The sequence below is a fragment of the Cervus elaphus genome, chromosome 20 (assembly GCF_910594005.1).
Source record: "Cervus elaphus chromosome 20, mCerEla1.1, whole genome shotgun sequence".
Classification (NCBI taxonomy): domain Eukaryota; kingdom Metazoa; phylum Chordata; class Mammalia; order Artiodactyla; family Cervidae; genus Cervus; species Cervus elaphus.
Genome location: NC_057834.1, coordinates 35,312,951 through 35,598,941, shown reverse-complemented (window position 1 = coordinate 35,598,941; position 285,991 = coordinate 35,312,951). Strand labels below are relative to the sequence as shown.

At 46.8% G+C, this 285,991-nt stretch overlaps 3 protein-coding genes, 1 long non-coding RNA gene, 1 other non-coding gene and 1 pseudogene across 8 annotated transcripts; 5 read left to right on the top strand and 1 right to left on the bottom strand.

Moving 5' to 3' along the window:
* The first annotated feature begins 37,781 nt into the window (after positions 1–37,781).
* Positions 37,782–65,459, top strand: LOC122677983 (Fc receptor-like protein 2). Its single transcript, XM_043878333.1, is given in 10 exon segments — positions 37,782–37,812; positions 39,251–39,271; positions 43,158–43,418; positions 43,643–43,714; positions 43,717–43,923; positions 45,595–45,624; positions 45,627–45,884; positions 46,328–46,389; positions 46,391–46,632; positions 64,520–65,459. Coding segments are annotated over 10 exon segments (1,281 nt in total). The 3' UTR covers positions 64,617–65,459.
* On the top strand, positions 50,821–50,893 carry TRNAC-ACA. Its single transcript has one exon. It is a non-coding gene; the product is annotated as a tRNA-Cys (tRNA).
* A 44,795-nt stretch (positions 65,460–110,254) lies between the features above and the next one.
* Positions 110,255–211,078, top strand: KIRREL1 (kirre like nephrin family adhesion molecule 1). 4 transcript variants are annotated; one of them, XM_043878866.1, is made up of 15 exons: positions 110,258–110,625; positions 192,548–192,697; positions 194,508–194,657; positions 199,859–200,016; positions 202,215–202,365; positions 203,373–203,478; positions 203,638–203,786; positions 203,964–204,091; positions 204,773–204,947; positions 205,041–205,141; positions 206,695–206,893; positions 208,382–208,489; positions 208,622–208,761; positions 209,331–209,408; positions 209,677–211,078. In XM_043878866.1, the coding sequence occupies exons 1-15, from the start codon at positions 110,574–110,576 to the stop codon at positions 210,151–210,153; spliced, it is 2,322 nt and encodes a 773-aa protein (XP_043734801.1). In that variant the 5' UTR covers positions 110,258–110,573; the 3' UTR covers positions 210,154–211,078. The 4 variants fall into 4 exon arrangements, with proteins under 4 accessions (XP_043734804.1, XP_043734801.1, XP_043734803.1 ...); XM_043878868.1 differs by having other exon boundaries at positions 110,259–110,625; positions 204,821–204,947; XM_043878867.1 differs by lacking the exon at positions 110,258–110,625 and adding an exon at positions 187,560–187,611.
* Positions 211,079–240,462: 29,384 nt separating this feature from the next.
* LOC122676449 (small integral membrane protein 42-like) lies at positions 240,463–240,675 on the bottom strand. The gene has a single exon (XM_043875637.1). The coding sequence runs from the start codon at positions 240,673–240,675 to the stop codon at positions 240,463–240,465; it is 213 nt and encodes a 70-aa protein (XP_043731572.1).
* Positions 240,676–257,641: 16,966 nt separating this feature from the next.
* On the top strand, positions 257,642–283,657 carry LOC122677918. The gene is made up of 2 exons (XR_006335954.1): positions 257,642–258,058; positions 283,359–283,657. It is a non-coding gene; the product is annotated as an uncharacterized LOC122677918 (long non-coding RNA).
* LOC122677916 lies at positions 262,779–263,979 on the top strand (annotated as a pseudogene).
* Positions 283,658–285,991: the final 2,334 nt, after the last annotated feature.

The following is a 285,991-nucleotide window of genomic DNA, read 5'->3' as shown; positions in this document are numbered from 1 at the left end:
CTGGAAAAGATCAGTTTTCATTCCAATCCCTAAGAAAGGCAATTCCAAAGAATGGTCAAACTACTGCACGATTGCACTCATCTTACACGCTAGTAAAGTAATGCTCAAAATTCTCCAAGCCAGGCTTCAGCAATATGTGAACCGTGAACTTCCAGATGTTCAAGCTGGTTTTAGAAAAGGCAGAGGAACCAGAGATCAAATTGCCAATATCTGCTGGATCATTGAAAAAGCAAGAGTTCCAGAAAAACATCTATTTCTGCTTTATTTACTACACCAAAGCCTTTGACTGTGTGGATCACAGTGAACTGTGGAAAATTCTGAAAGAGACGCGAATACCAGACCACCTGACTCACCCCTTGGGAAACCTATATACAGGTCAGGAAGCAACAGTTACATCTGGACATGTACCAACAGACTGGTTCCAAATAGGAAAAGGAGTACATCAGGCTGTATATTGTCACCCTGCTTGTTTAACTTACGTGCAGAGTACATCATGAGAAACACTGGGCTGGAAGAAGCACAAGCTGGAATTAAGATTGCCAGGAGAAATATCAATAACCTCAAATATGCAGATGACACCACCCTTATGGCAGAAAGTGAAGAGGAACTAAAAAGCCTCTTGATGAATGTGAAAGAGGAGAGTGAAAAAGTTGGCTCAAAGCTTAACATTCAGAAAACTAAGATCATGGCATCTGGTCCCCTCACTTCATGGGAAATAGATGGGGAAACAGTGGAAACAGTGTCAGACTTTATTTTTTGGGGCTCCAAAATCACTGCAGATGGTGATTGCAGTCATGAAATTAAAAGACTCTTACTCCTTGGAAGGAAAGTTATGACCAAGCTAGATAGCATATTTAATAGCAGAGACATTACTTTGCCAACAAAGGTCCATCTAGTCAAGGCTATGGTTTTTCCAGTGGTCATGTATGGATGTGAGAGTTGGACTATGAAGAAAGCTGAGTGCCAAAAAACTGATACTTTTGAACTGTGGTGTTGAAGAAGACTCTTGAGAGTCTCTTGGACTGCAAGGAGATCCAACCAGTCCATCCTAAAGGAAATCAGTCCTGGGTGTTCATTGGAAGGACTGATGCTGAAGCTGAAACTCCAATACTTTGGCCACCTCATGTGAAGAGTTGATTCATTGGAAAAGACCCTGATGCTGGGAGGGATTGAGGGCAGAAGGAGAAGGGGATGACAGAGGATGAGATGGCTGAATGGCATCACCGACTCAATGGACATGAGTTTGAGTAAACTCCGGGAGTTGGTGATGGACAGGGAGGCCTGGCATGCTGCGATTCATGGGGTCACAAAGAGTCGGACATGACTGAGTGACTGAACTGACTGAAATGTCCAGAAGTACTGCTGTGGACGCTGAAGATATAGCAGTGATCAACATACATGTTAAAACTAATACACCAATTCAGCACAGTTGTAGTACACAAAGTCAACATACAAAAATCAGTTGCATTTCTATACTCTAAGAATAAACTGCCTGAAAATGCAATTAGGAAAACAATCCAACTTAAAATGCAACAAAAAAAATAAAACACATGGAATTAAACTTTTAAAAGGTGAAAAACTTGTCTACAGAAAGCTACAAAGTATTGGTGAAATAAATTAAGACATAAACAAATGGAAATATATCTCATCATGTTCATGAACTGAAAGACAATAGAGTTAAAATGTCCTTACTACTCAAGATGATCTACAGATTCAATGCAATCACTAGCAAAATTCCAATGGCATTTTTCAGAAAAAGAATTAGGAAGAAACAATTCTGAATTTCATGTGGGAACACAAAAAAAGCACAAATAGCCAAAGCAATTTTGAGAAAGAAGAATAAAACTGGAGGCATCACACACCCTAATTGAAAAATATATTACAAAGCTATAGTCAGTATAACAGCATAGTACTTCCATAAAGACAGACATGTAGATCAATGGAACAGCATAGAGAGTCCAGAAGTAAGTCCACATGTATACAGTCAACTGATTTCAATGAGGATGCCAAAAATGCACAATGGGGAAAGGAGAGGCCTTTCAATAAATGATGTTCTGAAAATTGAATATCCACATTTAAAAAAAAAAAAAAGACAGAAAGATAGAAAGAAAAAGAGAGAGATGAATTGGATGCTTATAAACTCAAAATGAGTTAAAAGATTTAAACACCCAAAACTGTAAAACCCCTAAAGGAAAACACAGGGGAAAATCTTCATGCCATTTGTCTTGGTAATGATTTCAAGGGTATGACACCAAAAGCACAAGCAACAAAATCAAAAAATAAATAAATGGAACTACCTCAAACTGGAAAACTTCAGTACAGCAAAGAAAACAATCAACCAAATTTAAAAGCAATGTCTGGAATGACAGAGAAAATTTGCAAACCATATATTTGATAAGGGATTATCTCCAAAATATATGAGTGTCCTACAATTTAGTAGTAAAAAACAAAATCTAATAACCCAATCAAAATATGGGCTAAAGACTTGAATACACATTTCTCCAAAGATATGCAAAAGACAAACAAGTATATAAAAAGACAATCAATATCACTAATCATGAGGGAAATATAAATCAAAAACACAATGAAATATCACCTCACACCTATCAGAACAACTATCATCAAAAAGAACACAGATAACAAATGTTAGCAAGGATATGAAGAAAAGAGAACCCTCAAACACTGTTGGTGAGAATGCAAACTGGTACAACCACTAAGGAAAACAGTATGGAGTTTCCCAAAAAAAACTAAAAATAGAATTATCATATGATTCAGCAATTCCACTCCTTGGTATATACCAAAAAAAAAAAAATGAAAAACACTAATTTGAAAAAATGCACACACCCCAATATTCATAGCAGAATTGTTTACAATTACCAAGACATGGAAACAACTGTGTCCATTGACAAATGAATGGGTGAAAAAGATGTGGTATATCTATACAACAGAACATTACTCAGTCATGAAAAGGAACAAAATGCAGCCATTTGCAGCAACGTGAATAGATTTGGAGGGCACGGTGCTAAGTGAAACTAGTCAGACAGAGAAAGACAAATACTGTATAATATCACATGTGGAATCTGAAAGTACAACAAAGTAGTGAATATAACAAAAAAAGAAGCAGACTCAATTACAGATAACAAATTATTGATTACCACTGGGGACAGGGGAGGGCAGAGGAACAATATAGGTGTAGGGGATTAAGAGGTAAAAACCCTTAGGTATAAAATAAGCTACAAGAACATACTGTACAACATGGGGAATATAGTAAATGTTTTATAATAACTATAAATGGACTATAACCTTTAAAAATTGTGAATCAACATATTGTACACCTGTAACTTATATGTTAGAGCCACTATACTTCAATGAAAGAAGGAAAAACAACTATTTCCAAAAGGCCAAAATATCTTGATCAAGATCACATGGCTTTTAAGTAAGTGACTTAGGTGGAATTGTAACAAAGTCCACTTGCCTCCAGAGCATACCTTCTTAGCCTCTGCACTGTGATTCCCTTTTGTAAGTACAGTTCCAGGAAAGTCCAGAAAAGCAGGTTTAAGTACCCTAGGCAGACAGCACACCAAGGCCATAAAAACAGCCAGAGTTAGTCTTCTACCAGCAGCACATGGACAGCCAGGAAGGATGCACACAGGAGAGTCAAGTTCACTGGGTTTCCGGCCTGTGCCCTCTACTCTTCTGGCTGCCATCACCCATTCTCCTCTCTCTTGGATTTCTCACTTCAGGTACCTGGGGAGTGAGAGGCCATTAAGACTGTCATGTCCTGAGGGAGGCCACAGCTCAGGTGTCCTGCCCATGCCTTAGCGTGCACAAGGGCCCTCAGCCTGACAGAGGCAATGCTGATATTTTAAGAAAGCCTTAGGATCTTTTTCCTGACCATTTTTAGAATGTTTTTGCAATTTTGAGACTTGGTAACAAGAAAATAATAATTATCTAACCATAAATAATGGAATCTATTAAGATGCCATATGAAAAAATACCTGCAATTATAGGTCCTCTGAAACAACTTACTTTGTCTTCAGATTTTTCTCATGATGAGTTAAAAATAAATGCTTTCAGGAGGTGTCCATATATAAGTCTTGTTATCCCCTCAGGAGTACCACAAAATAGTATTTTTTTAAGTACCTGAAGACTGTGCTAACATTCCCTGCACCCCAAGTCCTGGATCTTCCTTATTTTGAGCTCCTCTTCATCCTGGTCACAAGGGGGAAGGGAAGCAGGTAAACAAATGAGGGCAACAGAAGGAATCAATGGTGTTATTAAATTTACAGGTGTTTACAGATGTACATGGGCTTCCCTGATAGCTCAGCTGGTAAAGAGTCTGCCTACAATGCAGGGGACTCCAGTTCAATTCCTGGATCAGGAAGATCCCCTGGAGAAGGGATAGGCTAACCACTCCAGTATTCTTGGGCTTCCTTGGTGGCTCAAATGGTAAATAATCTGCCTGTGATGCAGGAGACATGGGTTCGACTCTAGGTTGGGAAGATACCCTGGAGGAAGGCATGGCAACCCACTCCAGTATTCTTGCCTGGAGAATCCCATGGACAGAGAAGCCTGGGGTCACAAAGGATAGGACACAACTGAGCAACGAGGCACAGCACAGCGGCACAGGTGTACACAGCCAGTCCCACCAGGATCCTAATTGGTAGATCAACTACTATGGAAAGGCAGCCTGAGAGAGCGCCAGTCATTCTGACAGTCCTCTCAGAATGTCAGTCTTCACCTTCTCTCATCCAGGAAGCACACCCCAGTGACTTATCTTGTGGGTTCAGTACCTCCCAGCTCTAAAGGCAACCCTGTGTAACACAGGTGCACATTGAAAATCCTTGTCTCAGCAAAAGTGACTGGAATGAGTCTTCCTGACCAACTGATCTACAGGCATACCTCAGAGATACTGTTGGTTTGGCTCCAGACACTGCTATAAACAGACATTGCAATAAAGCAAGTCACAGGAATTTTTAGCTTTCTAGTGCATCTAAGAGTTATATTTATACTACAATTTAGTCTATTAAGTGTACAATAGCATTATGTCTTTAAAATGTACAGACTTTAATTTAAAATACCTAATTTGTGACTTAAGCAAGTCATAATCTTGTTGCTGGTGGAGGATCTTCCTTCGATGATGGTGCTAACTGATCAGGATGGTGATTGCTGAAGGTTGCAGAGGTTGTGGAAATTTCTTAAAATAAGACAACAATGAAGTTGTCCCAATTGACTGACTTCACAAACAGCTTCTCTGTAGCACACAATACTGTTCGATAGCATTTTACTCACAACAGAACTTCATTCAAAATTGGAGATACTATCACTGCTTTATCAATTAAGTTTGTGTGATATTCTAAATCCTGTGTTGTCATTCCAACAATCTTCACAGAATTTTAGTAGGAATAGATATTATCTCAAGATACCACTTTCTTTGTTCACCAATAAGCAGCCACCTCATCTTTTATCATGAGATTGTGGCAGTTCAGTCACATCTTCAGGCTCCACTTCCAATTCTAGTTCTCTTGCTCTTTCTATCATATCTACAGTTACTTCCTCTGCAGAGGTCTTGCATTCCTCTAAGTCATCCTTGAAAGTTGGAATCAGCTTCTTCCAAACTCCTACTAGCGTTGATACTGTGACCTCCTCCTTTGAATCATGAATGTTTCAATAGTATTTAGAATGATGAATTCTTTCCAGAATGTTTTCAATTTACTTTGCCAAGATCCATAAAAGGAATAACTATCTATGACAGTTATAGCTTTCCAAAATGTATTTCTTAAAGAATAAGACTTGAAAGTAAAAATTACTCCTAAATCCATCAGAATGGATGTTGTATTAGCAGGCATGAAAACAATGTTAATCTTAAGGTACATTTCCATGAGAGCTCTTGATTGACCAGGTGTATTGCCAACATGCAATAATGTTTGGAAACGACTCTTTTTTTTCTGAACAATAAGTCTCAACAGTGGACTTAAAATAGTCAGTAAACCATGTTGTAAACAGATATGCCATCATTCAGGTTTTGTTGTTTTATTTACAGAACATAAGAATGGATTCATCACAATTCTTAAAGACCCTAGGATTTTGGAATGGTAAATGAGCACTTGTTTCAATTTAAAATCACCTGTTACATTAGCCTCTAACAAGAGAGTCAACCTGTTCTTTGATGTTCTGAAGCCAGGCATTGACTTCTCCTCTCTAGTTATGAAATTCCTTGATGGCATCTTCTTTTAATATAAGGCTGTTTCACCTAGATCAAAAATCTGTTGTTTGACTAAAAATAAAGTTACCATATGATCCACTAACTGTGCTTAAAAAGGAGGGAGAAGGAGCTTCCCTGGTGGCTCGGTGGTAAAGAATCTCCTGCCTGCCAAGCAGGAGATTTGGTTTGATCCCTGAGTCAGGAATATCCCCTGGAGAGGAAAATGGCAACTCACCCCAGTATTCTTACCTGGGAAATCCCCTGAACAGAGAAGCCTGCCGGGCTACAGTCCAGGGAGTCACAAAGAGTTGGACACAACTAACCTCAAGAGTACATGATCCAGCAATCCCACTCTGGGCATGTATCTGGATAAGACTAATTCAAAAAGAAACCTGCACCCCAAAGTTCATAGCAGCACTATTTACAATAGCTAAAACATGGATGCAACCTAAATGCCCATCAACAGATGAAATGATAAAGAAGATATGGTATACATGTCTTTTCTCTCTCTGTCTCTGTCTGTATGTCTGTGTGTGTGTGTGTGTGTGTGTGTGTGTGTGTGTGTGTGTGTGTATAAAATGGAATATTTCTCAACCAAAAAAAGAATGAAATAATGCTATTTGCAGTATGGATGGATCTAGAGATTATCATACTAAGTGAAGTAAGTCAGACAGAAAAGGACAAATGTATGATTGATATCGTATATTATGATGTTTGGAACCTAAAAAAAATGATACAAATAAACTTATTTGCAAAACAGACATAGGCTCACAGAAAGCAAACTATGGTTACCAAATGGAATAGTGGGGCAGGGGAAGGGATAAATTAGGATTTGGGGATTAACAGATACACACTACTATACATAAAACAGATAAACAACAAAAACCTATATCCCCATAATACTGTAAATCAACTAAACTTCAATTTTTAAAATATGGTAATTTTTTTAACATTCAAAAAAAATCTGTTGTTTAATGTAGCTACCTTCATTAATTATTTTAGCTAGATCTTCTGGATAACATAATACTTGATGTTATTGAGATGGCTTCTTTTCTTAAACCTAATGAACCAACTTCTGCCAGCTTTCAGACAGTGTCTGCAGCTTTCTCACCTCTCTCAGCCTGATGGAATTGAATACAGTTAGGGCCTTGCTCTGGATTAGGCTTTGGTTTAAGGGAATATTGTAGCTGGTTTGATGTTCTGCCAGACCACTGAAACTCTCTCTGTATCAGCAGTAATATGGAGAATATGTTTCACTTCCTTATCATTTGTGTGTTCACTAGAGTAACACTTTTTTCTTTAACAAGCTTTCTTCTGCATTCACAACCCTGCTAACTTCTGCACAAAAAGCCTAGTTTTCAGCCTTTCTTCGTTTTAGACATGCTTTCCTTGGCTTTAGACATACTTTCCTCATTTCTGAGAGATATAAGACTAAAGATTAAGATTAAACTGAGAGATATAAGACTCTTCCTTTCACTTGAACAACTGACAACATTGTAAGGTTATTAAATTACCTAATTTCAATGTTGTGTGTCTCAAGGAATAGCGAGGCCAAAAAAGAGGAAAAGAGATGGGGGGAACATTGGTCGGTGGATCAGTCAGAATACACACAACATTCATTGGATGTTCACAGTCTTATATGGGAACCCTAAAACAGCTTTAATAGTAACATCAAAAACCACTGATCACAGATCACAACAAATATACTAACAGTTGAAAATCTTGAAATATTATGAGAATTACCAAAATGTGACACAGAAACTGAAGTGAGCAAATGCTGTTGGAAAAATGGTATGGCTAGTCTTGCTCCACTCAGGGTTTCCACAGACCTGCAATTTGTAACAAGTGCAGCATCTACAAAGTGCAGTAAAGGGAAGCACTATGAAATGAGATATCCCTGTATTCCATAACTATGCCCATGATTCTCCTGAATGACCTGCTATCCTATTAGCTCTTTAGATCTCCCTTTGACTATGCAAAGCCCAGATTGACAGAGCATGTATTTTCTGCTAGTTACCCCTCTTGGAAATCCTACAGCCACTATCCTTCAGCCCACGCAAGACAATATGCACAAGGAGTACAGTCAAAAGATGGAATTTTTGGTGAGTCTAAAGGCTCAGTGATGGGTTTTGGCAGCCAATACAATCATCCGTTCACTCATTTAACTACTGATACTACAACCAGTTGCACACCAAACGCTGAGAATGTAATGGTGAGCAATCCAGATGGTTCTCTTTGTTCATAAAGTCCACAGCTAAGTAACAGTCCATAGAAATTCTGGTGAAAGGAAGGGTGCTGTGGAGACTGTAAGACTCCCATCTCTTTTAGGTTACTGGCAGAAAAGCAATAAAATAACTAAGTAAAAAAAGTTAATTGGGAAAAATAACATCATCTCATCCCAAGTAAGGGCCAGGGTGAGTCCCTGTAGACTGGAACTTTGGGATCTACTCAAAAAGGCCGAGGCAAGTGCAGGAAGGTCCACTTTGATGCCAAACAAACATTAACTGAAGCTCATCCTTCATTGGAGTACCTTCAAAGAGTACCTTACAGCCTCTGATATGTGTCAGATATCAACATTCTCCAGACAACTGTCTATCTCTGCCCAGCTTTGGCTTCCCCAACCCCTGAATCTCATCCCATCTCCCCCATCTGGATAAGCCTCTTACTGATAACTTCACCTCAGTTCCCTAAACTCCTTATCTCCTGAAACTTCCCCCTTTTCTCTCTTCCAGTCTTAATGCTTTGAGCCTTGTCACTCCTCAGAACTGCTTCTCCTCTAAAATATTAAATGCCACCACTCAAACCTCTGACACAGTTTCCAGTTCCTGAAACTTCTTCCTTTCCTCCAACTCTTTCTTACTGAGGTCCTTTGTCCCATGACTTGTTTCTTTTTGCATTTTCTTATCAGTGCATTTCCTGATCTTCTAAGCCTGAACCCATAGTAGGCAACTTGAGTTGCTCTCTCGACTTGATTCCAACTTACTGGGTATTTACTTACGTGACACCCTGCTTTTTAACATCCTTAAGAAGAAAATAAAGTAAACATCTGCATCTGTACTTTTTTACTTTTTTTATGTACACACTGCTATATTTAATTTTTATTTATTTTCTTTTCTTTTTTTTTAGTTTTCTGAATGTTGAGTTTTATTTATTTATTTTTTTTTATTAGTTGGAGGCTAATTACTTCACAACATTGCAGTGGGTTTTGTCATGCATTGATATGAATCAGCCATAGAGTTACACGTATTCCCCATCCCGATCCCCCCTCCCACCTCACTCTCCACCCGATTCCTCTGGGTCTTCCCAGTGCACCAGGCCCGAGCACTTGTCTCATGCATCCCACCTGGGCTGGTGATCTGTTTCACCATAGATAATATACATGCTGTTCTTTCGAAACATCCCACCCTCACCTTCTCCCACAGAGTTCAAAAGTCTGTTCTGTACTTCTGTGTCTCTTTTTCTGTTTTGCATATAGGGTTATCGTTACCATCTTTCTAAATTCCATATATATGTGTTAGTATGCTGTAATGATCTTTATCTTTCTGGCTTAGTTCACTCTGTATAATGGGCTCCAGTTTCATCCATCTCATTAGAACTGATTCAAATGAATTCTTTTTAACGGCTGAGTAATATTCCATGGTGTATATGTACCACAGCTTCCTTATCTATTCATCTGCTGATGGGCATCTAGATATTTATTTTATTTTCTTATTTTTGGCTGTGCTGGGTCTTCGTTGCTGCGTGCAGTCTTTCTCTAGTTGCAGCAAGTGGAGGCTACTCTCTAGTTACAACACCTGGGCTTCTCACTGTGGTGGCTTCTTTTACTGTGGAGCACAGGCTCTAGGTCTGTGGACGTCAGTAGTTTCAGCATAGCGGCTCACTGGTTGCGGCTCACAGGCCCTAAAGTGTGCAGGCCTGAGTAGTTGTGGCACATGGATTTAGCTGCTCCAAGGCACGTGGAATCTTCCTAGGCCAGGAACTGAACCCATATCACCCACATTGGCAGGCGAATTCTTATCCACTGTGCCACCAGGAAAGTCCTAGACTCTTTTTCTCTTGATTCAAACCCTGATGGCGCTCAAACCTGGCACTCACTCATCATTCCTACTCTTAAATTGGGGGCAAGTGTTTCACATAGACTCAGTTCAGTCCAGTTCAGTCGCTCAGTTGTGTCCAACTCTTTGCAACCCCATTGACTGCAGCGCGCCAGGCTTCCCTGTCCATCACCAACTCCTGGAGCTTACTCAAGTTCATGTCCATTGAGCCGGTGATGCCATCCAACCATCTCATATATACTCAAATCTCAAGATATCAGTTCTAAAGCAAGGATATAATTGACATTTCCTACACTACACTTGGTTATAACTCTATCTCTAAAACTCCCCTAAAATGTAATCCTCACTCTATTGCTAGAGCTTATTTGAATCTCGCTGAATAACTCAAACTCCATTCTTACATCTGGAGTAATCCTTAAATTGTCAGCAACATAAAAGTGAGTTTATTTTAATATTAAGACTTACTTAATTCAAAATCATGTGGGAAACTTTCTAATGATCCTGGTCATTAATATCTTTTAGAATATATTTTGATGCCAATCCAAATGCTAATCTTAATTACCTTAAAACATACTGACACCAAAGTGATTTCTAATCTGTTCAATTAGATTGTAACTGGAATAAAATTAGAATAAACCACAACCTAAGATGTATGGCAATGGTAGTTTTCTCATATTTTTCTATGATTTAATTTCTATCCCTAATCACCATTCTGCCTATTACCAGCCAAATAAATAGTCTGAATTTTGCCAACTCAGATTAATTTCAGATCTATCAGGATTTTCTCACTCAATCCAATATTTCCCCTTTCTACTTATCTCTAAGAGTAATTTCAGGATCAGCAGTGTGGGGGACACACTGAAGAAAGGCATATGTTGGATATCTGGTCCTCAGACGTTCCTTTCTATCCATGCAGACGTCTGGTCATGCATCTGGCCTACAGACAAGATCATCCCTCTCCTTGTCGGCTTCTCTTAAGGTGTCCATACTTCTGTAAGTCTGAGAGCAACATTCCATATCCTTACTTCTTTGTCTTAAAAACAGCCCTGGAAGGAGACTTGGTGTTCCACCTCAGGCTCTTTAGGAGAAGAAACTCTATCTTGTTCATTCTTGTTCTGTGTATAGAATAACATCTCAAATAAAATACATGTTCAGTAAATGTTTGTTGACAGGGACTTTTTGTTTCTTGATGTCCACCCAGTCATCTTTAACCTACTTCCATGTTTTGGTAAAATAGAGAATTTCTATCATATTACCAATGCCTAGATCTCTGGGCATGAATCAGCCATGAGTATTTGTTGGGGTCCTTTAATGGACCAGAACCTTGTGGTGTGGAGTCGACAATAAGAAAGTGAAAGAGAGAGAGAGAGAGAGACAAAAAAGACCTGGGGACCTAAGCTCTGATGGAGCAAAGGTGCTTTAATGATTTTTCTATGAGTATATATAGGCTGCAGTAGAAGAAACTTCTTTCGGGAATGATAGAGATCAGAAAACCAAATGTACAGCAACTGTTACCAAGGGAACAAGGGCTAATGTTAGTCACAAGGTCAGGAGGCAATCCATATCTCAAGAAAGGGGAAGGAGACTAAGCTGTTTTGTCGTAAGGAGAATGTTTACTAAAGGAGACTCATGCTTGCCTCACACAATGACCTCAGTCCCTGGGAGCAGCATGCTGTTCCGCTTGAAGAGGGACAAAGGACTCATGAGAGACAGCACGTAGGAATCCTCCCATCAAACATTCCCTGACAAGTATTAGATTTCCCATAACTTATCTGGAGATTTATGGAATCTACCCCACAATTGTGTCCTCACTAAACTCTTAGAACAGATGTTGGGTACTACAAGTCATGACACTAGTGAACCCCAATAAACTGGGTCTTTATTATCTCTCAACATCCATTTTGGCAATTCGGCACTTTCAAAAAATGTGGAAATTTAACCCTCCAAAATATTAAACAATAATACAGACCTTTATACACACTCTTAAGGAGGTGGCAAGAGTCGGGAGTGATAAGACATGATGGATATTACAACATATAACACACAGTAAAACTTTTCAAAGTTCCCTTTTAGAAATGTCTCTCCAAAAAAAAAAAAAAAAAAAAAAGAAATGTCTCTCCACAAAGTGCATTAATCACAGCATCTGCCTACCCCCCAAATTTTTTTATTTTTCCTAGATCTCCAGTTTCCTAATCTCTCTCCAAACTGCCTTTTCCAATCACCTTACTTCTCTTGCCTCTTGTCTTACCTTCTAGAGCTTTTTTCTGTATCTCACCTTTGTGTGCTTTCAAGTCTCCTCTTTACCTTAGAAAGACCCTAGTAGCTGTGGCTTTAAGTCCAGAAGCTGACAAGTAAGATATGCTGATTATAATCATTGCTATGCAAATATCAATTAAGATTGTATTCCTGCCAGTTAAAAATAGGAAGAGAACTTGGAATGAAATTAGTTGAATCCAATCTAATGGCAAAGAGATCTGATGGGGAACCAGTGGCTGAGGGGTGAGCATAAGTTCAAATTAGACTTGAAATTTTGTCAGGATAAATTCAAGGACTGTGAGCTACAAGACTATCCCATTTATAAGGCATAGATTTGAAACATTTATTGGCATGGAGTGTGCAAAACGAGGTTTGACTTATTTTTCATGGTTTTGAGAAAATTTAACCTAGAGGTCTGCAGCTCAAGACCCCACACCTCAACCAAAATCTTTGTTCCACATGCCATTTCAGTTCACCTGCTCCATAAAGCCAAGGTGATTGACAGGGTGTGGCAGAGACTGCGGGACGCTCACCAAAGAGTCACTCTCTCCTTATTGAGTAACAACAGAAGGCAATAATGTGACCAGATGATCATCCAGATTCTGCATCCACTCCCTTTGCAGATAAAGGTAGTCATATGACTGCATTTTGGGCAATGGTATGCAGGCAGAAGTTGTTGGGTTGTGCTTCTGGGAAAACTCAGAGAGGAAGGGGCTGACTCAGCAGGGAAGGCTTTCTGTTCTTCTTTGTGCCTACTTCAAATGGGAACATTGTTGCTATAACCTTGAGGCAACTGTTAGGGTGAAATCTTTGTGCTAAGCATGACAGAAAAGAAAGCCAGAAGGAACCCAAAACATGGAAAAAAATTTAATGTCAAATTCAACAGGAGGAAGATAATATCATGAGTGAAGGTTAGAACTTGAAGTGGAAAGAACTCTGCATGATTCAATTAAATCTATGTGAATCTCTTTGAAAAGACTTAATCTTTGCTTTTAGATGAAAGAAAAACAAATTTCTAACATTTTTAAGCCATCATCACTTAGGTTTCTGTGATGGCAATTAATCAAATTCCTAATATTTATTTACTCCCAATTATATCAAAATGTTAAATTGTTTCTTTAAAGGGCTTTATTCAAGTAAAAAAAGAAGTAAGAATTGATGTGGTAAAGTTCAAAAACATATTATTAATATTTCTCTACTATGTTGAGAAATGATCTTTAAATATTTTATGTTTGAAATATTTATAATATGTAAAAAGATAATATGGATACTGAATGCCTAATAACTTAGCTATGAGGTTTCAATTTTTTAAATGTGTAATAAGTAAATGATTTTGAATTGGGGGTGATTAGGAAAAAAATCAGTTTTTATTTGAGTTTTAGTATGTGTTTAAGACCTAATTCTCTAAATGTTTTCTAATTAAGAAAATATTTTCATTATAATCTTAGGAAACAGTTTCAAATACTACAAATAACTTGCATATTTTCTTGAAGACAGCACCTTTTTCCTAATGTTCCATGGGTTTAATCTGATAATCTTAAAGTGAGGACTCACGTGTGTTTTTTCATTGTGGTTCTAATTTTTCTCTTCATTTAATAATCTATATAAGCTATCATTTTTCTGTTTTATATCATAAAGAACAGAATCCACAGAACAGCCAAACTCATCAAGAGCATAAACCTTATGTCTGAATTTATAAGAATACCTAGTAGAATACAACCAGCAACCAACTGGCCAGATGGACTCAATGCAGGGGAACCAGGGAACTGTTAGGGCAACAGTGTCATAACAGAGCGTGTCAGAGCACCAAACCTCTAACGGAAAGTTTCTTTGGGTGAACATAGGGCAGGCATGATAAGTGGCAGCATAGGGTCCGACCAGCCCAGCTTGCTAACGCTCTGGATTAAGAGAAACCATAGCACAACCATCTAATTCCTTGGTCAGACCTTCTGGAAGACCAAGTAAATAAGCCAAGTCACTAGATGATTAAGGGAAATTTTGTCTAATAGAATTGTTGCTTTAAGTTGAAACTTTTAAGAGAATTTTACTGTTTGTAAACATCATTGAGGAGAACATTATAATCACCATACTTTTAAGAACAATTTATTTGATTTCTGATTACTTACATATATGAGAAGCTTTGTTAGACTGACAACTGACTAGGAAACAAAATAGAAAATAGTACATTAGATTTATAAATGCAGTTGAAAATTTCTAGGAAATTTAATTAACTAAGCTATAAAAATCCCCTTAAAAATACTTGCTAAATTTTCAGTCATATAAAGTTACATTATAAAGTAACTTTTTTCTTTCTGTGATTTTTCTTCTGTTGTTTTGGGTCTTATTGCTGCTGTTACTCAATGCATTAAAACTATCTAATTGTAAATATATACAAAGTATTTTATGAGTCCTCAAGCCACTTTCAATAAATTCCAAAATTCACATTAACACTGTCCTTGGCTTATTCTTTTAAATTATTTATTTTTCTTTTTTGGCTGTGCTGAGTCTTTGTTGCTATGCGGGGGATACTTTTCATTGTGGTGTGTGGGCTTCTCCCCCGGCAGCTTCTCTTGCTGCAGAACCCGGGCTCTGGGCCCATGGGCTCAGGAGTTGCAGCACATGGACTCAGGAGTTGCAGGTCTCAGGCTCCAGTAGTTGTGGCTCTCAGGGTTAGTTGCTCTGTGGCGTGTGGAATCTTTCTGGACCAGGGATCGAACCCATGTTCCCTGCATTGGCAGGCAGATTCTTATCCACTATACTAGCAGGTAAGTCCTCCTTGGATTATATTGACCAGCTCAACAGAGCAGTGCAAACAAGGAATTTTTCACCAAAGGCAAGATGAGGGAAATGCTGAAAACTCAACATTTCAGTTTTTGTCCCCGCACATTTTCTACTCTGGAACATTATTGTGAACTTTTCAAAGAGGTTTTAAAAATCTCACTGAGTCTCTTACAATCCCTTCAATGTCACAGCTCATCCTCATCTTTAATATTATGTTGCTCTTACTGTGCTCTCAGGGCTGCTTCTTCTCTAACCATCTTTAGGGGTGGTTTGTCTGGCTCAGTCCAGATTTGTCTGTCAAAATCTGTCTTAGGAAATTTTATATTTTGGAGATTTGTAACAGTCCTGAAGAAAATACGTTACCAGGAATGTCCGACAGTATTGTGCCCCTTGGTGAGTGAGGAAATGTGTTCGTTTTTCTTCCTGGGTGCCACCAGGTGTCACTCTTCTCCAAAACTTAGATCAGTGTCATGGCAAGTACCCTTCCTCTCCGTGGATCACAGCCTACAGTGGTGAAGGGGCTCAGAGTAACTCGATGAAGCTATAAGTCATGTAGTGCCGGGCCGCCCAAGACAGACAGGTCACAGTGGAGAGCTCTGACAAAGTGTGGAACACTGGAGGAGGGAATGGCAAACCACTCCAGTATGCTTGCCTTGAGACCTCCATGAACAGTAAGGATGAAATGGAAAAGCATCAGTATCTTTCAGAAAGATCCTGATGCTGGGAAAGAATTGAGGGCAAGAGGAGGGGGTAACAGAGAATAAGATGTTTGGATAGGATCGCCGACTCAATAGACATGAGTCTGAGCAAACTCCAGGAGATAGTGAAGGGCAGGGAAGCCTGGCGCTGCAGTCCATGCTCACAAGGAGTTGGACACAACTTAGCAACCAAACAACAAAAAAGTACCTTTTGTTTCCCAAATCTGGGCCGTCCTGGATTTGTTGCCAAGTTTGTGCCACTCATGGGAGGCATTGCAAGCATCTATTGGGCCTTGCAGAAATCTCACTCAATGTGAAGTATTGCACATTGCAGACTGGTCGACCTGTAAACTTCAGGCGCTTGCTTTTACCACTACTTAATGTCTTCCTCTACCATGAGTTTCTCTTGTTTATGGTAGCACACATCCTTCAATCATGTTTCTAATATCTGTTTAATGGTGCACACAACAGCCATTCAGTCCCCAGAAGGCTTTGTCTTACATGGTGGAGAAGGGCTACCAAAACCCTTCTCCTTCTAGGAAAGACCCTAATTTATTAGAAAACTATATTTAGAAGAAAGTTGGGTTAAAATAAAGTCTGACCTGTAATGTGAGTTGCTTAGACTTCATATGAGGGCTTCCTTGGTAGCTTAGATGGTAAAGAATCTTGCCTTCTATGCAGGAGAATCCAGTTTGATCCCTGGGTCAGGAAGATCCCCGGAGAAGGGAATAGTTACCACTCCAGTGTTCTTGACTGGAAAACTCCATGGACAAAGGAGCCTAGCAGGCTATAGTCCATGGATCACAAAGACTTCAAATGAAAGAACTCACTGAACACTGCCATTCTGGTGAGCCATCTAATATACCCAGATCTAGACTGCTTTACTTCCTCAGTAAGTATTATCAAGGTACTACAATTTTCTCTACAATATCCTTTTAGATTTGAGGGTGTATTCTGGAGACCATTATAACTCAATGGGGATATATTTTTACTTATTTGTGCCATAAGCCAAAGAGTGTGGGTGTCATGGTGAAGGTTATCTCTTCTCCAACTACATTTAAAAGAAATTTCATTGCACAACACAAAGCGAACTTTTCCTCCATATCTTTTTTCTATATCTTTCTTCCTCAAATTGCACTCAGCGTAACAGTTATTCCTTCCAAAACTTTTCAAAAATCTCTTTCAACACTGTTTTCCCTAGCTCTCCTCTTTCATCACCTCTTCTCTTATCTTTAGCCTTCTGCTCTCTTTTGTTCAGAATTTTTTTTTTTCTACTGTGTTCTTTCTCTGGAAATCAATCACTCCCTTCTCAGCTTCTCCCAGTTCCTGTTACCTCGATCAGGCCTAGACACTGAGCAAAGCAAGCAATGAATTCTACACAGAAAGAGGAACCAGAGGAAGGGCACGATATTTATATTTCAGTATCTTTCCAGGCACAATACAGTTAAATGAACAGAAATCAACATAAAGATACATTGCAGTGATAGTAGATTATTTGGAAATGAGTATATTATGAGTGGCTTTGGAAAATGGTAGTTTTTCAGGAAAGTCATTTTACAATATGTGAAAGGATCCATTCAAATTCTTTCTGATTCAGTAATTCCATTTCAGAAATATGCCCCCAAGAGGAAAGCAAACGTCAAAATGCATAAAGATGTTTGAAGCCATGCACTGTGAAGGGAGGTAACAGAGGGTGTCATAAACACTATACCTGATTCACAATCGAAATAATAATAGGAGCTGCCTATACAGGATCCAGGCCCAGAATTTGAATAAAAATAAAGTGCTCTCATGCTGTGAGATGTAAGCAAACAAGATTCAACATATAATAGAAGGAATATGCCATGGCCTAGTTCTTCTCAATAGGAGTCCAAAAGAATCATTTGTAGATTTGTTTTGATAAGACTTGGCAGTTCCCAGTTCCCAAAAAGCAGCCTAAAGAATAACAAGGTGACAAACAAGGTGGATGCTGTAATATTGGAAACCATAATATCAAATATTAAGTAAAATATCAGGATCAACCAGCAATACTTCTCAACCATTTTTCCTAATACATTTTTTTTTAATTTGAGGATAATTGCTTTACAATGTTGTGTTGGTTTCTGCCATACAACAATGTGAATCAGTCATAATTACATATATATATCCCCTCTCTCCTAAGCCTCAAAACTACCATATTACCCAGCAATTCCACTACTGGGTATATACCCTGAGAAAACCACAATTCAAAAAGACACATGTACCCCCAGTGTTCATTGTAGCACTATTTGCAATAGCCAGGACACGGAAGCAGCCTAAACATCCATTGACAGATGAATAGATAAAGAAGATGTAGTACATATATACAATGGAGCACTCAGCCATAAAAAGGAATGAATTTGAGTCAAACCGTAGTGAGGTGGATGACCTCCTTGATACTTTTAGTGGATATCATTTGTCCCAGTCAGACACAGAATCTCACGAGAACTAGACCACTATCCAGTCTCAGATCTCCGCTGCTCTCCTGCCCTTCTTCTGAGCCCTTGTCCACTTGGGTTTTCACTGCCAAAGAGTGTCAACAATTTAATCCTAGCCTCCAGTTCCATTTTCTAGAAAACTCAAGCTAAAACAGCCATTGCTGCTAAGTCGCTTCAGTTGTGTCCGACTCTGTGCAACCCCATAGACGGCAGCACACCAGGCTCCTCCATCCCTGGGATTCTCCAGGCAAGAATACTGGAGTGGGTTGCCATTTCCTTCTCCAGTGCATGCATGCATGCTAAGTCACTTCAGTCGTGTCCGACTCCATGAGTCCCTATGGACAGTAGCCCACCAGGCTCCTCTGTCCACAGGATTCTCTAGGCAAGAATACCAGAGTGGATTGCCATTTCCAAATGTTTACACTATCAGATTTGTTCCTAACACCCTATAATGTCTCTTTAATCACTTTATCACAATTTTCAATATCTGTCTTCCTGCATTAGACTCTAGGCATCATAGGAATAAGGGTCATATATTTTTATATATTAATATTCAAATGGTCTTGAGTTTGTGACTCTTCCTCCCATCTGAACCACAGAGTCAGCATCCATCACAAAATTCAGCATGAAGTAGGCAATCATTAAATATTCAGATTTTTGAATGAATGAATAAATGAATTCTATCTTTCAGTTACCTTGGGACTAAGCTGTAATAATTCAACGAAGTGTTATAAACCCAAAATGATACATTCAATACTCAAAACTTTTAAAAATTGATTTGGGGATTTGTAAATGTGTCTTCTGTGAGTTTAGCCAATGAGAATTAATTAAGCTATATGTGTTCGGCTCTGATACTAACAAATTTGAGTTACTAAATCTGAAACATGCACAGGGTAATAGTTACCAGCTCTGAGATTTGAGGTATGTCATTGAAACTCTTGAATCTGATCTTTTCATTTACCAAATGATAATAAAGAGTGTTTTCTTCTGCCCATCTTATAGGCAGTTTTGAGGACCAAAAACTTCAAATGATGTATGTCTGTGAAATATTGGGTATATGCTGTGTTTGTCATATGACTACAGAGGATGGCCACTATATAAGGAAGATCCAGTCTGAAAGAATAATCTCTGACTCTCTAACCCAGCAATGAGAAAAACAGCTGGATATTTTTGAAAATTGAAAATTATTTTCCATAGTGCTTAACTTTTTAATGTTCAGAAGAATTTCAACTATTCGCTGTCTTATCTACTACCATCTGGATGTGGTGTTAAGGGTGGGAGTGGGGGAGGTGATGCATTTCTTTCTTGTTGTTTTGCTATTTGGGGCTTCTTTTGATCTATTTTTAATTAGAGGCTAATTGCTTTACAATGCTGTCTTGGTTTCTGCCATACATCAGCATGAATTAGTCATGGGTATATATATGTCCCCTCCTTCTTGAACCTCCCTCCTACCTCCCACCCCTTCCACCTCTCTAGGTTGTCACAGGGCACCAGATTGGAGTTCCCTGCATCACACAGCAAATTCCTACCGGTTATCTATTTTACATATGGTAATGTGTATGTTTTAACGCTATGCATTTCTTAACATAATCAATGAGCACACTAAAGGATTTTTCTCTAATAAAAGAGGTGTTTTCTTCCTAAGAAAAATTTTGTTTCTAATCTCTAAACTAACTAACTGACATAGTTGAAATTAAACAGTAATTTCTTCAAAGATATATAATAGGATCACACTATAATGCTGCTTTATAAACTACTTTTGTTTTGTTTGTTTAGTTACAAAACAAACAGGTGTCTTTACATCAAAAAATACTTTTACTTCATACATAGCAACACATTTCCTTTTTCTGAATGTAAAATAATTAAACTAACCAATTCTCTAAAATTAGCTTCATTATTTTTGTTTTAATTAATACCTCAACAATGAACATTCCTTTGCAACCATCTAAGCTTGATATATTTTGGATATTTTAATTTGGATTGAGTGCAGTAGTTTAGATGTTTTAAGTTGGGAATTTGCAAACATAAAGATACTGTATTCAGCATCAAATTTTTAACCCATATTTTTCCATGAAGGGAAAGCAGTGATAATTGCCTGATGAAAAGTATATCCTAGGAAAAGATACAGCCACGGTTTCTGTCTCTAGATGACAGCTTTGGTAATTTATCAGTCCTGACCCAACAACAACCCTGGCTCCAAGATCACTTTCTGTTCCAGTTCACAGAGGGAACAAGTGGAGGGGTTGCAGGGTCCCTGAGCTTCCCCCTTCACACATGGCCTCTCCCAAATGAGAAATGCCCTTCTTCCTTCTGGGAAGCTATAGCAGCTTTATTCAGAAACACAGAAGTCATGCACTCATTCTGTATCCAGACATTTGCTTCCTGGGGGGTAGAGAAAAGGAAGTTATTTCAGCGATGCCTCCTGACATCTGTGGCTCCAGTCCAATTTACTCCACCCTTGCTACTCTGTTCTCTGCTAGCAATTCATATGCACTGTACTTTCTTCTCCTTTCTAGGCACAGAACACCACCCTGGTAGAAAGGAAAAAGCAGACAACCTGTATAGGGCTATCTGAAGTAACATATGGAGTTTGAGATAAGCTGAGTGTAATTCCTTTCCAAGTGAGTAAACTGAGAGTTCAATAAAACTAAACTTTAATTCAGTTCAGTTCTGTTCAGTCACTCAGTCATGTCCAACTCTTTGTGACCCCATGGACTGCAGCACACCAGGCCTCCCTGTCCATCACCAACTTCCGGAGTTTACCCAAACTCATGTCCATTGAATCAGTGATGCCATCCAACCACCTCATCCTCTGTTGTCCCCTTCTTCTCCCGCCTTCAATCTTTCCCAGCATCAGGGCCTTTTCAAATGAGTCAGTTCTTCACATCACATGGCCAAAGTATTGGAGTTTCAGCTTCAGCATCAGTCCTTCCAGTGAACACCCAGGACTGATTTCCTTTAGGATGGACTAGTTGGATCTCCTTGCAGTCAAGGGACTCTCAAGAGTCTTCTCCAACACCATAGTTCAAAAACATCAATTCTTTGGTGCTCAGCTTTCCTTATAGTCCAACTCTCACATCCATACATAATTACTGGAAAAACCATAGCCTTGACTAGGTGGACCTTTTTTTGCAAAGTAATGTCCCTGCTTTTTAATATGCTGTCTAGGTTGGTCATAACTTTCCTTCCAAGGAGTAAGCGTCTTTTAATTTCATGGCTGTAGTTACCATCTGCAGTGATTTTGGAGCCCAGAAAAATAAAGTCTGCCACTTTCATACATTGGTATTGTTCATTCTTTCCACAAATGCTGAATATTTATACTTAGGAAGCACTATTAGGCATGTATGATACAAGGCAGGAAGAGAAGGGGATGACAACGAATAAGTTGGTTGGATGGCATCACCGACTCAATGGACATGAGTTTGAGCAAGCTCTGGAAGTTGGTGATGGAGAGGGAAATATGGTGTGCTGCAGTCCATAGGGTCTCAAAGAATCGGCCATGACTGAGCGACTGAACTGACTGATACAACAGGAAACAAAAGACAGTCTTTGCCCTTGTGAAGCTTACATTCTAGTGGGAACAGAAAACATAAACAAATATAACATACAGTATTTCATATATTGATAAATTTTTTTTTAAAGACCAAGATGGAGGAGAGAGTTGCAATTCCTTGTGAGTTGGTCAGTCAAGGCCTCACTGATAAGGTGCCCTGTAAGCAGAGAAGTGAGAAAATGAAGGGATGGGTTATCTAGGGGGTAATGTTCTAAGAAGAGGGAATAGCCAGTGCAAAGACCCTGAGACAACAGTGTGTTGAGTAGTTTCACAGAATAACAAGAAGTCTCCTATGGCTGAAGTTGAGAGCATGAGGAAAAAGCATTAGGAGATGAGGTCAGAGAAGTATATCTGGATCACTAGATCATGTTGGTAGGGGCTAAGAACACTGCGAAAGCCTTTGCACTCTTTAATTTGAGATGAAAAATCAATGAGAGTATTTCAAAAGAAAACTAATATAATCTTTCTCAATCCAAGTTCAATTGCTTGATAATGAATATGTAATTAAACAAATATTTGTTCTACTAAGTAATTTGACAACATGAATCAAGAGCCTTAAAATAGTTCAGGCCTACCATTAATGAGAAAATAGAATGACTTCCCTGGTGGTCCATTGGTTAGCAATTCACCTTTCACTGCAAGGGATGCGGGTTCAATCCCCATTTAGGGAACTAAGATGCCACAGGGCAACTAAGCCCACATGCCACAACTAGAGAGCCTGTGCTCTAGAGCCGATGTTCTGCAACAAGAGAAGTCCATGAGCCACAAGTAAAGAGAGACTGCACACAACAATGAAAAGCCATGTGCCACAACGAAGACTCAGGGAAGCCAGATTTTTTTTTTAATGGAATGAAAGATCCCACACAAATAGAAAAATTAATGATAATATACCTAAGAATAAGCCAAGCAAGAAATGGCAGAACACTTGGAAAGAAATCTTCAAATCTAATGAGTAAGATAACATAAGATGTAAATAATAATGCAAACCCTATTCTCAGGTCTCAGTATCATAATTTTAATTATTTGTGTATTTTAATTATTTATACTTTTCATATATTATTTATGCAGTTATTCATTTATAATTTATATGTAAGTTTAATGTAATTCCAATAAAAACGAAAAAATTATTTTGTCTTTTGTACTAGACAATCTCATTCTAAAGTTCATATGAAGAAATAAACCTATAAGGATGGTCAGAGAAATGTTAAAAGAGCAGTAAAAGCTATAAGCCTATGACATGTGAAAGAGTATTTTAAAAGCATGGAAATTATCTAGATGAATAAATGAATACATAAATAAATATCAATAAATATTAAAACCGTGGGAGACTTCCTTGGTTGTCCAGTGGTTAAGAATCCATCTGCCAATGCAGGGGACACAGGTTTGATCCCTGGTTTGGGAAGACCCCACACTCTGTGGGGCAGCTAAGCCCAAGCGCAGCAATTACTGAGCCTCTACGATGAGAGAAGCGCCCACAGCGAGAAGCCCGCTCACTGCAACTGCAGAAAGCCTGTGCACGGCAACACAGACCCAGCACAGGGAAAAGTAAGTACATTTGTGTTTTTTTTTTTTAATAAGAATTAATCCACAATAACTTGAAGAATTGAACAATCTACTTTCAGCAACTGATAGAACTATTAGACAGAACACAAACAAAGATATAGAAGAACTGATTGACACCATCAATGAACAGGATCTCAGTAGCATTTATAGAATTCTCCATCCGACAACAGAATACACAGATTTCCCAAGCACTCATGTAACATTCACCATATAGCCTATTTCCTGGGTTATTAAACAAACCATCAGTTCAGTTCAGTTCAGTCGCTCAGTCGTGTCCGAAACTTTGCGACCCCATGAATCACAGCACGCCGGGCCTCCCTGTCCATCACCAACTCCCGGAGTTTACTCAAACTCATGCCCATCGAGTCAGTGATGCCATCCAGCCATCTCATTCTCTGTCGTCCCCTTCTCCTCCTGCCATCAATCTTTCCCAGCATCAGGGTCTTTTCCAATGAATCAACTCTTCGCATGAGGTGGCCAAAGTATTGGAGTTTCAGCTTCAGCATCAGTCCTTCCAATGAACACCCAGGACTGATCTCCTTCAGGATGGACTGGTTGGATCTCCTTGCAGTCCAAGGGACTCTCAAGAGTCTTCTCCAACACCACAGTTCAAAAGCATCAATTTTTCAGTCCTCAGCTTTCTTCACAGCCCAACTCTCACATCCATACATGACTACTGGAAAAACCATAGCCTTGACTAGACAGACCTTTGTTGGCAAAGTAATGTCTGTGCTTTTTAATATGCTGTCTAGGTTGGTCATAACTTTCCTTCCAAGGAGTAAGCGCCTGTTAATTTCATGGCTGCAATCACCATCTGCAGTGATTTTGGAGCCCCAAAAAATGAAGTCTGACACTGTTTCCACTGTCTCCCCATCTATTTCCCATGAGGTGATGGGACCAGATGTCATGATCTTAGTTTTCTGAATGTTAAGCTTTAAGCCAACTTTTTCACTCTCCTCCTTCACTTTCATCAAGAGGCTTTTTAGTTCCTCTTCACTCTCTGCCATAAGGGTGGTGTCATCTGCATATCTGAGGTTATTGATTTCCTCCCGGCAATCTTGATTCCAGTTTGTGCTTCCTCCAGCCCAGTGTTTCTCATGATGTACTCTGCATATAAGTTAAACAAGCAGGGTGACTATATACAGCCTTGACGTACTCCTTTTCCTGTATGGAACCAGTCTGTTGTTCCATGTCCAGTTCTAACTATTGCTTCCTGACCTGCACACAGGTTTCTCAAGAGGCAGGTCAGGTGGTCTGGTATTCCCATCTCTTTCAGAATTTTCCACAGTTTATTGTGATCCACACAGTCGATGGCTTTGGCAGAGTCAATAAAGCAGAAATAGATGTTTTTCTGGAACTCTCTTGCTTTTTCGATGATCCAGTGGATGTTGGCAATTTGATCTCTGGTTCCTCGGCCTTTTCTAAAACCAGCTTTAACACCTGGAAGTTCTCGGTTCACTTATTGCTGAAGCCTGGCTTGGAGAATTTTGAGCATTACTTTACTAGCATGTGAGATGAGTGCAATTCAAATCAGAAATGATTAAATCACACATGATCGGTTTTCCAACCATAATAGAATAAAACTAGAAATCAATAACAGAAAAGAAAGAGCAAAATCTTTATAAACAAATTGAAATTAAACAACATACTTGGCTTGGCCTCATAAAGAGCATCTACAAATCCCTACAGAAAAAGACCATATTTCTCTCCCAAGACTGGGAACAAAAACATCACTCTCATTCAAGAATACCGGAAGCTCTAACCACTGCAATAAGACAAGGGGGGAAAACATGCAAATCGGAAAGGAAAAAAATAAAACTGTCTCTATTTGTGAATGACACGATTGTCTACATAGAATATCCCCAAGTGAAAGTCATTCAGTTCTGTCCAACTCTTTGCATCCCCATGGGCTATGTAGTCCATGGAATTCTCCAGGCCAGAATACTGGAGTGGGTAGCCTTTCCCTTCTCCAGGGGATCCCCAAACCAGGGATCGAACCCAGGTCTCCTACTTGGCAGGCAGATTCTTTACCACTGAGCTGCCTGGCAAGGCATCTGGGAAGAAAATCCCCAAGAATATACCAAAGCAAAAAAAGCAAAAACAAGCAAACAAAAAAACCTCCTACATTTAATAAGTGAGTTCTGTACAGTCAATGGATACAAGGTCAATGTGCAAAAGCCAACTGCATTTCTATATACCGACAGCAAACAGGTAGAAATAAAAATTTAAAACACATGCTATGTACCTATTGTTACTTTGTTAACGTTTGAGGATTGTTTTTCTGGGTTTTGTTTATTTGTTTGTGGTTGTTACTTTGTTAATGTTTGGGGATTGTTTTTCTGGGTTTTGTTTATTTGTTTGTGGTTTAGTGACTATCTTTAGTGTTATGTTTCACTTCCTTTCTCTTGTTTGAGTATCATTATAGATGGTTGGTTTGTGGTTACCATGAAGTTTATATATAGCAATATAATTATTTTAAGTTGCTGCTCTCTTAAGTTCCAATGCATTTTAACAACCCTGCATTTTTACTTCCTGCCATACACACATTTACATTTTTGACATCATATTCTACATCTTTTTATTTTGTGAATCTCTTAACCGCTTATGGATATAGATGATTTTATGACCATTTTCATCTTCCTACTAGCTTTATATGTGATTAATTTACTATCTTTACTATATATTTTGTCTTAACCAATGAGATTTTTTTCTTTCATAATTTTTGCATTTCTATTTGAGGCCTGAACATCAGTTTAAATTTGATTTTGGTATATCTACTCTTAGAATTGGGGCTTTGATACCCCATAGTTCAACATGGTCTCATCTTCTTGGACAATATGAATATGACACCTGTTTCTGGACCCGACTCAGAGCATCTATATTTGTCCCTCTACCCTTTCCTGATCATCCTCAGTCCTGGAGAAAGACAGGAACTTCTATTAGTGAAAGAACCTCAGAACACTGAGGAAATTGAATATTGCTATAAATATGACCCTGTCATAGCCACTGAGTGCACATGTCTCTCTCCATGTTTATTTCAGGCTAATGGTCAAATCTAGAATATAACCTAGAATACATCATGGCAGTCAACTACTGGTCAAATGTACCACAAAGTCCAGGCTGACCCTTTACAGGCTGGACTAGACCTTGAGACACCACTCCAAAGGAAAAAGAAAGACTTTGAAAATATTTCTATATTAGCATCAGGGATCTGGGTTAGGTGGAAGACAGGAGACCATTGTAGGGAATTCACCATTAGAGACTGCACATATAAAGTTTGTTGCCTACAGTATTCCTAAAGATTTTGGGAAAGATTACTTCCCTCTCAAATTTCCCTAGAGAACCTAGAGAACATGAGAGCAGATTGTTTCACATTTAACTGGATCTTTTCCTTGAAGATCCACAGTCCTTCTGCTATAGTAGGTATGACAGACCTGCCAAACAAGGTTCACTCTCAAGAGAATTGACTTACTGCCTTCATGACTCTTCATTTTCCTGGCAATCTCCTCCATACTAGAGACATAGAGGCAAGACAAGTAAACATTTACAAAATTTCTCAGAGTGTTGCAAGTTTTAACGTTTGAAAAGTCCTGCCTGTACTAATTGCCCTGGTGGCTCAGGCAGTAGCAAATCAGCCTACAAGGCAGGAGACCTAGGTTTGATCCCTGGATTGGGAAGATCCTCTGCAGAAGGAAAGGGCAGTTTTCTTGCCTTGAGAATCCCATAGTTTTCTTGCCTTGAGAATCCCATAGACAGAGGGGCCTGGTGGGCTACAGTCCATGTGATCTCAGAGTCAGACACAACTGAAATACTAACACTTTCATACCAATTGCACAAGCTTCAACTCCCAATGTTCGTACAGTTTCATGAGTTCCCCCTCCTCTTGGTTTTTATGAACCTCTGGGTACTGTGGTACCATAAGACAGAGAGCTATCAGATGCCTCTTTCTGTGGCCATTGACTGTCCAGTACCTTTTGCCAAAGGTATGATCTCTCCTGTTCTCTAAATATGACTGTTCTGAGAACATACTAGTCACTGCCTCTGACACTTGCCTATTCTCCTGGTTTTAAGTGATGTTTTCCTCATCCAACCTGGGAGGATCAAGACATCTATAAAGAAAAGGATGCATGTGGAGCTGGAGGATATGCAGCTAAGAGATGCTCCAAAATCTCTTTTTCCTATCTGGGTGTCCTCAACAGGAAGGATGAAGGATGCTCTGGAGAACAGGAACCATGGCAACTCTGAAATCTTAGAAGTCCTATATTCTCTTATTTGGATAAAGCAAACCTGGCAAAAGCAAACCCGGTTTCCTTTCATATCTCAAAATTCTAATTCACAAAGAGAAGAGCAGCTTTTACCACCCACTAAGAAAACTGTATTTTTCAGGAACTAGTCCTTTGTGTAATAGTCCATCTCTCTTTTGCCAAGCCTTTGTGCTGCATAGCAGTAGGCTAGTGGCTCTTAATCTGATGTTCCTGGATCTTTTATGAAAGTTTTGAGGCTCCCAAATTGTCTGGAAAAACTTGTACCTTTGTGTCTTTGTACATTTGAGAGGATAAGTTGTATGTATATTATAGCAAGATCTCAAAGAAGTATATGTAATAATGAATATCCATCAAGTTTGCAGTTCATCTGCTGCTTAACTGTCATGTCTTACTATTAAATCCTTGATTCATGGTTGGAATATTCCAGTGGCACATTTCTTCTCTACCTCTGATTCTGTCATTCATTCTTATCTTTGTCACATAATCTTGTTCTTTCTCAAACATTGCTTTGACTTAACCCACTTCATGTATCTACTTCTGAATGAAAGCTTACCCAGAACAATTATTTGCCAGCCTTCTGGAAGCTGAAATGTCAAAGACATCATAAAGTAGAATGTATATGTATCCATATGAACGGAATTTCTTTGTTACCCTCCCTTCTCCCCTATATTCAACAAAGCAGGCCTGGAGTCTGTGCCCTCAGATGCTGCCCACTCCAGCCTCCTCATACCTATAGGCTGCAAACATAAACAAATTTAACAAAGAAAGGCCTGTACCTGGTAGCTTAGAGAAGCTCTGGCTTGCTTCAACTCTTATGCATACATCTGTGTTCCAAGGGTTGACTGACTTGTGGAAAAGGAGTTGTAAATTCTTAAAGACTTCAGGCTAAAAAGAGCTACATTTGGGAATCTGGATCTGAAATTGTATTGAAGGAAGTTATCAAAAGAACGTGAGCACCCGTTGAGCCGAGACCTGGCCCTGGGCAATCAGAAGCTCTTCATGCCCTCCCATGTGTTTGAAGTGTACCGCCTCCCTACTGTCCTCGAATGAGAGCTGTGTTCAAGGACATAGCCTTGACAGAACAATGTGTTGTTGAGAGCATCTGGACAGTATACAGACTGCACCCAGGTAAGGTGTGTTTATTAAAAAAGGACAAAAAGATTTGGGGGAAGGGTGCAGAAATTTACTCATCTTGTAGCCACCCAAGGCAATCCTTGTAAGTAAGTTCTCTTGCTTGTTAAACCTGCTGCCTACCAATCTGGAGTGATCTGCCTCTTTCTTCTGTCCCTTCTTGCCTTCTCTGTATGGGGGCCAGTTTGTGAACCAGCAACTGATGAGCCAGCCAGGACATCAAAGTCACTGGCGTTGGGAAACAGACATCCCTGGCGGAAATCCTGAGTTGGCCAACGACCTCTATGTGTGGAGGGGTGGCTCCTGTGTAAGGTGTGTGTGTGTGGACTCCCAGCTGAGAAGAGGGGTCCCCAGGAAATGCCAGCTGCTTTAACACATTTGAGAAACTACACGTAGTGAGTACACTGTGGCGAAGAAGAGAAATGAACAGCTGCTGCAGTAGAATGGCCTCTACTTGGGCAGTTCTGTGCCCACCAATGCCCAACTAGAGTTAGGAAGCCTGAGTTAGAAAGTTGAGATGTGGAGCTGAAGTTAGGAAAAGATGTGCTACTGTCCACTGCCCTGCTAATTTGGGGCTGGCAGACATGGCAGAAGAGGAGAATAATCAGCTGGAGACCTTAGCATGCTGTTTTACGAAGCTAGGAGGGCACATGTTGCCACAGATTAAGGTCTGAGTGCTCATGACAAAGCCTGATTAGGATGCTAAGAGGTAAAAATCTCTGTGAAAGTGAGCAGAGTAAAGGGGAGGATATTATGATGATTGACAATAAAATGGATGGAGCTCCTCTTGCCATCTGAGCCCTCATACAAAGGAAAATTTTAAAATAACAAATACCCTAGACTTCTGATAATAAACAAGTAGAGTCCAAAATATGTAGGAGGAAAACTTGCATTCTTTCTCTGTCCACTTGAAGTTGTAAATATTATCTTGTCTTTGGAATATTAATATAAATACCTCAGGAGATAACTAAAACACTGCCCAACACAATCCAAAGACTGAAAAAAAGGAGGCGGACAGAATTTTTGAAATATAGACTGCTATAGAAGCTCCCTTGCCCAAAATATAATTCACAGCCTCCATAAGATTATTCATCAATCTTAAAAGTCTTTCCCCAAAATACTAATGAAAAACACTTGCCATGTAAGTGGGTACCTGATTCATGGCTAAAGTTTCTGAGTAAAAAATGTGGGGTTTATGTTTAAATTTCTGCATATGGTTACATATATCTATGACTATATGTTATATATATGTGATCCTCTGAAGGATAATGCCAAAAGTATTTTATACAGGACTTCCCTTGTGGCCCAGTGGTTAAGATTCTGTGCTTCCAGTGACTCCACTGCAGGGGGTGCTGGTTTGACCCCTGATAGGGGAGCTAAGACCCCACATGTCATGCCCAATGCGACCAATTTGCCTTCATGTGGAAGGGACAACAACGGACTTTTCAAGTACTTCCCCAAGGTTACCTGCACTTCCCCACAACATGTCATGGACCGATAACCCTAGATCCGTCCCTCCTTTTCTTCCTCATGTCAATAAAATGGGCCCATTATATTAATGATGTGATGTTAACACATGTGAAGACATACATATGCTGCAGGACACCCTGAAAATTTTGCTGAAACATCTGCAAGACAGAGGCTAGCAGTAAAGCTGCAAAACGTTCAATGCTCAGGTACTACCATGACGTTCTGCGGAGTTTGCTCTGTTAACATGCGTACTGTCCAGGAGCTATTATTGATAAGATGCAAGCCTATCAAACCTCTAAGAATGTAAAAGAAATGCAAATTTTTGCAGAGATTTGGGGTTTGGGGAAAGTTTTTACTCCTCTCTGGCCAGTGTCTCTATCACTTATGCTGCTTAGTAAAGAGAAGGCACATGGGGAGCGGGAGGTCAGAACAGGAAGCTACCTTTCTAAAAAATTTTTTCAATTATTTATTTAGCTGCACTGGATCTTAGTTGTGGCATAAGGGATCTTTAGTTGTGGCATGTGGGATCTAGTTCTCTGCCCAGGGATCGAACCCAGGCCCCCTGCATTGGGAACTTGGAGTCCTAGCCACTGGACCACCACGGAAGTCCCAGCAAGCCATCTTTGAGAAGGCAAAAATACTAACTGAAACAAATTAAAGCTCTGGGCATCTCCCAAACAAGGCTACTGTTTCAGTTAGATGTATCTCTGACTCTGGAAGCTGTGGCAGAGACAACAGGAGAGAGTACCCCTAGGATTCTGGAAGGGGACGGAAACCTGACTGACTTGCACAGAGCAACAGCTCCTAGCAGTGAACACAGCAATCTTCCAGGTACAGCCGCTCACAAAGGGACACAGTAAGAGCTTCCCTTCCTACCAAGGGGTGGATTAAAAATATGTTTCATCAGCCCACCTCCTCCATGACTCAAACCTGCGCTTCAGCTAAGCCGCGGCCTATTTTCTGGGTGGTGCAATGGTAAAGAATCTGCCTGCCAATGCAGGAGATGCAAGACACATGAGTTCAGTCCCTGGCTCAGGAAGATCTTCTGGAGCAGTAAATGGCAACACTCTTCAGTACTCTTGCTTGGAAAATTCCATGGACAGAGGAGCCTGGCGGGCTACAGAGCTCTGGTGGGGTAGCACAGAGTCAGACGCAACTGAGCTCTTGCACACACACAAATGGAGCCTATTTTCAGCCAAGGAGCACCCTACCTGCCAGTCCACTGTCTCTAAAAATGCAGGTGATACCAGGCCTCGCGGTGGATATTCAGTTCAGTTCATTTCAGTCTCTCAGTCATGTCTGACTCTTTGCAACCCTATGGACTGCAGCACACCAGGCTTCCCTGTCCATCACCAACTCCCGGAGGTTGCTCAAACTCATGTGCATCGAGTCAGTGGTGCCATCCAACCATCTCATCCTCTGTCATCCCCTTCTCCTCCTGCCATCAATCTTTCCCAGCATCAGGGTCTTTTCAAATGAATCGGTTCATCACATCAGGTGGCCAAAGTATTGGAGTTTCACCTTCAACATCAGTCCTCCCAATGAATATTCAGGACTGATTTCCTTTAGGATGGACTGGTTGGATCTCCTTGCAGTCCAAGGGACTCTCAAGAGTCTTCTCCAACACCACAGTTCAAAAGCATCAATTCTTTGACATTCAGCTTTCTTTATGGTCCAACTCTCACATCCACACATGACTACTAGAAAAACCATAGCCTTGACTAGATGGACTTTTGTTGGTAAAGTAATGTCTCTGCTTTTTAATATGCTGTCTAGGTTGGTCATAACTTTTCTTCCAAGGAGCAAGCATCTTTTAATTTCATGACTGCAGTCACCATCTGCAGTGATTTTGGAGCTCAAGAAAATAAAGTCTCTCACTGTTTCCATTGTTTCCCCATCTATTTGCCATGAAGTGATGGGACCAGATGCCATGATCTTCGTTCTTTGAATGTTGAGTTTTAAGTTAGCTTTTTCACTCTTTTCTTTCACCTTCATCAGGAGACTTTTTAGTTCCTCTTCTCTTTCTGCCATAAGGGTGGTGTCATCTGCATATCTGAAGTTATTGATATTTCTCCTGGCCATCTTGATTCCAGCTTGTGCTTCATCCAGCCTGGTGTTTCACATGATGTACTCTGCATATAAGTTAAATAAGCAGGGTGACAATACACAGCCTTGAGGTACTCCTTTCCCAACTAGGAACCAGCCTGTTGTTCCATGTACAGTTCCAACTGTTGCTTCCTGACCTGTATACAGATTTCTCAGGAGGCAGGTGAGATGGTCTAGTATTCCCATCTCTTGAAGAATTTTCCACAGTTTGTGATCTGCACAGTCAAAGGCTTTGGTGTAGTCAATGAAGCAGAAGTAGATGCTTTTCTGGAATTTTCTTGCTTTTTCTAGGATCCAGTGGATGTTGGCAATTTTATCTCTGGTTCCTGTGGCTTTTCTAAGTCCAGCTTGAACATATGGAGGTTCACAGTTCACATACTGTTGAAGCCTGGCTTGGAGAATTTCGAGCATTACTTTGTATGTGTGAGATGAGTGCAACTGTGTGGTAGTTTGAACATTCTTTGGCATTGCTCTTCTTTGGGACTGAAATGAAAACTAGCAACTATGGATTCTCCAAATACCACACTGTCTATGTCTGTGGTAGCCCCTGCAGCCTTTAAAGAGAGAATGAAAAAAATTTCCACTATGCCTGTTACTCAGCTGCCTGGAAACAGACACAAACCACAGCAGCCAACGGGCTAGCCTTGAGCAGTTTGGCTGATGATCACTCATGAACCCGGGCCATTAATCCCTATTACTGACAGTTAGGCTTTTCTATAGGGATTCACCCTTGGTTTGAACAATGGAGAGCCCAGGGATGGATGATCATAAATATGCCCTTGTTGGTCAGAGGATGTGGAAAGGGAAAGACGTTTGTGTTCGCAAGAGCCTAGGCCACCCTCACTGTCTTCCACATCCCAACTCATAAGAGGCTGACATCCCCTGATGATTAGGAAGCTGATGCCCTAGCTGAGGTACAAGCCCTAGCCACTGCCCCTTCAGTAGATATAGCAGATTGAGTGCATAAAAAAGGGTGCCCACCACAATGTCTGGGTAGGGCGGCATGGTGCCAAAGATGCCAGGTTGCCTTTAAAATACAGCAACTTGTCTAATACCGTAACAGCATGTTTTGTGTGCTCTCAAAAAATATCCAAGACAACTGCCAAAGTAGTCTGGAGCCATCCCCCAGCGTTCCCAATTGGTGAGGGACTGACAAATTGGCTATATTGCCCCCCTCCCTCTGAGCAAAGATTCTAAATACGCCTTGGGTTGTTTGGCAACTGCGTCTGACTTAACTCAAGCTCTTTTCTGTTGCCAAGCAAACCAGGCTACTACCATTAGAATACTGAAGAAACCAAGCACCATATACAGGCACACTTGTCAAACAGACATGTAGGGTACGTTTCAAGTCATGATATGGAAGACTGAGAAAAATAACTTGACTTTAAATGGAGGTTCCATCTCCCCTACCACCTGCAAGTTGCAAGTTGCAGGTTAATTTAAAAGGAGAGAGAGAGAATATTAAAACAGCAGATTAAATTACTAACAGGTAAAACCACCTCAGCCAGGAAGACTAAAGTCATGTCCCAGGCTTTAACACATTTGAATGCTCAACCAGCAGGGCCTGCTGCCCCATACAGTAGACTGAGGAGCCCTGGGAAACAGCCACCGGATCAATGAGCTATGCTGCTGAGAACACCAAGCCCCATGACACCTGGGCAAAGAATTGTCTACTGGAATTTTCCATGGAACATCTGTTACTGGGCCCTTTCCAGAATCTTGGACAGCAATATCATAGAAATGAATGTGGTCTCCACAAGATTCCTAGGCATAGCTTTTTCTTAAAAGCGATAACTTATGCAAAATAAAGAAGGCAGAAGAAAGATAAAAGAACCAGCTCCCCCAGTAGAAAGGGCAAGCTCCTTTGATAACAGAAGGGAGAATCTGTCTCATGAACACTGGTCCTTTCCAGAAATCATCAGATTTCTTTGATCTGAAGCAGGTGATGCCAGGGAGGCTTTCAGGAATAGGGAGCAAGTGCTTCTATGAGGGGAAAGAAATGCATGAGACTTTACTGCAAGAAAGTACAGGAACAGATAAAGTAAAAATCTATAGTTGAACTTTCTGTTTTATGACATTTAAGTGTACTTATTAGTGCAACAGAGATAAAGCTAATTTTTTATTCCTGCGAACCTAGCTTTCTGTCTCTAGGACTTGGGTCCCCAGGGCCTTTGTTCTTTAGTTTATAAGGCCTGTTTTGGTCAAGGCATTCCCTGGTCTTTTTCCAAAATGGCGGTACTCCTGTCTTTCTGTCTCAATCCCACCAGGATGAGTGAGTTACTTCGCACCCTTGGGTGAGGGAGAATTACTCAGTCTCCACTGGGATCCTATTGTCCTGCTACAAACAGGAATGTTGAAACACATTATACCTGGAATGGGATACACTCTATTAAGAAAGGAGAGAAGATAAGAGTTCTGTTCTGGCATATTTTGCCCTCAGACCATCTCCTCAGGCCTGACTACCACCTCCCCCAGCGCACAACCAAGCCAGGTTCCTAGATACCAATTTCATTCTCTTCAAGGTCGGGTGGTCAGGTTCTGTTTTCCATTTTGTAGTCATGTGGCCATGGTCTGTTCCCTCCATTGGTCTGGAGGACATTACAGCATATATAGAAGTCCTTATAAACTTCACCCAGCAAATCTTAAATGACAGCCAGCAAAGCCTGTCCTTACTGAACCCTGAAATGCTCTCAATAGAAGAGAAAATCTGCCCTCCAAAATAAAATGGTCTTGGACATTATTATTGCCCCGCAAGGAGAAAGTTGTGCCATGATCCACAGTGTTGTATGTTCATAGTTGATATGCTACTGTTATCATCTTTAAATCATATAAAAACACAAGTAAAAACTCTGAGTGATCTGACCCCACCCGGGGGGACTTAGTAAATCCATGACTGGGATCATAGGGCTGTTAGTGGAAAAAACTGTTACTTATGTTAGGAATCATTATCCTGATTTGTGTTTTCTCTTACAGGTACCTCTATTATTGCCATGGTATCTGACTCTGGTGCAGCCAGATAATGGCCAAACAAGCCACCTCCAAGCTGGTGAGACCCCTTGCCGACTACTCAGGGCACACTGTGCCAGAGAGGTGGTATGAGGTTGTAAGGGCCAATCTCCAAAGGTAAAGTGTTAGTGGAAGTAGTCAGTGCACACGACTGTCAGTGACCCAAGAACTGGACTCAAACAACTGTAGGCTCATCGCTCTTCTCTGTGTTCCCACAGTGGGAGCCATTTTTCAAGGACGCAGCCTTGAGACAGCAGTGCTTTACTGAGATCATATGGACAGGGTACATGCCTGAACCCAGTTAAAGCCTCTAAATAAATGCTTAAGATGTGGTAGGTGAGTGCAAAAATCACTTACTTGTGGCCACTCAAGACAAACCTCATAACTTTCCTTGCTTATTAAACCTGCCACCTGCCAATCTGGAGTGCTCTGTGTCTTTCTTCATCTATCCTTGCCTTCCATGTATGAGGGCCATTTGTGAACCAACAAATTCCTAGTGAAGAAGTGTTCATTTGCCTTGTTTATTCCATTGTCAATATTCCTCCCTAGTATGGCTTACAAGATGATAATATTTAGGTTTTGCCCCCACCTAAATGTCTTTTTGGTCTCATCTCAACAATGCACTCACTGATCGCATCAAGTGGGGAATGTAGAAAAAGAAAGGTTTTTGCTGGGAAGGAGCTTCTAATGCTGGTATAATCTTTTTTCCCCCATTTAGGTCTAGACAAGTTATTCTCCACTTGAGCCACTTTCATCCCACCCTAGATTCATTCTCTGCCCTTCTTAGCAGCTCTGCACCCTGGCTTGCTGACCCCTGCACACTGCATCAGTCAGCCCCACTGACTTAGAGTTGGACTCCATCAATAGGAGATAATGCTAAGGGAAGACAGGGCATCAGGGAGAGGTCAGGGCAATCCCCCTCCCTCTCAGCCTCAGTGCCTCATCCCCAGCAGTAGCTGCATCCTCCACGCTCACAGCTCTGCCGGCGGGCCCCTCTTGGTGACTCCAGTTCGCACTGGGCTTTTGTAACTGTTTTTGTAACTCCCCTTGCTTCTTCATTACAGAGGCTGAAACAGTGTCCCACTGCAATCGGCCTTGGGGTGACTCATCATCTTTAGTTTGTTATTTCAACACTGTCCACATCTCTATAAGTCAGTCCTTTCCTTAAAGCCTCTTCTTTTAAGCACTAGTTTGATTCTATTTCCAGCCTGATACAAGATCTGTCTTCCAAAATTGATTCTTGACCTTTGGAATGTGAGGAGACAGATGTGACCTGTCCTGTGGGTGTTAAAGCCCTTCAGATCACCGTAAAGTAATTTGGGGCTAATACCTCGAGATTAACGCCACAGAGTGTATTACTTTTTCCATTCTGCTTGTATCTGTCTGGAACACCTCATGGGCAGAGATGACTTGGGTTGGGCAGAATTTGTAACCTCCTGAGTTCCTGGATTACATAATACCATCTAATACCATTCTAATCCACCATCATCTTTAACAAATGCTTATTATTGCTTCATGTGGTAAAGCAGATCTCCAAAGAGCAGCATCCATGTGGCGTTAGCATGGTGTCACACTATTAGGAATTGCATAACAGACCATGCATTCTGAGTGGTAAAGGGATTTCTCTTTGAAAAAGACCATGCAGGTAACATGAATTTTAGCAGGTCCAGAATTAAATCAATAGTCACTGCAGAGCCAAAACAAGTTAGAAAGCTTCTCTAGAGGGACCTTAGCTATATGGTGAAGGCATCTTACATTTTAAGGAGCGTTTCTAATCAAAACACATGTATCTGAGCAAGTCTGTAAAGAACATGTAGAGACTTCCCTGGTGGTCCAGTGGTTAGGAATCTGCCTTTCAATGTAGGAGACGTGGGTTCGATCCCTAGTCAGGGAACTAAGATCCTGCATACTGCAGGAGGACTAAGCCCGCACAGTGCAACTACTGAGCCCGAATGTTCTGGAGCCCACACTCCACAACCAAGACCCAGCACAGCCTCCACTCCTCTCAAAGAAAAACAGAAGAACAACATTTACTTTCTCAGCATATGTGGGGCTGGGGGTGAGGACAATGCTGATTGTCAAACAGAGAGATTTCCTACTTCTTTTTTTTTTTCCCATAAAATCCCTGAACCACAGTGCCCAATCCTGGCTTCACAGTCCATGGGGATAGACTGTGGATGCTGCTCTGGGACCTGAGCTGCACCAGTCACTGGGCGAGCTTCTCACCTCCAGCCTCATGTTGCTGTGGTCTTTGCTTCTGGTCCTTGGTGGGTAGGATGCTGCAGCAGGATTTGGGGACAGCTGGGGCAGAACTGGGCTTCCCTCATGGCTCAGAGGGTAAAGAATCTGCCTACCAATGGAGGAGACCTGGGTTCAATCCCTGGGTCAGGGAGATTCCCTGGAGAAGGGAATGGCTACCCACTCCAGTATTCTTGCCTGGAGAATCCCACAGACAGAGGAGTCTATGGGCTGCAGTTCATGGGGTAGCAAAGAGTTGGACCCCACTGAGTGACTAACAGACACGTACAGGGCAGAATCACCTGTACCTGGGCACCCAGAATCTCTTCTTCTGCTGCTAGGATTAGTAGCAATGGGCTTCAGTTTCTAACTCAGGACCAATAATAGGTAATATGCAAATGAGTACTGATGAGCAGGGTTCCCAGGAAAAACAAAGAACTAGAGAGTTTCTTTTCCAAGTATTAATGCCTTCTCCCTTTGTTTAATAACCATTTCTACTTTGATCTCACACAAAATTGGAAAGCTTCTTAAAAGGACATCAAAGGAATTTTCTGTTAGGATAAATTTTATTTCTAGCCCATTTAAACCCTCCTCTGCTGCCAACCCCACTTCCACTTCAAATTACCACATTTTTGGTTAAACTCCAACTTTCCTAGACTTAGGTTTTGGAAAGGCTTCAACACTTGCTACCTACCCAGAGACGAGATTGTGTTTTTTGTTGATTAATATGACTCTTGTGCGTATGCATGCATGCTCAGCTGCTTCAGTCATGTCCGACTCTTTGAGAACCCCTGGACTATAGCCCACAGGCTCCTCTGTCCATGGGATTCTCCAGGCAAGAATACTGGAGTGGGTTGCCATGCCTTCCTCCAGGGGATCTTCCCCACCCAGGGACTAAACCATTTCCTGTATCTCTTGCATTGCAGGCATTCTTTACCTCTGAGCCACAGAACCCATGAATCTTGTATATGGATGCAAATACAGTACTAGATCTAAATAGGGGGAAAGGGAGAAACAGTGTCAAGAGGACACCTCCATGAAGGGTCGGGTTTGTGTGTTGCCACCAGGCAGGCAATGTATCTCAAAGTAAGACAAAACAAACAAACAAAAATCAGTCTTAAAAAGAGAAGGTGGGAGAGGAGATAGTAAGTCATGAAACTTCTGAGAATTTACTTGCAAAATAACCAACTTCTGGTAAAGGAGATGGTCTGTGTTTACAGAGTGTTTTGTCTTACAAAAGAAACATTCAATTCTACAGGAGTGTTGTGAAGGTAGGAAGGAGAGATAGCAGGGAAAATAGAGGAACTGAGGGCGGGTGGAAAGGAAGGGAGAGTAGGGGTAGAGGGAAGAAGGGATAGAAGGAAAGGGAAAAAGAATTGTTGGAAATATTTTTAGAGAGATATAAACTTTTTAAAAAAAATATCTTTATTCTGGTCTTGTAACTTCTCTGACTCTGTTCCCCTTCAGCTCCTATCAGCATGCAGTCAGGTGAGTCACTCTTTTGGTGTTGTTCTTTTAGATCTCTAGGAACCATAGTTATTCTGCTATGCAAGGAAGATACTACTTCCCCTAGCCTCTTAGGTAAGGGTTTTGGAGATCAGGGCTTGGACTGGGGTGAAGAGAGCAGGAGGCCAGTGTCTCACCCTGGTCCTAGCCGGGGCAGGAATGCTCCGACGTCACATTCATCTTTGCTACCTGCCTGCTTGATGGGCAGAAGACCCTACCCTGACACTCCAAGGCAATGAATTTCTCTCCCTTTACTATTAAGCCCTGGGACAGGAAAGAATTTAACTATGAAGAGAAAGCAAATCATGCAATGTAGTCCTGGAAAATGTTCTCCTGGTTTCATCCACAGGAGCTCAGTAGCCTCCACAAGAAGCACTAGAGAGTGATGGAAAACATTTAAAATAGAAAACCAGTGGGCTAGGGAGATGCTGTGCAAAAAAACAAGAACTTCCCTCAGTCTTATATTTGGATTGCAAACTACCCATGTCTAACTTGTTTTTCTTTCTTTTTTTTAATTAAAATTCTAATGTAATGAAAAAGAAAGTTTGCTTTTATATTAACCTGGAAAGTTACATTTTCTTATTTAATGATTCCTCTGAGAAAGTATTCATCCTGCTATAGGGATGGAAAGTGATACTTATAAATCTAGTACTTTTATATTTGATGATATAACTTACATTTTGTTATTTTAAGCAAAAGTGTTCTTAACACATTAGAGGGTCTCTGAATCAGCTTCATAGGATCCAGTGAACTTCCTGAAATTATAGTATAATGTGTCAGTTCAGTTCAGTTCAATATAATGTGTACATACATACAATTGTACCTTCCTCAAGGGAATGGTATGCATGCATGCTAAGTCACTTCAGTTGTGTCTGACTCTGTGTGACCCTATGGACTGTAGCCCACCAAGCTCCTTTATCCATGGGATTCTCCAGGCAAGAATATTGGAGTGGGTTGCCATGCCCTCCTCCAGGGGATCTTCCTGACCCAGGGATTGAACCCAAGTTGCTTATGTCTCCTGCACTGACAGGCAGGTTCTTTACCACTAGCGCCACCTGGGAAGCCCTCAAAGGAATGGGTCTGTAAGTAAACAGGGCAAAGAGTCCAATCTTTGTTCCAGACTCTGTGTAACCTGTAGTCACATTTCTTATCCAACTCCAGACCTTGTCAATATTACCAAGTTTGTCACATAAATCTTATTTTTCAAATATTTCTTTAATTAAGTTGATCTAATTTCTGTAATCTTCACTGAAAGTGAAGTGAAAGTGAAAGTTGCTCAGTCATGTCCGACTCTTTGCACCCCACTGACTACACAGTCCATGGAATTCTCCAGGCCAGAATACTGGAGTAGGTAACCTTTTCCTTCTCCGGGGGATCTTTCCAACCCAGGGATTGAACTGAAGTCTCCCGCATTGCAGGTGGACTCTTTACCAGCTGAGCTATCAGGGAAACAAAACTTTGCCTATAATCAATGTTGAGGAAGAAAACTTTTGGTTTCCAGAAGGACTTAAGACTTCTTTTTCTTTATCAATACTATGACTCCCGCCATCCACTCCAACCTCCTAGCCTAATGGTGGGACTTTTGAAGTAGCTAAAAAAATATGGAGTAGTTGTCTCTGAACTTATTTGATCATTTTGTTCCATCAAGAAAAAATTTTGAGCATGTATCTTTAATGTGCTATATATATGGTGGTGGTGGTGGTTTAGTCCCTAAGTTGTGTTCACTCTTGGGACCCCATGGACTGTGGTCCACCAGGCTCCTCTGTCCATGGGATTTTCCAGGCAAGAATACTGGGATGGGTCACCTTTTACTTCTCCAATTATATACATATAGATCCCCATACTGACTGTGAATGTTGTAAAATACAACAAAAACAGAAAATTTAAAAGATGAGAAAATGTTTATCATAATATGAAAGTTTCTCTCCACTTCCTTACAAATTCCACTTTGCATTTTTTTTTTCCACTTTGCATTTTTTTTTAATTGAAGTATAGTTGGCTTACAAATTTGTTAGATTTCTGGTTTTCAGCAGAGTGATTCAGTTATACATATACATTCTTTTTTGTCATTATAAGTTATTACAAGATATTGAATATGTTTCTCTGTGCTATACAGTAAACACTTGTTGTTTATTTTATATATAATAGTTTGTATCTACTAATCCCAAACTCCTAATTTATCCTTTTTCCCCTTTCACCTTTGATAACCATAAATTTGCTTTCTATGTCTGTGAGTCTGTTTCTCTTTTATAAAAAAGTCCATTTGTATCATATTTTAGATTCCACATATAGGTGATACATAGTAATTGCCTTTCTCTGTCTGACTTATTTCACTTAGTATGATAATCTCTGGGTCCATCCATGTCTCGATCTTGACATCATGAGACAAGACACTGAGACCTAGCTCTCCTTCCCTCCACCATAAACTCATGGCTGAAGGGATGAGCTGGGCAGACAGCCTAAGAAAACCCTCTCAAAGGTAGTCTCTTTTCCCACTCTGTTCCTTCATGTCTGGCACTGCCTCTCTTTACACTGAAGGGGAATGATCCAAAGTTCAGACCAGGGATTAGAATTTACATCAGAACAACAAACATTTTCCCTGCAATTTATCCCAATGTACTATAATATCCCAAGGTACTATGGCCGAAGAATTGATGCTTTTGAACTATGGTGTTGGAGAAGACTCTTGAGAGTCTCTTGGACAGCAAGGAGATCCAACCAGTCCATCCTAAAGGAAATCAGTCCTGAATATTCATTGGAAGGGCTGATGTTGAAGCTGAAAGTCCAATACTTTGGCCACCTGATGTGAAGAACCAACTCATTTGAAAAGACCCTCATACTAGGAAAGATTGAAGGCAGGAAGAGAAAGGGATGACAGAGGATGAGATGGTTGGATGGCATCACCAACTCGATGAACATGAGTTTGAGTAAACTCTGGGAGTTGGTGATGGACAGGGAAGCCCAGAGTGCTGCAATCCATGGGCTCACAGAGTCGGACACGACTGAGCGACTGAACTAAACTACAATTACAAATTGATTTTTAAATGTAAATTTTTAGTTCCACTGTCAATCAAAAAAATTTCCCCAAAAAAAGGCCAGGGCTGCAGGGTTGAATCACAGCAGTGTGGTGGTTGACTCCCCCTTCTTTCTGCATGAACTTTCAGGCAATAGTCTTCTTGCTCCTCTCCACTGTATTGTTTGCTTTTCCTCCTGGGGCAGATCCAAAACACCAGGCTGTTCATTCGTTCTCTGGTGACCACTCTCTTTTATGGGGAGGCAATGACCTGAACAAGTAGAGGAGCCCACTTCTCTTCTCTTAGGGATCATCCAAACACCTCTGAAAAAAACATCCAAGTGGAGAATTATGAATATTGAAGCTGTAGATCCCAGGGCTGATATCTCAGTGGCCCAGCTTGTTTCATCCAAGGAGAATGACAAAGGGAAGCTTTTTGAATTGTACTACCGGGCTGAGCCTCTAAGGAATGACAAAAGCAAAGGTTAATTATGGCTGCCACAGGGATATGAGGTCACCTTGAATGGATATTAGGGGATGTAAAGCAGAACTGTTTTAAATCCATATTTGTTCCAGAAAAGTATTGGCACCCAGAAAAGAAAAAGGGATCAAAATCTTTTCAATAGACATATAGCTATTAGGATGTGTGGAAGACAAAAGATGTCACTAAGTGAAACAGAGCTCACCTTTGCTAAGCAAGGAAGCCAAGAGAGCCAGTAGGTCCCAAGGGACCTATGGCTGCCCAGCTTCTTTTATATGAGTTTGAACCATCCCTCTGCCTTATGAACAGAAGCTAGAGGGCTGGGATGGGGGTGGGGAGCCCTGGAATCATAGATATTTTTGCATCTTTTGCAGACTGGCTGAGTATCGATATGTCATACTATGTCTATGAAGGAGACCAGGTGGTGGTGAGGTGCTCTGGCAGAGACAATAATAAAATAAAGAGACTGATGTTCTACAAAGATGGAGCTTGGCTACCCGCTTATTATAACACCTATATCATTTCAAACACAAGACCCAGTGACAGTGGCTCCTATTATTGTAAGGCAAAAAGGAGAGTGTTCGTATTTATAGATGACACGGAAGAAACAAGATCTGCATGGTTCACTCTCCAAGGTGAGGGTCTCACTGTTTAAGTGGATGAGACTGGGAAGGAGTAGGGCCTGGGTGGAAGGAGCAAGGTGCAGTGCAGAGAAGACCATGCAGGAAGGGAGAAATGGTGGGTGGCTGCGATCCTGGAGTCTGGGCCTGTTTCCTGCTCACTGGGGCTGAGAAGGCACTCCTCAACAAGAACTCTATACCTCACTGACTGGTGGCCTCTGCCTAATTCTTCCCTCCAGAGCTGTTTCCAGAACCTCAATTGACAACCAGACCCTCGCAGCCCACCGAGGAAGCCTCAGTCACCCTGTCCTGTGGACCCAGCTCCCTGAAGACAGATCAGAGACCCAACTTCGCTACTCCTTCTACAAGGGTGGCTATACCCTGAGGTCAGACTGGGACTCCCCAGAGTTTTGGATCTCAACAATATGGAAAGAAGACTCAGGATATTACAGGTGTGGGGCAATGACAGTGTCTCACAGTGTCTCAAAGCAGAGTCACCAGTCCTATATACAAGTGCAAAGTGAGCATTGGTACTGGGCTGCTAGGCTGGGTGGGCAGAGAACTGTAGTTCCCACTCAGACCTGTGTTCTTCATTCAACTGTGCTGCCTCTGTGCCTGTGGTTGTGGGGGCCACAATGACCCAATCAGGCTCTGTTTTATTAACTGCTACCATGGCATCATTTCCCAATAGTTCTGCTCTCCCTACCAGAAAAAAAAAATAATAATAATAGGATTTCCCTGGTGGTCCAGCAGTTAAGACTCCATGATCCCAAGGCAGGGGGCCCAGGTTCAATCCCTGGTAAGAGAACTAGACCCCATAGAAAGTGGAAGTGTTAGTCGATCAGTCGTGTCCAACTCTTTGTGACCCCATAGACTGTATCCCACTTGGCTCCTCTGGAGAATACTGGAGTGGGTTACCATTCCCTTCTCCAGGGGATCTTCCTGACTCAGGGATCAAACTCGGGTCTCCTGCATTGGAGGTAGATGCTTTATCATCTGAGCCACCCCGCAACTAAAAGATCTCACAAGCTGCAACAAGATCCAGTGCAGCCAAATAAATAAATTTAAAATACATATGTATAGCTTACATATGTATTTTTAAATAGTTTAAAGAATATTTATTTTTTAAAAAGTAAAGAAGTAGTTTAAAAAAACAATAATAATCTCTCTAGAGCATTTATGTATGCTTAGCACTGAGGAATACTCAGTGAACCAAGAGATAAATCATGGTCTCCGTCTACAGAGAATGACCCCCAACTAGGAAGCACATTTAAGCCAGCTAGAGCAATGGAGGAACAAAGTGAAGATGGTGATAATGATGATGTGAGAAATATCCATAAGAATCCTCAGCATTTATTAAAAGTTTACTAAACCAAGCTGTTAAATTCAATTCAGAACCCCTCTGATGCTCAGAAATATTTGCAGAGGGGAAGACTTGTAGAAAGTTTATCAAGTACTAGGAAGGCACTGATCAGAGCAGTTTTATATTTAGTCCTCAGAGTAACCCTGTGAAGTAGGTGAAAAATATCTGTAAAGTGGATAGTATGTCATCCTCACTTTACACATGAGGAACTGGAAGCACGGAGCTGTTTGGTGGCCTTCCCCAAGGGAACCCAGCAAATAAGCGGCACAGCTGGAATCTGAAGCCAGGCACTCTGGCATTAGTTACATTTCCTATCTCAACCACATCAGTGGAGAGTAGTACCAGCAACAGCCACCATTTCTGGACATCTTCAGTGTAACAGGTTCTGTACATGCATGCTGTTTCATCTTCATGAGAACGCTATGAAGTTGGTATGGTTATCCACACTTTACCTTTGAGAAAACTGAGGATCAGAGAGATTAACTGATCTATGAAGATCATGCAGTGAATAAGCAGTGGAAGTGGGTGGGGACTCCCCTGTCAGCCCCCTTCCCATCACTCCTGCTGTCCTGAGTTTATCTGGAGGTCAGGAAGGAGCAAGATCACTAAGGGCCGTGGTCATTAGCAAAGGCTAATGAGTGTGGAGGAAGTGCAAGCTGGAATTTTTAGAGCATTCAGGAGCAGGGTGATCCTGCCTGAGGGCTCTCAGAATGTACCCTCCCTGATAAAAAAACATTTCTCTGCCTAAACATCCCACCAGCTCCGCCTGCCGGCAGGTGGTACCAGCCTCCACTCCAGGCCCTCACCCTTCGTCCTGTGTTCACACAGGAATCCCTGTGTCTGGAGTGTTCCTGGAGACCCAGCCCCAGGAGGACCAGGTGTTGAAGGGGAGACGCTGGTCCTTGTCTGCTCTGTAGCCAAAGGCACCGGGAAAACCACATTCTCTTGCCACAGAGAGGACACGAGGGAGAGTCTGGGGCAGAAAAGCCAGCGCTCCCAGAGAGCCGAGCTGGAGATCCCCGTTATCTGGGAGAGCCAGGCCGGGCGCTACTACGGCACAGCTGACAACGGCTACGGCCTCATCCAGAGCGAGGCAGTGAACGTCACTGTGAGAAGAAGTAAGTAGCTAATTCTCCTAATTAGCCGGAGAGTCCCAACTGCGATTGGTTGGTTTCCTTCTGTGGCAGTGAGGATGTTCCAAGGATAAGAATCAGGGCTGTGAAGAGGTTAGGAAGCCATTAACACGCTAGGATTGTGATTGCAGCCGTGGTGGCAGCGGCAGCAGTGACAACAGGGGCAGAAGAGCCGAAGGAAGATGACAAGGGGAGACAGGAAGCAGGCTCTGAGGCCCGGTCAGACGCAGGCTCTCCAGAACTCCTCCCCGGAAGCTGGCAAAGCTCCACAGGGAACCGTCTCTGCAGCGTTAGCTCAGAAGGTGGGATAGTGGGGAAGAAACCCCAGGGCTTGAGAGGTACTATGTGGACACAGTGAGAATAGAGAGAGTGGGTTATAAGTCTGTGCCCGCACAAGAGACCCTCCCTGATGAACCGTCCTTTATCAGTTCCAGTGTCACGTCCTGTCCTCACCTTCAGTGTTCCCGGGGCCCAGGCCTTGACTGGGGAGGGCCCAGGCCTTGACCGGGGACGTGGTGGAGCTTCGCTGTGAGGACAAGAGAGCATCTCCCGCCATTCTGTACCGGTTTTATCATGAAGATGTTGCCCTGGGGAACACCTCGGCTCCTTCTGGAGGAGGAGCTTCCTTCAACCGCTCTGTGACCGCAAGGCATTGTGGGAGCTATGCTTGCGAGGCCGACAACGGCCTGGGGGCCCAGCGCGGTGACGGACGTGGCGGTACTCCACGTCGCAGGTAGGACAAGTCCGACGCCTCGTCCCAGAGCACTGGTTGCCGTTATGCCAAACAATGGCTTGTGCGTCCTTTCCATGGGTTTTCCTCTCCCTCGAGGAATCGGAGTTCAACAAAAGAAGCTGTCAGCTCTCCCTGTCTCTCCTTCTCACTGGTCTGAACAGCAGCATCACTGGCCTTCCGGTTCCCCTTTCACTTACATCTTCAGATAGGTGTGACGTAAATACTGCACTAGGATCAAGTCAGCCCTGGGAGTGGGGTAAGTGAGGCATTGGAGGGAGGAGACAAAGACGGTTGCATATTCAGAGCTCTCAGCGAGCAAGGGGCTACAACCAAACCTTGTCAGTACTCAAGGAAACAATGAAAACCCCATGGACAAACCAGATTCTAGGATTCAAAGCTTTACTAGGATTATCTCATTTAATCTCCACTGACAACTCTCATTTTACTAGTGAGGAAATGATATTTAGAATAAGTAACTTACCCACCATCACACAGCAAGTAGGTACAAAGATGAAACTCTAGACTAGAACTACAGAATTGAAAAACTGCTCTTTGCCACTATTTTAAAATGATGGCTGTATATATAATATTTTTCCCTTTAATTTATTATTGTGGAGAAGTGCCTGAATAAGTTTCTTAATATGGAATAATCATTGAATTCCTGCTATAAACCCTTCTCAGTCATTATATCATAGGTAGCAGCTACGTACAACTTAATATTTATTGCAAATGTTTGCAACTTTATTTATGAGTTTTATTTTTTGAACCAATTTTGGTTTCAGGGATAGGTTTGCCTCATAAGAATGTTTTCAGAGGTTTTCCATATTTTCTGTGCTCTGCAACAGTTTAAAACCGTGTTGGAATTATCTACTTGCAAAGTCTTTGGAACTAGCCCAAACAACATTCTGAGCTTCTTAAATCCTTACCTCCACTGTCAAATCTTTTTTTGTTAGTCTTCAAATTTTCTATTCCTTGTTAGAATAATATGGATGATTATACCTAAATTTATCACAGAATGTTGTCCATAGTATTATCATCTAACTTGGAAACAACCTTTATATATGCATTTATGCTCTCTTCTCATTTCTAGTTTGTGTGATCTCTTTTTCTTAATCATATTTGCCATATGCTTGTCAATTTTATTGCTCTTTTTAAGGAACCAGGCTTAGTTTTTTTACTCAAATATATTTGAGTTTTGGTTTTCTGATTCATTTGTTTCTCCTTTATCTTGAATATATCTTTCTTCCTTTTCAGTTTATTTTATGTGGTTCTTTAATTTCTTAAGCAAATGCTTATTCATTTTTCTTCTTTGTCTCCTAATAAATGAATTTAAAACGGTATAGTTTCTTCTAAGTACCACTTTCATCTCATCCTACAGATTTTGATGTATAATATTTTCATTTGTTTAATTTCCAAAGTATGTAAAATTTGTGTTTCACTGAATTTTATAGCCTGAAACTTAATAATTTCTTATGAATAGATGTTTATCCTCTTTTATTAGTTTCTTTTTTTAATTTTTATTGGAGTATAGTTGATATGCAATGTCATGTTAGTTTCAGGTGTACGGCAAAGTGAACCAGGTGTGCATGCATGCATGCTAAGTCACGTCATTTGTTACTACTCTTTGCCACCCTATGGACTGTAGCTCACCAGGCTCCTCTATCGGTGGGGATTCTCCAAGCAAAAATACCCGAATGGGTTGCTATTTCCTCCTCTAGGGCATCTTCCTGACCGAGGGATCGAACCCACTTCTCTTGCATCTCCTGTATTGGCAGGCAGGTTCTTTACCACTTTGCCACCTGGGAAGCCCCAGCCAGTTATACATGTACATATATCCACTCTTTTTTAGATTATTTTCCCATATAGGTCATTACAGAGTATTGAGTCAAATTCCTTGTGCTATATAGTAGATCTTGTTAGTTATCTATTTTATATATAGTAGTGTGTCCCTCCCTCACTTACCCCATGGTAACCATAAACTTGTTTTCTACATCTGTAACCCTATTTCTGTTTTGTAGATAAGTTCATTTATACACTTTTTTAGATTCTTATACATTTCTTTTCTAAAAGCTTTTTATTATCCCTGTATTAAATTTTATCAAAGAATATGGCCTGTATCATTTGGGGATTTACTAATAATATCTTTTGAAATAACACACAGTTAACATTTTTTCTAAATGCTATAAATGGAATTTGAAAATTGTGAATTTTCTATTTAGGATATGCAAAGTTCAGTTTTTTATTTTTCTATTAAACAAGTTGTTTGATGTATTCAGTTTCTATAGAGTCTTACATATGTTTGCTCTTTTCAAGCTATTAATTTTTGGGAATCATATTTACATTGTTACTTATAATTCTTAGAAACTTAACTTTTTATAGGGGCTTTGTCATGAACGTGGTAATTGTGTAAAATGGGGAATTTTTGTCTCAAATGACAGGAATCCCATACAAACAGGCTTGGGCCAGAAAAAAAAAGTAAATTTGGTGGGAGGGTCAGGAATGGACATGGCTTAATGTGTGACTAGCAAAGAGTTCTGTCTCTGCCTTCCCTCTTTCCTCTGCATTTCTCTATTAACTTCTCAGACAGGCAGAGCTGACCACTGACGTCTTCAGTTTTATATCCCTCCTTTTTGCTAGATATCCCAAAGAAAAGAGTTTCTTTTTAATTATTTAAAAAAATTTTTAATTAAAAAAAGGAATTTGGCTGAGCCACATGATGTGCAGGATCTTAGTTACCTGACCAGAGATTGAACCCACACCCTCTGCAGTGGAAGCACAGAGTCTTAACCACTGGACTATAAGGGAAGTCCTTAAATTTTTTTTAATGAAGTGTAGTTGAATTACAATGTCATTTTAGTTTCAGGCATATAACACAGTGATTCTGTTTTATATTCCTTTTAAGATTCTTTTCCCTTACTAGTTATTACAAAATATTGATACAGTTCTCTGTGCTTTACAGTAGGCCTTTGTTGGTTATCTATTTTATGCATAGTAGTGTGAATATGTTAATTCCCACCTCCTAATTTATCCCTCCACCACTTTCCCATTTGGTAAATAACCATAAGTTTGTTTACTGTGTCTGTGATTCTGTTTCTGTTTTGTAGATAAGTTCATTTGTAGCCTTTTTTTTTTTTTAGATTCCATGTATAAGTGACACTATATGATATCTGTCTTTCTCTGTCTAACATTTCTTAATATGATGATCTCTAAGTCCATCCATATTGCTACAAATGACATTATTCCATCCTTTGTTATGGCTGAGTGATATTCCATTGTACATATGTGCCACATCTTCTTTATCCATTCATCTGTCAGTGGACATTTAGGTTGCTTCCATGTCTTGGCTTTTGTAAATAATGCTGCAGTGAACATTGGTGTTCGTGTACCTGAGAAAAGAGTCTCTTTAAACATTACTCCAGTTCAGACACAGACTAGAGAACAGACTTATGGGCATGGGGCAGGGGCATGTAAGAAGGAGAAGGTGGGACAAATGGAGAGAGTAGCATGGAAACATATACCTCACGTATGTGAAATAGATAGCCAATGGGAATGTGCTATATGACTCAGGGAACGCAGACCGGGGTTCTGTGACAACCTAGAGGGTTGGGATAGGGTGAGAGGTGGAAGGCAGACTCAAGAGGGAGGCAACATTTGTATACCTGTGGCTGATCCATGTTGATGTATAGCAGAAACCAACACAATATTGTAATTATCCTTCAACTTAAATAAATAAAAACAATTACTCCAGTTTAAAAAGCAAAAAATAAAACAACAACAACAAAAAGCAAATAAGTAGAGATTAACCAGTCCATGTGATGTGTTCATCCTTTTCCTCTGCAGAGACCACGGGACTGTGACTGGTGAAGTCAGCAACAGGGAGGAGCAAAAGAAAACTGAGTAACTCAGTTGACTTCTTCTAGGCCTTTCTTTATTCCAAGCCTCAGTGTCCATTTTCAGGAAAGACCTGATTCTGGACTCCTCTTTTTCTAAGATCTTTTTGAGTTCATAAAAATCAAACTATAAGTCTCTCCGTGCCTGTATTCCCTTGTTTTCAGAAAGGCCTTTTCCCAGGTGACTTTGAGTGGGGGCCTTAGGTGGGGTGGGATGTTTTAGGAGATGGTAATGGCATGGGATAGAGCAAAGCTTGGTGATTCCTTATTTAGCAAGTCCTCTGCCTCATACCGGGCTTCCCTGGTGGCTCAGAGGTTAAAAGCGTCTGCCTACAATGCAGGAGACCCGGGTTCGATCCCTGGGTTGGGAAGATGCCCTGGAGAAGGAAATGGTAACCCACTCCAGTATTCTTGCCTGGAGAATCCCATGGACGGAGGAACCTGGTAGGCTACAGTCCACAGGGTCGCAAAGAGTCAGATACTACTGAGCGACTTCACTTTCACTTTCACTGCCTCATACCACACACCACCACCACTATCAAACAACCTCTCTTAACACTGGAAGCTGCCCTAAGAGGGCATTTCTGAGTGTGCTCTGACCCCTTCTGTTCGCAGAATTTCCACCTAAAATACAGTTGATGAATTGTCCCCACCGTTGTGAAGGGCGAGTGGAGGTGGAAGAGGAAGGTTGCTGGGGCACCGTGTGTGATGACGGCTGGGACATGAAGGATGTGGCCGTGGTGTGCCGGGAGCTGGGCTGTGGGACAGCCGAGCACACACCTGCAGGCACGTTGTATCTGCCAGTGGCAGAGGAGGACCAGCCTGTGTTTATTCAGGGAGCCCTGTGCAGTGGGACAGAAGCAGCACTGGCTGAATGTGAGCAGCTTGAGACCTCTGACTGTGGGCACAATGAGTGGGCAGGCGCAGTGTGCGAAGGTAGGTGATGGCGGGGCCTGCTGAATGGGAGCCAGCTTACTCCACTTCAAGGCCCTTCTCTATGCTGCCTCCAACTCACTTTGCTAGTCACTGTTGCTCCTGCTGCCTTCAGAACCACTCACTCATTCTACATTAGCATGTGGTCAGGAAAACACCATTAGTTCATATTAGGCAGTCCAGAGTTATAAAGGACTCTCCTACACATTCTGTTAGTAGCCTGTATCTGCCACTTCGAAAGACAAGATATTGGCATTTTCATGGCCATGAGTTTGGCTATAATGCCAGGAAAATACTTGTGAAACCATAAAACTACACAGTTTGGGTGATTTTAATGGAGGTCACACTGCTTATATTGTTCTAATCAATATAGATTGATTAGAGCTGATGGGATTAGATTGTTCTATGTTCTCATCTAATCCCATCAGCCCTACTGTACTGTCTCCCTGAAATGCCTCTACTCATCGAAACAAATCCCAAATAAGAGGAGTGCTTGGTAGTGAAGACACAAGTGCTTTTCCCTTCCCTGGATTCTAGTGAGACAGGGAGTGGGGAATTCGAGGAATGTAGGAGACTCTGGGTCTTCAAGGAAACCAGGCCACAAATTGAGGGTGGAAGCAAAATAAAGTCCACTGCATTTCCCAAAGATTCTATCGAGCCTGTGACTAGAGCAGAAGCCAGTGGAAACTGCTACCTCATGCCCAGCCCCAGATCGTGTCTCTGGTGGAGCACCCCAACTTCCTGGGCATCCTTCCAGAGGTGGTGAGAATAAGCTTTTAGAACTATTGAGCCAATGTCCAGTTTTAGGAATATCTAAAGGCCTGTGGCTCATTCAGGGAAATGGAATCAGCTTTGGAAATTGGAAAGGATCAGGATTTGGTGTCAACTAACCCGCTCCAAGAAAATCAAACCAGTCCATCCTGAAGGAGATCAGTCCTGGGTGTTCATTGGAAGGACTGATGCTGAGGCTGAAACTCCAATACTTTGGCCACCTCATGCAAAGAGTTGACTCATTGGAAAAGACCCTGATGCTGGGAGGGATTGGGGGCAGGAGGAGAAGGGGGTGACAGAGGAGGAGATGGCTGGATGGCATCACTGACTCAATGGGCATGAGTTTGAGTAAACTCCGGGAGTTTGTGATGGACAGGGAGGCCTGGCGTGCTGCGATTCATGGGGTTGCAAAGAGTCGGACACGACTGAGTGACTGAACTGACTCATATAGAGCTTGAGTCCTGCCTCCCCCACTTACCAGCCCTATAAGCATCAAATTTCTCTGAAGCTCATGATCTCTGTCAGAAAAGTGGAATAATACCTGGTCCAGTTACAGAGCTGGGACGAGATCAAACACTCCTCATTCATAAAGATCTGTGGTAAAGAGCAAAATCTGGGAAGAAGTCTCCCGGGCCTGCTGCCGCTTGCTGATTTTGGATGATCTCCATGAAAGGAGAGGTCTGGAACTCAGGGTTGGCCCTCTTCCATATCCTGGACGTCACCTCTGCAGGAAGACCCCATGAGTTTGTCTGGACAATCCCTTTTTGGCTCTTCCTCTCCTTACCACCAATTCCCTTTTCTCTACAGCATTCTAGCCTAGTTCTTTTTGAAGATATGGAGACTGGAGGCCCGCAGACCTCAGAATCTCTACTTTTTGACCTCCCTGCCCTGGGTGACCCAGTGGCTCTGGACAGACCTTAATGCTTTACCTGTGGCTCGCTTGAGCCCTGTGCCTCACTTGACCCCTCAGCAGGATTCTAAATTGTTCTTCTGAGCGAAAGCATCAACTGTGCCTGCACCTGGGGCAAAACCCAGCTCCCAAAGAAACCAAGCTCAGAGAATGTCTCCGTCTATACTGACACCTTGGCCCAGTCCTGGCTTTTCCAGTCTTCCAGAACTGCCTGGGGATCCCAATACTGTCTCCTTGAGCAGATGTAGCAGCTCCTGGGATGAAACAAGCAAGGAACTGATTGAGGTGGGCCCTACATCTGGTACAAAATATGTGCATGTAAAACAGACAAAATAAAAATGTGGGTATTTGATTGTTTCCAAGTGACTTGGGAAGAAAGTAGCTCTTATTTCTTTTTAAAATATTTTTTAAATTACAAATATAAAACACATTATAAAAAGAATAGTATACAAAAAAAAAAATAAAAATCAGCCAAAATTTTAATACTCAGAAGTAACTGCTGTTAATATTCTGATAATTCTAAAATGTTTTATAGATATATATGAATTAATATGTATATTTCAGTTTCTTGTACTGTAAGCTATGTATTATTTTATACTGTTCATTAAATTTAAAAATACAATAGTAACATTCCATTAACACTAATTTCCTGAGAGATTATATATGTGTGTGTGTGTTTTCACAAAAGCTAATCTCTCAGGAAAATATTGTCCTACCAGGTTATTTAGAGATGTTCTTGCCTTTTTGAGAGTCTGAGGTTTTCTGCCAGCATTCAGTATATATTCTGTGAGAATCATTCCACATGTAGATACATTTTTGATGTAATGTGGGAGGAGGTGAGCCTCATGTTTGACTATTCTGCCATCTTAATCGGTCCTCTCAGGAAAGTCTTGATTCATGAGGTCTTTTGTTCTGCTGAGTATCTTGATTAGATTTGGGTGTGAAAACTGAAGAAAAGGAAAAAGCCACATGCTCCATGATGTAACTCATCCTATGAGTCCCCCAAACTCCAGTAAGGCCTGAAAGTGAAAGTGTTAGTCGTGTCTGACTCTTTGTGACCGCGTGGACTGTAGCCTGGCAGGCTCCTCTATCCATGGGATTCTCCAGGCAAGAATACTAGAGTTGGTTGCCTAGATCTCAAAAAATATTTGAGTGAGTGACTTCTTTTAGAAATTAATATCTAAATTTTGAATCTGAGTGGATATGGGAAGAAGAAAACTGAGAAGATATATTTCTTTGTCAACAGTTCTACTTATAATGAATAATTATCACAGCCTTACCTGGTTGTGATGTATATTAATATCCTGCTGAATTCCATTTGATAGTATCTTATGTAAGATTTTTGCATAGGTATTCATAATGAGAATTTGTCTGTAGTTTCTTACAGTTTCTTTGAAAAGCTTGGATGAATGCTGTGTTGGTTTCTTATTATTTTGAAAGATTTCTTTCTCTGTGATTGCTAAAAAAAAAAAATGTAAATGCTACTAAATTTATCTTCTTGAAGACTAAAAATATTAGTGAGTGAAACCATCTGGCTTGATATGTTTGGAGATGTGGCTCTCCAATAACATTCTCAATTTTTTTCACTATTATTGTTATGTTTATTTAACCTTCTCTTCTTGAAAAAAAATGGTAATTTATATTTTCCTACAAAGTCATCCATTTAATATAGTTTTTCAAAAGATGTATGTTTAATTCATTGTCCCTTCTTTCTTGATTAGCCTATTCAGTGGTTTATCTATTTTTCATAGAAAAGCTTTTGAGTTTATTCATATATTCTGTTGGGGTTTTCTGTTTGATTTATTCATTAATGTCTGTTTTTATCTTCACTGATTTTGGTGATATTTTTCTAAGTTCTTAGTTTCAATGCCTAGTTAATTTATTTTTATTTTTCTTTGTTGGTACTTTTTCCAGTTGTTTAAAGACCTGTTTTAATCATGTCTCTTACGTTTTGATAGGTAGTGTTTTGGTTATAATTGTTATCAAGTCTGTAATTTCAGTTTTATTTTCTCCTTTGACCTCAGAAATGTTTTAAAAGAGGAAATTTTTTAGTTGCCTGGTGAAAGGATTTTCCCTTAATTTTGTGATTTTTAAAAATAATTGATTGCATTTATAATTTTTTAAGGTTTTCTTTGTGACCTAAAGTATGATCAATTTTGGTAGATCACCTGTGAATACTTAAAAGAAAGTGAATTCCCTGTTACTGGTGTCAATGTATATTTATTAGGAATTCCTTATTAATCATACTATTTGATTCATATACACCCTTATTTCTTAATCTGCCTGATCTACTGCAGGTCTACAGGTATCATTTGTTACTGTCATTGTCATTAAATTTATTTCTCCTTCCATTTCCTACAGTCCATGTGTCAAGTATTGATATTTTGATGACATGATATTTACTTCCAAAGATTTATGAGGCTTGGAGCTTTCTTGTACATCTTAGCCTTTCCCACTTTCATTCGGTGTTTTCTGCCTTGATATGTCTTTGTCCAGTCTTCCACTTCTAACTTTCTGAGTGACTTTCCTGTATATAAGGGGTATGTAGCATATAGGGCTTTTTGTTTGTTTTTTGTTTGTTTGTTTTTTGCTTTAAATTTATTCAAGTACAGTTGATTTATAATGTTGTGTTAATGTAACATATAGTTGAGTTTTGCTTTTGTACTGGATACAAAATTTATTTTATTAACTGTTTGCCTTTTCACCCTACATTTTCTCTTCTTATTACTTTCTTCACTTTTTGTTTCCTTTTGTTTTCCTTCCTGTTTGTTTTGTAACCTCAGATGCTGAGTTAATCACGCTTCTCAGCTCATGGCTCCCTCCCATAGTGGTACCATACCTATTTTCTCTAGTTTTCTTTCCTCATAGCCTTGTATCTTTAGGTGCTCTTCTCATTCCTTGGTCTCCAGCCATTCTAATGCATTTGATGTATTCCCTTCACTTCCGTGCATTATTTGTGGTGAGCCTGATTTCTTTGTTTGCCTGTACTGTTGCTCCATTTTTCTCGGTGCCATGTTTTTTTTAATTTATGCACGTTACTGTGTGTACATCTAGTTCATTGCTTCTAACTTCTGCACATTATTCCACCACACTGTCCGTATCTAATCCCCCAGTGACAGACACCTAGATTATCCCCATCTTGTCACTGCTGCAGACACTGACTAACTTCCTTTCTCGTGTTCCACCAAGGACATGTGTGAGAATTTCTCTGAATATATATCTGAGAGTGAGATTAATGCAACAAGTAATGCCAGATGGTCCCCCAAATTACTTCTGCCCCCAGAAGTGCAAGACCATTCCCTAATATGACATCCCAAGCAACCTTTGAGTTGCTTGAATGTTAGTTGCTCAGTCATGTCCAACTCCTTGCAACCCCATGGACTGTAGCCTCCCAGGCTCCTCTGCCCATGGAATTCTCCAGGCAAGAATACTGGAGTGGGTTGCCATTCCCTTTTCCAGGGTATTTTCATAACCCAGGGATTGAAACTGGGTCTCCTGCATTGCAGGCAGATGCTTTATTAACTGAGCCACCCTGCAACTAAGCAGTCTTTGGCATGAGTTAATTAATTAGCCAATTAATTAGTTAACCCTCTAAATTTTGCCAACCAAGTGAGCATAAAGAGAGATCTTGGGGAGGAAGGCAGGAGGCGGGATCGGGATGGGGAACACATGTAAATCCATGGCTGATTCATGTCAATGTATGGCAAAAACCACTACAATACTGTTAAGTAATTAGCCTCCAACTAATAAAAATAAATGAAAGAAAAAGATCTTATTGGCATTTTTATTTCCATTTGTCTAATTATCATGCTCTTGTTAGCCTTTTAGGCTTCTTCTAAGAAATAACTGCTTGCCCATTTTTTAATTGAAGTATAGTTGAGTTATGATGTTGTGTTAGTTTCAGGTGTACGGCAAAGTGGCTCAGTTATATAGGTGTAGATATACATTCAGATACTAGTTATCTATGGGCTTCCCAGGTGGCTCAGTGGTAAAGAAACTGCCTGCCAGTGAAGGAGACACAAGAGACGTGGGTTTGATCCCTGGGTCAGGAAGATCCCTTGGAGAAGGAAATGGCAGCTCTCTCCAGTATTCTTGCTTGGAAAATTTCATGGACAGAGGAGCCTGATGGACTATAGTCCACGGGGTCCCAAAGAGTTGGATACAACTGAGCATGCACATGTGCACCCACACAAACACACAGTCTGTCGAGTAGTTAAAGCACCAGACTCTTCTAGCTGTAAGAAACCCAACTTCAGCTTCTGCAAAAATGGCAGAGCTCTGGCAAAAGGCTGAAGCAAGCCCCAGGAGCTTCACACTCTGGGGATAGAGGGGAAAAAAGACTCTGGTGTAGTGATGTCAGGGAGAGAATGAGAATGTCACAGGCTATAGGAAGAAAACCAGTAATTCCAGACTCATGTAATCAGTGTCAGAGAGACCTGTCTGCCAGACTGGAGCTGAGAAGAAGGGGGTTAATATATCTGTTTATTCTTTTTCTGTTTTGATCTTGGAAATAGGATTCTGCTTGAAAGCAGATAGGTCCTGGGCTTCCCTGGTGGCTCAGTGGTAAAGAATCTGCCTGACAGTGCAGGAGACGCCCCTGATCCAAGAAGATCCCAGATGCCACAGAGCAACTTGAGCCTGTGCTCTAGAGCCCAGGGGCTACAACTACTGAGCCTGAGTGCTGCAACTACCAAAGCCCATGCGCCCCAGTGCCCATCTGCGGACCCTAGAGCCCGTGCTCTATTGTATCAGGATCGCTTTCCTTTCCCATAGTAAAGTATCCAGTGGCTGATCAACACTGGGGTATAGAAGCAGGGCTCCTTCACACCAGCTCAGGACCACTTTGAGAGAACACCCCAGTCCAAGTTATCTAGGGGAGTCGGCTGAGGCCTCTGTGGACATTGCTTCTAACGGAGGAGGTGAGATAAACTGGGAGATGAGGACTGACATATATATATATATGAAGAGGTGGCAAGAATACACAGAAGAACTATACAAAAAAGACTTCATGACCCAGATAACCACAATGGTGTGATCACTCACCTAGAGCCAGACATCCTGGAATGCGCAGTCAAGTGGGCCTTAGGAAGCATCACTACAAGCAAAGCTAGTGGAGGTGATAGAATCCCAGTTGAGCTACTTCAAGTCCTAAAAGATGCTGTTAAAGTGCTGCACTCAATATCCCAGCGACTTTGGAAACTCAGCAGTGGCCACAGGACTGGGAAAGGTCAGTTTTCATTCCAATCCCAAATAAAGGCAATGCCAAAGAATGCTCAAACTACTGCACAATTGCACTCATCTCACACACTAGCAAAGTAATGCTCAAAATTCTCTAAGCAAGGCTTCAACAATACATGAACTGAGAACTTTCAGATGTTCAAGCTGGGTTTAGAAAATCCAGAAGAACCAGAGATCAAATTGCCAACATCCGTTGGATAATAGAAAAAAACAAGAGAATTCTAGAAAAACATCCCCTTCGTTGACTACATCAAAGCCTTTGACTGTGTGGATCCCAACAAACTGGAAAATTCTTAAAGTGGTGGGGATACCAGACTGCCTGATCTGCCTCCTGAGAAATCTGTATGCAGGTCAAGAAGCAACAGTTAGAACCGGACGTGGAACAACGGACTGGTTCCAAATTGGGAAAGGAATATGTTGAGGCTGTATATTGTCACTCTGCTTATTTAACTTATATGCAGATTACATCATGAGAAATGCCGGGCTGGATGAAGTACAAGCTGAAATCAAGATTGCCAGGAAAAACATCAATAACCTCAGATATGCAGATGATACCACCTTTATGGCAGAAAACAAAGAGGAACTAAAGAGACTCTTGATGAAAGTGCCAATCTGGCACTCTGTGATGACCCAGAAGGGTGGGAGGGATGGGTGGGAGGGAGGCTTAAAAGTGAGAGGATATGTATATATCCCCTAGAAGCCTGTGCATGGCAATGAAGAGTAGCCCCTACTCACCACAAGTAGAGAAAAGCACATGCAGCAAACAAAGACAACACAGCCAAAAATAAATAAATAAAAATTTAAAAACAAAAAGAAAGCAGATAGGTCCTGTCAGCCATCCTGGTGTCCTCTGTTTCCCATTGGTGCATAAAGTTGGGAAAGTTACAGTGATATTCCAATAATCTCAAAGTTTATAATTCCTCCATATCCCTGTATCCTTGCGCCTTCCAACCAAAGCACCATGTGTTTACTGTAATTATGAGGTTGGGTACCCATCAGCTGGCCACAGAGGTTGTGGGGGTAAAGAGGAGTGAGCCCTTTCAACACTAAGCTGGAAAACAACTGAGAGCTATCACTCACAAAACTGGAACATTACAGAAGACAGAGTGTAAACTGGAGCAGAGGGAAAGTGAGATCATGAAGACACTTGAGACACTTGGACTTGAGATAAGTATGGAAATGAGAGAAGAAAGAGGGATTTATGATCTTTGGGAACGTCCTTCAAATGAATCAGTGTTCTTCAGCATCCCCCCTCAGGTCTGCCCAATAAGCCCCCAGACACATGCCCAGCAATGTCACTATCACTGCCCACCGTGACCTCCTAGGGAAATCAGAATCCCCGAAATGAATTCTTGTATCAGGAGATCATGTGTTCCTAAGCAAGGAGGTAATAGATACATGTTTAAAATCGACTCTGATTTTGTGTAATGGATGCTGTGATGTGCTGCCTAGATCCTCTGTCAGGAATGGAGGACTTACTCCCTCAGTTGCTGAGATTGCCACTGGCAGATAGCCTGCAGTCATCAGCCCTCTGGGAAAGTGCTTCGGCCACTGTATTCACGATCACTTTTCTTTCCCCTAGTCATGTATCCAATGGCCAGTCAACACTGGGGTGTAGAAACAAGGCCCCTTCACTCCAGCTTAAGGCCACTTTGAGAGAACACCCTAGTCCAAGCTATTTAAGGGAGTTGGCAGAGACCTCTGTGGAGGTTGCTTCAAATGGAAGGGGTGCCTGGAGAAGGAAATGGCAACCCACTCCAGTATTCTTGCCTGGAGAATCCCATGGACAGAGGAGCCTGGTGTGTTAGAGTCCACGGGGTTGCAAAGAGTCGGACTTTGTGAGTGACTTCAAAAAAAAAAAAGGAAGGGGTGAGATGAACTGAGCGATTGGGACTGACATATATACAATACCATATGGAAAATACATAGCTAGTGGGAAGCCGCTATATAACACAGGGAGCCCGGCCTGGCCTTCTGATGACTCAGAGTGGTGGGATGTGGGGAGGTTCAAAAGGGAGGGGTTATATGGCAGAAACCAACACAACACTGTAAGGCAATTATCCTTCAATTAAAAATACATATTTTTAAAAAATGGGTAGCTAGTGGGAAGCTGTGGTTTGGCACAGGGAGCTCAGGGGATAGCCTAAATCAGTGGAATGGGAGGTGGAGAGGGAGGGGATGAGTGTATATAAACAGCTGATTCACTTCGTTGCACAGCAGAAACTAACACAATATTGTAAAGCAACTACATCTCAATTTTTTTAAAAGGAGAGCCAGCTTCAGCTTCTCCCTTGATACAACCTTGATCCCTCTTACAACCTTGCTCCCTCTGGCAATTTTTCATCCTGAGATCACTCACTTATAAATTTCCTGTATGTTAATTTCTGTATCAGGGTCTGCTTCCCTGTAAAATCAATCTGTGATGCCTTGTGTTCACCACCTCTTGAGAAACCTGTATGCAGGTCAGGAAGCAACAGTTAGAACTGGACATGGAACAACAGACTGGTTCCAAATAGGAAAAGGAGTACGTCAAGGCTGTATATTGTCACCCTGCTTATTTAACTTATATGCAGAGTACATCATGAGAAATGCTGGGCTGGAAGAAGCACAAGCTGGAATCAAGATTGCCGGGAGAAATATCAATAACCTCAGATATGCAGATGACACCACCCTTATGGCAGAGAGTGAAGAGGAACTAAGAAGCCTCTTGATGAAAGTGAAAGAGAGTGAAAAAGTTGGCTTAAAGCTCAACATTCAGAAAACTAAGATCATGGCATCCCATCCCATCACTTTATGGGAAATAGATGGGGAAAACAGTGGAAACAGTGTAAAACTTTATGTTTTGGGGCTCCAAAATCACTGCAGATGGTGATTACAGCCATGAAATTAAAAGACACTCCTTGGAAGGAAAGTGATGACCAACCTAGACAGCATATTAAAAAGCAGAGACATTACTTTGCCAACAAAGGTCCGTCTGGTCAAGGCTATGGTTTTTCCAGTGGTCATGTATGGATGTGAGAGTTGGACTGTGAAGAAGGCTGAGCGCCGAAAAATTGATGCTTTTGAACTGTGGTGTTGGAGAAGACTCTTGAGAGTCCCTTGGACTGCAAGGAGATCCAACCAGTCCATCCTGAAGGAGATCAGTCCTGGGTATTCACTGGAAGGACTAATGCTGAAGCTGAAACTCCAGTACTTTGGCCACCTCATGCGAAGAGTTGACTCATTGGAAAAGACCCTGATGCTGGGAGGGATTGAGGGCAGGAGGAGAAGGGGACAACAGAGAATGAGATGGCTGGGTGGCATCACCGACTCGATGGACATGGGTTTGGGTAAACTCCGGGAGTCGGTGATGGACAGGGAGGCCTGGTGTGCTGCGATTCATGGGGTCGCAAGGAGTCAGACACGACTGAGTAACTGAACTGAACTGAATTGAACTGAGCCCCGAGTCTAGAGTGATCACTGAGGCCCATTCCATCCTCTACCCAGGGCAGGGGTAAGGGCTTGAGAGATGCTTGTTCATATCTTCTCAGTGTAAGACAACACTGAATTCTCCTGGTGCACAGCAGGCAGAGAGATGGTCTGAGAAGGAGACTTGGTACTTCCAGGGAGTGAACTGTTGTGAGAGAGAGTGATTCTGTGCAGTGGGGAATGGTCATGACAATGTTTTTAAGGGGTGGGTAAATGTCACTATGAGAAGTACATTTCCATTAATTCATCTTAACCAATACTTTCCAAACTAAAGTTATTGTCGCTAGAGGGATCATGAGAACATTTCAAGGAGGACAGCTAGTTTACATGGCAGAGCCTATGAGATATCTAGCTAGCTCCTAGGTGCTACTGATGTTGCTTGTGGTGATGGTGATAAAGTATTGAAGGGCGCTGGGAAGATCACCATGTGGAATTCATGGAAATGCGACATTAGCATGGTTGCACAGAAGAATGCTCTCTGAAATTCCTCGTAAGAGTTCTAGCGGTGATTCCTCTGAATGTAAGATCAGGACGTTGGGGTTGTCAGATATTAAGAATGAATTGTTATGACTTCCCTGGTGGTCCAGTGGCTAAGACTCCTCATTCCCAAAGCAGGGGGCCATGGTTCGATCACTGGTCAGGGAACTAGATCCCACATCATGCTGCAACTAAAGATCTTGCATGCCACAACAAAAATCAGCAATCCCAAGTACTGAAAATAATAGATCTTGGATGCTGCAACTAAGACCTGGTGCAGCCAAATAAATAAATATTTCTTAAAAAAAAAAAAAAAGTGGTTCACTACATTCTGGGGAACAAAGGAGTGTGTCCTGTATCACCTAAAAGTGTTACTCACTCTTGGGCCTTCCAAGTACAGTCCTCAGGCCAACCCAAGAGTCTTCTGTGTCTCATAGAGTTCCCGGGCCCTGTGGCCTTCCCAGCATGGCCAGGCCTCCACTGCCTGAGGGAGTTTCAGACATGCTGTCTGTTTCCTGGACCTGTGGTGGACGCATATCTCACGAGATCATTGGTGCCATCTTGGCTGCACACTGGAATCTCTGAGGAGCTTTAAAAGGGATGGATGCCTGGATCCCCCATCCAAATTCTTGAAGAGTCTGACATGATGTCTGGGAATCGAGGTTTTTTAAATTCACTTTATTCTCCAGGTGATTCTAATATTCAGACAAACTGAAAACTGCTCCTTTGAGATCTTATAGATTCCCACATTAATTGCTGGGCCCAAGAGGTACTATGCCTGCATTCACTGTGATCAACTTCTGTGCTGCTGATATTCTGATTTTCTTTGGATCCAGAAAAGATAGTGATGGGTAAATTATATTTGGTCTTGTACTCATTTACTACAACTGCCATAACAAAGCACCACAGATTGGGTGGCTTAAACAATAGGAATGTATTTTCTCACAATTCTGGAGGCTGGAAGTCCAAGATCAAAGTGTTGGCAGGGTTGATTTCTTCTGCGGCTCCTCTGCTTGGTTTGCAGATGACCATGGGCTTCATGTGTCTTCATATGGTCTTCACTCTCTGTTTGTGTCTGTGTCCAACTGTCCTCTAGGACACCAGTCAGACCCACCCTAGTAACCTCATTTTAACTTCATTGCCTCTGTAAAGGTCCCATCTCTAAGTACAGTCACATTCTGAGATATAGGGGCTAGGACTTCAACACATGAATTTCTGGAGTGTATGACTCAACCTATGAAAAGTCTCCTCTCGACTTAATTTCCTGTTCATTCAATTTAAAGCTTATTCATAACCACCTCATATCTAACCACAATAGGCTGATGTGCTGTGCTGTGTTTAGTCGCTCAGTCATGTCTTACTCTTTGTGACCCCATGGACATGCCTGCCAGACTCCTCTGTCCATGGGGATTCTCCAGGCCAGAATACTGGAGTGGGTTGCCATGCCCTCCTCCAGGGGATCTTCCCAACCCAGGTATTGAACCCAGGTCTCCCTCAGTGTGGGCAGATTGTTTACTCTCTGAGCCACCAGGGAAGCCCTCTTTACCACTGGCACCATCAACTTAAGACATCTAGAATCAAAAGTCTCTTCTACAGAATTAGTTCCCTTCCTCATGTCCTATTTCTGTCGTAGATTTCAACGTTCTCTCACTTGCCCTGGTGGCCTTCTCTTCATTCCTTTCCTTCCCTGTTCCTTGCCTCCAATCAATAAGGACAGCATTTGTCATTATCTTTGAGTCTAGACTCTTGTCAGTTTCTCTTCATCACAGTTATCCCCTATTTCCTATATCACTGTCCCTCCTAGAAAAGTGGTCCCACCAGCACAGAGGCTGAGGTTCTCTCTTAGATCAGGGAGTCTGTGTGTGGTCCCTGCTGGCTCAGACCTGTGAGCTCTAAGCCCCATGGAAACTGCAGAGTAGGCTATTGAACCCCTCCAACCCACAGAACACAGTCCCTTTGGGGGACATGAACCTCCACCCTTGACTCACATAGCTGATCACCGACACTTCCACTCTGCACGAAAGGACACTTTGGTGTGTTGAGGTGGAAGCTGACTGAAACTCTGCCTTCCCAGTGATCAGATATCTGACCCACACCCCTCAATCTTCCTGAGAACTTCCACTCTCTCACAGAGTTGTTTTCAGTGAGCAAGCCAAGAAAAATCAATCTCAAAACACCTCTCTCTCCTTCTTTTTCCTAGCATGGATGACAACATAAGCAAGCAGAGGCTGAGCAGAGGAAACTTCTCCTGCAAACGCACCTTGCTTCTCAGTTTTTGCAGAGGTCGTATTAACTGAAGCTGCCCATTTGTGTCAGGCTGGCCGTAACTACCACTGGCTTCTGTTCTTAGATGCTGGAGCTGCCCTGAACAGACCTACCTTCTCCCTATGCCAAAGGAGAGAATGCGGAAGACATTCTTCAACAGATTCCTGTTCCTTATGACTTTGCAAGCAAATTGAGCTGAATAGACACTCAAAGGGAAAGCAATGTTTTCAGTGCTAAACTTCTACTGTCGTGTTCAGAACTAACTTATCAACGGCAAACCCTTTGGAGCTGTTGTTATGAAATTTATATCATAGTATTAATACTACAATATGCATGGCCTAAGCTATAGAGAGAGAGAAAGATGAGTCAGACATAGTTCTTCACTCTGAGGGAATTTCACAATCTAGCACCAGACACGTACATGTAAAGATGCCTCCTTAACGCCAGTATTCTGACATAATTAGAACCTTTCATTACAGATGGTGAATTTTATTAAAATTTTATAAAATTACTAAGACTCACTCTCTTAGAGGCCTGTTTAATGCTCCTGCTGAGTAGAGTCACTTTACCAGCATTATGACTTTTAACCATCAGAACAGCCCTGTAAAGATTACGTTCTTTCTGTTTCATAAAGTAAGAGATACACTGTTCAAAATCTTTTAGCTAGAGATGGTGGGTTAAGGTTCACACTAAGATCTGTCTCCCCAGCTGCTAGAGGAGCTTTAAATTGGGCAAATAAGGGACTTCCCTGGTGGTACAGTGGTTAAGACTCGGTGTTTTATGGCAGTGGGTGTAGGCTCGATCCCTGGTCAGGGAACTAAGATCTTGCATGCTATGTGGTGTAGTCAAAAAATAAAGAAAGAATAAAAATAAAATATGTTTTCTCTCTAAAAATAAATTGGGCAAGTAAAAGTTCAGTAGATGGGAAATAAGGAAAAGGATAGTACCACTTTGAATTAGCAAGAGAAAAAAAAAAAAAAAAAAGAAATATAAAAAGTCCCAGAGTGCTTATGGTTGTTATGGACCGAATTGTGTGTCCCTCCCCATTCATATATTGAAGCCCTAACCCCAGTGTGATTGTATTTGGAGACTGGGTCTTTAAGGAGGTAATTGAAGTTAAATGAGGTCATGAGTGTGAGACCTGAATCCAATATGACTGGTGTCCCTAGAAGAACAATAGGCACCAGGAATGTGTTTGCACAGAGGAAAGGCCTTGTGAGGGTGTGTGAGAAGGTGACACCTGCAAGTCAGGAAGAAAGACCTTGGGAGAAACCAACTCTGCTGGCACGTTGATCTTGGACTTCCAGCCTCCAGAAGTGTGACAGAATTAATTTCTATTGTTTAAGCCACCCAGTCTGTGGTATTCTACATGACATCCTGAGCTGACAGATAGAGGTCGATGAGCAAAATGACACAGAGACATTGGACAGGCAGATTTGAACTTGACTTGATAAAAGGCATCGAATGCCACAGTTAGGGACTGTTTGTTGGTGAAACCTCTGAAGGTTGATAAGAGGATAGGAAACACTGTTCCCATTCAGTGTTGCCACAGTTCATTAAGCAGAATTCCCTGCATTATTACAGAAGTCCAAAAGGGAGGGGAAATATATATATATATGGCTGATTCATTTTGCTGTGTAGTAGAAACTAACACAACATTGTAAAGCAATTACACTCCAATAAAAATTAATTAAAAATGAAAAAACAAGGTATCTCTTAAAAAAGGAAGAAGCCCTGTGAGTCCTGTTTTACCAATACCCTATTTTACCAATACCTATTTACCAATACCTACCAATGGTAGGTATATGAAGAGCAGATAGGCTGATGAGGCTCTTGAGAACATGCAAGACACACTTTTCCCAAGCTTAGGCCAGAACTGTTGAGTCCATCGGCCCTGATGGTCATTACACCTTAACCCACATTTTGCCGTGGGACGAAGCCACGAGCACAGCGCACACTCAGAAGGTTCACTGATTTATACTGGCACAGCATGGTAAAGCAACTGTACTTCAATCTTTAAAAAACAAGATTTGCTGATTTGCTAGGCAGTTGGGCGTCTAATCTGAACATCAAGGCTGCTTTGGGGTGGGTCAACAAAAAGGGGGCACCATGGTCTCCTTTTCATAACTAAGAACAACCAGGAACCCCATCAGATTTTACCTGTGTATCCTGTACTTGATCAAAGCAATTAATCTATCAGACGTATGAGACATCTTGGAGAGAACTGGCCCCTCCGAGAAGCTTATACATAGCCTGCATGAGTGAAAGGGAAACACTCGGTGTCTTTTCTATAACTGCCAGCACTTCAAAAAATCCATCATCCAACCCAACTTCTGTTCACACAAATGTCATTGCAGAGCTTTATGCTGCTTCGTGAGGACAGTTCAGACAAGACAGACAACAGTATTTTTCAAGTCAGACAAGGGACAGATCAACCAGAAACTCTGAAAATCGCAACCAGAGCTGCCATTGTCCATCCAAGGCTTTCTACCCCAGCTGATTGTTCAGCTGTCACTCAGAAGCAGACAGCCAGGGTCACGTTCAGCTGAGCGGTAACAGCCAGGACCCAGAGGTACTCTATTATGATGTCCTCCAGGACATCACTATTCACAGTGCCTGTGTCCACAGAACCTATGGCTACCGGCAACTCACATCTGATCAACTGAAGTCACAGCAAAAGATAACACCCTGCACAAGTAACAGCTGCATTTTGACAGAGAAAGAACAAAGGGATTCCAGACCTGCTAGCAAAGTCCAAAGGGAAGACATTTTCATAGAATCTGAATATTGAAGTTAGAAAGAATCTTTCCATGCAAAGCAGACATAGAGACATGGAGACACACACTATTGGTACTATGTATGAAACATTCAAATAAGAGAGGATATATGTGTGTACATACAGCTGATTCACTTTCCTGTACAATAGCAACCAACAACATTATAAAGCAACTATACTCCAGTAAAAATTATTTTTGTAAAGAAAAGAACAAATCTTAAGAGTTCAACTTGATCAAGGATTCCCATCTATGTGGGTGGAAAGACGATGCTCACCCTAAAAGCATCATGGGAGACCATAGCGGCTGCTGACAAGGAGTCAGGGGAGTCTCCCCACGATGGATGTTTTGAACTGCCAGCTGGACTTGAGGACACTGTTATCATGATGGCAGCCAGTCTGCCACCATCCAGGCCCTTCAATCCAGCTGATCCCCTCCTTTTCTAGATGAAGAAAACTGAGGGCTAGAGAGAGGAGCTGACTTGCCCAAGCTCACCGTTCTTGTGGGAGCAGAGTGCCACCAGCTCTGTAACACCCCATACTTCTTTTCAGCATTTAGAATCCTTCCAACTATTTCAACCGTTTTATGTATAAGAGTGGTTTTTTTTTTTTTTTTTTTTACCATTTAGATTATAAGTTCTGTATAGGTACTATCACATTTGTCTTCTCCACAGCATCCCCAGCACCTGACACAGTCCCTGAAATATGGTAGAGTGCTCTATAAATATTTTTTGACAGACTCACTACAGTGTGAGCCTCACGAGAACAAGACTAATAGCCAGCATTTAACAGGAGCTTATGCGTGCCAGGCAGTGTTCAAAGGATTTATTTGTGTTAGTTTATTTAACCCCCAGAATAACCCTGAGTCAGCGCTCTTCTCAGCGTTGCCATTTCAGAGACGACAACTCAGCCCAGAGAGATTAAGTACATTACCGAGGATCACACAGGAAGTGGCAGACCTGTGTCTCTAACCCAGGCACCGTATTTCAGACCCCACTCTTTTATTCACCATAAAACACCACCGTTTCATCCATCTCTTCTGTATGCACAGCCAACACATGGGTGGCACTCAATACCTATTTATAAAATAAATGCCACAGCAAGAGACAAGAGCCCAAGGCTATGACTATTCCAGCATCAGGAAGTCCCGCCGGCTGCACCACATAGGTGGCCACTGTCCCAGCTCTGAAAAAGGCACCCTGGATCCCCTCTGGCTGGGAGAAAGGGCTAATCGGCTTCTTATTCTGCCTGAACCTGCCTCCTTCAGCGCGGTCTTCCAGAGTCAGGCCCGTCTGTTAGCAAAGAGCGCCCTCTGCTGACACGGACGAGCTCTTGCTGCGTCTGTCCCTTCGGTGTTGTGTGAGCTGTGAGATTCAGCCGGTTCCGGCCCCAGCCCCCGTACACATCACCCCGTGCTGCTACGTTCAGATTAATCTTAGGACGAAGCCAGATGGAGAATTGAGGTTACTGAAAAATGAGCGTGCTTTAGCCCTGCATCTGGTTGCCTGTCCGCTCCTCCAGCTGAGGCGCCCTTGGCCGTCTTCTGTCCCTTCCTGCTCCTCCCCCACTATGGAGTCCTCGTTGAAAAATCCCACACGAATTGCATCACTTTGTTATTAATGCAGGGCCTCTGATTTCCCTAACGGTTGATTTTCTGAGATTCTCTCTCTGATCCCTAATTTCTTACCAGCTCCTTTCCCGTTTTCACATACGGCCTCAGCGAACCCTGTGTTTTCCCTGCTGTCCCAGAGACCCACATTCAGCCTGGAATGGCTCCCCGGGGAGCCTTGTCTATTTCAATCCCCCTGCACACATCAGGCGTGTGGCAATGAGGATGACCTCCTTTGGACTTAAATTCCAGAACTGAACCTAACGGGGAGGAGAGATGCGAAGTGTCACCACTGGGTGAGGATTGGAGGGACCTCTTAGCCCCTCCAGCCCCTGCTGAGGTCCTAAGGACAAGAAGAATGATAAGCGATATTATTTTCATTCATTTTCTATTTTTCCTTTGTCAATTTTTAAAAATCATATAATAAAAGGAATCCACGGGGCCCTGGGAGCGAAATTAACAAACATAGATAAGCAGCTACCCAACAGCCATGGTCCAGATACAGCATGGCAAACCGTTAGCTGTACAGGACAAGAGCAGGTGAGACTTTTGGACACCAGAGGAGTAGATTCCCTGAAAAAGCATTGGACATGTGGCCTCTGAGTGATCCAGTTCTGACCATCCATATTGGGGAACTGTGAGAAAGTAGTTCAGTGACTTCATGACACAGCAGAGTTGGGTGGATGATATCTAATGTCCATAAATCTCTCAGTTGATTTTATTTCCTTCTACTGAATCCCTATCCAGCGTAGAGTGAAAAGAAGAGCCAGATGCCTCTGGCACCTCTAGTCCATCTGCCTCTTCCCAAATTCCACACTCATGGGCATCAGTGGGCTGGACCAGAGGTTGTGTCCTGGATGTCTCTCCCCTGAAGCCCTCCAAGACTCTACGACTTCCACTTTCCTGACTTCATTTCCAAGGAGGCAGCAAAGGAAGCCCATATGAGAAACCATCTCTCTTTTTTCAACTTCCCTGTAATATCTGATCCATATACTGTTCACAAATCCTGGTGGTGCTTGTCAGGATCTTTAGCTGTAGTTAATACTCCAAGTAAAAAATAATTAATTAGTTATTTTCACCTCGTTAAACTGTAGGCAAATTATTCTCTGCTCCATTACCTGTAACTAACATAAAGTTTGCTTCATTGCTGTTCAATAGTGGTGGAAGAGATGAAACATTTGCTCAAAAGATAAGTTGACCCTTGGATTTCCAGCATCCGGCTCTTTTTTTTTTTTTTTTTTTTGACTCTATCCTGGATAGGGATTCAGTAGAAGGAAATGAAATCAACTGAGAGATTTATGGAAAACATTAGATATCAACCACTCCACTCTTAGGTGTCATGAAGTCATTGAACTACTTTCCCACAGTCGTCCGATATGGGCAGTCAGAGCTGATTAGGAATTACCTGCCAATGCAGGGGACACGGAAGATTCCGCATGCTGCGGGGAAGTAAGTGCCTGTGCCACAACTGCCGAGCCCCCACACCCTGGAGCCCATGCTCTGCCACAAGAGGAGCCACCACAAGAAGCAGTCGGAGCACCACGAGGAAGAGGGGCCCCTGCTGCCGCACGTCGAGAAAGTCCACGTGCAGCGACAGAGACCCCAGCACAGCCCTAAATACATGATTTTGAAAATAATAATAATAAGTTGCCTCTTCTCTGGGCTGTCATGAGAGCCCACCCAAGCACACAGGTCAAGTCACCTGAAGCTGGATATCATTGTCCCTGGAGAGGACCTGCTCATGCTTGCCCACCCGGTTCTGCCAAAGAGAAGCTTCCGGGGTCTCCCATGAATGGACCTGCTCAGTCTGCTGCCAGCCTCAGGAACTATGCTCCTCTGTACGTCATGCACTCCTGGGATGGGCGGTATTGCTGGCCCTCCTGGAAAGTAGTGAGGCTGCGAGGATCCAGCCAGCCAGGGGGAGCACCTTTACTACGTACACTTCATTGTGTAAAGCAGTGGAAAACTGTATTCCCTGGAATCCCCAAATGCGCTGATGGCTGGGAGAGAAGCTGCACTTGTCTGTGTGGGCAGAGTGTTATATTTCCCAGGGACTAGGGTGTAGCAAAAATGTCTGCAGGTCTGGAGGGGTGTGTGTGTGTGTGTGTGTGGTCAGGAAGGCAGAACTCCATAATAGGGAGATGCCTAGAAGGGCAGAGAAGTGCACAGGGAACTCTGGCCTATGGAGAGTGGAAAAGAGAGGAAAGAGTTGGTTCTAGACCCACTGCCTGGTGAAGGAGAGGGGCTGCAGCTAAGAGGAATGTCTAAAGAAGACTGCACTGTATGAACATATGCCTTCTGGTGAAACGTTTGATACTTTCAATTGCATTTTTCTACCAGATGCTATTTCTTTAAATGTGACTTAGCCTAGGGCTTGCCCCCCAAAGTAATAGCCTGGTCACATTTTGTGTGGGCACCTCCTCCCTTGTGCCCTAAGGGTTTACACTCTGGGCCAATGGTTCTTCATGAGGTCCCATGACCCTGCCAGAGGTGCTGAGCTGTGAAGACCTGACTCAGAGACCAGTATGATGCTGAAACTAAGCCTGATTTGCAAGGTGCCATTAAGTCAATCTGTCTGAGTTGTGTTTATGTGCACCGCTGTTCCTGAGCTGCCTGTCATTATACAGGGATGGTTCATATGCTGGGTTTCCCAGGTCGGTGGCAAAGAATCCACCTGCAATTCAGGAGCGGCAGGAGATGCAGGTTCGATCCCTGGGTCGGGAAGATTCCCTGGAGAAGGAAATGGCAACCCACTCCAGTATTCTTGCCTGGGGAATCCCATGGACAGAGGAGCCTGGTGGGCTAGAGTCCATGGGGTTGCAAACCGTCAGACACGACTAAAGTGACTTAGCATGCATGCACGATTCATGTGCTCCAGGGTAAACAGACATTTAATGAGCTCCTGCTGAATGCCAGGTACCGAGTGCTCAGTGGCACGTTTCTCATTTGGACTCCAGATCAGTGGTCCATGGCCAGGATACAGAGCCCATTCTTGCAGAATTCTTGCTGAAAAGGAACGTTAACAGGATTAATATCATTTAAGGGTCCTTTTCCAGGAACCCACTTGTCCTGATTCTACCATTTCTCTCTGCCTTCTAGCTACAAAGTAGTTTCTTAAAAAGTGTTCTGTGGAAAAGGATTATGATGTCTTACTTACTTAAAGCCAATGAGTTAGTTCATGAGACTGTAAGGCAGACAGAAGTTCAGTTTAACATTGTCTACATTAGGGAAGAACTAGAAACAGTTCAATGTGCACCAGCAGAGAACCGATTAAATATATCATTGTACATCAAGACAGTGACATAGTAAACTGTTTCTAAAGATCTGTGCTGCTTTGGATAAAATCAAATATCCCTAAGGAATACAGGCATATTCAAATTCTCCAACTTTTCTTAAGCCACTCCACGACAGTTTAAAAATGCACAATCTTTATTAAAAATGAAGAAATAGTGCTTGCTATACTAGGCAGTTCTGAAAATACTGGTTTATGAAATGGTTACACACGTGACAGAAGAAAAGAGGAGAAGTGTGTGAGGAAAAATAAAGTGCAATGAAAAGAAAAAAGTCGATCTACATGTGATGACTGACAATATGCTGAGGATACAGTATACTGCTCAGCAAGAAAAGCAAACAGTAGAATAATATGCGTAGAATAATCCCCTCTGATTAATTAAATTATATGGACTGTTTTCAAATTTCATCTCAAGTCCCAAAGCTGAAAACTACATTCTAAAGGGAAGTGCCAAATACAACTTGCTGAACTTGTGAAAGGATGGCAAAACTTGTCCTTCAACCCTCACCCAGTTGCTGACCATCCTCCTTCCCCTTCTCCCCCACCCGCCCCCCACCCCAGCCAGAGAAAGGACTAGAAACTTAAAGGGAAGTTTAGGTTGCTCATATGAGTAGAGTTTTATGGTGCTTTCCTTTTCCTCTCAAACAAGCCAATAGGGGAAACCCTGGAAGAATAATTCACAAGATCAGAAGTGCCTACAGGAAAGGGAGACTGGTTGCTCACTGCCTCACTGAAAACCTGCTGAATTGTAGCTTCTCATATGCTTACCTAGGTGCACCACAGCAGGACCGAGGTAAGAGAGTTACCTAGGTCATGTGAGAGTTCTGGGCAGATGGCTGCTGCCCGAGAACCACTGGCTGGAGCTGGACATGACAGAAGAAAGAGGAGAGGGAGTCGGTGTTTTGGCGAGCTGCACTTCCACCATTCAATGAGTCCAGGCTGTTTTTGATGAATTTCCAATGAGCCTAGTGGAAGCTATGAACAGTAGCCATACTAGAACCACTCTGATGCGAGTCCATCCAAGAAGATTGCCCACTGGGGTGAAGGGAGTCCACCAGTAAGAGGCTGTGGTTTATACCTATAGGAGCATGACCTGAGTGAGGCTCTCAACGGGTCAGCCAGCAGGAAACTGGACAGTGAGGAGGCCCCGGCGACAGACCTCCCAAGAACTTTCTGCCATACTAGAGAAGGTATAGCAACCATAACAGCCAAGAGAGAACTACAAAGAGTAGTCACTGGATAAAAAGAACTTTATCGCTCTTCCTCTGGCCCTAGGAGGAGGAGGAAACAGAAGGAGAATGAATGGCCCCCCTTTTCACTGCAGGTTTCTAAGACACAGGTCAAGCCAATGATTGGGGAAAGGAGAAGCTTTGAACTGGATGTGACACTTAAGTTTTAAATTGAGCTAAGCTAGACTATTTTTTCAAGGCCTGAAAGTGGTCAGAGAGCTATTGTGTCAGCTTCAGGGGCAAATCACAGAGCTTCTATATAATGTGATAGATAGCAGCAGCAGAGCTGAGAGAAAAAGGAAGCTGTTTCTTGTTTCAAGTTCAACCCTTTCAATAAAACTATATATATAGCTATTCTTCTACAACCACAAAAGAATTCTAGAGAAACACAAAAGAAAATGAAAGCAGATACCTCTGCAACCAGAAGGGATAAATGGAATGAGGCCTTGACTTTTCAGTTGTACTTGTCCTATGTTATTCAGATGCTTCATAACAACTTTGTATTACTGCTATAATTTAAAGAATTGTCTAAAATGTGAGTGTAGTAACCAAGGTGTCTAGCCCAGAATTCTGTAGTCCCTCTGCCAGCTGGTGAGTTTTAGGAAGAGAAGGGTTTGTTTGGTGACGCAATGGTAGCCCAATGGCCGCAGGAGAAAGTAACATCTTCATTTGTAGTATTTGCTGATTCCCATGGTATAAACAGGCTTCCCAAGTGGGACTAAAGGTAAAGAACCTGCCTGCCTATGCAGGAGACATAAGAGACGCAGTTTTGATCCCTAGATCAGGAAGATCCCCTGGAGGAGGAAATGGCAGCTGACTCCAGTATTTTTGTCTGGAGAATCCCAGAATCCATGGAGGAGCCTTGCAGTCTACAGTGTCGCAAAGAGTCAGACAAGACTGAAGCAGCTTAGCATGCGTGGTATAAACACGGCAGCAGCAGTTGATTTCAAACTACCAACAGTTTAACCACTAACTGTTACCAAATCCCTGGCTATTTAACCATCAACTTAATCCAGCTCCAGCACACCAGAAGACCACTGCATGGGAGGCAGTAGCCAATGTCATTTCCCTGGCCCCTAGCCCCTGGCAGTTTATCTCTGGGCTCTGTTAATTACCATCGGATTAGCAGGCCAGCTTCTGCCCAGGAGTGATAAAGGGTCACCAGTTTCGAGAGCAAAATGTCAGGGCATTTCAGCGGGTCAGCCTACTGCCCCCTATAACATTTGAGCCAAGTGGAAGATTCTAGGAGAGTTGGGAGGGCGATAGGCAGAAGGGTGTGTCAAAAGACGGAGAGCTGGGGCTTCCTGGGTGGTCCAGTGGCTAAGACTCTCTGCTCCCGATGCAGGGAGCCCAGGTGTGATCCCTGGTCAGGGAACTGGATTCCACATGCAGCAACTAAAGATCCTGCATACTGCAACTAAGGCCTGGCACAGCCAAATAAATCATTAATTAAAAAAAAAAAAAAAGCTGTTATCATGTCCACCTTCCAGGGCAGGAAACTGAGACTTAGATTAAACAACTTACTCAAGACCTCCAAGTTCATTCCTGGTAAAACTGAGATTCAAACCAACATTTTAGTGCAAAGTAAAGCTAGATTCCTGCACAGCTGCATTAAGCATCTCTGAGTGAAGCAGAGTCCCCCACAGTAAACCAGGAGCCAGGAGCAGATCTTAAAATCTGACCTCAAAGTGTCCAAGCCTAGCTGCCCCCTCCTTGTCTCCCACCAGGACAGGATTGCTGGATCTGGCGACAGCTGCTGCTTGGGAATAGAGTCTAATCCAGGTGCTTGCTAACATTGCTATGGGAGCTCTGGGGCTTCCCAGGTGGCCCGAGTGGTAAAGAACCAGTCTGCCAATGCAGGAGGCAAAAGAGGCGTGGGTTCAGTCCCCCGGTTGAGAAGGTTTCCTGGAGGAGGGCATGGCAACCCACTCAGGTATTCTTGCCTGGAGAATCCCATGGACAGAGGAGCCTGGCGGGCAACAGTCCACAGGGTCACAAAGAGTCAGACACAGCTGAAGTGACTTTGCACTCACACAAGCATGAAGGGACTTTGGGCTCGTTGTTTCATCTCTCCTGGTCTCAGTCTGTCACTTGTAAAAGTAGAGAATTGAATTGAATAATCTCTAAGAATGAGAGATCCTTGTTTACGCATCCATTCTCTCTATCAGTGCAAATACCAGGAAGCCTGGGGGAATGAGTGTTTACTTTATGTAACAATCATTCCACAAATAAGTGTCAGTATGGGTCAGGCATCATTCTGAAAGACGCTGAGGATATACTCTTTTCTAAGAAAAAGTTGAGGTCTTCAGAAATCAGAAAAGAGAGATGAACTGGTCCAGGAAATTAGCAATTTCACTCATACATGTACAGTTTCACTCATACATGAGTGCTGGACATTTCACAAGTTCTGGGGAACTCACTTAAAAGCCAAATTATTCCAACAAGAAAGGGAAGACCAGAGGAGTCAGGCTGACCTGTGGAATTATACGGCCTGGGGCAGGCCATCTCCAAACCGCTGTTCCTGTCTTTAATTCAGTGTGTGTTACTCACTCAGCCACGTCCAACCCTTTGCAGCCCCATGGACTATACCCGCCAGGCTCCTCTGTCCATGGGATTCTCCAGGCAAGAATACTGAAGTGGGTTGCCATGCCCTTCTCCAGGGGATCTTCCTGACCCAGGGATCGAACCCAGGTCTCCCACGTTGCAGGCGGGTTCTTTACCACCTGAGCCACCAGGGAAGGTCTTTAATTCAGGGATAGTAGCGGATTCCCTTCCCTGAATAAGATTGAGATCCTTTAAGTCGAGGACTTAGTACAGACTGGAGCACGAGTGGACCGTCAATAAATGATAGCTATACCGATGATAGAGGCTTCCTTGATGACTCAGCAGGTGAAGAATCTGCCTGCAATGCAAGAGACACAGGAGACAGGGGTTCGATCTCTGGGTCAGGAAGATCCCCTGGAGAAGGAAATGGCAACCCATCCTAGTATTCTTGCCTGAAAATCCCATGGACAGAGGAGCCTGGTGGACTACAGTCCACGGGGTTGCAAAGAGTCAGACACGACCGAGCAAGCAAGCACAAGCAGCGTGCTGATGATACAGAAACCGCACTTTATTGGGATCCCACAGGCACAGCTGTTCAGGAATGGGCAGAACCCACAAGACTCTTTCGATGGAGTAAGGAAGTAGTTGAGCTTCTGAGAGGAGGCACAGAGGTATCACTTTTCATGACTCAGCAGTATCTATGCACTATAATAGATCTGGGTGCCTGAAGGTCCAAAGCCTCTGGGGAGGATGAAGAAAGAATTGGATGCCACTGCTAGGTTTCCTTGAGCTTCGTAGAGATGACAGCTCCCGCTTCTCCAGCTTTGGACAGCTGGGGACTCACCCCTTGATACACCTCCAAGCTTTGAGGATAGCAAACCCAGCAAAATATATTGCTGATTTCAGGGCCTTCCCACACCTATGTTTTGCACCTTTGACCCCAGACCTCTGAACTTCATGATGTTCATGTTATTCCCACCTCTGTCTAAACTCCAAGGGAAAGCCTATTGCTTTGCAGAGCTCTTTCTCTCTCTCCATACCAAGTTACTCATTGGTACCACATTCCTGCCCTCCAAAAAGCAACACTAGGGACTTTCCCAGTGGTCTAGTGGTTAAGATTTCATGCTCTCGATGCAGAGGGCATGGGTTCAATCCCTGGCTAGGGAAGTAATACCACACTAGCTTCATGGTGTGACCAAAAATTTTTTTAAAGAAAGAAAGAAAAGCAACACTAGGGAATGTATGTCCATCAGGGTGGCGTACCCCATTGCTGCCTTCCACTTACAGAGGTTGGAAAGCTTCTCCCACAGCTAGAAGTGGCTGGCAAAATCTAAGGAGACATCGGCTAGGAGTTTTCTGGAAAATCTTTTGCTTCCTCAAGTAACAGAGGCAGTTGGTGCCCCTGATTTTCCTCCTTTCTCCCTTGAGTAGTTGTGTCATACTCAAAGTTGGGGTAGCTCTCCTGTGACCTCAGGGTGACAAATATGAGAATGAAAATCTAAGATGCTAAAGACGGTGAAAGAGCCCAGATCCTTAACGATGCTACTGAGCTGCCTGTGCCCAGAAGGCTTGTTTGTAAACCATAAACACCCTCAGATCAAAAGCCAATGTTAGTTGAGTATTCTATTTCCTGTAAACAAAAGCATTTTCTCGGAAACAGAAACAGAAGCAAGAGCAAGCAGGTAGAATCAAGTAAGCCAGCAATTCAGACATAAAATATTAGAGAAGACAGGGCTAATACACAGCGTGACCGACTTGTCTTGATTTGCCTTGGATTTTCTTGGTTTGGGCATTCAAAGTCCCACACCCTGGAACTCGATGTCAGGTAAACAAGAAGAGCTGATCATCCTACTTAGACAAACCATCAGTTCATAGACAAAAGTGCTAAGCCCTGAGGAAAGAGGTGTGCCCAGGATAACACAGGTTGTAGCCAATCCTAGACTTTCCTAACTCTACATTGAGGGCTCTTCCGTCCTGTTGCAAATCCACAAAGACATGCTGTCCTTCTCTAGAATCCGAAACTACCAAAATTACCTCCTTCCACTGGAAAACATGTGATTTCCTGGAACTACTAACTAGGACCTGTTTCAGTCTAGTGTTTACGCCATAGCTTCTGTGAATGCCGATGAGTCTAGCGGGGTGCGGCAAAACCTACATCTGCAAAGTTGGAGGGAGCAAGACCACCTCTCGGCTCCTGAAATGGGCTGGGACAGAGGCTCAACAGACGTCATGCTTCTTGGTGATGAGTGGCTTAATGTTAAGTCAACTGTCGGCCCTCTACTGCGTGTGGCTTCACATTCAACACACTTACTAGGGCCTCACTGTGAGTGGAGCATGCGGGCTTGTGGTTCACTCTGTTTGAGTTGAATATGGGAGCTAGGGATTTCACTCTGTTATTTCACTAAACTTTCAAAAACAGTCCTGTGAGATAGGTACAATGGTATTATCTCCACTTCAAAGATGAAGACATTTTCCCAAAGACCCAGCTTGCTTGGTGACTTCAGACTCAAAGTTTCTGTATTTCGCATCAGTGTTGTGTTCCTTCTGCACCCCCTCCGCCCTCCTTTTCCTCTGGCTCTCCTGATCATTCCTCCTCTCTGCACCCTTCTCTGGGCTCACACTTACCCCTCTTGATTCTCGGGGGACACAGAAGAGCAGCAACCAGCTGTGGCATGCCCCTCTTGTGCATGTAAAGTAGACTCTGGGTGACCACACAAAGAGATGCTCAGGCCGGGATTCTGTGGAGCAGAGACTGTGCGATCCCCGTAAACACTGATGTTAACGCTTCACACTCGTGGATGGATGGATCAGAGCTGTCAGATACCCGTAACTACATCCCAGGCCCAGCGCTCACATTGTGATAAATAGTTTGGTGTCATTCATGCACACAGTCCTCTGGGTTACAAACTCTCTGAGCCTCGATTTCCTCGTTTGTCAAAAGAGTGTGGGATTACTCACCGTACAGGTTGTTATGAAAGGCTGCCTAAGACAAACCAGCAAACAGGACGCTCTCATTCTGCAGAAGAAAAGGATGGTGTTCAGTTCCTGATAGCCTCTCCCTGTAACCTTTTCAGAAGCACCTGCGCCGCCCCCCCGACACACACATACACACTTTCTTTGGACACATGAGAGGTCTTCAGTGCTTCTGTCAAGGGGCACCACACCCACAGCACCAAGACTCCCCCCAGCTTCCTGGCCTGGACTTGGGGGGCTTCTTGACACTGTGGGGATCTCACCCTTTGAATTAGCTGTCTTTTTCCTTTTGCAGTCAGTTTTCTCCTCAGACCCAAGAGGACAGTTTTCTCTTCAGACCCAAGAGGACAGTTTTCTGTGTCTGCCTTTTTTTTTCTTTTTTGCACAGGCTCCTACCATGTTAGTTACTTGCCTTCAGGAGAAAATTAGAGGGATTGGAATTAGGAGAGAGAGCTGGGTGGGATCATGGGGTAAGAGAGATACAGAGTAGTAAAGAAACCTTCAGTTACACAAGACAAGTTCTAGATATCTAGAACATAATACCTAGAGTTAGCAACATTGTATTGTGCACTGATTTTTTTTTTTTTTTTTTTTTTTTAAGAGAGCAGATGTCATGTTAAGTGTTCTGCTACAACAAAAACAAAAAACTACCGCCCTGGTGGCTGGCGTGACTGTTGGCTCTGGCCAGCAGATGGCAGCATTGCACCACAGAAGCTGATGTGAGCCTTCTACGTGGACGCCAAAGGGTCCAGAACTAGAAGCCAGGAGGAACAACAGGAAGCAAGGGATGGTTTGGAGCAGGGGGCAGAGAGGGAGAAGCTGTGACCGGACCCCACAGCGGGAGGGTCAGTAGGAGACTGCCAGACATAGAGCCTCAGCTCTGGAGTGTCACTCCTGGGATGGCTTCAGCAGGATCCAGTACATCCACTGGGACTCGATCCTTTCAAGCCCTCGCTGTCGTCTAGGCTTTGGGTGACTTTCGGCAAGTCATTTCACTTCTCTCAGCCTGTAAAAGGAAGCTGCCACAGTCTACTCAGGCTGGCCATAACAAACAGAACACAGACTGGGTGTCTTAAACAGCAGACGTTTATTTTCTCACAGTCCTGACGGCGGGAAATCGAAGACTGAGGCGCCTCAGAGTTGGCGTCTGGCGAGACCACCTTTCCTGGCTTTTTGCTTTGTCGTCACATGTCTTCTGGGATGGGGGGAGGTGTGGGGAGTCACTGGAGAAAGAGAGGAAAACTATCTCGCGTCTCTTGCTCTTATAAGGACACCAGTCTTATCAGATTAGGACCCCATCCTTACGACCTCATTTAATCTTACTTTCCTGCTTATAGGCCCTATTTCCAAATACAGTCATGTTGGGAGTTAGGGTTCCAACATACAGATCTGGGGAGAACACAGTTCAGTCCCTAACAGAAGCTATTAATAACAATACCTATTGGACATGGGTGTCATGGGGATCCATAAAAATAAATAGAAGACAAACTACATGATTCTGTCCACTCTAGTCAGTGACTAGAGACCAACTTATAATTCCCTAAGCCCAGAGAGGTTTCAGGAAGGAAGGAGAACTCTGTGTTCAGGAATGATGGTATCATTTTAACTCATCTCAGGCAGGCTCAGGCTTTCCCTCTCTGAAAGATGAGCTGTTTGATATCGTACACTTCCTTCTTGAACATCATATCAAGACAAGACTTTAGGAAGGACTTCCTGGTACCCAAGAAGCGTTAGGCAGAGTAAATTCTCTCCTTTCTCTTCCCACTGGAGATCGGTGTCTAGGGGAAAGTGTCTTGCTGAAGTCTTTGTCATCTATCTGGGCAAGATGGTATTGATGCAAAGGAAGCAGACCTCATTCAGGCGGCCTCAGCCTGAGAAGACAGCTAATCCCCTCAAGGTCAGGACCGTGGGAAACCTATTTGGAACCTGTGGGGTCTTGCTGGAAGGTGGTGGCATAGGTGTGGCTTGGGAAGGATCTTCAATCAAAGTGGAGAGCATGGGGAGTTCTGCAGCATCCCAGTGGTTAAGACTCCACATTTCCACTGCAGGGGGGCCTGGGTCCCATCCCTGGGAGGGGAACTAAGATCCTGCATGCCAGGCGGGATAGCCAAAAAAAAAAAAAAAAGTGCACAGCGTGACACTTGCACTTGGATCTTCCTCCACTTGCTTCCTTTCCAGTGACTCCATCCAAACACACTTCTCTAGCCCAATAGGCACTTCTCTCTCCACTTACAGCGCCAGTTGGAAATGAAGAATCTTAAAGATTGGCTGTGTGCTCCCACTGTCGTCGGGGACTGTGGGAGGTGTGAGAGAGAGAAGGGGGGCAGAGGTGGGATGCTAGGAAGTCAACATCACAGTCATTTGTATTATCTTCCTCAACAACAGCCCACATTCTTTAACTCCTTGAGGGGTGGGAGGGAGCAGGGTCTGGACCAGCTAGAGAGGGGGCCCTGTTCGGTTAGTGCTGAGTAGTTCTGGCCCTATGGGGCCACCTAGCATAACCAGGGAAATAGGCCAGTCAGTGTCATGTGCGAGGTACTCAGTGTATGCCTGGCACTTTGTCGGTTTTTGAAAACTTCACGGAGGTGGTAAGCATGGCTCAGGTAGTCTGGGAAGGCTTCATCCAGGAGGTGGCTTTGAGCTGAAAACCGAACGAAAAGTAGCCATTAGGCAAGAGAATAGAAGGACAATGCAGGCAGGAGGGACGCTGTGAGCAAATGCGTAGGGGGAGGACAAGACTGGCCTTGTTCAGGAGCCCCAGCGGCTAGTGCTGAGACAAGAGAGGGAGAAATGAGTGATTTCTCTGGGAACAGTTCTTGGAGGGTCTTGAATGTCAAGTGGGCATCTAGATTTCCCTCACAAGGCCCTGGAGAGCTCCGCTCTCTGCCTGGAGCTAAGACCTAACATTTTTAGACCAGTCTCTACACATGTATTTCCTCCCTCACCATATCTCCAAAGATTAGACCAAGGACTCACATCCTTTTGCATGTAACATCAGGGTGACTTAGAGCAAATTTCGAGCTCTCTATGTCCCAGCATCTGTGCCAGGAAATCAAAAATGCAGACATGTGCCTGCAAATTCAGTCTAATGATGGAGACAACAATGAACATATGATGTAACCGAAGCCATGCTAGAGGGCTACTCAAGCCCGTTGGAGAGACAGTTATCTCAGCTGGAGAAACTGCACGCCTTCCTCTTGGATCCAGAAGGCCCAGCATAGATGTTGGGGGAGGACCCTCAGCTGCCCTTCGCTTCCCCAGCCTTCCCATCCCAGCCTCCCTGTCTGTGTATTCGCGTGAGATCATAAGTCACAGTACCATAAACCACTCCAGAGTGTGTAATAAGTGAATTATTTACCAATGACCCTGGCTAAATGTTCAGAGGGATAAATGATTAAGCCGCAGATCTGTCAAAAAGTTCTCATAAATAAGTAATTCTGCGCCGCTTTAATGGGCTTTGTAAATTACTCATTCGTACCATTGCGGGATCACTCTCTGGGGTAAATTCCTCACACATGCTGATTTACTGCTGCGGTCTGGACAGGATGGGACAAATTCTGCTAGCCAGCTGGGTAGATCCCCAGGTGCCAGGCCACCTGGCAGAGTCCCCAGAGATGAGGACATCTTCCGATGTCACCTCACAGGAATGTGGAGCCAGAGGTAGGCTAGACTTCTTGGCTACCTGGAGTTTCAGGATAACTGCGGTGCCCAGGGTTCTTTTCCTACAAACATTCACCCAGCGAGAATGCCCTTAACACCCACCATGTCCCAGGCTCTGTGCCAGGAAACCAAACATGCAGAAGTGTACCCTCCAAGTTCAATCAAATGATGGAGACAAGACTGGACATACGATGTGATCAAAGTCATGCTAGAGGGCTACTTGATCCCATTGGAGAGACAGCTATCTCAGCTGGAGAAACTGGGGATGACTCCTGAGCGTGGGGTTTAAGAGTGTTCCCTGCTTACAGAGGCCTGGTTCCAACCCAGTCAAGATGGGCTACACAGTGTTGCTGTGATAACAAACAGCCCTGCAGTCTTGGTGTCAATCACGAAGACTTACTGCGGGTTCCGCTGAGGGCTCTACTCCACACACACACACACCCCCCCACCCTCCTGCCAAGACCAGGCTGACGGGACAGCGCTCCCAGGGACGCCCCAGGCACTGTGGCCGGGGAAGAGAAGGTCGCAGAGCACACCCTGGCTTCTAGAGTTGCTGACCAGGAGGGTCCCTGCTCCTCCCATTTCCTCGGCCAGAGAAGTCGTGTAGTTGTGCTGGAGTGTGACAGAGACAACCTGGAGAAAGAGAAAGAGACAGGGAAGGATTGAGAGACAGAAATATTTGTGAGCCGCCCTAAGGCTTACCCTAAGTGTAAATTCTGACTCTATGGACTTAATCAGCTGTGCAGCCATGGGCAAGTTCCTGAACTGTTTTATCTTTTAATTTCTTCAATTGTAAAATAGGGATATTAATAATAACTACTGGGGACTCCCCGGCTGGTTCAGTGGTGAAGACTCCACACTTCCACTGCAGGGGGCACAGGTTCAACCCCTGGTCAGGGAACTAGATCTCACATGCTGCACAGTGTAACCAAAAGTAGTGATAACTACTAGTTTTTGGAGGATTAAGTGAGATCACCCATGTTACACACTTAGCACTGTGCCTGCCACATGGCAAGTGCTCAGAAGCTTGGTTGGCTACTGTTACTGCAGCTTCCATTATCAGTAGAAGTAGTAGTAATATCCTGTTGTTCAATCGCTAAGTTGTGTCTGACTTTGTGACCCCATGGACTGCAGCACACCGGACTTCCCTGTCCTTCACTATCTCCTGGAGTTTGCTCAAATTCATGTCCATCGAGTCAGTGATACCATCCAACCATCTCATCCTCTGTCACCCGCTTCTCCTCCTGCCCTCAATGTTTCCCAGCATCAGGGTCTTTTCCAATGAGTTGGCTCTTCACATCAGGTGGTCCAAGTGTTGGCGCGTCAGCTTCAGCATCAGTAACATCCTAGTAGAAGTTGAATACTGAAGGGTGAATGGGTTCCCAGTGGCCCAGGGAGAAGGGGAGGAGCATCCGTTGTGGCACGGGCTTCCTCTGCCTTCCCAGAGGCTGGAGAAGCATCTGCTCCTGTGGCTGTCAGAGCAGCCCAAGCGGGTGCTAAGCCAACAGGAGGAAAAGATCGTGTAAATCAGCCTGTTTTCTCAGAATGTTTCAAGCTGATTGGTAGGAATCAGTTTCAAGCTGATTCCTCCATCACTGGAAGGAGGGCCCTGAACTGCCACTGACCACCAAGGCTCCGCGCCTTCTTCAACGTTTCATGGGGATCATGAGGCCAACGAGCTGCCTGTTGTTTCGCTTATCAAGGCTATCACTCTGGGCCCACAGGTCATAGCCCTGTCCACCCTGCCTGAGAAAGTCCAGGGCCGCCTCGAGGTTTTACCTCCACTCTAAAACTGAAGACATGAGTTTCCATCGTTCACAATCCAACCAGCTCACACTTACTCGCAGGCTGGCAGGCTGCAGAGGAGCATCAGTCAACTCTTTACTCAGTTCATTCCACACCAAGTCCCTCAGCTGAGTGAGGGGCTGTGCTGGGAGAGCTGGGGCCTCAGGCATCTCTGCGGTACCTTCTGGGCCTCCAGGAAACATGTCAGCTACCGGGGGAGCCGAGACATGGATGCTGGGAGATGATGACAAAATGTGCTACAGGCGTCAAGGGTCAATGGAAGAAGAACAGTCCTCTGATAACAGGCAACAGGAAAAGGAAAGGCTGTACCTCAGAGGTTCTCCTGACCCACTTTCCGGCCCTGAGGACATGGTCTCGGCCTTGGACCTGGCAGGCACGTTAGGGCCATCAGGGTCTGATCATTGAGCAGAGGTGAACCAGACAGCTACAGAGATGAGAAGAGTGGGACAGGAGAGTGTGAGAAAGATGCTGTGTTTCCAGAAGGGACAGGGCATAAGGATGAGGACACTGACAAGCTCTTGCTCCTCACATGTAATACATCTTATAGCAAAACCAAACACATTTTTGCTGTGCATCTACTATGTTTCATGAACCAGGGTCAGGTACTTTCATTCTATGATTTATTTACTCCTCAAAGCAGCCCTTTGCTTGCATTTTGTAAAGTTTGCTTCCCAGATGAACAAAATGAGGCTCAAGGAAAGAACTGTCTCACACACTGGTGAGTGTGGAGCCAGGATACACAATCTGGTCATGGGAATCCTGCCTCCAGGATTTTGCTATTCCCCTTACAACCGTCTTCCGGAGCCCCAGTGAACCTCTTAAAACACTCATCAGGTTGTGCTGTTCCTCAGCCTAAAACCCTTCAATGGCAGCCACCCCTAGAATAAAGTCAAAACCTTTAGTATGACATACACGTTCCTTCACGTCTGGCTAGGGATGTCTTCAATCTTCTATCGTATCAACCTGTTATCGTTGTCTGCACCCATATTGGAAGAGCTAGTATGTATGGAGTATCTGCTACAAACCAAGTGCTTCCTCCGTGGCTCAGTGGTAAAGAATCTGACTGCAGTGCAGGAGACACAGGGGATGCGGGTTTGATCCCTAGGTCGGGTAATCCCACGGACAGAGGACTGCAAAGAGTCAGACACGACTGAGCGCGCACACACACTCACATCAGGTACCAGACACTTAACAAACATTTCACACGTATTGTTGCTTCATCCTCATGACAACCCCCTGAGGCAAATACCACTGCAGCCGCACTTTATGGGTAAGGAAACAGATTCATAGAATAGCTTAGTAATTTGCCCAAGGTCACATATCTGGCAGAGTCTGGGAGTCACACCCAGGCAGTTCACTTCTAGACAGAAATGCCGATCTCTCTGTGATCCCCACAGCCAATTCAGGTTTCCATGATTTGACTTATATTCTTTCTTCCTTTTTTATCTAAAATATCATTTTCTTCTTTCTTCCCTAGATAAAGACCACTTATCATGTAGGTCCTGATGCAGGACTTCTTTTTAAAGTAATTTTTCCGCCTACATTCGGCTAGAGCTTTTAGATTTTTCTAGAGAGTATTGCTCTGGAAGCAGGTGAGCATCTCTAAGTGATGGCTTCGCTGCTGTGTCTATCTCCCCTTTTAGAATTAAAGCAACTTGAGGACAGACTCTACCATATCCACCTTTATTTCTCCAGTCTGAAGGAAAAAGCTTGACCCTACTTCCCCCTCCAGATACCATTGAATTCTTCCTTTTCTTTATAGTGAAACTTCTCAAATAGTTGTCTGGACTTACTGTTTCTTATGGGTCTCTCCTCACCTTCTTTCTGGAACCCACTTCAGCCAGGCCTCAGCCCTCCTGACTCCACCAAAAAGGCTGATATCAAGGTCAGCCAGGACTTCCTTATTTTCCTCATTATCTTGACCTCCTGGCAGCCTTTGACACAGTTGACCACTCGTTCCTGCTAGAAATCCCTTCTTCCCTCGAGTCCAGCACACCCGACTGCCTTGCGTTTCTCTCCACTCTCCTTGCAAATCTCTGCTCACTCCCTCTCGTCTCCTTGACCTCTAAACATTGGAGTGTCCTCCAGTTCTATCTTTGGATCTCTTCTCTTTTCTTATCTATACTCACTCACATCTCAGGTGATCTCATCCGGTCTCAGGACTTTAAATACCATCTATATGCTAATGACTCCCAAATTTATATCTTCTGCTCAGAATATTCTCTCCTGAATTCTAGATTCCATTAGCCAACTATTTACTGGCTAGCTCTACTTGGGTGTCTGAAACACACCTCAAACTCAGCATGTGTAAAACCAAGCTCCTGATTTTCCCTCCTGCCCTTCCCCCTCCCCCATGGAGACCTGCCCCTTCTGCCTTCTTCCCTGTCTCAGGAAATGACAGCACCTCCTCCTTGCAGCCACTCAGATCCTGAGCATCATCCTTGACTCTGCTGTTTCTCGCACACCTCACATGTAATCCGTCAATGAATCACGTCCATTCTGCCGTCAAAGTAAATCTAGACTACTCCCCTCTCACCAGCCCTCACCTCAGCCCAAGTGACTTATGTGATTGTTGAGCCGCACCCCACCCGCCAGCCGGCCGGCCCGCTTCTGCCTGGGTCCCCATAGCTGCCAAAATGTTCCTGTGAAAATATGTCAGGCAGTATCATCATTATTCCTCTGCTCACTACCTTCCATTGGCAGCACAACACATCATATCAATGTTAAATATCAATATCATATCAATATTAAAACTTGGAGTCTTTGCAATGATCGCTGAGGCCTTTCTGACCTTTTCCTTTCTGTTCCTTGATGGGTCTCCTCACCCTCTGGGCTCAAGTTGACACTCTTCTCTCTACACTGTTTCTCAGACACATTAGACATGTGCCCACCTGATGGCCTTAGCACTTGCTATGCCCTCTCTAGAATGTTCTTCCCAGATTTCTGCACATGTAACTCCCTCACCTCCTATAGTTCCTCATTATGTGTCATCTTTTCCATGCATCTTTGCCAGGGCAACCTCCCCTAACATTTTCTATTCCCTCTTTTTACTTTATCTCCTTGTGTGCATGCTAAGTCACTTCAGTCATATCTGACTCCTTGCAAACCTATGGGCTGTAGACTGCCAATCTCCTCTGTCCATGGGATTCTCCAGGCAAGAATACTGGAGTGGGTTGCCATGCCCTCCTCCAGGGGATCATCCAGACCCTGGGATTGAATCTGCATCTCTTACATCTCCTGCACTGGCAGGAGGGTTCTTTACCACTAGCGCCACCTGGGAAGCCCATTTATCTCCTTAGCTACATTTAATTATTTGTCTGTAACTTATTTTGTTAAATATGATATTCATTTGCTTATCTATTTTTGGCTGTGCCCAGTCTTAGTTGCAGCACTCGGGATCTTTTGGGCTTCTCTCTAACTGTTGCTTAGTTGCCTCATGGCATGTGGATTCAATCCCAGGGTTTGGAATATCCCCTAGAGAAGGAAATGGCAACCCACTCCACTATTCTTGCCTGAAAAATCCCACAGACAGAAGAGCCTGGTAGGCTACAGTCCGTGGGGCCGTAAAGAGTTGGATTCACCCAAGCGCACACACACAGCACAACACAGCATGTGGGATATCAGTTCACCAGCCTGGGATCAAATTCAGGTCCCCTGCATTGGAAGGCAGATTTTCAACCACTGGACTACCAGGGAAGTGCCTGTCTATAACTTATTTGTAATACTGTCATTTACCCCAAAATCAATGCAGAGGCTTTGGGGGGTTTTTTTATTGCCTAGTTAGCTGGTTTGCTTCCCTGATAGCTCTGTTGGTAAAGAATCCGCCTGCAATGCAGGAGACCCCAGTTCAATTCCTGGGTTGGGAAGATCCCCTGGAGAAGGGAAAGGGTGCCCACTCCAGTATTCTGGCCCAGAGAATTCCATGGACTGTATATTCCACGGGGTCACAAAGAGTTGGACACAACTGAGCAACTTTCACTTTTGTTTTAATCACTGTTGTTTCTCCAATTCTAGTACAATACTGAGCACATAGTAGGTACTCAATATTGGATGACTACATGAACAAATCTTTGTAACTCTAGCACCTAGACAAACATTGGTGGGACCACTACTATAGTGGTGCTTCTCCATTGGCAGCAGGCACTGCACATTTTCAAAGCATCAGCTGCTACCCCATTCACATGTAAATACAGAAACACAGCCTCAAGCCAAAGAGAAATTACTTTTGTGTTCTCCTGTGTGTGTGGATTGCCTGTGCCTCTGCCCCATCTATCAGAGAGGAGAGCAGACAGTTGACTGGAATGTAGTTCACTTACACACAGAAGAAATGACTTGAAAACTAGCTACTTGATGAGTAAAGTTCTGGAAAACGCTCTCTTCAAAAGGAGAGAGGCAGTTTCTCGCTCACCTGGGAGGAAATTTCTGGTTTATTGTGTTTCTCTCCAAAGTTATGGCTTTCCAATCCTGCCAGAAGCCACCAGGGGAGCACTGCCTTTCAGAATGGGGCTTCCAATTCTGAAAAATTAATTTTAAATAGAGACACATTACACCTCCCCACAGAGCACTTAATAGAAAAGTGCTACTTAGACTCAACTTGGCTGCCAAGTCTGCTCAGGCTGGGGGACCATTGGTGGGTGGCTCTCGGTCCCACTAACCCATCCCCATGGACCCAGTCTGGCTCCCAGCCCCTCCTCCCTCCCAGAATCACTACAAACAGTCCTGACTTCTCTTTTAAATGGTTGATATTCCTCATCCCATTTACATTCCACACAAATTTACTAATGCCTGTTTTTCACCTTGCACTGTACTAGGTATTGGGAGAAGGTATGAAGACAGAATGAATGTTCCATCGTTTCATGAATTAAAATTGGAGAATATCATAGGATCCTTCAAGAACCACCATATTCTTCATTAACTCACACTGATTGATTGCAGCCACAGAGGCAAGAACTGTGTACAACTCAGCAGACAAAATGTATATATTTATTAAACAGACTGGATACTAAGAAAAGGCTTTAAATGCAAAACAAGCCAAGAGGCAGTTTGCTGTGGTGGCAATAACATGTCATTGGGATTGTAACAATCTGGGTTCATGGTCCATCACTGCTGTTTCTATGCCACAGATAAGTTTCCTTGTTTTCCTCATCTGCAAAATAGAAATAATAATAACTCTACTGCCTACTTCACAGGGCTATCATTTACAAGGATGGATGTGTCATTATTTAAATTGCTATTGCTTCTAGTACAACTGCTGCTGCTACCAGACACAATCATTATTCTGGGAAGGGTTCCCCAGGAAGGCTTCCTGGGGGAGGTAGAACTTGGAACCTGGTCTGTTGCCATCTCAGCTTAACCATTCTTATCTACAGACTGACCTCTAACCCACTGCAGCAGTAAGCTCTCTAACCACAAGTCTGCAGTTTAATATCCTTATTAGGTACTTCCCTGGTGGGCCAGTGGTTAAGAATCCGCCTGCTGATGCTGGGGACGTGGGTTTGACCCCTGGTCCGGGGAGACGCCACTAAGCCAGTGTGCCACAGCTTCTGAAGCCCACGTACCCTAGAGCCCATCCTCCACAACAAGAGAAGCCACTGCAGTGATAAGCCCATGTGCTGAAACTAGAGAGGAGTCCCCACTCGCTGCAACTAGGGAAAGCCTGTGGGCAACAACAAAGATCCAGAGCAGCTAAATATAAATCAATTATTTAATTTTTAAAATATCCTTATAACAACACAGATCACTCCCCTGCTTCCAGCCTTCTAACTCCCCCTCCCTATCAAGAAAATCCAAACACCTCCAATGACTTCTTTGATGCTGGGACATCCTCTCCAATCTCAGTTCCTGCCAAAGCTGACCTTACACCTGCATTCTGCCTTTCTCAAGATGCCCCTTGCTCACAGACCCAGGTCAGCCCATGCTCCTCTCCAGATGAAGCCCAGCCAATTCCTCTCTTCACCCATCTTACATCTAGTCAACTTTCAAGACATGGCTCAAGAGCCACCTCCTCCAGAAAGCCTTTCCAGACCCCCAAGTTGGATTTTGTACTCCACCTCTGTTACCCCACTGTGCCCTAGGCTGACATCTACCTGTAGTTCAGCACGTCCCATGGTGCTTTGTTATTGCTTGCTCATCTGTTCCTTCAGTCTGCAAACTTCTTGAGGACCTGGAAGATGACTTGCACCTCTGAATCCCCAGAGCACTCAGAAGTCTCTTTAAAAAAAAAAAAAAAATTTACTAAGTGAATATATTAGCAATGGAAAAGAGCAGAATCAGTGGAGAGACATGAAAAAGGTATTCCAGGCAGTGCGGTCAGGAGAAATAAAGATGTGCAAGCTGGAATGGGGCGATGGGGTGAGGTGGAAGAGTAATAAGCAGGCAAGTGGGTCCAGAGCCTCTGCTCTAAGGGATGATTAGGAAATAGGACTGGGAGGCATGAGAGTGCTGGTCACTGACGCTGTGAATGCTGGACCTGATCCCCTAGGATATAATGTGGGCCTGACAAGGCAACATATATATATATTTTTTTAAGGTGAACTGATACACTCTACGCTTTTTTAAAATTTATTTATTTTTATAAATAAATACAAATAAATATTTATGTATTTATTATAGTTCTGCTGAGTCTTTGTTGTGCACATGGGTCTCTCTAGTTGCAGTGCGTGGAGGCTGCTCTTGAGGGATGTGGGCTTCTCACTGAGGTGGGTTCTCTGGCTGCAGGGCGCGGGCTTTAGGTGCTTGGGCTTAGTTGCTCCGAGGCATGTGGGATCTTGGATTGAACCACTGTCCCTTGCATTGCAAGGCGGATTCTTAAACCACTGACTCACCAGGAAAGTCCCAAGGCAGCAGTGTTCTGAGACATTTAAGGAGGGAAGGGATGGGACCTGGGTGCCCGGCCTGTGTGCAGGAAGGGTATCTGGAGAAGAGACTTGGTTGGTACCAGATTTGGTAGTGATGAGGGCAGGTCGACACAAACTTGGTGAAGAGATTTTGTGGATATAATTAAGGTCCCAGATCAGTTGATTTTGAGTTAATTAAAAGGGAGATTATCCTGAGCCTGCTTAATCAGGAAAAAACCCTTAATAAAGGAACTGGGCCTTCTCTGGAAAAAGAGATTCAAAGCAGCAGAAACAATCTCCTGCTGGCCTTAAAGAAGAGGACATTCATAGTGTGAGTGGCCTGTAGAGAGAGTTGGCTTCTAGGAGCTGCCTGTCTCAGTCCCACAACCAATTGAGCAGAGAACCTGTTCAGTCTCCATGACAAAGCCCTACAGACTTCCCTACAGTTGGTAAAGAATCCTCCTGCAATGCAGGAGACCCCGTTTGATTCTTGGGTCAGTAAGATCCCCTGGAAGAAGGGAAAGGCTACCCACAGTATTCTGGCCTAGAGAATTCCATGGACTGTATAGTTCATGCAGTGGCAAAGAGTCAACTTTCACTTTCACAGACTTCCGGGGACACTTTCGCTACATCCTGGGCTCTAGACCTCCCGGGCTAGTAATTACCTACTCCTATTACCCTATTCCAGCTTCATCCCTTTCTTTCTGCCCAGACTTCTGACCTACAGAACTGTAAGCAAATAAGTCCATGTTGTTTAGAACTGCTAAGTTTGTGGTATTTGATTACACAGCAATGTATCACTAATCTAAGGGATCTTGAATTAGCAATGTAGCATCAAAGAAATGTGTGCAGGGTGAGATTCTGTAGAGTCTTTTTCATAAAGAAGACTCCACAGAGAAGAACTACAGCTCTCCGAGTTCAAAACATCCCCAAGGGCAGAGAGCACATCTCCTGCCACCTGTGGATCCTTTCTGCCCACCCCACTGCCTTACCTCCAGGCCTCTCCATTTCTCAGGTATTACGAAACTCTAAATTGGTTAAGGTTTTCAGGGCTCTCCTCTCAAGAGAACAGCACTGGAAATATCCCAAGGGTATCTCTTTAGAGGATTTGTTAAATAAATCATGTTATATCCACATAAGGAAGTACTATGAAGCTATTAAAGGGGGGGGCGGGGGGAGGAAGCCATCTTTAGAGCTATGGGGAAAATCTCCTGGCTATATTGTTAGGTGAAAAAAGAGAGGGGTAGAACACTGAACATATTACCTTTTGTCTAAGAAAAACTGAAATTGAAAGTCGCTCAGTCATGTCCGACTATTTGAGCCCCATGGGCTATATAGTCCATAGAATTCTCCAGGCCAGCATACTGGAGTGGGTAGCCTTTCCCTTCTCCAGGGGATCTTCCCAATGCAGGGATCGAACCCAGGTCTCCCACATTGCAGGTGGATTCTTTACCAGATGAGTCATAAGGGAAGCTGTCTAAGAAAAGAAGACTATAAACTCATGCATTTGTATGGGCTTGTGAAGGCACTGGAAAGACAGAACAAAAGCAAATTAATCCAGTTTCCTATAAGAGATGGGATGGGGGGGGGGGTGTTGGAGAGCAGGGATGATGAAGATGGTAAAAATGAGACTCCTCAATATACTCCTTTTTATACCATTCTATAAACCTTTGAACCTGTTCAAAATAAATTATTTAAAGGTACTGAGCAAGGAAAAAAATTTTTTCTACTTCCTTAATGCTGTATCTACATGAGACGATGGATGTTCACTAAAAGTCCTGTGGTAATCATTTCATGATGTATGTAAGCCAAATCATTATGCTGTACACCTTAAACTTATACAGTGCTATATGTCAATTATATCTCAACAAAACTGTGAAATAAATGAATAAATAAAGGTACTGAAACATTTTGAGGGGGAGAGATTCCTAAAGGACCAAACAAACTGAAGAGCTGTGATTCTGGGACGGGCAGCCTCCAAACTGAACAGAAAAAAGACAAGCCAGATATGATTTCACAACCAAGAAGGCGATATTCCTGTGTGCTAGGTTATATTAACTAGGATCTGTGTGACCAGGTACTTCTGTGAGGTCCTGAATGTCTCAGAGGAAAGTGAGGGATGTGTTAGGATGTGTTTGTGGGGCTGTGTGTGGGAATGTTACAGGGTCCAGTCTAGGGCAACCTAGATAACCCTGATATCTGCAAGATTTGGTGGTAGGCTGGTCTGGACAAGGAGGGTGGTAAGAGCTCCATTGTGTTCCCCAAAATCCATGTTTGAGGGTCCTCAGAATGTGACTATATATGGAAATTAGGTCTTTAAAGAAGCGAATAGGACTTCCCTGGTTGTCCAGTGGTTAAGACTCCACCTGCCAATGCAGGGGACACAGGTTCAATCCCTAGTCCAAGAAGATTCCACATGCTTCAGGGCAACTACTAAGGCCTGCACCCTAGTGCCCACGCTATGCAGAAAGAGAAGCCACTTCAACGAGAAGCCAGGGCACTGCAGCCAGAGTAGTCCTGGATGTAACCAGAGAAGGCCAGGAAGACCCTGTATAGCCAAAAATATATTTTTTAAAGATGTAATTAAATTAAAATAAGATCGTTCTGGTTGGCGCTAATCCAACATGGCTGGTGTCCTTATTTGAAGAGCTTAGGACACACACAAGCACCAAGGGAAACCACGGGAGGGCACTGGGAGAAATCCGGCCATTCATAAGCCAAGGAGAGCTGCCCCAGAAGAAACCAGTCTTGCACAGCGATTTGGGACTTCCAGTCTCCAGAGCTAGGAGGAAATATTTACACCATCCAGGCTGTGGCACTTTGTCACGGCAGCCACAGCAAACTGATACAGAAGGGAACTGGCCCGGCGGGCAAGGAGGACAGCTTTGCTAAGGGGTGAGCTCAGGAGAGAAGCAGGGGCAAGGGAGTGAGGGGGGATGGTGCTGAGGGCGTCACAGCTCTGGGGGGTCCTGGGAGAAAAGGAAGAGGGGCAGAGCACTTAAGAGAGGAAGGAGAAGCCCTGCGTGTCTCCGCGTGTTTGCGGGGTGGTGGGCAGTGAGCGGAGGGCACTGGGTCTCTCACTTCTCTCTCTTAAAATCCCATTTCCCCAGAGCCGGCCCTTCCCCAGGGCCACACTCTCAATGTCCCTCTGTTCTGCTCGGGGAGCAGAAGGTCTGGCTCAGAGGAGGGGCCAGTGCAGAGCCGCCCGCCCCTCCCCGCCATCTGACGGCCCATTGAGCCCGCGCAGCTTGGGGGTGACTCCGAGGGGCACTTTCCCCCGGCCCGGGAAGGCCTCCGGCTCCCAGGGCTCCCCCGGAGCCGCTGGGAGCAGAGGGCCGGCTCCCGGGATGCGGCGGGGCCGGCGGGTGGGGGCTGGGCGGCCGGGGACCGATGGCGGCCTCAGCTGGCGCGGCCCCCTCGCGCCACCTCCGCCCCTCGGCCCCGCGGCAGCTGGGCGCGCGCCCTCTCCTTTCTCCAGGCCTTTGTGGCTCCAGTTTATTTTCCAGTTAATGAAGTGGGGAGGAGGCTGCGTGCTGGCTGCTGCCCCTGGAGACGCCAGAGTTCTGAAGGCATCTCCTCCCCGCGGCGGCAGCCTGCGCCCCCACCCCTTCCGCGCCCGCCCCGGCCCCGGCCCCCGGCGGCCTGCGGGGCCCACCTGCCGAGCGTCGGCCGCCCGCGGCCGCACCCCGCCCACCGGGGCGCGAGGCCGAGGCCCAGGCCGGCGAAGCGGGCTGAGGGAGCGCAGGGGAAAGCCTGCGGCCAACGCTGAGCGCTCCTGCCGTCGGCCGGCCGCCCGCCTTCCAGCTTTACACTCGGCCGCTGCGAGTGCAAGACGAGCGGGGGAGGCTGGGAGCTTCTCTCTCCACTCTGGGGCCAGGGGAGGCGAGGGAACCAGGGTTTAGGTCAGCGAACACAGGAAATAAGTTTCTGTGTTGTATCCAGGCTTTGCAGCCTCCCAGCTGAGCAACCTGGGGGCAGGTTGCCTCACCTCTCTGGGACTTTAGTTCCTTCATCTGTAAAATGGAGAAAACAAGTACTTTCCAATGAGGGAAACAAGTTGTTACTGAGAGGAGTAAATGAGATAATTTTACAGTAAAGCACTTAGAATAATTCGGGCACATAATAAACTTTAGGAAAAGTGTTGCCATTCAGCATTATCTTAATAAAATACCAATGCTGTAGACATAGATGAATCCTATTTTATGGGGTCCTGAGGTTTATGCTATTTTGCTTTTTGGGGGGCTGGGGGGCTGGGGGGCTTCATTAATAAAGGGAAAGAATACAAAATTATAAATACAAAAGTAGGTAAGAAGTGAACATTTGTTTTAAAAATGAATAAAGGATTCATAACAAGTTACAACTTTTAAAAAGTTGGCAAATCAAAATCATTAAAATCCAGGAAAAAACACAATCATTTTTATTAATTAACTGCCTGACACACCCATTAATATTTTTTGCTACTTTTTTGGCTGCATACCCTTTGATTGATTCCTCATAATGATTCTGTAATGTTTTTTATAGAGAGAGCAGAAGGATAATTCTGTTTTCTTCTGGCATGGTTGATCAAAATTTATCTTTTTATTATCAATAGTCTTTAAAAATGTCTTTCAACTTTAAACTTGCTGTATTAATGTATGCATGCATGCTAGGTCGCTTCAGTCATGTCCAACTCTTTTCCACTTCATGGACTGTACCTACTAGGCTCCCCTGTCCATGGGATTCTCCAGACAAGAATACTGGAGTGGGTTGCCATGCCCTCCTCCAGAAGACCTTCCCCACCCAGGGATTGAACCCACATCTCTTATGTCTCCTGCATTGGCAGGTGGGTTCTTTACCACTAGCAGCACCTGGGAAGACCATTATATTGATAATACCATCTATAATTTTAGAATTGTTATTTTTGGAAGACAAAAAATCTGTACACTTTTTAAAAAAATAATTGAGCTGTAAGATATTAGGACAGTTTGGGTTTTTCTATGTTGTTGTTCGGTCACTAAGTCTTGTCTAATGCTTTGCAACCCATGGACTGCAGCATGCCAGGCTTTTCTGTCCTTCACTATCTCCTGGAGTTTGCTCAAACACGTGACCATTGAGTCAGCGATGCCATCCAACCATTTCATGTCATCCTCTGTCTCACACTTCTCCTCCTGCCCTCAATCTTTCCTAGCATCAGGATCTTTTCCAGTAAGTCAGCTCTTCACATCAAGTGGCCAAAGTATTGTAACTAATCTTAGGTATTTGTTATAAAGGACACCAGTCATTATTAACCAGCTTGTCCTCATTGTAGTGATCTATTATGTTATCTTTATCAAATCACCAAGAAATTGAAAACTTTCTCCATTCTAATCATATGTGATACCCTCTTTATTAATTGGGATATTAAAGAATCCCAGAGCTTTTAAAAAACTATTCTTTTCCTCTTAGTGCAATATCTCTTTGGGGATAAACTTAGTTTTGTGTTACAATTCCCTTCCTAATGTCAGAATAATTTCTATCTAATCATTTCAATAAAATACACAGAAAACATTTTTGTATGGCATATTTATAATTTATACGAAACATCATTTAAGCATATTCCTGACAGGAAAGAACTACCATTTTGACAGAGCATCAATGAGAACCAAACTCGACACTTGCCACGTTACATGTCAGGTGATTAGAAAAATTTTCCGTGGACTAGCTTCTGCTTTCCGTGCCTCCAGGTCTGAGTCCTAGAGGACATATTCTCACCACCACGACCCTCTTGTTCTGCATCTACATGTTCCGATGCTGCCTGAGTCAGCTTGGTGACCACAGGAGCATTCCTAGAATCCACCCCTATACCAGAGGGTTAGCATAACCATACATGCAAGTGATTATGAGCTGTATTGCATGGACTTCCTACTCAATCTCCCTTTAGCTGGGCCCGCAGAATGTCCACGGCTTCTTCACCTCCTGACCTGAGGGAAAGTGAGGTGGAGGAAAGTAAGAGTGAAAAGAAACAGCAGACGTAACCAACTGTGATTACAGTATCTTACTCTTGCATTGTTTATGCAGAACCACATGAACGCACTGGCGCACAGACGGGGTGCCACCCAGGGCCTTGGAAGGTCCTGAGCAACGGAGCTTCATTAGCTTCATGGTAATTCTCCCTCTGCTTGTAGACTATTGGGTGAGCTGTAATTTCATGGGCTCTAGAAGGTTTCTCTATAGTACCCCCAAAATGCCTCTTTATCAAGTATAAAAATGTCTATAATTACACTGTCAGATACACATTTCCTCGGTTACAACACTGCCCCAGGAACTGCCCTGGTGGTCCAGTGGTTACAATTTATATATGTTATATAATATCTTGGCTGTCAGGGGGAGGATATGGAGTCCTTCACATTTTAGCATAAGCTCATTCTCCAGGGAAAGTTTAGAGCAGAAAGAGAGCTCTCAAGATTGTGGAATAATGCTTCAAGAAAGATACTGGATCATCAAAGACAAACTTCTTTCACTTCACACTTTGTGTGAGGAATGAATGTGCTGGATTCTGCAGCCAAATATGGAGTTGCAAATAGCCTATGTGAGAAGGTGGAGCTGGGGGAAACACTTATAGGAACTCAGCATCATTTTTAATTACCTTTCAATTCTGAGCAATAATAGAAGAGATAAGAATTATTTATAATATTAATAGAATTTTTTTAGCAAAATCACTTTGCTTGGTAAATATTTTTTTATTTTATTCAGTGCCTTAAGCCACATGCTGGTGACCTAGCTGAGCATGAGTTGGGAAGACATATACTTTTTCTGATTTGCTCTGGCTTGCTTCCCCTACAATCACTTGCCCACACTTCCCGGTCTCTGCTTCCTAACCTCTGCTTGCCTAAGATCATGACTCAGATCCCAGCCTATCTGAACTACACCACCAAACACCCTATTCCCCACCCACCTTGGGTAATTTCTAGTTCCCACTTTCCCTGAGGTAAACATTTGATGGTTTGTTTGGGAGAAAGAGAATCTCAGTTCACCATTGCTTTTCTTTCTTTCTTTCTTTTTTTTTTTTTTTTGGTCCTGCTGCTCAGAAGGTGGGATCTTAATTCCCCACCCTGAGATCAATGGGGCTTCCATGCCCCATGCATTGGAAGCACAGTCTTAACCTCTGGACCCCCAAGGAAAGTCCCTCTTTCCATTTAGACTCTGGGTAGAGGTTGTGGTAAAATCATCCAAGAAGACCCAGAAGCAGAGGAGGGGAGATGCAGAGGAAAGCCAGGGTCCTGAGCAGTGGGTGGTTTGGCTGCCAGGTGGCTGTTTATCTCACAGTCTCTCTTGCTGTCTCTGAGTTTTCTTTCCCCCACGTATATGAGGTAGGGGAGGGATAGGTCCCCAGGACAGAAAAAGGCCCTGGGGCTTCTTCTTTCAAAGCAGTGATTTTCTGACAAGCCCCCTCAGAACACTTCATTTGGTGGTCCAGTGGTTAAGAAATCTGCCTCCCATCTCAGGGGACACAGGTTCAATCCCTGCTCCAGGAACTAAGATCCCACATGCCAAGGGGCAACTAAGCCCCAGTGCAGCAACCAGAGGCCAAAAGCAACAAGTCTCAACTAGAGAAAGCCTGTGTGTGGAAATGAAGACTCAGTGCAGTGCCCCCCGCCCCCCCAAAAAAAGAAACTTCATTTTGATGACTCCAGCACCTGGGTAAACAAGCCTGGAACCAGTTGTGAAGAGGCAGGTTATTAGCTGGCTGTGTGCAGTGCTTTTAAGAAGAGAATGCATATCCGGGGATATTAGATAGAAACCAGACTGTAGACCATACAGCCCAAGGTCTCCAGGAATAGGAAAAACATGGTAGATTTTGACATACTGATTGAGAATCCTGCGGTCACGCTTACTTGCTGTATACCTTGGGTAAGCTACTTCACCTGTCTCTGCCTCAACCATCTTACATAGAAGAGGGGATGCTGACACCTTCCTGGTCATGTGAGGATTGAAAATTGTGCCAGTGGAGCTTCTAATTGGACATGGCTGCAGATGTTCAAGTGGGACTAGGTTCACAGAAGAAACAGATATTTGAACAAACATTCTCTGAGTTTCTGCCATGTGGCAGGACCTGGAGCAGACCTTGAGGAAGGAACTAAGATGTGTGGGCCAGGGACTCCCCATTTGAGTTGGAAACAAGACATGTCTGGGTGCAAGTTTATCATAGCGAACAGGTGACCTCAAGGAGCAGAGAATGCAGAGTCCGTGGTGTTGGGAGGAGAGAACCAAACGGTGCATCTTGCACTGGGCATCTCAGGGAAAGTGTTGCATCTGTGTTGGGTCTAATAAAGGAACAGTTTTGACTGGAGATTTATAGAAAAACACGACACATGGAGGGGAACGCATGGGCAAATACATGGAGGGATGAACACCTAGGAGCTATTTGGGGAAACTCAGTGAAGACTGGGGACCACATGGTGAATGTGAATAAAGCTGTGCTGTGCTGGGCTGAGTCCTGTTCAACTCTTTGTGACCCGATGGACTGTAGCCCGCCAGGCTTCTCTGTCCATGGGATTCTCCAGGCAAGAATCCTGGTGTGGGTTGCCATGCCCTCCTCCAAGGGTTCTTCCCCACCCAGGGCCATACATGGAGCCCAAAGATAGGCAAAGGCCAAGGAGGCTTGGCATGTCTTAAGTGTCCACAGTTCATCAGTAAATGGGGAACTGCGGCAGATTATTGAATGCATGGTTTTGGAGAGAACTCCCGACTCCTCAGTACCGCCAAAGCAGGGGCCTGGCCCAGCCATCTTGTTTCAAGAGAAGAGCAGGACTTTGGCCACCATCGAACAGGAGGACGAGGGAGGGCAGGCAGGCAGAGAGAGGTACTAGTGAGTTACACCGTTATAAATACACTTTAGGGCCGTGTGACTTGCCCATAAATCGCCGCACTGTGCTCAGGTGATGTCACTCGACGCTCGGCTGTATTTATAGCTTTGTTCACTGCTCCCTGGTTTTCTTTTTTTTTTTTTTTCACGCACACACTCACTCTGAACAAGAGAAGATAAACTAACATGCCATTTTTGCTCTTCTTCTGGTGCCTTGCATGGATGATTTCCTGGAACTTGCTAAATGCCTACTTGGTGGGGAAGTTCCTCCTGGAGTCTAACTGCTAGCCCTCTGGCTCTACTTTGTTACATGGAAACTAGCCTTCTCCCTACTCCCAGAAATCCTTTCCAGAACTCAAAATAGGGAACATATCTCTGTCTCAGTCTATGGTGACAGCAGTGAACAGTACTGGCAGGCTCTACCTGCTCAGGGCTTAGGATCCAACAGGGGAGACGGACGCTGAATACCTAATTACAAGTGTGGTTAATGCTGCCAGTGAAAACGGAGGGTGCTTGAGGGCAATAATGGGTGATCTCTCCTGTTTGCAGGAATTAGAGAGGCTTCCATGGAGAAGTGACATTCAGTGTGAGGTCTGAGAGGTGAGCAGGACTCAGTCTAGGGAATGAGGTAGGGCAGAGGACGCGTGAAGGCCCCGATGATGACCCATATGTGGCCAGTTCCAAAAACTCGGAGAAGCCTGTCAGTGTAAGGGGTAAGAGGGAGAGTCAGAAGCAGTGAGGCTGGGAGGCAAGGCAGAGCCATCCCAGGCAGGATCTGGTAGCTGATGGGAAGATTCTGGGTCTGATCCATGGGGCTGTAGAGTCGCCAGTGAGTTTTAAGTGGGAGAATTAGGTGATCCAGTTTAAGCCTGAGTAAGACCACCGGGGCTGCAGACATACAGAACTGCAGAGAACAGAACTGAACAGACACCGAGGCTGTTGCTGGTGGCCCAGGCAGGAGAGGACCGAGGCAGTAATGGCGGAGGTGGAAGGAACTGGATGTAACTTATAGCGGCTGATAGGAATTGGAGACTGATTGGGGATAGACGGGGAGAAAGAAGAAACAGTCAAGTGCAGCAGGTGTTTGGTTTAAACAACAGGATGGAAGCTGGTGCCCGTCCTTTTTCTTATTTAATCACATCATTGAGGGATGATTAACATACAAAAAGCTGCATACATTTAATGTATACAACATGTTGAGTTTGCAAATAAATATACATCCAGGAAACCATCACTGTATCTGTACCATAAACATATCCATCACCTCCAAAATTTCCTTCTGCCTCTTAAAAAAAAAAAAAGTTAATTAATTAATTTGACTGTGCCAGGTCTTAGCTGTGGTACGAGGATCTTGGATCTTCATAGCAACATTCAGGATCTTTAGTCATGGCATGTGAACCCTTATTTGTGGTTGCAGGATCTAGTTCCCTGACCATGGTTTGAACCTAGGCTGCCTGCATTGGGAGTGCAGAGTCTTAGCCACTGGACCACCAGGGAAGTTCCCTTCTGCCTCTTTTTATGTATTATTATTATTTTGAGATAAGAACCCTTAACATAAGATTTACTCTCCTAGCAAATGCTTGAGTACAATATAGCATTGTTAACTCCAGGCACTAAGCTGCACAGTGGCTCTCTAGGATCACCTCCTCTTATATAATTGAAACCTTGTACCTTTTGACTAATGCCTCTCCTTTCCCCATCCTCATCCCCTGACAAACAGCATCCTGCTCTCAGGTGGTACCCCTTGAAGGACCACTAACGGAGGAGCCAGGTTTCCGTTGTTTTGTCCTTTTTCATCGATGGCAAACTTTTCATCGGGATTTGCTTTTCCCTAGACCGTGGGGCTTCCCAGGTGGGTCAGTGGCAAAGAATCTGCCTGCAATCAGGAGACACAGATTTGATCCCTAGATCAGGAACATCCCCTGGAGGTGGAAATAGCAACCCATTCCAATATTCTTGCCTGCAAAATCCCATGGACAGAGGAGCCTTGCAGGCTACAGTGCAAAGGATCACAAAAGAGTCGGCCGCGATTTAGCAACTCAACAGCAACAACAAAAGACCTATTCCCGGAGCCTGGACTCAGGCTCTGTGTTGAGAGGACTTGGGGATGGGGCTGGAGGAAGCTGGAGGCTCAGGGATGAGGCTGTTGGAGGAGGGCCACTGCCGTGCCTGCCAGAGGAGGACTAGATGCCAGGGCCTTATTGCTGGCTGTGTCTGGGAAGCTGGAAGAGAGGCACTGGAGGGACATTAAATCAACATTCTCCATCTGTCCATTTAGGAAATACCACCGAAACCAGCAGCCAGACCCTGCCTGGCAGTCACTGCTAGGCCTGTTCATTGGCACAGAAGCTGGGAAGCTAGTGGGATCAGGGAGGAATACTTTGGCCTGCAGCATGGCTGTCTCACATAGGAAGGCCCACTGTGTTGTATGTCAGGAGTTAGGAGATGGGTCTCTGACCCTGGATCTCAGGAGGAATAGAAGCAGTTCTCAAACAGGGAGCATTTCTAGAACAACTTTGTAGATATCCCGATGGAACCTCTCAGCAGGCATCTCTAGGGAACAGCCTTTGCCTCCTTAGTATAAACAAACATTTAACTGTAACGGAGGGCTGTCAGAGCTACAGGACATGAGGCCCAGAGAGGGGAACTATCTTATTTAAGGCCCTATTTCAGACTTTGCAGATCCTAACTCTCAACTCTAGGAAGCTTTACTTGACATCTCCAAGCTAAGTGCATCATTCATGCTTTGCACTCCTAAGGAGATAGGCGTGTTTCTGTCTCTGCACCTCCCAACTCCGTTTGTAGTTATCTGTCGGTCTTTCCCACTAGACTGTGGCTTCAACAAGGCGCATTTTATTCATCTTTGTGTCCTAAGTGTTTAGCCTCGTACCTGGGCACAGAGTGAGCTTTTATTTATTTATTTATTTATTTTTTTCAGAGTGAGCTTTTAATACATGTTTGCGAGATGAAGAGATGGATGAATGGGTGAACAAACAAATTACCAATTAATTAATCTTAACCCAAACCCTTTGCAGGCCTCTATTGGGGTTATTAGGGCTGGAGTGACATATTTTTTTTTTTAGTGTTTTAAAAATTTTATTAGTTAAGATTAAATTGTTTAGCACTATTGATTTTCCCTTTAAGCACACCTTTGGCTATATCCTGTATGTTTTTTTTTTTTTCTTTTTTTGGCTGTGTTTGGTCTTTGTGGCTTTGCTCGGGCTTTCTCTAGTTGCAGCAAGTGGGGGTTACTCTTCACTGCGGTGAGCGGGCTTGTCACTGCGGTGGTCTCTCTTGTTATGGAGCACAGGTTCCAGGGCACTTGGGCTTCAGTAGTTGTGGCACCCAGGCTCACTAGTTTCAGCTCTTGGGTTCTGTACCTCAGGCTCAGTAGTTGTGGGGCTTGGGCTTAGTTACTCCAAGGCACGTGGAATCTTCCCTGAGCAGGGCTGTCCCCTACATTACCAGATGGATTCTTACCCACTGCGCTGCCAGGGAAGTCCAACTTTGTTTTTTTTTTAATTGAAGTATAGTTGATACACAGTGTTGTGTTAATTTCTGCTACACAGCAAAGTGATTCAGTTATACATATATATATACATACACACACTCTTTCATGTTCTTTTCCATTCTGGTTTATTATAGGGTATTGGATATAGTTCCCTGTGCTACACAGTAGGATCTTGTTGTTAATCCATTCTATGTATAATAGTTTGTGTCAGCTAATCTCCAACTCCTAATTCTTCCTTCCTGGAGTGACATAGTTAAGGGTTGTGCTTTGACGCCTCTTATAATAAGGGTAGGGCTTCCCTTGTGGCCCAGTTGGTAAAGACTCTGCCTGCAATGCTGGAGACTTGGGTTCAATTCCCGGGTTGGGAAGATCCCCTGGAGAAGGGAACAGCTACCCACTCCAGTATTCTGGCCTGAAGAATTCCATGGACTGTATAGTCCCTTGGGTCGCAGAGTCGGACATGACTGAGTGACTTTCACACACACATAATAAGGGATGGGGCTTCCCTGGTGGCTCAGATGGTAAAGAATCTGCCTACAATGCGGGAGACCTGGGTTAGATTCCTGCAGGCTACAGTCCATGGGGTCACAAAGAGTCGGACACGACTGAGTGATTAAGCACATAATGAGGGTTATGTAAGCCTAATTGTATATTTCCACTTGTGTGAACCTTATTCAACTTCACTCTTAAACCTCCTATGTTGTCCAGTGACCTTACTGTAACTTCTGACCATAATCTTAGCTACCAGCTTGATCTCATGTCTAGCTTGAATGTAAGCATAAACCACAATTCTCACAGCCAGTCCTGATACTAAATAGATCTAATGATGGGAAGTTTTAGGTCTTCAAAGAAGCACCAAGGAATGCTAAAAATCAGGAGACTGTGAACTTGGGAATAGGATCCAAGGGAACTAAAAGCAAGGGCCAAAGGTAGATGAGAGAGACGCTTCCTTTCTCCTTCATAACTCCCCCTTCTGCTTAGTTGAGTCTCTGATTTTCAGATACCTACAGGAGACCAGCGCTACGGAGCTATGACCAGAGCTGTTTGGACTTATGGGTTGACTTTGCTGATAAAAGCACTTGGAATGGGTCTGGAGTGCAGGGATGGGGAGCCGAAGTTAACAAGATATGCAAGTGAATCCTGGCCTAAGAGGCAAGAGGCCTGGGTTCTGATCCCAGTCTTATCTTACTCTACTATAATTTGCTTTGTCATTTCACCATTTCAAGGGAGAAGGGGCCTCATGTTTTTTGAGGCTTCATAGAGTTCTGGAGCTTGACATGTGAGTCATTAGTTGACATTTCTCTCCATTTTTTCCTAATTAAATCTATTCCCCATTCTCCCCTCCTCAATACCCACGCCCCCACCCACTCCCCGCCTCTGTGCCCCTGCCCAGGGCCCCTGAGCCCTAGCTCTCTCCTCTTTCTCTGAGCTGATCTCCTCAAACGGGCTGCTCATTTGAAGCAGGAATCTTCCAATCCCTGTGAGCTGAGGCAATGAAATCCTCATTAAACCTAATAAGAGATAACTGGTCCATTTAGCACAAATTGTCTCCCCATGTTGGAGCTGGGATGTGATGCAGTGAGAAAGAGGGGGCTGAAATGGGTGGGAAGGAGCGGATCACAGTTGCTCACAGGCAAGGCTGGTGCGTGGTAAACACACCCTGGGAGCCTGTCTTTGCCAAGGTCATTCTTTCTACATCCCTGCCTCAGAGCAGCTTCAGCCTATCCAAATCTCTCCTCAAATATTTTGGACACTCCTCCTCAGTAGACGGTCCCTTCTGAAGTCTAGTCTTTAGCCCTCTGCTTCCATAGCAGCAGTGTCCCCTCAGACAACCTCTGACACCCATGCCTCATCCAAGGAGCCCGATTCCTTGGCGCACCCTCCCCCAAGGGACCACTAAGGGTTGGTCAGAACACTTCAGCTGCTGTTGCTCTTCCTCATGCCCCACCGGCCCCCTCCCTCATCCCTCACAGTGCAGATCTGAATCTCTCCTCATCACCATTAAGCCTGTTCTGTCTCTGCTCCAGTTTTCATACATCTCAAAGCAAGGTAACTGCAGCTGTGAAATTAAAAGACGCTTGCTCCTTGGAAGAAAAGCTATGACCAACCTAGACAGTATATTAAAAAGCAGAGACATTACTTTGCCGACAAAGGTCCATCTAGTCAAAGCTATGGTTTCTCCAGTGATCATGGATGGATGTGAGAGTTGGACCATAAAGAAAACTGAGCACCGAAAAATTGATGCTTTTGAACTGTGGTGTTGGAGGAGACTCTTGAGAGTCCCTTGGACTTCAAGGAGATCAAACCAGTCAATCCTAAAGGAAATCAGTCCTGAATATTCATTGGAAGGCCTGATGCTGAAACTGAAGCTCTAATACTTTGGCTATCTGATGCAAAGAGCCAACTCATTGGAAAAGACCCTGATGCTGAGAAAGATTGAAGGCAGGAGAAGGGGACGACAGAACATGAGATGATTGGATGGCATCATTGACTTGATGGACATGAGTTTGAGAAAGCTCTGGGAGATGGTGATGGACAGGGAAGCCTGGTGTGCTGCAGTCCCTGGGGTCGCAGAGTTGGACATGACTGAGTGACTGAAAAAGGCTGGGCATCTTAAGGAAAAGGAGAACAAGAGGAAACAGACTGGTATAGCAGCAGGAAAACCCAAGGCCTGATATCTGGAAGAACTTACACTATTATCTGGGTTCTAAGACACAGAACTGGAGCAGGATTGAAAGCAAGCCCCTTTGCTGGGGGTACTTTGGAAGAAGGGATGTTCTCTCACTGCTCTGGGCTGCAGTCACTATAGCAGCGGGAGAGACATGGTGACCTCCAGCAGCTCCTTACTCTTGGGGACTCAGGGTTTCCTTTTTGGTCAGGGTTATTTTCCAGGCTGAAAATCAGGATCTTGGCCTTTCCCTTTTGAGTTTCTGGTAAGCAGCAGGAACACAATCCTCCACCCCCTCTAGGGGGAAAGAGGACAATTTATAGAATTGTTCTGCTGTTCTTAGCCCTCATTGAGACAAAGAATTCATTTCCGTCTCTCAGGGTGGCTTCTGCTGCTGATGGTCGTAATTTGCCTTCCTCTCACTCCCTGACCTCTTGATCTCTTTACTTTTGTGCTCAAAAAATTATTACTATTTCTCCTAACTCCATATACAACCTCTGGCTGCTTCTCTCCTTTTTTTCAGGGTGAAGTAGCATCCTTAGGGATTACTTCCTCTACCTCCACGCCTGCACACTTCTCTGTGGGCAGGGCCCTGTGCATGGGGATGAAGACTAATCCAGCAGGAGGAAGACTGGAAGGGCCCCTGCTTTGGGGACCTCTCAAACTGAAATTAATCACAGCTAGCATTTACTTCTCACTTGGTGCTCTGCACTGTTGTAAGAGCTATGTGGATATTGACCCATTTAATCCTCCCAACCACTCCATAAAGCAAGTACTATTATTGTCTCTGCTTTCAGATGAAGAAATCAAGGATTAGAAAGGGGAGGTAAATAAGCTACCCAAGGTCACACGAAAAGTAAGGGGCAGAACCTGGATTAGGATCGCTTTGGGTGGTTTCTATGCTTATGTGTCTTGCTTTCAAATATTCTGCTGCATCTCTGCTGTGGAGAGGGGTTCCCAGCTTCTTCCTTGCCCTCGGAGAGCTCCAGACTGAGAGGACATGCTTAGGTCTTGCCCCAAAGGCCCCAAGTTTGATGGGGAGGCAGATATCCTGACCTGGGGAGGTTATGTCTAGTCTGATGGAAAAGACACAGGCTTTGCTTCCAGGACCATCCATCAGATACTGGAGACTCAGCCCCACGATGTCCCCAGTTTGATGAAAGTTAGGTGATTAAATTCCAGTAGACTCAGTTAATCCAATTAGAATTGTGAACATTACCGTGAGAGAGATTAGAATGGAGGAAAGTTGGGACAGCTTGACTGGGGTCCTCCCTCCAAGGAGGGGAGGAAGAAGCAGGATTAGCAGGAAGCAGAGGGGCTGGAGGAGAGAAGAGGGCACAGCGCCCTGAGTGTGCGGCCTGGCTGAGGGCAATGCCTGGAAAGCAGGGGCTTGCTTCCTGGTTCTCAACCCTGGTGCCCATCAGAATTACCTGGGGAGGTTAAATCCTGATGCTTGGGGCTTCACTACACAACAATTAATCTTTGGGAGTGAGGCCAAAGCACTGGTGGTTTTTAAAGGCCCCTCAGGAGATTCTAATACACAGCTGCTGTTGAGGACCCCTGGCTGGAGATGGGGTCTTAAACTCTGGCATCTGGAATGTCGACTGGCTTTTGTAGAGGGGAGTCTGGAGAATTGTGTTTGCTGTGAACAGAGCTGGTAAGAATCAGAGATTAAAGGGAGCAGGCGGGGTGGGAAGTTAAGGGACCAGGAGAGGGGAATGAGATTACTCCTTTGGCTGTTAAGGATCTAGAGAAATTTGGCTTCTCTGTTACTAGGGTTTCAAGGTGAGATAAAAGGCCAAGGGAAAGGTAAGCTCTGATAACCCAGTCCCTCCTCACATTGAGAATCACCATCAAACCTGAATAGCAGAAGGTAGACAGGAAGCATTCACTAAGCTAAGAATATTCTCTTCCTTGGCTCTGGACTTTTTCTTTGAAAATTTTCCTAAATCGCATCACCATGGGCCTCCTTTCTGTGCAGAATAAAAAGGAGAAAAGGCTGTCTCACCGATATTCCAAGAACATCCCTTCCTCAGGGCCCTTCTGTTATACTTGCTGTTTCCACCTACCTGCTACAGTCTCCCCTCAGATGCGGGCCTGAAAACCTAAATCTCTCAGTTCCTTCAGGTATCTGCTTAAATGTTACTTCAGCAGAGCAGCTTCCCCTGACTCTGGTAAGAGTAGCAATTTCTGCTTTCCTTCCACTCCCTATTCATTGTACCCTGCTTTATTTGTCTCTCATAGCCTTTACTACAACCTTGTGTTTTCTATTATTTTTCTACTGCCTCTTCCTGCTCTCCAGTATAGAATACTCTGAGGGAGGGATTTTGTAAAAAAAAAAAAAAAAAAATTTTTTGTTTGTTTTTTCATTGCTATAGCTCCAGGGCCTAGAATTGTGACTGGAACATAAGCAAACATTGAAGAATGCAAGATGCAAGAATATCTGCAAAATGCAAGATTAATGATGAGTAAATTAAAAGCCCTTATGTGTCTGCATGCTGATGTGTGGCTGTTTGTATGTATTTGTGATTATATTCCTATTTTTCTGGGTTAGGTACGCTCCTTATTTTTAAGCTGTGTGTTTGACCATACACCTGTGTTTTAGAACATATGAAGGACCCTCTGGTCTGTGCATAGTATGCTTCTGGATGTGAGTTTATTTCTGTGTCCTCTTATGTGGATGTGTCCGGACCATTCAGCCTGGTGTCAGTATGTGTGGAAGAAAGTCATCATAACTGCCTCAAACCAGCAGAGGGCACCAGAGAGCTATGAACCTTGGCTCCGGGGGCTGAAATCCAGAATCTTGGCGGGTAATGAGGGACCCAGGAGACTTAAGATCTGGGAGGAAAGAAGTGGAGACCTCTCTAGACCAATTTTGTAAAGTTGTGCAATTCCTGTGCGATTTCTGTTATGTATCCTCAACTCATTGCCTAGGACCCAGAGGTTCAGGCACCCCGGGTCCTGTGAGCAGAAGCATCTAGTTATGGGTTGGGAGAGAGGCTAGTTGTTAAGCTGGTCTCTTTAAGAAAAAGGAGACCCCTACTGAAAGCCTTCATCAATCTCACCGGGAATTCCTTCTTCCCAGCACCCAGATCCCTCAACCCCAAAGGATTTCAAACTCTGCTTGGTGATCCATCCTCCTGTGGCTGCCCTCCTCTTAGCTATTTGAAGCCCTCCAGTTGAGTACTTCTTTCCGGATGGGAAGATAAGATGAACAAAGGAAGGAGTCATTTACGCCTGTCCTCCACCAGCTGAGGACTCCAACACAGCCTGGCCCCACTGTGTGCTGGGTGAGGCCCCCTGGCGGGGGCCTCAGGCCAATCCAGGAAGCAGCTGGAATTCTCCAGCTTTGCCTTTAGGAGGTGGGAAGAGGAGTGATTCCTTCCCCACCTCCAGCATTCATTAGTCAATTGAGAATTCCCAATTTGAGAATCCAGAGGTTAGATTTTGGGTGTGGAATTAACAAGAGGAAAAAAAAAAAAGGATTTTAAGCTTTTTGATTCCATGAACCACCGCCTGCCCACCCCCTCCTCTCCTAAACATGCTTACACACACCCAAACACACACAAACACTCACACACCCTTCCCCACCACAGTCATCCCCTGGGCTAAAAGCTGGTCCTCAGCCCATGCCCCGCCTCCCCAGTCCACTGCCTAGTTCGGTAGCCCGGGACCAGGGCTGTGTATATAGATGGGAGGGAGGTGCGGGTGGGCAGGGGTCCCGCCGTCTCCGCCCCAGCGCCCGCGACTCTCCCGTTGTTACCCCTTGGCCCTCCACCGCCTTCTCTCTTGGCGCTCCGTCCATCTCAGTTGCAGCGAGGGGTGTGAGTGTGTGTGTGCGCGCGCACTGGGGGGGCACGGGGAGGGCTGTGGAGGGAGGGCCGTCGGAGGGAGAGCAGACGTCAGGAGGAGGGAGGAGGGAGAGAGGGAAGGAAGACAAGGGGGGAGAAAGGGAGAGCGGAGAGCCAAGGAGACCCGGAGAGATAAAGCTCGAGGCGAGAAATAATAAAAGGGCGAGGGGGAAGGAGAGGGGGGCGAGAGAGGAGAGAGAGAGAGACGGGACCGCGAGGAAGGAGAGATAAAAGAAGCGGAGGGAAGGGAAGTGAGTTTGTGCGCGCGAGTGAGTGTGCGTGTGAGTGTGCAGGGGCGGGCGCGGGCGGGCGGGGGGCGGGCTCCCGGGCTCCCCTCCTCCCCAGCCCGCTCCTCTCGCTCCCTCGCCAACTCCGGGCCCGAGCCGCGGGCGGGCGCACGGCGGAAGGACAGCATGCTGAGCCTCCTCGTCTGGATCCTCACTCTCTCCGATACTTTCTCCCAAGGTAAGCTCCCCCACCCCCCGCTCCGCCCGCGCCAGCCCTTGCTGCCCCCACCCGACCCCCGGGGCGGGAGTGTGCGCCCCCACCCGGGGCGCTCCGAGGGGCTCGGCCGCCCGCGGCCGGTCCCCGGGGGTCGGGACGCCACGAGGTGGGGGCTGGGTCCCCGCGCGGAGTACCGGGGGCTGGCGAGGAGGAGTTTTCCGTTGATTTGCCCAAGTTGTTTCCTCTGGCTGCGCGGGAGAACCGAGAATCGGGGCCGCGAGGGCTGGGGGTCGGAGTGGAAAAGGGATCCGACCGCTCAAAGTCTCTTCCGGAGCCTTTGGCAGCTCTACTCACCTCCACCCTCCGAGACCCGGAGTCCGGACGCCTGGGTCCCGGCGGGGGGAAGGCTGGGGAGAGGGTGGGATCTCAGATTCGGGGGGCGGAGGTGCGCGGAAAGCGGGGGACCCAGGCTCCCGAAGATGTCGGGAGGGAATCCCGGCCCTCCTTCAGCCCAGCCCCTCGCGGGGCTGAGTCCGAGCCGCGGCTCCAGACTGCCTGGGGCTGCCCCCTCCAGAGGAAGGGAGGGGTGCCTCGGGGCCTCTGGTGGGGATTTGAACCCTTGCCCGCGGAGGCTCCCGGTCGGGAGTGGAGTTCCAAAGGCAGCTTCGGGCCCGCTGGGTATGGAAGTGGCCACTTGCGGGGGCGGCGGGAGTGGGGGGCGGCTAACACCCTCTTGGGTCAGAAAAGTACCGATGTTGGGGCTTTATTTGGGACCGGCGGGGAAGAGCCTGGGAGATGGAGGAGAGGTTGATAGATGAAGGAGAGGTTGAAAGAGATGAGGATGTTAGGGTATCCTAAGGCTGGGCTGGGGGGCGGCAGGGTAACTGAAGAAACCGAGGGCCCAGAGTTCAGCCCCTACTGGGGTCTGTTTGAGTGGATTCTTGTCTCTTGGATCTGACTCTAAGGAAGATTTAATCCTGCTGACCTAGCCGCGCCCCCCCCCGCCCCCACTCTACCCCCACCCCCAAGATGGAGCTGCCACACAGAAATTGACATACAAACACCAAAAAACCAGCCCTAGACACTGAGACAGACTATTCACCTACTGAGACAGACATACCCGCGAGCATTCCCCACACGGAGACAGACACATATACACAAAGACGCTGGCACATCCGAGGAAGACAGATTCCTCCCCCATATCGGTACACGCGGGCATATTCACGCCCCCAAACGCACCACAACTCACAGGCACAGTCCATGCATGCAGTCGGGCATTTACAAGGACACAACACATAGCCACACACAGAGACCCTTCTGTGAATACCAACCCTCCAGCAAACAAAGAAACTTGAACAGACATTCCTATAGGCAGATACCTATGGAGATGTACAGACGACGAAATGGAGGAGGGGGTCTCCTCTTGGGTGGTGTCGGGAGGGTGGGTCTGGGACGAGGAAAGTTACTCTGCGGAGAGCACCCTCAGGCGGGGCCCTACTCTCGGCTCCCTTCCTGGCCTGGTGGGTGTGTGTTTAGGGGAGGGATGTTGTATTGGACCCCTCCCCTCTCCTCCTGGCTGGGCCCTCCGGGGCCCTGAAGGCCAAGCCTGGCTGAGTTGGTGGGGGCAGGTCTCCAATCCTGTCCCCTAAGGCTCCCACCCCCCTCCATCACACACAGGCATACTTAGCATTTGGGTAGGGCCCACGTTCATAGTGTGAGTGGGGTGGAAGTGGTGCTGGGGGAAAGGAGGCCTGGTCCTGGGGTTGGCAGGCCAAGCCAGCCACTTGGCAGAAAGTTGGGAGGATGACTTAAGTTCTGACTTTGTTCAGCCAGGCTGCTAGAGGAGGGGGAGGGGAGGAGGGCCCACGGTGGTGGGGGAGGGGTCAGCTGGGTCAGTGCTGGTATGTGTTGGGGGCAAGCGTCTGTGTGCCCCTTTCCTGCAGCCTTAATGTGTCAGCAACATGGATACGAACAAGCTTCAAGGAACAAAAGCTGCAGTTCGCAAACAGGAGAGGCATGTGGACTGAAGCAGGGCAGAATGGTCCAAGAGAGGAGTGCTGTGTGCCTTTCTGTTTTGGGGAGGGAGGGGTCAGGGGTTAGCTGAGATTCCATCGCCCATCCTCCTGCAGGGGTGAAAGCAAGACCTGATGAAAGTGTACAGAAGTATTTGGGGGTGGGAGGGGGGATACCAAAGGGAGCAAAAGGGAGAGGTTAGAGCAGAGGGGAGAGGAAGTCACTCCAGAGTGTTCCTGGGAGGCTGAGCAGGGACTGGAGAGGAGGCAAGGTTGGAAGGAGTGGGGACCTGGGGAGACTGGGATGCTCTCTGGACGGGGCGAGAGACGAGGGGGGCAGGGGCGGTGGCAGGACCTCCCTCCTCAGCCTCCATCCTTAGGAAGGAGGAGTTGTAGGCAGGGACTGGGGCAGTGAGAGAGGAACCTGAGGGGGGTCACCAGGCATCTGAGGGAGGGTGGTGGGCAAGTGCGGAGAAGGTGGGAGGAGAAGGCAGTTGAATTGAGGGGAGCGGAGAGGAGAGAGGAAGGGAACGTACAGCTTAGGCAGAGAAATAAAAATCGCGTTTTAAAGAATTTCAATGGGCTTCATCAATCTTCATTTTTCACTAAATAATTTTCTGTATCTTATCTAAATGAAAACCATTATCCTTCCCCCCGTTTCCATCATGCGCTGGCTCCTCAGACTGATTGCGCCGAAAATTGAAATATTTATTCATTTTCTGGGAGATTTTCTCGCTCCCCAGTCTCAGGGAGGAGAAATTGAAAAAGAAAGATTATAGCTAATCAGAGCAATGTGGGATGACAGGCCGGCTCGGGGCGGGAGCTGCCTCCAGGGGAGGGTGGAGGTGGGGGTAGGGGGAAAATGTGTCCCTCCAGCCCCTAGATGTCCCCTGGGCATCCCTGCCACCACTTGGCAGGGTGGCGAGGAATAAAGGGAAGAGGCCCCAGGGCCTCCTAAATTCCCAGTATTCAACTGCTTGAGTACAGCTACATCCTGATAGAGAGCCAGAGTCTGGAAAGAAGAGTAGCTGGGAATGGACTCCCTTCTCACCATGCCCCCCACACACACACACTTCAGATGGCCCACATTTCTAACCCAAAGCAGGATCTTGAGGATGGGGAAGAGCAGGGGGAGACATGGCAGAAATCAGGATACCTGGTCCCTCTCCTTGACCTTGATTGGACTTCTGCTCAGACCCAAGGAGAAGGGTGTAAACGCAGTTTTCAGGGCCTAGCATTACCTCCAGCTCTAGCTCTGGACCCCAGAAGATCCTGGATCAGGAAGAGGAGGAGAGGGTGTCTAGGCCTCCCACCTTCTGCTGGCTCCCATGGTTGGTTGTCTTCCTCTGCCCTTGGTTCTCTGGTGGGGTAGGGATGAAGCAGCCCAGCTTTGTCCCTGGCCCTCACCCCATCTTGAGCTGAGAACCAAGTGCTCTGATGGAAGCTCCTGTGTAGCTTTATGTTCTTGGGGACTAAGTCTTCATTTCTCTTTTATCCTTTCACTTTCTGACACAGTGCTAAGCGTGAGATAAGTGCCCTTAAATATCTGATCAATTGATTGACTCGATGAGAGTGCTATGATGTTGGAAGGAGGCAGTATTAAATGGTGCTTAAATCACAGACTCCTGTCCAGCTCCCTGGCTAAACCCTTCCCCCAGGCCACTGGATAGTTGTGTCAGCTTGAACAAGCTGTGTGTTTTCTCTGTGAATCAGTTTGCTTGTCTGTACAGTCAGGATAGAAATAGCATTTCATAGGGTGGCAATGGCATGTTAATCCATATAAGGTGCATGGAACAGTGTCTGGAAAGACATGCCCTGTAAGTGCTTCTGTTAGGACTTTGTGGCTGGACATGGACAGCCCAGTTCTTTGCTTCCTTTCCAGCTCCTCCTTCTCTTTTTGTTTTCTCGGCTCCAGCCACCCAGATTCCTGGTCCTGGACTCCAGCACCTCTGTCTTGTATCTCTCGTGGAGAGAACTGGGTTGTGGAGGACCCAGAAGGGGAAGCTAACCAGCCTTGGTTGGAGACCTCAGGAAGGGTTTGGGGAAGAAGAGGGCCAAGTGGAAGAGGTTGGCATTCTAGTGAGAAGGAGCCAAAGCTCTTATGAGAAAGGAGGAACACTAGCCCCGAAGTGGCAGCGTTTCAGAGTCTGGAAATCATATGGATCATTTATGGAGCCCTTGTGCTAACTACTTTATTTGCATCATCTAATTTAATCTGTACAGCAGCCTCCTGAGATTGGCTCTGTAATTATCCCCATTTCATGGCTGAGAAATCGAGGTTTAGACAAGTTGGGCATCTTGATGGTATTAATGGCTGGGGAACCAGCTCCTCTCAAATACTGCCCCCACCTTCCTTTGACTGGGATCCCGCATGCCAACAGGGACAGATGCTGGGCCAGGACAGGGTCCTTCCTGACCTAGAGCTGAAGAACTAAGAGGAAAAAGGAGCAAGCGCTCATAAATGGAAATTCATTCAAAATCCTAAAACCATCCTTTATTCTGAGATTCTGTCCTACATTTTTGGGTGTTGAACAGGATTTTCTTTGGTAATATAACAGTGCCCATAAACGACTTTTGATTTTTTGTTTGTTTGTTTATATTTTGTATTTATTTGACTGCTGCAAGTTCTTGGTTGCAACAAGTAGGATCTAGTTCCCTGATCTGGGGTTGAACTTGGGTCTCTTTCATTGGGAGCAGGAAGTCTTAGTCACTGGACCTCCAGGGAAGTCTGTACAAAGCGCTTTACTTAGCAAATGAAAAGGTTTGCAACTTTGTGTTGGTTTCTAAAATTACACAGCCTTTACAGGTCCATGAGCTGCAAACTTGGAAACTGCCCCTGTAACGTGCAAGACTGACTTATGGAGAGTCATGCAAGGGGTGGGGTGCTGAGTGCAGGCCTGGGGAGAAAACCAAGACACTCAGCCCAGTCCCTGGCGGACACAGAGGCCGGGGTCTGGTGGTCTCATCTGCTTTGGGAGGCCCTGCCTGCCCTAGGGTAGGGAAAAGTGACTGTAGGAGGTGGTCTCCCAACCAAAGCATCAAAATGACTTCTTGTCAAATCCCTACTCTATGCTCTTCACACTCACTTGTAACAACACTTGTGAAGGAAATGTTACCCCCATTTTAAGGATAAGGAAACCAAAGCCAATTTTAATTAACTTGCTCAGGGCCATCCCTGGAGTATGAGATCCCAGATTCAAACTCTTTGTTTTACTACAAAGCCCATGGTCCCCTGGGCACCCTCCACGGCAGAGGCACCTGTGCAGTGGCCTCCCTTCGGTTGAGTGGCTCTGGAGGGGAACAGAGGGTGTCTTCCTGCTCTCCTTCCCCACAGTGACAGACAGGCTCCTCCTGCTGCCTGGCTAAGCCTGCTCCCCCAGGGCCCAGCCGAGACATCTAGCCCACCTGCATCTTGCTGTCTTGCTTGGATGACCATCTGTTTTATTTAGTGGGGATGGGAACTCCTTGTCTGTTAGGAGCAGGAGGTTTGTAACACCACAGATCTCTTCTTCCCACCTGTAGAGTCTTTTTAACTTTGTATTGTTTAGTCACTAAGTTGCATCAGACACTTTTGTGACTCCATGGACTGTAAGCTGCCAGGCTCCTCTGTCCATGGGGCTTCCCAAGCAAGAATACTGGAGTCGTTAGCCATTTCCTTCTCCAGGGGATCTTCCCCACCCAGGGTTCAAAGCTGCATCTACTGCATTGGCACGCAGATTTTTTTTTTTTTTTTTTTTAACCACTGAGCCACCAGGGAAGTCCTGTATTTATATAGTGTGTTCCAATTTTAGCAACTTTTTCACATGTACAATCTCATTTGGTAGATATATTACCACTGTCCTATGATATAGGCAGTGTGGTTATTATTTCCTCCATTTAATACATAATAAAGCCGTCTTAGAGAGTTGAAATGACTTGCTAAGCAGAGGTTGGGATGGGGGCAAATGCCTCCATCATCCCAATTTTTGGGATGGTTTCCAACCAAGGATAGGGACATTCCTATCCATGCGTCCAGAGCTGGAAAGGCTGTGACCCTTCCCCACCTACCAGCTCCTGCCTGATTTCTTCTCAAGGCCTCCAGGCCACTTTACTTGGCCCTGTCCTGGAAGATGCTTTGACCTGGAAAGGGCTGGGATTGGGGGTGGGGGAGCAGCAGGCAGTGGTCAGCAGGAAAGAAGAAAGAGGCTGCCATGTCCTCAATTCTGAAATGTTATGTCAAAGAGAGGCTGTCTCAGGAGTCAGGAAAGAAAATGAGTCCATTCTAAGTGAGAGAGAAGGTGGTTCTCTTTTGCAGAGAGCCCGCTTTGTGTTTTGCATGCATTAGTAACTCATTTAATACCAACAGTAAGGACTTGCCAGGTGGTCTAGTGGTTAAGACCCTGTGCTCCCAATACAGGGGGCATGAGTTCAATCCCTGATCGGGGAACTGGGATCCCACGTGCCTCTCGGTGCAGCCAAAAATAAAAATAAATTTTAAAAAATTTCTTTTAAGTATTAGGAGTTATCCTGTTAGGAGTTATCCCCATTTTGTGAGTGGACAAAGAAAAACAAAGAAAGACGCTAAGCAGATTGGCCAACATGATATATTTAAGTAGTGACAGAGCCAGGACGGGATCCCAAGCAGGGAAGTTGGAGTGGGAGGCAGGAATGGTTCCAGAGGGAAGCCCCTGAAGATGGATGGGCACACCCACCCGTTCCACATTGCTGCCGCATGCAAGTCTCACTGTGCAGTGTGTGTGTCCACATGCACACGTGTAGATTCCCTCATGATCTCCTGCGCACTTGCACATGTAGCCACTTCTCACCCGCGTGCACCTAGGAACAGATATCTCTCCCTTTCCCCTGGCCCATCCATTCGCCAGAGAATACTGCCATGTTTCTGTGTACCATTCCCCTGCCAGCTATGGCAGCCATCCTTTGAAGAGTCTTTGAAGACACCAGTTTTTGTCTTGTCTTGCTCTGAAGATGCACACACTCCAAGGTTAGGAAAGTTAGAACCCTCAGCTTCCCCATTGTGTGATTCTGGTCCCTCTCCATCCTGCAGCCCCAGTTCTGACACCTTCCCTCCCACTGATTCACAGACAGTGCAACCTGACCGAGTTCTTTGAGCTCCCGGGATGAAAGCTGACTTTCTTTTTTGCTGAAGATTGCATTTTTCTTTTCCATCCTGCTCTCCCCCACCCTGCATCAACTCTCTCCAAGCTCCCAATTTCTCCCCCTCCACATTTAATTTCTCCAGCAACTTTTATTAACCTCTGTAGTCTCAGGGAGCTGAAGCCTCATTCCTCTCTGCCCTCCTTGAGTCCATTTAACAAAATTGGGATCATATTGAAATAAATGGGCCTTGTAGCCAGCCAGCTTCCTCAGGATTAAGGGTCTTAAATCCAGGGTGGAACTCTGTTGTACTCCCCAGCAAATTCCATTAGTTTCCCGGGAGATGCTGCTGCTGCTTCATTCCTCCAGCGGCCTGACTCTGGGAAGGTGATGGAAGAATCTCCCAGAGGGCCATGGGGACTGGGTTGGAGGCAGCAAGGGACAGCAGGTATCTGAGTGCTCTGAGCTGGCAGGCCTGTGCCTGTAGCTTGTCCCACTCCAGGCCAGATCAGGAGTCATACATCCCTCTTCCCAACTGGCCATGTGATGCTTTTCTTCTCTGCCTCTTCTTTTCCTTCTGAAGCAGTTTGAAGAGTCCATCCTCACTGTGTGGGAAGAGAGTCCGGACCTGGTTCCTTTATCCCACAGAGATGTGTTGTGTGCTTAGACTATGTTCCAGGCACCAGTGTTGCAAAAAGAATAAAGTACTACCTTTGCCTTTAAGGGTCTCACTTTGTGATTTAGATGCAAATTACTTAGCTTCTGTAGGTGTCAGTTTACTCTTCCATAAAATGGGGAGAATTGGTTTTTTTCCAAGTCAGCAAATGTATATTACTGTATATGAAACATACATTATGTAGGTATTATGGAGAATTAAAAAAAAAAAAACCCACAATATCATATGGTCCCTTCCCTTTAAGAAACTAAGATGTGCCTATATATGCAAAGATTCCAGGTAATGCTAGGCTGGGTGTATTTGGCGCCAGTGTGCAGTCAGAGCTGGGGAGCTTGCTGTGGGCTGAAGAGGCCAGGAAAGGCTCCATGGAGGAAGCGGGTCTAAGGATGGACAGGATGTGAATGTGGCAGGAAGAGGGAGAGCATTACCAGACCGGCTGAACTTCCCGAGTCAAGGTGTGGCTGCCGGAATGCGCAAGGTCCATGGAGGCTGGTGGCGGCTGAGGACTTGGGTTAGGGAGAAATAATGGAACAGTAGTCTGGGACTTGACCCAAAAAAGCCTGGAAATGCCAGGCCTGAGACCCTCCTGTAAGAAGGAAGAGACAGGGGTTTCTGCTTTTAAAGCAAAGGAAGTGTTAAAAACTTTGTGATCCCTACTTCATTCTTCACCAAACCCTCCCCTCCTCTTAGACTCCTCATCTGTTGGAGCCACTGTAGAGGTTTGTGTGCGTGTGAGCTCAGTCGCTCAGCCGTGTCCAACTCTTTGTGACCCCAGGGACTGTAGCCCGCCAGGCTCCTCTGTCCGTGGGATTCTCCAGGCAAGGATACTAGAGTGAGTTGCCATGCCCTCCTCCAGGGGTTCTTCCCGATCCAGGGATCAAACACCCATCTCTTGCGTCTCCTGCATGGGCAGGCGGATTTTTTACCACTAGTGCCACATGGGAAGCTCACTGTTGAGGTTTACAGCCCTTTAAGTTGGGGAAAAAAAAATGAAATGAAATGGGCAGATGGTCGGGGTTTGACTGGGTAGAAGTGAGCAGAAAAACTTAAGAGAAAATCAGTTTGCCTTGGGAAGTCTCAGATCTGTGACCAGAGTTGGGGAGGCTTGAAATGATGAGATGTTTTTTTCTCTTCGAATCCTCAGGTCTAATAAGATAAAGATGCCCGCAGGCAGAGTTCAGTGGTGAACCCTGCAGCTTGGTGGATACCTAGGTTCTTTGTCCCATGTTCTCTGGGAACCTGGGCTGGGTCTGCACTGCCCAGACTCTAGGGGAACCACCTGGTTTCATCAGAGCGCCAATCTGGATTTATTTAGTCCCTGCAGGGTCAATCCTGGGCCATTTCCTCTGGTCAGTGGCCAGAGATGTGTGTGCATTTAGGGGCTGAGCCTAGGAGATTCTTCAAACCTCTTCAAGGAAGCTGGCTCTGGCTTTTCAGATGGAAGCCTTTGAAGAAGATTCCCACCAGGGGAGTGAGCCACAGGGGTGAGGGCCAGTGTCCCACTAAGCTGGTGTGTTTTTAATGGCTGGGCTGGGCTGGGCCTGCATGGAGGCACCAGAGATCCAAAGGTAAGTGAGATTTGGTCCTTGTCCTTGAGCCACTCAAGGCGGGTGTGGGAGATGGATGTATAAACACATATTGACAATACTATAAGATAAACGCTGGAAGAGAGGTATGTGAAAAATGCTGAAGTCTAGCTATCGGAGAGAGCGGGGAGTGGAAGAGGCCGCCTGGCAGGGGGAGGGCACGGCCACAGATGTGAGGCCGGGGCTGCGGCTGGAGCCTCTGGAATGCAGCGCTGTTGAAGGTATCCCGGCTCCGGACAATCCCTGATTGTGCCCCCTGCTCCGGATGGAAGGAGCTGAGGAATCCGAAGGAGTGAGCGAGGTCCCTCCCAAGGATTATGATTTCCAGGAACAAAGGCAGTTTATATAAAGCGTGCTTTCCCCAGATCTCCCAACCTCTTGGGTCCAGCTCCCTCTTCCCTATCCCTACTCCCCCCACCCTACTGAGCTGATTTCTAAATTAACTTTGTCCTTGTTTGAGTTTTTTTTTTTCCCTTCCCCCCCTCCTTCCTGAATTCTCCCAGGAACAGCCTGGGGCCCTGCTCGGTCCATTACCCAGCATTGTCAAGCCATGAGGTGCTTTTAACTGCTTCTTCCCATTCGATTCACTTAACTGGGAGGTTATTAAAAGGAAAGAAGCTGAGATGGGCCGATGGGGGCAGAGAGAGAGAGACTAGGGAGCGGGAGCAGGCAGACGGGTAAGGTGAAGCCCCAGAGAGAAGTTGGGGTTTTCTTCATTGTGATAACCTAGTGGACTCCTGGGTTTTAATCCCAGACCCTGAGCAATTGACCGCAAACCCTGTGTGCTGGTCTGTGCCCCAGCCCGTACCTCCTTGGAAACCTATCAGCTTGACCTCACTGTGGGGATGGTTCGAGGGGACTCCCAGAAGCCCCTGAAGCCCGCTCCATCTTTGTCCATCACCTCTCCCACGCACATAATCCTGCTGCCAGCGCTGACAGCTCTCCAGCCTCCATCCCCAGTCGGCTACTGCCTGGATGATGTTTAATTCTACACTGATGTGCCTATCACCCTGCACACACCTGGGACTTCTTCCCTCACCAGGCCGTCGGTGAAGTGAGAATACAAATTCATTTTAATGTCAGTTTGAGCCAAATATAATTAGAAGGGAAAATCTGACTTGGGGAAAAAAAAAATTAACGCATTGCAAAGCAAGTTGAAATGACTTCCGGATTATCTGCACTGTTGCTGCTCTCCATTTGTGCAGACAATTGAGAGAGGAGCCCGTACGGCCCGTATCTCAGGGATTTGGTTTGTGCATGTTGCCTTTGGTTTCATACCAGGGTCGTGTCCTAAGACTGGGCTCTTTCAACACACCCTTGGAATTGGATAACTCCTCAAGTGCCCTGGGACCTCCTGACCAGAGGGCCTATGGGAAAGCCAGAGAGGCTGCCACCCGTGTGAGCAGGACCAGGTCATTTCACTGGAGCCTCAGTTTTCTCATCTATAAAATGGAGACAGTAAGACCTACCTTAGCAGGTCGGTGAGGACTGAATGAAGGAATCTATGTGAAGAAGCAGTGTTTGGAGCACAGTTAGTTTTCAGTAAATCATATTGCATACTGCCTGCTTTTTTATAGCTCATAGTCCAAAGCAGATCAGTAGGATGAGTGAAGAACAAATAATGGTGCAAATACAGATAAGTCTATGTGAACCATGCCAGTGATGCTGGTAACCCCTGAATTTATGGTCTCTGGAGTGCCGTGCGGTGGGAGCTTTGAGATGGCAGCAAATAGAAGGCACCCTGCTTTAGAATCAGGTTTGATCCTGGCTCTGAAGATTCAGTGGGCTCTTCATCTTTGTGGGCCTTCGCTTCCTCATCTGTTAAATGGAGTGATAGCAACCATTTACCTCTACTTTAAGCCCTGGGAAAGCACTCCTTGGGCAATGCACAGTAAGCAGGACCAGAAGGTTTAGGTTTAAATCCCTATCTCTCCACAAGGTTTCAACTCAGTATGTTAGAACAGTGATTCTCAGACTTGAACATGCTTGTGAAGCACCTGGGGAATCTGGTTAAAAAGTGCAGATTCTGGTTCAGAAGATCTGGGGTCAGGCGGGGTTTCTGAGTTGGCACCAGGCTCCCAGGTGATGCCAATGCTGCTGGCCCTTGGGCCACACTCTGAAGTGTTAGAGGATGTGTTTCCTGTAGGGAAATAGAGCTTCAGCGTTCTAATGGGAAGCAAGAAAAGATAGAATTCATTTACCTGAATTCACTTTTCAGCCGGCTTGGTTGTATAACGGAGCCTGGATGGGTCATTGATTCAGGACCATCGATATGTTTGTTTTAGAGAAGCAGGTTGTGCGACAGGAGAGGGGGCAGTGTGTGCCGGAGTGCCCATCTTCGGCCCCAAGCCTAACCTGCCCAGCCTTATTCCCACCACCTCCCACGCTCCCAGCCACCTCTATTCCACCCCACCAAGTGTTCACTCATGCCAACAGCTGCCAGCTGCAAAGTTGAAAAGCAACTAGTCAGTTGTTGGTGTTGGTGGAGACATGCCTCCATGCCCGAGCCAGTCAGTCATCTGTCAGCCTTCTCCCTTCTTTTTTTAAATGAAAAGAGTGACTCCTCATAACCCAGCTCTCATTTGGTGGGGTTTTAGGGGGGAACATTTTGACTGAGTGGCTAGCCAGGGCCTGGGCCTTGTTGGCTTTGGCTTGAAAGTTTGATCATGAGCAAAGTGAGACCTGGGAAGGAAGGTGGATCACAGACCTACTTGGGGTCGTGGTTTTCAGGGAGGGAAGGAGGACCACCCCTGGGCAGGTCATTTTCCCACACTCATGTAGCCCTAATGGTTGTTCAGGCAACGTGATGAGCTAACTCTCTCTCTGCCTCCCTTCGTGATCTGGGTGCAGAGCCTCAGGTTGTCGAGGAAGGTCCACAGGCCAGAGAAGAGAGCCTCTGCCCTCAGAGTTTTCTGATAAAATGGGAAAAGTTTGCTCCGTATATCTAGGGAATCCTGTCCACTAGGGGAAAGAAGAACCCCCAGAAAACTGACTACACTTTCAGCCATCTCCAAGTGCAGACTACACACATCCATCCTGAGGAGTTTCAGAATAAACAAAGGAGGAGGTGGGGTCAGTCAGACCGGGCTTCCTAGAACGTAGATCCTAGGGTCAGGAGTGAAGGTGGAGAGGTGATTCTGGAAGAATCTGAACATCTTTGGACACTCAAGATCTCTCTCTTTAGGCAGGACTAACTTGAATCAACCTGGATGCATCAGCGTTTGTCCTTTTTCTGAAGAGAAAGGAATTTCGTTTGCTCTCTCTTCACCTTCGTATCAATTAATCCCTGGCAAGCAGGAAGTTCTTCTTTGTGTCTAACCCCAAACCTTCCTGCTCTTCCATGGAAAAAAAAAAAGAAAAAGAAAAAAACTGTCTTATTTGAGACTATAACTGAGTAAGAGTCCAGTATTCTTTATGTCTGGAAAAATAACATTTCCCCTAAAAGGTTCATTTCTCTCTCAGTGCAAGGCAGAGTTCCTGGGATAGAGAAGCAAGGCTAGACAGGTCAGAGGTGACACTGTCTTTGAGGCCTCAGTTGAGGTCGAGCAGGTTGTCTCTTTAGGGAGCAGGTCTACTTTCCAACGAACCGCCAAGGCTATCTGTCTTCCCAGTGTCCCCAGTCAGGGCCAGAAGAGCAGTGTTCCCAGGAGCCCGGCTGAGTCACCATGCCCTTGCTTGTTCAGTTTCCCCTCCTCGGTGGCTCAGAGCAGCTGCAGGCTGAGGGGCTCTGGCGGATGGCTTGGGGGCCCCTCCTCCCCCTCCTCGGGGGCCAGGCTGAGAGAAGCTCTGGCATCTGGGGCAGCACCGGGTACCTGGAGGAGAGTGGGGCCTGCAGGGGAGATGGCAGAGGTGAGCCGAGGCCACAGGCAGGACCTGATCTAGCTTCAGAGCAGGAATATCTTCCTTTTGGAATCACATATTGTGTGTGTGTGTGTGCGTGCTAAGTCGCTTCAGTTGTGTCCGACTCTTTGCAACCCCATGGACTGTAGCCTTGAGGCTCCCCTGTCCGTGGGATTCTCCAGGCAAGAACACTGGAATGGGTTGCCGTGCCCTGGAGGAGGGCAGGGATCGCACCCATGTCTCCTGCATTGCAGGCAGGCAGATTCTTTACTGCTGAGCCACCAGGAAAGCCACACAGGGATGTCCTCAACAGCCGTGCCTGGGTGGACAGGGTGGATCCCAAGTGACATCACTGTGGGCGGAGAAAGAAAGGGATAGGGTGTCTGCCTTGGAGATCTGCTAATCTGATGGAGTGTGGACTAGGATACCAGACTGTATTCGATCAGTGCAAACTCTTAGCCCTAAGCTTGAACTTGAGGGTGGAGCCTTGGTTTCTGCTGTCAGGTAGCTAGTTGTAATAGAGGAGACAGGTTGCTATCTTCCTCGGGGTCTAAACACACACAAAGATCATCTAAATAAGGGGTGGATTTTGAACCCTGTTGTACTTCTGCCCAGGAGAAGATGGAAAGAGATACCGGAGCTGTGGGGTCAGTTAGGGAAGGGTTCCAGGAGGGGACAAGAAGGAAAAATGGACCCCCGTGGGAAGGACTGGTAGGGCAGGACCCAGTGGGAAAGAAGAGACTGTTCTTCCAGGATGGTTGGGTGGGAGAAGGCCGGGGGACGGCTATCCAGCTAGGGCCCCATGGGCTGCTGGCTCCGGGAGCTGGGAGCTGCCGTGTCGCCTTGTCGAGCCGTGGCCCCTGCAGCATTCGCACCGGCCGCGTGACACATTTCCACATGCCAAGGCGGGGAGAGGAATGGTGTTTCAGCAGCTCCTGGTCCCTTGAGGACAGGGGAGAATGTGAGTCCTCGAAGAGGAGGAGCTGACATGTCTGGGGGGGAGACCGGCGCCTGGCCCTCTGGTCCTTCTGGAGGAAACAGTGGGGGTGTTGCGAGTTGGCTGCGCTGTGGAGCCTGCCTGGGGGGCAGCCTGTCTTTGTCAGGGGCTGCTACCCTGTTTCAAGGGTAGCCACGGCCCGAGGGCCTGGACGTGCTGCCCGCCCGGCACCCTGGCACGGGACGATCTGTCCACTGCGCTGGGCCTCTCCCTGCTCCCAGCTGCATGCTCCCCGGGCCCCTTCCTCCCGCTGTCCTTCCCTGTCTGTCGGTCTGTCACTCGGCAGGAGTGAAATGTGCCCTGCTCCTGGAGCATTTGGTGCTTGATAATTTGTGGATTATAGCTAACTCTCGATAAAGATTCCCCTAATTGCTTGGCTCACCTCAGGTTCTATCATCAAAGCAAAGCCGTGAGGCCCCCCTCTCGCCCTCCTTTTCTTTTTATTATCTCTTAATTAATCACTCTGGCTTTCACACTTAGCAGATAATTACAGTCTCCTGGGCACGCAGCTCATTTTCATAACCTCCTGCTCCAAGCCCAGCAGAGGGGGGAGGGGAGGAAGCGGGAGAGGAGGGGAGAGTGGGAAGAGAGATGCTGGAGGGAGGTGGGGGCAGAGACCAAGGGAGGGGAAGAAGGGGACGTCAGGCAGCAGCACTGAGGGGGTGCGTGGAATGCTGAGCGGAGCACGGGCCCAGAACCCCTGGTCTCCCAGCGGCTGGTGGAGGCTCTGCTGGTGGTCATGCTCCCTGGGGGAGGCTCCACCTGGTCCGCCAGAGCTGCACATCGCTGGCTCCCTTGGCCTCCCTGGGTGTGGGGGGATGAGGTAGGGTGGGGTACAGCAGGAGGTGTGCATAGGCTGGTGACCAGGACACTTGATGAGGAGCAAGAGATGGTCCCAGTGAAGTTCATCGACCCTATGCTGGGAAGTGAAGTCAGCAGGGGTGAGAAGGATGAGAGGGAAAGAAAGGGCAGGGCCACCACCCAGTCAGGACCCGGGACTTGGCCTGGGAACGTTTTCTGAGGAGAGCGGGACCCACACTCTGGGGCTGAATCCCATGGCCATGTGTGCTAAGTTGCTACAATTGTGTCCAACTCTTTGCAACCCTGTGGCGAAGCCGGTGAGGCTCCTCTGTCCATGGGACTCTCCAGGCGAGAGTACTGGAGTGGGTTGCTATGCCCTCCTCCAGGTGATCTTCCCTACCCAGGGATCGAACCTGTGTCCCTTAAGTCTCCCGGGCTGGCAGGCGGGTTCTTTACCAATAGCACCACCTGGGAAGCCCACTCAGGGAACAACCACTCCATAATGGTGACTGGATGAAGAGGGGGAAGGCCTCGCACTTAGACTTACACCTTGCAGGTGCTATGCCAGGAGCTGACAATATGCTCCATTTCAGAGAAGAGGAAAACTGTGACCCGGGAAGAAGAGGTAAGGAGGGAGAGAGCGCTGTTCCTGCTGGGCCCTCAGCCCCGGCAGAACCACAAACCTTGGGGCTTTCCTTGGGCTCCCAACCCGAAGATAAAACAGAGAGGAAGATGCCCAGATGATGCATTTGAGACGACTGAGAGACAGTGGAAGTTTACTCAGAGGGTTAGACGCAGAGTGGGACTGGAACCCAAAGTTCCGGCAGCTCACCACTGTTCCCCACTGCTGTTCATCTTGTCTCTGAGGGCTGGGCTGCTGCTCCGCAGGACGTGGTGGAGAATGGGGGGTGCCCATTCTTTCGCTGTCTGTATTGAATTTTCTTTCTTCACCCTAGCACAATGCTTGGTCTTGAGAAAAGAAAAGAATTGGATCCTATCGACCTTTTTGCCATTAACTAGCCATGAGACCTTGGAATTGTCATATAATCTGAGTCTCAGTTTCTTGGTTGGTCAGTGGGAATCTTGGAAAGACTGCAGATGGTATATGTAAACAGAGTTCCTGGCATATGACAGGTGTTTAACAAATGGTAGCTCTGACTGCTATTCCTATTCCTATTGTTATTACCACTACACGTGGAAGCACCTAGCCCATGACCTTAGAAACCACATCAAACAAGTTAATTTTTTAAAAAGCTGATGAGGGAGGAAGAGTGCTTTTGTTCACCTTCCTCAGTAAGGGAGGGCACAAAATTTCTACACTGTGCCTCTTCTGGGATATGCTGTTGAGCCTTGACAACCCAGGTCACTCTGTCCTGGTGCAATTTTTCTTTTCATAAATAAGTTGCCTGTTTCGGACAGGGCTACTTCCAGCTCAGAGCTTATTGGCATCCAGCTCCAGGTAGGGTTGACATCCTCCCTTTGCTGACCTCCACGCCTCAGACTGCCCACCGCACCTGCAGCAGAGCCCCCGTGCCAAAGGGTTAAAGGTGTCCAGTCTCACTCAGACGGTTTGTAGCTTCTGTCTCAGCTCCTGGTTTCCCAGGCACTGAATGTAGGAAAGTCTACATTTAGGAGGCAATATGGAAGGAGCACTGGATTGCGAGTCTAGCTGTGAATTTTAGCTCCATTTGTGCTTGTCGGGAAGTGTGCCTTATGCGGTGACCTGAGCCTGTTTTCTTATCATAAAATGAGAAGGGTAATAATCTCCAAGATTCGGGCTGTACCGTTTTCTGACTCTTTGCCATCTGGGGGGAGTTCACATAAAGGACTGGTTCTTCCTGAATGAGGCCCTGGATCTCTCTGATTTGGTTTTTGAGCCAAAACCAGAGGTATGGATTTCAGAGAGCCAGGGTTGGGGTTCCCCTGGAAAAGCATTATTTGTTTAGGAACCAGGGTGGAAGCAAACTTTGTATATGTTTTTCAGATCTGGTCTGGACTCTGGGTAAGGACAGCAGAAGTACCCTTCTCCCTGCACACACACACACACACACACACACACACACACACACACACACACACACGAGTCTGCTGTCCTGGGAATGGAGATGATACACACACACACACACACACACACACACACACACACACGAGTCTGCTGTCCTGGGAATGGAGATGATACACACACACACACACACACACACACACGAGTCTGCTGTCCTGGGAATGGAGATGATACACACACACACACACACACACACACACACACACACACACACACACACACACACACGAGTCTGCTGCTGTCCTGGGAATGGAGATGATACACACACACACACACACACACACACACGAGTCTGCTGCTGTCCTGGGAATGGAGATGATACACACACACACACACACACACACACACACGAGTCTGCTCACACACACACACACACACACACGAGTCTGCTGCTGTCCTGGGAATGGAGATGATACACACACACACACACACGAGTCTGCACACACACACACACACACACACACACACGAGTCTGCTGTCCTGGGAATGGAGATGATACACACACACACACACACACACACACACACACACGAGTCTGCTGTCCTGGGAATGGAGATGATACACACACACACACACACACACACACACGAGTCTGCTGTCCTGGGAATGGAGATGATACACACACACACACACACACACACACACACACACACGAGTCTGCTGCTGTCCTGGGAATGGAGATGATACACACACACACACACACACACACACACGAGTCTGCTGCTGTCCTGGGAATGGAGATGATACACACACACACACACACACACACACGAGTCTGCTCACACACACACACACACACACACGAGTCTGCTGCTGTCCTGGGAATGGAGATGATACACACACACACACACACACACGAGTCTGCTGCTGTCCTGGGAATGGAGATGATACACACACACACACACACACACACACACGAGTCTGCTCACACACACACACACACACACACACACACGAGTCTGCTGCTGTCCTGGGAATGGAGATGATACACACACACACACACACACACACACACACACACACGAGTCTGCACACACACACACACACACACACACACACACGAGTCTGCTCACACACACACACACACACACACGAGTCTGCTGCTGTCCTGGGAATGGAGATGATACACACACACACACACACACACACACACACACACACACGAGTCTGCACACACACACACACACACACACACGAGTCTGCTGTCCTGGGAATGGAGATGATCCAGCCTGCTTTGGGAAGGTTGAGGACCCTGGATCAAGGATGTGGGTGCTTGAGTGTGCCTGTTGATAAGAGTTTGTTCCTTAAGAAACGTGTTCTGATCTCACCCTCAACTTTAGCTTTGGTCTGTGAAAAGGTTTCGCAGAGTCTTGTGGGAACATAAACATTTGGCGGATTTCTTTCCCTGAAAACTATTTCTTCTTTCTTTTTCTGGGAACTTTCACCAGCAAGATCAAGGCCCCTCCACCCTCCCCTCCTCCCTCCCCTCTGCCTGGGACACCCTACCCCCTCTCTCCTCCTCCCCGCAATGAAAACAGTCAACTGTGGGTACTGGGATCATTGCAGAGCAAACTCGGCCCGAAGAAAAGAGTGAGGCAAACAGATAGCTCTCCCAAGAGGAGAAATTATAAGAAGGGAGGGGAGAGAGAGAAAATAAGCAAATGGCATCAGTGGTGAAAAGTGAATTCCAGGCATTTAAAATTCTTTTGGTTTTAATCATCTCAGAGGCCGACCAGAGCTGAGCTGTGGGGGGAAGGGAAAAAATGAAAACCAGGGCCCTCTCCTAGGAGCCAGAGCCCAGGAATTTCAGTCTGTAAAGACCTAAAGCCTGCGCTATGTAAGCTTCTCCATCTTCACCCTCCCCCTCCCTCATCTGATTCTCAAAAGGGTTACCTCCTCCAAGGGCCTTTTCTGACGAACCCTCCCTTTATCTCATTTCACAGGCTTAGTTTATACTCAGTTTTAAAGCACTGACCTTTCAGTTTTCTACCAGACTGCAAGTTCCCCAAGGCCCTGGATTCTGTTTTGTTCAAAACAAAACAAAAATAACAAACAAGAAACCCCAGACTCTTTCATAAGTCATGCCTGGGCCTTCTCGGTGAGGGTCAGGGCCCCCAGAGAAGCTTCTGGGCCTGTTTTCCTCATTTGTAAAATGGATTTGAAGAGAGGAGCTGAGCCTGGAAGAATCTCCAGGAGGAACTGGGAAGCCGGGAGGGAGCCTGGCAGGTCCTGGTGCCTCCTGGGTGCTGCGTTCTCTGCTGGGTGCTTCGGTCTCAAGGCCTGTCCTTTCTTCTTGTCCCCCTCCCTCAGGGCTGGGGCTGGTTGTTAGGAAAAGCAGCAAGTGAAGCCCCTGGACACTGGGGTTGGGGACTTGGGGGGTGGGTCACAGATTCTAAGTTCTCGTTCCCTGACCAGGGGGACAGGGTTGTTTTAAGTATCTGGATGTCTTGACAGCCTAGCCAGCTGATAGGTGGCGAGGCACGGAGAGAAGCCACCCGAGGTTTCAGAAGAGTGTTAGTCGCCCAGTCGTGTTTGACTCTTTGCAACCCCATGGATCGTAGCCCGCCAGGCTTCCCTGGCCATGGGATTTTCCAAGCAAGAATACCGGAGTGGGTACCCATTCCCTTCTCCAGGGGATCTTCCTGACCCAGGGATTGAACCTGGGTCCCCTGCTTTGCAGGCAGGTTCTTCACCATCTGAGCCACTAGGGCCTCCTCCTTCCCTAGTCTGGCTCCTCCCTCTGTGCTCAGCATCTTGCTGCTTTCTGAGCTCCCTCTCTCTCCTCCCCCTCCTCCACTATCTCCTTCACCATCTGGAGGCAGCGCTTTCCTTTCTCCTGACCACTGGGTGTTTCTCCCACTTTTCCACGTCCTCCTTCGCTCAGACTGGGATCCTGACTTTGTTTCTTATAATGCACCTCCCACTGCCTTCCCCCGGTAGGACTATAGGCATTGAGAGTTCGAGGGGATATTTAAGCTGATCTTAGATTGGATGACCTGGATTTTCATCCTGACTCTTCTTGGGCAAGGGATATGCTATTTTGGAGCTTCAGTTTATTCAACTATAAAACAAGGAGGTACTAGTGGTAAAGAACCCGCCTGCCAAGGCAGGAGACATAAGAGACACGGGTTCAGTCCCTGGGTCAGGAAGATCCCCTGGAGGAGGGCATGGCAACCCACTCCAGTATTCTTGCCTGGAGAATCCCTATGGACAGAGGAGCCTGGCAGGTTACAGCCCATAGCGTTGCAAAGAGTTGGACACGACTGAAGTGACTTGGCACTCACAGGTGATGCAGATGATGCCCTGGAAGTACTCTTGAGCTTTTGACCAAAAGGGCAGGATCTGAAGTTTAGGCTGCTTGGGTTCAGATCCAGACCTGCTGCCATCATGACCCTGTACAAGTCCCTTCACTTTGGTGTAGAAGAATAGCAGCATCTGCTTCATAGCGTGTGACACAGACTGAATTAAATAATCTCTGTAGAATGCTTGGAAGAGGTATCTGAGATGCTTTAAGTGGTATGTGATAGCTCTTATTGCTGAGTTGAATCCTAATATTTTATGGCGTGGAGTGTTGAGAAGAGCCCTTGGATTTGTAGTCTGAAGACCTGGGTTCAGATTCCAGCTTGCTTCCCGATTTTCTGTGTGACCTTGTGCAATTTCATTTCAAGTTGTGAGGATGAGTTAATGAAAAGTCTTTGGGGGCAGGGGGACCTTCTCTCTTGATCTTGCACCTGCTCCACCCTCTGTGCCTAGAAAGATGCCTGACATGGGCACTCAGGAAATGTGTGTAACCTAAATAATTGAGTGTAAGGTACTAATCTATGAACGAGGACATGGAGGCTCTGAATGGGAAAGTGAATTGATTGAGACAGATACAGCTAATGTTTGGTGTGTTTGCATGTGTGGGTGTGTTTGTGTGCACGCATGAGGAAGAGGGGGTGCTGTTGTGTACTGTAGGATGTCTAGCAGCGTCCCTGGCTTCTGCTCACTAGAGCCAGTAGCAACACACCCTGCATTCACTGGTACGACAATAAAAGATGTCTCTAGACATTTCCAAGTGCCCCCTGGGATAAAATCGCCCTGAGAAAAAGTGAAAGTGAAAGCCGCTCAGTCCTGTCGGACTCTGCGACCCCATGGACTGTAGCCTGCCAGGCTCCTCTGTCCATGAAATTCTCCAGGCCGGAATACTGGAATGTGTAGCCATTCCCTTCTCCAGGGGGTCTTCCCAACCCAGGGATCAAACCCATGTCTCCTGAATTGCAGGCAGATTCTTTACCATCTCAGCCACCGGGGAAGCCCAAGAATACTGGAGTGGGTAGCCTATCCTTTCTCCAAGGGATCTTCCTAACTCAGAAATTGAACTGGGGTCTCCTGCATTGCAGGTAGATTCTTTACCAGCTGAGCTACCAGGGAAGCCCTGGAAATCAAGTCTTCTGACCCCCAATCCATAGCTTTCTCTAAAATGCCAGACTGCTGTTTATTTCTCCCTATACCCAAGTATTTAACCTTGACCCGTATCATACAATTAAGAGAGAATGGTTTATGTTGTTGAGGAGTAAGTGGAATATTTCAATCTCTAGACCATTTTAGGAATGATTAAGTCTCCGCTTAAACCATGACTTACCAGCAGAGGGGCCAGGGAATGACCGGGTAGCTGGCAAAGCCAGCCACTTGGACAGTCCATTGGTGGGGAGTGAGTGGAGGCCCTGGCTTTCTTTAGAAACATGTGATGAGGATTTCTGGGAGGTCTACCCCTCCTCTGCCTTGAGCAGATAAAAGCAGACCCCTGTGGTACCAGACAGTAGGACTAGCTCTTTTGGGTCTCAGGCACGTGTTTCACCTCCCACTTCCCTCAAATCCCCCCTCCTCACCCTGGTCCCTACCCCCACCAGCTATAGCTGCTGAGACTTCTCTGATGTCCTTGGGCACCTTAAAGTACAGAAAAATCAAAGATTTAATCCAGCCCTTGAAAGTTGCCAATGAAAACCAAGACTCAGGACTGTAAGTGACTCACTGCCCCAGAGCAGATGCTAGAAGTTCCGCCTTCACCCTGCCCTGCCCCCGATCCAACACACACACACACACACACACACACACACACACACACACCCCTTCACAGACCTCCGTGTCTCCTCCCCCACCATTCCCAATTGCACAGATCAAAAAGTCCTTCCTTGGTGCCTGGGGGTGGGGTGGGGAATAGATAAGGAGTCTATTGCCCATTAATTGCTAGAAGAATTGAGGCCCAGAGAGGAAGGTGGTGGTCCCCAAAGAATCTTGGGTAACACTGCTCCTAGGGCTGCCAACAGATCACCCCCCCCCCCCAACATGCCCTTATCCTTCAACCTCTGCCCCCGGCTCTCCTAAAGAGCCTTGTCTTGCTGTTATGGCAACCAGGGGATTAGGGCCATCTAGGAAGCCCAGTGACAGGGGAGAGGGCTTAGAGGAGAGGCAGGTGGAAGGAGGAAATGAGAGAATGGGGTGATGATAAGGAAACCTAGTCGGGTGGGGGTAGAGCAGGGCAGAGAGGAAGGTGAAACGAAGGGAGGGGATGAGAGAAACCTCATCCATCCTAAGAGAGAAAAGGAGGGAGGGGCGGGGAGGGAAGAGAGAGAGAGAGAAACCTCAACTTTTATTTAAAATCAGAGAGCAGTTGTACGCCTGGAGTCGTTGCCATGGCAACGGCAAAGAAAAGGAGATAGAGAGCTTGTGAAGCCGTGAAAACCCAATAGGGGTAAATGTTTAAAGCCAGGAACAAAAACCATTCAGAGATAATTAAGTAACAGGCTGCAGGTTCCAGACTCCTGCCCATTGTCAGGGGACTTGGCCTGAGATGCCAGCTTGCTCTACCTCTCCTTCTCCCCCGCCTTTATCCTTGTCCTCACTCGCCAAGAGGATTTCCAAGCAGCAGCTAGGGATCCCCAACCCTCCTTCCAACCTTATTCTCTTTAACTGGGGACTGTCCCTCTCACGGCAGTGCCAGCTCCCTGGACCAAGGCTGGACAAGCTTTCTATCTTCCACTATTAGGAAAAATACAGTCTTTTTTAGGGAAAACAGCAAAAAAAGGCTTTGGTCAGAGAACTTGTGGATGCTACATTGCTAGATGGATAATTAAGTTGCGGACTTTCTTCCCTTGGAGGACTTCGAGGTTAAGGGACGTAGATGTCACAGGCAGGCTGACCTCTGTGCTGACTGTCATCCTCTGGGTCTCTGAAATGCTGGGGTGCCTGGGCTCTTCCTTCAGAGGGGGAAGTCTGGGAGCTTTGCTGGGGCTGTTTAACTGTGTTTAATTCTACCTCTAATTCCTCTTTGAATGCTCCTTAGGATTTTTTTTCCCAGCAGGCTTAATCTCCCCAAGCTTCAAGATGGCCAAAAGCTAAGCTGATATTTTGAGGGTTAGATATACTCAGCAGAAATAAAAAAGAAAGAAAATGCCAAAGTACTTTTTTGTATTTTAAATGAGTCTCACTCAGTCACCTCACTCCCACCCTAGACATCACAACAACTGGCTGGCCCCTTGCCGCATCTCCTCAGGGAAATAATCTTTTGAGTTCTGCCTCCCCCTACCTTCAGATGCCTCCCAAGAAATCCTGGATATCAGAGAAGGCTGTGATGTTCTTTCCTTCCTCTCATCTCAGGATGCAGTTCTGAACTGAAGGCCAAAATAGCTAAGTTGCAAGAGTCCTGTTTTATATCTCCAGTCTTCCCTCACCCCCGCCACCCACTGTTATCACCCACCTCCAGTCCATTCCTCCAGATACTCTCAATTTTATCCTTAGGCTAAGCCAGCCTGGCAAACTGAGACTGAGTGGTTTGGGCCCCTCGAAGAATTGCTTTTACTAAGCTGAGCCTTTGGCACTGGGCCATCAGCCCGCACTGAGGAATGTTCTAAGGGGCAGCCCTGTGCAATTCCTTATTTTGTTTATGGTAGGGATATTACCCAGGACATGGTTCTACACATCACAATGAACCTTGTATGAGGATCCACAGAAGAAAGTTCTGTAGTGGTACTTTTCCTAAGGTACTGGCTAGTTTTTATTTTATGGGTACTGTAAATTGCATCACTAATTTTGAATTTTTTCCTCTGCACATGCTGCTTGGAAGCTCAAGGCTAATCTTGCAGTTCATCTCTGATGAGAGACTGAGGATCTTGTGGCAAATATTTAGTATATAACTTCACCTGTCCCTCAGCTTATTTCTCCTGTTTCTCTATTTCTTTATTTCTCTATTTCTTACTCTCTCTCCCTGTTTGCCTAAGCACCACCATCTGTGCACAATGTCTTAGGTCATCTCTTCATTTACTGTTGTTTTTTTTTTTTTTAATATTTATTTATTATTTGGCTGCACCAGATCTTAGTTGCAGTGTGGGAACTCTTAATTGCGGCATGTGGGATCTAGTTCCCTGACCAGGGATTGAACCTGGGCCCCCTGCGTTGGGAATGCTGAGTCTTAGCCTCTGGACTACTGGGGAAGTCCCAATTTATTGTTTACATAATTGACCCTGTGTGTGCTACCTCAAGTCTTTATTGTAATGAATAAATGAAATGAGTTAAAATATATAAAACATATAGCATAGTGCCTGGCACACAATACGCTAGCAGCTACTGAAATGTCAGCTACTATTTTAAGTAACAAATAATATAAGTTGTCTGTAATCTTCCCTTTAGAGGTGCTATAAAGATGGAGCAGAGGCTGTGGAGAGCTGAGTCCCCCAGATTAAAGTCCGTCTGTAAATACAGTTAACTCCCAATTGACCCAGTAGAGGGAGAGCCTTGACAGAGATAACGCTCAGCCACTGTTTCTTTTTAATCGCTTATTTTTTTAACATTGGGATGCATCTTGGTGGTGCTCATGATGATAATAATCAGATTTACTTTGCTTATTAGAGTTGACTTGGATGGCCATTTAAATGAGTTTCTAATTCCCTGCTCACCCCAAGACTGACAACCGAGACATTCTGGGTGGCAAAAGGAATCAACCTGCTTGGGATTAAGATTTTTCCATGGATAATCCCCAGAGTGAGAAGCCTATATGCGAGTAATGGAGAACTGATAGCGTTTCGTTGGATGCATGACTGCCCAGTCAGAAGAGGGTGAGAACTATAAGCCCGGGGAAGATAGTAGGGTGAGACAAGGAGCGGTTGACAAAATGTGTCAACGAGATCAGCCTGGCGCAACCTGATCTCTATCATGTGAGGCTGGCCCTTTTTTTCCCCCAGTCAACCTTTCATTGAGTCCTGGAGGAAAAAGAAAGCACAGACACAGCGAACAAAAAACAACCACCCATAACCAACTTGTTTTGTTCAGCCCTGCATTTATTGAGCATTTGCTATATGCTAGGCACTGCTAAGTACGTGGTATGCAAGGCGAGGAGAGGTCTCTTTATGGCCTCAGGGTGAGGTTCTGGTTCGTTCTGTTACCTTTGAGTTGGGGAAGCTGTCCAGTGAGTACACAGTCCTGAAATGAGCACCTCCAATCCCTCAGCATAGTCCTCCTTTCCCCCTCCTGCGCATGCATTTCTTAAGTCCCTTTTAAGCTCTTCTTTCTTGGGTCTCTCTCCAGCCCTCCCTCCTTCTCTCTTTTACCATTCCAGGATCTTTTCTCTTCAAAGTTCTTTTTACATTTTTCAAGATCTTTCTCTTTTGTTTCTATTAAAATAATTATTTTAAGAAATAAAATGGCTTTATATTGTTTTTTCCCCTACCTTCTCTTCTCTTTTTTTTTTAAAACTCTTTCCCAATTACTTACAAGAGAAAAAAAAAAAAAAGCAGCCCTCCCAGCCTCTCAGTTCTTTTGCTCAAAAGACAAAAGATCCTTCAGAATTAGAGAGGAAGGGGGGAAAGCAAAAAAAAAAAAAAAAGGGATTCCAGTTAAAAATCTTCATCAGGGTCAAAAACCTGACAGAAAAGCTTTGTTTGAAGGGAATGTGAAGGGGGAGGAGGAGGGAATTGGCAACTAGCAACTCTCAACCTCAAAAGGCAAATATCTTGAGGGTTGAAGGGAATCTGGAGATAGTGAGCATTCCCACTGAAGTATTGGAATAGCTTTGATTTCCTTTGTAACCAGAGAGTCTTCTCCTTCTGAGGCTACTAGAATATGCTGAGAAGAATTGAGGTGGTGGGAAGGAAAGAGAAGCTGGAAACTACCGTTTTAATGCCATCTGCTTGAGAATTGTCAAGAGTCAGAGTCAGGACAAGTGGAAAGAAAATCCAGGCCTTGAAATCTCAGGCCCCCAAAGGCTGCACTGCTGTTCCTGGACTTCATGCTTTCTGAGCGCGAGACGCCGGGGAGGACCAGGGGAACAGACGGGAAGCCCGAGGAGAGATCTGTGGGCAGCTGGGCGGCCCCAGGGCAGGGTTGTCCTGGAACTGGGGTGGAGAGAGGCGGCTGCCCACCTGTGAGTGAAAGCTGAGAGGGTGTGTGCTGTGGACAGAGATGGCAGATCATAGCTTCTCTAGGGCTTCAGGCATTAAAGAGTCACAAGTGTTCTTTGAATTGAGGAACAGTGAAAGCAGGGTGACATGGGGCATTACTGAAAGAGTCTCAGGAAAGAGAAGACTAGAATGAGGAAGAAACCACAAGGCTGGATACCTCGACAAAAACGAAGTGCAAAAAGAGGACAGGAACCCGTGTAAGTGCCTACCTTCCCAGGAGGCCATGCTGATGCTGGTGGATGGGGCAGCTCGAAAACTATTTGTGGCAAGTGTTTAAATCCCAGGCTGCTTTTGCTCCAGCACCTGGTATCCAGCCATCGATTGATGTGTGACAAGGGAATGTGAACCAATTTTAATACCAGCCTGAACAAAACATGATTAGGAAGAGAAATTTGCTTCAGTAGTTCTGGCTGCTGCAGCAAAAAAAAGAGGTTACATAAGGTTTACATAAATGACTTGGGACCATCTTCCCCATTCCCATTTCCCAGGTCCCTGACTTGAACAAAGAAGTAGAGGCGCAGAGCCTCCTCCCTTGCCTTCTGAAAGTTCCAGAGACAGACATGCTGCCTGGGAGCAGAGCTAAGACCTTCAGCCTATGAAAGGACACTGAACAAGGGCACAAATCAAATAAGTCAGTAATAATGACATACAGGCAAAGGGGAGAAGGGGAGAGGAGGGCAGGGAGGGGCAGGTTAGAAGGGGAAGGAAAAATTGCTGAGGCAAAGTGTGGCTCCTGACTCCTCCTGTGATGGGGGAAAGCCAAAAAAAAAAAAAAAAAAGGAGCGGAGTTACCCTGGGACAGTTGGAGAACAGGATGGATTTAGGAGGGAATTAACTCGATATGCCCTGTGTTATTATGGCTACAATTTAAGGTGGGCAAAGGATGGGAAGTAGATCATTTTGGCAGACACTCTTTAGGAGATTGGGAAGGACTGAGGGAGGTGGTGGCAATGGGGGTGACTCTCTAGGGGTGACGTTCTTGTGGTACTGAGACATCCCAGACTGAGCTCCACGTGGCCCCCTCAGAGCGAGCTCTTCACTCAGGGTACTTCATCTGGGTGGAGGGAGGCAGGAGTGGAAACTCCAGGCCTAATTGCTAGGTCTCTCTCAGCTCTTCCAGGGAGCACAGGGCAGGAAATTCCTCAAATTCCAGGCTTGTAGGATCATTGCTGAGCGTAACCGCAGAGCAAGGGAAAGAGGCAGAGAGGCAGAGAGGGCGTCCTCTCCATCTTTTTTCCTCCCCAGTTTTTAAAGCAGCAGCAAATTAGAAGGGTTTAGTGGGGCTGATGGCTAAGAGAGAGGTCCCAAGCATAACAGTCTCCTGTAAGGAAAGTTCCAGGTCTGGGAATCCCAGAGATGCTAGACCTGGATTGTGTAAGTCTGAGGTTGAAAATAGATTGCTGTGGACTGGGACAGGAATTTTTCCCAGGGTGATTTTTTTTTTTTTTTTTCTTTTTAAAGCTCTAAGGAGTAACTAGTGGAAAGGAACTTGCTTTAGTAGGGCATGAGCAAGAACCATCTTGTTGAAATAAATGATGGTGGAGCAGGGAGAACATTGAAAGAGATCTTGAGGGTTTACAGAATTTCGTTTTGCTCAAAGGAGGAGATCAGTCAGGTCTCCTCCCACGGCCCTGGGTGGGGAGGGGAGAACCAGTGCTGTTCCTCACACTGTTCCCTGCACTGCTCATACATCTTCTCAGCCTCCAGGCTCATTCAGACCAGTGACCCCTCTTTCCATCCCATGCGCTCTAAAATCTGGATTTGCCTCCAAGATGCACTTTTAGTGCCTCTCTCTTAAGTCGTCTTCTCTGCTCCCTCCAAAAACCTGTTCTTTCCTTTGAGCTTCTAAAGCAAATTGCTTGAATTTCTTGATGTGGCAGTTATATTCTGTCTTAATCATAGTGAGTTGTTTACCTTTGCCTGTCTCACCAGACTGGAGGATAGAGTGTGTCTTGGTCCTGTTTGTAAGTTCCCTCTTCTCCCCAGCACCAAACAGAGTGCCTCCTGCACAAGCCCACACACGCACACGTGCACACACACGCACACACACATACACATGCATACACATGCGCGTGCGCACACACACACGTGCGCACACACACACAGCTGTTGAATGAATATTCTGGTCATTGGCAGGTCCCCATAATGAAATTTTAATTCAAAATCTGGTTCCTCTTCCAGCTAACCACTTCTGTTCCTCCCTATCACTTAATATGTGCTCAGAGAATGCAAACACTTTTTTTAATATTATCTTCAGTAGAACATAATTAGGTGCCACTAAAAATTCATTATCGTGCTTTCCAAAGCCAAAAAGAAATGACTTTCCATTATCCACAGCACGAGTCTTCCTCAGTGGTACCAATAACTGAGATGTGAATGCTTAACGCCAGCACTGATGGTGGGACCGCAGTGGAGCGCAGTGGGATTCGCGGGTGGAGGAGCAGGGGCGTGGCCCTCAGCCTCTGTAATTACAGTTTCTCAGTGGCTGTGCATTCTGGGATCTGCCCAGGGCACTAAGTGTGGGTGCTCTTGCCCTCAGCAGCAACCTAAAAATGGCTGGCATCAAGGAAGTAGCTCCAGCAAAACCTCAACAATTCAGTCGAAAGTGTTGTATCCTGGATTTCCTTCTAGGGCTGCTGCACTCTTTCTTGGGATAGAAATAGGGAGCCTTTTTGGTTCTCCTTCAGACCCTCACGTCCCCTTTTGTCATCAGATCTCTTTCCTGGGTAGCGAGTGCAGGTTTTTCCCGGCCCTTGAATGTGGACTCTCCACCAAACAGTTCAGCGGGCTGCATGAGGTCGGAATGACTCCTTAGGCTGGATACTTGGGTCAGCTGGTGGAAGGATCGCAGTGCACACGACATTGTCTGGGTTTCCCTCCTGATTACTGAGCGAGCTGTGTGACTTTGAACAAGTTGCTTAACCTCTCTGGGTCTCAGTCTCCCCTAACATGAGGAAGTTGGGCTAGGTGAAAGCAGAGGCTCTTTTTAGCTGTTGCTTTTGTGTCTATATATAAAGTTATTATGTTTTTTAACTTTTTTCCCTTACCTGTGGGAAGACTCAGAGAGAGGGCCCTCTGAGAGAGGGGTCTTTATGAAGGGAGTTTTCTTTAGTCCTTTCTGTTCATTGGTCAGGTTTCAGGGGTAAATTATATACCAGGATATATATATATATATATATATATATATAAGAAACTACGGATAAATATAATGTAACCTGAGGCGTTAAATACTGAAGGGACTGGACATAATACTGGGTGGGGTTATAGATGGTATAGTTTGGCCAGCCTTCCTGAAAAAGGTAAGTCTGGAGCAGGGCTCAGAAGGAAGAAGCAGGGCATAGATTGCAAGGGGAGAAAGAAATCCAGTCCAGGTGTGTGGGCGGGTGCGTTGGGGGTGGGGCTTGGTGGGCAGCTATTAAAGCCTTGTGCACCTGGATTCCCATAGGCAGCTATTGTGGGTTCTTGAGAAGTGGGTCAAGATAATGAAGTTTGAGAGGCGGCAGTCAGATTTCTGGGCAAATGAAAGTGGGGAAAGTCAGAAGCAGGGAGGATGCTGAAGGGGCCATTATCATCCAAATGAGATCAGTGGGATGCCAGCAGTGTGCAAAACTTAGTAAGTATCTGGAGGAAGGGAGTCTCAGAATTATATCGGTTCAGTCATTTAGCTTGTGCTAAACACCTCCTGTGTTCTGGCATGTCAGTTCTGGAGGTGCCTAGTCCATGAATGAGGATATGAAGATCAGATAAGGGATGGGACTAGTCCAGTGCCACAAAGCTGATTCTGCTGAAACCAGGGCTGGAAATCTCGAATGCTGATTCCCATTCCAGTGCTCTTTCTATGACAGCTAAGTACCACCCAAATTTCTTGAACTCAGTTTCCCTATTAACTTTGACATAGCTTCTGAGGAGTTCCTCTGAATTTAGACTATGTGACCTTAACACACCCTGGGAGCTCTGCAAACGATGGGCTGTCCCCAACAGTCAAAAGTCAGGACTTGCCCCAAATTCTTTGCCAGCTGCCAGAATCCCAGGCTCCGAGATTTAAACTCCCCACACAGCTTCCAGCACCGATTGCCCAAGAACTTGATCGGAAGGGAGGAAGGGGATCCAAGTGTTCAGGCAAGTACTGCTCTGCTGGGCTCCTCTCCTGCCTGTTCACATCTGTATCCCTTTGAAGAATGTGAGAACATCTGCGAGCCTTCTGCTAAAGTGCCATGGGCCCTGTTTCCAGGCTGCTTCTTCCTCCTGTGGATTCTAATCCGGGTGTACCCAGCGCGGGTGCAAGTGAGGAGAGACCTAGGGCTCGGCCCAGGAAGAGCCAGGAGTGACCGCCCTAGAGGATGCTAGGGTCCACAGGTGTCTTCTGGAGTTCTTTTTTGGAGCCCTGTGTAGCTCCCACAATTTCCTTTCCACAAGTTTGGCCTGCAGCCATGAAGTGGGCCAAGCAATTGCTAAGTTCCTGGCCTGGAAGTCCATGCCTTTCTCTTTTGGCCTCGGAAAACAGTAGAAGGTGCAGGTTGTACCCCTAAGTGATTGTTTTACATCCCCATTGCCTTTTGTGAGTGATAGGGAGTGACAGGAGGGGGCTGACCCCAAATGGACATGGCTGTGCTTTATCATCTTGGTCAACAAAAACCTCCATCATCTTACTGAGGGTGAGGGCTCCGCCGTTTCAGAGGGTCAATAGTATGTTTTCATTTCAGTTAGTTTCAGTTCGTCAAGCAATTATTGAGTGCCAGGCACTGTTTGGTGCTGAGGAAACAGAGATAAATACAATATGGTTGCTTGCCTTCAAGGCACACAGTTGAGTAAATTTTTATTTAAGACCAACAACACATATCTCAGACAAAGCAGAGACTGACTACAGGGAAAGGTATTTTGGGATAGAGAACAAGGGACAGCTATGGAAATCCCCGACCAGCAGACCGGGCCAACTATTCTGCCTTCTCTGAGACGGCAGCTTCAGGACAATGGAAGAACACAAGAGGAGGGGTTAGGAAACGTGGGCGTCTTCTCTTTGCATTGCCATACTGTGTGCACCAGGCAAATCATTTAATTGCTCTGGCACTCTGTCCTAATTCTAAACTGTGTGTGTGTATTAAGTCTCTTCAGCCATATCAGATTCTTTTCGACCCGAGGGGCTGTAGCCTGGCAGCTCTGCCCCTCTGTCCATGGGATTCTCCAGGCAAAAATACTGGGGTGGGTTGCCATTTCCTCCTCCAGGGGATCTTCCCAATCCAGGGATCAAACCCATGTCTCTTGTCACCTGCATTGGCAGGTGAGTTCTTTACCAAATTTAAACTGAAGGGCAATTAAATAATTTCTTAGTTCTCTTCCATCTTTAGGAGTCAATCCAGGAAGACTTCCTGGAAGAAGTGCAATTTCTCTGCTTGAAAAATGTGGGGGGCGGGGTGGAATATTAAAGTTACTGTTCTGGAAAAGGTATCCCTGCTGTGTAGTATCATCTGGAAAAAGCAGGTGGGAAAGGGTGGAGGGAGGGAGAGAATGGAGACCATGGATTTTTTTTTTTTTTTTTAATATATCCTTTTAAAATATTTATTTATTTGGCTGTACAAGAGACTTAGTTGTAGCATGCAAGATCTTCAGTTGAGGCATGTGGGATCTAGTTCCCTGGCCAGGAATTGAACTTGGGCCCCCTGCATTGGGAATGCAGAATCTTAGTCACTGGACCATCAGGGAAGTCCTGAGACAATGTGTTTTGAAAAGATACTGTAAATAAGTAGCGGGGGAACTGGCAGATCTGGAGGGTGACTGTGGAAAGGCTTTTGGACCCAGTGCTTAAATCATAAGGGTTTGTAGAGAGGAACTTGAAACAGACCTAGCAGACGAAATCCGGATGATTTCCTTAAGCAAGTATCCCCTCCAAGTCTCTGCAGGGTCCACCCTGACCCCAGAATAAAGGCAGCTCACCACCAGCTGTATTTTTAGAAGAGAGGGCGGTGTGGCGAAAACTAAGACAGTGATTCCTCAAAGGTTGGAATGGCTTGCCCTCAGCTGAGGAAACAAGACCAAAAAAAGCGGTCCTCCCAGCAGCTGTGGGCAGCCCAGGTGTGGCTGGCAGATAGCCTGTCACCAAGGCAGCTGTGGCAACTCCTCCAGAAAGCCCCTTTGTATCTGCCTCCTCTGGGCGGAAAAGACATCACGAGGTCTCTTCTCCTTGGTCCTGACTCCACAAGCTCTTCCCTGTCCCTGTGTTTCGTGTTGGGAACTAACTAGTGGATTGTGAACGGAAAAGAGCACTTAGGATGAGACAGGTCATGAGTGTCCTCCCCCGAGAATCCCCCCATTCTCTCCTCCCCACCAGAAAAAGGACAGAACGTATACAAATTCCTCAAAACGCACCTTTCCTTCAGTGTGGCAGATGCGCTGAGTGGGACGGGGGGAGAGTGAGAGCTGGAAGGAAGGGAATGCAGTAAGAAAAGGGGAAGGAGAGAAACAGAAGTGGACCAAGAAAGGTGAGTGAGAAAGTAAAGAAAACGTGGACTTCCTTGTGGTTCAGTGGCTAAGACTCTGCACTCCCAAAGCAGTGGTCCCAGGTTTGGTCCCGGGTCAGGGAACTAGATCCTGCATGCTGCAATGAAGATCAAAGATTCCGAGTACCCCAGCTAAGACCTGATGCCACCAGATAAATAAATAAAAGAAAATAAAGAAAGCAGAAGAAAGAAATGGAGCAAAAGAACGAATGAAGTTAAAGTCGCTCAGTTATGTCCAACTCTTTGTGACCCCATGGACACAAAGTCCATGGAATTACAGTCCATGGGATTCTCCAGGCCAGAATACTAGAGTGGGTTGCTGTGCCCTCCTCTAGGGGATCTTCCTAACTCAGGGATCGAACCCAGGTCTCCCTCACTGCAGGAGAATTCTTTACCAGCTGAGCCACCAGGGAAGCCCAAAAGAACAAGAGAGGCAAGGAAATAAGGATTCTGAGGTTGAGCCTGTAGCAGCGGGGGCAGGTGGCCCAGAGAAATCGGCTGAGACCGGAAGCTGGGAGGCCAGAGTCAAGAGAATATGATCTTGGGGGATGGGAGGAAGGAAGGGTCAGGGGGCATAATAGCCAAAGAAAGAAGAGGAGAAACAGTGAGATGAGGAGGGAGAGGTACAGCCAAGAGTGGTACAGAAGAGAAAAAGGAGCAAGCAGGTTAATGAGGAGGGGAGGCCAGAGGGGTGAGGGGAACGAAGAGGGAACCAGGAGCAGAGAGGAGAGGGCAGGGAGGGGGTCGCAGAAGAGGCACGCCTGGCTGGTTTAATGAGCCACTCTGCCTCTCCCACTCCCCAGGAGAAGTGCACTAATTATGCCTCCATCCTCCCAGACAGGAGGAGGTCAGGAGTGCTCAAGAAATGCCCTCACCCAGCTGAATGGCCGGTGGAGTGAAGGGTGGGAGAAGGCCAGGCTGGGGTCAGGGGCAGGAAGGAGTGCAGAGCGGGCAGGGTGGCAGATGGCGCCCCTGCCCCGGATTAATCAGGCCTCCCCCGGACTGGTGGTGGGCGGGCACACTGTCAGACCCGGGTGGTGTGGTAGGAGGAGGCACACCTATCTCAATTGGCCTTGTGGACTGCTGTCCTCTTGGGGATGTGCTAAGAAAGCCAAAGACCTCATGAGAAGTGGGGAGGAACTGCGGGCAGGGGTTTCTTCTCCCCAGCATGGGATATTTTCTTCTGTCCAGTATCACTGCCTGGTATTGATGCTCTGCCTCAAACCTCAAAGGCACTAAAGTGAATCAGAGGCAGGTGAAACTCTAGCCTCAGGCTGCTCCCGTGTACCCCCCACTCCTGTCCTGCTGGTTATCAGAGGAGCCAAGTTTCATGTACAACACCTGGACTCACTTATCTGCACTCGTGTATCATACACCCTCTAGGTGCCCTGGAGGACGGGGCTGCAAATGGGAGCCTACCAGTGTCCCCTGAGTGGTTTATAACCTAAACCAGGGAGAGATGGGGACAGTATACTTAGGGAAATCCAAGGGAGTGAAGCACTCTATGGAATTCCAGCTGTGTAGCTTTTAAGGTCTTGAGCAACTTTCCGAGCATCCCTTCCCTTGTACATGAACCATGTGCCAGGCACCTTTCTGAACAACATTAGTACATTTATGCATTAATGATCTTCGGTTGTCCAGGTATTTTGTCATCCCCATTGGACTGAAGAGGCATCTGGGGCACAGAGAAGTTAAGTGACTTGTCCAACGTCTCACAGCTAACACACGACAGAGTAGCTGCAATTGCAGTCTGTCTGGCCTGGAGATCCTGCTGCCAACTACCTACCATGCTCTAAGGCCTTTCTCTGAGATGGAGATAATGAACTGAGTGCAGGGCTGTGGGGAGGAGTGGATCAGTTGGAAGCATCTAGCACACACTAGGTCCTTGATACCTTTGTGTCCTGTTGGAGCAAGGCAGTAGATGCTATATTGCCGTGTGAGTAGCAGAGCCAGAAAGCTCAGAGCAAGGACAACTGACTTCATTTTAGGGTGCTCTGGGAAAGCTTAACCATCAAAGAGAATTAATAGGAGTTCAATCGTAGGGAAAGGGCAGGGGTACCCCCCAGGGAAGGAATGATAATCCAGAGACCACTTCAAAAAGGACCGATACTCCTGCCTTCTCACTCCACCCCCTTGCTGGTTTTACTAATTCAATTTCTTCCTACTCCCCTGCACAACCCCACCCCCAACTATTGCCAAGTCCGTAACAGAAGGCCGGCTCACTCTTGCCTCTAGGCTTGGAACAAGCCACCGTTGTCACTGCCTGGAGTGCTCTCGCTCACTCTGCGGCCTACCCTTGACCTTCACCGCCTGCAAAACCAGCCATAGCACCCCAGGAAGAACTGTGACTTGATTTGTCTGCTGATCGGGGTCTCTTCCGCCTGGGCCCCTCAGCGTGTCCTGCATGGTCATCTGCACTAGTTGGTTTATTTTATTTTTTGGAATTTATTTATTCCTTTATTTGGCTGTGTCAGATCTTCATTGCATCCTGTGAGACCTTTCATGTGGTGAACAGATTGTCCAGTTGGGATGCATGGGCTCAGTTGCTCTGAGGCATGTGGGATCTTAGTTCCCCGACCAGGGATGGAACCCGCATCCCCTGCATTGCAAGGCGGGTTCCCAGCCACTGGACCACCAGAGAAGTCCGGTAGTTGGTCTATTGCTTGAACAACCCCTCCCTAACCCTGGGGAAAGTGTAGTTAACCGTGTGTATGTATGTCCCATCCAGAATGAGTAGAAATGGGTTGTTGGTGGTGGTTTAGTCTCTAAGTCATGTCCAGCTTTTGCAGCCCCATGGACTATAGCCCAATGCAGCTTAAATGAATTGAGGGTTAATTTGGGCTATTTCTTTTAGCTGTTGCAAAGGTGGATAGAAGTCCAACTTGTCGTTGTAGCAACTAGCTATTGCAAAGATCTCTGGTGTATTCCATGTGCCAATGATGTGCCAGGCCTTCAGCCAGCACAGGGAAGCCAGTGAACAAGAGGGTTTCCATGGCTAGGGGGTGGAAAGCACGGGAGGCGTTTTCCCCTGAGGAACCTCAGGGTCAGCTCAGATGACATTTTTTCATTCATTTTTCTCTCTTTCTTCCTAAATAGCAGATATATAACACTTTTCGGTTTACTGTCTCACAGGCCCTTCTTTCGGTTCTCACTACAGACCCGTGAAGTAGGTGTCATCTCCGTTTTATAGGTGGACAAACTGTTACCACGAGAGGAGGTTTGCCTTCTCCGGAGTCAGGTAGAGCCAGGATGCAGACGGGGCTCTTTCTCCAGGTACTAGTGCGTGTTCCCCAGCACAGCACCGTCTCATAAAAATTACCCTACCCGGAGGCTTCGTTTCTCTTTAAGTTAGAATAAATGACCTTTATCTCTGTGGTCATCTGCTCAAACCTTTATTAAGCACGTAATTGTGTCTGGCTCGGAGTGGATGCGGTACAAAGGGATACGTATGGCCCAGCCCCTGCCCTCTGGGGCCTGTAGTCTACGCCCAGGCACTGACATGGATAAGCCTGTACAGGGCATGTAGGCAGCAGGATGAAAACAATAACCTAACATGAATCGACAGCAAAGTATTTAAAGACTGTGCGAGGCAAGGATGAGTACGTTTTACGGGTGGGACAGGATGAACAACGCTTGCCAAGCTGCCTGGGTAGTACTCCACAGTGCCAGACCATGGGAGTGCCTTTTCAATCCCCATCCTAATTCTCTCTCCTCTTGCTACAACAAAGTGTGTGTGTGTGTGTGTGTCTGCACATGTATAATTCTTCAGGCTGCCAGTGCACAATTTGGGTTGGTTGTAAGGCAAGTAGTTATGGGAGTCCTATATTTAGATAATGATGGGGAAACTTTTAGCCCTCCTATAGCAATATAGTAAAATTTACTCTCCTTCAATATACATCAAGTTTATCTCTTAGCACGGGAGCTTTTATGAGATGGAATGAGCACCTGTAATGTAGGGAACAGAGAGAGAGAGAGGGAGGGAGGGAAGGAGGGAAACTGAAATCAGAAAGATATGAATTTTAATCCCAGACCTGCTAATATTTAGTCACATTCATGACACTGGGCAATTTATCTGAGCTGACTGAGCCTCAGTTGCCTTGTGTGCAATTGGGAAAATTATCTCTGCCTTGCAGGTCTGTGGAGAGAAATAAGTGACATTGTGTGTATAAAGCACTCTATAACCTGAAGGCCAAACGTATTTTTGTTAATTTTTTTAATATGTTTTTAGCAGATAATGCACATGGCAGAACATTTTTTTTTAATGTGAAAAGGTAAACTGAAAATCTCTTTCCCGTTGTTGCCTTCTAGCCACCATTTCCCTTTTCCTTGTGTAGTTTGATCCTCAGAATTTCTGTATAGTTGGCAGGACAGGTTTTTTTTATCCCTATTTGTTAGGAATGGAAACTGAAGCCCAGAGAGGTTAAGCAGTTTGAAAGTGGTGGAATTAGAACCCAGGTCCTCCTGTTAATAACCCAGCTCATTCTCTGCATGTCACACCAGAAGGCTTGGTCAGAGATTCCCCTGCAAGGTGCTGCATCTTGTGATTTGGGGTCAGAGACTCTTTCAAGAATCTTATGAAAGTTGTTGACCTCCTCTGCAATGCCATTCAGATTCAATGCCGTATAATTTTATGTGATTTCTGTAGAAGCCCTCCCCATAATGCCTTCCTTATATCCTCAATAGGGTGTTAGCTTCATGGGACTTCTCTGGAGAGCAATGGAACATGCCCAATAACCTGCAGAGACTGCTCCCCTCGAAGCCCAGGGTTCTGGAGTTAGAAGATCCGGGTTCAACCCCTGGCCATGTATGCCTTAGCTTTGTGACCTTAGACAAGTTTGTTAATTTCTCTGAGCTTCACTCTCCTCAACTATTATATGAGGTTGGTATTCTCTGCTCCCAGTGAGTTGGCTACTAACACTTATAAAGTCATTTTTCAAACTGTGAGATTATACACAAATCTAAGTATTGTTTTTCCTCGCAAAGCCTGGAGGAACTGCCACAACCAGAAAGTAGAGTCATACTTGGAACTTCACACTGACTTGGAAAGTGCCTGTTCTGCTTGGTGGAGGCTGACTAGCTATGCTGCCCTCTCTGGAGTTGGCACTCAGAATCGAGGTCCTCAGAACTTGGTGTGAGTGCTGACTCATGTAGCTCTGAGCATCCCATCATCAAATTTCAGCTCCATCTGCTTGTCCTGGTCCAGAATGAGTGATAATCCCACTATTAAGACATGTCTTGTTAAGACATCTGTAAGATGGAGCCGCAAACAGCCTGGTAGACGCAAGGCTGCTGCCTGGGAAAGCTTCCTCTCCCTTCCCCCGTTCATTAATGATTATGGAAGGTTTTATTCCCCCCAACAAAAGTGTTAATTAGATATCATTCTGAACAGGGATGTTACACAAATGAATTAAACTCAAACCAATCAACAAGCCAGTTCTGTGCTTCAGGTCTCCTGAATGCGAAGGGAATTGAAGGCAGTAATGGGAAACAAACAGTAGGATGTCTCCGGTAATATAAAATAATATGTAGGAAGGTTCCCTTTGCTTCCAGCGCCACGCCTTTGACAGCAGACACCTTTCCTCCTGCTTCCGTTGCCTTCATATTCCTTCCTTTTTATTCCTTTCTTTCTCCTCCACTCAACGTGCATACGCACACACACAGTCCTAGACTGCCCAGTGGACTGTGGTACTTCCCAGGTAGCCTAGTCTTTAGGTTTGGGGCCAGGGTGGGGATGAGAAGAGACTCTACCTGACCCTGATTCTAATCCTTTCTGTCACTCATCATGTTTCAATGTGGATTAGTTGATAAATCTTTTAGAGCCGTTAGTTTTCTTATCAGAAGATAGAGTACAGAATATCTGAGTCCCATGGGTATGCAGTAGGTACTCAATAGATAGTCTGTTGAGTCGAAAGGACTCAGCGCCTGGCAGCATTTTGTGGCCTCGCAGTGAATTCCTGGTTACTGGTCACTCCCTGTGGGCAGAGAGGAAAGAACCAGAGGGGACAGTCCCATTTTGAGGGCTCCCATTTGATTGGGCCTCCCTGGTATCTCAGATGGTAAAGAATCTGCATGCAATGCGGGAGACTTGGGTTCGAGCCCTGGGCTGGGAAGATCCCCTGGAGAAGGGAATGGCAACCCACTCCTGTATTCTTGCCTGGAGAATTCCATGGACAGGAGCCTGGTGGGCTACAGTCCACAGGGTCACAAACAGTCGAAAATGACTGAATGACTTAGCACTGTTTGATTGGAGGAAAGATTAGAGAAGCCCAAAAAGTCTTAAGAACATGGAAATGAGAACAAGACAGGGTAAAAATAAGTATTAAAAACTTGGCTTGTAATGGCAGCTGGGAAACTAGAGTAGGAAGGAGAAGTCAGGGGAGGGGGCAGGGTTTTTTTTGCCATGGGAAGAAAGCCCCTTACACAGGCCTGGAGAGGATGGGGTGGAGGCTGGGTCTGTGTGGCTGAAGCAGGAAGTGGGGACCAGGAACAGGGAGATGAGGTTGGTATAGCCAAGGGGCTGGTTGTGTACTGGAGGCTCTCTGAGGGCACCACTGACTTTCCCCTAGCACCCCAGTGCCTGATGAATAGTAGGTACTTGAATGAATGTATGAAGTTGGATTTGATGAGCTGTTAGGGCATTAGGACCCCATCCATTATCTCTGGGATCAGTAGGAGTCAGGAGGGTACTGAAGACAGAATTTTTAAATTGCTTTCCTTAGGAATGGGATGCAAAGGGTGGAGTGTGGAAAAGGAAGTCCATTCAGAGCCTTCCCAGCATGTCTGAGGAGAGGAGAGATGAACTCTGGCTGTCCCTTTCTCTTTTTTTCCCCCCAATATTTATTTATATGGCTCCTCTGGGTAGTAGTATGGGATCTGTAGTTGCAGCATAAAGTAAGAAAGTGAAAGTGTTAGTTGCTTAGTCCTGCCCGACTCTTTGCAACCTCATGGACTGTAGCCCACCAGGCTCCTCTGTCCGTGGAATTCTCTAGGCAAGAATACTGGAGTGGGTTGCCATTCCCTTCTCAGGGGATCTTTCAGACCCAGGGATGAAACCCAGGTTTCCTGTATTGCAGGCAGATTCTTTACCGTCTGAGCCACTGAGAAGTCCAGCTTGCAAATTCTTAATTGTGGCATATGAGATCTAGTTCCCTGACCAGAGGTCGAACCCAGGCCCCCTGCATTGGGAGCACAGTCTTAGCTACTGGACCACCAGGGAAGTCCCTGGATATCCCTTTCTTTAACTCCAGATCCATCTGCTCTACCAAATGCAAGGGTCCCCCAGCCCCAACCAAGCACCCTTTCACTGGTTGTCCACAGTCTCTACAAATCATCCCAGCCAAGGATAGGAGGTGGGGGGCGGGGGTCTCTGCTCCCTTTTTGGAGTACCTCATCCCTGTTCCTATAACTCCCCTTTACAGGAAGCATAATGCTGTCTGTGAGTGGTCACCTGCCTTTTCACATACCACCTCCCGGTTCCAGGGTAGATGGTGAGCTTTTTGGTCTCATTATTCCACCGTACCTCCTCTTCCTTGCTTTGCAGCTCACTTTATTGCTGATCCCTACCACCACCCCAATCAGCAAGTTGTTTGATCGTTGTCTCAAAGCCTGCTGTTGCAGAAAGAATCCATTTTCTCTTGTTTGGCCCTTGAAAAATGGACACTAGGACTATGGAGCTGATGCTCCAGGGACAGAATATGAAGGTTTTTTCCATCCTTCTCGTCTCTGCTTCTTGGAGCCTCAGATTCCCATAGATTTTTCCTCTACCAATTTCCATTCTATTTCATAGCCAAGTGGTTGACATCCTTCATGTCCGCGAACCCCCAGGCTCTAATAGGATCCTGAGCGACGCCTAAAATAGAAGAGTTGTTGTCAGATCTCTGTTATCTAGTTACCTGGATGTTTTACTTTGTGGTACACATGTGCGTAAGCATGTAAGTGTTATGAGTGCATGTCTTGGGAGTCAGGATATGTGCATTCAAATTACTAGCTGTAAGACCTCGGGGCATCACCTCCTTAATCATCAGCTTCCCAAGGCTGAGTTTTTGTGATTCAAAAGTAAAAAGAAAATTATTTATGAATTATAAAGCTGTTCATCAAATGGAAGAGATTTTTATTTCTTGGTAACTTTATGTTAGTCCTGTTGTCCCTTATGCAGTCTATAGGGGTCAAGAGACCAGAGGCCTTTATGGATCATCCACAAGCTGGGTAGTTAAAGAGTAGACATGTTTTAGATAATGCGGGGCTGCTTAGTTATTACTGCAGATCACCCATTTGTTTCTCATGCTACCACATATAAATGAATATAGTTTTTCATTGAAGAAATTGAGGCATGTTTGGGAAAGTCAACATTAGATTCTGTGTTTTCTACCTAGCGAACATTTATATGGAACTGTGTGTGTGTTGTATTTAATTTTGCCTTTGTGTTGTTTTTCTTGCATCCTTTCCTTCTGTCTCTTTATGTATCATCTCTTAGGATCTGCGAACTGTAGCAAGAGCTGGTAGGAGCCATCGCTCCTGCCTCCTGGCTAGGTAGCTATTCAGGCGGCCTCCCTACCTCTTGTAAGGGATGAGTTACTTACCATCCGTCAGTTTCTTTTTTCTTAAGGAAGGAAATCTGTTTAGAACAGCCCCCTTGAGACAGGGGCCCCAGGCAGTGTGTGTCACCGAGAAGGGAGGTCTGTGTGGCTGATGACCGTTGTGTGACTGCACGCGCACAGGTTGACAGCAAGGACTGCAGAGGGTTTGCCCCCATCTCTGACATCCCTCATCCATCAGTGGAGGGGCAAGGATATCAGGAGGGAGACCAGAGGACTCTGACCTTCACACTAGGTGGGTGGATACAGAGGAAGGAAGGAAATCCGGAAGAGAGAAGTAATGCATAATGAGTACCTACTCTGCACTAGAAAGAAAGAAAGTGACTCTTTGAGACCCCACGGACTGTAGCCTACCAGGCTCCTCTGTCCATGGGATTTTCCAGGCAAGAGTACTGGAGTGGGTTGCCATTTCCTTCTCCAGGGGATCTTGCCGACCCAGAGATTGAACCTGGGTCTTCCGCGTTGTAGGCAGACGCTTTATCATCTGAGCCACCAAGGACGTCGACCCACTCTGCACCAGACAATCTGCTAAAATTCTACTTACCCATTTCATTTAATTCTCATGGAACCCTGTTAGGTAATTTTATTTTCTGGGTGAGGTGGTATGGCCCGATTGGATGAGAGAGCAGCTGGAATTCAAACCAAGACCTGTCTGAGCCCAGGGTTCCTGGTTCTTTTGAACCAGTCCATCCTTTCTGGGGGCTTCTCTGATGAAGGAGACAGGTCCTGTCCCTGCTAGATGGAGACTGGCTGATAACTGGAATGGGATGTTTGGATGCTTTAGCCACAATCTGTATCCTGAAGGAAGAGTACTAATAATTTGGGAAGAACACACTTCTCGCCCTTAAAAAGACATCTTACTACCCCAGTGTCCCAGAAATCTACAGAGCCCTACAGAACCACACACTGCCAAGGAGATCTGGTTCCCAGGGATAGATTTACGCTTTGACAGAGTGTACACATGCACAAACACACACATACACACACACTGCCAGCCTGCACAAAAATTTCAGAGACCCAAGGTGTCAGGAGATAACTTCCCTGAAAGTGTTAGTTGCTCAGTCATGTCTGACTCTTTGCAACCCTATGGACTATAACCCGCCAGGCTCCTCTGTTCATGGAATGGCCAAGAATACTGGAGTGGGTAGGCATTCCCCTTTTCTAAGGGATCTTTCTGACCCAGGGATCAATCCCAGGTCTCCTACATTTCAAGCGGATTCCTTACCTCCTGAGCCAACAGGGAATCCCCTTCTCCGTATAACCAAGTATAACCAAGGGATACTGGGATAATCCAAAAATGTTGTGGTTTATTTGTTTGTTTTTATTGAAGTATAGGTGATTTATAATGTATTAGTTTCAGGTTTATATCAAAGTAATTCAGATATATTTATATATTCTTTTTCAGATTCCAAGTTTGTTTTTTTTTTAATAGAGAAAAAATCTTGGGCCTTGACACTGCAAGACAAGGGGCACGAATAACATAGACTGCAATGCAGAGGGCTCCCCCTGGAGCATAGAATTGGAGTGCGGAATGTCAAAATATGTGTTCATTCACTTATGAATCATTGTTCCAGACTTATTTTCTGGTTTGACTCATTGAGACGGATGCAGCATTGAACTTGTAATGCTGAGTGTACATATCAGCTGGAGGTGCTGAGGGGCTGTGGCAGATAGTTTAGGTGGTTTAGGGAGCCGCGTTAGGATGAAAAATGCACAGTTCCCTTTCAGACCTGGGCACGATGAAACATGCTTCATGCGTAGGTAACAAGGTCATCTGTTGGGTAACCCATACTTACAAATGGTGAAGCGGTATAATGGTGTGCTAGAGATGCCATAACAAAGTACCTCAGACTGGGTGGCTTTAACAAGAGAAATTCATTTTCTCACAGTCGTGGAGGCTGGGAGTCCCAGGTCAAGGTGTCAGCAGGGTGGGTTTCTCTGCCTGGCTTGCAGAAGGCTGCCTCCTTGCTATGTCCTCACATGGTCCTTCCTCTGTGGGCACATCCCTGGCATAGCTTTTGCATATCCAAATTCCTTCTTCTCATGGGGACACCAGTCAGATTGGATTAAAGCCCACCCTCATGGTCTCATTTTAGCCTAATTACCCTTTTAAAGGCCCTCTCTTCAACAGCAGTCACATTCTGAGGTCTTGTTAGGGCTTCAGTGGGAAATTTTGTCGTTGTTCAGTCACTCAGTCGTATCTGACTCTTTGCGACCCCATGAACTGCAGCACGCCAGGCTTCCCTGTCCTTCACCATCTGCTGGGGTTTGCTCAAACTCATGTCCATTGAATCAAAGGTACTATCCAATCATCTCATCTTCTGTCACCTCCTTCTCCTCTTGCCCTCAATCTTTTCCAGCATCAGGGTCTTTTCCAATGAGTCGGCTCTGCCCATCAGGTGGGGAAATTTGGGGGGATACAATTCAGCCGATAACAGGGGCACAGAGGATGGAAACTTGCAAGAATGAGAGTAAGAGGGTGCATGGAGCAGAAAATGGTAAGTTCTCCCACAGAAAGTGCAGCTTGTGTGAAGGAGATGAGTTCATGGAGCCTGGTGCAACCTTGGTCGGCCTGCAAGGGCTGATGTCCTCCAGGTCCAGTGAGGGCTTTGTCTCATGATGCCGAGGACTCCTGATGGCTTTCATGTGCCCTGGTCTAAGGCTGGAAGGGGAGAAGGGAAGGCAATTTGAGGTGGAGAGCAGGCTGACTGGACGAGAAAGACTGGAAGAGCAGACCCATGAAGGAGGTCAAACAAGCGCAAGGATGCCAGGGGTGAGGGTGGTGAAGGCACCCAGGCTAGATGGTGTGGCTTTGATCCGTCAGGTGTCTGAGGAGCCTTGGCAGGTCTGCAGGGGACCTCTGTGAGCATTGGACATTAATGGGTCCTGGGGAGGTACAGTCTCAGTTCTGCCCTTGAGAGTTGGCTTTCCTATGATAGAAAAGTCCCAAAAGATGCCACATGGCCACTGAAGCATGAGGGACCCACTGGGGCCACGAAGCCTGCTAATGACGTGGGGCCTTCTGGTGACGTGGGGTCTTCTGATGACAAGCAGCAATGAGTTCACATTTGAAGTCCCTGACACCTGGGTTCAAATTCTGGTTGGCCCTTAGCCAAGTCACTTCATCTCTCTAAGCTCTGTTTTTCCACTTGTGGAAGGAGTTAATCATATCTTCTTCTCGGGCTGGTGTGAGCATTAAATGAATCAGTGTCTATAAAGTGGTTAGCAGAGTGCCCAGTGTGCGTCAGTGTTAAAATGGACATCAGTTTAAATTGTTAGCTGTCAAGCCCCTTTGCTGCTTCCAAACCTTGTTTGCAGTACTCTTCCTCCAGGAAGGGCTCTCTGACTAGGTGCACAGGACTCGTGTGCTCTTGAAGGCTGAACCTGGGAACTTTGGGTCCCCAGGTAGCTGTTGGCTTGTTGTCCTAAGTGTCCTAGAAACATGGTCTCCAGGGCAAGGGCCTAGCTCCTCTTCTCCCCACCTCTCTCCTCGAGGCCCAGAGCAGATTCCTGCCTGTGGGATGCAGGGCTGAGCCTGGGGGTGCCTGACTGATTGGCCCCCTGTGACTCACTCCCATTTCCTCTCCAGGAAATCATCCCAAGCTCTGTGTCAGCTAGACACCAGGTCAGACCAGCAAGCCAGCCGCTGACAGCTCTGCTTGAATTGGGGGCTGACTCTGTGGCTGCAGACCTTCCTGGGAGGCTCTCCTGGGGCTGGCCTCACGTCCGCCTGGCTGGCTGGGTGGGAGGCTGCTGTTTCTTCCTCAGGAAGGTGATGCTGCCTGAGGGGGTAGAGGTCTGGGCATGAGTCTCTGCTGCGTGCCTGGCGCTGTCTGGGCCTTGGTGATCAGCAGTGATGAGGTGAGTGAGGCTCTGCCCTGGTGTGTCTGGAATGAGCTGGTTCACGGCTGGGAGAGTGAGTCCAATAAGTAAATCAACAAGAACATAATAATAAACATTATGATGAAGAAAATTAATAGGGTGACACAAAAAATGCTGACATCTTCCAGGCTTTTTCTGACATTCCTCATTCAAGGAGTGCTTCTTGTGTAATAGGAGAAACTGTTCTCTCTCTCTTTTTTTTTTTTGGCTATACGTGGCTTGTAGGATCTTAGTTCCCTGACCAAGGATTGAACCGCATGCCCTTTGGTGGAAGCATGGAATCCTAACTGCCAGACTTCCCAGGAATTCCCAGGAGAAACTGCTCTTAGCTCTCAGAGAACTCACAAACTGAAAATTGAACACAAATAGGGTTCCACAGGGTCTGAGGAGAAGGGGAAAATCCTGTCTCATGTGGAGCAAACAGTTAACTGGCCCACTCGATTTAAATACTCCACAGAACTTTGTCTCCTTCATTGCTTTAACTTCACAATCTAGAGTAGTGGGATGTAGTAGGTTCTCGGTAAATACTGTCTGGCTTCAGGGGGCTGAGCTGGGATTAATGGAAGTGGACATTACAGAGAGGAAGAGATTCATGCTGTTGTTCAGTCGCTATGTCGTCTGACTCTGCGACCCTGTAAACTGCAGCCAGGCTTCACTTCACGGTCTCCCAGAGTTTGCTCAAACTCATGTCCGTTGAGTCCGTGATGCCATCCAACCATCTGGTCCTCTGTCATCCCCTTGACCTCCTGCCCTCCATCTTTCCCAGCATCAGGGTCTTTTCCAGTGAGTCAGCTCTTTGCATCAGGTGGCCAAAGTGTTGGAGCTTCAGCATCAGTCCTTCCAATGAATATTCAGGGTTGACTTCCTTTAGGATGGACTGGCTTGATCTTGCTGTCCAAAGAACTCTAAAGAGTCTTCTCCAGCACCACAGTTAGAAAGAGCTTCATAGACTGTTTTTTTTTTAAAAAAGTTTGTGGCCAGAGCTGTCCAGCAAACAAAAAAAGGGCTGCTTCAGGAGGCAGAGAGCCCCGCAGCCCGGGAGGGTTCAGGATGAGCCAGGCTGACCACACGCTGGGCACGCCAGACTGGGAACCTCTGATGGAGAAACGGGCATGCACAGCGACCTTCATGGCCCTTCCAGCACTGAGACTCTGCTATGCTGTCGCCACCTCTCTCCAGGCCCAGCCTGCCCTGTCCTGCATCATAAATGTTTGGACTATGGTAACAATGCCTGTGCCTTGCTTGCAGTAGATTTGCCCACAAAGAGAAGCCCTGACTGCTCCACATTACAAGGGAGAATCACCTGAAAATAGACTTCCCTCCCCTGACCCTGCAGCTCTGTCCCTGTTTTATTTTTCTGCATCAAGCTGCCAGCAGTAAAATTGCTGGACGCACGGCATGTGCTGTTTGCTTCCTTTATGGCCTCTCATTCCCACCAGTTGGCCAGTGGAGAAAACAATTAGTGGCATTGGCCCGAGACACGGGCTGAGGACAGGAGAGCAGCCAGTGCCGAGCGGGCTGCGGGAGCCAGCCAGGCTGGGGTGGTGAGGCTGGGACGAGCGCACACTCACGTCGCCATATGCCTACAACCTTCCATCCCTGGCCCACACCAAGTCATCAAGCTGTTTTTCCTCTGACCGCTCTGGACCCACTGTCTTTGCTATTGCACCTGAGCGCCGTGTTCCCCTGCCTGCCCACTCCTTCACATCTCCTAATGGGCCAGTGATGTAAATACAGTCTGGCTATGTATTGATTTTCTATTTCGAGGCCTCCTTTCCAAATGGCCTAGATGTTGCTACCTGTGTTATTGTGCTGGTCTCAGAGGGAGGTCCCAGAAGGCAATGGATGTGTCTGTCTTTATCCTTTATAGGGAGCTGTGCTTGTCACCTCTGGGTGTTGTTGTTATGTTTTTTGGTTTGTTTTGATGTGTTTGGTGTTTTGTTTTTTGGCAACCATGCCATCTCCTTGAGAGCTGATGACTAGCTCATAGGGCAGAACTCTGAAGAGAGGAGGCAGCTGATGCACAAGGGGTTCTCCTGCTCAGCGCATGAAGCTGGATGTCCCGTGTGTTTCGTGTACCCTGGACAGTTCCTCTATTGCTGCTGCTGCCTGGGGGAGTGATGTAATCCTCAGTTCACTCATTCATTCACTTATTTATTTCTTCAGTTAGCCATATTAATGAAGATCTTCTATGAAACCACTCCTGGGCCTGCAGAGAGTGAGTGTAAATATAAGACCCAGCCTCTAACTGTACGTCTAAAGGGAGAAACAGAATTGGAGACAACGTATGCGATAAAGCATAGGATGGAGACCCCCACAGTAGAAGTTAGAGGTGGTGAGATGGAGAAGACCAGAGACTGGGACTCAGATCTTGGCTCCAGCTTTTACTGGTTTTGTGACCTTCTTGAGCCCATGTTCAGTGAAGTGATAATGTCTACTTTCTAAGGTTGCTGTGAGGGAAAATTAAGCTGGATAAAGAATCTGCCTGCCAATGCAGGAGACATGGGTTTGATCTTCTAGAGAAGGAAGGGAAGATCTAGACAAGGGAAGAGCAACCCACTCCAGTATTCCTGCCTGGAGAATCCCATGGACGGAGGAGCCTGGTGGACTGCAGTCCATGGGGTAGCAAAAGAGTTGGGCATGATTGAGTGACTAAACAACAAACAAACAAATATGTAGTCAGAGCCCTGTAATTATGGATCCCTCTTTTCCCTGTCTGGGGAGAATATAAAAAGAGTGTCTCACTTTGCCTGGGAAGTTAGGAGAGCTTCACAGAGGAGGTGGTTATTGAGCTTGATCTTATAGCACAGAGAGCAGTTGCCCAGGTGGAGATGGAGGGGGAAAACATTCCAGAAAGTGGGAACTGCCCTTTCCTTAACTTGACCCTTGTAAGGAAAAGGCCCGGGGAATTCCCTGGCCATCCAGGGGTTAGGATTCTGCGCTTTTACTGCCAAGGGCCCACGTTCAGGCCCTGGTCTGAGAACTAAGATCCCACAAGCTGTGTGGCATTCCCCCCTCTCCCCCTACCCAAAAAACAAATAAAGGCCTGGCCTCTTCAAAGAAAGAAGGCCAGAGTGTGCTGTGGGATCATGGCAGAGATAAGGTGGGGAGGAGAACAGGGATCTGGTTTTGGAAGGCCCTGGGTGTCCAGCAAAAGATTTTGAATTATATTGCAAAGAGCCAGGGACATGATGGAGGTATTTAAGCAATACGGGATATAAATCGATTTCGTGTCTAGGGTAATAACCTTAGGGGGCAGTATGGAAGTGGGGTGAGTGTGGGCCTGGGAGAGAATATAGAATATATTAATAGTCATCCAACAAACACTTAATGAGCAGCTATTATGTGCCAGGCACTCTATGAGCACTGGGATACAAAGATAGATTCCTGAAGGTGACAGGGAGATGGGTAACATACCAAGTTGTGGCAAGGGTTTTGCTGGAGAGCAGCCCTGGTCCTGGGAGGCCTGAAGGCGGGACAGCCAACCCTAACGGCTGTGGACAAGGCCCCTCCTTCAGCCGCACGGATGTGCTTACGTGGCACCGTGCCCGGGGGTATCATGTACGCAGACAACCACACCAGGTGGTCCTGGGAGTGAGGCAGAGACTATGAGTTAGAACCAAGCGAGGAACAAATCAGGAAAGGAGGCATTTACCTCCAAAACAGTATTCTGGAGTTGGAATTGACAATCAAATTGAGGTAAGCATTGAGGGAGGAGGAGTCCAGCCTCTCTAGGGAACAGTCCCTCAGGAAGGTTCTGAGGCTCCAATCTAAGGGGCAGGCATGGTGGCAGAGCCCCTGGTGGGAGTGAGCAGAGAAGACTCACCTTGGGCAGGAACTGCAGTGTGGGGGGCCGGCATATGTCTTCTCTTGTCTTAGAACCTAACCCCGGGGAATGGGGGCTGATTTCCCTCTGCCTCCCTCTCCTCCCTCTTCAGATTCCGCACGTTAATCCTCTCCCAGAAGAACCAGATTACCTAACGTGTGCAGGACAGCGCACAAGTCAACCTCTTACTGTGCTTTTTGTACATTATGAAGCCCTAGGCTGGTGTTAGGATTTTAGCCATCATCCTTGTGGGCAGCAGGCTGAATGGATAGTTGGAGGGAATGGGTTTGGAGAGCTAGAGATGGGATGGTTTAGGCAGTCGGTCAGTTTCAGAGCTTCTTTCGGGGGAAGGAAGTGAGAACAAAGTTCAAGGGCCTTCACAGAAGCTCAGAGAATTTGCTGTACTACCCGGCACTCCCAGAGCTCCAGCTGCCAGCAGGGAGGCATGGGGTGAGGACCAGGAAGAGGAAGAAAGCTCTTCAGAAACCAGAGACCAGAGGCAAACCCGGGGCTGCGAGCGGATGTGTGATGGTGTGGCCCTTCCCCAAGGGACGTGTGTGTGTGTGTGTGTGTGTGTGTGTGTGTGTGTAAAACTGGTAACTACTAAGGACCTCCTGAATAGCACAGGGAACTCCACTCAGTTCTCTGTAATGGACCATATGAGAAAAAAACCTTAAAAAAGAGCAGCTATATGTGTAACTGACTCATTTGTACACCTGAAACTAACAACATTGTAAATCGATTATACTATACTCCAAAAAGATTTCTAAATAAATAGATAAAATAAACATGGGGACACAATTGCCAGGTATCCTGGTAACCAACTGGCATCTCATCTACCCTCTCAGAGCGGGAGGAAGAGGAATACTGTCTCCAGGCCCCCCCCTCCACCCTTTGCTTGGCCCCTTCTGCACTCCTCCCTTCCCCCAACCTGTGGCCTCCGCCCCAGCCGGGATCAGATATGGCCTTTGTCTTTCTGCCTGGCTGCTCCCTTTCAGGGCATAAAGGCCTCTGTGTCTGGGATCTGGGAACACCGATAGTTCAGGGGAGCCCGAGGGGTGGCTTTGGGAAGTCAGACGGGGCTCCCCAAATAAATGCTTCCTCTTTCCACCCACTGCCACTTCTCATGCTCTTCCCCTGGCCTGGATACCCCACAGCAGGGCTGCTCCCAGAGCTGTGGGTGAGGCTCCTGCCTTCCTGGGTCCCTGCTTAGGGAGGGGGAGAGGAGGAAACAGAGCAGAAAATGTGCCTTCTGGAGAGCGCCGCGGAGCTGGGGCTGGGAGCCACAGTGCGGAGGGGAGGCGCTTCCCCTGCACGCCCCCATCCTTCTGCCAGTACCAGCTCTGGGGGCACCTAGGGGGCGGGGGCTTCCTGTGAGGACCCCTTGTACTCACTCCCAGGTAAGGGAAGGTGCCCATGAATAACCAGCATAAGGTGAATGGAGGGCCTCGGTGTGGATGATGAAAGGGCTAAGGCAACTTCACGTCACTTTCTAGTCATAATTGTTACTAACAGCTACCATCTACATAGCAGTTGTGTGGTCAAGCACTTCCCATACTTTCAGTTTCTCTAATCTTTGCAGTCGTATTTTGCAGATAAAAGAAACTGAGATTCAGAGGGCTGACTTCACTTGTCTACAGTTATATTACCATTGAGGCAGTATAGCACTGAGGTTGGGCTCCTTGCTCTTTGATGCCAAAAAGAGCCAGTGTTTAATTTTATTTTTCCATTCTAGCACTGCAAATTCTTAGACGAGTTAGGAATTAGACAAGTTACTTAATTTCTCTTAGACTCTACATTTCTGTCTGTAAAATGGGGTTAATAATATGTTTCATAATGATAGCTGTTGAGGATTCAGTGAGACAACCCACACAAAATGACAAGCTTGATGTCTTGAATATTCATCCATTCATTTAGCAAATGTGAACTGGGTGCCAGTTTGATGCCAGGGATGTGCTATATGCTCGATTTACAAAAGTGAGCAAAGTAGCCATGGACTCTACCTTTTTGGAAACAAGCAGTCTGCAAGGCCTGGTAAGTGCCATACATAGGAAGCATGATGTAAAAGGCAGATATAAAAAAAAGTGGCAGAACAGGAGGTAAACCCACTTCTGCCTGCCTTGAACGGCAGGGAGGTAATACCCCTGCCTGCTGCTTCAGGGCTTACTGTCACCTCTTCCGTGGAGGAGGGGACAGTCCTCTGCTTGCACTGGGAGGTCCATGCCAGAAGAGCTTCCATCCTTTCTGGACACCCACTTAGTGGGAAGTGGACATATTGGGCTTCCCTCAGGGACAGTGGTAAAGCTTCTAGAAGTCATAACAGATTCATTTATCCATTCAGTATTTTTAAAGTACCAAGCACTTTTTCTAAAAGGGTGAGGATACAGCAATGAACAAAGCAGAGGCAAAAATTCCTGCCCTCATGGCTTTTATAAGGTTCATGCAGGAAGAGAGACAATAAATAAGTTAGTACGTAAAATACATTGTAAGTTAGGTAGTGATATGTGCTATGGGGATAATAAAGCAAGAGAAAGGGAATCCAGAATGTGCTGGGGTAGTGGTGCAATTGTAAGTACAATTTTAAGGGAAGAACTTAGTCAGAAGGTGATAATTGAGAAAGATCTAAAAGAAGTGATGGAATGCCCATATTTTTGACCAACTGGCTACAAATTCAGGGGTTCCCACAGCTCCTTCAGTTTCAATAATTTGATAGAGCTCACAGAATTCAAGAAAGTGCCATACTTAGAGTTTTGGGTTTTATTTATTTATTGGCCGCCACAGCACGTAGGCTCTTAGTTTCCAGACAGGGGATCAAACCTGCACCCCCTGCAGTGGAAGTGTGGAGTCTTAACTACTGGACCACCAGGGAAGTCCCCAGGTTTATTTTTAAAGGATACAAATCAGGGCCAACCAAATGAAGAGACACAAGGAGCAAGGCCTGAGAGGGTCCCAGGTGCCGACCTGCGGAATGAAGCCATCACCCTCCTGGCAGAGGATAGGACACCCTCCCATCAAGGTATTCCCCAACCAGGAAGCTCCCCAGTGCCCAGAGATTTTTTGGTGTTTTTTTTTTTTTTTTTAATATTGCTCCAGTCTCCAGCCTCACCCTCTCCTTGGAGGTGAGCAGGTCAGGTCCGGCTGATATCAGTGGCCCAAAGCCCCACATGGTTGGTCTTTCCAGCAAGACTAGCCCCATCCAGAATCAGGCACTTCATCAGCATAAAGCCAGGTAGGGTCCAAATGTCCACTGTGAATAACAAAGACTCTCCTATCATTTGGGGAAATCCCAAGAATTTAGAATCCCTGTCCCAGGAACCCAAGACAAAGACCAGACAGATTATTACAGGACAAGAACCTTGAAGGAATCCCAAGGACTTGGGTTTTTACTTTGAATAACATGCAAAGTCAGTGGCAGGTTTTAGGCTGAAGTGACATGTTATCATTTCTGTTTCAACAGAGTCACTCTGGCTGCTATGTTAAGAGAAGACTATGTGAGGAAAGGGTGGAGGCAGGAGACCCTTCAGGAGGCTACTGCAGTAATCCAGACATGAGATGATGGCTCGGGCAACAGTGGTACCAACGGAAGCCTCGTGGAGTGGTCCTTCTCTGGAATTAGCAGGATTCATGGCTGGATTGGGTGCAGGGGGAGAGAGAAAGAGCAGAGTGCAGGGTGACTCTGAAGTTTGTCTGGAGAACCCAGAGGAATGAAGTTGTCATTTACTGAGAGAATCGGGTTTGGGAGTGGAAGATCAGGAGCTCAGTCTTGGACATGTTAAGTCTGAGATGCCAATTATACATCCAGTTGGAGATGTTAAGTAAGCAGATTTGACAGGTGTGGCTGGAGTGTGAAGGAGAGATCAGAGCTAGGCAGAACTGCTAGAATACCAGTGTAGAGATGGTATTTTAAATTATATAACTGGATGAATTCACTGAGGGGGGTGAATGGAGTGAGAAGACAGCCAAGGACAGGCCCGTGGGACCTTTGGTGACTCCCAGTGAAAGATGAGGAGTTACTAGCCAAGGAGACTATGGATGGGGCTGGGGAACAGGAAGGGAATCAGGAGAGTGTGGGGACCTGCAAGCTAAGGGAGGAATTGGTAACTGTAACAATTGCTGCTGATCCATCAAGCAAGATAAGGGCTAAGAGGAAGATAAATGTTGGATGTAGCAACTTGGAGGTTGCTGGTGACCTTGACCAGAAAAGTTCTGGTGTGAGCTCATGACAGAGTGGGAGAAGTGTGCATTACAGGTACTCTAAAGGAGAGCAGAAAAAGGGAGCTGGGTGTGGGATCCAAAGAGTTTTTTAAAAGGGGAGAGAATGTAACCCATTTGTATGCGGATGCCCGTGGAGAGGAAATAGCAGTTTAAGAAACTGGGGATGTTTGGTCATGAGAAGAGGAGACTCTGGGGGCATGTCATAACTCTTCACGTGCTTAAAGGACTGTCATATGGAAGAGAATTAGATTCATTTTATGTGACTCCAGAGAGAAGAGCTGAGGGTTAGAAGCTGCAAAGAGGATTGTAGCATAGCCTCAATAAGAATTCTGTGTCCCCATTTATTTACTCATTCAAGAAATGTTGAGCCTGTATGGCCTATATGGCTCAAAATGTTGAGCCTATAAGGGAAGGAAATTCAAAAAAGAGAGGATACACGTATATCTGAAATATGTATGGCTGATTTACTTTGCTGTACAGACAAGTAAGCGTTTTACTTTGCAACATCGTAAGGCAACTATACTACAATAAAAACTTTAAAAATTAAAAAATCTGAAAAAAGAAAATCAGTGTTGAATGCCTGCTTTGTGACAGGCACTGGCCTTGGCACCAGGGAGGGTGTGAGGAAGACTCAGCTCCTTTGGCCAGTGGATGAGAACCACACAGGCTGACAGTTGTAATAATATGTGTGGAAAGTGCTGACGAGGGCCCCTGCATCTGACTGGGGAGGGGTCCGGGGTAGGGAATGGGGGTTCAGGGAAAGGTCAGGCCGGGCAGGGGAATCATAAATGTTCGCCGAGGATCTTCTGTCTCCTGATAACTGAGAACCTATTTGGCCTAAATAAATGAGGCTTAAAAAGGTACTTGAGCCTCAGTTATCAGGTACATTTTCTGGATGACTAGGCCATGTAGATACAGCCTTAATAAAAATGATGGCTGATAGGTGGGTGGTGCTTTATCATTTACAGAGAACATTTAATCCTCAAAACAGCTCTGCCAACATCGTTCTGTTATCCCTGTTTTATCGTCAGGCTAACTGAGGCTCAGAAATGTGAGCCTTGCCTCAGGTTGCATAATTATTCTAAGCATGGAGTTGGGGCCAGAACCAAGTTCACAAGTCCCCAGTCCAACGTGCACACCCTTCCCGGGGCTGCCAAGGGCTCAGCCTTGCTGAGTATAACCTGCTCTGACCCACTCATGGAAGGACTTTGGCGCCAGAGTTTGGGTCTCTTGAGAAATGTCTCATAACCCGTGCCCCCTCCCCTGATTGCTTGGAGCTTTCCGCAGTCTGCTTCCCACAAAAAATAATCTGCTCTGATTTACGCCAGTTTCCTGTCCTCTGCCCAGGACTTTCTCTCCTGCTGCTCCCCTCTGGCCCTGACCCTTCCCCTTTTCTTGTTCTTGCATCATCATTCTCTTACTTCCAGGAGATTTCTGGAACTCAAGAGCTTGGCTTAAAGCGAGATTCTTTTGACTTCCTGGATCAGCAGTCCTTGGGTTCCTCTGGTGTTGATGAGACCTATAGCATCCAACTCAATGGACATGAACTTGGGGCAAATTCCAGGAGATAGTGAGGGACTGTTGTGCTGCAGTCCATGGGGTCACAAAGAGCTGGACACGACTTAGCAAATGAACAGCAGTAACAATAGCATCCAAACAATTAAAGAGGGTGAGATATCAAAAAAACGTTAGGATGGAAGGAAGAAGGATAGGGTAAGGATAATAGTAATAATGGTGATGATGATGATGATGATAACAACAGCTTACCTCGGGCTTACTACCTATGAGAAATACTAATATCATCTCCGTTTTACAAGTGGGGAAACTGAGGCACAGAGAAGGCAAGCCCGCTGCCCCAGGTTGAGCAGCAGAGACCGTTACTGAGTCAACATGTTGAGCAGATGTGCCCTACTGCCTCCCTTAACAGGAAAAAGGAGGAGAGAAAGAAAGACTCAAAAACTCGCTTTCATTCAGCAGGACTTTTTTGAGCCTTCGTGGTGCTGAAGCTCTGGGGGAAGAAATAGATCTAGTTCCTGCCCTCAGTGAACTCACAGCTCCAGCATCACAGAGCATCAAAGTGGGGAGAATCTCAGAGATGCTGTCCAAACTGGGACACGGGGAGGCGAAGCAAAACACATCCGAAGGAAAAGGGAACACACACCTTTGCCCACATACAAAAATAACATAAAACATACAATTGGCAGTTCAACACAGGCCCTTGACAACTGCAACCAAGTACCTGTTGTAGGAAATCTGTGGCTGGGTGCTGCCCCAGGCAGGGCTCGATGTCCTTGCCACCCTCAGCTGGAGGGGAGTTGCAAGGGTAAGAAATAGTATGATGTTGGCCAAGAGAGTATAACGTGTTAAACTGTGAGAAAGGACAAGCCGTCCAGTTTGGAAGGAGTAGAGCTTACTTTTAAGGGAGAAGTAGAAGGTAAGGGAAAGATGCTAAAGGATGTGGCCCAAGCTGAGCTCCGAGATACCAAGAGAAGCAGTCAGGTGGGACTCCTCCAGAAAGGCTTCCTGGAGGAGGGGACCTTTGGGTTGCATTTGAGAGGAAGAAACACTTGGATTAGCAAGGGATGGGGAAGAATGAATAATATTTGGACATTTTTATTAGGACAAGGTGGTGTGGGACGTGGAAAGGGAGGAGAAACTTGCCTTTTGAATTCAACCTCTGTTAGTTGAGCATCTGAGAGCCAGAGTTCGATGATCATGATAAGGATGAACTAAAAACACAGCATCCTTGGACTTCCCTGGTGGTGCAGTGGTTAAGAATCCGCCTGCCGATGCAGGGGATATGGGTTCGATCCCTGGTCCGGGAAGATCCCACATGTTTCGGAGCAAGCCCACAGGCTCTAGGGCTCTGCCCTGCAACAAGAGAAGCCATGCCAATGAGCAGCCCATGCACCACAATTAGAGAGTAGCCCCTACTCTCCGCAACTAAACAAAAGCCCACACACAGCAGCGAAGACTCAGCGCAGTCAGAAATAAAGTAAATAAATAAATAGAGCAGAGAAGAGCTGAAAGATATCACCAACCACCCCAAAGAAACTGAAAATTATAAAACAGTACACCTAATAACTGAAGAATAAAAGTTCATTAAAATAAATAAAAATATAGTATCCTCAAGGAGCTTGTAATTCAGTGCTTCATGGAGTCATATGGTGTGCAAGCAATATGGGAGCTCGGGGTGGGGTCTAGGCCCAGGCTGAGGAGTTAGGGTAAGTTCCTGAGGGCATGAAGCCTGAACTGCCTCCTGAAGGTCTCCGAAGAGTGAGGCAAGTGGTAGGGGAGGGGGAGCGTGCAAAGGTGGAGGGCTGGAGTGGGAGGCAGCTCAGTGTGCAGAAACCTCTGACATCTGAGATTTCTAGAAAGTAAAGTGCACATTGGAGAGAGCAGATGAGGCTAAAGTAAATAGCAGCTAGGTCAGGCAGGACCTAACCTAATTTGAACTTCATCTGAAGTCACTGGGGAGTCACCGAAGGGTTTTACACAGGGTGATGATACCAGATTTGTCTTCTGGAAAGATCGTTCTAGCAACTGTGTGGAGAACGGATTTAAGGGGAGCAAGCTGGAAGCAGAGGAGCCAATTAGGAGGTTATTGCAATAGTCCTGGGGAGCAAAGACAAAGACCTCAACCAAGGGAGTCAGCATGGAGGGGGAGGGGTAGGATTGAGACCTATGTAGGAGGAGTGTTCGCGGTACCTGTTATGAGCTAGGAGAGAAGAAAATGCCTGGGATGAGTGCCTGGTTTAGATGAGGATGGGGAAATAGCAGGATCGGTGAGCAGAAGGCCTAAGGAAATGAGGTAGATGATGCCGAGGTCACAGCAGTCAGTGCTCGCTTGTGACCCAGGGTCGGAGTCCATGGCTTATGTGGACTGAACTGGTCTCAAGTGCTGGTGAATAATTCCTAGAAATCCCTGGATGAAGACCAAAGGCTTGGCAGTTTTTCAGGTTTAAAGCCACAAATCAGTGTCTGGAGGTGGCTATTGGGTGGGGGGGATTGTCTGTGTGTGTGAATGGTTGGAGAGAGTTTCTAGAACATTCGACCAGTGATTCCTGAGTTTTAAGGACTTCTGCACCGCTGATGCGTTTCTGCACCGCAGGCGGTAGCACTGCCCTCCAAGGCACGGGCAGCCTTCCTGGTGAGAACAGAGGGTCAGTCCCAGTTTCCTCCATCCCAGGCTTCTGCCAGAGGTCAGGAATATCAGATAGAGGACTTGGAGGCCCACAGAAATACAGGAGAATGTTGCTTATGAAAGCAAGGAATCACTTAATCTTGAGAGGCCACTCAGCACTGCGGTACAGAGTGTTCAGTGCTCAAGGAATCTTTATGGTGACTGGGAACTGGGGAGGGGAGAGGTGGAGATGGCACCTGATTAGGAGTCTAGAGAGACCGGAGTTTATGTCCTGGCTTTGCTGTTGACTTTGGAGGATTCACTTCACCTCTTCGGGTCTTAGGTTTTTCATCTGTGAAATAAGAGGATTGGATTAGATCAGCTCATATGGGTTTTTTCCAGCTCTAAAATTCTGTGATTCTAAAGAATGCAGTCAGATAACTGCTGCCCATTTGAGCCTTCCCTGGTCTCACTATCTACACTTTCCTGAAATCTTGCCTTTTCTTGATTCTTGCAAACTCAAGAGCAGGAAGTCCTTCTTCATGTCTGCCCTCCGTTTCTCCTGCTTCAGCATAAAGCTCGTTGGGGAGAATGAACATCTTCTCACTGTTGCTCTGAACAAAGGCTCCCTCCTCTCAGCCTTCAGTGTTGGCTAAAGAGTGTCCTCACCTATTCTGATGATGGAAGGCCCTGGCAAGTGGAGAGCAAGGAGCACGTGGGCAGCCCATGGCAGCTGTAAAGTTCGCTCACACACTGTGCCTCCTCGATCCTTCCACCTCGAGCCTGTGCTCATTCTGTTTTCTCCCCTTCCCGCGACCTTTCCTGAAGCCAGGGGAGACGTGAGAACCTGACTCTCAGCTCCTCTTTTCAGCTCCGATCTACAATCACAGGTGATAAGCTTCTACTATTATTCATTCATGGACACTCAACAAATATCCATGGATGACAGAGTTGATGTTAACGAAATAATAACGATGACTAGTATTTTAAAGTACTTACTGTGTGTATATATACTTCATACAGGGGCTTCCCCGGTGGATCAGCAGTAAAGAATCTGCCTGCAGTGCAGAAGACGCAGGTTTCATCCCAGGGTCAGGAAGGTCCCCTGGAGGAGGGCATGGCAACCCACTCCAGTATTCTTGCCTGGAGAATCCCAAGGACAGAAAAGCTTGGGGGGCTGTAGTCCTAAGGGTCATAAAGAGTCAGACATGACTGAAGCGACTGAGCATGCACGCATACCTCATATAATCCTCACAACTATTGACACTACCAGGAAACAAATCATAGCCACAATAATGCCGACCACTAGGGTGACTGTCACTGCTCTTGACTTCTGCTCATCTCCTCTTTGGAGGACATGCAGAGTGGAGGCCGACTCTCTTTTCCCTCCCTTCTCCTAACTCATTCTCCTCTCTTGCTTACTCTTCCCCTGGGGTGGATGCAAGAGTCATTTCCCTAAAATCCACCCTTCGGTGGCTCCCCATCATCAGCAGGGTCAGGTTCATTCCCCTTAGAATGACCTTGGAGGGCTGCCAGGCCATCCCCACCACCACCTCCTCCACCAGGATTCCCATGACTGCCTTCACCCGCTGTCTGGTTTCCCTTTCCCTTCCTTCATTACCACATTCTCCCAACCATTAAGTCCTGCTGATGCTACCTCCTTCATGTACTTCATGTATTTCAAATGTATTTCCAATCTATTCCATTTCTCTTTATCCACTGTCTTGGTTTTACATCCTTATAATTTCTCTCCAGGAGCAGTGCTGCAGCTCCCTGCTGTGGCACCCTCCCCTATGACTGGCAGAGTATTTTATCTAATTCTTCATTTACTCCTCTCACCCACTGTGTTAAAATCCAGTCTTGGTCCCGCAGGTAAATCTCTTTATGATCTGGCTCCAGCCTGCCTCCCTTGCCCCATTTCTCTTTCTCTCTTTGTCTCCCTTCCTCATCAGAACCACTTGGCAGAGGAACTTCCCTGGTGGTCCAGTGGTTAAGACTCCATGTTTCCACTGCAGGGGGGCATGGGTTCGATCCCTGATCAGGTAACTAAGATGCCTCAGTCATGCAGTGTGGTCAAAACGAAAAAAAGGACCAGTTGCAGATATCAGAGTTCACCAAAAATCCTTGCCTCTGAGCCCTTGCTCACCTTTACATTCTGCCTGGAGGAATTCCTCCATCCCCACCCTAGTGCCCCTCTTATCTACTTTTAAGTGAAAGTTGCTCAGTGGTTTCCAGCTCTTTGTGACCCCATGGACTATAAAGTCCATGGAATTCTCCAGGCCCAGAAGACTGGAGCGAGTAGCCTTTTCCTTCTCCAGGGGATCTTCCCAACCCAGGGATCGAACCCAGGTCTCCCACATTGCAGGTGGATTCTTTACCAGCTGAGCCACAAGGGAACCCATGAATACTGGAATGGGTAGCCTATCCCTTCTCCAGGGGATCTTCCCAACCTAGGGATCGAACCCAGGTCTCCCACATTGCAGGTGGATTCTTTACCAGCTGAGCCACAAGGGAACCCATGAATACTGGAGTGGGTAGTCTATCCCTTCTCCAGCAGATCTTCTGGATCTGCTTGTAAACACCTCCCATTTTTCAAATCTTAGTCTAAGTGATATCACCTCTGATAGTATTCCTGATCACCAACCTCCACCCCTCCTCATCCAGTCATGTCCAACTCTTTGTGACCCCATGGACCCCAGTCAGAGTGCTGGGCATGGGTTGGAGCTGAGGGTGAGTGAGGGTGAAACCAGGGGCAGACAGCTTCAACCTGACAGAAATTCTTCCACAGACGTTATCAACAGGACTTCTCACCAACAAATTGCCCGTGGGTGCCTATGGAAGCATCATTATCGCTATTATTTAATTTTTGATTATTCCAAATAGCATGCTGAGTGCTGAGTAATGTGCCAAGGGCCAACCCAGGCCCATGCCAGGAACTCCTCATGACATTTTCCTACAGAGGTTCTAGAGCCCACTCCCCATCCTCCTGCCATCTCGGGGGTTGGAAGTCTTCTTGCAGATCTTCTGTCCGACACCTGCTCTTTGTGGATGAGGATCCGGGGGCCTGGACGGGAGTGCTGGCTCCACCACCGTCTCCCTGGTTGTAAACGGCAGAGCTGGAGTTCAGGCCAGCTCTTCTGATTTCCAGCTGGTGCACTTTTTGCTACTCCCGCTACTGAAACCTGCTCCCACCAAACTGCTGTGAGGGTTCCTCCTCATCTATCTTCCTCCATTCTGTTCAATTCAACAAATATTTATTTTATTGAATTTCCACTCCTGCAGAGCAGGCCGTGCCAGGGAATATTGAAACGAGAGAGAGATGGGGAAGATGAAGTTCCTCGTGCTGACAAGTTTACTGCCTAAACTGTGGGTGGAGGTGGGGTGCGAGGGAGGGGGATATTCAGGGGGGGCTTCCTGCTGCCCCCTTTCCCGGTCCACCTGCTGCCCCTGTTTGACCACTGATGAAACTAGGGCTCTGAGCCGGCACTCACTGCAAGCAACGCCCCAAGGACTTGCCCCCATGCCATCTGCCTTTCCCTCTGATGATGAGAAGCAGGGAGCGGGAAGGGGCTGGTAGTCTATTGCTGGCCCACCTGAAGAAGCGGGGAGCTGAGGAACGGACCACGCTCAGGGAGGGGAGGGAACTGCTCCTGAACTGTGAGAACCTGACGTCTGCTGTCACCCCCAGCAGCTGTTCACAGCGCTGCAGATCCTCTCGCCTCGCCCCCTCAGGCTCTCGTCCACTTCCTTCTGGAAGAAACACAACTTAAATCCTTTATGCTTGCAGCCCTAACAGAGCTGGGGTGGGGGTGGGGGGGGTTCCAAGAGAGAGAAACCGGCCAGTCTGGGGGACCCGAAGAGCGGGTAGCTTTGATGAAGGACCGAGGAGGGGGTCTGTGTCAGCAACCTCGGCTCCTCCAACCTCCTAGGCAGGAGCGGCAGCCCCTCCCGGTGCCCTGGCCGTCCAAGCACCGTCTTGGGAATGCCAACACACCATTAATTTGTGTGCCTTGCAAATACTTTATTGGCATCTCATGGTGTTGAAAGTCATGTAATTATGAGCAGAATTTATATGTCGCCAGGGCTGCCTGGGCACCCTCCCTTCGTCTCCTTCCAAGCATTGCAAATATTGAAGGCTGCCTTAGAAAAGAATCAAACCCACCCGCCTTTATATCTTTGCACCCCGTAGATAAGGTTTTAATTGAAAATCGGTTTGTCTGTTCCCCGTGCCTAATGACAAGCTGCGTGTATGGCTAATGGAGCACATGGGCAGGAGCCCAGCACCCTTGTGGAAGACCAGGGTGGGTCCTGGGATGGGGGAATGGCAGTCACTTCGACATCTTCTCCCCTCCCACACTCACTTTGGGAGGTCCTCTGGTTTCTTACTGATGAGTAGGCACTGGTCTTTGCAGGCAGGATTCCCCTCATCCCCCCTCCTCCCTCCCCATTTCATGGCCCGTGATCCTCCAATAAGGACAGGATGCAGCTCACTGCCTGCTTCCTCCTTTCTGCCCAGGACACACTCCTCCCACCCCCCCATCCTGCCCACTCCTTTCCTTCCAGCCCAATTGGGCGAAACACCTCCCTGTTTGTCATCACGCCTCTCTTTTTCACCTCTGAGACTGCCTGGAGGCCTCTCACCCCACCCAGGACACTCGTCCCAAACTCCTCATCGCACTCCTTCCCCCACCTGCCCTGAGCCCTCTTATTCCATGAAGCCCCTGCAGTGGTGGTGACTTAGGGCCCGTCGTCCTTCTAGATCTGCCCCTGCGTGTCCATGCTGAGCACTTGCCTCTTCCATCAGACTGGAGCATCCTCCACCCTCTGTAACTCCTCCTGCACCTGAGGAGGTGCTCAGCACGTCCTGGGGTGAGGGGCTGGGTCACAGGCTCTGCCTTCTGCCGGGGACTCCTGGCAGAGTGGTTGATCTGAAAGGTTGATCAAGTGGAAGAGGGAGGGGTGAGCTTGATTGCCTTGCCTGGGCAGGGGTAGAGTGTTTGATTCGAGGCTCCAGGCGGAAGAAGAGCCCCCAGGACCTGCCGGGCATGGGTGCCCGTGGCCTCCACCCCCCACTGCCCTCCCTTGGCCCCTAGTCACATGTCACTGCCATCCCATTTGGCTCCAGCGATCATTCCCCTGCCAGAGAGCAGGAGGAAGAATTCATTTCCCAGCTTCAGCCAGGCGACTGTGAAATATGATTTCTAAAGTGTTAATAATGCATCACGTTTAGATAGCACTTTACATCTTGCAGAACGGCTGGCTGGGCAGGGGGGCTGGCAGCCTGGGCTTGGGGCTGTGGGGCTGGCTGCCGGGTTTCATTTCAGGACTTCTCATCTGGAACACATGTCTACTCCTTGGTGCCTTAGTTTCTCTTTCTAAAAGAGCCTTGGCCTTCTGCAAGGGTGTGGAGGTGCCCTCACTTGCCACATCCCACCCCCTGCTTCCAGACCTTTATTTACCATATCATCAAAAGCTCCCAGCACTTTCTTCATTCATCAAGCCCTGGTTAAATGACTGTTGTGTGCCTAGTCTGGGCATGAAGAGATGTTACAGTCTCCAGGGCTCTTGGGATTGGATGGGATAGAGGTGTGAATCCCCCACTCCAAGCACTGTGGCCTAAAGTGAAGGCAACTGAGGGTTTGACACCCATCCACCCTTCTGCTGGATTTTAGGGTTGAGGGAAGTGTGGGGTGCTCTCTGCAGACTACCAGGGCTTCCAGGGGAGCCCAGCTAGCTCACCACTATGGACTTAGAGGGGAAACCCTGCCTTGTCTTTGGCGGTCTGCTCAGAGCCAATAAACTTTTAGGGTCCTTGACCACCTAAGGACTGGAACTGTTCTGAGCTCTCACACATCAGCCCCTGTGCCTTTCACATGTGTTTAATAAGTACGCTCATCTTTTCATTCCTTTCCAAGGCATTTTATAGACCTCGAATATTCCCCTCTATCTATGTCACTAAACCCTTTTGCACCTATCACTGTAAGGGCTTGAGAAATCTCTCCATTTCCCAGCCCACATCCATAGCCACTGCTTCCAGGAAGCCTTCCTAGAATGATCGGAGGAAAAGAGAAGACATATAATCGTTATGCTGGGTTCCCCCAAGTTCCCCCATGGCTCCCACCTGAAAGGTAGCTGCCCTTGACACACTGGAGTCCCAGGTTACTGCCCTCTCTGTAGCAGTTGGCCCTGGAAAAATATACGGAAATTCTATTTTTATAAAATCATGTTTATTTTTTGGAGACCTGGATCTCTCAGTTCAAGGAGTCCTGCACAGCCACCAACTGTCTTTGCAACCTCTTTGGACCTCAGCGTCCTCATCTGAAGAATGAGGGGAAGATGCTCACCAGGGCTTTCTCTAACAGTGTCTTTGATGACACTCCTACTTCAAACAATCCCCTAGTGAATTATTAGGTAAAGGAAGGAGCCCTGTGGTAAGTGTGTAATTGCCTTCCAGCTGATTGACTTCAGAAATTAAGCTGGGGGCTGTGTTTTCCTGGAGGGAGGCTTGCCTGTGCCCTGCAGTGACTTCATAGACTGCTCCTGTCCTCAGCCCCGGCCGTGACCCTTGGGTCTGGCCCGGAGTGGAAGCTCTCAGAGGGCCAGGCCTGGGGCTTTGTGAGTCTGTTTGCACTTCACCCTGCACCACTGGCTGGATGCTAACTCAACGCTCTGTGTGGCCGGGGATGAGGAGGGCGCTTCTCCTCGCCCTCAGCCCTTGTGACTCTCCTCTCACTTCCCAGGAAGACAGTTCCTCACAAAGTTTTCCCAACGGGTTGTGCTGCCGCTGCTGTTGAGCTGACACCATAGCTGACGAGTTATTAAAAATCCTTCATTATTATTCTGTACCATCGCTCTCCCTCCTCCCTGCCTGCCCTGCCCCAGGCTTCCAAGGCCCATGGCTGTCACTGAGAGATGCCTGCAGGCCCCAGCCGAGCAGAGGCAGGCTTTTCCACTCCCTCCCTCAAAGTGGCCCCCACAGAGGTGGCAGCTGGCCGGAGGCACTGGGTCTCACCCAGGGCTGGGGATTCTCGCGCCGGGGCTCCCGACCCGGCTTTCGGCAGAGCCCCGGGAGCTGGTGCAGGCATTTCAGTGCTCAGAGGTCTTTCTGTCAAGAAGTGGTTGGAGACGGACCTCCCAGGAATCTTGGTTAGGGAGACATCTCAGAGGCGTGCACATCCCAGACGCCATCAGGGACTGATGCTTCATCCCCTGGGGAGAGTGACAGACGAACTCCATCATCCCACTCCCTGAGCTGGGGGTCCAAACCCAGCTCATCCGTCACACGTCCTGATAATCAGATTTGGCTGCAACAAGAACAGAACAGAGTGCTCAGCTCCTCTCCCAGGCACTGCGACGACAGGTCCTGAGAGATGGACAAAGCCTTGCTCCTTGGAGGAGGGACTGCCCAGAGGGAGCTGTCCCTTGCTCCGGAGTCGGAGGCCAATAGGCCAAGTCTCTGGAGCATCCTGACATCCTCCCTGCTGCAGGGCTTCCCACAGACACCCCATGAAGGCTTCCAGTGCCCCGTGTCCTGGCAAGTGATCCCAGGGTCAGAGCTGTGAGCAGGAGATAGATGGTGGGTCTCTGCTTCCTGACCTGGAGCCCATTCACTTATTCTCTGACATATTTCTCTCTGCTCACACTGCCTCTTCAGATCTGACTCACTCTTCCTGGGGTCTCAAGCATTAGGCTCCTTTGCCCTGAACCTCATAGTTGTGTTCCATCCCACTTTCTAGGACCCTGGGGCAGAAAGTTCCGGGCAGAGAAGAAAACATCCGTGACTGAGAATTCAGGGGCTCCTTCCCACCTTGTTTTGGCCTCCAGGTGGAGTTGTTGTCTTTTACTTGTCTCTCCCCTTGATTGCCCAGATGAATTTGAACCACCTACCCAAAGGTGTGGAGGGAGAAAGAAAAGAAAGCAGATTACAGGTAATGAAGTGAAACTGTAGTTAAGAACATGGCCTTTAGGATTGGGGCAGGAAGAGAGTGAGGGCCGGGGTCTCACTGGTGCGCAGCAGGGCCCTGGGGAGGCAGGAGGGGTCAGGCTTGAAACCGGGGTGACTATTAAGGGCAGGGGTTAAGATTTGGTTTCTGTGTTCCTGTATTCAATAAACATCTATTGATCACTTCTGCCAACCAGACCCTGAGGGAATCCAAGATGCGTTGGCTTCTAAAAGCTCATGTTCTAGTTCAGATTTGGGGTTAGAATGATTGTTAGGACAGGTTCAGATTGGTATGAATGTTTGGGTTGATGCTGGGTTAGGGGTTCCTGCTTGAGGTTAGTGTGGAGGGAGGAATCGGGAGGGTTGATGTGGGTAGATGTATTATCGTACAGGTCTGTGTGGAGCTTCCTCCAAGGCTCTGCTCCTTGATTTCCCCCTCCCACTGCTTACCCGAGCCTGTCTTTGCTGTCTAAGGCATCCTGGACTTACTGGAATCCGTTTAGTGACAGCAACCATCTGCTCTCCCTCCTGGCGATCAGCCCCTGTCTCCTTCCTCTTCACCTCCTTCTGCCTCTCCTGACAGGTGTCCTGCATCCTGCCTTCCTGGGAGCGGTGGGCCTGGTACTCCTGTCCTCTCGGGGCTCACGCCCTGGGCATCTTCGTCCTTGGCCCCTCCTTCCCCATCTCCCCGCCATATGCACCCAACCCACTCCTTTCCCCTGCACACTGCCCACCTAGCTCAGGCTCTCTCACTTCTGTGGGCACACGTTTGGGACCCTCTGTCTCCAGTGGGGTTCTCCTGGTTCTCTGGCCTCCCCTCATTTCCCCTCTTACCCTGAAGCAATATTTCCTCATGACTCCCCTCCCTGCTTCTCTTTTGATCCATTTTCTAGGGTCCTGTCAGAAGTCTCCTGCGGCCCTGATTTCAGCCTGCCCTTCCTTCTCCGTAGATTCCTTTCAGAGAATCTCCCACCCCATCCCTCCAACTCACTGCCTCTTGGGCTGGAGAAATTTCTTTTCATCTCCCCTCATCAGTCATGTGGGGCAGATCCCAGCCGGGAGCAAGTGATTTTGTTCAGGAAAGTCATTTCCATGGGACAGCAAGGGGCTGAGGAATGCTGGAGTGGGGGGCCTGGGGTCCGGAAGTGACTCTTCCTCCCTTGATTCGTTCCAAGGTGAAATAGGGTGACTCCAGGGTATCCTTTTCCTCCCTCCGTTAGCCCCACACCAAGATCTAGGGGGTGGCTGGATGAAATGCCAGGGTCTCAGGCGTGGCTTAGGAAGGAAGTTCCAGAATTATCTGAGTCAAGGTCACACCACTCCCATCCCCATCTCAGAGAAGCTGCACATAAGCTGCTGAGAGCCAGGTTTCCAGAGGCTTCTCTCTATTCCCCATCATCCTCCTTGTCTTTTTCTTGCTCTTGGAGCTCTCCTGTGCTCCCATGAGAACCTTCTCCCACCCCACCCTTCCATCTTTCCTTCCTAGAGCTGTGAGCTTGATTGACTCTGATACTGGGGGAAGGCATAAGCTACTCGTTGGAATGCACAGCACCCTGTCCTCCTCACAGGGAGATAATCGAGGAGGAATATTGGCTCGTCCAGGAAACGAGGTGCTAAATTTGTTGTGAGATTGGTGTCACAAGCAATCAAAGGGCGCCTCTCCCCATCAAGGGCTGGGCAGCTAAATGAGAAATCATTAGGTTATTGCAGAGACCGCAGACAACATAGGTGGAGGAAGGAGAGGGCCCCCCCACTTCCAACTACCATTTCTCTGGGGGGCAACACAGGAAGATCAAAAAGGGAAAGGAAGAATCAGAGATGCGGAGAGAAAGCGTGAAGGGAGAGGCAGGCTGCTTTCTCCAGGGTTTCTCCTGTACCTGAAGGGATGTCTGTGCATCCATCAGGCATGTTCCTGGCTTCTCCTCTGGCATCTGGGCTGTCCTGAGGCTGACACAGAACACAGGACAGAGAGACAAGTGAGCAGGGTTGGGTGTCTCCAGGTCATGCTTACAGGAAATGCTTACAGAAATTTTGTAGCAGAAAAGTTGAAAAGGGCATGAGCACATGGGAGAAGCTGATGAGGGCACCGGCCAGAGGGGCTGGTTTGGAAGGGATGAGAGAGGAAAATCAATACTTTCTTCATAACCCCTCTGGGAAGACTGCCTGGAGAATAGGAATTGGAAAGATTTGTAGCAGACTCTGAATGGGAGCAGGTGTAGGCCTGCTAGGAGATGTTAGGGTGGCTGTACATGCAGGGTGCTCTCCCCTTTCTGCTGAATTCCTGCCTCCTTCATGGAAATAAGACCAAAGAGCTGCTTTGGCTTTCACATGCTTTGGGGAACAGTCACCGGTGTTCATGGCCTAGAAGAGTAGGTCTCTCCATGGACTCTTGCCTTGGACTCCCAATTGGTCAGGTCTCCCCATCAATATTCTGTAAACTTCCAACCTCAGTTAGATGAATGATTTGGTTTTCCTGGGTTTCCCTGTTCTCGGGGCATTTGTGTTTCATTTGGCAGGCAAACTGAGTCAGGCAGAACAAAAAAGATCAGGAGCAGACAGACAGTGTTCATCAACACTGAAGACCTGCCGTGAGTCCTCCCTCCCCTATGCTGGGTGCCGCAATTGAATACCACCATATTGAGACCCTGCTCCTCCAGCTGTTAATTACAGAGGCTCCACTGCTGGGCTCCCTCAGCTCCCCGCAGCAAATTAACATTCCGTGCCCCTTGCACGTGTAGAATGAACCAAGTTAGATGGATCGATTGAGCCGCCAGTCGGAGCTGCTTTTACTTTATGCAGGATTGATCCAGATGACCCCAACTTGGGGCCTCTAGAAGCGCCTTTGCGGGAAATCTTTTTAATGGAGATTAATTGGAAAAGCCCCGAATGTCCTAGTTATAGGCAGAAAGTGCCCCATTCTCCGTTTGGGTGGCTACGTGCCAACACTTGTGTGTAGATGTGTACAGACACACAAGTTCACTAGACACATGAATGCAAACGAGGACACAGAGAGCACACAGTCTCACACACACCATCCACCTTCAAATAGCCACCTGGGGCCTTTTGATTCTTCTAAGCCCTTCCCCAGATCTTAGCAGGTGGACACAGGGTGAGTCTGTGCGGCCTGGATCAGCCCCAACTTCTACTTCTGTCTTCCTGAATCTGGCCTTCTTTCTATGTCATGCCCCCAGTCTTTCTCAACAGCCTAGAAGTTTCTGGAGGGCAGAGACAGGAATGCCCAGAAGGAGAAACTGTTTAATTTTTAAAGAGATATGACCTTGGTTCTAATTTCTTTATCTGCTTAAATTCCAGCCACTTCCAACTGCTTGCTGGTCTTTTATGTCTCCATGACTTGGCTCACGCTGTTCCTTTTGTCTGGAATGCCCTTCCCCCAGCACTCTGGCTGTTGAAATCCATCTTGTCCTCAAGACTCAAGGCAGTTCTAATCAGTAAATGAGTATTTATTGGATACCTACTGGGTGCCAAGCAAGGTCTACTATGTTTAACCAGTACGATGTAGAAAGGACTGAGGACTAACAAAGGGCAACAAGACAGGGGTCTCAGCCCGAGGGCAGACCGGGGTGGAAGTCAGACATGAGAAAAATTCATTGATGTAGTGCTCTTTCCTTGACGTCACTCCATCAGGACCCTCATCATGCCATCTTGCCTGGATATTCGAGCAGAAGCTAGGTGGTGGCGGGAACAGGTCTGTCTTGTTCACTTTGCATCCCAGAGCCCAGGGTACTTCCTGATTGGTAGTAGACACCCCTAAAATGCTTGTTACATGAATGAATGAATGTTGAATTGAGTTGACTTCCTCTGGGTGCAGGTGCTTTATCCATTAATTCAGATAATCATATGATAAACATTTATTGAGCACCTATTGTGTGCAAAGCACATTCTGGGACAAACACAACCAACATCATATCTGTCACCTCAAGGAGTTTGCAATCTCTTCATGTGAAAAAGGAGCGAGAATAAAATACAATATAGTTAGTTACAGACTAAACTGCAGGTCTCAAACTACACGAAACATTGAAGTTTCATGGTTAATTGCCATGGGACCAAAGTCTTACTTAATCCTTGACTGCCAGCCTAGATGATTTTTTTGAACTGGTTTTTTTTTTTTCCCCCCTGCAGATGGCTCTGTTTAGAATTCCTTCTGTTAAACTTCAGTTCTGCAAATCATTTCAGTCCACCTTGATCGAACTGTTACAAATTGATTATTTGATAGGTGTGTGTCCAAAGTAAGATATGAGGTGTGTGAATAGAATCCTAAAGAACCAGAATTGAAAGGGATCTTAAATAGTATCCAGAGCCCTCTGGAACATTGCTGGCTGGTAGTCATCCACCCTTATCTTGAATACTTCTAGTGACAAGGAGCTCACTGCCAAGTGCTACTAAAAGGTTCTTATGTGAACAAAAAAATCTGCTCCCCTGGGAGCCACAGTCATTAAAGTCCATTCTAGGGCTTTGTAAGGAAGGCTCAGTGATGGAGCCTGGGGATGTGCCTTTGTTATGGGTGTGACGCATGTCTGCCAAGGCAGCCTTTCTCAGAGGCACTAGTGTGGAGCCAAGGTCAAGGCCACTCGTCAGAGCCCCATGCCTTCCCAGGTGAGTTGCTCACCTGGCTCTCAGAGTCGGGTAGTCCATCTGGAAGTGCTGGAGAATCTGCAGAGTCACCTGTGCTGAACGGTTCCTGACTCTGGGAAGCGATTAAGGTCTAACACCTGGATCTGACCTGCTGCTATTTCTTTCTTTTTTATTCTTTAATTTTGAGGTGGGTGGAGTATGAGTTGATGCAAAAATATAACAAAGCTCGTTCAACGTAGCAATGGAGAAGTGTCCATAAGAGCTCCGGTCCGGTCTCTGTGCTGTTGTTAGTCACTCAGTCGTGTCTGACTCTTTGCGACGCCCTGTAGCCCGCCAGGCTGCTCTGTCCATAGGGATTCTCCAGGCAAGAATACTGGAGTGAGTTGCCATGCCTTCCTCCAGGGGATCTTCCCTACCCAGGGATCGAACCCAGGTCTCCTGCATTGCAGGTGAATTTTTTACCATCTGAGCCACTAGGGAAGCCCATGAATACTGGAGTGGGTAGCCTATCCCTTCTCCAGGAGAGCTTCCTGACCCAGGAATTGAACTGGGGCTCAGAAGACCCATATTTCCTTCTGGCTCTTTGGTTCCTGGATAAAGAGGAGAATGCCCTCCTTTCTGCTGCCCCAGTCCTCACGTTTCCGGATTTCTCAGAGTTAAGGTTATATATTCTGGCAACTTGTTGGCTCAGATGGTAAAGAATCTGCCTGCAATGCAGGAGACCTGGGTTTGATCCCTGGGTCAGGAAGATCCCCTAAAGAACGGCATGGCAGCTCATTCCAGTATTCCTGTCTGGAGAATCCCATGGACAGAGGAACCTGGCACGCTACAGTCCATGGTGGTCACAGTCCATGGTGGTCGCAAAGAGTCAGACCCAACTGAGTGACTAACTCTTTCACTTTCATTCTGGCGTCTGTTCCTAAAAGTGCCAGGAGACTTCGATGGAGACAGTCGGGGGACCAGCCTGCATTTCTTCCTGGGCTTCAAGCCTGCCTGGGGGCCTCAGGGGTGCAATTCTCACACTCTCAGATTGTATTCTGAAGCTGTATTCATAACAGGGTAACTAAGAATGTTAAAGCAAGCTAGGGAGCTTTCAGAGCGGAACTTGGAACAGGGAGGCCGCTGTGCCTCCCTGCCTGAGGGGGGAGCCAGAGGGAAGCGGTTCATGGTGGGAGAAGGGGATGGGGTGAGACCCCAGGATGGACTTCCTGTTTCCCTGGGGTTGGTATGTGGCTGACAGGTGACATGCTGGCCTCCTTCCTGGTGGGCACACTGCTGCCCAGGGCGAGGACACACTAGCCCCCTGGGGGCTCCTATGGGACGGGGCTGAGGGGGACCAGTGACTTGGCCCCATCTCATTTGTGGGTACACACCAGGGCCTTCCATGGGCAGCCTTAGGAATTACTCAGATACCACCCACCTCATCCTCTCCTCCTCCCCCACCTTGGCTAATCCTTTCCAAAATCCCTTCCATTTCTCAAGGATTTCACTCCTTTACTTTGACCTAAATGCTCAAGACCTTCCGATGAGGCCAGAGGGTGGTAATCCGCCCCAGATCTCCCCGCCCATCTGCCTGCACAGCCCCTAGGGGCTTCTACTGACCCCACCCCTTCTCCGATTTCTTATCTCCTTCCCAGGTTCCCTTTCCCAGATGGTCCCTTACACCTTTCCTGACTCTCACCCCCCATTTCCAAATGACGTCTTCCCAGCTTCTCCAGTTTCTCCCTTGCTGCTTCCCCAACTTCTTTTAGGGAAGGCAGGGTGCCCAGGTAAAGATTCCTGACCACCGCTCCCCCCCACCCCCATCTTGCCCCCATCATCATCGCAGGATGGGGAGATTTGGGGCTGCACCCTGACCCTGGGGAGAGGAGCCCTCTGTAACTTGGAGGCTGCCACCAGAAGTTTGGGGGGCATGCTTCCCTCAAATACCTTTTTCCTTTTACCGACCCCAAGCTTCTTCAAAATAAAGGTTCTGAACTGGTGATGAAGGTCCTTTCCAGCACCAGCCTTCAGATTCTCTTTCTAACTTAGCATCTCTTTCTCTGTTCTGTCTTTGTCTTGTCCTCTGTCCCTTCTCTGACTTTGTGACTGTCCTCTTCGGCTGTCTCTTCTCCTTCCCTCCCTCTGCCTGCCTTTTTCTGTCTTTCTGCATACCCTGCGTCTTCTCTCTGAGCGAAGTCCTTGCCGGCCACCTGCCTCCCCTCTCCTGCACTGCCCTGCCCTCGCCCACTGAAGCCAGATTGAAATTCAGTTTTTCAGCAGACCATCCACCACCCCTGTCACCCTCCCCACTTTCTCGTCCCGCCTGTCATACCTGCTCCAGCCAACCCCACTTGGGCTTGTAATGCTGTTGTCCTTCCCATAGAACATTCTCAGGGTCCCCTGCCAGGGCGCATTTGCATAAAGTTGTCAGATCAGGTCTGGCCCAGGTGCCTCAGCCTGGCAGGGCAGAGGGGGCTGGACAGCCAAATATAGCAGGGTGGGGGGAGTGTTCCCAGCTGCACCTGCCCGTCTTTTTAGTTCAGAAGCTTGACATCCTTGTGAGTGGGTCTGGGCTAGCAGGTCACTTTGGAGACCCAGGATTGCCTGCCCTCTTATCCTCTCTTTTTTTTCCCACCATGAACCTACTGGAAGGGAACTCTTGATGGGGAGCTCCTTACAGGGAAAACAAAGACTGGCATTTCTCAGTTACTATCTTAATGTCATAAACTTGCAGCCTTCCTTCCACATGCCTGCTGGAAGGAAAGGCCAGGATGGCCCCAGGTGTGCCGACTCTCTCACAGTCTGGAACACTGGGCTGAGTCCTTAGAAATGTCAGCAAGGTCCACCTGAGGCCCCAGAAGAGCAGGGGATGCAGTAGAATCTTAGAACCTCAGAGCCAGAGAGGTCCTTCAGAGCCTGGTACTTTACCCCCTTCTCGTTACAAAGAACTGAGACCCAGAGAAGTGAAGTGACCCCTCCTCCCCACCCCGCAAAGTCGTGCTGCTGGGTGGGGTGGAGGCAAAACCTGAAAGCCCCTGCCTCCTGACTTCTGGCCCATTATCCTCTGTCCCCGCCACCCCCCCCCCCCCCCCCCCCCCCCCCCCGGCAGGCAGTGCTGGGCCAGTCCCCATGGCCTCTTTCAAGGTTCTGTTCTTGCCTCTTTCAGTAACTAACACACTGGCCCAGACCAATAAACTCCTGTGTCCTGTCTCCATGAATACCAGCCCTGCGGCCAGTCTCTCTGGTCTGTTCAATGCAGGGAAACCAGGCCAGATTGTGGCCACTTGTAAAAGCCCATCTGGTCCCTGGAAAGCTTCCCCTTCAGCTGTCCCTACCAAACCCCAGCCTTGGAGACAGACATCAGGGTGGCTTGGCCAAGCTGGTTGTGAAGGGAGGGAAGAGAAACCGGTTCTTCTGCTCTGGCTTTGACCTTGTGGGACGAGAAAGGACCAAACGAGGGAAGAGGGTGAAGCTGGAGTTGAGGCATCTGTTCCTCAGGCCGTGCTGCCCACTGGGTCTTTTTCACTTCAGACTGTGCAGTGCGGGCATAGTACTTTGGTATAGTAAATGCTGGTGGGCAGCAGGGTCAGGGCGATAATAGTCTTTGAATGTTTAGTAACTTGTCATGGGGCATCCATCTGATATCTATATCACCAGACCTCTACTCACAGCCAAGCCCGAGATTACCTGCTGGAAGCAAGTCAATGCAGCTTTCTGACCCCTGACCCCTGACCTGTCCAAGAAGGGGCTTACAGTCACTGGGTCACATCACATTTGGACACTTGGATTCTAGGCTGGGCCCTGTATAAAGCAGAGTCTACAGACCCACACCCCTCATGCCAGTCAGCTAGATGGTGTGGTACTTCCCTCCTGGCAGCTTCTCTTCCAAGGGTCCTGAACCTGATTCTCTCCCTGCCTCTACATCTCCGCTCTGGGGCAGCCAGGATCTCTGTCTTTTCTCCTATGTTCCATGTCTTTGCCCCGCCAGCGCATGCTCTTGCTTGCACTTTCTCTCTCCGCAACTCCCCTTCCTCCCATTTCCCCCCCCCCCCCCACCCCGTCTTCCCTCCTCTATCAAAAGTGCAAATCTCTCTTTCTTCTCTCCCTTTTGCTGGCCTAGCCCAGAGAATCGCAATCCTCTTTTCTCCATGAGAGAATCCAACCAAGGGGAGGGGCCCTCTCTGGCTGTTGTATTTTTCATAGATTGAGAGAGGGGATGGCTGGGGAGGGGGAGAGAGCCTGAGGGAGGGTGGGAGAGCAAAGATGTGAAGGCAGAGAGAGAGAGGGAGGGTGGCAGGAGGAAGAGTGGAGTGTGGAGAGATTTAGTTCCATCTGAAAGCTGTCGGTGCGAATCAAAGGCTTCCCTTTGAACCAGCAGCGATCTGGAGTGGTGAGCATGGGGACTGCTCCGGCCCAGGGGGTTCATTACTGCTCGTTTGATAAATCCGGGGAGACAGGGCTTGGCCTCCGCCACCCCCATCTCCTGCAGCCCGGCTTCCTTGGCGGCTCCCGTGCTTGGCCCCACTTCCTCTCTGGTTCCCAGCTGGCCTGGTGGGCAAGGCTCCGTGAACATGACCACCAAGGTCCATGTGCCAAGACATGGGTGCAGAAAGGCGCCCATGCAGCGGACTTGAATGCAGAGGTGCAAGAGGGTGTGTGTGTTTGTGTGTGTGGGGGGGGGGGGGCACCAGTGAACATATGTACTTATATGTACATGTGTGCACAAGAAGTACACAACTGTGTCTGAGAATCTGTCAGCATTTCCAGCCTCTCTGTGGTAGATGTAGAGGTTACTTCCTAGTTTTCAGTCAAAAATGGGATTCAGGGACTTCCCTGGTGATCCAGTGGCTAAGACTCCGAGCTCCCAGTGCAGGGGGCCTGGGCTCGATCCCTCATCAGGGAACTAGATCTCACATGCCGCAACTAAGACCCAGTGCAGACAAATTAAAAAAAAAAATTTTTTTTAATGAGATTCAAGGACGTCTCCAGTGGTTCAGACTCCTCACTCCCAAGGCAGGGGGCACAGAGTTAGATTCTTGGTCAGGCAACCGAGATCTCACGTGCCACATGGGGTGGTCAAAAAAAAATTTTTTTAAAGGGATGGGATCTCACTGTCTTCACCAGGCCTTTGTGGAAGGCTGGTCCCCCCAATCCTGGGAGCACCCAGTGGGAGCAAATGTGTTCACACACAGAGGTAGGGACGGGTGGCCTCTTCTGTGCTGTGTGGAGGAGGGGGGTGGAGAGCCAGCTGGGCTGGACAGCAGTGTCTCCCCAGGAAGCTCAGGGTGGGGAAGGAGAGGTGGCCTGGTGCTGAGAGACAGGAGGGGGTGTCCTAGAGAGGGGACCCTGCCAACGGGAGATGGAGAGGCCGCAGTTTGCACAGTGGCCAGAGTCTGAGCTGAGAGGCCCAGGGGATGGTGAGAGGCCAAAGGCAGCAGTGGCCAGGCTGGAGAGCTGGCATTCCAGGGGAGCCGGTGTCCTGGCCCCTCACTGTGCTCACTGGCCCAGACTCTTACCAGCTGTGTGCCTGGAAGGAAGTTGCTTATCTCTTTGAACCTATGCCCTTGTTAGGGATAATAATGGTACCTTCCATATCAAGTTGTCATGTGCATTGAGTAAACTAGTCTCAGTGAGGTACCAGGTACCGTGACTGGCCCTTCACAAGAAAGGGCTGTATGAGCCCCCGACTCCCGCTGCAGGGTGTTGGTGGCTTAACGGATGGCGTTTTGTGATCGACTGAAACCTCTAGGTGCTGTTAACGGGCCTGCCAGGCTTTGGACCCACTCTGCGTTCATGTAGGAACATTTACGCCAAGCCTTCTCTGATGGATGGCGGCAGCGCGTGGGGCAAAGCCTGAGTGGTTACAGAGTACAGGCCAGATCTGAGGAGGGGGGCATTGCCCTTCCGGGAGGTAAACACAGTTCAGAGGCAGGTCTGAGTGTAGGGGGGAGATCAGAATAGTACATGAGTGCAGAGGTCGGGGGCACCAGAATTTCTCTGGGGTGGTTGTGGTGGGTGACGGGGGTGGTGACATGAATCCCATACATTCAGGAAATGCCTCTTGGATATTCTTAATGGCACAGCATGGTACCAAGAGCAGGCTGTGCGTGTGTTAGTCATTCAGTCTTGTCCGACTCTTTGCAGTCCCACGGACTATAACCCACCAGACTCCTCTGTCCATGGGATTCTCCAGGTAAGAGTACTGGAGTAGGTTGCCACTCTTCTCCAGGGGATCTTCCTGACCCTGGGATCGAACCAGGGTCTGCCGCATTGCAGGCAGATTCTTTACCATCTGAACCACCAGGGAAGCCCCAGGGAGTATACTGCCTAAAAGTCCTGAGTTCATCCTCGTCTCTGCCGCTTCCTCATTTCCCTTTACTCTGACATGGAGACCATAACCACCACTCTGCCCTGGATTACAATATTACAATACCAGGAACCGTGTCTCTAAGGCATGTGCAGTGGAGCCCAGCACATAGGCAGCATCTTCTAACCGGGAGTTAGCATTACTAAGGAACGTTGCTAGGTCTGAAGGCACAAGAAAGGAAAATTTAAGCAACTCTGTTCTCCAGGGGCTCCCAGGAGAGTGGGAGAGGCAGAAACGCACACACATGAGTAACTTTTAATCCAAAGCAGGCTGTGATAAGTGCTAAAACGAGAAGCTCAAACAATGGGGAGGAAGAATAGGGGAGGAACCATCCCAAGATGAAGGCCAGAGGTGCTTTGAGCTATGGGGTAGGGTGGCGAGGCCCAGGGTTAACTCAGAAGGAAGGAGGGCTGGGGGGAAATCAGGGAGGAGCCCAGAGGCCTCTGTCCTATGGCACCCCTGTTTTGCTTTTCTCATTTCTCCCAAGGTCCCTCTGTGCTCCCCTTGCCCTCCCCACACTGTTCAGCTCTTCACCTGCCTGCAGTCCCTGCCTGAGCCTCCTTGGAATCTCCTGTCCTAGTGACAATACTGGGGAGGGGGCACCTGGAGTCTGAGATGCCCCAGCCTCCTGATTCCTGCCTAAAGGACGGAACCAATCTGGAGATGAGGCCCTGGCCCCCTGTGACCACACTCACCATCACCTCCCTGCCCTGCTGTCCTTGTCTTTCTCTGCGTCCTCAGCCTGCCTGCTCTCCTGCCTTGGCCTGGGTTTCTGTGGCTCCCTGGGTCTTTGTATCACTAGGTCTTTGCTGGTGCTTGTCTCCTCTGTGTCTCTGCCCTGGGCCCATGTCTTCTTTTTTCCTGGGCTCTTTCCAATCCAGATCTCCTCTTCCTCTTGCCTTCCCGCTTCTCCTCCCTTCTCCTTTCTCTCTCCCTCTGCCGGGTGGGTGTCTGTCTTTGTCTCTGCTTCCCGGCGTCACCGGCGCCCCTGCCAGGCTCCCTGTTGGCCTGTGAGTGTGAGCTCCCGTGCAGCAGCACACTTCTTCTCTGCCTGCCTTCACAATGGCTGCTCGAGAGCTCACCAACATCTGCCAGTCGCTGAAGACAGGGAAGCAGCAGGCTGAAAGCAGAAGGGAATTCACTTAGACACACATGTGGGGCTTTGCACTTGCCCCAGACTGGAGCTGCCAGGCAGGAGAGGCTGCTTATTCAATGGCACTGCTTTTGCGAGGCTGGTCTGTTGTCAGCCTTCTGTTTGTGTTCAGGCCCTTCTTGATTCCCCTCCCACCTGGCTCCCCATCCCACATCAAACCATTCCCCTGCATTTTTAGTATTTCCTGGAAGTAGCGTATAGATGTGGGGATGGGGCTGACATTTCACCCCCATGCCCACTCCCAGTCCCAATGCAGACTCTGTCCTATGTCACATATGTCGCAGCCGGTGGGAGACCCAGGCTGCCAGGACTTCTGAGGCACGTGTGTGTTCTCTGATTTGCATGCATGCTTATGAGGCCGCTGGTACCAGTTCTTGGTGCCTTCTTAACATATACCCAGTACCTCCTTTTCGGTTGTAAAGTGACTTCTGCCCTTCCTCTTGTGCCTGTCTGATGCCTATATCTCTCTGCTCACTTTCTAGGCTTTTTTTCTCAGCAATCCCCATATCCCCTCTTCACTCACCCCCATCATTGCACCAGAACCTTCCAGAGTTCTGTTCCCCTCTGCTCCACATTCCCTGCTTCAGGGAGCCCCCCAGGCCTGCCCCCACACTCTTACTCCTCTGCCCGCAGGGAGGGCCCTGTCCTCCCCTCCCTCTCTGCCCTCGCTGCCTTTGCCGCAGTCCGTGAGCCTGGCCAGGAGGACGGGGCATCTGCCTCCTTCCCTGATGGGGTTGCACAGGCAGCCCTGTTTATTCAGGCATTTGCTCATTCTCACTCCATCAATCAACGGACTTATTCACAACACCTTTGTGTGCCTGGCAGTCAGGCCCTGTGCTGGGTGATGGGGCTGACGCTCTGAGTGACACAGTCCAGACATAAGGAGTTCTCCCCAGGCAGGGAGGGGTGGGTAGTGCAGCGTGGACTCACCCACTAGCAGAGGTGGGAAGTGAGTACAGAGGGCTCTGGGGCCATGCAGGCAAGCAGGGAGGACTTCACAGGGGAGGTGATCATTTGAATTCTGAGGGAAGGGGAGGGAGCAGTGTTCTGCCCAGGAAAGGCCTGTATAAGGACCTGGAGACAAGGACAGAAGCCTGGAGTGTGCAAACAAGAGTGAGTGGTCCTTGGCCATGGCGCGGCAGGCTTAGGGCTTCCTCCTAATCATGATCCAGGTCAGGACAACCCACGGGCATCTGGACTGTAGCTGAGATACTGTCTTGGCTGCAGAGGCTGTTTGGGGGTCAGCAAACATTTCCTGTCACTTTTGCAGGCTCAGGATCTACAGGACCTTTCCATTGAGTTAAATTCCTGAGACCCTTTGTTTCTCCTCCTCTGTGATCTCTCATGGGAGTCATTGCTTCCATCCCCCTGTCTCCAGACTAAATTGCTTCAACCAAGCCTACGCCAAGAGGGAACTGTATTTCAAAAACCCCAGAATGACAGATATCGTGTTTGTCATGTCACTGCTCAGGTTTCCATCCGTCCCTCTGATTATCTAACTGCCCAGGATAAATAAGCTCATAGCCACCATTCAGAGTGCACATGCCAGGGAATGTACCAGGCAAATCATCCACCTCTTCCCATTTAACTCTCCAGCAGTCCGGGTAGGTGTCATCGTACCCCAGTTTACCAGTAAAGAGAATGAGGCTCAGAATAACTTGGCCACAGTCACACTGGTAGGAAGTGAGTGGCAGAGGTACTAGGCAAACCTCATTGTTTCCTGAACCTCTACTCTTCAGAGGGACTTTGCGGTCCTTGGCCCAGACTTGTCATTGTAACGGAGGAGCCGGGAAGGGGCAGTGACAAGGCCAAGGTCACACCACTCCCTCTGGCGAGACGCCCACCCATCTCTGACTCGCACCCCCAGGGCCTCTCGCCTCCATCCTGCTGCCTCCTTGACCTCCCAGTGGACAAGAAACCAGCTTCTCACTGTCCTCAGGAGACCAGGGTGTCCAGGCCCCATGCAGGAAAGCTGTGACTATAAAGTCCATCTCTGAGCTAGGGTGCACAGGCCACTCTACTTGCAAGCCCTTGACTTGGGCTCCGGGGGCCGTGGGAAGGAGAAACGTGAGTGTGTAGAATTTGCAGCCTGTAGCTGCACTAGAGAAATGCGCAATGATATGAATAAATTTGAATAATAATGAGGGCAATGCCTGAATTAATAATACCAGCTGCTCACCTGACCCACCTCTCCCCCAGGATCTCAGCACCTGCCACCCTAATCCCAGGAAATATGGGTGAGCCTTTTCCTTTCCCCTTAGAAGACATAGATGGGATGTCAGATCAGGAGAGTTGGGGAGCTGCTGTTTCTAACTTCCTGACACCCTGCAGACCCAAAAAACTGGGTTTACACACTTAACTAAGAGAGGCTACCTGGTTGTAGTAAATCATATGCTGGCCATCAGTCCACCCTTGCTCTGCCCCTTTCTCACTTGGTCTCCTTGATATGCAACAACCAATGTGGATGTCATATGTCCAGGGAGATTCAGAGAGAAGAGACAGCCTGGGCTTTGGCCTTGTGGAGAGGTTCCCATTCTAAGGGAAGAGGTAGTGCAAAGACTGCCACCCACAGCTGCCCTCTACCCCCAAACAAAAGCATGGACGCAGACTCTGAGAGCTTGGGAGAGGAAATTTCATGGATAGAGCTGTGACAGCAGGACCGAAAGGTAGGACAAGCTGTGTTTGCCCAGGGAACTAAAAGATCAATCCAGGAGGACTTCCTGGAAGAGGCGGGAAGGTGAGGCAGTTTTGGAAAGGTGAGAAATGGAGCTGGAGGAGGAAAAAGAAGAAGGGAGGGATGAGAAGATGAGAGTCCTGTTCCTGGTGAATAAGAGCGAGGTCTTGGAATGGGCGGGGGACTGTTGTTTTGCTTGTTCATAGGAGTGATGGAGGATCAGAGAGATTTTGGAAAGCTGAGTTAGGAAAGAGTTGGACCTGGGGATTGTCATCTCTAAAAGACTTGGAAGCTGGGGAGGGAAAGAACAGGGAGGAGTCCCCAGAGTTCCGGGGGAAAACTGATTTGGGTTACCGAGTGTGACAGATTGGGGACGCGCGTGGGAAGCCCCAGACCTCTCCCTGGGCTGTCCCGCAGCCCTTCCGTCTCCTGGGGCCCAGCGCGGGAAGCTGACAGTCACAGCACAGTGCCCAGGACTGCCCACCACCGGGCCGACCAGCAGTGGCTGGAGTGGGTGGGTGGGAGCAGTGGGTGGCGGGGGCGAAGAAACCCGAAATCCAATTCCCTGCTCCATTTAGGCTCCACAATTAAAGGCAATTACTCTGCAGTTCTGTAATCAAATGCTCCCGGCCGAGCTGCCAGCCAGGCAGCCATGTGTAGCTCCGGCAGCCAGAGGGAGAGTGGAACAAAGTCACGTGGAACAAAGTCACGTGGCCCTGTCAGGTCCCACGGGCCGGGAGGCTGGGCGTGTGCTGGTGTGTCCATTGTGTGTAAGCACTCAGGGCTCAGGGGCAACGGGGTGAACACAGGGGACCAGAGACGTGTACAGGAAGTGGGTTCAGAGCTACTTTGCCTGGGATCCGCCACCAGCCACCCAGGAAGCATATTTATACACATACAGGGGGACGTGACTGTCCCACGGCACATGCCGTTATGTGCTCGTTGGGTGCATCCAAGGGGGACTTGCCCCTGGCGCAGTTACACACGTGAGTCATCTTACATTGGCTCATGGACACATGTCCAAGCGGGGGAATGGTAGGACATTCGCCTCTCAGGGGTTGAGGGCAACCGTGGCATCACCAGCGGCATGTGTGGTGGATTCGTCACCCAGTGACCTGGTGTGGGGACGGGGGAGCCCTGGTCCCGGTGGTTGAGGTGGAGCCCAGGACCTGAAGTGCTCAGGCTCAGGCTTGCATCCTGCTCTGTCCTGAACGCGCTGGGAGCCCTTGGGAAAGTGACTCTCCTCTCCTCAGGGTCCTCGTCTGAACAGGGAGAGGTCTGGACTAGCCTGGTCTCTGAGGCCTTTACATAACACTGCACCACTTGCTATGCTTGCTGAGCGCCTCAGCTCCTGAAAGCCAGTCCCATGGGCCACGGAGGGAAGGAAGAATCAAGGGCAAGCACATGGCTTCTTGGAGGGAAGGCTTTGGGGCTGACGTGGCGTGGGGACCAGAGGGTCCGCCGTCCTGGCCTGCGGCTCTCTCTCAATCTCTCTCGGGCCGCTGTGGGGTGGGGGCAGAAGCTTGGGAGGCACGGCCTCCTGGTGCACCCCTCCTCACTCATCTCCTGACCCTGTGCCAACTTTGGCTTTGACAGGGACCCAGACCCGCTTCAGCCAGGAGCCAGCCGACCAGACCGTGGTGGCGGGACAGCGGGCCGTGCTCCCCTGCGTCCTGCTCAACTACTCGGGGATCGTGCAGTGGACCAAGGATGGGCTGGCGCTGGGCATGGGCCAGGGCCTCAAAGGTGAGTGGGGCTGCGCGGGCAGCCCAGCGCCCAGACGGCCCCATCATGGCCTCCCTCCCCCACCAACGAAGAGGACTGGACTCAGCATCCTTGCGTTCCCACCACGCTCCGTCTCTGGGCTCCAGCCTCCCCTCTTCCACTTCCGTGTGAGTGGGTCTGTCTCCCTGTCCCAAGCTCTCTCTCTACTGCTGTCCAAACTCCACAGCTCTGCCTTTCCTCCTGGGTTGCAGACTGTCTCACAGAGGGCCAACGGGAAGTCCAAGGAATCAAGGGAGACCAAAAGACCTTTACACAGGACAGCTTTAGGCAGACGGACACCGTTAGAGGAGCCGCAGGCAGCCGGGCCAAGCAGGAGGGGCTGGGAAGCTCCAGAGCCCCCTGCAAGGGCCGAAGGAGGACATAGCAGCTTCTACGTCCCGCAAGTGTCTCCTGCCTGCTTGGCTTTGCTCCAGCCTCTCTCTCGCCCCCTGCCCAGGCAGTGTCTGTTCTGTGGCCACAAATTCATTTTCATTTCAGCCTAAGCACTTATTTATTCATTTAACCAGCACCATGGAGCCGCTTTGGAAACAAACATAATGTGCCAAGGTGGGGACAGGGGGAGCCCTCCTTTATTCCAAAGCAAGTAAAGATACTTCTGGAAAGGCCGTCTGGCAGAGTGGATGGGGAGTCAGAACCCGTCTCTGCTGCCTTCCAGCTAGGTGACCTCAGGAAAGCCACTTCACCTCTCTGGGCCTTAGTTTATCACTGTGTAAAATAGACATGGTAGTTGCAGGTCTGCCAGCTTTATGGAAGTGTTTGTGAGTTTTGAACCAGACGAGAGACTATGTGAAAACACACTGCTCGCTGTCAAGCAGTGTAATGGTAAAAGCATGGGAGGGATTGTGTATTTTTCTTCTTATTGTTATCCAGGGCTTCAGACTATTTGCTGCGGGTTCCGTGCATTAGAGCAGGTAGGAGAAATTTGTCTGTATGGAGCAATCTCTATGAAGGAAGGAGAGGGGCTGGCGGATCTATTGATGATGGAAGGAGAAAGAAACTGGGAGAGAGAGAGAGATCAATAGATATGGAGTGAGAAGAATCGATAGCCTCTGAACAGAGGGAGGCAGTGGGCAGTGGGAGGGAGCTGAGGGTCGGGAGCACGAGAGCGGGGACAGCCTGTGAGGGGTGGACGGCAGCCTGGAGGCAGGAGGGAGAAGGCTGGATCGTACAAGCACAGAGGTGCACAGAGGTGCGCCTGCCACAGCGCGAGGCTCCTGCAGGTGAGGGGTTCCTGGGGGAGCGGGCAGGACCCTGCTTCTCACATCCCTCCCTTGGTGAGTGACGGCGAGACCTTTGCCTGCCTTGGGCTTCCCTCTGGCCCCAGTGAGCTCATGTCTGAGCTGCAATGGCCTATATTTCCTAGCGCCCACACACCCGCCCCTCTTCCTCTCCTTTTCTCCCTGCTGTCTGCCTTTTTTTTTTTTTTTTTTTGCCTTTTCTTTCCTATTATTATGAGAGACATTTGTCTGCAAACAGCTTCGGAGATTTCATCTGCTCCCGCTTAGCTCCCCCTTCTGCTCTCCCCCATCTCGTTCAGCTTTGTGGCTCCCCGCCTCAGTGGAGGCTGTGACATCGCAGTGCCTGCCCGGGAACCTCATCCGCGTCGAGGGCCCCCTGGGTCCCAGGAGAGGGTGGAGGGAGGTGTGCTGCCTCCCAGTGGGACCCCTGGGCCCTGATGTGGGGAGAGGATGTGCCCTTGGGGGCAGGGCGGTCCAGGCGAGCCCCAGGTTGGGGCTGGGCTCACCTGGGCTAGCCCTTTCTCTTCCTGCAGCCTGGCCACGGTACCGCGTCGTGGGCTCTGCGGAGGCCGGGCAGTACAACCTGGAGATCACAGACGCCGAGCTTTCTGACGATGCCTCTTACGAGTGCCAGGCCACGGAGGCTGCCCTGCGCTCCCGGCGAGCGAAACTCACCGTGCTCAGTAATGACCCCCAACATCCCGCATGCACCCCCACCCCACCCTCACCGCCCCGCCACCTCCTCCTGTCTCTTTCTCTTGGTGTCCTAGCTGTCCCCCGCCTCCCCAACATCCTCTTGCATTTCCCAGCTTCTCTGTCTCTGATCCTGGCCTCAGGTACTATCCCCACTATCTCCCTCGCTTTCCCTCCCCCAATCCTTTAAACTCCTTCCAAAGCCAAGTTCAGATAGAAGAGAAAAAAATGGGCACGTGGGCACCCACTCTCTGGCATCGTCGCTGCCCTGCCTGTGCCCAGGCTCCGCCTTCAGAACATAAACTGCCCCCGCCAGAGTGGGGGCCTGGCGGGGCAATGGAGAGCCTCTCCTGGCAGAGGGCTTGTTGGAAACCTCTCCCTTCCGCTCCCTCGCAGATGCCCCAGAAACGGCGGCTCCCTTCGCTCTTTCCCCTCCGCTCAGCCCCTCTCCCCTTCTCTCTGTTCCCGCCTCAGCACTCACCCCACCTTCTCCACTTCACCTCCTGGCCTCCCCAGGGAACAGGGGGGCAGAACTGGAGGGATCGGGCCTTGAGGGCTGAGAAACGGGGAGGGGCTGGGGCAGGGGTCCTGGCTGAGTCGGCTGGAGCTGCAGCCAGAGGAGGACTTGTCTCTGAAGAAGCCGTGCTGGCTGCCGCCCACAGGGCACTGAGCAGATGTCCCTCTATGGTAACACCCGGGGCCATTTGCATAATGAGGGGATCCTCTCCTGCACGCAGGCAGGACCCAGCGCCGGAATGAGGCCAGCTCTGACACGCCCTCACCCCCCACCCCTTTCCTGGCAGCACTTCCAGCTCCATCCATCTTTCTGTCTCCCTCAAGCTCTGGTGCTCTGCTTGGGCCTCTGCTCCCCTGTCTCCGGCTTGGCTCTGTCTGCCTGTGACCCTCTTCGTTCCCCTTTGTCATCTGCTCCTTCCCTTTCTCTTGCTGCTCCCATCTGATCTGTCCTGCCACCTCTCTTTTCTCTCCCCAACCCCGAAATAGTTGAAGTGTGCGGGATGCCCCCAGGAGGGATGGGAGGAAGGAGCGGGGAGCTGAGCTAAGTGAGTCTGGACACAAGGAAGATTCTTACCTGGGGGAGAAGGGTGAGGACGTGACAAGCCATCTGGGCGTGGCAGGGCAGGGCCTAGACCATTTTGGCCCCGTGACCCTGAAGAGGTCATGACCTCTGGTCATCTGTTTTCTCATCAGTAACATGGCATAATGATGCCGGCCTTTTCTTAGCAACTGCCGCTTTGCTGCTCCCTGAGTGGGGAGTTGTAAACTGTGAAGGTCTGGGCAGATGTGAGGTGTCAGAATAAGTGAGCACCAGAGGGACCCGGCAGTCTGTTTCTCTGGATGTAAAGGCCCTGAAGGACTAGGACTCCAGGCTGGTAGATGACTCACTTTTCCTCTCTGGTGAAGACACATGGGGAGAACTAGCATGGAGCAGGATGGAGGTTAGGGAGCAGGAGTTAGCTGACCACCAGGGGTAGGCATGGAGTGCTAAGGCATCAACTTCCCCTCCTCACTGGAGAGTGTATGAGCCCCTATGCTGGACCAGGCATTCCAAGGGAACATGAGATACTTAGGAGACCTTATCTCTTCTTTTTTCCTCTCTAACTGCCTCAGCTTAAGTCCTGGAAGGTGCTGCTTCCAGACTGGAGACTGCCATTTGAATGAGGGGGTCCTGAAACTGTTCCTTCCCCCTCCTGCCCCAGCATAGAGATGGAGAAATAGAGAAAGATGGATAAAGGCCAGCCAAGACCCTAGATATAACAGGAACTTAGTAATGACATCCTGCAACTTGGTTCAATCAAGGAAGGCTTCTTGGCAGAGGAGAATATCAGTGGGAACCCTTGGTAGAGAAGTATCTTGTTTAAAAAGCTTTCAAGTCAATGAGGGAGGTCTACATGAGCAGGGAGCTGGCTGGCTTATTTGGAGGGTGTTGAGGATGTGGACCTCTGTAGCCTATTTGGGTGTTTCAGGTGGATGAGGGGAGCAGGAGGAGGCCCCAAGAGTAAAAGAGATGGAAGATGAACGCGTCTACTCCTTTCCCCTCACTCTGTCCCCTCCTCGTCTCTCTGGAGCTCTCACACCCCCTGCCTCCTGCAGCCACATGGAGGCAGTGAGAAGGCAGGACAGTTTATGCACCCTCCTCTGCTCACCTGCCTGTACACAGCTTTTGTTCATTCGGGGCTCAGAGTCTGGGCAGGACCGAGTGGAGAGTATGCTGTGTTCAGGGTGTGGAATCGGCCTCCCTGCACATGGCCAGCCACATCATCTCCCCTCTCTCGCAGCTATACCCCTTGGCGGTCTACCTTCGACCCCAGACCAGCCCAGGCCACAGAATGGCCTTGCAGAACTCCGAGCAGCTGCCTCCCACTCCCTCACAGACAGACACAGACATAATATAGATCTACAGACCCACGGTTCCGTCATTATTCACGGCAATAACCTCAAGTGCAGTGGTGATGAGCATAGCTCTGGGTCGGCAGGCCTAGTCCTCATCCCAGCCCTGCCGTTGAGCTCAGCCTCCTGCCTCTGAGCACACTGGCCTGGCCTGTCTGAGCTTCAGTGCCTTGTCTGTAAATGGGGGGTGGGGGGCAGTCAGTGGTATTTACCACGAAAGGATTAGTGAAATATACTCTGTGGTGAGGATGAAATGAAATCCTATGCACGAGGCGCTTGACCTGACACCTGGTGAGCGGTCAGTGAGTGGTGGAGATGCTCTGATCATGTTACAGCTTACCATCGGTTTCACACCCTTGATCTCCTTTCATTCTCCCAGTAGGAACTCCGGGGAACAGATGGCAATGTGCTTTTTGAAATTTTACAAACAAGGAAACTGAGGCCTCAGACACGTAAATATTGATATACAAATTTAAGTTTCAAATCCTAAAAATGTGCTCATAAACACACTCATGGGGACGTCCCTGGTGGTTCAGTGGTTAAGACTCCAAACTCCCAATGCAGAGGGCCTGGGTCCTATCCCTGGTCAGGGAACTAGATCCTGCATGCCACAGCTAAGACCTGACTCACTGGAAAAGACTGAAGGCAAAAGGAGAAGGGGGTGGCAGAGGATCAGATAGCTGAATGGCATCACCAAGTCAATGGACAGGAATCTGAGCAAACTCCGGGAGATGGTAAAGGACAGGGGGGCCTGATGTGCTGCAGTCCATGGGGCCGCAAAGAGTCAGACATGACAGAGACTGAACAACAACGGCCAGATTAAAAAAAAAAGAACCTCTGGGACACATGCCGTCCAACTAAGCTTAGCAGACACCTCAACGGCCATATCTGCTTCTCTCCAGGTACTAAGGTGGGCTAGTGACAAAGGCGGCAGGTGGGCGGTCTTTCCCTAAGTAAAGGTTGAGGACCAATGTTACGAGGGAAGGGAAAGCTGATGGGAGAAGAAGCTTCCCCCTCTTCTGCCCAACTAGGACTGTCCTCCTGGGGTGTGATAGCGCTGCGTGACCTCGGAGGGGCCCCACACAGCCCAAGACAGCCTGAGTGGCAGCTCCATTTCTCTGCACCTTTCTCTCCTTCCCACCCTGTGTGCCAATCTGCATCCATCTGGCCCTGGAACCATGTGCACTAGCGGGCAAAGAGGAGGATCCCGGGATGCAGCAAGCAGATCACGGGCCAGCCAGGAGCTGGAGACACTGATGGCTCTTGTCTGAGCACTAACGTAAACACAGGCGCGGGTCGCACGTGACAGCCCCTCTTCCGCCCTCATCTAGCCTGCACGAGGACCCTGCGAATGGGCATCGTATGCCCCTGTTGAAGAAACTGACTTGACAGCCTCACCCGAGGTCACTTGACAGATGAATACAGGAGCCGGGACTTGAAACCAGGGCAGCCTGCTTCTATATCCTGTGCTGTCCCCACCCTCCCACTCTGCGTGCACCAGCTGAGCAAAATGCTGGGATGGGCTGCAAGAGGTTCCTCTCCCCAGAAACCCCGAAAATGGAGGCCGTCATCTCATAAACTCCAGGACAGCCCTGCCCACGCCTGGCCCCGTGGGCGTCCCAGGGTCTTCTCTCAAGGGCTCCCTTGGAAAGCCCCTTCTGCATTTCTCTGGTCTTCCCAGCAAAAAAGCAAACGAAACCCTTTCACATTGCTGGCTGATGAACATGAGGTAGACCAAATATCAAAATTATAATCAAAACCCTTCCGTCTTTATCTCATCAACCACTTATTTTGCTAATAGCCCCAAGGATGAGTTATCAACCAGCCTCTGCACTAGATCTTAGGGCTTTAAGAGAAAAAAGAAGCAGCCCCTGCTCCCAGGGAACTTGCAGTCTGGTTCACCTGAGTGTTTCGAAGCCTGTGGGTATAGGACAGGGAACTATTTCCTATTAATATTTCAGACATCTGACTGATTCGATTCCTTAAGCATTTAGCCAGAGCCTGCTTTGGTCATGTTCTAGGCACCGGAGACTATATAAATATTAATGTGATGGAGTTCCTGCTTTTCCAGGGATAATGGTTTTGTTGGGGAGGGGACATGGATAACCCTCATAAGTAACCCAAAGACAAGCTACTGATAGATGGTGCTCAGAGCTTCGAGTGACTGGCTGGGACGCACAGAGGCGGCGGTTGAGGGGGATGTGGCATGGAAGGCCGGTGCAGGAGCTGGGATGTGAACAGGATGGACGGCAGCTCAAGAGAAGCTGTGAGGGAAGGGAGCAGAAACAAGAGGAGGCGGGGAAGTGCAGGACTTGACCTGGGGAACACTGGTCGCAGGTCGAGAGGCTTGCAACACGTGCCCGTGGCAGCTGGTAGACATGGAAGGTGGTTGAACAGGGAAGTGGTACAGACTTGGCTGATCTGTAGAGAAAGTAACCTGCCAGCCATGATGGATGGGTTGAGGCCAGCAGGGGCTGGAGGCAGGGAGTCTATTTGGGAGGTTGCTGTGATAGACCCACTCATCCAGCTGCTCCAGGGCGGAGGAGCAGACAGGAGGGAATGGATATAAGAAGCTATGTTGGAGGTAGCCACCTTTCTGTGCCAGGTCCCCCAGACCACAGGAGCAGCAGATTCAGTGATTGTAAGTTAGGGGGTAAGCATGGCACTGCCCCAGCAAAGGGTGGACATGTGTTAGGAGAGTTGCTTCCAGGGGCAGGGGCTTCGGTCATCAGGGCACTGTTGGCCACATCCCGGACTGACTCTGCTCTGCTCTTCCCCACAGTCCCCCCAGAGGACACCAGGATTGATGGCGGTCCTGTGATCCTGCTGCAGGCAGGCACCCCCCACAACCTCACATGCCGCGCCTTCAACGCCAAGCCTGCCGCCACCATCATCTGGTTCCGGGACGGGACGCAGCAGGAGGGTGCTGTAGCCAGCACGGTGAGACCCCACTGCCCCCCAGCTCCTCGAAGGCCACCCTCTAGGCCACCTTTCCTTTCCCACATGGATCTGACCACAGACGGGGGGACACAGATGGGGAAAGGGGCCTTAGAAGTCATGTGGTCCAATCCACTCATTAAATAGTTGGGCAAATTGAGGTCCAGACGAGAATTCTCAGGGCCATTCAGTCGTTAGCAGAGAGTAAGAATAATTATGAGAATAGCTACACTCATTAAGCACCTACAGTGTAGCAGGCACCGTGCATGCTAAGCTCTATGGACAGTCTCTCTTAATCCTCACAGGAGTTTCATAAATTAGCTGTTACTTCCAACTCAGAAAGAGTGAACTGATGTTTAGAGAGAGGTTGAGTGACTTGCCCAGGGTCACACACAGCTGACATGCAGCAGAGCTGGGGTTTATACCTGGATCAGAATGTAGTCTCTTGCTACCGAGCCTCTCAACTTTCTTCCCCCATCCTCTAGCTGGTGCATGTTCCCAGTCAGCACAGCTAAGAGCTTGGGTAAGCAGCGATTATATGGACATTTTATAGATGAGTAACCTATTGCCGGGAGAAGGCAATGGCACCCCACTCCAGGACTCTTGCCTGGAAAATCCCATGGGCAGAGGAGCCTGGTGGGCTGCAGTCCATGGGGTCGCGAAGAGTCGGACACAACTGAGCGACTGCACTTTCACTTTTCACTTTCATGCATTGGAGAAGGAAATGGCAACCCACTCCAGCATTCTTGCCTGGAGAATCCCAGGGATGGCGGAGCCTGGTGGGCTGCCTTCTATGGGGTCACAGAGAGTCGGACACGACTGAAGTGACTTAGCAGCAGCAGCAGCAACCTATTGCTGAGAAGGACATCAAATGACTTGCCCAGGATCACATGGCAAAGTTGAGGTGGAGCTGGAGTTAGAATCTAGGTGTCCTATTTGGAGCTCCTCTTGCCAGCTGTGGACAGGCACAGGTGTACCCAGCCCCCCTTGCTAGATGCTGCAGGAGACACTTCTCATTGAGGGGAGAGACCTTTCACCTGTGTGCATTGGAGTATGGCCCCAGGGAATGCCTGGGTCTGCTCTGCCCTCCACACTCTGTGTCACCTTGGACAATTCACGTCTCTCTGGCCTTCATTTCACCATTTGACAGTCTGGCTTTGGTGGTGCTTAACTTTCTCACCACCGAGAACCCTCTCACTTCTCCCCTCTGTGGTTACATGTTTTGAAGTATTTTGGCAACCAAACAAGCTGACTGGTCAATGGCCATTTGCCATCTCCTGCCCCTTCCTTTTTTTTATATTTATTGAAGACGATGGAGCTCTGAAGCAGCAGGAGGAAGCCAGTGTTACTGCACTGGACTGGTGCTGCTCCAGCACTGCATCAGGCCTAGTAAGATGCTTGTACTGCTGTTAAACCGTGGGCCCCCGCTTGGCCTAATACTATGGTTTCCCCTAGGCAGTGTGCAAATAGCCTTGGAAAACAGCCCAAGGGTGCTGTGATCATGTCTGGTTGGGTACCATTGTGAGACTTTGAGCCAGTGACTCCCTTCCCTGCCCTCAAGGAGTTTATGGTCTAGCAGGAGAGGCCCAGCCCTGAGACACAGGCCCGCTGCCTAAGCGGCAAGGCGATGTGACCAGGGCAGTGCGGAGGACAGACTGCCTGTGAGGGCCACAGGTTCAGTCTGCGAGAGTCCTGAGAGCTGGGATGAGCAAAGGAAGACTTTCCAGAGAAGGACGGGCTTGGGTTGGACTCAGGGAATTCCAGGAACGAGACTTAAAAGGATGGAGAAAACTGTACAACACGGATTTAACTCTAATGTAAACTATGGCCTTGGTTAGTAATAGGGTATCAATGTTGGTGCATCACTTGTCTTATGTATCAGGTGTAACATGGATCACACTAGTGCATCATGTTAACAATAGCGGGAGCTGGGGTTGGGGAGGAGGATATATGGGAACTCTCTGTATTTTCTATTCAATTTTTCTGCAAAATTAAAACTTCTCTTAAAAAATAAAGTCTATTAGTTTAAAAACAAACCTAAACCTGGGGAGGAGGTAGGGGCTAGGGGAAGGGCAGAGCTTCAGGTTAAATGCCCCTCCAGCAGGCCTAGCTCTGTGTGGATCACCCCAAGAGCAGAGGAAGGGGCTTTGAGCTTGACCGTGTCTCCCACCCTTATTCCCCACCTCATCCTCCCACCCCAGGAACTGCTGAAGGATGGGAAGAGGGAGACCACCATTAGCCAGCTGCTCATCAACCCTACAGACCTGGACATTGGGCGTGTCTTCACCTGCCGCAGCGTGAATGAGGCCATCCCGAGTGGCAAGGAGACGTCCATTGAGCTCGATGTGCACCGTGAGCAGGGTCCCGGGGTGGAGGGGAGGGGGTGGGCAACGTGCACCCTGAGGGGGCAGCACCCCTTGGGAAGCACAGAAGAATCCCCTGGGGCCCCAGGACAGATGCTCCGTTTCTTTGTCCTCTTGGATTCCCTGCTTTGAACCGTAGGCTTTGAGAGCTGGCACAAGAGGCATCAGCTGTGAGCCAGGCAGTTCCCGGGTTTAAACCGTGTGACTTTGGGCAATGACGTAATCTCTCTGAGCCGTAGTTTCTAATTCTGAATATGTGCAGAAAATAAAACGCAGGCCTACAGCTCCTTATCGGAAATTCCAAACCAAAAGTGATTGGGTGGCAAAACCTGAACGGAAGCTCTTTGTAGTCTTTTATTTAATAACTCAACTGGAATAGCTGTACATTTCACTGCAGATATATTAATGCGTGTTTCTATGGGATGTTGCCCAGATTCTGCTGGGGGTCTTGCACAGTAAATGGTCTGTGGTCACCATAACCTTTCTAACATTTGAAAAATTCCAAATTCTGAAACACATCTAATGCCGGGGGTTTCAGATAAGGGATTGTGATGGCCTGTACCTGCTTCTCAGGGTTGTGAGCGTTAAGTGAGATCTAGTATACGAGCATCTCACATGGAGTACGCTACCGGGTAAGTGCTCAATAAATCCCCACTGCCCAGGGAAGGGTGCAAGTGTGGGCAGCAATTGGAGAGGCGCCCCACCCCCATCCCGGCTAGTGAGCCTGGCGAACCCACACTGACGCCTAGTGGTCACAGCTGGTCACTACATGGTCTGCCTACTTTGTCCCTTTGGTATCATGGTTGGTCCTCACCCTAGCCGGCCCCTAGAGGCTCCTGGAATAAAGGTGAGGAAAGCTTATTTACTGGAGCTGGTACACTGCAAACTCAAATTCCCAGATCACCACACGGGTGAGGTCTCAGTGTATGTGCTAGAGAGAGAAAAATAAATGTGAGGGACAGAAAAGGCCCTGACCTGCCGTCCTCTGCCTTGCAGACCCCCCTACGGTGACCTTGTCTATCGAGCCCCAGACGGTGCAGGAGGGCGAGCGCGTCGTCTTTACCTGTCAGGCCACGGCCAACCCGGAGATCCTGGGCTACAGGTGGGAGGGGAGGGGCGGGGGCGGGCACACCCAGGGGAGGGATACTGGGAGGCCCTTGAGATCCGGAGCTGGGGGGCGGGGGGCGCTGGGGAGGACAGGCCACGGGATGTCCCAGAGAGGGCTCCAAGGCCTGACCCTGCTCTCTGCTGCCTCCTCCAGGTGGGCCAAGGGGGGCTTCCTGATTGAAGATGCCCATGAGAGTCGCTATGAAACAAATGTCGATTATTCCTTCTTCACGGAGCCGGTGTCCTGTGAGGTTCACAACAAAGTGGGGAGCACCAATGTCAGCACGTTGGTCAATGTCCACTGTGAGTAGCTGCAGGGGCGAGGGCTTTAAAGGACCTGGAGTGGGCTGGGGGAGGCTCTCTGGGGCTGAGGAGACATGAGAGGGGGCAAGGCAGGAGGAGGACTGGAATTGCCACCCCCCACCCCCGGCCCCGATGAGATCAGGACCCTGATGATCTGTTTGTCCCTTTCTACCTCAGTTGCCCCTCGGATTGTAGTTGACCCTAAACCCACGACCACAGACATTGGCTCTGATGTGACCCTCACCTGTGTCTGGGTTGGGAATCCCCCCCTCACCCTCACCTGGACCAAAAAGGACTCAAACATGGTAAGAAGCTCTCCGCCTCTCCTGGACACTGGGTGGTAGGAGCCTGGCCTTGGGTTGGGAAGAGGGGGCGCAGGGGGCACAGCATTCTTTTTCAAGTTGAACCTGGGATATTTCCAAGTTCTCTGGATTTGGAAGAGAAGGACGGTGCTGGCAGTAAACCCCACCCCTCCTTGGCAGACAGCTGGCTGCTTCCGTGGCAGTGAGAGGGACAGTGACCTGTGGGTGGGAGGGGGAAGGGGGGCCGGAGTGGAGCCGCTGCTGCAGCGAGAGACCTGGGCGGTGAATGCTGCATAGCAGGGTGGGGTGGCCGGGGTGGTGCACCAGAGGGGAGAAGGCTGAGTTCTACAGCTCTGCAGAGACCGATAGGGGACAGTTTGGGCCAGAGTTGCAGAAAGAGGGATTTTAGAGTGAAACTTCCTCATTTGGCAAGAGAAGCACTAGGAGAGGCCACCAGCAGTGGCTGCGTCCTCTTTTAAAAATCACGGCAGCTTCACCTGCCCTCATGCACCTCCACCCAGGTCTGCCCACTCTTACAGAGATGCTGTGTCTAAATGCTAACCTGTTTAGAATCAAGGGATGGACCAGATAGACTCGGGACTCTGCTTCCCTTCTGGGAATTCACTTGTGGCCCTTCCTGCTTTCTTTCCAATGCCTCCAATGCGGGGGCCCACACGGATCTAGGGGCCCAGGCCTCCTGGCTCCCCACCCGAGGCTGCTCTCTCTGCCCAGGTCCTGAGTAACAGCAACCAGCTGCTGCTGAAGTCGGTGACCCAGGCCGATGCCGGCACTTACACCTGCCGGGCCATTGTGCCTCGGATCGGAGTGGCTGAGCGGGAGGTGCCGCTTTACGTGAACGGTGAGGGGCCTGATGAAGGCGGTGGTGGGGGGGGTGCTGGGGGCGGGCTGCTGGAGGTTCCAGCTGGCCCTGGCCCTGTCCTCTTGCTTGCAGGGCCCCCCATCATCTCCAGCGAGGCTGTGCAGTACGCTGTCAGGGGCGACGGCGGCAAGGTCGAGTGTTTCATCGGGAGTACGCCACCCCCAGACCGCATTGTGAGTGGGCCAGGCCTCGGGCCAGCCTTGCCTGAGCCTCCCCTCCCGCTCTCCCCAGGCCCTTTCTAGGCCCTGTGCTTCTCATCCTCTGACTCTCTTCCTCCCCTTGCTCACACGCCACCTCCTCTCTTCCTTGTTGGGTGACCCTGAGCCAGTTACTTGGTCTTTGGAACCTCAGTTTCCTCATCCATAAAATGGGGGCAGTGGTCCCTACTGAACAGGGCTGCTGTTGCCTTTCACAACAGGTGTGAAAGTCCTGGTGAAGTCTCCTTGGATGCGCTGCTCGCTCCCCTGGGCTTTCCCTCCTGCTCTGTCCTCTCCCTCATCTCCCCCTCCTTCCTCAGCCTCCCCATCTCTTCCTTGCCCCCAGCCCTGCCCCATCAGTTCCATCCCACCCAGCCATCCACTCCCCTCCCTTCTCCTGCCTTCCTCCTCCTACCAGCACCGCGCCCGCCGCTCTCCACCCCTCCCTCTCCCCCACACCACGAGCCATTAATTCCTTCCGTGACCATTAACCGTCAAACCCCTCATCACATTTAATGACCATTTGGCTAACTCCAGGGCTGCCCAGGGACACTTCATTACCACGGCCGCCTGGGCAGCGGGCGGCTCGGCTCCCGGGGGGCCTCGCTTTCAGAGCGAGGAGGACTGATCCCTGGAAAAGAGCCAGTTGTCGGCGGCTCCCTCTCCCTGGGGCTCCACTCTGAGGGAGGAGACACAGTGGAGGGGGCATGCCCCAGCCTGGGGGACGGGGGATGGAGGAGCCCGGGAGAGGCCCACTCATTTATAAGGGTCTGTGGATGGGTCTCCAGAGCCGCTGGGTGGGTTCATGCGGGGCTGGCTGTGGGGTGGGAAAGGCAAGGCCGAAGTTACGTTTAGTTAGAGTCTCAGACTGTCAGAGCTGGAGGGAAGCCGGAGCACCATCTACACTAGCCTGGTCCTCTCCTTTTACAGGCGAGGAAGCTGAGGCCCAGAGACGGAAGGGGGCGGCCACCCAGGGCCCAAAGGGAGGACCAGGCCGAGAGCCCAGGCTTCTTGGCTGTCCGGCCAGGACTTGTTCCCACTTGTTGGCTCATTGGATCAGCTGGGGTTGTTACAAAACTAGCGATTCCCAATAAGAGAAGCCTCAGTTCTAACTTGGGAATGATGTGTCTTTGGGACACTGGTATGCCATCTTCCAGGTCTGCTGGCTTTCCGAATCAAATTGCTCTCCCTTGCCTCAACAACCACCACCACCAAATAGAGAGATTCCTGGGCCTGTGCCCTAGAGAGTCATATTTAGGAGCTAAGCCCCAGCAATCCTCATGTGAAAGAGTGTCCCTACGCTTATCTGAATGGTCACAGCATGTGTCTCAAGCACGTTTGGGAGCCGCTGCTCCTCCTAGACTGGAGGTTTGATGCCAGGATTGGAGGCAGCAGGTGGCTTGGGCTTGTTGTAGGGTGAGTGTGGGTCTGGGCTGGAGGGCACACAGGGTGAGGCTATGAGTCTGCCTTGGGTCAGGTGTTTCCACCACCTGCCTCTTCCTCATCCCATCCTGCCCTCCCCACCCCAGGCCTGGGCATGGAAGGAGAACTTCCTGGAGGTGGGGACCCTGGAACGCTACACGGTGGAGAGGACCAACTCGGGCAGTGGGGTCCTGTCCACACTCACCATCAACAACGTCATGGAGGCCGACTTTCAGACCCACTACAACTGCACCGCCTGGAACAGCTTCGGGCCGGGCACGGCCATCATCCAGCTGGAAGAGCGAGGTAACCGCGGCGCTGGCTGTGTCGCCAGGGCACAGGGCAGCCTGGGGACTCCGCTCCCTCTTCTCTCCAGGGGCATGGCTCAGAGACACTGCTCTCTCCTGGGCCTGCGCACCCCAGCCTGGTCTCTGTGCTCAGCTGGGAAACCACTCACTGTTTTAAACATTCATTGAGCATTTGCTATGTGCCAGGCCCCGCACTAGGAACCACAGGGACAGATGTAAATGAACACCATCCTTGCCATCCGGGAACCTTCAGTTTAGTGGAGGACCTAGAGAGTGGCAGGAAATGACTTCAGATGCAGAAAAATAAAATGAACTGTAAAGGCACTAACACTCCATACTTCACTGGGTTGGTATGAGGATTAAATGAGAAGATATTCATGGAGTACTTTGGAATAGCATAGGAAGCTTTGGTTCTCCCACCTCTTCCCAGGAGGCGCTAGTGGTAAAGAATCTGCCTGCCAATGCAGGAGATGCAGGTTTGATCCTTGCATTGGGCAGATCCCCTGGAGAAAGAAATGGCAACCCACTCCAGTATTCTTGCCTGGAAAATTCCACGGACAGAAGAACCTGGCAGGCTACGCCCATGGGGTTGCAAGAGTCAGACATGACTGAGTGCACACACACACACACACACACACACACACACACACACCTTTTCATAAATCCTTAGTCTGATAGGAGACACATATTCTCTCCCTTAAGGCATTTCTAGCCTGATAAAAGAGACATAATGCTTTTGAGTTTCTTGGAAGCTCCCAACTCTGATGAGGAAAAGAGTTTTTTTTTTTAAGTAAGAACTAGCTATTTGATGTGGGAGATGGGGAGAAATAACTGGGGGGGAGGCGGGGCAGGGGAGGAAGTCTGTCTTAGTTAGCTAAGGGCACCAGCAAGAGCAAGGAGCTGGTGGGAAAGAACAGAGGAGACAGAGTGAGGAGGACTCTGCAGGAAACACTTCTGAAAGGGAAGAGCCCTACATGGATCTGATCCATCCAGGACAGACAGGAAGGGAGAGGAAACTGGAGGCAGGATTCCTGGGTCCTTCTCATCTCCAAGGAGCAGGGGGATCCAACCAGCACTGCCTGAGCCCTGGGAGGACAGGTGCAGATGGAGCAGTCACAATGGTGTGGATGAGGAAGGCAGTGGAACAGGTGGAAACCCAGGTGGCCGTGGGAAAGTTTGGGGACAGCCAACCTCAGGCAAGACCCCAGCCCAGGAAGGAGAGACAAGTCTCCCAGGCAGGTGGGCTGCAAGAGAGGGACAGACAGACCACCACGGCCAGGGACCAGTCGATCCCAGCTCTGATGAAGTGAAGGTCTAAATCCAGACACAGTGCAGACCTCCTCTCAAATGCCACCTTGACTTTAACTGACCTCAGCTGAAACGTAACCCTGTGCAAAGTCCAGGGGCCTGGAGCTCGGCTGCTCCGAGCTTCAGCCATCACTGTGACCTCATCCTCACCCTCCTCCTTTCCTTCCCCCATCTGAAGAGGTGTTACCCGTGGGCATCATCGCCGGGGCCACCATTGGTGCAGGCATCCTGCTCATCTTCTTCTTCATCGCCTTGGTGTTCTTCCTCTACCGGCGCCGCAAAGGCAGTGAGTATGGGCCCTGCTGGGGCCACGGCCCTCCCGAGGGCCTCTGACAGGCAGGGCTGGGGAGGGGCGAGGAGGGCTTGGCAGCTGCGCGCTCCAGGCCAGGTAGGTCCAGGCTGCGGCCCTTGTCCCCAGGTCGCAAAGACGTGACCCTGAGGAAGCTGGACATCAAAGTGGAGACCGTGAACCGGGAGCCGCTCACGATGCATTCTGACCGGGAGGACGACACTGCCAGCGTCTCCACGGCGACCCGTGTCATGAAGGCCATCTACTCGGTGAGCGTCCGCTCCCCTCTGCCGGCCTACCCTCTTCTTCACACTCTTGGGGCCAGCCCCACCCCAGGTCACTAAAACTGCCACTCTCTGCCCCCTCAGTTGACCTACTTTGGTCCTGTCCCCTCCACCCCACACCCACTCTCATACATACAGACCCATAAACATGCGCACGCTCCCCAGGCTAATTTTCTTGAGGACAGGCGGGTGGGACCTCAGGCTTCCTTCACCCCATTCTCCCCGCGACAGCGTGTCAAGAGTTTTTTGACCCAACTGGAAGTTCTCTGGCCCAACTGCCTCAGTGCTCCATCAGATGAAGAACAGCCGCAGAGAGGGGCAGGGATATAACACAAGCACTGCGCGTGATCACAGAATTGGTGCTAGAACCCGTATCTCTGGCCTCTTCCCACTATACTCCAGAGTCTCTGCGGGGAGAGGACGCAGGGTTCAAGTCTGCCCCTGGCCCAGACCCTTCCTCTTAACAGGCGGCCTCTGGGTGTGTGGATGGGGGTGGGCAGGGCGGGCAAGAGCAGGCATCCGTCTCCTGATGCCCAGCCCCTGCTCCTCTGCAGTCCTTCAAGGATGACGTGGACCTAAAGCAGGATCTGCGCTGTGACACCATCGACACGCGGGAGGAGTATGAGATGAAGGTGCGGATCGGGGAAGGGCCAGCGCCCAAGGGTCCCCTGGAGGGGCGCGGGACATGGCTCGCGGGCTCCAGGGGTGGGCAGAGTGGAGGTGAGGGCAGGTGTGCGGAGGCAGGGTCAGGAGATTCCTGAGGGAACAGAGGAGATGAAGAGTTATTGGCTGAGAACCCGGGCAGAGCCAGAGAAGGAGGCCGAGCGGGCCTCGATGAGACGCCACACCCCTCCCCGAGACGGACCCACCTTCTCATCCTCTTCTTTCATCGCCACCCAGGACCCCACCAATGGCTACTACAACGTGCGTGCCCACGAAGACCGCCCGTCTTCCAGGGCAGTGCTCTATGCTGACTACCGTGCCCCCGGCCCTGCCCGCTTCGACGGCCGCCCCTCGTCCCGCCTCTCCCACTCCAGCGGCTACGCCCAGCTCAACACCTACAGCCGGGCCCCGGCCCCCGACTACGGCCCCGAGCCCACGCCCCCTGGTCCTGCTGCCCCCGCTGGCAATGACACCGCCAGCCAGCTGTCCTACGAGAACTATGAGAAGTTCAATTCCCATCCCTTCCCCGGGGCAGCAGGGTACCCCACCTACCGACTGGGCTACCCCCAGGCCCCACCGTCCGGCCTGGAGCGGACCCCGTACGAGGCATACGACCCCATTGGCAAGTACGCCACCGCCACGCGATTCTCCTACACCTCCCAGCACTCGGACTACGGCCAGAGATTCCAGCAGCGCATGCAGACGCATGTGTAGGGCCGGCGCCTGGCCGGGGCGTCTCTGCGGGGCAGAGGAGAAGGCTCTTACAGCTGTTCCCTGATATTCAGGGACATTGCCCGTTGTTGCTCCCGTCCTGGACCAGCCTTCCTCCTCCCACCGCGGCAGGCAGGGAGCAGGTCTCCCGGAAACACCCCGTCCCGAGGATGGTGCTCTGCGCATGCCCCAGCCTCCTGGGCCTGCCCTTCCCTCTTCTTCGGGAGGATGTGTCTCTTCTGACCTGCACTCTTGCCTGGCCCTAGTCTGGGGACTGGGAAAGTGAAGGTTGCGGAGAGTAGAGGGGCCACTTTTTAGCATTCCCTTTCTATGCCGCCCCTCTGGTCTCACGTGAGCAGACAGGGCGGGGGTCCCGTGGGGAGGAGCAAGCTTTGGCCCAGGGGACACGGAGTGTCGGGGTGGGTGGCTCTGGTACAGATAGATTGCCTGGCCCGTCCCATCTGTTGTCCGCGTCATACCTTGGGTGCGTCTCTCCCTCCTCGGGACTGCAGAAGGGACCTTGGATTTGTTTTTGTTAGCCCTGGCACCGAGTTCAGATCCAGCTCAGCTGGGATTAAAATGCCAAGTCATCTTGGCTGCCCACTGTGGACACCTGTCTCTCTGCCTGCAGAGGGACCCAGGTATCTCCCCTAGCGCTGCCCTTTCCTCCTCCTCCTCCTCTGTGCTGCGCCAGCCGGTAGGTCAGGGGGTCGTGATGGAGAAGGAAAGGTCAGGAACCACGTTGAGTCACCAGCAAGACAGCAGAGCGCTACATAGCGGTTTCCAGAACCCACGCTAGAGGGAGCCCATCCAAGCCCCCTCTCCTCCCCAGCAGGCCCCACTTCCTGGCTTTAATGAGCCTGCCTGGGGAGTGTTGGTGAAAGCGGGGGTGCTATTGGCTATTCTTCAAAGACAACAAAAAATAATTTTTTTAAAAAAAACCTCACTTGGGAAAAAAAAAATAAAAAGAAGCTGTAGGGAGCTCCCCACCCAAACACAAGTCCCAGTGGAAAGGAAAGGGAGAACCTGTTCTCTATCAGATTTCCAGTACCTTCCATTACTCTTTCAATCTCGAAGCACTTTGAATCCATTTTAAACATTCAGGTGATGAGACCTGTCACCCGATGGGCTCTATAGGACCGGAAGGGGGCCTGGCTGTCAGGCTCTGCTGTCCTACCCCAGAGCTGACCAGCTGGTTAGAGAGGCCACCTTCTGGGGGACATCTGTGGGAGATGTTCTCTTTAGACGGGTTTTCGTTTGTTACCTAGCTTCCCCCCCTCTCCCCCCGGACCAATCAGATTGCTTCTTCCGCTTTCAGTGCCTTGAGTGTCCGGCTTTGGTTGACCGGCCCTGTGTGGGTGGCTGCATAGGGGTCCGGTACTGTCAGCGCAAACTCACTGCCGAGCGTTGCAGAGTTTAGGCGACAGACGGGCGAGGGGACCTAGTAAGAGAAAGGGCTGACCCGGTAAGGTCACACGGAAAGGCACTGCAGGCAGCCGCGGCCCATGAGGCCTCCCACGCCCACCCTCACCTCCATACACACACCTGCACGCACGCCCACATACGCATTCCACATGCTCAGCCGCCGCCACCTGACCAAAGAGAACGGGCGCTCCAAAGAGAACTCCCTCCTCTGCCCCGGCCTTCCCTTCCCAAGAAGCCTGGTCTGCTCTTTCCTTAGCTCAGCCCTAACGGGAGGGTCCTCTGTTGCAATTCCCAGAATGCGTTTTGCCCTTTCTCGTGGTCGCCATTCATTAGTCATGTTCGCTTTAATGAGTTACATGCTCATCAGCCACGGGCCATCGCCACCTTTGCAGATGGGTCTGTGGGGTGACATTCCTCGCCATCCCCTGGCAGTAAGGACAGCGCATACCCTGTAGCTCCAGTTCTGGCCTCTCAGGCGGCATCCGCATCCTCCTCCACTTCAGCAGGGGCAAGTCCCGTGAACGGGCCCTTTCAGAGGCCTCATATAGTTTCGCAGTTATTCCACCCTTACCCCTGGAAGCTGACTCCTTCCTGCACAGTCCTTTTCTGTGAGTTTGGTGACATAAGGTCTAATAAGGATGCAGGTTCCTGTTCAGGCATATTTTGATGATTTGCACAGGAGCCATGGGGTAATCTAAACAGTTAAAATCTAAAGATGGTGGCTTTTTAAACAGGAACATTCCAGCTGACTTTTGTTTGGGGTTTGGCCGCGTTCTTTCGTTTCCTCCTTTTTGGTTTTAGTCCTGGGTCTACTCTGTTGGTGGAGGGGAGGAGGCCCTGAGGTCACTGGTAACCCAGCTGACACTGCAGGGACCATGGGTTTCAGAAGCCAGATAGTTATTTCCCTGTTTTCTGTTCCTTAACACATTACCTGGGTATCAAGTGAGCACCATGCAAGGCCCAGGGAGATGTCAGCGTTCAAGACTGTCTCTATCCTGTGCACTTTTTACTCTGGGTTGATCAGAATCTGAGTGGGGACCAACCTGTTAAGCCAATGGAATTGCCTTTCTGGGGCGTGGTAGATGCCCTTGAGCTTGGACGGTTTTTACCTAAGGCTAGAATCCTCCAGCATGGTGCCTCGGCCCTTGATGTGGTCACCTTGGTGATCCTGACTGCCTTCGACATTCTAGTGTTGGTGGGAAGAGCGAGGCATCCGGAGACTTGGGACCCAGTTCTGAAGCTGCCGTTTACTGAGTGACCTTGGCCTAACCTCTAGGTTCATCGCCCACTATTTTCTAGTCTTTAAGATGAGAAGGGAGAATTGTACAAACCTCAGATTGTCCCACTCTTGCATATTTTCATTTGGTGAGGTGGAGGGGCCTGCCGTTCCTGGCAGGGATTTGGTAACAGCAGGTGGATGGGTGGGGGGAAATTGAAAGGTTCTTCTCTTGAAAGAAGCTTTCACTGTGGACTTCTTCCTCTTGTCAGAAGTGTTGTGAATGAGTTTCCACTAAAAACCCCTTGATCTCAAACAGAAGCAAAAAGAATATCCTAAACTTCGGTGAAATTGATGTGGGATTATCCTTTGGACCTTGTGCTGCTCCCCAGTCAGAAGCCTGACACGTTTGTAAAGGTGTCTCTGGCCCAGGCAGGGCATGGTGACTTTCCTTCACTGTGCCCCCAGGTTCCAGGTAACCTTTGGGGAGAAATGAAAGCAGCCACACTCCGCCCCAGTCCTCTGGAGCACTCCCATGGCCCAGAAAGCTGGTCTCAGAGTAAGGGGAAGCCTTCAGGCTAAGGCATCTTGAGCTAGAGGGCAAGGTGTGAGAACAAGCTGACCTGTCTGTTCTGGAGAAGTTCAGAAGGGCAAGTGGTAGTGAGGAGGGAGTCCAGCAGTTATTGACTCCAGTTCTGCATCTTGAAGAGGTCCTTGTGATGCTGGGTGACCCACCGTCTCCTTGTGGAGGGTTCAGCTTGCATCCTAAATCCGGGATCCCCCATCAAAGTCTAGGCACAATATTTGCATGAAGCAAAGTCCAACATAAGTCAGAAAGGAAAGCGGCGCAGTGCTCACACAGATACCTCGTCTGCTTGGGATGGCAGAGGTTAGTCGGATCTCACCCCAACCCTTCACGTCTCCAAGCACTGCGCCCTCTCCTTGTCCAGGTGCTGCTTTTCCGGTAATTTTGAGGGCAGCCTTTTCTGCTTGACAGGATGGAGCACACTGCCCTGGAGTCTCTTTTGCCCTGGTACCCTCTCATTAAATGGGTGGCTGGCTGTCTAGAGCCACACGTCCTGGGCTTTCTCAGATGGAATCAGATGGTGTCTCAGTGTATTTGGCTCATGTGCATTGCCGTTGTACACGGGCCACTCGGGTTTGGAGAAAGCCGTGTTAAAGACAAGACCTACCCCAGCTGTGCTGAACTGGCTCAGTGACATCACTTCCTCACTCTTTGCGGAGAGGGTGATTCTGTCCCCACTGCTGTATGCGAAGGACTCAGGCCTCAGAAACCCTGGCTTCTCTGCCAGCTTAGTGCTGTGTGCCATGAGCCAGGTCACTCACTCTGTGCCTCTCCAGGCCCTTCTGCATGGTGGGGAATCACTTGAAAGGCATTAGTGAAGCTTCCGACCCTGGTGGGACCAGTAAGGAGGTGATAATAGAACACTGAAGTGCGCAGACCAAGCGATGTAATTGGAAAGGCATTTATTTTTGTGAAGAGGCTATAAAATTAGCATTTAAATATCCCATCCCCTTCTCCTGGCCTTCCCCTTACCACTGCTGCTCCTTTCCTGGAGGCCAGCCTGGTTTCTGAAAGGCATTGGCCTCACTTTTCAGCTGGGTCCTGACACTCCACCTCTGGGCTTCTGGAGGGGGTGGAAGGATGTGTGGCTCAGGAGGGTTTCAGAATGGGTGGGCGGGGGGGAATCACATTTTCTTGCATCACTGTGAGGGAGCTCCAGGCCCTGTCCCTGGAGGAATAATTGCTGCGCAAAAGTCACAGGCCATACTGGGCGATTCTGGTACAAGCTTGCCCTTAAAAATAATAACAGTAATGATAATAACTCCGTTTGCATAGAGCTGTCTGTCACTCATTCCTACCAATCTCCTGTCCCCTAATCCTGGCTTTTTGCTGTCCCCAACCACTGGCCTTTGCAAGTGTTGGTGGGCCAATGGGTTCTTCTCTTCTCATCTGGAGACTTTTAGATGCTGTCTCCTGGGAGTACCCCTGACTCGGGAGAGAGCAGCCAAGTTACCAATACAATCAAACTCTGACACAGTCTTGCTAGCAATAGTGACCCAGGAGAGTTGGCTGCCTCCAGTCACACCAGAATGAGGTCCAGGGCTCCCGGCGGTCACATTTTCTAACCCCACTCTTGGGATTACAGCCTCCATTTCTGGCTCCAGTTAAATTTTCTCCACCCAAGCCCCGATAATAAATGGATCCATGATGATAATTAAGAGGAAAAAAATATTATTTTTGTTAGGACAAACCATCGTAGATTTTTAGCAATGTGTATCTGTGTGTCCCTCACACCTTTTCCTATTCTGCCTTTTTTCATTTTCCTTTTTTTTTAAATATTATGTACTATATTTTTAGTCTCAAACACACTATATATTATATATATTTAATTTTTTTATATATATATAAATATAAATGTTTTAAAAAGTACTATGTTTTGTGGTGTTTAATGTACAAGCAGCTCTAGTTACTTAAAAGCTTGCCTGATTTGGGGTGAAATGATCTGAATTGGAGGAGAAGATCGATTTTTGGATTGAGATGGCAGAGACTATTTATCTGTGTCATCTCCAGGCCGTGGGGCAAACACGTTTTATTCACCAGTTTGTGAGTGTCGCAAAAGCCTGAGGCCAATTATGGCAGTTCAGGGACAAACAGCCAGAGGCTCCCTGCTTTTGGAACACAGCATCCAAATGTTCAGTGCCAAATTTGATTATGGGGATAGGAAGGGGAGACTGAATCTGGGATCCAAATCCCAAAGGATTTGGGAGTGTGAGGGTGAACAGGACTGATTTCATTTATTTAAAAATGCAGTGGTTTGGGTAAAAGTTCAAAATTGCCGGGTCGCCAGCCCTTTGAACTTGAAGTGAGACAGAATGAAAAAACAGATGGTGCAGCAGTATACACACACACAGACCATCCTGCTGAGAAATGCTGGATTCCCCAAGTTTAGTAGAATTTGCAGAGATTTTACTTTGCTCTTTTCACAGCAGTCTTAGAGGATAACTGGCAAAAAAAAAAAAAGAAAAAAAAATTGTTTTCAGATAATGTTTTTGAAAACTATAAATCACAAAAGAAATACAATGGTTTATTTCCTTCATCCAGGCTTCCCTGATGGCTCAGATGGTAGAGAATCTGCCTGCAATGCGGGACACCTGGGTTCAATCCCTGGGTTGGGAAGATCCCTTGGAGGAGGACATGGCAACCCACTCCAATCTTTTTGCCTAGAGAATCCCATGGACAGAGGAGTCTGGCGGGTTGCAGTCCATAGGGTCTCAAAGAGTCGGACATGACTGAGCAGATAATACATACACATTTCCCTCATCCGGTTAGGAGACCAGCAAACTAAAGATGGTCCACAGCAGCCTATTTGTACACAAGGGACACAGACACAGTCATAGACAGATAGGGACGTAGGAGCTGAAAAAAATACTTGAGAGAGTGCAACCCATTTCCAAGAAGGTTGTAGAGCATGACCAAGAGCTACTACAGAGGGAGGGGCAGGATGCAGTGGGGACTGCAGTTTCAGTGTATCCTGGACCATGAACCTGTAGATAGCCCACAGGGCGTTCAACCTGGGTGAGGATGAGAGGCCCATGCAGTGTGAATCTCGAGTCTACAGCCAGGTAAGTTGAACTGGCACAGGTAAAATATGGCATGATAGTTGAGATCCAGAAGTAAACAAGAGAGTTGGAAAAAAAAAAAAAGAGAAGAAGCAAGTTTATGCAATCATGGAGGCCCAAGTGCATTCTGTTAGGCCAAGTAGTGTTAGGCAGGGTATCTCCTGTGCTGTGTGTATGCTCGGGATGCACTTTATTTGTCTCTGCATCCCCAGAGCCCAACCCCAGGGTCAGCAGGCACATGGGGACAAGTCTGGGAGCTGTATAGGGTGCCACATGCTGCTTGTCACACCATAGTTCGTGTGCGCTAGGTCCAAACTGAAACGCTGGAGTTTGGAGCAGAGAAAGAAGACACCATCCCAGAACTTAGGAGATGTAGGTTTGTCTCGGGTCATCTTACTAGCTGGCTGAGGTGTAAGATTTGGGGGGAATGAGGGTGGTAGGGGTCATAACCTTCTTTTTGATTGGTGGTAGGTGACAGTGTGGTGTTTCAGGAATCTTAATCACCAGCCTCCTGGTTCCAACCAGTCTGGGGTCTATGGATTTGTGGTCAGCATGTAGTCATCATCTTCCACCTGGGTGGGGGGTCGTAGTTCCTGCAGAACAACTCAAAGAAGTGTGTCTGATTATTAGCTATGTCCCTCAAGAGGAACTAGGACTCTGTTTGATCACTGAACTATTGTTTCTTGACTGCTTTCCCTGTGTTTGTACATCCCCTCACTTCCCTAATTAGTAACTGCTTGAGTCTGCTCTTCAGAACCCAGAGAAGCCCTAGGACAAATAAGAAATGGGGACACAGGCCCCTAGGAGGGTCCTGCAGGGTCCTCTTCAGTTTCAAGTCCCCCTTTTCTTTGATATCCCTCAATCCTTAAAAAGGGGTGGGTGGGGCAAGAAATGGAATAAGGTGTTAGATGGCAAGATTAATCATAAGCTTGGCAGGGGCACTCGGTTTTAGGGGGAATCCATTCATATCTAGGCCACAGGAGCCTGTCTCCTGTATTAGACCTATTCCTATGCAGGGGCCCAGGCCCTTCTTCAAGTCACTCGCAGCCTGAGGACAGGTAGGAATGACACCAACAGCCCCTTTACCACCACTGTCTGCAGAGTTTAATAGGCTCCTCTTTCCTTGAGAGGTCTCCTGCCTCATAACAGGAGCTCTTGGCCTTGGTACAAACCTGCTCCTGTCTGTACTTTCATACCGAAAGCATGAACTTCAAAGTCCTCCAAGATCACCTTAGATCACTCAGCCTTCCCTTCCACTTACCCAACATTTCAACACAGTCTAACGGAATCATGCCTCGTTTGGAGTAACCTCTGCACTTTGCTTCCTCTATGCTTTTGTCCAGGCTCCTTTTTTGCTTGGAATGCCCTTGTCCTTTGACTTTCTTATTGCAAATTTTACCTATATTTATGGCCCAGCTCAAAGGCCATCTCTCCCAGGAAGCCCTGCCTGATTTATCATGTGCTCACCTTCTCTATCTCCTGGGAAGTCTCAGGACAGGTGGCTACATCTCACTGATCTCATTTGTGACCGATTGCTTTGATCACAGGGTTTTGTGTATAACACATCAGTATTTTCCTCTTAAAATAAGGGCATTTCAAGGTAGGGATCCTATATCTTTTTGTTTGTTTGTTTAGTATGCTTATCACCCAACAGAGTCCCTGGCATATAGTTGCTCAGTATGTGCTAAAGGAATACAAGGAGGGAGAGAAGGGAACCCAGCGCACCAACATAATGCATAAAAGAAATTTACCCTGGAGCAGTCCATCCTTGATGAAGTGGGATTGCATGGTGATTAAAACATGGGCTCTCAAGTCAGTCTGCCAGGCTGACAGACATTACCAGTACTCACTAATATTGAGTCCTCTATTTGAGTCCCCTGGCTATTGGGCAAGGCCAGCCTGACTAGTTTTGGCCAGTGTTCTGTAAACAGAAGTGACATGTCACTTCCAGACCAAAGCATTTAATTGCTAGTGAGACCCTCCAGCTCTTTCTTTGCCTGCCATAGCAACGGGAGCTCATTTATTCCAGATGGTATAACTTCAGTGGAAGTCCCTCTCGGCCTGGGTCCCTGAGTGATAATGTGAAGCAGAACCCTTTTGCAGTTTGAGGGAGAAGCGAATCTTTGTTTTGTTAAGATACTGACGTTTTGGAGATGTTTGTTACTGCGGCATTGTTGTGCCCTGTCCTGACTGGTACAGAGCTTCATCGTCTGCTCCTGCTTAATCTTGGATAATGTTGGGGATGAAGAAGTTTTCTTTTACCCTTCTAGGTTCTCCTGACTTGTTTAAGAATTAAATTGACCTGAGGCATAGGAGCACATCACCCAGAAATTAGTGGCATGTATACAGGGTAAAGATCCAGGAAAACTGAGTAGCTTACTTGACCAAAGCCCTTTCCTTAAATACCATCCTCAAATACCATGAGATCAGCTAAAGACAAAAGAGGAGGTTGAGGGTGGGGAGAGTCAGTTATGGGAAGTTATAGTCACCCAGCAAACAAGGGTGATTATGATACAGGTTTAAGTTTTTGTCTTCTTCCTTGGTAAGAACTTCTAGAGATTTGGTCATCCTACTCTTCGCAGTAAGGGGAGGGAGACTGTCTGACAAGTGGAGATTTCCCTTATAAGTGTAAATGTTTCTTGTTGTTGTTCAGCTGCTCAATCATGTCCGACTCTTTGCGACCCCATGGACGGTTTCTTACCATAGGGCAATTCCTACGTCCTTTAGAGCCCTTCCCAAGTATACTGTTTCACAGAAAACATCCAGATTAAAACAAGATGCCAAAAACATATTTTAGGGTGGCAAATTCTGTTCCCCTACAGCAAGTTACTTTATCTCTCTGCATCTCACTTTTCTCCCTGTGAAATGGACTAGTAGTTCCTTTTCCCATATAAAGTACTTAGCAGAGTTCCCAGCAAGTGAGTATTCAGTAAATGTTAGCTTGTATTAGCCTAGAGAAAGGTGAGCAGTGAGCATATACCCCTTTCACCTCTGCCCCTTTTCCTTAGAGACATCACAAAAGGTGTCAACAATTGCCAAAGGGTTATGAAAAGACCATGGCCTCTGGAATGAGAAGATTTAGGTTAACATCCCAGCAGTTGTCTCTTGGAACTCTGATTCAGGGCAGGTCAGCACATCTTTCTGAGCTGCCTTTTCTTTATCTGTAAAATGTTGTGAACACTCAGTGAGATGAGGTACACAAAAACCCTTTGTAAATTGCTAAAAGCTATTCAAATGTGAGTTGATTACTTGGGTATATTAACACTCTAGCACTCCACTCCCACCCATCGCCACTGTCTGCAGCATGCATGCCACACACCTTGCTCCTACAACCATACCCCTGCCCCTACCCTTGTGCACAAGATACTGGTATTGATAGCATGTGCCCATCCAGCTGGGACGACAGAGCCTGTCTTTATGGTCCCCAAGGTTCTAGAACCAAAAGATCCCCTCTGCAAAGCAGAAACCTGGGGGGAGGAGAGAGATCACTTCATGGCACTCACTTTCCCATTTCCTTTACTCATTGTAATTAACTACACAGAGGCAACCTCCTGGGGAGAGCAGAGCCATCAGCTCCCAGAACTGAACCCAGAGCTTTTTCTTTTTGTTCCTCTCCACATAATACTGCTCTCTTGGTGGTCGCTTTGCAAACGCATCCTGCATTCATTTGCAAACTGGGAAATATTTCATATTTTGAGGCTCAGATAAATGTTCCATCTCCTCAGAAGAGACACAGGTTGGGACTTCTTTGCAAATAGTCTCAAACCTCCTAGTCTGGCTGCTCAGTGATACTGTAGCCTGAGGGATGACCAAAACCTTGCTCTTCTCAGAGCCCTCACAAAAATAGATGCTTACCTGTGGAGAAGAGAATCTCAAAAATTGAAGGCATCTTTGGGGCCAAATACGGACCCAAAGGAGGAGCCGCTATTCTGCCTCAGAGACAAGCAGGCTTTGAGTCAAGGCCGTCCAGGGACTGGAAAACAGGGTGGCTTTTTATGGAGTCTGGGCTCTGGAATCCGAATGTTTGGGCTTCCCTCCAGCTTTTCCAGGCACCAGCTCGATGCCTTTGGGAAAATCATTTGACCTCTTTGGGCCTCGGTTTCCTCACTGATAAAAATTGTTCCTTCGTTCACGCAAAAAATATTTATCGAACATTCCCCATATGTCTGGCGTTATTTCAAACCCTGGGGCTACAGCATGGAACACTGCAAAGTCCCTGCTCTTGTGGCGCTTATGTTTTAATGATGTGAAAGGGACAATAAACAGAGAAGTGTGTGTCAGATAATGGTAAGTACTCTGAAGAGACGCAGAGCTGAGTACAGGGGATCATGAGAGATGGACTTGTGTTGGGTGGTCAGAGAAAGCCTCTATAAGAGGACAGGTAAACTTGGAAAAAGAATATTCTAGGCAGAGGGAACAGCAGCTGTGAAGATCCTGAGGCAAGAAATGAGTTTAAAGGATTTAAAGCTCAGCAAGGAGTCTGTCCAGGGAGAGTAGAGGGAGGTGGTAGGAGATCCTGTCAGAGAGAAAGATGGAGTCAAACAGATCCAGGAGAACTTGGAGGCCATTGAAAGGACTTTGGAAATTATTCTGAGATGGGAAAATGAAGTCAATCAAGCCATATGTGATTGCTGTTTTCATAGATCAGAAATGGTCGAACATCAGCAATTTTATACGGTTCAACCTAATGGATGTAAACATTGCTGTTGCTCTTTAGTCGCTAAGCTATGTCCAACGCCTTTCAACCCCATGAACTGTAGCCCGCCAGCCTCCTCATGCAGTATTGTTAATTTCTTATTACTACTTTTTAAAGAAATCAAGTTTTTCTATTATTTCAGCAGTATTAACTAAAAGACATTTCTTCCTTCCACTGAGCAGGAATCTGCCTCCTTGCAATTTTCTCCCAATGCTGTAATTCTGCCTTCAGGGCACAGCTGTCTGTACTCACCACCCCTTTTTCCCAAACAACTCTTTTGGTATTGAAATGCAGTTGTCAGGATGTCATGCTTCTTCCGAGATACCTCTTTTCCAAGTTACATATTTCTGGTTCTTAATTTTCTCTTATGATATGGTTTCCTGACTCTTCCACATCTGCCCTTTTGAGTGAGTTTTGAACAACTGCTAGAAAACAACCTTACCCACTTTGCCCCACCCCACTAGTCTGAGGGACCATTTCCAACCTCAACCCAGTGAGGTTCTCTATGTTCCTTTACCTCCTTACAGTCAATAAGTACAGACAGTATCTCCTGACTCTTCCCCAAAAGAGAGTGGAGGCCCCTTAACCTTCCAGTGACCCTAGGTCCTACCCCCCCACTGCAGTGAGAGTACCAGATTCTCAGACAATAATCCCGAGAAGATGGAATAAGAGGGATTCCCAGGCCTCGCACCTCAACCTAGATTCTTCAGGGTCCCCCAAAACTTGGAATGCTCTGTGTGGAATGGCCACATTCTTGGAATGGCCTACTTGGAATTTTTTAATGGCTAGCATCACAGTGTTTCAGGCTTGGCTTCTAGGATTTAAGATCTGTTAGCTGTCTGGTTTCGAAACCATGCAACTCAGATTGGGACTTGAATCCATGGCCTCTTAACTGAGATCACACACCTGGTCTCAGGAATGAATGAAGCGCGGATTCTTGATGTCTCCTTACAGGAAGAATTCAGAGGCAAAGTGATAGGTAAGAAGTGGGTTAGAAACACTCACAGACAGAGTGTGGGCCAGACCAGACGGTGAGAGCAGCACCAGGGCATGGGGTTGTGTTTTTATAGGGGCGGGTAATTTCATAGGCTAATGAGTGGGAGGAGTGTTCTAGCTATTTGGGGGAAGGGGTGGGGATTTCCAGGAACTGGGCCACCACCCACTTTTTGACCTTTATGGTCCGTCTTGGAACTGTCCTGGCACCTGCGGTGCGTCAGCTTGCTGATGTGTTAAAATGAGTATGCACTGAGGCTTAAGGTCTAGTGGAAATTGACTCATCTGCCATCTTAGACCTAGTTGGCTCTAATCACTTCATGTCATGTCCTTGGGCTATGTCATTTTCTCTTTTTTTAAAGATTGTGCCCTGTCCCCTTCCTTTCTGTGTTCAGTTTGACAATCAGGAGATATGGGTTCAAGTCTAGTTATGGCAGCTTTCTGAGCCTCAATTTTCTTATCCATAAAATGGGAATAATGATCCTATGTCATCAGCTGAGGGAAGAGCTAGCACAATGGGATATTAAATAAGCATGTTTCCCCAAACCCACCATGAGGCCTGGCCTTCACTGCTATCCCCTAGTTGGTCCTTCAGCACTGCCCAGACCCCTGCAGTGCCTAAATGTTTTCTCTGTTTCCATTCTTTGTGTCCCTAGATTCCGTTCTCCGCAGCAGGGCATTGATAGTGATTCCCTAGGGAACTATTACCCTGCGTGCATGCGTGCTCAGTCATGTCCTACTCTCTGCAACCCCATGGAGTGTAGCCTGCCAGTCTCCTCTGCCCATGGGATTTCCCAGGGAAGAATACTGGAGTGGGTTGCCATTTCCTTCTCTAGGATATCTTCCCGACCCAGGGATCAAACCCAGGTCTCCTGCATTGCAGGTGGATTCTCTACTACCAGGGAAGCCATTGTTACCCTACTTGGGGAGAAAAAGAATCTCTTCTTAGTTTCACCATCAGTACTAAAAAATTAGACTTTAACTGAAATTATGCAACCTGAGTAATCATTTTAAAATGTAAATCACATCACTTCACTGCTTTGCTCTGGGCCTTGTGGCTTCTTATTCCACTTAGAATAGATCCACTCTCATTTCCAACAGGCCCTACCTTACCTGGCTCCTGCCGACCTCCATCCTCAATTGATTGCTTACCACTCTAGTTCCACCGGCCTTGCTCTCTTGATCCCTGGATCCCTTTCTCAGTGAAACTACCTGAAGTACGCTGGGGTACTCCTGGGGTACCAGAAACTACCTGGGGTATGCTTAGGATAGGGAAAGTCTAAGTGTTAGTTGCTCAACTGTATACGACTTTTTGTGACCCCATGGACTGTAGCTCATCAGGGATTCCATGGCTTTCTCCAGGCAAGAATACTGGAGCAGGTAGTCATTCCCTTCTCCAAGGGATCTTCCTGACCAAGGGATCGAACCCTGGTCTCCTGTATTGCAGGTAGATTCTTCATTGTCTCAGCCACCAGGGTAGGGAAGAAGCTAACATTTATTAAGTAAATGTGCCAAGCACTTTCATAAATGTGATTACATGCAACGTTCAGAAGAATGGGCCTTGGAAGTCAAGCCTTAACGGGAATTCCCCATTCTCCATCCCAGGTCCCACGGGGCCAGCTCAGAAAAGCTCAGCAAATAAACCCAAGAAACTTCCAGCCTCAGAGCCCCCAGGCCTCCAGCTCTCTCCTTCTAATAACCTGAAGGGCTATTAACAGTCTCTTCACTTATTAAAGCAATATTTTTTTTTTGCATGCCTGTCCCTTTGGTCTGACCACATGTCACGGAATGAAGCTGGAATGCCAGATCATCCTTTAAAAGGGCAGCCCCTCTCTAGGGTAGGAAAAGAGAGACAGACCTCATTGTTCAAAACCACCCCTTTCTTTCTCTTTTAAAAAAATATTTATTTATTTGACTGTACCAGGTCTTAGCTGCAGCATGAGGGATCTTTGATCTTCACTGTTGCTTGCTGAATCTTTAGTTGAAGCAATTGAACTCCTAGTTGCAATGTGTAGGGTATCATTCCCTGACCAGGGAGCAAACCTGTGCCCCCTGCATTAGGACTGCAGAGTCTTGGCCACTGGACCACCAGGGAAGTCCCAAGAATTGTCCCTTTCTTATGGGAGGGCATGGCCTCCCCCATTGCTGGGCAGAGGTTTGTCTTGGATTAGAAACTCCATGGGGAGGAAGAGAATTCCCTGGTTGTCCAGTGGTTAGGACTCTTCACTGTCACTGCCAAGGGTCCAGGGTTCAATTCCTGGTCAGGAAACTAAAATCCCACAAGCCATGTGGCAAAAAAAAAAAAAAAAAAAAAAAAAAGAGAGAGAGAGAAAGAAAAAAGAAAATTCCATGGAGGTAGATAAACCTTAGGGCAGATGTAGATACTTTGGGAATTCTGGTAGGTTGTGGACAAAAAGTCTAATATTTGAGTTCAGGCATGTGGGCTGGTTGTGCTCTGAATCAGGGAACTGGGATCCGTTGATGATGATGACATTGACATCTTCACACTTTTTATCTGTGAAAAATCAGGGGGAATTTGGACCACTGAATTGTGAGTTTGCTTCTAAGCACTAACAACTAGGATTCCATGATTCTGATATCTTCTAGGGATACCAACTTAGTGGCAATGAAGCAACCTGATTTTCAAATGCTCCTCTCCAGTTTTCCGTTCAGAACCGTTGGCTTCTGTGTAATATTTATGGCACAGCGGTAGCAAGAGGAAGAATGGAAGCTTTTTGACCCTAAGTCTTTCCCGCCAGAACTTGTTTCCTTCATACTTGGCATGGACTTAGTGCAACATCTCTGACTCCTGGGCCTCAATAATCACAGGAAAGAAAAAGAAAAAAAAGAATTCCCACCAGAACTTGTTTCCTTCATACTTGGCATGGACTTAGTGCAACATCTCTGACTCTTGGGCCTCCATAATCACAGGAAAGAAAAAGAAAAAAAAAAAAAAAGACAACTCACTCATATTTAAAGACTCAAATCGGGAGTTATCTCTTCTGGGAAGACCTCCACTCCTATGACAAATCAGTCATCCTTGCTTGTCATCCCGAAGCACCCCCCAATACACTCCCCTCTGTCATTGTTATTATACCCAGCACAGCTTACCAAAGTGTTGACACTTTAAAAAGGAATTGTGTTGCCAGCTGCAAACAAACAAACAAACAAAAAAATACTTCTTCCTTTCCATAATATGGTGCCCTCCAGCTAATAGCCAAACTCTTTTCTTCCATTCCCAGCTAAGTTTCGGGAAATCCAAGACCTGTGGTTTCCCGCTTTTATCACTTCACCACCTGAACACACGACAGTCTATCTTCTGATCCTGCCAAACCTTCCAAATGGATCTTGCTCTAGTTATCAGATCCAATGGTCACTTTTCAGTTATTTTCTTCTGTTATAGTGTCACTTTAAAAGTTTCATTTATTTGGCAGCACTGGGTCTTATTTGCAGCATTTGGGATCTAGTTCCCTGACCAGGGATCAAACCCCAGCCCATTGCATTGACAATGGCTCTCTGTCAAGGTCAGAACAAAATTAAGCCCACTAACAAGTCAGTCGAGGGCTCCATGAACTGGCCCTCTCTGTCGAGCCCCATGTCTGGTTCAGTCTGTTTCTAGGGTTTTAGGAGAACACTTGTGAGACTACTTAAAGTTCCCCATCACGTGGGCCATGCCATTTCCTGCCTCCTTCAAATGGCTCTCTCCTTGGAAAAGAGAGAGAACTCTCTTGTTCTTGTTTATCCCCCTTGACCTTTTCTAAGCTCACCCCTGGGCTTTGCCCCCTGCCTGGAGATTTTCTCTCCTCCTGCACTGTCTTGTTATAGGTTCCTCATAGGTGCTCTTTTCCTGTGCCCCCATCTCTGGAGCCAGAGTCACAGGCAGGTTTGTGACTGTTGGCCTATCTCAGGAAAAATTCTGGCTCCCCTGCTTTTTTCTTTCATGCACTTGGCACATTGGCTTGTCACTGTTTATTTGAGTGGCTTCATCGTGAGACTGGGAGCTCCTTGCAGGCAAGGCCTAGGCTCCATATGTACCCCTTTCTCTTCTCAATGTCTTCTTCCTACACACTTTCTGAGACTGGCTAATCTCCCCTGGGGAGGTTTTGAGATCATGTAACTCAGACTGGGACTTGAATCCACAGTCTTTTAACTGAGATCACACACCTCATCTCAGGACCTATTGAAACTCAGGTTCTTGATGTCTCATCCCAGAAAGAATTCAGTGAAAGACAAGTGATAGGTAAGAAGTCAATCTGTTTAGAGAGATCTATAGAGTGTGCGTCATTTCAGGAGGTGAGAGGCCCCCACATATGGGGTGGTTAGTTTTTATGGGCTAGGTAATTTCATAGGCTGGGCTTCCCAGGTGGCACTAGTGGTAAAGAACCTGCCTGCTAATGCAGGAGACATAAGAGCTACGGGTTCGATCCCTGTGTTGGAAAGATCCCCTGGAGGAGGGCATGGCAACTCACTCTAATATTCTTGCCTGGAGAATCCCATGGACAGAAGAGCCTGGTGGCTTATGGTCCATAGGGTCGCAAAGAGTCAGACATGACTGAAACGACATAGCACGCACATAATTTCATAGGCTAATAATAGGTGGGAGGGTTATTCCAACTATTTCAAGGAAGGGGCAGAGATTTCCAGGAATTGGGCCACTGCTCCTATTTTGATCTTTGATGGCCCTCCTGGTAACTGTCATGGTGCTGGTGGGTATATCACTTAGCATGCTAATGTATTACAATGAGCATGTGATGAGGCTCAAGGTCCACTGGAAGTCAAATCTTCAACCATCTTGGACCTACTTGGTTCCAACCAGTTTTTGTCATGTTCTGTGGCTATGTCATTCTCCCAAAGATGGTGCCCTGCCCCCTTCCCTCCTGTTTCAAGTTCACCCACTATGTAACATCTATGTATAGTTCCTCTGCCCTATATAGAATCTCAAGGCAGAACAGGAATTGCAGGAAGCCAATAGTAAGTGGTGGAAAAGAACCTGTGATAAATTGATTTGGATCTCTAGTTTCATTTTTTACACTCATTCATTGTTTCATTCAGTGATTCAGGGCTAAGTCTCTGGGGTATACAGATTAGTGAATAAAGCTTTCTGCTCTTCAGAAATGTGCAGTCAAATAACAGAGACCTGTATGCACGTAAATGTAGTATGTGATGTAACTGCCAAATACCAGGAATCTGAACACAGTGCCACCTTAGCACAAAGAAGAAAGCCATTGCTAGTAACTGTGGGGGGTTCAGAGTGAGAACTGCTGCCCTCTGACAGGGACTGGGAGGATGAGAAAGCCTGCTTTTTCAAAAGCAGAAAGGCATTCCAGGCAGAAGCAAGTGACCCGACAAAGACAGAAGCTCTTGGTGTCGTTTTCCTGGGATCAGCCAACATTCAAAAACTTGTCTGTGTACTGGATGCAGATGGGCATACGGGTGCAAACCGGTGTTCAGAGTTTGGAGGTTCTCCCAGACCTATCCCCATGCGCCCTTGACCTCTCGGGCACCCGGTGCAGCCAGCCACGCTGGGATAGGGACTGCAGGCTCCGGGGGCGGTGGGGGCGGGCGGCGCAGCGGACCCGGTGGGCACCGCGGGGCTGCCTCTGCCCGCCGGCAGCCGGGGCCTCCTCCGCACGCCTCTCCACGCCTGGTTTATTATGCACGAGGCAGGCAATTTGCCTTCCGCCCCGGGGACCCATCTCGGAGACAAGAAGGTAGTTTGTTCTCTGTAATGGCTTCTGCTGGAGTGTGGCGGCGGGAGCAGGGAGTTCGGGCGGGCGGGGAGCCGGGAGCAGGGAGCAGGGAGCGGGGAGAGAGCGCGGTGCGCAGGGCGCCTCCCAGCGGCCACTCGGAGCCCGAAGCCAGCGCGGGGGAAGCCAACTCGTTTTCTCTACCCTTCTTTCTGCTGCCTTTTTTGCTTCTTAAGCGGTTTCCTTTGTTTCACCCATTTCCCTCTGTCTTTCGGCTTCATATTCTTTGAGCCTCACTTAGTGTTTCCTTCCCTCGATTCCTCCCTATCACTCTCTTCTTTGTGCTGGGACCGGAGATGAGAGGGGTAGCGGGGATACAGGGATGATTAAAACAGTCATCTCTCCCCGCGTGGAATTCAGCCTCGCAGGGAAATTTGGCTCACTCCTTTCCTGGTCTCGGCCACCTCTGCCTCGCTTTTCCCCTTTGGCATATTCCTTATCAGTTTCTTAGCCAATTCTAATCTCTGTCCCTATGCCCACAGGAAAACACACTCAGTACCCTGCCTGTCATTTCCAGGGGCTGAAAAATCAAGATTGATCCCAAGGAACTTCCCTGGTATTCCAGTGGCTAAGAGTGGAACTCCTAACGCAGGAGTCCCAGGTTCATCCCCTGGTCAGAGAACTAGATCCCTCCTGGTGCAACTAAATTTGTGTGCTGCAACTAAAGATTCCGAATGCCAAAGCAAAGATCCGAATGCCCCAAATAAGATCACATGCAGCCAAATAAAAGATTCTAAGAATGAGCATTTCCTCCTCATTCACCTGAAGTGTTTCCTTCCTGAAGCCAAAAGTCTTCTAGGACAAAGAGAAAGAGAGAGAGTGAAGAGAGATTGAAATCCAGACTGCCAGGCTGGCATCTCTTGGGATCATCTTCTTCCAGTGAGGGTTGACTAAATCAGCCACTTGACCATCTTGTCAACTCTAAGTTTCATTCACAAGTCTCAGAAAGAAGCTGGAAGTTGTCTCTTTCAGAATTATTCCCTGAGATTTCATCACCCCCCAACCTCTTTACTGCGCCATCAACACCAAAACAGTTCAGGCAATGGAACTTGTGTCCATGCAGGCCTCTGCCTAGCAGGGTATGCGCACTGAGTGAGCAGCGAGTGCTTCAGTGGATGAGCTGTGTGCTCCTGATGGCTTTCCTCCCCTCTGAGCCTCAGTTCTCTCATCTGTAAAAATAAAAAGGTTGCATTGGATGGGCTCAGAAATCCACAAACTGTGCTAATCCACGACTCTATGTTAGAGGTAGAGACTGTCCCTAATATCCCAGGCAGGAGACTGTCTTCTATGGTCATAGATTCAGGAAGGTTCTCTGTACAAGGGGAGCCTGTGAATGGAAGGGAGTGTCAGGGTAGGCAGGGGCAGGGAAGAAGGAGCAGGAGTCATTTGGGGCAGATGTGTCTGAAAGAGGCAGGGGATGAGGAGCTGGGCTGGGATGCAAGTGTAGCCTCAGGAAGAGAGTGCGGGGACAGGGAAGGTTGGAAAGTGAAGGGCTGGAGGTTGAAGCCCAGAGCTTGAGGAAACCTCAGGTGATGTCTTCAGTGTGGAGGAAGTTGAAAGGCTCTCAGGGAGCAAGGAGGGAGTGGCAGGAGGAGCCAGAAGGGCCCCAGCAGGCCTGGAGGAAGAGATCAAGAGAGGGCCCAGGCCAGGGGTTGAGCAGGGACAGTGGTCTAAGAGCCTCAAGGACATGTGACTTGGAGAGTGAGGAGCAGCTGTGTTGTGGGGACCTGAACCTTCCTGCTGAATCCCTTCCAAGCCTGCTGTCATCTGAGGTCCCTGTCCCCTGAGATTTACTGGACTTTCTTATTCCAAAGAACTTGTGGATTTATGCCCAAGGGGTCTCCTCCTTCCCCCTTGTGGAAAGGATAAGTGGTTTCTTGTGGAAAGGCAGGAAGACCGGGGGTGTGGGTGTTTGGGTGGGGGCACGTGTATGTACCGGGAGGTCTGTGTAGGGAATGGGGATGCATGGATGGACTGGGGTGTGCCTGAACCAGGGTGTGTATGTGTGTGTGTGCATATGGGCCCAGAGGAATGGGGATGCTGCTGGGGCTGTGTGGGGCTTAAGAGCACCTGCCACAGCCCAGCCACAGCTCTGGGAAAAGAGGGAGGAGCCAAAGGAAGGTTGAGAACCGGGAGAGGAGTGATATAAATCGAGCAGGCCCAGGCTGCATGGTGGAAGGAGAATGAATGGGCCTGACAAGGAGGAGGAACCTTTCCTCAGTTACAGATCTTATGAAAGAGAACAAAGGAGCCGGGAAGAGGCACAGCACAGAGGGAGACAGGAGCCAAATGGAGGAGGAGGATGGAAGAGAGAGGGCAAGAGGAGAATGACAGAGCTTGTCGGAGACTGATCGAGAAGGCGAGGCCCATTCAGCTCAGTAATAGTCGTGTACCTGCCCTGGGCGCTATGAGGCTGGGGAGGGAAAAGGTGGTTCCAGCCTTTCCGGTTGTGGAAGATGCAACCACAGGTAATTCCACTATGAGATGGGGTGGGGGAAGCTGCTAACCTTACCTGGGATTTCAGAGGAGGCTCTAGGGAAAAACGAGCCACATACTGAGATATACTATATAGATACAGAAAGAAGAAGATTGTGGCAGGCTCTGTGCTAAAGAATGTGGCCCAGGAGAGAACTATCGATCACAGAAGCCTCCTCACTGGAGCTCTCCCTGCCCCTCCATAGAGGACATCAATCACTCTGTCTTGGTGGGCTGCCCAATATGCCGCACATATACAGACTGGTGATACAGACCAGTCTATGTCACACTCAGCGCCAGACATTCCACTGATGCTCAATAGATGCCCCACCCATAAATGACTGAACAAGGACAATATTTTGTTTTTAGTTTTATTGATGAGGGAGTCGAAGCTGTCCCTCAGCTTTGGAAGAACTGAAAACTAAATTCTTTGTAGATTCCCTGGGCTTAAACAGTCCGTTTTTCTCTTTCTTAAAAAAGAAAAAAAAATATGTTCACAGGTTTGATTTGTTTTTATTAGCTTTCATGCTGGTCAACATAAAATAATTATAACAACACAGTGAAAATCACCACCGTTTTATTTATTTATTTAAGTGTAGAAAGATCGTAGGCTATATACATTATCTTTAACGTTTTCTCCTGGGAACATTAAAAAATAAAATCCTGTCATGCAACAGAAAAAGTTTTAATCGAAAGAGGAAGGAAAAGGGGGAAGATAGGGGAAGAAAAAGGGGGAAGATAGTGGGTGTGGGGAGAATGCAGGCTGGAGTCTGGGAGATGGGGAGACCCTCCCCCTATCCGTGAGAAACTGCAGTTCCCACCAGCTCCCAGAGCAGAGCCAGGGGCGCCAGTCGGGACCCCGCCAAGCTCTGGGCGGCTTCTCCTCTAGGGGGCGCAGCAGAGCACCTTGTGTGGGGTCCGCACGGCCCCTGGGGGTCTGGCATGTGGCCTCTCATAGAGCACTAGCTTTGGACGAGGCGCGGGGAGCGCACGGACTGTCCCTGCGTCTGTCATCGCCTAAGAGAGCCACGACACAGTCCAGAGAAGCCTGTGCGCTTCAGCCAGGGCCCGCCGCAGTCCCTCCCGGCTCCACTGTCCGCCCAGCTGTGGATGAGTAATGGGTCAGCCGGGCTCAGCCGCCCCCTCCCGCTCTTCCACGCCCCCTGCCCGCGTCCCGCCCCCGCCTCCCCTCCACCACACGCAGCGTCTGGAGGTTGCCATACTCGGAGAAGGGTAAGGCCGAGCACAATTTGTCTTTGTGTAATTATCTGTCAGGTACAGCTTGTGAAGCCTCGGCCACCTCCCCCCAACCCTGCAAGAAAATAAATTACACACAGGCACTTGGAGACACGGATGGCACGACGTTGCCCTCCACCCTGCAGCGGACTCATCTCTGGCAGGAACGCGCTGCTCAGGCGAGCTCTGGACTGCTGATACCTGCACTGCGGCCGCCGGACACCCATCCTCCCTCCTCCCGGCCCTGACACGTTTGCTTTCATCTTTTTCAGCCCGAGTGCCTCCCCTGGAGAGAAGGGGAAGATCCATTTGGCCGCTAAGAAGTCATGGATACTGAGAGAGAAGGATAACAAATTCTTAGCCGTTTCTGATAAGAGGAGTTGCAGATGGGAGAATGGCCTGAAAGTTGCCTATAATTTCTAAAATAGACTGTAAGGCAACCACGATGAGTCTCTTTTCATGTGACGGTGCTGGCGGCCAGCGTACAGTCAGCGGATCCGGGCACCATGCTGAGCTCTTTACACACGTTGTTTCATGGAGCTCCGCCAGGAAACCCTGTGGAATGGGTGTTTTTTGTCCCCCTGCGGAGATGGGGACTAGGAGACTCAGAGAAGTTGAGTGACCAGCCCTCAGCCACACAGGTGGTTGTGGCTGACTTGAGGCCAAGCTCTTCACTATTATGGGGTGGGGCTCCGCGGAGCTTTGGCCCTTGCAGGCAGAGGGCAGGAGATGGGCTGTTGCTCACTTCTTGTGTGAGCTTCTGTTTCTTCCTCTTTAAAATATGCACAATACGGCCATCCTCTCTGAATTCTTGTAACAGTTAAACGAGATAGCAAGTCTTAGTGTTTGTAGGGGCTGGAGAAAGGAGGTACCTCACTCTCTCGCCCTCTCTCCACTGCCTCTCTCATGCAGCGAGCTTGGTGCTATGAGCCTGGCTGGACACAGTCCTTGAGGACTCAGAGGAGCACTTGGGGTCAGGGGGCCTGATCCTTTTTGTATGCAGGATTCCACTGGCTGTCTGGTGAAGCTGATGTTCCCAAATGCATACACTGAAATACCTAAGATTACGAAGGAAGCCAACTGTACTGAAATACTGTTATTGAAAGTTAAAAAAAAAAAACACACACACACACCAAATTTCTGACAGAGTAATCTACCACTTTCTTTAACAATGCATTCAATAACCAGATCTAGCCGTAGATCTAATAACTGCTGTAATTTCCAAGTTGTGATGAATGCAAATAATAGTTCGAGACCTGCAGCAACTGAGAGAATGTGGAAGCATCTTGACTTCAGTTAGTGACAGGAGCACAGGCACTGCTAATCCTACTGGGGCTCATAGTGGAGAAATGCTAAATTCACTTAGAGGTTAGTGAGATGTATCCCCCTCTCCAGTTTGTTCCCAGAACCCATCACCCCCTAAAATCTATCCATGGACCCCAGGTTAAGAGTAGAAGTGACTGGCTGAAATACATGTTAGTATGAATTACAAAGTACAATTTAGGGGTAGACAATTGGGGAGACAGGCCTTCCCTGGTGGCTCAGACGGTAAAGAATCTGCCTGCAATGTGGGAGACCTGGGTTGGGAAGACACCCTGAAGAAGGGAATGGTTACTCACTCCAGTATTCTGGCCTGGAGAATTCCATGGACAGAGGAACTTGGCAGGTTACAGTCCTTGGGGTCTCAAAGAGTTGGACACGACTGAGTGACTTTCACTTTACAATGGGGGAGATCGAATGAAGCCTTCCTTCAGACAGAGAGGTCTGACAGTACTTGGACCTTCCTTTGGCTTGTGTTTATATAGGGAATAAAGGTATATTTGGGAATATACAAGGTGTATCAATGAATGAAGCAACCAAGGAGCAGGGTGGTTCAGGGATCTGCTTGAGTGCCCTGAGGAATAAGTGGAAGTTAGCTCAAAGCCTTCAGTGCCCCAGACCCTGACCCCAGGTGACCTCCACCTCACTGTGGCCCCTTTCCCTCTGCCTGCTGTTGCCCGCCTCCACACTGCCCTGTGCCCCCAGCGGCCACCTGGCTCCCGCGGCTCCACGTGGCTCGGGGCTGCACAGCTGTGGGCTCCGAGGAAACTGCCTGGGAGGGTTTGGGCTGGGTGGTAGGAGGGAGTTGGGCTCAGAACTGTGGTGGCAGGTCCTTAAAACTGAAGAGTAAAGCCATTTTGCATTTTAAAAAAAGTTGCCTGCATTTACTGGAGGTGGAGGAAGTGGGGGCCAGGAGCCCTCAGGCTGGATGAAGTCAGCCTCGCAGAGTGGTTGGTGACAGAGCTGCCCCCATGTCATGTCTGAGATGTGAGATGGAGGTGGTGATTCCTTCACCACCCCAGTCTTCTGAGGCTGCACAGCGGAGAGAATGCAAACCTTGGACCCAGAGGGTCCGGCTGTACCCCTGACTTGCTTTGAGGTCTTGAGCAAGTGATTTCACTTCTTTGGGCCTGTTTTCTAACTATGAAAGAAGATGAATGAGAATGTCTTCCTCTCTGTTCTCAGGAGGAGTTGGGGGAATGTGAGCAAAACCACTTTGTAAGCTATAAAGTGTTACATAGGTGTTAATTCTTTTTTTTTTTTTTTTTGGTGTTAATTCTTATTAACGGGAAAGTACGGTTCTTCTCAGGTCACATTTGTATGGTTGTCTTCTAGAGCCATCTTATTTGGACTGAGCTTAATTAAATCAGGAGACCCAGAAAACTCTAAGGAACTTGATCTTGCTCGGTCACTGGGCCTTTCTGATCCAAGTCAGGCATATATATATTTTTGGCACACATTAAAAAAGACTTACATATCTATATACATATATCATGCATCTGTGTTAAGTCACTTCAGTTGTGTTCAACTCTTTACAACCTGATCAACTACAGCCCATCAGGCTTCTCTGTCCACGGGATTCTCCAGGAAAGAATACTGGAGTGGGTGGCCATGCCCGTCTCCAGGGTATATTCCCAATCCAGGGATGGAACCCATGCCTCTTATGCCACCTGCATTGGCACGGGGGTTATTTACCACTAGCACCACCTGGATTTACCTATTTGGCTTTTCCTAAGAGAATAAATTATTAAAGAGCTTATAGCACCTCAGGTTTCACAAAGATTCTTTACATCATTCTCCTTCGAGCCTCATAATCCTGTGAGACGGGTATGCTTTTTTCTTCTTTACTGATGAGGAAACTGGGGCTCACTTATACAGGGAATTAGTGGCCAAGTGGGTCCAGCAGTCCATCTTATGACTCCTAGCATTTGCTTTCATTGAAATTAAGACAGGCTTATCATGCCAGCAGTGACAAGTTGGGGACTTTGGGAAGGTCATGTACACACTGCTATATTTAAAATCGATAACCAACAAAGAGCTACTGTATAGAACATGGAACTCTGCTCAATGTTATGTGCCAGCCTGGATGGGAGGGGAACTTGGGGGAGAGTGGATACATACATATGTGTGGCTGAGTCCCTTCACTGTTCACCTGAATCTACCACAACATTGTTAATCGGGTATACCCCCAAAAAATGTTTTGGGTGTTAAATAAATGAATAAAATGCTAAAAAAAAAAAAAAAAAAAAAAAAGAGAGCGTGGGGATTGGGGAGGTAATACAACTTTTGAAATCTTTACTTGAAAACAGACCACTGGGACTCTTCAGGGTTGTTCTCATATTCTTGGTTTATCATCCCTGTTGCCAGGTTGGCTGCCCTTACTGGTTGAAGAATGTCACAGAGGTTTCAGGGGCTTCCCTTGTGGCTCAGCTGGTAAAGAATCCACCTGCAATGCGGGAAACCTGTGTTCGACCCCTGAGTTGGGAAGATCCACTGGAGAAGGGAAAGGCTACCCACTCCAGTATTCTGGCCTGGAGAATTCTATACAGTCCATGGGGTCCCAGAGTCGGACATGACTGAGCAACTTATGACTTTCACTTTTCTGGCAGGTCAGCTCCCCTTACTAGTTGTTGGAAGAATGTCACAGAGGTTTCAGGGAGACACTCTCTCAAGGGAGGCATTCTCTGAAGTAACTTTTTCTGTTCTGAAAGGGCCAAGCTTCTTTTTTGTCCTGAGAGGGCTCTGCTGTTCTACTTGTGGGAGCGTGCTGCCCTCAGGTGGTGACAGGGGTGAACTACAGCTGCACAAAGGTTTCTGGGCTCTCTCCGTGGCAGAGGCAATCTAGTAGAATTTGTCACTGTTTGCTGACCTTGGTATGGGGATCTGCCTCAGGCACGCAAGGGGACTTTGCGCCTGCAGACACTGGCTTCCAGTAGCATAGCATCTTCATACTCCACTATGCTTCATCCCCCAGACTCTAGGGTCTCTGAAGTGAAAGTGTGGAAGTGTTAGACATGGCCGACTCTTTGCGACCCCCTGGACTGTAGCCCACCAGGCTCCACTGTCCATGGGATTCTCCAGGCAAGAATACTGCAGTGGGTAGCCATTGCCTTCTCCAGGGGATCTTCCTGACCCAGGGATCGAATGTGGGTCTCCCACACTGCAGGCAGATTCTTTACCTTCCCAGAGAAAGCCAAGAACAGATCTGAGGTGACGTTGGAGAGGCCGTTGTTCAAGAAACACAATACCAGGAGGCCTTGAGCAGACGTTTTGTGTTTTATCTGGAGTATCTTTTTTTAAGTCTCAAACTATCCTGTGAGGTAATATGCCCATTTTGCAGATAAGGAAATGAAGACCTAGAGAGTTTAAATTCGTACTTCTCAAACTTTTTAGTTTCATTATCCTCTAACACTTTTAAGAAGTATGGAGAACCCCAAGGAACTTTTCTTTATGTAGGTTATGTTCATCCATGTTCACAATATTAGAAATTAACACTGAACTTTAACAAGAAATTATTGATTCATATAACATAACAACAACAAATTTATGTGTTAACATAGATAAATTTTTGAAAGGAGGAAGAATAGTACTGTTTCACAGTTTTGTGAATCTCTTTAACTCTTGACTTACTAGAAGACATGCCATGTGCCCTCTCAAAAGCTCATGAGGGAATGAGAATGAAAAAGGAAAATAAGAATTTACTGTTTCTATGAAAATAGTTTCAATCTTTTGATTTCCTGAAAGGGTCTTGGAGGAGCCCCAGGGATCCCAGGATCATACTTTGAGAGCCACTGGCTTAAAGAATTTGCCTGTGGATGCACAGCTAGTGTAAAGTGGTGGAGCTGAGATTTCACCCTACACTTGTCTGGTCTTACCTGCTCTGGCCTCTCTTCCACACTTACTGTTTCCCTCACTTCCCTCTGGGCATCTGGGGCCTCTTCTGTAAAATCAGAGTGGGGCTCTGGATGGCCTAAAGCCCTTCTGATGGTTCTCAGGGCCAGGTGAATGGGAGGAGGCAGAGGTCCTCATCTCTATGGCCTGCTTTCAGACCAAGTCCTAGGATGTTCAAGTCTCTGGATTCCACTCTTCCTTAAAAACTATTGAGCAGAGAAAGGTTTGCAAAAGGGCATTTCAAGTGGAAGGAATAGAATGAGCAAAGTCACAGAAACAGGAAAGTACCAGAAATTTCGTAAAGTTCTGTTACTCAGCTGGCATTTTAACTGGTCTTCTTACTCAGTCTCTCTCTCCTCCCATTTGCCTGATGCAATGACTATGTCAGAGTAATCTGGTTTAATGTTTATTTCACTTGTCACTCCCCTTGTCAAAAACCTTCACTGGGTCCCCCTTAGTTGAAATCCAGCTCTCTCGTCTGGCCTTCAAGGCCCTTTCCCATTGGCTGGTACTCTACTCTAGACCTGACTTCCCATTGTTTCCCTTCATGCATTGTTTGGTTGACTCACTGTCTCTTATGTCTATCACATGCTCCTTCGCACTCCTAAATCCAAGCCATATATTTTCCTAACAATTCCCCTGCTTCAGGGAGCCCCTCACCCCCAACTGATTTAGCCCACAGGGGTTCCCCAGGCTTCAGAATGCTTAAAGCATTCCATTAGTACCCCATCCCTGGCCTTTCTCAGTTTGCCTGGCACTGTGATCTGAGAAACCACCTGGCACTCAGTCACAACTAGCTCAGAAACTCCCTGCAAAAGGGAGCAATGTCTTATCTTTTTCCACCACCTTTCCCCTCTGGTTCTCATTACCCACAAGGAAAGATTGAGGGCAGGAGGAGAAGGGGGTGACAGAGAATGAGATGGTTGGATGGCATCATCGACAATAGACATGAGTTTGAGCAGATTCTGGGAGATACTGAATGACAGGGAAACCTGGCATGCTGCAGTCCATGGGGTCGCAAAGAGTTGGACATGAGCGACAGAACACCACCACCACCTCCTACAAGACGCACTGTGGTGGCTGCTATCCGTTGACTTCATCCCTACAAGGGCAGGACCTGGAGTTGCAGACAGACCTCTCTGAGGGTGCTGGGGAGAAGCCAGAGGAGGTGACAACAGAGGAAGATGCAGGGCACAATATCACTCACGCCAGTGGCAATGTGGAGCAGAGAGACTTCTGACAGGGAAGGAAGAGATGCCTCTGAGCAGGAGATGTCTTATTCCTCAATGAATGCAGGAGGCAGCGGGGAGAGGAAAGATAATCTGGCCCTGCTGTGAGACATTGGATAGAGAATCAGCCTCTCTGTTTAGGAGTTGAGCCTCACTCAACTTCCCACCTGTGGGCATAATGTCCTTTTCACAGTGTAATTAAGCAGAAGAGAGATACTGCTAAGAGCCAGCACATAATTGATGCCAAAAATTTATGAAATTTCTAGCCCAGGAGATCTGGACAAGAGATTCCTATTATCGTAAATAACCTGATCATCGTCTCTTAGGGACTAACTTTCCAACTCTCATAAGGTGAAGCAGAGGCTCGCCCAGCCTAGGGGTTGCCGCAGGGGCCAGGCTTGCTGACTCTCTGCTGCCATCAGGTGGCCATAAGCTCACAATGCAGTCCGATTGATTTGTCTGCAAGCATCCAAATTCGGATAACGCGGAAGAGATTTGGGTGCGTGAGAAGTTCGGGGAGGGACGAGATCCTGGAGGGCAGAAGAAAAGGGGAGGAGGGCGACTTCGGGTCCCCGGGGAGCATGGAGTGACCTGGCCCAGGAGTCTCGTAATCAGGCACAACGCTGTTAATTCAAGGAACTTTAGAGGACGGACCCATCCCCCTCACGATCATCCTGACTAGCATTGCCCCCTGGGGTGTGGTGAGATCCAGCCCCGCAAACATCTCCAGCTCCATGTGGTTCCGTTTTCGCGCTCCAGAATCACCGTCTTTCTGGCCCATTATCACAACAGGCCTGCTGATACAGGCCTTTGCACAAGCTGACCTCTGTCTAGAAGGCCATGCCCCTCCACCCACACCCGTCAGTGTCTAGATTCCGCTCGCTCCTCAGTTCTTAGCTCAGCCGTGGCTTCCTCAGGTAGACCTTCCCCAGTCCACGTCAGTTTCCTGGGACACACGCTCTCACAAAGCCACGTTCTCCTCGGAGCGCTGTTCTCAGTTGATAATGAAGCGTGCATCCCTGTGAGCAGTGGGTCAGCATCCTTCTAGCGCTGCTGTGTAGGCGCTCCTATCCCGAGCTCGCAGGTCCGGAGCCTGGTACACATCAAGAGCTCAGTCACCCTCTGCTGGATGAATAAAGGCATTGCGGGATAGGAGAGGGAGATCTGGGGGCAGTGAGGCGTGGTGAGGGGCTTTGTGCCAACTCGGAGGCATGACCGACCTTTCCCGGACCGTCCCTTCCCCCCAAAGAGATGCGCACCGCGTTTCCCACTCCATCCTACCTCACCCCCACCTACTTCCCGAGCAGGCAAGGTGGACTGAGAAATGTGATAGTCATCTTGGAGGGAAGGCGAGCTGCCTCTATCCAGGGTCCGCTCTACCAGAGGGGAGAGGGACACGGCTTCCTTGGCCACGAGGCCTTGGGTCCTCTTGCTGGCCACCTGTAGTCAGTCTCTGCTGAAGTTGGTCAACCCCCAAGACACACACCATCACTGCCAGGCCCTGGAGGAAGCAGGTGTGAAGGAGGCGCATGTGGGCTCCCCTTGGCTCTGGTAGGGTAGTAACCTCTCCTCAGCAACCGGTGAGCAAGCTCCTTCATTTCTATGGGTTAAACTGAAAGGGAATGAATGACCCATGGGTTGAGATTCAAAGTACACAACCCAGAAAGCGGGGGTTGTGTACTCAAGCCTAGTTTTGTGAGGGTATGGATTTTTAAAACATTGTGGCTTTAATTTAGATTTCATTTGAAAAGGAAGTTAATCTGTTCCAAATTCAAAAAAGATTCTTAAAAATCAAACAAAATTATGGTTTTAGAATATGCTATTTTAAAAATTTGCCAACCCACAAAGTTGGAGGATGGGGAAGAAAAGAGAAATAGTACTTGGTGCTTCAATTATTTTTTGAGAGGAAATACTCTTTATTCCCAGAATTAGGTGAGGAGGAGGGAGAATTTTACCTAGAATTCAAGGTAGGTGAGACTTTCAAGGATCTTCTGGAACTGAGCTTCCACTATGGTTTCATTGTAGAGTTTGAGATGCTATGAGTTTCCAAAAATTTCAATATCCCAGAGTCAACACCTATCCAATTTTAAAAACTTGGGCTTTGTAAGTGATTTTTAATCCTCCATGTGTTTTTTCCTTTCATCTGTTAATGCAAAAATCAAAAGCCATTTATAATTTCAGTCTGGAAAGATTCACAGAGAGAAGACATTTAAACTCAGGAGTTGGAGAAGACAAAGAGCAGCAGAATGAATGTGAATTATAGCAGAAGTGGTCGTAGAGGAGGGAAGTGAGGCCAAGGGGGGCATCTGGCATGGGGGATGGAGTGCCCGAAGCACTTCTTCTTTCCCATGCTCTACCTTTAAGACAGCTCCTACGTGGGCCGCCTCTTGGCCTCCAGGTGTTCACCTCAATGGAGTCTCCACCAAGAACCATAGGTCTTCACGCCAGCAGTGTCGCCTCCTTTCTCTGGTCTGGTTCTCTGTTCTTGTTGCCTTTGTCTTTGGTTACCTTCCAGACTAGGATAAGTAGAGTGACCAGAGTCATCAGGAGTGTAAAGAAGAAGAGGGCTTTGACCAGGTAAGCAGGATCAGATATGGTAGTGGTCAGTGTATGCTTGTCCCATAAGAAGGCTGGAAGCTGTGGGGAAGACATAGGTTTCTCCAAGACAGCTGATAGATGTGGTAGAAGCAGACTGCCCACACGACCAAGAAAACACGAGGAGAGCTGGTCTTGCCCTTTGTAATAGCTTAGGAACGAGTGTCAAACGGTTGAACTTGTGGCTCGCATGGGGCCATTTTCCTTCCGATGTAGCTGAACAGGCAGATCAGTTTGCTCAGCAAGGTTGAACAACTGCTTCCAAAGCAAACACAGGCCTGACGTGTAGTTCAGCTGACAAGACTTCTGGGTGGCAGGCGGGGCTTCTGAGGCTTTGTGATGTCACTTGAGGATAAGGCAAGGCTCTGACTGAAGGTTCCTGTCTAGAACGCTCCGTCCTCTGGGCACCACCTCCCTTCATATCCGGCCTCCAGAGTGAAATGGGAGCTCCCTAAGTGCCTGTGAAGTTGCCCCTTCAATCCTCTTTTATTTAAAAAATTTTCATTTTGAAATCATTTTAGATATGTAGGGATTTACAAAGATAATACAGAGAGGTTCCATATATCCTTCACCTAGGGTTCCACAGGGTCCTCAAGTGGCTAATCTTGTGTAACTATAGTACAAAATCAAAACCAGTAAGTGGACTTAGAAACAAATGTGTGCATATAGTGTATGTGTGCATATAGTATATGTATAGGCAGTTTATCATGCAAGTAGATTCAACCCTGAAATTAAGATACAGAATGATTCCGTCACCATGGAGATCCATTGGTGTTCACACTGTCATTTGGAGACACGTGTAGAAAACTCATCTCCCTATAAGTCCCTTTACCACCTCCATTTACAATATAATTTTATTAAATATTTCTTCTATATTCTTTGAAATTAACATTTAGACAGTGTTATACTTTTCACTTTAATTTTCAAATGTAATTTAGAAAACACAAGAGGAGAAGGGAAGTATTATTTTTACCCAAATTACTCTTTTTGGATAATTGACTCAACTTGGGTCATTTATATTGTTCGATCTTCAAGTTCATTGTTCATTGATTCTTTTCCTCCTTCCCTTCCATTCTGCTGTTGAGCTTATCCATTGAGTTTTTAATTTTGGTAATTATATTTTCTAGTTCTAAAATCTCCATTTGGTTTTTCTTTATATCTTCAGTTATTTCACTGAGATTTTCTATTTTAAAGTTGTTTGTTGGGACATTTTTGTGGTTCTTCAAAATCCTTGTCAGATTATTTCAATATCTGCATCATCTTGGTTTGGGCCTCTGCCAATTGTCTTTTAAAATTTAAGATGAGGTTTTCTTGGTTCTTGGTGTGATTTATGATCTTGATTGCCTGCTGGACATTTTCGGTGTAATGAGACTCCGGATCGTATTTAAATCTTCTGTTTTAGCAGGGTTCCTCTGACATCATGCTAGTTGTGGGGAAGGGGCATCACCTCACAAACACTGGGAAGGAATGAATGTCTGCTTTCTCCACTCAGGCCCGTTTGTTCACCCAGGGGAGAGGGGAGAGGTGACTCCTTATTGCAGGGTGGATGTGGGATTTCAAACTCACCAGGCAGCCTCCTCTGACACTCTGGCAGAGAGGGGGAGGCATGTCTTACTACCTCCGGATGGGGAGCTCACTACCTCTGGACAGGAATGAAAGCCCAGGCTCCCCACTCTCTCTCCTCTGATACTGCTCTGATGAGGGATGGGGTGTGGCGAAGGGTACCTCCTTATGGCCGGAGCCTAGGGTCTCCACCTCCCTATAGAGTTGGAAGTGGGACCATGATTTTTTTCCATGGTGTTTGGCTGGAGTAAGGCAGTGATTGTCCAAAGGTTTTCTGTCTTGCTGAATTGCCTTTTTCCTTGTCCTTTGGCAAGCAGGCTTGTCTTGGGACTTCATTTTGTCTGTGCCTGTTGACATTTCCAGGTTGTTTTCCAGCATCCAGTCAAGGATATATATGAGGCAAGAAAACCCAGGAACTCCTGTTATGTCCACCTCTGGGTTCCAAGAGCCCTCGGCAGTCTGCCTCCTTCTTCCCACCTTTCAGATCTTCCTATGTTGGTTTTATATAAAGTGTCCAGGATTTCCAGCTGTGCTTAGCAGGAAGAATAGGGAGAAATGAATTTACTTCAAGTGCATTTACCCTATCCTGGTCTAGAACCTCTTGATGCTATACCAAGATTCAGGCAGGTGATGGTAGAATGGGTACCAAAGGATGTGGAGGGCAAAGACAAAGGCCCAAGTCCAGTGCTGGCACCTTCCAGGGTGGGTGACCTTGGTTAGGTCACTTCATCTTTCTCACCCTCCATTTTCTCATTGGAAATGAAATTATAGTGATAATAAGAAATTTACAGGTTTTTATGGGATTGCAATGAGCTGACAAATGCATAATAACTTTTCAAACCATAAAATTCCATACAGATGGAAGTTATTTTAAATATGAACTAGGAAGGAAGGGAAGTGAAGAAGGAGGTGTTTAGAGAATGTAAGGCAGTTAAAATTTTCTCAGGTTTGTTCTCTCAACTCTCCTATAAACTTGCAAAGATCTACATATGAATTACCCCCCTGCCCCAAAGATATCTATGTCAATTACTTGGAACACATGAATGCTACCGTATGTGGCAAAAGATGTGATTTAATTAAGGATATTGAGAGGAGGAGTTTATACTGGATTATCCAAGTGGAAAGACAGAGAAGAGAAAGATGCAGACACAAGTCTAGGAGCAAACCCAGAAAAGACAAGAAATGCGTTCTCACTTAGGTCCTCTTGGGGGAGCATGGTATAGACAATACCTTGATTTCAGCCTTATAGCCTCCGGAACTGTGAGAGAATAACTTTCTGTTGTTTGAAGTTTGTGGTAATTTGTTACAACAACTCCAGGAAACTAAGACAGGAACATTACAGGTCATCTACTCCACTGCCTTCATCTAACAGGTGAGGAAAAAGTGGCATGAGAAAGGAAAGTGACCAAAGTCACACAGAATCAGCCTGCAAATGTAGGAGATGCAAGACAGTGGGTTGGATCCCTGGGTTGGGAAGATCTCCTGGAGTAGAAAATAACACCCCACTCCAGTATTCTTGCCTGGAAAATTCCATGGGCAGAGGAGCCTGGAGGCCAGAAAGTTTGAGCTCCTTTCAGTAACTCCAGAGGAAATAGTCCATGGGGCTGCAAAGAGTTCGACAGGACCGAGCGACTGAGCAACTATAAACAAGGTCACACAGTTATTGGCACAATAAGTAAAGGACTGGAATTCTGGTCTCTCTTCTCCCAGTCCACTACAGCTCATGGTCTGTGTCTTTTTAAAAAGAAATTAATCGTCTTTATTGAGGCATAATTCACATACCATACAATTTACCCATTTAAAGTATATAGTTCAGGGGTGTTCCCTGGTGGCCTAGTGGTTAGGATTCTGGGATTTCACTGCTGTGGCCTGGGTTCAATCCCTGGTTGGGGAACTGAGATCCCACAAGTCATGTGGCACAGCCAAAAAAAATAAACATACAGTTCAATTTTTTTTTTTTTTGGTAGATTCATGGGATTGTTCAAACATCATCACAATTTAATTTGAGAATATTGTCATCCCTCCCCAAAGAAATTCTGTATCCATTAGCATTCTTGCCCGTGTCTGTTATCCTTTCTTGATTCAGGTATATTGGTCTTATCTTCCCAATCAGACTTGATTTCTCCATCTCTTGTCTTTTATACTCTTCTCCTTCTCTAGGCTGATGCTTTATTGGTGTTGTGGTTTGATTGCTGACACTAACTCACTTTAGATGAGGTGCTGAGGAGTGTTTGGCGAAGATCTGGACCTGGCAGTTTCTTTTATGTTCCCTGGTTATGTTGCTGACTTGTAGGAAATGACCGATCAATTCATCATTCTCTGAACCGACAGCCAAAGATAAGCAGGTTGAATTGTCCTTCATGTATTTCTGGAGAGATAGGGCCCAGAAATGAGTCCCAAAGGCCAGACAGTTTGAGCTCCTTCCAGGATCTCCAGGGGAAATTCCACTGTGTCATCCACCACAGTGTTGAGGCAGACTGGCCGGGCCACCATCTGAAGACCTGAATGGTGATGTCTGGAAGCCTAAGGAGAGAAAAGAAACACTGTGGTATTGGGGAAACACTTTCTCCACATTCCTGATGTTTTCTTCCCTAGGACAGAAGCCTTTTACTAACACTCCTGGCATCTCTCCACTCAGCTTTCTCTCCCTTTCTCCCAGGTACAGGGAGCAGCCACCTGGATCTGCTACTTTCCATACGTTTCAGACAGGCACACCCCACAAGTCAGAAATCTATAGTTTTCCATGGATAATTATGATCGGGTGGTGAGTCATCTAATTCTGAACTTCCTGTTAGGAAAAAACTTTTTTAATAAAGGGAGTTTACTGGAGGCCTGACGGTTAGAACTCTGTGTTTTCAATGCCATTGCCCAGGTTCAATCTCCCGTCAGGAAACTGAGATCCAAAAAGCCACGAAGCACAAGCAAAAAAACCCTCAACTCCATGTTAGGAAGCTGCCGGTGGCTGCACACCTAAACCATATCTTCCTATATGGTCTTTATCGGTTTTAAAGGTGGGCATTGCCATCTGCCTCATTTTTCTGTCTCCACTGGTTCAGAACTTGGGTGGAGAAGAGAGACCTGTTATGTACACAGGTGGGGGAAAAGGGAGGTGTTATGCATTGACCACTTAGATCCTAATACATGTGTCTTCTATGAATTCTGGAGGTCCTGAGTTGTGATGGTGAATTTTATGTGTCAACTTGACTAGGCTCAGGGATGCCCGTATGTGTATGTGTGCATGCTCAGGGGCTCAGTCACGTTTAACTCTTGGCGACCCCATGGACTGTAGCCCACCAGGCCTCTGTCCATGGAATTTTTCAGACAAGAATACTGGAACGAGTCACCATTTTCTATTCCAAGGGATCTTCCCCACCCAGGGATCAAACCAAGTCCCCTGCGGCTCTTGCAGTTGGCAGGAGGATCCTTTAGGATGCCTGAAAGTGAAAGTGAAAGTCGCTCTGTTGTGTCCAACTCTTTGTGACCCCATGGACTGGAATTTTCCAGGCCAGAATACTGAAGTGGGTATTTCTCTTCTCTGGGGGATCTTCCCAACTCAGGGATCAAACCCAGGGTGTTTCCAGAAAAGATTAGCATTTGAACGGGTAGACTAAATAAAGAAGATTGCCTTCACCAATGCAGGTGGACTCATCCAATCCACTGAAGGTCTGGAGAGAGCGAAAAGGTGAAGGAAGGGAGAATTTACTCAGTTTAAGTTGGGGCATCAATCTTCACCTGTCTGTGGACATCAGTGCTTCTAGTTCTCGGGTCTTTGGACTTGGGCTGGATTAAACTGCCAGCTTCCCTGGATTAAACTCATCCAGCTTGCAGAAGCCAGATCATTAGACATCTTGGCTTCTGTCATCCAGTGAACCGATTCCTATAGCACACACACTCACACACACACATAGACACACACACTCCTGTTGGTTCTGTTACTCTGGACACCCCTGACTACTATATGAATCTTCTCACCTAGATGATGGTAACGGAATCTCAAGAGCTTCCCAGCTTCCAGAGCTTCTCATGCCCTGTTTACAGAGAGCATTTAGTTTAAATTTTTTATGCAGAACATTTAAATTTCTAATATGAAAGAGAGGAAATTAAAGTTCACTGAGCCTCAGTTAAGACACTATCCTTGGTGCTCTGACATGTTATTTTATTTAAAACAATAACTCTGAGAGACAGTAATAGCAATAATTTATTGTATTATTTCTTTACGAAGCTTCTGGGCTAAGTGCTTTACCTGTATCAGCTGGCTTCATCCTCTCAGGCAACTGAAGCGCAAAGAGATTGTGTAATTTGCTCAAGGTCATGCAGAAATTAATTCTAGAACCAGGCATTTAAATAAAAACAAAAAACAAAAAACCCCAACATAGTGGTTTTTTTTTTTTTTTAATTCCCAATCTCTTTCTATTGTAGTGCTGTTATTACATCTTTCAGAATCTTAGGGCAATTCTTAATTTATCTTGTATCGGTGCTAACTCATTCTTGGGGCTTGTAATATCCTCTACTGATTCCCTGCTCAATCAGCTCAGCCAGTGTTTAAGGAGGGAAACTTGGTCCCAACATGCCACCTTGCACTCCCATATTCTTTTCTACCTCTGAAGAATCCTTTCCACCTGCAACACCTTCTATTCTGTTCCATTTTTTTTTTTTTAATGTTTGTTTTGATTTATTTGGCTGCACTGGGTCTTAGTTGTGGTGTGTGGGATCCCTCCCCTTCTGTTCTTTAAGCTCACTCCTTTCAGGCCTTTGTGCAGAAGTCTTCATTGTTGGGAGTTGTGAAGCCTTACCAACCATCTTGATCACCCTAAATCAATATTCTCCCAGTCCTTTAAGTTTGTTAATTTCTTTTTTCATCAGTTCATTTATTTGCTCATTCCCAAATATTTATTGAGCATCTGGTTTGCAAAAGAGGCTAAGCCAGAAGCTCTGGGAGAAACAATGATAAGTCAGAAGTGAAATTTTGGGGAGCTTACATGACTGCATGTGGGGGGGCTTGTCAGGCTGAAGCAGTGACAAAGCAATGGTCCTTCACTGGTGTAGGCACACTTAAAGGAATAAAGGAGAAGAACAAATATGAATTGAATGATATATTAAAATTTTTTTGTCATTATCTCACTTAATGTCTAGGACCCACAACATTCCTTCCTCCATCTGCGTTCTGGATACAACCCTTTGAGACTAGGGGTTCTTGCTTTCTCTCTCTCTCTCTCAGAGTCTCTCTCCCTCTCCTGTGTTTGTAATGTCTATCTGATGGCTCTATCTCTTCAGTGTATACATTTAAATATTACTATAAGTAATAATATTTTGAGCAATTACTATATGCCAAAAGTGATGAGCTGTGAAATGTCTCTTCAAAGATGTTCCATCCTAATCCTCAGGGACATGTGGATATGTTCTCGTACATGGTAAAAGGGACTTTCTGAAGATAGGATTAAGTTAAAGATTTCGAAATGGAGAAATTAGCCTGAATTATCTGTGCAGGCCAGATGTAGTCACCAGTATCCTTTTAGGACTCAGACAGAAAGGCAATGTGACAAGAGAAGCAGAGAGAGAAGCAGAGGCCGGTGGGGAGAAAGAGACAGAGACAGAGATTGGAAGATGCTACTTTGCTGGCTTTGGATATGGAGGAAGGGGCCACAAACCAAAGAATACAGGCAGCCTCTAGAAGTTAGAAAAGGCAAAGGAATAAATTCTTTCCTAGAACCTTCAAAAGTAACACAGTCTTGCCAAACATTCTAAGACTGCTGATCTCTAGAAGTTAAGATACTAAATTTGGGTACCTCCCCCCCCCCCCCCCCACACCCTGCCTCACTGCACTCTGCAGTTTGTGTACTTTTAAGGCATGAAGTTTGCAGTAATTTGTTACAGCAGCAATAGGAAACTAATATACCAAGCTAAATCTGTCTTATCTTTAAAAGAAAGAAAGGAAGGAAAAACCCATTCCACAATGTTGTGTTCACTCTCCTTTGCATCAGAGTTTCTTGAAAAGTGCTTATCTCCACCTCCTTCTTCCCACACTTGCTTCTAACCCTACTTTGATCTGGGGTCCATCTCTACTACTGAATCATTTTTCCCCAGAGTCAATAACAACCTCTTCGTCCTGAATATATAAGCACTTTTGAAATTCTATCCTGATGTTTCAGAATTGACCAATTATTCTTTCATGAAACACTTTGCTCCACCTAGTTTTTTTTTTTTAATTAAAAAATACTTATTTTGGTCTTTCTTGCTACAAGAGAGCAAGAGCTGCAAGGGGACTACTCTAGTTGTGGCATTTGCAGTGGCTTCTGTTGCAGAGCATGGGGTGCTGGGCTTCAGTAGTTGTGGCACATGGGCTTAGTTGCTCTGCAGCATGTGGAATCAAACACAGTTGCTGTTGTTGTTCAGTTGCTCAGTGGTGTCTGACTCTTTGTGATTCCATGGACTGTAGCATGCTAGGCTTCTCTGTCCTTCACCATCTCCTGGAGCTTGCTCAAACTCATGTCCATTGAGTCAGTGATGCCATCCAACCATCTCATCCTCTGTCGTCCCCTTCTCCTTCTGCCTTCAATCTTTCCCAGCGTCAGGGTCTTTTCCAGTGAGTTAGCTCTTCACATCAGGTGGCCAAGGTATTGGACCTTCTGCTCAGCATCAGCCCTTCCAATGAATATTCAGGATTGATCTCCTTGCAGTCCAAAGGACTCTCAAGAGTCTTCTCCAACACCATAGTTTGAAGGCATCATTTCTTCAGTGCTCAGCCTATATTATTGTCCAGTTTTCACATCTGTACATGATTACTGGAAAAACTATAGCTTTGACTCTGTGGACCTTTGTAGGCAAAGTAATGTCTCTGCTTTTTAATATGCTGTCTAGGTTTGTAATAGTTTTTCTTTCAAGGAGCATCTTTTAGTTTCATGGCTGCAGTCACCATCTGCATTGATTTTGGAGTTCAGGAAAATAAAGTCTGTCACTGTTTCCATTGTTTCCCCATCTACCTGCCATGAAGTGATGGGACTGGATGCCATGAGCTTAGTTTTTTGAATGTTGAGCTTTAAGCCAGCTTTTTTACTCTTCTCTTTCACCTTCATCAAGAGGCTCTTTAATTCCTCTTCACTTTCTTCATAAGGGTGGTGTCATTTACATATTTGAGGTTATTGATGTTTCTCCTGGCAATCTTGATTCCAGGTTGTGCTTCACCCAGCCTGGCATTTTGCATGATGTATTCTTCATATAAATTAAATAAACAGGGTGACAATATACAGCCTTGACGTCCTCCAGTCCGTTGTTCCATGGCTGGTTCTAACTGTTGCTTCTTAACTTGCATACAGGTTTCTCAGGAGGCAGGTAAAGTGGTCTGGTATTCCCATCTCTTTAAGTAAGAATTTTCCACAGTTTGTTGTGATACACACAGTCAAAGGCTTTAGTGTAGTCAATGAAGCAGAAGCCGATGTTTTTGTGGAATTCTTTAGCTTTTTGTATGATCCAATGGATGTTGGCAATTTGATCTCTCTTTCCTCTGCCTTTTCTAAATCCAGCTTGTACATCTGGAAGCTCTCAGTTCATGTACTGTTGAAGCCTAACTTGGATAATTTTGAGAATGACCTTCTAGCATGTGAAATGAGTGCAATTGTGCAGTGGTTTGAATATTCTTTGGCATTATCCTTCTTTTGGATTGGAATGAAAACTGACCTTTTCCAGTCCTGTGGCCACTGCTGAGTTTTCCAAATTTGCTGGGATATTGAGTGCAGCACTTTAATAGCATCCTCTTTTAGCATTTGAAATAGCTCAGCTGGATTTCCATCACCTTCACTAGCTTTGTTCGTAATGATGCTTCCTAAGGCCCACTTAACTTCACACTCCAGGATGTCTGACTCTAGGTGAGTGATCACACCATCGTGGTTATCTTGGTCACGAAGATCTTTTTTTGTGTAGTTCTTCTATGTATTCTTGCCACTTTTTCTTAATATCCTCTGCTTCTGTTAGGTCAATACCATTTGTGTTCTTTATTGTGCCTATCTTTGCATGAAATGTTCCCTTGGTATCTCTAAGTTTCTTGAAGAGATTTCTTGTCTTTCCCATTGTATTATTTTCATCTATTTTTTGCTTTGATCACTTAGGCAGACTTTCTTATCTCTCCTTGGTATTCTTTGGAACTCTGCATTCAGATAGGTATATCTTTCCTTTTCTTCTTTGCCTTTTACTTTTCTTCTTTTCAAGCCACAGACCAGGGATCAATTCCATGTACCCTGCATTGACAGGTGGATTCTTAACCACTGTGCTGGGGTCCAGCCTCAGCAGGATACAGGGGTACCCTCAGGATGAAAGGCGTCGGCGAGAAAAGGAAAGAGAGAGAGAGAGCAGACTGGAGGGGTGTAGTAGAGTCTGGCAAATCTTTATTTTTTACAGTAGCTTTTATATTCTAAGTTATTACATTTTTAGGGGAAGAAAGTTTAACATTACATCATCTTATCCCTCAGGAAACCAGGGTGTTTCCAGTAACTTCTTTGTGAGTGTCTTATACATTATCTTCTGGCCTCAGGGCCTATTGACATTTTATGACCTAGGTGAATGCAAAGCTGTTTTCCTGTAATCTATACTTTAATGAACACAAAGGTTAGTCCTTTTGCAGAAGTTATTAGTTGAATTTATCTAAAAGGTTTACAACACAAAGACTCTGCAGCTCTGGTGAGGCAGCCCCTGTTCAGCATTCCTGGTTAAAATGAACAATTCTAACCACTTTTGAAATAATATTTTTGTGTTCTCTAATAGGGCTTCCTCACCCTCCGAAGGGCTCTGTGCCTATTAGGGAAGGTGTTGTGAGCAGTCATGTACATAAATACGCATTTGCCAAGCAGACTAGAATGCCAGCAAAGGGGTCTAAATTGAAACACTCCTTTCATCCTGGATAATCTTATAGGATACCGCCGTCTGGGGGACATGTTGATTAAAGTTCTAAATTGATTCTGTTTGGAGAGAAATCAGGGAAGGCCTTCTACCTGTGTCACAGAAATTAGGGAGTAGTCTAATACAGCAAGCATCAGAAAGACAGAGATCATCTTTAAGGTGAGTGCCGGGGCAGCTTTCCGAAATTCCTGAAGTCCTGATCTGCCTTGCTTGTCAGGCCTTCTCCTCATGACCTTGTCATGGGTGGGATCTCATGTGCTGGCTCCCGGCACCACTGGACCACCAGGGAAGTCCAACTCCCCTTAGTTTTGGCACTGTTAGTCGCTCAGTTGTGTCTGACTCTTTGAGACCCCATCAACTGTAGCCTGTCAGGCCCCTCTGTCCATGGAATTCTCCAGGCAAGGAGACTGGGTTCAGCCAGTCTCTTCTAGCCTGGCTAGACTAGACTCCTCTAGCCAGTCTCTTCTCCAGGGGATCTTCCTGACCCAGGGAGTGAACCAGTCTCCCACCTTGCGGGCAAATTCATTACCAAATGAGCCAGCATGGAAGCCCCAGTTTTGGTAGATGCCTACACAGTCTTCCTCCTACCTGGCTCCTCCTTAGTCTCTTTGCATCCAATTACCATTGTGTATGCTTGGTATTTCCTCAGGGTCCACCCTCAGTTTTCTTACCTTCCAAAATCCTCTTTGAGTGATCTCCTCTATTCTCGTAGTTTCAGTGACAACCTGTGTGCCAGTGGTTCTCCAATTTGTGTCTTTACCCAGATCTCATTCCTTACTCCACACTCCTAAATGTACCTGCTCATCGTCTTGCTTAGCTGGCTGTTCAACGGTAACACAAACATCTCAAACCCTCATATCCAAATTCATTCATCCAAATATCTTTCCTTTCAAGCCTGCTTCTCCTCTATACTTAGTCTCTGAAATAAAATAAGAATCTGGGAATCACGAGAGAATGCTCTTTCTCCCTGACTTTCTGCACTTAGTATCAATATACTGTCAGTTCCACTTCAGAATCACATTCCCTCCCCTTTATAGTCATTGCTACTACCTTAGTTCAAATTTTTATTTCCTAGTCCTCATTCATTCTTTCCTGCATCACTGCAAGAGCTTCTTCTTTTTTAAAGTGAAATGATTTACAATGTTCTTCTCACTTCTAGTACTCATATTCCCTTATAATTTATCCTACTCCATGCTAACAGAGTAATAAATATAAATGAGTCAGACTACTTTACTCCTCGAAATCCATCATTTGGATCCCTGTTACCTTTAAGATAAAGTCCAAATGTCACCAATGTGGTATATAAACTCTTCATTCATGTTATCTTTCCCTGCCTGTGTAGGTGTGTGTGCCCAGTCATGTCAAACTCTTTGTAACTTTATGGACTGAAGCTCACCAGGCTCCTCTGTCCATAGGATTTCCCAGGCAAGAATATTGGAGTGGGTTGCCATTTCTTTCTCTAGGGAGTCTTCCCAACCCAGGGATTGAACCTATGTCTTCTGCGTCTCCTGCATCTCCTGCATTCACAGGCAGATTCTTTACCACTACAGCCACCTGAAAAGTCCCTTTCTTGCCTATCTACCTAGTTTATTTTTCAAGTATGCTTTGCCATGAATCCTATGCTCCTTTATGAAAGATAACTCATCAACCTCAAGTACCAAGTAAGAAGGTGGTGGAGGGTAGCAGTTCTGGACTCAAACTTCCTGATTTGTGCCTTGGCTTCATCACTTATTGGCTTCCCAGATGATGCAATGGAAAAGAATCTGCCTTCCAATGCAGGAGGTGCAAGACCTGTAGGTTCAAATCCCTGGGTCGGGAAGATCCCCCGGAGGAGGAAATGGCAACCCACTCTAGTATTCTTTCCTGGAAAGGGCAAGAGGAACCTGGCAGGCTGTCATCCACGAGGTTACATCACTTATTAAGTAAACTGTGATCTTGTTCAATATATTTACTTCAGCTTTCCATGCCTTATCCATAGCTTATACTTTAAGTCCTTCATCTATCAAGTGGGCCTACTATCTATTTCAAAGGGTTGTTTGACAATCTAATGAGGTAATACTTGTTGAACTCTTAGGGTGGTGTCCAACAGTGCTTAGCACGGGTTTTCTTATGTTATTTCTTGGCCTCTGTACTTGGATTGCCTGCAATCCTGCATTGCTTCCCTCCATTTTCCTGCTTGGTTAATTTCTACTTTAAGGCTAAACCAGTGTTATTTCTCTTGGGAAGCTTTCCCTGACTTCCACCACCTCCAGGTCATAGATGCAAAACTCTATCATAGTTCTCAGTGCTGAAATTGTTTTTCCCCTCACTAGATTGTAACTTGAGAGCAGGAATTTTGTCTTTACTGTAGTATACCCAGAAACAAGCATATAAAGACTGCTCTGCATATATTTGTTGGATAAATGGGTGAATGTGATATTCTGGGTAAATTCATATTTTAGTTAATCCAGGAACTTGGTGCTTCAGACAAAATGCTGCCTCCATTTTCAAAGAGAGAGTAGACAATTCAGGGCATGGAACAGTAAGAGGATCTTTTGTCTGGAACTGACTTCCTAAAAAACGAGATCATATTTCATGTCAGGGATCTGAAAGCCAAGGGGCATTTTCCCATAGGCTTGTGGCACAACTTTTCCTTTCTGCTCCATTGCAGGGGCACGGATAGGAAGGGAAAAGGGAGAGGGAAGGAATGGCTTGGGCTCTTGAGAACTCTAGGGTCCGAGCATAGGTATATGCTTATTTTGGAGAGCTGTTTATCCTTCATCCTGTTGCCAGTAGCCTGAAGGGCCCTGGTAGGACACACCGTAAAGTCCCGCAGCTCTTCTAGGTCAGTTAAAAATGTTTTGCATCAAGGAATGTTGCATCCAGAGACTATAGTGTAGTCATAGGAGAAGCCATCGTTTCCTTCCACCACAGACAAATAGTGGGAAGGGAGCTCCTACTGGGCAGACTCAAACTTCTGAACAACCGGGAAGGGAATTCTGGGCATGTAAGGAATGGAGTCAAAAGTGTAGGGTAACACCCTACCCTTGACTGCCTCACAATTTCCTCTTTTACAAACTTTGCCAATGCTTATGTGGCTGGTCGATCGAATAAAACTAATTTATAAAAGTGCAGATTTTAATACAGCACTTCAGATGTTTCAGAGATGTTCCAGCAACACAACTTGATATACAGAGTAGGCGTAGATCACAGCAGCTCTCAAGGAGGTAGAGGCAGCAGGGACAGAGGCGCTGTAGCAGGACCCGGGCTCTTTCTTCCGTATTTTTAAAACTTATTACTTTGGGTGCACTGGGTCTTCATTGTGGTGTGTGGGCTTCTCATTGTGGTGGCTTCTCTTGTTGTGTAGCTTGAGATCCAGAGAGTGTGGGCTCGGTGAGGGCTCAGTTGGTCTCTGGCATGTGGGATCCTAGTTCCCTGACCAGGGATTGAATCTGCATCCCCACATCGGAATGTGGCTTCTTAACCATGGGGCATGGAAAAGGAAATGGCAGCCCACTCCAGTATTCTTGCCTGGAAAATTCCTTGGACAGAAGGCCTGGCAGGCTACAGTCCATGGGTTCCCAAAGGGTAGGACACGACTGAGCACACATCATTTTTTTAACCACTAGACCACCAGGAAAGTCCCACAACCTTAGGCTCTTTCAAACCACACAGACTCTTCCCCAAAGCCTAGGAATCCTTCGTTTATGTATTTAGTGCTTTCTGTATGTGAGCGGCGAAGAGATGAAGATGAGCAAAACTGACACTGTCCCAGCCGTTGAGATGCTTGGACTCATGGGGAAGATGTACCTTCAAGAGTCATTTAGAACATATCGTGGTAAGTGTTATGATGAGGGAGGCAAGAGGACCTTTGGAGATGATAGATTAGTCTGCTGCCTTAGGCTTGCAGCGTTAGGATTTTTTCTTGGCAGTGATGATAGTTACATTGATACATTGATAGTAAAAGATGAGAAGGAGCTAATCACAGATAAAGGGGAAAAAAAGAGAAGGGATTGAAGTATGTGGCAAGTATTCTGGGCAAAGGAGACAACTTTTTTGTTTCAGGATGTTAAGCAGGACTCATTCGGTACCCTGGAATTGTCAGTTTTGCCACAAAAGTAAAAGGTACCATCAAGAGGTGGCAAGTGAGTTCTGCTATATCCCCAGTACCCCATCCTCTACTTCCCCAGGAAATAAATGGAAGATGGTGTGGAGGTGGAAAGGGGAAAGGGATTGATGGAGTTACGTGTCTATCACCAGTCAGAGGATCAAGTGCTGTGCATTTTGTCCTCACCTCCTTAGAGTGAGGGGTCTCTTAGAAATTGGTGGCTTGGCAAAGACAGACTGCATCTCAGTCCCTGGCTGGATAGCTACTGATGGGCTTGCTGATCTGTCCTCTGTGATCACTGGAGTAAAGAATGAGGGTTGACTGGAAAAGAGCTGTCACTTGTAATGTGGTTTAGAAGGATGTATGAATTTCCTGTAAGTCAAAAGAACAGTGTGAAAAGTCAACAGAGCTTGAGCCATCTTGCTGGTCCTCCTCCCAAGAAGACTAGTAGCAGGGGAGCTTAGTTATACAGCCAAAGGCAGGACCTGAGGCCTTGTGGGAAGCAGTTAGACTGGAGCAGATTTCCCCTCAGGGGATTGTGCAATGGGGAGAGGTACCAGGAAACTAATTCGTGTGCCCATAAGCATTAGCATTTGGGCATCTTCTATATGGAAGGTATCCACGATCAGTCAGCTTTAGCCTGAGAATCAAACAACGAACAGATGATTACCATGACTTGCCCACTTAGGGAAAAGGACATTTTGCCCTTCCTCCTAGACCCTCCCCAGTCCTTCCTCCAGGTTCCAACACAACAAGTAGCTTCAGTTAGCAAAAGAGAGAGTTCTATCAAAGGACTGCTGCTGCTGCTAAGTCGCTTCAGTCGTGTCCAACTCTGTGCGACCCCATAGATGGCAGTCCACTAGGCTCCTCTGTCCCTGGGCTTCTCCAGGAAAGAATACTGGAGTGGGTTGCCATTTCCTTCTCCAACGCATGGAAGTGAAAAGTGAAAGTGAAGTCGCTCAGTCGTGTCTGACTCTTAGCAACCCCATGGACCGCAGCCTACCAGGCTCCTCCGTGCATGGGATTTTCCAGGCAAGAGCACTGGAGTGGGGTGCCATTGCCTTCTCCGACAGGATGTACCAATTCCCCAAATGGTGTCCCATGCTGAAGGCTGGCTGGTGCTGAGGGTAAGGAAGCTATGAAAAGCTATGTGAGACTGAAGCTTTAAAGTGGACTCATTACACTAGGCTGGACTTCTAATAACTAAACAAACAGAAAGCTACAGAATCTTTCAGAAAGGAGAAGGGAGAATTGACAAGAGTATGGTGGAAGGCACTGCTTGAAACCAAGCCAGGACTGTGTTCAGCAGAGTTCAGAATGTTTATGACATTGTTTCCACACATAAAAAGGCCAGGTGTAAGAAGCAGCCTCCTGTGTTAAAAGAAGTGTTTGAAGGTGATTGGAACAAAGAGTGAGAGAAAACTGGTGGAGAAGGAAAAAACCAGACAATAAGAGCCTTCTTAAGGTGTTGGCACTTAATTTTAGGGGCAAAGAGACGTCATGACACATTTTAATGATCATGCTTGCAGTTTAGAATAGTTCCACAGGGGGTGGGGTGGGGACTGGAGACAGAATTTAAGCAAGAGATGATCTTGATCTGTGAATGACAGGAGGGATGGAGAAAAGTCAGATGGGATGATATTTAAATAGAGAATTATCAGGAATTGCTGGTAGAGGAGAAAACCCAACAAAACTTTTCTTTTCCCATTTCTCCTTCCAGCTGCCCCCCCAAATGCCTTCCATTTCCAGTTCCTTTCTTTCACTGATTTGGCGATGCTCCACCAATGCTCAGCACTTGGTTTTCTGGTGCACTGCCCTTATAAGTTTCCAGTGGCCTGGAAACTACAGTCCTACGGGGACCTGGAGGGCTGTGGGCACCAGTAGTTTGCATACAGCCCTGCCAGCAGCGCGAATAAATGACCTGCCCAATACCCCACAGCTGGTGTGGTACAAAGTGCATATTTCAAATCCAGCTTTAGGGATTTTTCAATAACACTTCATTGCTGCGTCCCGATGTTAAACAAGAGAAAGTTAAAAAAAAAAAAAAAAAAAAAAGGCAGCATTACCCAAAATACAATGTTCTGAGCATAGCAACAGAAACAACCAGAGACCCCAAACAGCCTGTCAGGTCGTTGTCTAGGGGTACCAATGTTGCAAGTCCGACGCCAGTCCCAGAGAATGTGGAGAAGGGCGCATGTGCTAAGGTCCTAGGCTCACCCCATCACAGGGGAGGAGGAAGGGCAGTGCGCAAGTGTTGAAGGTCCGAGGTCCGCCCCGGAAGAGGTGGGGAAGGGGCCTAAAAGCAGAGGTTTGGTGCTATCCGTTAGCCTAAACAGCCTACGTTCTGTTAGCGAACCCATGCCATGGACGATCCCGTCATTACACCTAGGACCGCTGCATTACGGCTTCTCCGTAAGCCTCAGGATTCCCTGAGGGCCAAAGAGAACACGGGGCCGGAAGCACCGACTCCTCCCGTGGTATTTCCAGGGGCAGAGGAAGATGGCGAAACCTATTGGCTAGTGGGGATCAGAAGAGGGCGGTTCACTTAGCCTGCGCGTGGGGCACTATGGGTATTGTAGTTCAGGGCTCCGCGGTCCAGCTTGCAGCGAGGAATCTTGGAAGCCAGTGGGTCCAAGCTGGTCAGGGAAGCGCCTCGCACGGGGGAATCAGGTGTGGAGTAGCTGCAGGGATGTGTCTTCGTTCTGCTATTTCTCCTTCGGGTGAGGCCTCACTCTGTCTCCCCTTCAGGGACTTTCACTTCATCCCATACATGAGATTACTTTATAAGCCCCAGTCACCTACAGATTATCCCTTACAATTCCAAGCTGGTCTTGAGTTCCTCCTCTCGTCTATCTCCCGCACATCCAGGCCCTGGAATTCTTCTCTGTCCTTCTCTTTCTCGTGAGTACCTTTTCTTGTTTCTGTCCTAGACAGAGCCTCTGTTAACACGCTGCCCTTAACCCATGAGGCATATCAACGGCTCCAATAAAAGGCTGTCACAGCAAATGTTTGTAGGCACGAGAAGATCTGAGCCTTCCCCTTCAGCAGCCTTGCAGCTGACTTCTTTTGTGTTTCTCTTATGATCATTGAAATTGCCTTTTTTTTCTGATGTCATTTCTGTGTAGTCTCTGCCTAAGTCTGGCGGGCAGCCTTGGTCATAGACGATTCCCCTTTGGTCCCATCAGTTTGGCTCTGGCTGCCACAATTTGGTAATACGACAGAGGGCGCACACGTGGGTTGACTTACAGGACAGAGAGGGAAATGGGAAAAAATTAAAAAAAAAGCTGAATAGAAACAAAAGAATAAATAGCAGAACTAGGTTTTATAGAAGTCAGGAAGATATATGGTGAAAGAGGGGGAAGAGAGAGCAATCCTTTCATTCTCGTACCTCCACAAACAGTTTAGTGCTGAGTGTGAGCAGGGCTCAGTGGGCTGGCTGCGTGCTGGGAATGCACCACCAGAAACCACCTAGATACTGGGGGATCCAACCCAGGAGGGCACAGACACACAGGTAAAGAACAGTGCAGGGTGGTATCAGTGTGCGTCCTACCTCCCTGTGTGTTTCTCTTTTCATTCTCGTCCCTCCTTCAGTTCACTCCAAAGTACCTTCTCTTTTCACATCTCCTTCTGTTCCATGCTCTTCTTTCCATTCTCAAACTCCCTTCTCCCCTTGTTCAGGCCCAAGCTGTTTTTTTTTGTATTTTGCTGTTTAGCCACTTTGACAGCAGAAAGTGTTGCAGGGAAAGTCATGCTCACAGGGTATTTAGTAACACGGAATGCCTGACCTTCATCTTTGTGTGAGAAATATCTATTAACTGTCATCTCATTCCAGGGCAATCTCAGTATTTATACACACTGCTTGTAGTAGAATCAATTGCAGATCTGTTATACCCCTTGTGCCAGAATCATGGGATGTAATTCACAATTGATGTAATTCTTATGCTGCCTGTTGAGTGATTGGAGGAATCTGAGGTTTGGAAGGTTAATGTTATGGAAACAGTAGTCAGGAACGACCCTTGATGTGTGATGAGAAGTAGAACCCTGCATGACTGGTGAAGATAAGCCTTGGCCTTTTTTTAAAAAAGCACACTTTAGTGGATTAACTAGGATAGAACAGGAATATTACCTTGGCTAGAACAGGAATATTACCTTTTTGAAAGATATTTTTGAATTGTTATTTCAGAAATCTACCCCCCCCCCCACCCTGCCCCCGCCCTGGCCCAATCTATTCTAAATTGTCTTATTGGAGGCAATAAGATTCTTAGTGTAGGGTGGTGGTGGATAGGTTTCCAAGTAATAAATAATCTAATTATCATGCTTACTTCGTTTAAGAATGCTTTGCAATGCCTTTGAGCAGTAGATTTACCTCTAAGATTTTCTACAACTAATCCTACTTCCTTTGTGTTTCTTGAGAATGGGACTCACCATGAAGAAGTGAAATTTTGTCTTCGATTATACCTAAAGAAATTCATATCCAAGTCCCTACATGATTGGATCCCCAGTCACCTCTCTAAATCTCATCACCTTACCCTTGTCCTTATGGTCCCTCTGCTGTAGCTACCCTGGCTTTCTTGCTGTTTCATAAACACCCTGTGCACTCTCTTGCCTGGAATACTGTTTCAGGTACCTTTATTATGGGCTTTACTCAAATATTCATCTTATCAGAGAGACCTTCTCTGATCACCTTATCTAAGCTAGAGCCTTTATAAGAAAAATTAGAGCCTTCATCACTCTGTCCCTATGTTAAGTAGTATCACTTCTTGAAAATATTATGTATTTGTTTACTGTCCATTTCTCAAACTAGAAGAAAAGCTCCATGAGAGTATGGTTCTAATCTGTTTCCTCAGTCCCTAGAACATGGTGTATAGAAAGTGCTCATTTGTAAAATGAAAGGATTTTTTAAAAAGCATGAGCAGAGCCCTTATATATAAGTCACTCTGTGTACAGTGAATACTGACGGATCTACGGATACAAATAAGATATAGTCCTTAACGTTGGACAGTCTGCGGTGTAGAGAGACTGTAGAATAGTCTATGGATCTTTCATTAAATTGTAGCTGAGCAGAAAAGTCTGAAGTCTGAAGAGCCAGGTCAGCTGTGGGGTGTTTGGTATGTAGAAGCATTTGTCCCTTTTCTCACAGTTTCGAGCTGGCCTCTGTGCTGCCCTGTTATTCTGTGACCGCTCCCCACTGTTCCTTCTGTAGGATGAACCTGACCAGTCAGGGACCACACAAAAGGAGATGTTGCTTTACTTCTATCTGACCTCCTGGCTGCCAGTCTCACTTCTTTTGCAGGGCATCCAGTTCGTTTCCACCAGTGTGCCTGTCATCAACCACATATCTCACAGTGTCTCCCGCTTAAAACCCTTCAATTGGCAACTCCTTAGTTGGCATTCCAGGCATCCCCTTCTCCCCTCTCCCTACGCTGACTCCTTTTTACCTCAGCATCATTTTTTTCTTTTAAATTATTTATTTATATTTGTTTGTTTATTTGGCTGCACCAGGTGTTAGTCCTAGCATGCAGGATCTTTAGCTGTGGCACATGGGATCTAGTTCCTTGACCAGGGATTGGAGCTGGGCTCCCTGCATTGGGAGCACAGAATCTTAACCACTGGACCACCAAGGAAGTACCCTACCTCAATATCTTTATCTTCCTCAGTCGTCTTCCTGAACGATGACTCAGAAATGTGAAATTTGCAGTTCCCTATTTGATTTTTCTCTGTGTTGTTCTTTTTGCCCAGAATGCCCTTTTCCTTAATCTTACCTTACTATAGTCACTAGTCTTCCACAACTTAGAGGAACCAGCCATCTTCCAAGAAGCTTTAGCAACTCTCCTCTCCTATTCAGAATAGGTGAGTTTCCTTCCCTCTGCCCCACTCCTTCCCTCAAAACAAAACACATTTCAGTATTAATCAGTCTCTTTTACCTACTAGATTGTAGGTCCTTTGAAGGTGGTCATTTGAAGGGCTGTCTGCATGGTTTTTAAGAGTCCAGGCTTTGGATTCAGTCAGGTCTAGTTTGAATTCCAGCTCTGCTTCTTGTTGGCCAACTGTCTTTTGTCCAGTCATACGACTCATTGAGCCCATTTCCTTTTCAGTAAAATCTAATTGTACTTGCCTTTGTATCCCCAGCCTCTGGTACCATGCTCAATGCACTCAACTTGTTTATCTCTCTGTAGATTTCTTTACATCTCTGCCCATCTCTTGTTTCTACAGGTTTAAGATGCTGACTCTTGGCTATAAGGACAGTAGACCTGACCTGAGTGAGTGATGAATGACTGTGTCTGTGTGTATCTGAGAGAGACAAGGAGAAACAAAGAAGGAGAATATTAATGTGTGAGTAGGCTGTAGCCCACTCAGTCTTGCTCTGTTAAAGAGTTAAAAGTGGATAGTGTATATCTACTTAAGGTCAGGTGGTGACAGTAGGAAAGAAGAATAGATTTGTTAAGCAGAACAACACTGGAAAGATTAAACTTTCAAACTACTTACACTTGATTTTTATGCACTTCCAGTTTAAAACCCACAAAACAAACTAACTTTGAGTATGGTAAATTAAATTAACCTCTTCAACTTTAAGGTGGTTTTTGTTTTGATTCTTAGTATGGAAACCTGACCTGCCTCCTGAGAAATCTGTATGCAGGTCAAGAAGCAACAGTTAGAACTGAACATGGAACAACAGACTGGTTCCAAATTGGGAGAGGAGTACGTTAAGGCTGTATATTGTCACCCTGCTTATTTAACTTATATGCAGAGTACATCATGAGAAATGCTGGACTGGATGAAGCACAAGCTGGAATCAAGATTGCTTGGAGAAATATCAATAACCTCAGATATGCAGATGATACCACACTTATGGCAGAAAGCGAAGAAGAACTAAAGAGCCTCTTGATGAAAGTGAAAGAAGAGAGTGAAAAAGTTGGCTTAAAGCTCAACATTCAGAAAACTAAGATCATGACATCTAGTCCCATCACTTCATGGCAAATAGATGGGGAAACAATGGAAACAGTGACAGACTATTTTTTTGGGCTCCAAAATCACTGCAGATGGTGACTGCAGACATGAAATTAAAAGACGCTTACTCCTTGGAAGAAAAGTTATGACCAACCTAGACAACATATTAAAAAGCAGAGGCATTACTTTGCCAACAAAGGTCCATCAACTCAAAACTATGGTTTTTCCAGTGGTCATGTATGGACATGAAAGTTGGACTATAAAGAAAACTGAGCACCAAAGAACTGATGCTTTTGAACTGTGGTGTTGGAGAAGGGTCTCAAGAGTCCCTTGGACAGCAAGGAGATCCAACTAGGCCATCCTAAAGAAAATCAGTCCTGAATATCCATTGGAAAGACTGATGCTGAAGCTGAAACTCCAATACTTTGGCCACCTGATTCGAAGAACTGACTCATTTGAAAAGATCCTGATGCTGGGAAAGATTGAAGGCGGGCAGAGGAGGGGAAGACAGAGGATGAGATGGTTGCATGGCATCATTGACTCTATGGGCATGAGTTTGAGTAAGCTCTGGGAGTTGGTGATGGACAGGGAGGCCTGGCGTGCTGCAGTCCATGGGGTTGCAAAGAGTCTGATACAACTGAGCAACTGAACTGAACTGAACTGATGGAAACTTTTAGAGAAGGAAATGGCAACCCATTCCAGTATTCTTGCCTGGTAAGCTCCGTGGAAAAATGAGCCTGATGGGCTACAATCCATGCGGCCTCAAAGAGTGAGACATGACTGAATGACTGAGCATGGCACCTTTAACTTAGTCATTTACTTTTGTTTCGAAAAACCATGAGAGAGGCAATGTTTTTGGAGAATCACCACAATTTCCTGCTTCGGCAGTGCTTGGACAGAACCTGGTGCTCGTCCTTTGCCTTGGCCAGCTGCTCAGAGTCAGCCCTCACCACCACCCACCCAGAGCCCTCTACCCACCCCAGGCCCCCACCTCAGCCTGTCAGCCACCTGTCAGGATGACCACATCCTCTTGCAGATGCTGCCTGGACTACTGCCAGGACTTGGAGGATGCCATCAACTACCCCATCAATCTGGAGCTGTCTGCCTGCTATGTCTGTGTCATACTATTTTGACTGTGATGATGTGGCTTTGAAGAACTTTGCCAAGTACTTTCTTCACCAATCCTGTGATGAGATGGAACTTGCTGAGAAACGAATGAAGCTGCAGAACCAGTAAAGTGGCCGAATCTTCCCTTAGGATATTAAGGAACTAGACCTTGATGACTGGGAGAATGGGTGGAATGCAATGGAATGTGTGCTACATTTGGAAAAAACTGTGAATCGGTCACTACTGGAACTGCACAAACTGGCCACTGACAGAAATGACCCCCATTTGTGTGACTTCACTGGGACTCATTACCTGAATGAGCAGGTGAAATCCTTCAAAGAACTGGGTGACCATGCAACCTATCTGTGCAAGACGGGGGTCCCCCGAGTCTGGCATGGCAGAGTGTCTCTTTGACAAGCACATCCTGGGAAACTGTGATGATGAGAGCTAAGCCTTAGGCTGACTTCCCGTGGTCACAGGGATGACTTCCTTGGTCATTAAGGCAGTGCGTCTGTGTTTGGGTTATACCTGCTTAAGTTCTTTCCTTAATACCATTCCTTCAAATGAAGTAATTTGGTATGCTACCCTCCCCTCACACCCCAAAAGGAAAACAAAATGCGAGAAAAAGATTTGAGAAGTCTGTGTGCCAAGTCGCTTCAGTCATGTCCGACTCTTTGTGATCCTATGAACCGTAGGCCGCCAGGCTCCGCTGTCCAGGCAAGAGTATGAGTGGGTTGCCGTACCCTCTCCAGGGGATCTTCCCTATCCAGGGATTGAACCTATGTCTCTTATGTCTCCTGCATTGGCAAGTGGATTCTTTACCACTAGCACCACCTGGGAAGCCCTTCAGAAGTCTGTGCTTAATCACTCAGTGGTGTCCGACTCTTTGCGACTCCATGACTGTAGCCTGCCAGGCTTCTCTGTCCATGGAATTGTCCAGGCAGGAATATTGGAGGGGGTTGACATGCCCTCCTCCAGGGGTTCAATCCAACCCAGGGATTGAACCCAGGTCTCCTGCATTGCAGACAGATTCTTTACTATCTGAGCCACCAGGGAAGCCCTCAGAAGTCTAAAATGTGTCATTTGATGGATGCTCTGGTAGATATGCTTTAGAGAATGAGTTAATAATATTTCATATTAAAGTCTCACTTCAGCCAAGCTTTTTAAAAAACTTGTGTTTGTAGAATTTCTGGAATCTGCTTACTATGTCCTTCAAAGCATGATGTGTGCTTTATTGTGCTTCTCTTAAAAAGAAATGGTTAATGAGAGCTGAAGGTTAACAGTTAAAAGTAGACGGTGATAATGGATAGTTGAATGTTGACCATGGAGAAGGAAACGGCAACCCACTCTAGTGTTCTTGCCTAGGAAATCCCGTGGATGGAGGAGTCTGGCAGGCTACAGTCCACAGTGTTGCAGAAGAGTCAGACACAACTTAGTGACTAAACAACAACAAATGTGTATGGCATGGATATTAGCACAGCACCACTTTCAACAATGTCATAAAATCTAGCATCCTTTGCAGGATATTGAGTTTCATACTGCCTTTTGTTTACACTGAATTTTTATTTTGAACAATAGGTAACAAATGACTCAGCAGTGATATTGATTCAAAGGCCATGAATCAATTCAATGATTTGCTGGTAAATCTTGAACAACCAGTTCTCAGAAAAACAAAGAGATCTGGTTTATAGTGTTTCCCAATTGCCTCGTATAGATTCTCCACTGTGGTCTATTCCAAGTGACCAAATGTGATGTCACTGAATGTGGAGTTGGAAAGGCACATGTATACCATTTCTGAGAGCCTGTATGAGCCAGCCCCAGGAGCAAACTCCCAGAGACAGTGAAAGACAGGGAAGCCTGGAGTGTTGCAGTCTATGGGTTGCAAAGAGTCAGACATGACTTGACGACTGAACAACAATAATTAAATAGAAAGTGAGCCGTGAATGTTTACTAATGTTTCAACTGGTTAGTTTTTAGTGGGTATTTCCATGTTATAATGACTTGTCTTCCTAGTAAACTTTGTATAGCCTATAGGATTCAATAATTAAGATTCTCATGTATATCATACAAAGTTCCCTAGAGCTGCCCTAAGAAAGTAAATAAAAATCTTAGCAATCTTTCATATTATCTCTAGAGCAGACCCTGATTTACTCTCAGGGGATTCCCTGGTAACTCAGCTGGTAAAGAATCCTCCTGCAATGCAGGAGACCTCAGTTCGATTCCTGGATTGGGAAGATCCACTGGAGAAGGGATAGGCTACCCACTCCAGTATTCTTGGGCTTCCCTGGTGACTCAGCTGGTAAAGAATCTGCCTGTAATGCAGGAGACCTGGGTTTGATGCCTGGGTTGGGAAGATCCCCTGGAGAAGGGAACAGTTACCCACTCCAGTATTCTGGCCTGGAGAATTCCATGAACTGTATAGTCCATGGGGTCACAAAGTGTCAGACATGATTGAGTGATTTTCACTTTCCCTGTATCTTGGTGAGTTCTCTTTTTCCCCAAAACAATACTCAGTTAAACCCACCACCACTCCTATATTCAGGGATTAAATAGCAGGCCCCTCACATCTTTTTAGCAATATTCTCCAGAAATACAGTGAGACTTGAAATGAGGCCTAAATTCCTCTGTATTTTTTTTACCTCCCCCAAAGCAGAGAAACTGAATTTTTGTAATCCACCCCACATCCAATTCATATGTTGAAGTCCCTTCACCCAATGGGACTTTGTTTTGAGACAGGGTTTTTGAAGAGGTAATTTTGGTTAAGGGAGGTTGTTAAGTGTTGGGTCTTAATCAAATATGAATGATATTCCCTTTAGAAGAGGAAGTGACACCAGAGAGGCACACACACAGAGAAAAGGCTGCTCAAGGATACAGCAAGAAGGCAGCCATCTGCAAGCCAGGATGAGAGGTCTCTCTAGAAACCCATTCTGCCAGCACCTTAATCTTGCTTGACTTCTAGACTCCAGAATAGTAAGAAAATAAATGTCATTTGTTTAAGCCACCCAATATGTGGTATTTTGTTATTGCAGCCCTAGCAGTCTAATACACAAATGAATCATTAGAATGACTTTGAACATCATCTAGTTCTTCATGGTAAATGCATATGACCCTGGGATATGTGCAAACATGTTTGTAAGCATAAATTTATGTGTTACTCTTTTTAATTTGGTACACAGTTTACTGTCATTTAAAGATGGTTGAGAAGGTTGATCTTGGACAGTCTGTAGATAATTGCAACTTGATCTACCAGATGACATGTAACTATTTGATTCCAAAAAATTCACTCACTTGGGGAATTACTATAATTAAAATAAAACGTTCTTGCATATATATATACATATATATATATATATGTATATATATATATATAAAAGAAAGTTGATCAGACATCATTTTGGTTTTCTTCCTTTGTTCTGAATTCTTCAGAAGAGAAATGTTGCATTCTCCTAATAACCAATATTTGAGGCATGTTATTTTTTATTTTTTTTCTCAGGCTTATAGTTGTAGAATATTTCCAGGGTGTCCAAGTGTACTGAAACAGTACAATAAAAGTCAATAAATGATGCACAGCATCCAAACTGGAAAATATTCAGCAACAGGAAGATAGTGAATGATAAAGAAGTCTTCTCACTAACAAAAATGTGTTAGTAATTTCCCCTAATTTATTTTTGTCCTGAAGAAACATTCTCAGGGGAATAGGTGTGAATATGCAGTGAGTTTGGGCTTCCCAGGGCTTCCCTGGTGGCTCAGATGGTAAAGAATCTAACTGCAGTTCAGGAGACCTGGGTTTGATCCCTGTGTTGAGAAGATTCCCTGGAGGAGGGCCTGACAACCTACTCTAGTGTTCTGGTCTGGAGAATTCCATGGACAGAGGAGCCTGGTGGCCTACAGTCCGTGGAGTCGCAAAGAGCTGGACACGACTGAGCAACTTTCACTCACTTCACTTTGGGCTCTAGTGGTAAAGAACCCTCCTGCCAAAGCAGGAGATGTAAGAGATGTGAGTTTGATCCTTGTGTCAGAAAGATCCCCTGGAAGAGGGCATGGCAACTCACTCCAGTATTCTCGCCTGGAGAATCCCATGGACAGAGGAGCCTGACAAGCTACAGTCCATGGGGTCACAACTGAAGCGACTTAGCATGTACGCACACAGGTGGTGAGTTTGAGAAGAGCTTCAGTTGGCATGCTGTCCTTAGAGAATGTACTCGAGGAGAAATTCCATGTGTATGTGTGTGTGTGTGTATGTGCATCAGTGTGGCAGTGCTTCCTTCAGAGCTTTCATTTCATCCAGCACTAGAGTTCTCATTAGTGAAAAAGCCTATAAATGTACTGAGTTTGAGAAAATGTTTCACTGCATCACACCCTCAGTGAGTACTGGAGAGACCTGTCCTGTAAAAACAGGGACAGTTTCCATTTGAGTCTCAGATCTCATTGTGTATCAGAGAACACCTTCCCCGCCCCCCCCCCCCCCCCCCCCCCCGCCATCTTTCAGGGAGAAGGCAGCCTGGCAGAAACACTGAAAAAAGTACCGAAGAGAGAAAGTACTTTCTTAGGCCATTGAGAAGGATAATTGCAAATTGTCTGCTGATGTCGGTTAGTTTACCAAAAAAATGGGGTGGGATCTGTTTGAACCAGGACTCTAGGTTCTACCTGAGCTGAAGAAAATGATCAGCCATGGAGATCCCTCAGTCAGTATCTCCTGCCCACATACCGTGACCACTGTTACTCAGCTTCCGTTACTTGGCCCAACATCAGGCCTGTCACTTTTTCACAGTTACACTCTCCTCTGTTTCTTTTGGCCATGCCCATAGCATGTGGGACCAGGGATCCATCCCCTGCAGTGGAAGCAAGGAGTCTTAACCACTGGGCCACCAGGAAAATCCCATGCTCTCCTTTCTGTGTTCTTATATCTGTGTGGACTATATTTGTAATTGCATTACCATGACCTCCGCTTGCTTCAACCTCTAGTTTGTTTACTGATCTCTTTATGCTCCAGTATTCTTGGGCTTCCTTTGTGGCTCTGCTGGTAAAGAATCTGCCTGCAATGTGGGAGGCCTGGATTCGATCCCTGGTTTGGGAAGAATCCCTAGAAAAGGGAAAAGATAACCACTCCAGTATTCTGGCCTGGAGAATTCCAAGAACTGTATAGTCCATGGGGTCGCAAAGAGTCGGACACGACTGAGCGACTTTCACTTTTAATCAACTGGGCTTCCCTGGTGAGTCAGATGGTAGAGAATCCATCTGCAGTGCAGGAGACCTGGGTAGGGAGGATCCCTTGGAGAAGGAAATGACTACCCACTCCAGTATTCTTGCCTGGAGAATTCCATGGACAGAGGAGCCTGGTGGGCTACAGTCTGTGCTATCACAAAGAGTTGGACACAATTTAGTGACTAACGCTTTTGATCAGCTTCTTTGTTCTCTCATCTTGGATTCAGGAACTAGAATTTAGATTCTTTATTGCTATGTATCGTGTTCCCCTCTATGCCTTTCATTTTCATTTAAAAATGAAAGGATTGGATTAGTTAAAGTTGAAGTCACCTCTCGCTCTTTTGTAACTGGGGTTTAACCTTGCTGACTCCCTCCTACTAGGAATTCCCTGAAGTTACACACTATCTTCCCAGGTGACTCATAAATCTAACTGAAGAAAGAGTTCCTGGGAAAAGACATTACAGTAGAAGAGAAAGCAAGAACAATTTTACTACAAAGGGGAGATGGTGCTTCTTGATTGTTGTTCAGTCTCTCAGTCATGTCTGACTCTTTGGGACCCCATGGACTGCAATGTGGCAGGCTTCCCTGTCCTTCGCCATCTCCTGGAGCTTGCTCAAACTTGTGTCCATTGAGTCGGTGATGCCATCCAACCATCTCATCCTCTGTTGCCCCCTTCTCCTGCCCTCAATCTTTCCCAGCATCAGGGTCTTTTTCCAGTGATTCAGCTCTTCACATCAAGTGGCCAAAGTATCAGAGGTTCAGCTTCAGCATCAGTCCTTCCAATGAATATTCAGGGTTATTTCCTTTAGGATTGACTGGTTTTATCTCCTTGCTGTCCAAGGGACTCTCAAGACTCTTCTCTAACACCACAGGTCAAAAGCATCAATTCTTTGGCACTCAACCTTCTTTATGGTCCAACTCTCATATCCATACATGACTACTGGAAAAACCATAGCCTTGACTAGATGGACCTTTGTTGGAAAAGCACTGTCTCTGCTTCTTAATATGCTATCTAGGTTTGTCATAGCTTTTCTTCTAAGGAGCAAGCATCTTTAATTTCATGGCTGCAATCTCCATCTGCAGTGATTTTGTAACCCTTATAGTCTGTCACTGTTTCCACTGTTTCCCCATCTACCTGCCATGAAGTGATGGGACCAGATGCCATGATCTTAGTTTTTTGAATGTTGAGTTTTAAGCAGCTTTTTCACACTCCTCTTTCACTTTCATCAAGAGGCTTTTTAGTTCCTCTTCACTTTCTGCCATAAGGGTGGTGTCATCTGCATATCTGATGTTATTGATATTTATCTGGGCAATCTTGATTCCAGTTTGTGCTTCATCATTTTGCATGATGTACTCTACGTATAAGTTAAATAATCACTAACCTTAAAGTAATGAGATTATCCCGGATTATCCAGATGGGCCCAGTGTAATCACAAGAATGCTTAAAAGTAAGAGGAAGGCAGGACGCAGACAGGAGGCTGCACAAGGACTCGGCCCACCACTGCTGGCTCCAGAGCTGGAAGGAGCAGTCATGAGCCAAGACATGAGACAGCCTTTAGATGCTGAAAAGGAAACTCTCCCTCTAGAAGGTACACGACACTGATGACACCTTCCTGGATTTTACCCAGTGAAACTCATTTCAGACTTCTGACCTCTCAATCTACAGGTTGATACAATTTGGTATTTTGAGCCACTCAATCTGTGCCTACCTGCAACACTGCCTCATATTGTCTATTCCTGAAATTTATAGCCCTTTCAAAGTCATGAACCCAACTCAAGCCTCATAGTTTGGTAGTGCATTAAAATAGACCTTCAACACCTTCACCTTTGTTGTTTTTCAGTCGCTCAGTGGTGTCTGGCTCTTTGCAACCTCATGGACTGCAGCATGCCAGACTTTCCTGTCCTTCACCATCTCCTGGAGTTTGCTCAAACTCATGTCCATTGAGTTGGTGATAACATCCAATCATCTCATCCTCTGTCATCCCTTTCTCCTCCTGCCTTCAATCTTTCCCAGCATCAGGGCCTTTTCTAATTAGTCATCTCTTCACATCAGGTGGCCAAAGTATTGGAGCTTCTGCTTCAGCATCAGTCCTTTCAGTGAATATGCAGGGTTGATTTTCTTTAGGATTGACTGGTTTGATCTCCTTGCTGTTCAAGGGACTCAAAAGAGTCTTCTCCAACATCACAGTTTGAAGGCATCAATTCTATGACCCTCAGCCTTTTTTATTGTTCCTCTCTCCTTGGGGACCCTCAAACTTCTTATCAACCTGCCTAGGAATTGACTCTCTTAATACCGAGTGAAACTAGTAGAACAGGGTTGCCAGAATTGTGAGACCGTACTATGAGTAAGAAAATCTGAGTAAGATGAGAACAATGGCCCTGAAGCAGGATTGTTGCCTATAGTTAGGTTTTCTGTGCCCGTCATTGCATGGTTTATGGGAGGGCCAACCAAGCCTAAAAATCAGGCCCATAATAGACAACAGCAGTCAAAGAAGGAAGAAATGCATTATTACATCAGGCCTGAGGGGAAGTGAGGGTGCACATGGTGTGATTAATCCCAAATTTACAAGTTAGAATGGGTCCAGAACAGCACTGTCTAATGAAAGTGAAGAGGAAGCCACACATGGAATTGAACAGTTTCTAATAGTCATGTTTAAAAGGTGAAAAGAACCAGATACAATTAGTTTTAACATATTTGAATCAATGTATCCAAAATATGAACCTTTCAGTGTGCTATCAATATTTTAAAAATTGGAGGGAGATTTTTATCTTATTTTGTATATTTAAATTTTTGAAGTCTCATATATATTTTATACTTACAACACATCTCAGTTCAACTGGTCATATATCACGGAGATAATCCACCATATTGAATAATGCAGATCCAGAGAAAGTTGGAGTCTTGCAGTGGGAAAAGAGGCAGTGTAAGTGGTTCAGGACTTTGCTTACAAAGGTCCATATAGTCAAAGCTAGGTTTTTTCAGTGGTCATGTACGGATGTGAGAGCTGGACAATAAAAAAGGCTGAGGGTCATAGAATTGATGCCTTCAAACTGTGATGTTGGAGAAGACTCTTTTGAGTCCCTTGAACAGCAAGGAGATCAAACCAGTCAATCCTAAAGAAAATCAACCCTGCATATTCACTGAAAGGACTGATGCTGAAGCAGAAGCTCCAATACTTTGGCCACCTGATGTGAAGAGACGACTAATTAGAAAAGGCCCTGATGCTGGGAAAGATTGAAGGCAGGAGGAGAAAGGGATGACAGAGGATGAGATGATTGGATGTTATCACCAACTCAATGGACATGAGTTTGAGCAAACTCCAGGAGATGGTGAAGGACAGGAAAGTCTGGCATGCTGCAGTCCATGAGGTTGCAAAGAGCCAGACACCACTGAGCGACTGAAAAACAACAAAGGTGAAGGTGTTGAAGGTCTATTTTAATGCACTACCAAACTATGAGGCTTGAGTTGGGTTCATGACTTTGAAAGGGCTATAAATTTCAGGAATAGACAATATGAGGCAGTGTTGCAGGTAGGCACAGATTGAGTGGCTCAAAATACCAAATTGTATCAACCTGTAGATTGAGAGGTCAGAAGTCTGAAATGAGTTTCACTGGGTAAAATCCAGGAAGATGTCATCAGGGTCGTGTACCTTCTAGAGGGAGAGTTTCCTTTTCAGCATCTAAAGGCTGTCTCGTGTCTTGGCTCATGACTGCTCCTTCCAGCTCTGGAGCCAGCAGTGGTGGGCCGAGTCCTTGTGCAGCCTCCTGTCTGCGTCCTGCCTTCCTCTTACTTTTAAGCATTCTTGTGATTACACTGGGCCCATCTGGATAATCCGGGATAATCTCATTACTTTAAGGTTAGTGATTATTTAACTTATACGTAGAGTACATCATGCAAAATGATGAAGCACAAACTGGAATCAAGATTGCCCAGATAAATATCAATAACATCAGATATGCAGATGACACCACCCTTATGGCAGAAAGCAAAGAAGAACTAAAGAGGCTCTTGATGAAAGTGAAAGAGGAGTGTGAAAAAGCTGCTTAAAACTCAACATTCAAAAAACTAAAATCTTGGCATCCAGTCCCATCACTTCAACTCAAATAGACGGGGAAACAATGGAAATAGTGACAGAGTTTAAGGGCTCCAAAATCACTTCAGATGGTGATTGCAGCCATGAAATTAAAAGATGCTTGCTCCTTGGAATGAAAGCTATGATCAACCTAGATAGCATATTAAAAAGCAGAGACAGTGCTTTGCCAACAAAGTTCCGTATAGTCAAAGCTATGGTTTTTCCAGTAGTCACGCATGAATGTGAGGGTTGTACCATAAAGAAAGCTGAGTGCTGTTGAATTGATGCTTTCAAATAGTGGTGCTGGAGAAGAGTGTTGAGAGTCCCTTGGAAAGTGAGAGACTCAATTCCTAGGCAGATTGATAAGAAGTTCAGGGTACCTGAGGAGGAGAAAGGGGTCTGGGGCTCTCAAAGTGGAGATACGGGTCTGGAATTCTCAAGGAGGAGAAAAGGACAGACGTTTTTTTCCCTCTACATTCCTTCAGTCAGTTCAGTCACTCAGTCATGTCCGACTCTGCGACCCCATGAATCGCAGCATGCCAGGCCTCCCTGTCCATCACCAACTCCTGGAGTTTACTCAAACTCATGTCCATCGAGTTGGTGATGCCATCCAGCCATCTCATCCTCTGTCGTCCCCTTCTCCTCCTGCCCCCAATCCCTCCCATCATCAGGGTCTTTTCCAATGAGTCAACTCTTCGCATGAGGTGGCCAAAGTATTGGAGTTTCAGCTTCAGCATCAGCCCTTCCAATGAACACCCAGGAGTCTTAGTCAATTACACAACTCAGTTTAAACTCTGTACTAGGGTTTATACAGCAACAATGTATCCAGATGGAGGACAGTTTCCCCTTCCTGAAAACCTTCTTACTAATTCTGATATCTTCAAATGTACATTATGGGAGTGGGTCTGGAGGATCTTTCTATTGTTAAATTCTAATCTTGTTATCCTAAAATGTAATTTGTGGGAGTAGGTCTGGTAAAATTTTCACAAATGAGACATTCTTTTGATTCATTGTAGTAACTAATTAAAAGGTATATAACTCCATTGCTAACACTAGCAAGGAGGTACTCTTTCTGCCCCCTTCTGATGTTTATGTCAGAAGCTTTCTCTATCCCTTTTATACTTTAATAAAACTCTATTGCACAAAAGCTCTGAGCGATCAAGCCTTGTCTCTGGCCGCGGACTGAATTCTTCTCTTCCGGAGGCCAAGAATCCCGGCGTCTTCTCGTGGGTCAGCAACAACCTTTCAAAAACACGGTGATCAAACCAGTCATTCCTCAAGGAAATCAACCCTGAATATTCATTGGAAGGGCTGATGCTGAAGCTGAGGCTCCGATACTTTGGCCATTTTATGTGAAGAGCTGACTCACTGGAAAAAGACCCTGATGCTAGGGAAGATTGAAGGCAAGAGGAGAAAGGAGCAGCAGAGGATGAGATGATTAGATTTTATCTTTGACTCAATGGACATGAGTTTGAGCAAGCTTTGGGAGATGGTGAAGGACAGGGAGGCCTGCCATACTGTAGCCCATGGGGTCCCAAAGAGTCAGACATGACTGAGAGACTGAACAACAGCACTTCAAGAAGCACCATCTCCCCTTTGTAGTAAAATTGTTCTTGTTTTCTCTTCTACTGTAGTGTCTTTTCCCAGGGAACTTTTCTTCAGTTAGATTTATGAGTCACCTGGGAAGATAGTGCATAACCTCAGGGAATTCCCAGTAGGAGGGAGTCAGCAAGGCTTAAGTGAAAAGTGGTCACTCAGTCGTGTCCGACTCTTTGCGACCCCGTGAACTGCAGCATACCAGGCCTCCCTGTCCATCACCAACTGCCGGAGTCCACCCAAACCCATGTCCATTGAGTCGGTGATGCCATCCAACCATCTCATCCTCTTTCATCCCCTTCTCCTCCGGCCTTCAATCTTTCCCAGCATCAGGGTCTTTTCTAACGAGTCAGCTCTTTGCATCAGGTGGCCAACGTATTGGAGTTTCAGCTTCAAAATCAGTCCTACCACTGAGCACCCAAGACTGATCTCCTTTAGGATGGACTGGTTTGATCTCCTTGCAAGGAGATCCAAGGGACTCTCAAGAGTCTTCTCCAACACCACAGTTCAAAAGCATCAATTCTTTGGTGCTCAGCTTTCTTTATAGTCCAACTCTCACATCCATACATGACCACTGGAAAAACCATAGCCTTGACTAGAAGGACCTTTGTTGGCAAAGTAATGCCTCTGCTTTTTAATATGCTGTCTAGGTTGGTCGTAACTTTTCTTCCAAGGGGTAAGCGTCTTTTAATTTCATGGCTGCAATCACCATCTGCAGTGATTTTGGAGCCCAGAAAAAGAAAGTCTCTCACTGTTTCCACTGTTTCCCCATCTATTTGCCATGAAGTTGTCAGGGGAGTGTATGCTCTTCAGTTCTGTCTCATCACAACAAAGATTTGGAGCGATGGACATTAAAGCCCTCTGCATGTCACAGTTCTTGGGTCTTGGACAAACTGTGTTAAAGCTCTTAGAGAAATCAGTGTTACAGCTCTATTTTATTTAGAAGATAGCAGGAGGATCCATTCTTGAAGCATGAGGGCATGCCAACCCAAAGGCGCGAATAGAAGAGAGTGGAGGAGTGTGCCAGCGGGCGGGAGAGAGAGAGAGAAAGAGCTCACCCACGCTGGGTGGGGGGCGGGGGGAGAGTGCTTTGGCTCCTCCTTTTATGTTTTTTTCCTCCACCTGGGCCTGCCCTGTGCAAATTGGGCTAGCCAGGAGTGCTGTTTGTTCTGCCTGAGGTCTTCACTCTGGTCCTCGGACCTTCCTTTGACCTTCGTTTGTTCTATTTTCATGGGCTTTTCCCTTCCTTGTCTTTTAGCCATTGCCATTTTGGACTCCTGTTTTCTATTCTAACTATCTAACAAAGTGATGGGACCGGATGCCATGATCTTAGTTTTCTGAATGTTAAACTTGAAGCCAACATTTTCACTCTCCTCTTTCACTTTCATCAAGAGGCTCTTTAGTTCTTCTTCACTTTCTGCCATAAGGGTGGTGTCATCTGCATATCTGAGGTTATTGATATTTCTCCCGGCAATCTTGATTCCAGCTCGTGTTTCCTCCAACCCAGCATTTCTCGTGATGTACTCTGCATATAAGTTAAATAATCAGGGTGACAATATACAGACTTGACATACTCCTTTTCCTATTTGGAACCAATCTGTTGTTCCATGTCCAGTTCTAACTGTTGCTTCCTGACCTGCATACAGGTTTCTGAAGAGGCAGGTCAGGTGGTCTGGCATTCCCATCTCTTTCAGAATTTTCCACAGTTTATTGTGATCCGCACATTCAAAGGCTTTGGCGTAGTCAATAAAGCAGAAATAGATGTTTTTCTGGAACTCTCTTGCTTTTTTGATGATCCAATGGATGTTGGCAATTTGATCTCTGCTTCCTCTGCCTTTTCTAAAATGAGCTTGAACATCTGGAAGTTCACGGTTCACGTATTGCTGAAGCCTGGCTTGGAGAATGTTGAGCATTACTTTACTAGCGTGTGAGATGAGTGCAATTGTGCAGTAGTTTGAGCATTCTTTGGGATTGCCTTTCTTTGGGATTAGAATGAAAACTGAACCTTTCCAGTCCTGTGGCTACGGCTGAGTTTTTCAAATTTGCTGGCATATTGAGTGCAGCACTTTAACAGCATCATCTTTCAGGATTTGAAATAGCTCAACTGGAATTCCATCACCTCCACTAGCTTTGTTTGTAGCGATACTTCCTAAGGCCCACTTGACTTCACATTCCAGGATGTCTGGCTCTAGGTGAGTGATCATACCATCATGATTATCTGGGTCGTGAAAAACTTTTTTGTATAGTTCTGTGTATTCTTGCCACCTCTTCTTAATATCTTCTGCTTCTCTTAGGTCTCTACCATTTCTGTCCTTTATTGAGCCCATCTTTGCATAAAATGTTCCCTTTGTATCTCGAATTTTCTTGAAGAGATCTCTAGTCTTTCCCATTCTATTGTTTTCCTCTATTTCTTTGTACTGATCACTGAGGAAGGCTTTCTTATCTCTTCTTGCTATTCTTTGGAACTCTGCATTCAAATGGGTATATCTTTCCTTTTCTCCTTTGCTTTTTGCTTCCCTTCTTTTCATGCTATTTGCAAGGCCTCCTCAGACAGCCATTTTGCTTGTTTGCATTTCTTTTTCTTGGGGATGGTCTTGATTCCTGTCTTGTGTACAATGTCATGGACCTCCATCCATAGTTTCTCAGGCACTCTGTCTGTCAGATCTAGTCCCTTAAATCTATTTCTCACTTCCACTGTATAGTCATAAAGGATTTGATTTCAAGTGAAAATGAAATGCATAGTGAGGAACATTATACATAGTGATAAAGAATCTAAATTCTAGCTCCTGAATCCAAGGCAAGAGAACAAAGGAGCTGATCAAATGTGTTGGTCACTCAGTTGTGTCTGATTGTGACCCCATGGACTGTAGCCAACCAGGCTCCCCTGTCCATGGAATTCTCCAGGCAAGAATACTGGAGTGGGTAGCCATTCCCTTCTCCAAGGGATCCTCCCTACCCAGGGATGGAATCCAGGTCTCCTGTGTTGCATATAGATTCTTTACCATCTGATTCACCAGGGAAGTCCAGCTCATCAAAGAGTTGGGTAAAACAACTAGAGGTTGAAGCAAGTGGAGGTCATGGTATTACAATCACAAATATAGTCCATGCAGATATGAGAACTTGGAAAGGAGAGCAGGGGACTTTCCTGGTTGTCTGGTGTTTAAGACTCCATGCTTCCGCTGTGGAGGATCGACCCCTGGTCCCACATGCTATGGGCATGGCCAAAAGAAAGAAAAGAAGGAAAGGGGAGTGTAACTCTGAAAAAGTGACAAGGCTGATGTTTTGGCCAAGTAGTGGAAGCTGAGTGAGTAACAGTGGTAAGGGTATGTGGGGAGGAGATACTGACAGGGATTTCCATGGTTGACCAATTTCTTTAGCTCAAACAGAACAAACACCTAGAGTCCTGGCCAAACTGACCCCCATCCCCCCCCTTTTTTTTTTGTAAACTAGCTGATATCAGCAGAGAATTTGCAATTATTCTTCTCAATGGCCTGAGAAAGTGTTTTTTTCTCTTCAGTACTTTTTTTTAGTGTTTCTGCCAGGTTGCCTTCTCCCTGAAAGATGGCAAAAAAAAAAAAAAAAAAAGTGTTCTCTGATACACAATCAGAGATTGTGAGATCTGAGACTCAAATGAAAACTGTCTCTGTTTTTAGAGTACAGGTCTCTCCAGTACTTACCAAGGTGGAATGTGGCAACACTTTTTCTCAAACTCAGTACACTTAAGGCTTTTCCACTAATGAGAACTCTAGTGCTGGATGAAATGAAAGCTCTGAAGGAAGCACTACCACACTGGGTGCATGCTTGCTTGCACACACACACACACACACACACACACACGGGATTTCTCTTCTAGTACATTCTCCAAGGACAGCATGCCCAATGAAGTTCTTCCCAAGCTCACCTCATGTATGCATGCAGCCTGCATTGTGTCGGTAGTGTCCGACTCTTTGTGACCCCGTGGACTGTAGCCAGTCAGGCTGCTTCATCCATGGAATTCTCCAGGCAAGAATACTGGAGTGGGTTGCCATGCCCTCCTCCAGGGAATCTTTCTGAGCCAGGAATGGAACCCACATCTCCTTCATCTCCAACTTTGGCAGGAAGGTTCTTTACCACTAGCACCATCTGGGGTGCCCAAAGTCACTGCATATTCACAACCTATTCCTCTGAGAACATTTCTTCTGGACAAGAACATCTTAGGGGAAATTACTGACACAATTTTCTTGTTGAGAAGCCTTCTCTATTGTTCACTGTCTTCCTGTTGCTGATTTTTTTTCAGTTTGGATGCTGTGCAGCATTTACTGAACTTTCTCATACTATTTCAGTATGCTACAAAATATTCTGCAACTAGACCTGAGAAAAAAATTAAAGAATAATATGTCTCAAATATTGGTTATTAGGAAAATCCAGCATTTCTCTTCTGAAGAATTCAGAACAAAGTAAGAAAACCAAAATGATGTCTGGTTAACTTTCAATTATCCTGTTCACTTTCAACTGCTAAACTTCAGCTCTCATTAACCATTTCTTTTTAAGAGAAGTACAATAAAGCACACATCATGCTTTGAAGGACATAATAAGCAGATCTAGAAGTTCTCCAACTGCAAGTTTTCTAAAAGCTTGGCTGAAATGAGACTTTAATAGGAGATACTATTAACTCATTCTCTAAAGCAGATCTACCACAGCATCCATCAGATGACATATTTTAGACTTCTGAGGGCTTCCCAGGTGTCACTAGTGGTAAAAAATCCACTTGCCGATGCAGGAGACATAAGAGACTTTAGGTTAGATCCTTGGGTCGGGAAGATCCCCTGGACAGGGTACGGCAACCCACTCCAGTATTCTTGCATGGACAGAGGAGCCTGAACTGAACTGAGCTGATTAGCAACTTTAATTTTATCTGCAACTTTAATTCCTCTTTGCCATGTAACCTAAAATAATCACACATTCTTAGGGTTAGGACATAGATATCTTCCAAGAACCATTGGCTAGGTCTGGAAACTATACCCAAATCCCTCAAATTTATGTAAGCACTTACCCTCATGACCATGCCTTTCTTGCATTCAGTAATACATTATATTACAATGCATATGTGTGGTTTTTCTCTCATATTGATCAAAACATGATGTCTTTCCAACACCTCCAGCTCTGTTACCAGCAAGGTGGCCTACAGTTCAGTTAAGTTCCGTTACTAATTACCTGGAGCTAGAGTCAGAGGGAATTGAAGGTGGTTCAGTGGTAAAGAATCTACTTGCCAATGCAGGAAATATGGATTCAATACCTGGGTTGGGAAGATCCCTTGGTGAAGGAAATGGAAATCCACCCCAATATTCTTACCTGGAAATCCTGTGGACAGAGGAGCCTGGCAGGGTACAGTTCATGGGGCTGCAAAGTGTTAGACACAATTAAGTGTGCTCACATGTAAAAGAGTAGACTGCCAGATATTTCTCTGGTGAAATGTGTTTATTTGGGATCAGCAGAGAAATGCAGTTTGGAGTCTGTAACCCATGGGCAGGTAGGGAAAGAGAATGCTTTTATAGAGGGAACAGAAAGCTGGGAGAGCCAAAGTAAATAGAGTCAATGGCTTTTCATTGGTTGAGTCCTTGCCAGGAAAAAAGAGGGAATCTTTCCTCTTCCTGTGGGACTCTTGTTATCCTTGAGGGGCCTGAAAGCTTCCCCTTCTGGTCTCCTGACTCTATTTAATTGAAGAATCTGTTTGTTAATTTTTCACACTTAATTAAAGTTGTGAACCCAAATAAAGATGGGAGGCAATAATCAAGCAGAGAACATGTATTTGGGAACAAAGAATTGCAATTCAGAACACATAGATTCAGGTAGCAACCCAAACAGTGTCCTGCTGAGGAATAAAAGCCAGAGGATTTTAAAGGCCGAAAAGGAAAATTTGCCTTACAAGAGTTGGAGGCAAAGTTAGTCTTGTTTAAACATGATTGCTTGCCAAGATTATCACTATAGGGAGGTAAAATTTCATTTGTGTGACAAGTTGCAGGTGTTCTTGCAGAGTCCTTGGAATATTTGTGGTTTGGCTCAGTTCAAAAGTTTATAGTTCCTCCTACCTTCTGAGAATGTGCATAACGTTCACCACCTTAATGACCTCTTGGCTGCATTTTAAAATCCCTTGACATAAGTGGCTCTATCTTATTTCACATTTCACAAAGTGAAAGCCTTTATTTTCAACCTTCAACTATTATTTATGACTGGTCAAGGGAAAAAAAATCTAACATTTCATTCAATAAGTTATTCCAACAAATATTTTACTGACTGCTTGAAACATGCTTTGTAATGTTCTGGATGCTAGGTGAACAAGAGTGAACTTAGCAAATTTCATGAACTCAAGTTGCTTGCTTACATTCTTATGCTGAGTGGCAGACAATGAACAGCTAAGTAAGTAAATATATAACATGGCATCAGCTAATTATACATATTATGAAGAAAAATAAAGCAGTGTAGGGAGAAAAACCTACAGAGAGGAGGAGTGGCAGGAAGGAGATGGCACTTCAAGTAATGTGATGTTAATAATGCTGATATCTGGGGTGTTAAAGAAACAGCAGACCTCAAACGAAGTCCTTTGTTCTCATGGCAGCAAACCAAGACTTAATTGCAGCTTCAACCTTTACCAGGTATGCTACCTTTAAATATAATCTGAAATTTCCTGATCAATACTGGTGAGTATGAACAAAGAATAGCAAAGAATGTTGCTCACCACCAATTCTACAAGGATTTAGTTGTAACCCTGTTAAGTCACTGACCAACAGTGCAGTGTCTTAATTTCCTCTCAAAGGAAACCCTTTCAATCTCAGGATTTCCTTTGAGAGGAAATTAAGACAATAACAGAATGAGGTCCTCTGTGCTTTGGACAAGCAGCCTCCTTAGATAGATGTATATTCTAGAAAGAATTTTAGTGAACCCAGATTCTTGCATTTTCCAGTATGATGAAATAAAATCTGTATTTTAAGGCAGGGCAAGAAAATTCGAACATAAAATTCTCTCTGTGTGTGTTTGTGTCTGCTCCCTTCCTCTCTAAAGTGCACTGAGCACCTGCCTTACACGTTAACCAGGCCTCTTCCAAGATGAGAGTGCCTGCTCAACAGCAAAGATCATTTTTCCCCTCTCTGATGCTAGCGATGTAAGCACTTAAAAGAATAACATTATTTCCCAACTTTGTTGGAGGGAGTTGGAGTGACTTACTACTTGCTCTGTATGCACTTACCTGGACTGTATATATTATGTAAATATCTGAATGTCATTTTGGTGCACAAAAATGTATATGACCATGCCTTTGACTTCTAATGGGTGGAACAGTTCCTCAGAACTTCTGAGCATCTGTCTTCCAGGCTATGATCCTCAGTTTGGCTTGAATAAGATTTCTTCTTTTCTTCTTAACCTGATGGTAAATTGAATTTTCATTGACATATGCATAGAAAAAATATTAGAATTGCTAATTTTGGATAGCTGGTCTTTGTGCCTAGATTTTGTCTGTTACCAAGATGCCTGACTGACTACACATATTCTCTAGTCAAAAATCATGTGTGTGTGTGCACAAAGTCGTGTCCCACTCTTTTGCAACCCTGTGGACTGTAGCCCGTCAGACTTCTCTGTCCACGGGATTTCCCAGGCAAGAATACTGGAGTGAGTTGCCATTTCCACTTCCAGGGTGTTCCTAACCCAGGAATCTAACTCATGTCTCCTTCATTGGCAGGCAGATTCTTTACCACTTGAGGTACCTGGGAAGCCCAGTCAAAAATCATGTATACATGTATATACTGTCTCCTCTCCTCCCTTTTGGGAGCAATTTCTTCAGAGCCACTGAGATACTGTCTCCCTAGCTTTTGGTTATCATCATCAGTAAGATCTTGAATAAAACTGAAACTCACAATTCTCATGTTGTGCATTTTTCTGTAAGTTGACATGAAGTAATCTGCATAAAAAGACTACTGACCTTCCCTCCCCGCAAAAGAGGGGAGGGAACTGAACTGAAGCAGTTTTTTCTTTTGCCAATAATTTCCTCATCCTCCCTTTTTTCTGTCTGTAGAAACCTTCCATTTTGTACAACTCCTTGGAGTACCTTTCTGTTTTCTAGATTGGATGCTGCATGATTCATGAACCATTGAATAAAGTCAATTAAATTTCATATTTACTGCATTCGGTTTTCTAACAGGGGGATGAGCATTCCAGGCAGTGAGAAACAGTGCCAAACGTCTTGAAGTGAGAATTTGATTAGTGGTTTTGTGGAACAACAATGAGACCCACGTGTGACTATTGTCAAGTGAGTGAAGAGAAAAGAGGAAGGAAGTTGAGCAAGGGTGGTCCAGTGGCTAAGACTTTGTGCTTCCAATGTAGGGAGTCCAGGTTTGATCCCTAGTCAGAGAATTGATCTCACATGCTACAACTAGGACCTGGTGCAGCCAAATAAGTAATTTTTTTTTTTTTTAAACCCAATGCACAAATTAAGGGAAAAAGAAGGAAAAGAAAAGAATTTGAGCCAGAGAAATATGGCAGGGGACCAGGCTCTTGTAGGGTTCAGGCTCTGGATTCTACTCTGAGTGAAATCAGAGCCCTTGGAGAGTTCTGAGCAGATAGGCACTGTGATCTGACATTCTTTAAAAGGCTTTTCCTGGCTAAATTAAGAAGTATAGGTTGCAAAACTGAGGCAGGGAGAGACCAGTGAAGCGACTACTGCAACAGTCCCAGTGTAAAAGAGAAATGTAATATGGACCAGAGTAGTTGTATTGGTGGTGGTGAGAAGTGGTAAGATGTTGGATATATATTTAAAGGTTAAATGGATGGGTTTCCTGATGGGCTGGAAAAAAGAAATATGTCAAATGGTGATTCCAAAGTTTTTTGTTTTTATAAGAACCAAAGTGACATTGATTGAGATGAGAAAACTGGCATAGGGTGGGTCTGGGGAGGGGCAGGAAGCAGGAACTTGGCTGTGGGCATGTTAGGTACTTTTGTGTAGTTGATGATAATAAACCAAATACATGCACCATTATGGTGAAACCAAAGAAGCATCACAACTCTGTGAGGAGACATTAATTGTCCCTGCTTTTTAGATGAGGAAATTGGGATTCAAGGATGTGAAGAGCCTTGTCCAAGTTGACACAGCCGGAACAAGTTAGACTTGGTGTTGGAACTGTAACCCAACAGGACCCTGTGGGGCCTTCCCAGGACAGGCCTTCCCCCCACAGCCTCTGCTTTAGCTCTTCTCTGAAGTACCTAGAAAACTTTATTTGATGCACATTTCTTGAATTGCTTTACAGATGACTTCCACACCCCAACAAATGGAAGATGTTAACTACGTGATGACCATGAGCGCACAGGCCCAGGCCTCCTGGTGCCTAAGGACTGATGATGTTAGCCCCTGTGACACCATCCTTTTACCGCACCTCCAGCCAGTCAGAGAATTGTGTTTGAGCTGACTGCATACCCTGCAACCTCCCTCCCTCACCTGGATTTTAAATATGCTTTACCAAAATGCTTAGGGGAGCTTGCGGCCTTTTAGTGGGTGAGCCACGCGTCTCCTTGCATGGCCCTGAAATAAACCTTTCTCTTCTCTAAACTCCAAAGTTCAGGTTTTTTTGGACTCACTGTACATTGGGTGCATGAACTTGTACTAATAAGACAAGGGTTTCCAGTGTGGTCTTCTAGGTTCTCTTAAGCATCACGGTTTCCTCAGCTCCTCACATTTGTAGCACAATAAAGCTAAACAACCAGACAACAGGTACCCTGCTAATGTCCTCCTGTGGCTCATGACCTGAATTAGACAGTAAATTTTTTACCCTGTCATAGCTTCTTATAGACTGTTTCTCCTGAATCTACTGCAGCTTTTAGGTTGGTAACCAGAAATTTTAAAACACAGGCTTAACGCTTTTTTTTAATATGGAATATGTGCCTCCATTTTTACAGTTTACATGTATAATGCAAATCTGGTTTTTAATATTTATATGTAGCTTTGAAAAAAGCAGAAAGATGATTCTTTATACATATTTTGCCCATATATCTATTTTACTAATTTGTGCCTTGAATGGGAGTGTTGACTTCCTTTGTTATGATCATTTTAACTTCTCATAAGTTTAACCAGACATTAAAAAGCTTAAAGTATCAGGTAGTTACCAAACAATTATATTAGGTGATAATTCTCCACTTTTTCTATAGTGAATAAGCCACTAAGTTCTTTTATACATTTTTTTCCTCTAAATATGAATGTTTGCTTCCAGACCATTAGCAACTTGGCAGAGAAACTATAAAGCAGCATAACCTAAAGAGAAAATGAAACCTTGCAACTCAAGATCAATCTGAAATTCATAATAGCAACATGAGACAGTGTGAAACAACATTTGATATTCTTTCAGTCATTTTTTACTAAATTTTCTGGGGATATACCTTTTGGTCAATGAGGTGCACTTGTTTTTAAATACCAGCAAGTAATTCCATTCAATTAATTTTCTTGTTTGGCCACACCATGTGGCATGTGGGATCTTAGTTCCCTAACTAAGGTTTATATCCCATGCCCCCTACAGTGGAAGCACAGAGTCATAACCACTGGACCACTAGGGAAGTCCTTCATCTAATTTTTCAAATCAAAATTCCAGATGCTGTCTTGAATGCTGGGATATAGAGCAGTGAAAAAAAAAAACTGATAAAAAAAAATAACACCTTCATGGACCTTAATTTCTAATGAGGAGAGATGTGTTCAGTGAAAACAATTATAGCGCCAAGAGTAGGCAAGGCTATCTAGGTTGGATGAGGGCTTGTCTGACTGTTGTTGGGATTCTATGGTGGAGAGTTAAAAAAAAAAATGGTGAGGAGCAGGAGGGAGTTAAAATGAGAGCTATGAGGGTGATTTAGGATGTCAAGGTGGAGGGGAGTCGGTATCTAGGGGTGGAGAAGAACCTCACTTAAGAGCCTTGTTTGGTGGGAAATGGAACTAAGGGTCTACCCAGTGATCATTAAATATTTATTGAAAAAAATTTACCCAATTCTCCATGTCCAGATAACTTATTTTATATAGATTTTTGTTTCATTAAAGGCTTAAACAGAATTGTCTATCAGTTCAGTTCAGTCACTCAGTCATGTCCAACTCTTTGTGACCCCAAGTACTGCAGCACACGCCAGGCCTCCCTGTCCATCACTAACACCCAGAGCTTGCTCAAACTCATGTCCATTGAGTTGGTGATGCCATCCAACCATCTCATCCTCTGTCATCCCCTTCTCCTGCCTTCAATCTTTCCCAGCATCAGGGTCTTTTCCAATGAGTCAGTTCTCTGCATCAGGTGGCCAAAGTGTTGGAGTTTCAGCTTCAGCATCAGTCCTTCCAATGAATATTCAGGACTGATTTCCTTTAAGATTTACTGGTTTGATCTCCATGCTGTCCAAGGGACTCTCAAGAGTCTTCTCCAACACCACAGTTCAAAAGCATCAATTCTTTGGTGCTCAACTTTCTTTATAGTCCAACTCTCACATCCATACATGACTAATGGAAAAACCATAGCTTTGACTATATGGAACTTTGTTGGCAAAGTAATGTCTCTGCTTTTTAATATGCTATCTAGGTTGATCATAGCTTTCATTCCAAGGAGCAAGCATCTTTTAATTTCATGGCTGCAGTCACCATCTGCAGTGATTTTGGAGCCCTTAAAGTCTGTCACTGCTTCCATTGTGTCCCCATCTATTCGAGATGAAGTGATGGGACCAGATGCCATGATTTTAGTTTTCTTAATGTTGAGTTTTAAGCCAGCTTTTTCACTCTCCTCTTTCACTTTCATCAAGAGCCTCTTTAGTTCTTCTTTGCTTTCTGCCATAAGCGTGGTGTCATCTGCATATCTGAGGTTATTGATATTTCTCCTGGCAATCTTGGTTCCAGCTTGCGCTTCATCCAGCTCAGCATTTCACA

Coding starts and splice junctions, on each gene's coding strand:
- KIRREL1 (XM_043878866.1), top strand. CDS start 110,574: ATGCTGAGCCTCCTCGTCTGGATCCTCACTCTCTCCGATACTTTCTCC. Junction 204,092..204,772: donor CCAAAAAGGACTCAAACATG/GTAAGAAGCTCT, acceptor ACACGGATCTAG/GGGCCCAGGCCTCCTGGCTC. Junction 208,762..209,330: donor TCATGAAGGCCATCTACTCG/GTGAGCGTCCGC, acceptor GCTCCTCTGCAG/TCCTTCAAGGATGACGTGGA.
- LOC122676449 (XM_043875637.1), bottom strand. CDS start 240,675: ATGTCTTCCCCACAGCTTCCAGCCTTCTTATGGGACAAGCATACACTG.